This window comes from Onychomys torridus, chromosome 11, assembly GCF_903995425.1.
Source record: "Onychomys torridus chromosome 11, mOncTor1.1, whole genome shotgun sequence".
Lineage (NCBI taxonomy): Eukaryota > Metazoa > Chordata > Mammalia > Rodentia > Cricetidae > Onychomys > Onychomys torridus.
In genome coordinates this window covers 35,095,566-35,383,923 of record NC_050453.1, presented here as the reverse complement: position 1 = coordinate 35,383,923, position 288,358 = coordinate 35,095,566, and the positions used below count along the sequence as shown (strand labels likewise).

At 39.4% G+C, this 288,358-nt stretch overlaps 2 protein-coding genes and 1 non-coding gene across 5 annotated transcripts; all 3 read left to right on the top strand.

Annotated features, from left to right (window-relative positions):
* The first annotated feature begins 73,689 nt into the window (after window positions 1–73,689).
* On the top strand, window positions 73,690–212,654 carry Cop1 (COP1 E3 ubiquitin ligase). Of its 3 annotated transcripts, none has more exons than XM_036202402.1 (20): window positions 73,690–74,422; window positions 80,659–80,718; window positions 87,488–87,588; window positions 93,354–93,418; window positions 94,131–94,250; window positions 96,490–96,558; window positions 108,982–109,041; window positions 110,235–110,311; window positions 120,907–120,964; window positions 131,466–131,580; window positions 136,081–136,216; window positions 160,265–160,408; window positions 162,803–162,911; window positions 163,623–163,704; window positions 174,427–174,543; window positions 178,328–178,445; window positions 180,993–181,117; window positions 182,383–182,543; window positions 207,944–207,988; window positions 210,346–212,654. In XM_036202402.1, the coding sequence occupies exons 1-20, from the start codon at window positions 73,983–73,985 to the stop codon at window positions 210,361–210,363; spliced, it is 2,220 nt and encodes a 739-aa protein (XP_036058295.1). In that variant the 5' UTR covers window positions 73,690–73,982; the 3' UTR covers window positions 210,364–212,654. The 3 variants fall into 3 exon arrangements, with proteins under 3 accessions (XP_036058295.1, XP_036058294.1, XP_036058296.1); XM_036202401.1 differs by having other exon boundaries at window positions 93,354–93,430; XM_036202403.1 differs by lacking the exons at window positions 73,690–74,422; window positions 80,659–80,718 and adding an exon at window positions 87,702–87,744 and having other exon boundaries at window positions 87,493–87,588; window positions 93,354–93,430.
* LOC118593573 lies at window positions 197,987–198,126 on the top strand. The gene has a single exon (XR_004946250.1).
* Window positions 212,655–238,542: 25,888 nt separating the features above from the next.
* Window positions 238,543–239,376, top strand: LOC118592859 (extensin-like). Its single transcript, XM_036201961.1, has one exon. It carries the CDS (start codon window positions 238,543–238,545, stop codon window positions 239,374–239,376), a length of 834 nt encoding a protein of 277 aa, XP_036057854.1.
* The last annotated feature ends 48,982 nt before the right edge of the window (window positions 239,377–288,358 follow it).

Sequence of the window (288,358 nt, the reverse complement as noted above, 5' to 3'; positions counted from 1 at the left end):
CTGCTCGGTCCACCTCTAGCGTCCCGCGTCCTGGAACCAAGAGAGCCACCTCCTCCTGCTCCTCGCTCTTCCGCTCCCTCCTCTGCCCCGCCTTGTGGGCGTGATCATTACTAAAGCCTCAATGGGTGTTGGAACTTCCAGGCCAATGCTGGGATGGCTACCCACTACATAGTATCTTGTCCAATCCTTGATGATTCTAAACAGTTACAATAGTCAAAACCTTTAAACTTCCTTAGATCCCACTGTCTAGTTTTTGCTTCATGTTTGTTTGGACTCTGACCAACTCTGACCTGCCTTATATACATATGGTTTTCAACAATTTCTAACTCTATTTTTTTTAACTATCTTTAAGGTTATATCCTATTTTGGAATTTTTTTTCCTCAAAGATGTCTTCTATAGACCCTGTTGTTTTTCCTACTACTTCTAATATTGAAATATTTTTCTTTCCATTCCTTTGCTGCATGCTTCCAGTTCAGTTTTTAATCTCTTTGTATTTTTTTTTAAGCCTGGTATTTCTCCAGGTTTTTTGTTTTTTGGTTTTGTTGTTGTTGTTGTTGTTTTGGTTTTTGTTTTGTTTTGTTTTGTTTTGTTTTTTAGCTTTTAGGAATGTCTTTATTTGCAAATTTACATTGGTCCAAATCAGGACTTAACACACTTAACATTTTCCTGTGGAAACAATCCTACTATCAAAATTAAACATTTTACTTTTCCCCTCACAAAACAAAGCTACAAAGAACCTAACTGGAAAACTTTTTTAAAAAGTCAACACAACTTTTATGATTCCTTCGGTAGAAGAAGATAGCTCCCCAAACCATCTCTTCCCATACGACATCATGGACGGCATTCATCTCTTGGAAGGAAGAGCCTACCTCTTGGTGGTGGCTCTTTTTGCTGGAAATCGCCCCCTTGGAAGAACCCATCTTAAAATTTTACAGAGAAGCTACCATCAGCCACTCGTGGGGGAATCCTCCTGCTTCCTCCTTTTCTGCCTCTTCTTCTTCTTCCTCCTCTGCCAGGGCCGGTGCATCTTGGAGGTGGTGGAGGTGGTCCAAGTCTACCAGTCCCCACCGGTGGTTTGGTGGGAAGCTCCACTCTGCAGGCTTTCCCGTTGGAAGGCTTTGCACTGGCATCTCCGGCCGCTGCACCCTTCACCCCTGCAGGGTTCTCACAGGCTGCACGGTTAGCTCCTCGGGATTTGTTGGTTTCACGGCCTTTCCTCCAAATCATTCCCACTATTTGCCCGTATCTCATGCATAGGGCTTTCAATTTGAGTTCTGGACTGAGAACGCCAAAGACGATCATTTCTGGGTTTGCTTCAACCATTTTCTTCTGCCCAAACTAACGAGAATAGGAAGGGGGGTCTGGAAGGTATCCAGAGCTCCTCGGCTTCTAAGATGGGGCTGGGTCCTCAGCCCCTCTACACTCAGGGCGGAGACCTCTCTTTTTCCTTCTCCTTGGCCTCCTCAGGCGCTCAGCAGTGCTCTGATGTCTGTCTGTGAGTTGCCCACCTCAGAAAGCATCCGTGTAATGGTGGCAGTGAGGGTATCCAAGTTTTCTTATATTACCATGTGAAATTTTACAAATGCTGTGGTCATGTCTATTTAAAATGTTAAACTCTCGCTTAGTATAACTTCTGATGTGTACCCATTGGCAGCCATCGTCCTTGCTGCCTGTAAGCTCTCTTATCTCCAAGGCTTTAATTTGCTGAAAAAGTTCCCAAAGTGTGTGGAAATAACAAACAATTTCCATAACCAAAGGTTTGTTTTCTAAGCAAATACGCACCTGAGTACTCACAATGCATCTCTGTGTTGTAGTATGGTGTGTTCCATGTAAATGGGATGCTATTTATAGAGACAAGCCATTTGCTAATTCAGCTCAATAATCAGCAGTTAGAAAGTGAAATGCTGCCGGCTCTCACTCCTTTGCCAGGCCACAGCACACCCCCTTCTTCATGAAATGGTGGTTTTGTTTTCAAATCCGTTCTTCTTGCCTCCTCAGCAATTCTATGAAAACAGGATAAAGTTTAGTTTCCTTCCTAAGTCTGTCTATTTTTCATGACTTTGTAATTTCAGTTAAGAGTATTATTTGAGCCAGCCATAGTAGTAAACACCTGTAATCTCCAATACTCAAGAAGCTGAGACAGGAAGAGTGTAAGTTCAAGACCACCCTAGACTACATGGTAAGACCCCAGTCTCAAAAAAAAAAGTGTGTTAAAGCCCTTCAAATATGAGCTGTGTATTTTGAAAAACTTGAAATTTTTTTCTTCTCTCTCTAAAATTTTATGTGTGTATGTTTATATATGTGTGTGTGTTTATATATATATATATATATATATATATATATATATATATATATATGTGTGTGTGTGTGTGTGTGTGTGTGTGTTTATATGTATATGTAATATATATATATATATATATATATATATATAACAATTCTTAGAATATATAGCTTCATGTTCAAATTGATTTCAGACATGAAAAAAGGGTAAAGTTACTTTTACCATCTTTAACCACATTCTTTTATAATCAGAAAGTTGAACTGTCTCTGACACTTCACATAGTCTAGTCATAACTGAGCATAGTAAGAATTCAAGTGTGCTGTCTCCCCAATGCCATGGACTGCTTCTGATCGACTGCTAGCACAGGAACTAAATTTAGTCTCAAAATCCTTCTTACCCTGGTTTTCCAGACACCACTACTAATCAATCAAACCTGACCCATGGCAAGAAAATCATTTGCCAAACAGTGTCTCCATTCATGATTCTTGCATAAATAAGTAATTGACTTGTGAAATCCCTCATAACTTCAAATAGAGCCACTTGTCAAGTTGATTTTAGGGAGACCTTTCCAGTGACAACCCTAGTGAATCATCTTCGCTAATGTTTAGACTCTCCAAAATGCAGCTTGATTGATAACCTTGATTTCCAACAGGATCCATAGTGGAACAGATTCCAAAACTGTCACTGCTAATGTGCAGACATAGATCGGTGGGATTCAAGAGAAGAGCATCACTAATGATGGCCCCAAGGCATCAACTTTTGCAAAACCTTCACAGATATTTAAGGTTTGGGCTAGAATTTATAATCCGTAGATGGATGGAACAAGTCACGGACTTCCTACTTAGTCAGTGCTGCCTAAATTAGCTAAACTTTGGCTTTGGATTTATAGCCTTGTTTTCTGGAAAAAAAAAAAATATATGTTTTGCAATACCATCAGTGAAAATAATCAACAAGTTTTGTATCTATTCTCTTTTCATGGATAATTTTAAAATAAGTGGAGTAGAAAGTTATATCTGGGTCCTATCAAGAAGTCTCAATGACTGAGAGTAATTACTGTTCTTCTAGAGGGCCCTGATTCAGACCGCAACATCCACATGGCAGTTGACAACCACCTATAACTCCAGTTTCAGGGGAACCAGTGCCATCTTCTGGCCACCTGGAGCACAGCACACACGTGGTATATGTGCATATACATATAAAATAACATTAAAATTAATACTTAAAAAGGCCATATCTGAGATCTAGTTTCCCAACTCATTTTATTTAGGAGAGGTGTTCTTGGTTGTTTTTAGTTTCAACAGATACCCCAAAGTCTTAGAATACAGCACAGAGGTCATAGGCACACACTAAAGCAAAGGGCTACACTGTTCTTTCATTCATTCTCATGTCCAGCACACACTTGTGGAGTACTTCCTATGTGTCAGGCACTCATCTGAAACCAAGTGTAATTTACACACACCTAGCATAGCAGTAACATCCACAAAAACTCTATGGATGATTTCTTTCTTTTTTTTTTCTCCTTTTTTTATTTATTATATTTGTGTTTAATTTTACACATCAGCCATGGGTTCCCCTGTCCTCCCCCCTCCCACCCCCACCCCCACCTTCCCCCCAGCCCTTCCCCTCCATTCCCGTCTCCTCCAGAGCCAAGACTCCCCTGGGGATTCAATTCAACCTGGTGGATTCAGTACAGGCAGCTCCAGGCCCCTGAGCAAAGTGTCCCTGTGTAAGCCCAAGGTTCCAAACAGCCAGCTCATGCACTAAGGACAGGTCCGGGTTCCATTGCCTGGGTGCCTCCCAAACAGTTCAAGCTATTCAATTGTCTCCCTTATCCAGAGGGCCTGATCCAGTTGGGGGCTCCACAGCTTTTGGTTCATAATTCCTGTGATTCCATTAGTTTGGCTATTTGTCCCTGTGTTTTTCCAGTCTTGGTCTCAACAATTCACACTCTTGCAGTCTCTCCTCTTTCTTGACAATTGGACTCCTGAAGCTCCACCTGGGGCCTGGCCAAGGATGCTTTCTTTCTAATGGACACCTGGAGACACTGGAAACTCAGCTCTCCAGTCATTCCTAAGACATGGTCAAGAATATACACCAAAGTGTAGAAGCTTGCATTTTTATTGCTGTGTTCTAAGTTCATTCTCTAACCCATGAGATGGGAGGGAAGCTTCTCTCTTACCTCAAGCCCATTGAAGGGGATTACAAATGAAGTCTTGAAAGTTAGTGTGTAACTTCCGGAATTTGTGGGGCACTGAGTTAGCCATCATTGAATAACAAAGCAAGGAAAGTGTAGCTTGGTCTGCCTAGAGAAGAAAAAGGGGGTTATCAGTGGTGAATTGAACATATGTTCAAAGCAAGGCCTCTTTTCCAGGCATCAGACACTAGCCCTGTGGAATGATGAAGCTAAGGACTGAATTGTTCCTTGGTCATTGGTTACACCAAAAGCCCCGGTCATAAATGAAGCACCACCCTCAATCCCCAGAGGTTGAGGGCTATAGATAGCCAAGTAGAGTGGAAAGGTGCCACATGGAAGCAGCATGGCTCAGTCAGAAACTGCAGGTCAAGTTCTCAGGGAGACAGTCTCTACACTGAAGGAGTCTTACACTGAGCCTTAGAGTCCTCCATAGCCATGAAGCTCCATCACTCGCTTACAACATGATCCAGATAGGTTTTTCTTTTAGTTCCTTTCCTCTTCTGGGTTAATATTAAAGGGCCTGCAGCAGCAACTATTCAGTGGAAAATGAAATAAGCCAGGAAATGTTACATCTACAGACACCTTCCCTACTTCACCTCTCAACTCTCCCCAGGAAATGTCACATCTACAGAGACCTTCCCCACTTTACCTCTCAACCCTCCCCAGCCTAAGGGTGAAAATTTTAAACTGAACAAAATTTTGGACTTTTTATTTATGTCTATACTATGTTTTTATTATTTAATGGGAGAAAAATAATCCTTGGAACATGGCTGAAGTCTCATCTTAGGGGCTAGAAAGAACAAAAACTAACTTGTGGGCTGTGGATATAGCTCAGTAGTAGAACATTTCATGCTATGCTTGAGGCTCTGGGTGCAATCCCAGTGCACGCATACACACACACACACACACACACACACACATGCACACATGCTGTGAGATGTCTTTCTTTATTCTGTGAATATGTATTGCTCCCATTGGCTAATAAATAAAATTGTATTGGCCTTTGGCATGGCAGGATGGAGCCAGGGGGGAAAATCCAAGGGAGATAGTGGGAGCAGAAAGGCAGAGTGGGAGACTCAAGCTGGCTGCCCAAGAAGCAACATGTAAGGGAATGCAGGTAAAGCCACGGAACACGTGGCTTTATATAGATTAATAGTTATGGGTTGAGTTAAATAAGAGCTAGCTAGTAAGAAGCCTGAGCCATAGGCTATATAATTCCCAATTAAAATCAAGCCTCTGAATGATTATTTTATAAATGGTTGTGGGACCGTGGAGCGGGGCAGGACAGGAGAAACACAGGACCTCAAAACCGGGTGGGATAAGAGAAACTTCCGCTATACACACAAGTAAGAGTGCTTCCTACTTTTCCTAAATTCATTCAGTAAACCATTTAAGTAAATCCAGCTTGTAAAAAGGAGAAAGAAACACACAGGAAGGCTCTGAATTAGGTTTTTCTGGATGAACAAAGTGCCAAAACTGGAAATTTTCAATATAAAATATGAAATATACTTCCTTAGCCCATTTCTGAAAAAAAACATATGGAATAAGTGAAGTACATAGAAAAAAGCATACATACCCTCTTATCAGGCCTCATTTCTAGGATTTTTAAAAGTAGTTCTGGTTATTCCTCTTATCTAGCCCCAGAATGGAGAGGCTATAAGCAGAGAAGACAAAGATCTCAGACAAATAATTGTTTTCACTGTTTTCTACAGCTGAGTTTGAAGAGGAAGCCTGTATAAATGTTCAACAGTGATCAAATGAAGTTTCCACTTCATTTGGGCACGCAGATTAAAGTTCATGAAAACGAAGAGATAAGTGAGTCACACATTAAATACAGTTGGTGTTTTAGATCAGCATGCCCCTGTATCACAGACACGGGGATATCTAAGACGTGTCTTGCACTTACAGAGACAATCTTTCTAAACTCATGAAGGATAGCTATGAAGCCAAGAGCATAAAGAGTGGCATTGATAGTCTATACTTTTATAAAGGAAAATGAAGGCCTAACTTAAAAATGATAGCTGGGTCATCTTAACATTGGTATCTGAGAAAACCAAACATGTTCATCATTCCATTAGTGATCCAGTGAGTGAAAAGTCCGTGGGGCTTCATGAAGGATTAGTAAGTCAGACATGTGTAACACATTCCATGACAGCCTGTCAGACATTCGTGACGGAAAGGGAAGAAAACAGACTTTAATCCTAGCCTTGAAGGACACACTCATAAATACAGCTGTGCAAATCTCTTCAAAAGTGTCACTGTGTGCATTCTCAGCTTACTAGAAAGCAGAACAGCAGCATGCATCCCCCACTTCCTTTCCTGAAGAAAGGACGTGAAGGAGGATGCTTGAATCCTAAACGTACGGCAATAGTCACAAAAAGAAAGGGTGAGAGGGAGAGGGGGTCTTCCATCAAACTGTTGAAAAATGGGAGGCTATAACGCATTCTGCGAGTGAAGGTCGCCTACGATACATGGCTCTGTGAGTGGACTCAAATCAATGAAAAGCCGGGGGTGTGGTTCCGGGGAAAAATTAGAAAGGCTCAGCGGATTAAAAACAAAAGCAAGCTAGTTGGGTAAAACCATAACTAGGTGAACAAAAACAGAATTCATGGGATCCAATTCAGTTTCTTCATTCAAAGACAACAGATTTAATCCCTGTAACCAGACTCACATGAGGACCAGAATAGAGCCCAAGATCCCAGTGACACTAAAACTCTTTTGACCTGAGGACAAAGGGGAACCACAGGGACCTAAAAGGTCTCAAGGGGATTACACAAGAGGGAGACAGACTGTTTTACAGAGTTTCAAAACTTTCCACAAATGTTCTCCTAACTAGACCATGTCTTCGCTGTGATAATACAACCATGCCATGGTCTCCTCCACAACTGGAAGTTGGTAATTGAACAACAGGAAGAGATGAAATAATGAATGTTCTTTGCTCCAAATTTCAATCAACAATTCATGGCAGCCTTTTGCCACCTTTATTACCAATACTTACTGGTCATGCTACTATTTTCTGATGCCTGCAGCCCGTAGACTAATCTTTCTATTGTTTTAACACCTAGCTAGTCACCCAACTGACTACTGGAGTGTAAAACCCTATAACCCCAGTGACAACTACTAACCCTTCCCTTCAGTTTACACATTAACACAGCTTTATATGGCTTGGATCTATTATAGAACATTATCTTACTCACAGATTAATTAAATCTGTGTGTCTATATAACATTTTTAGTGCTCCACTGCATTCGATTATGTTTTTGAACTTCTTTGTGATCTCTGAACATTGGACACTAAACAAGAACAAGATTAAATACAAATTTAAGCCAGGTGGTGGTGGCCCGCACTTTTAATCCCAACACTCAGGAAGCAAAGGCAGGTGGATCTCTGTGAGTTCAAGGCCAGCCTGGTCCACAGAGCGAGTTCCAGGACAGGCACCAAAACAACACGGAGAAACAGCTGTCTCGAAAAACCAAATTTAATATATTACTTTATAATAACTAATCTACAAACCTCAGGAGTTTTATGTTATGGATGTTGTGTCTGCATATGTGTATGCACACCACATGCATGCCTGGTAGCTACAGAAGCCAGAAGAGAGTGTCATATCCCCTAAATATGGAGTTACAAGCAGTTGTTACCAGCTGCCATGTGGATGCTGGGAAGCAAACGCAGGTCCTCTGGAGGATTACCCATAGAGCCAACTCTCCAACCTCCAGGATGCTTCCAGGACATCTAGATGACAACACCCCAGCCTTGTCTGCTGTCATTCTGCAAACCCAGCTCACCGCTAAACCTCCACACGACACAGAAACAACAAGAGAAAGACAGACACTCCAAACAATACCGTAAGCTACCAATGAGAACACACTGCAAGCTGGAGAGGAACTCCACTTGGTCTACAGTGTCAGTCAAAGCAGATGAGGAAACATTTATAGACATATAAATCACACTTTCCATAATCTCATTAAAACATCATAGAAAGCCCTGCCCCAAAAGGGGTGGAAAAGCCCTTGACTTATCCTTGTTGTGTGCCCCCAGCTCTTGAGACAAGGACTGCGATAATCAGTCAGCCAAGCTACTGTTTTCTATCCATACCAGCTGAAGGCAGAGTCATAAGCAGCAGTGGCCTTTGACTCTTTTTCATTTCTTCTCCACCTGTGTCTTAGGTCCTTATGGTCCCCTTTGGGCCCCAGATCAGGACAGTTTTAGAGTCAGTGCACTCCTGCCCTCCATTTCCATCCCCTTTGAGTTCAGCTCCAGGAATTAAATCACATTCTGTTGTCTTTGTATGAAGAAATATCCTTGGGTCCCAGGAATTCTACTTTCCCTGCCCTGTTCTAGTTTTATGCAACTAGAAAGCAGACACTGCATTTAGAGACAGGGTACATCCAGTCATTCTTAGCTGCCCAGGTCAAAAACAAAAACAAACAAACAAACAAACAAACAAACAAAAAACAGTGAGAAATAGAAAGGAGAAGAGGCACGGAATTAGCCCATAAGAGGGTTCAAGTGTTCATATCACTCTATACCAAAACCACAACAAGGGTTGGGGTTTAGCTCAGTGGTAGAGCGCTTGCAAGCACAAGGCCCTGTGTTCAATCCTCAGCTAAAAAAAAAACAAAAACAAAAAAAACAAAAAAAACAAAAAAAAATCCTGTGTTCTAGTGAATCAGCAAACCAAGGAAATACCTCATAACAATCCAGCAGACCAGCATACAATCATCGCATTCCAATAAAAATGCTAGCAGGCACCTATGATGAGTAAAGCTCTCTCTTAGAAGAGTGAGCTGACTACTCACATTTCAAGGCAGAGCAGATGATGGAGCCTTTATGAAGCAGATGAAGCCACAGGAGAAAAACACATTGAAATGAAGGGAAACGGTAAAACAAAAGAAATGTAAGAAAACCCCAAATGAACAATCATTATTTATGATAGCGATGGAAAGAACAGAGACTAAAGGAAACTGAAATTCAATCTAGCAATATATAAAATTTTAAAAAAGGCCAGGTGTGGTGGCACACACCTTTAATGCCAGTACTCAGGACGTAGAGGCAGGTGGATCTACAAAGAATATTCCAGGACAGCCAGGACTATTACACAGAGAAACCCTGTCTTGAAGAACAAACAAACGAAAGAACAAAAGATAGAATTTCCCAACCCCATGGGGGAGTTGATCTTGGAAACACAAAATTATTTCAATATTCAAATAATACTTTAATTATCATATTAGTAAACAAATAAGAGATAATGACCATCTAGAAACACTAAAAGAACATTTAGTAAAGCTCAACATTTGGTGGCTGGCAAGATGGCTTAAAGGTAAAATGCTTGCTGCCAAACCTGATGACCTGAGTTCCATCCACAGAATCCAAGTGGTAGAAAAAGGAAAGAATTAACTCTTGCAAGTTGACCTCTGACCTACACACACATGCACCATGATATGTGTACACGTGCACATGTGTGCATTCTCTCTCTCTCTCTCTCTCTCTCTCTCTCTCTCTCTCTCTCTCTCAGAAACAAACAAATAAATAAAATAAAAACCTAAAATTACAACATTCTGGCTCAGTGGATAAAATACTTGCCATGTAAGCACCTAGACCAGAATTCAGGTCTCCAGAGTCCACTTAAAATCCAGGTGATGGCAGCCACTTAGAATCCCAGCACTCAGGAGTCAGAGGTAGGGGATCCCAAGGGGAAGCTAGCTAGCTAGACCAGCCAGAATCAACAATTCTGAGTGCAGTGGGAGTAAAGTGGAGCGTGATCAGGAAGACAACCAACATCAACTTCTAGCTTCTTCATACATAGGCATGTGCATGTATGTGTATGCACATTCCCACACAAATATGAGTCCACACTCATGAGAATACATATGCATGCATGTACACACACACTATTCAATATTTATTCATGATAAAACCTGTGGGAAAACAAAAAATAAATATCAAAGTTTTTAAAGATTTATTTATTTACTTACTTATTTATTATGTATACAGTATTCTGTCTGTGTGTATCCCTGCAGGCCAGAAGAGGGCACCAGATCTCATTACAGATGGTTGTGAGCCACCATGTGGGTGCTGGGAATTGAACTCAGGACCTCTGGAAGAGCAGTTGGTGCTCTTAATCACTGAGCCATCTCTCCAGCCCCCAAAGTTTTTAACACAATAGAGTATCCAAGCCCAACTCAACCCCCACCCTGTCTACTCCTAGTAAAATTATACTGGATAGTGAGGGACTGAATGTTCACATTGAGAATGTTTTTGTCCAGTGTAAGGTGGCAAAAAAATAAATTAAGACATACAAACTGGGAAGAAAGACAACTATTTGCACTTAACATTTTTCACATTTATTTATAGTGTGTGCACACGCACATTGCCGTGCCCATGAGTCATGCCACATATGTGCAGGTCATTGGATAAGTTTTCCAAAGTTGGTTCTATCGTTCTACCATGTGCGTCCCAGGACTGAATTCAGGATACCAAGCTTGATATAATCACCTTTGTCCAGTGAGCCTGCACAGGACATTTTTAAAGCATGCAGAAAATTAGAAATGATTTATAAACTATCTCTACATAAAGTTTGCATGGATGCTGGGTCCAACGTGAATATTCAAAAGTCAACCATATTCATATCTACTCACAATAGTAGTTGAGATTTCAAGTAAACAAAACAAATGCTGGCTACCATATCACAAAAAGTCAGAATTGATGATGCATGCCTATGATCCAGAATTTGAGAGGTTAAGGCAGGAGGATTTAGAGGCCATGGCCAGAAAGTTCTAGGTAGTGAATTTGAAACCAAGCTGTGTGACTTTGTTTCAAATTTTAAAAATAAGTACTTATCTTTAAAAATTAAATAAGAAATGTCTAACAAGATAAAAATATATCTGTAGACTGAAAACAATTCAACAATAAAAGAAATTAAAGAAGATTTAAATAAATAGAAAAGTATACTACATCTACAAAATAGAATACTTCATTGTCAGAATATCAACTCCCAGTTTCATCTAGGAGCACAACAGTCTCAGTAGATGTCCAAGCAAGATTTTTGTAGAGCTACTTCTAAAGTTCATATAAGGGGCTGGGGATTTAGCTCAGTGGTAGAGCGCTTGCCTAGCAAGCGCAAGGCCCTGGGTTCGGTCCTCAGCTCTGGGAAAAAAAAAAAGAAAGAAATATGTAAAGTTCACATAAAATTTTATATGAAATGGTAATAGAACTGCCAAGAAAGTTCTGAATACAAGGAAGTTTTAAAAACCTCAAGTTTATAATTGAAAGAAAAGAAAGGAAATGACACTCCTAGGTATGGTGGAGGAGAAAGTTTATTGTAGATAAAAGGGAGAGCATAGGTAAAGGCAGAGACATCTGGGAGAGTCCAAAGTGGGCATGACCAGACTGAGCTGGGCCATGTGGGGGGGGGGGGGGAGAAGGGAGTGAGGGCAACTAGGTGCAGCAGCCAGGAGGGCAGAAGATTAAAAAAAAAAAAAAGGTGGGGCAGGTGACCAACATGCCTGCATTATATGGGAAGAGCCTCTGGGGGAAGGGCAGCCCAGCCCCTGGGCTGGAGAGTTTAGGGTGGAGGGCAGGTATGCCAGCCATACCCTGTAACAGGTACAAACTGAGGGATGCTGGGAGAACCTGGAGGCCAGGTCTGCCTTGATATATTAAGTAGGCACCTCAGCCTTTTGTCCCAGGTTTGAAACTTAGCAGTAATAAATCAGAACAGGAGGTTGGGGATTTAGCTCAGTGGTAGAGCTCTTGCCTAGCAAGCTCAAGGCCCTGGGTTCGGTCCTCAACTCTGGCAAAAATAAATAAATAAATAAATAAATAAATAAATAAATAAATAAATAAATCGGAATAGTTTGATATCAGCAAAAGGAATGTAGCTATCATGTGAAGAAGGTCATAACACCTGAAGGCTACTAGAATCAGGAAATCATCCTAGTTCCCCATCACCTCGGACATGTGAGTGAAGCCATTAGGATACTTTACCTTCCCAGCCATCCCCTGAACCACAGATGAGCCCAGGAAAGGACAGCAGGAGCAGCAAGTAGAAAAGGCCAGCCAACATTGCTCACCCATTGAAGGGTTGAATTATTGTTATTTTAGTGTTTTTACCCAACAATAGAAAAATTTTGAGATATTCTCTCCCTCTCCTCCCCCCTCTCTCTCTCTGGCTTTTTATACAGTGACTCATAACTTAGGCTAGCTTCAAACTCCCTATGTAGCGCAGAGTAATCTTGGATTCCTGATCTTTCTGCCTTCACCTCACCCAGTGCTGGGATTATATATGTGTGTGAAGTACCACATCTGGCAAGACAAGATCTCCCTATTGTCCAAACTGTCCTTGAACTCACCGTGTAACCCTGCTTGGTCTCTGATTCATGGATTCTCCTGCTTTAGCTGATTGTATAGCTTGTATTATAGGAAAATATCATTGTGCCAGGTTAGTACTATTGTAATTCTAACATCAAATGAGAAAGGTGGAAATGTACCAGGGAAGCCAGCGTGAAATAGTGGTGATCTTACCCAGTGGTGTTCAAATTTCTTACAACTGCAAATTAAAAAAAAAAAAAAAAAAAGATGTACTCATGTACTCATGTGAACACATTGCCCAGGACTTTTGAAGGCATGTGTAAGAAGATGGAATCTGAAGTTTCATTCAAGGTAAGTGTGTCTCTGTTCAACATCACAAATGAGGTTGAAACACAAACAATTTACTCCTTTAAAGTCATGTGAAATAAAATAAATGCTGTGCTGGGCGGTGGTGGTGCACACCTGTAACCCCAGCACTCGGGAGGCAGAGGCAGGTGGATCTCTGTGAGTTTGAGGCCAGCCTGGTCTACAAAGCGAGTTCCAGGACAGCCTCCAAAGCTACAGAGAAACCCTGTCTTAAAAAATCAAAAAGAAAAAAGAAAGAAAGAAAGAAATGCTGCAAATCTTAGTGTATAACATTGTTTTAAACATGTTGTTTAACAAATTAGTGATACTTTAATTCTTATTAGATATCATAAACTACATTAAGTATTTCAAGTAGCTATTTAATTAATTACATCATTAAACTATTTGCAGTCATTGAGACACAGAGAACTTGTGGTCATAGAATTTGCTAATGAAGGGGTGAGATTCAATTGTCTCCGGGGCAGTGAGAGAGACCTAAGGAAAATTTCTTGTCTCTATGTAGTATTTGCTAAAGGAAGTATTGTCCAAAGATATCTAAAGCCAGAGACTTGTCTTTAGATGTTGACCTCTAAAACTGTCTTTAATAACAGGTTCACTGATGGCCACAAACAGGACACCTGTATAGCAGTTCCCTTTTTCTGCCCAGAACTATTTAGGGACCACAGTGCAATGGCGCTGTGATGAACATGTGGAGTCTGGTGTCATCTTCTTTACTGTGGTACCTTCCTTTTGTGAGATAAATAAACAAATAATAAAATAAAAAAAAAATAAAAAACTTCATGAAGCTGTAATAATGAGTGCTTCATAGCATATGTGACATTCCTTTCTTCATGAGCTCCTAAAAGAAATTGTTTATCTTCAGATACAATGAGAAAGACACCATAGAGAAAAACCACTGAGGCACTCATGAATAAATAGGAGCTAGCAAGAATAACTAAGGCAAAGGTTCCACAAAAATCCAACATCATGTCATCTTCGATCACAGGGGAAGAAAATCTGTGAGACACCATGTGGAAGATCTAGGTGCAGAAGAAAAGCAGTGGCTACCTAGTTAACTGAGGATACAAGGGTATGTGGGTAGATAATTCTACCATGTAGCCATTGTCTTTTGGGGAATCTCATCAATAACACGAATTCATCTATTTTGCCAAGTTTGATTTAATTTTACCTTGCTGTCTAGTCCAGAAAGTCAGTAGTCTGAAAAACACTAAGAATCAGGTCCAAACACTATTATAATAGCCAATATGTTTGTCAGTCTCCTGCCAACTCTACAGATGAAGATGATCAACCCCCAGTATAATCTGTGGTTTCTTCCTGAACCCACAGAACCAGTGATAGAAGTAGATCCCCAGATGAAGTCCACTATCCTCAAAATATGTCAGTGAAAGGAATCTTTTCCATATTAGACAACCAATGTTGTGACTCCTGCCTCTTTATGTGGCAAAATCTAGAGCTTGTAAGAACATACTGAGTGTCTAGTCAAATTTACCCCAGGACAACTTTGTGTCCCACTAACCAGACCAAAAAAATAAATAAATAAAATGGACATACAGCTCAGAATACAGTGGAACTTGTCAAACATCCTGTGTAGGGAGAAAACTCAAGAATACAAAACAAGAATATGGAAAGGTCAAGCCACACTCCATACACTTTACATGGAAAAAGATCCTGTACTCCATGGAGTCCAAAATGGTACAGGAGATGACATGTATGGGAGGTAACCAGATGGAAAGCACAGCTTAGTTGGCTCCTGATCAAAAAGAATGCTATATGCTAAACACACCCAGCCCAGAGAATATTATGTAGAGGAAGATGAAGTTTTGCAAACTGGTAGGGTGTTCTCTGCATGGATTTCAAGTCAAAAGGTTATCCAGTACCTCCATGTCATAGAATAGCCTTATAGACAAAATAGTTGGTAGGCTTAGTAAAAGGTATAGCCTGAGGCCATCTAGGGGACCAGAGGAAAAGCTGATAAGCCACAGCTGGAGACTGTACTCCCACATGTAAATGGCAGAGCATTATGAAGTTTTTATTGTTGTTGTTTGTTTGTTTGTTTGTTTGTTTGTTTTAAGAAAGGGAAAGCTTTCTTCTGCCTGACCCTTCTGTCTTTTCCTTCCATGTTTGTAGGAAGGGGAAGTGCTTCTTGAAAACCATCCCCCCCCCCCACCAGTTTGTTGCCAAATAGATGATAAAGAAAGATGTTTCATATATTTTGATCTTTTCTATCCTATGCAAATAGAATTAGAGATGCACCCACTCCAGTCTGAGAAATATGTAGTAATGTGATATTTGTAGTTAATCTGGAACAAGGACCTTCCACAGAGCATCCTAAGAAGCCCAAAAAGAGCCACACCCAAGGGCTTGCCTCATGCATGTATTAATGGGCAAACATTGTAAAGTGCTGTGAAGAGAGATAGGGAAGGGTGTGACAAAGTCAAGGAAGGCCTGTGTAAGCACAGCAGGCTGTGAGAGGCTTTGCACTTGCTGTTATGTGAGAGAAATATCACAGTCTGGAGCGAGTAACAATGTGAGTATAGGTATAGGTGCCAGATTTGCAGTATGACTGTGACTGTCCTTACTATGCTAAGACCCTTCATGCAGCAGAAGGGTGGGAATAGCTAGACCCCCATGGACACCATAGGAGCTTTCTTGTTTGCTTACTTTTATATGAATCCGGCTATATTACAGGTGGTTTACCATTTTATATTCTTACCATCAATGAATGAGGGACCTGGTTATTACACATCCTCCTCAGCAGTTGGTGCTATCACTGTTTAATATTGTAGCTTCTTAGGCAGATATGCAGAATACTTTTTGTATAGTTTTATGTCAACTTGACACAAGCTGAAGTCATGGGAGAGAAGAGAAACTCAATTAAGAAAATACCTCCATAAGATCAGACTGTACGCAAGCCTGTAAAGCATTTTCTTAATTAGTGATCAATAGAAGAGGGCCCAGCCCATTGGGGGTGGTGCCATCCCTGGGCTGGTGGTCCTAGATTCTATAAGAAAGCAAGATGAGCAAGCAAGAAGGAGCAAGCCAGTAAGCAGCACTCCTCCATGGTCTCTGCATCAGCTTTTGCCTCCAGGTTCCTACCCTGCTTGAGTTCCTATTCTGACTTCCTTCAGTGATGAACAGCAATATGGAAATGTAAGCCAAACAAACCCTTTCCTTCCCAACTTGCTCTTTGGTCATGGTGTTTCATTGCAGTAATAATAACCCTAACTAAGACACCTTTGTTGTTGTTTTTTAATTAAGTTAAATTCGACATCTTTAACAGCTAAAGGTTTTGAATGTGTTTTCATGGAGCTATATGGTAATTACATATTTTCTGGAAACAAATGGCTATTCATGTGCTTTGCCCATTTCAAGACACTGAATTTGCACCACAGTATCATCATGTTCTCTGGTTGCTTATTGAGTTCCTCTCTTTTAAATGCTACATGGCCAAAAAAAGCATACAGCTTTCAGGAAGGGTAAATTCCATTGTAAACAGACACCATTATTGGGAAATAATTTAAATTATGCAAAATTTCAAGACAATATAAGTCATATAAAAGTCAATGACTTTTGCTGCTAAATGGTACCATTCCACCATGAAGTGGAGCCTCTAAAATCATGAGTGAAAATAAGACCTTTCTCCTGTTACACTAATCATCAAAGCATTTTATTACCAACTTAAGCTGTTTGAAGACTGTTTTCCCCAAACAAGAGCTCTCTCAACATACAGTTCTTAATGCCTGTAATAGACCTTACATCTATCAGTAGATTTATGGAGCTAGTCAATTAGAAAAGCATTCCTCAATTAATACAGGGCTCCCACTTGCCCTCACTGCAGCCATGTTGGCTGAGTAACCATGCACACCCCACCCCATACACACATAGTTTTCTAGAATATTATAAATATTGTTGGAGTGTTATGTGGAGCTTTATGAACAGATACTGGTGCCATCATTGCCAAGAATGTACAATTACATTCTGGACTGAACAAATGCCACTTTTATTCTATGATGCAGGCTTTGATCTCTGACTAACCTGCAGGGATCCACTGGTCTTGGTTCCACTCTTGACTTTACTTCTGATAGTTTATCTCCAATCCTGTGTATCTTTTTCTTTGATTTCTCCGCACCTTCCATCTATGATAGTTACTTATTTTACACCAGATGCTACGGTTGAAATATTGAATGTTGAACAATAGCCCAGGTGTTAAATGCTTAGTGTGGCACCAGGAGATGGGGGATGGTGGAGTACTTAGGTCATTAGACATAAGCCCTCAAAGGTGATCACAGCACTCCATATTCTTTCTTTGCTTTCTGATCATGACCTGAATAGGTTTGCTTTACCATGTATTCTCTCCTTGACATGCTACCTCAATAAAGAGCTAAAAGCAGTGGGTCCACCTAACCATGAATTGGAGCCTCTAAACCATCAAGCCAAAGTAAGTCCTTTCTCCTTTTAAGCTAATTATTTCAGGCATTTATTATAGTGACACATTTAGTGAGTATTTTTCTCTCCCACTAGCCTGCTCTCAAATCATGACATGAAGACATTTTATTAAATATGAAAGCTCAGCCAATAGCTTAGGCTTGTTTCTAACTAGTTCTTATAACTTAAATTAACCCATTTCTGTTAATCTACACCCTGCCATGTATGTGGCTATTAACATCTCCTCCCGCATGTTTTACTTGTTCTCTGTCTCTCTCAGCATCTCCACTTTCTTCCCAGCATTCTCTCTGCCCCCAAAATACTGCCTAATTAACGACAGTTTTCCTTTTTATTAAACCAATCCAAGTGACACATCTTCACAGTGTACAAAAAGATTATTCCACAACAGACAGAAACTGACTCATACAAAGGTTTGTGGGGTTTTGTTTGTTTGTTTGTTTGTTTGTTTTTAAACTGGTCTTTACATCGTACAGCAATAGCAAATCCAGACTTTAGAACTTCCAATCAACTGTCATGAATTGGGGCTCCCACATCTCTCTCCTTGTATTTAACCATTCACTACATCAGCTCATAGACAGTTTACTTAAGTTTGTCACTTGATTAAAATGGGTATTAAAGGGACAGCAAAATGGCTCAGAAGCTGGAGGGACTTGCTGCCAAGTATAATAACCTGAGCTCTATGCCCAGGATCCATGTGGTAAAAGGAGAGAACCAACTCCCACAAGTTGTTTTCTGGCCTCTACTGGCATATCTCTCTCTCTCTCTCTCTCTCTCTCTCTCTCTCTCTCTCTCTCTCTCTCACTCACACACACACACACACACACACACACACACACACACACACACGCTTTCAAAAATTCCAATGGCATTCTTTTCAGAACTGCAAAAAAAAAAAAAAATCCAAAAATTTACAAGTATAAAAGACCCCAAACAACCAAAGCAATTCTAAACATAAAAAGCAGTACTAAAGGTTTCACAAACATGGTCTCACAGTATAAAGCAGAGCCATGGTAACCACAGCAGCAGGATACTTGGACAAAGGCAGACCTGAAGACCAATGAAATAGAATAGAGGACCCAAACCATAAACCCATAGTTTTCGTCAAAGGTGTCAAAGTTTACCCTGGGTAAAAAGGACAAACTCTTCAATAAATAGTGCTGGGAAAAATGGATATCCACTTGTAGAAGAATGAAACTAGACCCATATCAGAGGGCCTAGGACTCTGTCTCAAAAAAAGAAGATAGAATGAAAGAAAAAGAAGTCAGGGAATATTTGGGGAAAGAAGGGAGACCAGAAAATTAGGTGCATGAGGGATAGAGGAGAACTTATGAAACATAAATATATGAAAACAACATAATGAAATCTGTTACTCTGTGTACTAACATTAAAAATTAATAAGAATATACCTATTGATAAAGACAATGTGGCACATGTGTTAGTACTTGAAGATGTTGCTCTATAATGCTTAAGTCCAGGCATGAGAAATCATGCCTTAGTAGATGATAATATATAATGTTTATGGACCATGACTAGGGAGACACCTACATCATATATTCCTTCCCAACAGTGATCATTGCAGAAGCCAGCCAGTAGTTAGTTCTCAGCTAACAAGTGATCAGTCACTTTGCTACTTGCTGTGAAAAAAGCAAATTATGAAAACATGGGTTTGTTCTGGTTCAAAGTTTGTAAATACAGTCCATCATTATGGGGAAAACAGAACAGCAGGCCTGTGAGGCATCAGGTCACACTGCATCCACAGGAAGCAAAGAGAAATAATGCTGATGCCCAGCTCACTTTCACTTTTGAATCAGTCAAGAACCCTAGTACCTGGAAAGGTGCTCTCCATATTTTGGGAGTGCCATTCTACTTTACTTGATCCAATCTATACCTACCCAGAGGTTAGTCTCGTATAGGTGATTCTAGATGGTGCTTAAGCTGACAATCAAACATTAAGCATTACACCAAGAGATAGGAAAGAAAAAGGAAGAGAGGAAATAAATACTAGACATTTATCCCAAGGGAAACTGGATTGAGAAGTAGTTGGTTTTTTTTCTAGAATGACTAGTATCCTTAAAAATATGTCTTCAAGTTATTTTTACTAGTAGGAGGAAGTAGGGAATTTAAAACTAGTCGAGCTACAATATAGAAAGTTATATTTTCATGCATGAGTCATCATGTATGAATTTCAAACCTTCTGAAAATGCAAATCATGTTATATCACTTCCTCACTGAAAGCCAATAGCCTCCCACTCCCTTAGAGAACCTCAAAGTCCTTCTGCAATTCAGGGGATCTCATTTTTTCTTATAAATTTAATGTTTTTATTGCTTTTCCTTTTTATTAATAATTTGGTTGACATATAAAGCAAGTAGTTTGACTATATTTTATACAGACGTATAATTATACTTCATTCTGATGAACTGTTCTTACTGCTCTCTCTATATCTCCTCTTCTTGCTGCCTTCTTCTTTCCTCCCAAATTTCCTCTTGCACTTTGATGACATATACATTCTATTACCCTCTCCTCTATTACCCTCTCTTGTTTTCTCCTCCCCTCTCTCTTTAGACCACTCCCTGCCCTCTCAGTCTCCTTTCTACTTTGATATTATCTACCTACCTACCTATCATCTGTCTATCATCTATCTATCTATCTATCAATCTATCTATCATCTATCTATCTATATTATGCATATGAAAAACAGCATGATATTTGTCTTCCTGGGTCTGCTCTTTCATTTAACATAAATTTTCAGTCCCATCTGTTTTCATTCTTCCTTCAGTTGAAAAAAAATCCACTTTTATATGTGCCACATTTTCTTTATCAATAAATATATTCTTAATTAATTTTTAAAGTAGTACTAGTAGTAATGGATTTCACCATGGTGTTTTCCTACATATATTCCTCACACCTACTGGTATATTACTATTAAATAAACTTGCAAACTTTACTTGGATTTTCACAAGTTTCTCAACTAATATACTTTTTCTAATCCAGAATGCAACCCAAGGTACCACATTGCATTTGAGCTATCACATTCTAAAAATGTCACACACACAATGCTGTTTAGGATAAGAAGAATAAGGACAGAAGATTGAGACATGGCCCAGTAGTTAAGAACACTTGCTGCCTTTATAGAAGACCCGAGTTCAATTCCTACCACCCACATGGTAGCTCAAAATTATATGATGCCCTATTCTGACCTCCACAGGCACCAAGCCTGCACATGGTGTGTATACATGCATGCATGCAAATATTCATATACATAAAGGTAAGTCTTAGAAAGAAGAGGAAACATAAAGAGTTGTCTCACATCTTTAATCCCAGCACTTGGGAGGCAGTGGCAGGCAGATCTGTGAGTTCGAGGCCAGCCTGGTATACAGAATGAGTTCTAGGACAGCCAAGGATACACAGTGAAACTCTGTCTGGAAAAAAAAAATTGGGCAGGGGGAAAAAGAGAGGAAGAAGGAAGAGGAGGAGAAGGAAGAAAGGGAGGAAGAAGAAAAAGAAGAGGAGGAGACACACAGAGAGACATTATGGTAAATGGACCTGTTTATAAAGAAGACATAGTAACTGTAAAACAGGAACCTAATAACTGAGCTTTAAAACTGATAAAGAAATTTTGTGTTAAAGAGATAAGTAAGCAAATCTACAATCAGAAGTAGAAAGATTCATTTTATTTTATTGAATTGACAAAAATCGATAAGCATATAGACTATCTGAAAAAGTTATCGAGAACCTTAGCCTGATGGGTTTTTTAAGAACAATTTGGAGCTGTGCTGTCCTAGTGATAAAAACAAAACAAAGTAAAACCTGCTGTTTTCAAAAGAACACAAAGCCATAGCAAAGCTGTCCCTTAGAGAACAAGAGAGCTAAAGGCATGCTCAAATAGCAGCAGAGAGAATGCATAGCCACCAAACCTGTTCTACAAGAAATATTAAAGAATATCCTTCAAATGGAAGGAGATGCGAAAAAGCAAGACTGGAATGTATAATATTTACCAGAAATACTATACAGGGAAATTCAGAATGCTCGAGTGTAAACAGGGCATAAGATTTATAGCTTTTGCATTGAGACTAAAAACTGAAATAATTTAAAATGGTAACTCCACTTACATGTTGAGACAAGTAAAGAAAAAGATGTAACAATGGAACATAATATTTAAAACGTGGGGAAGAATGCAGTGAAGTGGCAGAGTTTTTAAATAGTACTTTCTCTCTTTCTTTACTTCCCCTCATTGTTAAGTTACTATCATTTCATTTTTGTGGTGAGAAAAATATGTATTTACAATTAGCCACCTGGTCTCAATTTATATAATCTCAATTTTGTTAGCAACACCTAATATTATAAGTAGGAGAGAGTCAAACACATGCCTTCTTTCTAACAGACCTGATCAGGGTATTGACTTGACCCTATCACTGTAATGGAGTTTCTTCACAGTTGATTCGATTTGGTGTTTATTAGTCTTGCTATTCACAATGAACAAAAGCACACTGTATGGCTGACACAAGTACACAAATACACCATGTTAATGGTCAGGGAGAACTTAAAGGTCTATCAATCACAGTGGTGAAGCTTGTTTCTCCTGAAGGAACTCTTCCATAAGTATTTGGGCTTTATCCACAAGGGCAGTGTCTTGAACTGATAGAAAGTGAGTAATATGTGGATTTTCTTTTTTATAGCTGTGGGCTCAGTGGCAGATTAAGAAAAAAAACACTACCAAATTCTTGCATTGATTAAGAGAAAAACTGGATGAAATGGTGTATTCAGGAGGCTGAGGCAGGAGAGTCCAACCTAGGCTCTGTAGCAATACCTGCCTGTTATAGAATATTCTCTTACACTGTATGAAGATATGTCACTCTGAGTAGTTTAATAAAGCTGAACAGCCAATAGCTAAGAAGGATTTTCAGACAGAGAGAGCACTGGGAAGAAAAAAGGCAGGGTCACCAGCCAGATGTGGGATAACCAGGATGGGCATAATGAAGATGAGTAGTGAGTGCATAGAAGAATGTAGATGAAAAAATATGGGTTAATTTCAGTCTACAATCCTTAGCCACAGAGAAGCTAGGTAACAAAGAGGACCCTAAGAGGAACACATGGCTCTCCCTGGGAAAAGGAAATAGATGAGATGGCCTGGGTAAACTGGGGGTGTGGGGGAAGGGGGGAGCAGAGGGGATGGAATGGAGGGATGAGAACATGAGGGATCAGAATGGTTGATTTGGGGGTATGGCAGAGAGGGGAGTAATAAAAGAGATATCTTGATAGAGGCGGGTATTAAGGGGCTAGCTAGGGAGAAACCGGGTGTCAGCAAAACTCCTGGGAAACCACAAGGATGACTCTTAGCAGTAGGGGAGAGGGTGCATGAACTGGCCTTTTCCTCTAATCAGATTGGTGACTACTCTAATTGTCATCATAGAACCTTCATCCAGTAACTGATGGAAGCAGAAGCAGAGATCCACAGTCAAGCACTGGACCAAGCTCTGGGAGTCCAGTTGAAGAAAGGATGAAGGGATTATATGAGCAAAGGGGCATCAAGATCATGATGGGCAAACCCACGAAGACAGATGACCTGAGCTTGTGGGAGCTCACAGACGCTAGACCAGCATCTAGGGAGCCAGCATGGGATGAACCTAGGGCCTCTGCATCGGGGTGACAGTGTATAGTTGGGTCTTTTGTGGGGCCCCTAGCAGTGGGACTGGGATCTGTCCCTGATGCATGAGCTGGCTCTTTGGAAACTATTCCTTGTGGTAGGATGCCTTGTTCAGTCTTGATGCAGTGGGGAGGAGCTTAGTCCTGCTTCAACTTGATGTGCCATGCTCTGTTGACTCCCATGGGAGGCCTTACCCCACCTGAATAGAGAGAAAGGAGGAATGGATGGGGGAGTAAAAGGGAGGAGGGGGGAGGGAACGGGAGGAGAAGAGGGAGGAGGAAACTGTGGATGGTATGTAAAATAAAGTAGAGAAAAAGAAACAATTTTTTAAAAATATGGGTTAATTTAAGTTATAAGAGCTAGTTAGAAACAAGCCTAAGCTAAGGATGACCTTTCATAATTAATAGTAAGTGTCAGTGTCATTTTTTTGTGAGCTGGCAGCTCAAAAAGAAAAGTCTGTCTATACCTGTCAAGCAAGGTATGAAGAAAGAATAAAAAGAAGAATAATTAAATAAATAACTGTCTTAGTTAGGGTTTCAATTGTTGTGAAGAGACAACAATGCCACAGCAACTTTTATAAAGGAAAACATTTAATTGGGTGGCATACAGTTTCAGAAGTTTAGTCCATTATCATCGTGGTGGGATATGGTGGCATGCTGACAGACGTGGTGCTGGAGAAGGGGCTGAAAATTAACATATGAGAGTTAATACATAATTCATTTAGTGGTCTGAGACACTGGGCATAGCTTGAGCATATCTGAGACCTCAAAACCAGTCCCCACATTGGCACTTCCTGCAACAAGGTCATACCTACTCCAAAGGCACATGTCTTAATATTGCCACTCCCTATGAGCTTATGGGGGCCAATTTCATTCAAACTACCACAATAACAAAGATAGAAAAGGAAATATTTGAAATGACAACACAGAAACAAAAAGGCATATTGAAGAGTATTATAAGTAAACATCTATATTCAAACAAATTTGGCAGCCATGAGGATATAGACAAGTTCTTAGGCAATATAATTTTACCAATATTGGATCACAAAGAAATATAAAACTCAGCCGGGTGGTGGTAGCACACATCTTTAATTCCAGCACTCGGGAGGCAGAGGCAGGCGGATCTATGTGAGTTCAAGGACAGCCTGGTCCACAAAACGAGTTCCATGAAAGGCACAAAGCTACATAGAGAAACACTGTCTTGAAAAAGAAAGAAAGAAAGAAAGAAAGAAAGAAAGAGAAGAAAGAAAGAAAGGAAGAAAGAGAGAAAGAAAGAGAAAAAGAAAGAGAGAAAGAAAGAAAAAGAGAAAGAAAGGAAGAAAGAGAGAAAGAAATATAAAACTCTATTACCTCACTAGTAAGATATTAGGGGGCTGGAGAGATAGATGGCTCAGCGGTTAAGAGTACTGACTGCTCTTCCAAAGGTTCTGAGTTCAATACCCAGCAACCACATGGTGGCTTACAATATCTGTAATGAGATCTGGTGCCCTCTTCTGACCTGCAGCCATATATGCAGGCAGAACATTGTATACATAATAAATAAATAAATCTTTTTAAAAAAAGAAATTAGATTGAATCAGAAAACAACAAAACAAACAAACAAAAACAACCCAGTGCCTTCCATCAAAGAAAAGACAAGAACTAGATACATTCATTGCTGACTTCTATCAAACATTTAGAGAAAAATGAGATAGAATTTTTCTCAAAAAATGTTAAGAGAGAATTCTCCTAAGCTCATTCTATATTCTATAAATATCAAAGCCAAAGACATGCAGGTACAAACACACACAATAGAGACTAATATTTCTGATAAATGAAGACACAAATTTTTTCAACAAAACATTAGCAAATATACTATAAAAACAGCTTGAAAAGATTATCACCATGATTAAACAGGTTTCATTCAGGGATGCAAGAATTGTCCAACACATACAAATATATGTTAATTACCATATCAACAGAATTTAGGACAGAACAACACGAAGATCTCAGCAGATGCAGAAAAATATGTTTCATAAACTTGACATGCTTTTTGTAGCAGGGTCCCAGACCTTAGTAGACCCAGCGACCTTAGCAAAACTGATTCCATGATGGAAGTACCATCCCATCTATCAGATAGACAGTGCCACCTGCCAAAAGCTAAAACAAAGGCTTATTCCATCAAAGTCCATAGTCCTGGGAAAGTCTCACATTTTACTAATCTTACTTTTTAGCCTCTGTAGTTCTGCTTCTGGCTAACTGTTCTTGTTAACGGAAGTTTGTCAACCCAGAACTTTGTGTGTGTGTGCTTAATAGCTCATGCTAAGAAAGTCCTACCCTAGGACTCCAAATACACAGTATAGTTGCTGGCTAGCTAAAACCCATATCCAATTAGTCTTCTTTGGTAAATAACTGTACTGGCTTGTTTTGTGTGTCAATTTGCTACAGGCTAGAGTCATCAGAGAAAAAGGAGCCTCAGTTGAGAAAATGCCTTGATGAGATCCAACTCTAAGGCATTTTCTCATTTAGTGATCAAGGGGAGAGGGCCCAGCTCAAGTGGGTAGAGGTATCCCTGAGTTGCTGGTCCTGGATCTATAAGAAAGGCTGAGCAAGTCATAGGAAGAAAGCTAGGAAGTAGCTCCCTTCCATGGCCTCTGCATCAGCTCCTGCCTCCAGGATCCTACCCTGTTTAAGTTCCTGTCATGACTTCCTTCAGTGATGAACAGCAATGCTCAAGTGTGAGCCAAATAAACCCTTTCCTATAGGCTGAAGTTTCTCTTGTGCCAGCAGCTCCCAAATAAATACAGTGAGGTTAATATTAATGATAATTGATCAGCCAATAGCCCAGGCTTGTTACTAGATAACTCTTGCATTTAAATTAACCCATATTTCTTATTGTGCTTTGCCACATGGCTTGATACATTTTCTCAGTACACTATGCCCATCCTGCTTCTCTCTGCATTGCTGGTGACTCCCCAGCTCCATCTTTCTTCCTCCCAGCATTCTGTTTAGCTCCCCCACCTATCCTGTCCAGGTATTGGCCAGTCAGCTTCTTTATTAAACTAATCACAATGACATATAGTCACATGATGTAAAGGAATATTCTACATTTCTCCTTTTTTGTCTAATTAAAAAGAAAGATTTTAACTTTAACATAGTAAAAATTATATAAAACAAAAACAGTGATCAAGTAAGAATTACAGTTATAATATCTAATTCATCTGTATTTGGCAAAATTAGAGAAAATATTCTGTTATCTATTTTATCTTTGTGACTCTAAAGTTTTATACCTAATTTATCTTTTATGACACCTAGGGAAAACTTTAACTATGACTATCTAGTCTTCAACTCCTTGTCAAAGACCCCAGAAGGCTAAAATGTTACCTAATGACAGAGACATCTGGCTGCCTGAACAATAACCTTAAAATCTTCTGTAATGTTGGGGAATCCATCTTTGGCTTACAGGCCTAGAATATCTGACAATCTTTTCTGAAAATCAGGGAATTTTGAAGGTCTGTCCTACCTTGTTTTGGCAAAGTTTAGCAGTCAATTTTTTTGCATCCTGCTGGTCCAGTTTGGACAGTATACTGTCAGTAACTGAGACAATAGCAGTTTCTTTGCCAAAATGGCTAGTTTTGCCATAAAGAAAGCAAACTCCATATCAAAGTACCTCAATGTTCATCATCTTATCTGAAGTAGATTGGTGTTGTCAGAAGCAGGTGTGTCTTGCTGCCATGAAAAGCCTTAGGTTATTAAACATATTAAATGCTATGTTCTGTAGGTCTTTGAAGTGTTTGAGGACCATCTAGCTATCTAAATATATCTGTGTATGGCCTTGAAAACATAACTAACATAACTGTAAGTTTGACTATTACAGATGACTGTTAATTTCTATTTTTAATTATACATTTCATTGTTAAATGAGTTGAATAAACACAATAACCCAAACAAAAGTATATATAAATATATATATATATATATATATATTATATATATACAAAATTAAGATTAAATTTGTATCTATATACCAAAATCCATACTAATGTGAAATACTTAAGACTAATAGATTTTTTTGGTTTAAAAATAGATTTAGCCAGGCAGTGGTGGCACACACCTTTAAACCCAGCACTCAAGAGACAGAGCCAGGCAGATCTCTGTGAGTTCGAGGCCAGCCTGGGCTACCACGTGAGTTCCAGGAAAAAGGTGCAAAGCTACATGGAGAAACCCTGTCTTGAAAAACAAACAAACAAACAAAAAAATAGATTTAATAATCTACCCTTTTTTCCTATCATTTCTATATCCCCCTTTTGCTTTTCAGAACAAGATCCCTGAGATCTAATTTCCTTTGTTTAGTTTCTTGTTGTTGTTTTTTGTTTCTTTTTGTTTTGTTTTGTTTTTTACCATTATCAGTAACAACTTGTAGCCAATCCCACTTAAATGATAACAAACATTTATATTAAAAATTTTTGGCATGTGAACATTATTTTCTAGACTACTTCCTGTTGTTTGGAGGCACTGGTAATCTTCGGGAGAACATTGAAAAAATCAGGATAATGGTTTTGTCTTGGCTTGGGTATTCTATGAGGCTAGAGATGATCTAGCTAAAGTAGCCTTGAGGCTGTTCTGAATGGTAAGTCCCTTGGGCCATCTGTTTTTACTGGTTTTTACTAGTCCCCTTCCTGAAAATCCATAAACTTTTAAAGGTAACATATATATCTGCATTAATACAAGTATAGACTGTGAATGTACATAAATCAGCCAAAGATGAATTTTTGTTTTGTTTGAGCAGGTTAAATACATACATGTTTTGTAGGGGTTTTTTTCTAAGTTTATTTCCTTATGTCTGCAGCCAGGATTTTCAGGAGGTCTTCCTTGATCAAACCTGATTTTCTTTAATTTGGAATGAATTCACAGTCATTTCCTGTAGAAATAAAACCATAACCTCACCGGGCGGTGGTGGTGCACACCTTTAAGCCCAGCACTTGGGAGGCAGAGCCAGGCAGATCTCTGTGAGTTCAAGGACAGCCTGGGCTACCAAATGAGTTCCAGGAAAGGCACAAAGCTACGCAGAAAAAACCTGTCTCAAAAAAACAAAACAAAAAACAAACAAACAAACAAACAAACAAATGACAACAACAACAAAAAAAAACACCATAAGATCTTCTCCAATGTAACAAATTGTCTAATTTCCATTTTGAAGTTAAGACATTTTAAAAAATATATAGGTTAGTTTAATCCAGCAGCTTTTATAATCAAATCTCTCTTACCAGCTATCTCTCCTTCCTCAGCAGTTAAAAAATTCAGACAACACAATTACATACAGTATCCCGACTCTCTGTGTATTTTCCATCTTTATGCGGCTTTTTTCTATATTACTTCACTTCCTTTTTGAAGGACTTTATAGTTTTAAAACTGTATTTTTTCAAATCTATGACTGTATATACTCTTCCTCATCTCTCTCCCAAGCCTATCTGTGTGTGTGTGTGTGTGTGTGTGTGTGTGTGTGTGTGTGTGTTGGCTTTTTTTCGAGATGGGATTTCTCTGTGTGGTTTTGATGCCTGTCCTGGATCTGTCGACCAGGCTGGCCTTGAACTCACAGAGATCCACCTGGCTCTGCCTCCTGAGTGCTGGGATTAAAGGTGTGTGCCGCCACCACCCAGATTCTATGTATATTTTGAAGCACACTATAATCCATTTAGAGGTTTGTTCCATCTGAATCTGTCTTTACTGAATATCTATAATCAACTTGTGACCATATGCACCTTTAAATTGTTAAGCAGCATAGCTAAGACCTCTGCCTCTGTTTTGGCAGCTGACTCCACCCCACTTGGTTCCCTGAGAGCCACATTTACCTCCCCAAGTCTGGGGAGTTTGGGGGTTCATGTTGCCACTGAGTAGTGTGCCACCTGCTGCTCATTTACCCCATTTAAGTGTTTGGTAGCAGGGCATCTTTAAAAAGTATTGCCCATTTTTTGTCACTAGAACTGAACCAGGAAGCCATTTTTTAAAGGAGTCAGGTCTCTGCTTGCTTCTAGAAAACAGAGCCTACCCAAGAAAAGGAAGTTAACAAGAAACCGTGCTTGATTCTGGTTCTGTATGTTTAAAATACTTTTTTAAAACTTTGTCACGTCTTATGTGGAAATTTCAGCCCCATGTTGGAATACCATTTGTAGACTGAAGTTTTCTGCCTGCAGCTCCCAAATAAACACACTGAGGCTTATATTAATAAATGATCAGCCAATAGCCCAGGCTTGTTACTAGCTACCTCTTACACTTAAGTTAACCTATATTTCTTATCTGTGCTTTGTCACATAGCTTGGTACCTTTCCTCAGTACACTATGCCCATCCTGCTTCTCTCTGCACTGCTGGTGACTCCCCAGCTCCATCTTTCTTCCTCCCAGCATTCTCAGTTTAGCTCTGCCACCTAACTTTATCCTGTTCAGCTACTGGCTAGTCAGCTTCTTTATTAAACCAGTCACAATAACATATAGTCACACAGTGTAAAGGAATATTCCATACTTCCCTCCCCAACTTGCTTTTTGGTCATGGTGTTTCATTGCAGCAATAGAAACCCTAGCTAAGACAATACCCCATAACACTGTCCATAATAAAAACTTCACAACATAAATGCCATCTCCTGTAAGTTCATGTCTAAAATCAAACTGAGGAAAAGTTGAAAGGCTTCTAAATTCTGGAAATGCCCTTTTTCATCACTTTTTTTGGGTTTCTCTGTGTAACCTGGCTGACCTGGAACTCTCTTTATTGAACAGACTGGCTTTGAACTCACAGAGATCTGCCTGCTTCTATCTACTGAGTGCTGGGATAAATGCATGTGCCACCATCACCCAGCCTCACCACTTCTTTTCTTTTGTCAGTAAAGCATAAACATTGTAGCCAAAGTATAAACAGAGGCTTTTTCTCTGTCCTACTCCATCCCATAGCCATTTCCAAATAATCATTAAGAGGCTTATATTAATATAAATGTTTGGCCACTGGCTCAGGCTTATTGCTAACTAGATCTTACATTTAAGTTAACCCATTTTTTGTATCGTCACATGGCCCATGGCTTACTGGTGCTTTGGTATCTTGCTTTTTTGGCAGCTGCTGGTGTCTGTCCAACTCTGCCACTCTCTTGCCTTCTTTAGTTTAGTTGTACCACCTCTACTTCCTGCCTGACTACCAGGCAATCAGATTTCTTATTGACAATGAGAGCAACAAACATTCACAATGTACAGAGGGATATCCCACAGCATTTCCTTCTTTCTGTCTAAGCAGAAAGGGTTTTAACTTTAACATAGTAAAATTATATATAACAAAAACAGTTATCAAGTAAGAATTAGAGTTACAATGTCTATTTGTATTGGAAAATTAAAGAAAATATTCTATCATCAGTCCTATCTTTGTGAGTCTAAAGTTTCATATCTTATTTATCTTTTATCATAACTAAGGAAAACTATAATTATAAATATTTAGTCTTCAACTCCATCAAAGACCCCAGAAGGGTATAATATCACCTAAGTAAACAGAAAGTGCATTTCAAGTAACTTCCAATACTCTATAAATGACAGACATCTGGCTGCCTGGATAGTCACTCAAAATTATTCTGTAACTTTGGGGAATCCATCTTCAGCCTATAGGTCTAGAGTCTCTGGCAGACTTTTTAGTGAAGCAGGAGATTTGAAGGACTGTCCCACCTATACTGGCAAATTTCAGCAATCACTTCCCTCTGTCTCCTACAGAATGTCTGACAGTTTCTTCTGTGAAGCCAGAACCTGAAGAGCCATCCTGCCTTGTTTTGGGCAAAGTTGAGCAGTTGCTCTCCTGTAGGTCCTGTATGCCCAGCTTATATAGCATACTGTCATGCAGTCCAGGCAAGAGCAGTTTCTTGCTAGCCTCGTCACATTGAAAGCAAAATCCATAAGGAGTTTCTTTGAAATCCATCATCCTCTTTGAAGTAATTGATGCTGTCAGGAGCAGACATGTCTCACTGTCAAAAAAAGTCTTAAGTTCCTAAAACATTTTAAATGCTATATTCTACATATCTTTGAAGTGTTTGAAGATTCCCTATCTAATTGAAATATATCTCTGTATACCTAGAAAACCTAAATAATATGGCTATAATTTTGACTACTATAGATGACTAACTATTAATCTGTATTTATTAGTTATACATTACATTTTTAAATGAGCTGCATAAACATAATACCTTAAACAAAGAGTAGAAATAAACATACTGTATACCTTAAGCTTGTATCAATAAACCAAAATCCATACCAATGTAAAATATTTTGACATTAACAGTTGTTTTTTGTATTAAAGTATATTCAATAATCAATCTTTTTAATCATATAATTTACCCTTTTCCCCATCATTTTTCGATTTAAATATATTTATTTATTAAAATTTTTTTCATTTTACATACCAACCCTAGTTCCCACTTCTTCCCCCACTCCTGCTTCCTTACCTCCCTCCCACTCTACCCCCATCCACTCCTCAGAGTGGGTAAGGCCTCCCATGGTAGTCAACAAAGTCTGGCATACCAAGTTGAAGGAGAGCCTAGCCCCTCCCCATTGTATCAAGGCTGAGCAAGGTATCCCACCACAGGGAATGGGCTCCAAAAAGCCAGGTCATGCACCTGGGGTAAGTCCTGGTCCTGCTGCCAGGGACTCGCACAAACAGATCAAGCCACACAACTGTCACCCATATTCAGTGGGTCTAGTTCGGTCCCATGCAGGTTCCTGGGCTGTCGTCTAGAGTCAGTAAGCTCCAACTAGTACCAGTCAGCTATCTCTGAGGGTTTCCCCATCATGACATGATCTTGACCCCCTCCTCCTCCTCCTCCTCCTCCTCCTCCTCCTCCTCCTCCTCCTTCTGCTTCTGCTTCTTCTTCTTCTTTCTTCTTCTTATTTGAATGTTGAATGCTGTTTATTGAAGGAGGGAGGTCTTAAATACAGGCTTACAGCACAATGGGAGAACCCTGGTGGGCAGAAGTTCGCTTCTGGTTTTTTTGTTTGTTTGTTTTTTGTTTTTTGGGGTTTTTTTTTTTTGAGCTGAGGATCAAACCCCAGGCCTTGTGCTTGCTAGGCCAGTGCTCTACCACTGAGCTAAATTCCCACCCCACCCCCATCTTGTATCTAAGCTGTTAACACCCAATATGCTGGATACACAGACAAGGAGCTTCCCTTAAGCATTCAGGAGGGAGGAATCTCGCAGGGAATTAACATAGGGATGATGTCAAGGTCAAGGTCAGCAAGCAAGGCAACAAAACAGGGGCCAGGGCCCTACAGGTCCCCCCATTTTTACTAAAAAATGAGCTTCTGCTTAGGTTGCATGGGACGTCAGCAGGTCACTTTATCCATCATGAAGACACCTGTCCAGACCACACAGGCACTCTGTCATAGTTGGTGAGTACCCCCCAGGAATTACCCATCTCTGAATACTCATTATCATATAGGCTCAATCTTGTGAGAGCTGCAGGGTTAACTGTTGCCAAAGATCTCTAAGTGGTGCTGGGCTTGCAATCTGTGTGTTCAACACAGAAAAGACCAACAGAAGTCTTAACCCACCCGTAGCCAGTAGGCTAAAGTCAACTGAGCCATTCCCTTCCTTAACGAGCCTTACTGCAAATTGGAGTCCTTGTAAGATGGTATCCTGAGAGCAAATGGAACTTGAGTTTGTAAATTTATAACTTTCAAAGCCAATTGAAATGTATATAACTATTGACCTAAATTTGTCATGCCCAATAGAATGAAAGATTAATTAACTGTGGTAGCTACTTTTGCTGTGAGGGTCTCCACTGTGCTAGCTGCAGTAACCAGTTATGAAATGGCAATCCCAGAGACAGTAGTAGTGGTGGTCGTCACTGTTATAACAGCAACAACGGCAGCAGCAATGTCAAATTCTCTTCTGGAGCGTGTGGGTATCCATTGGCATGGACACAACCCCAGGAACACGAACTGCCGAGGCCCATTATTCTTGATCCCAGCACGACTTAAGCTGGCAGCTCTGTAAAATAACTACTAAGAACTAAGGAAAAACAGGCACCTCACAAGGAGCAGAACTAATGGTCTGATAATGGCTACATTCAGACTCACAAATTTTAAGGTATCTTCAAAGGGGGCTAAATGAATTTCAGGAGGCAAAAAAATGTTGCACAGAGCCACTCCTGAGAAGTAGGTACTGCTCCAGCTTTAATAGGTTTGTGAGAATGAAAATGCTTACCTGGCCAGGCAGTGGTGATGCACGGCTTTAATCCCAGCACTTGGGCGGCAGAGGTAGGCAGATTTCTATGAGTTCGAGGCCAGCCTGGGCTACCAAGTGAGTCCCAGGAAAGGCACAAAAAGCTACACATTGAAACCCTGTCTCAAAAAAACCAAAAAAAAAAAAAAAAAAAAAAAAAGAAAGAAAGAAAGAAAGAAAGAAAGAAAGAAAGAAAATGCTTATCTGGTATGCTACCCCCATCATTTTTATATCCTATCCCCCTTTCTTTTTTAGAAAATGATTGACTATGACCATTGACAATTTATAACCAACCCCCCTTAAATGAAAACAAACATTTATAAACAATGTTTTGGGTATTTGGGTGTACTTCTCTAGACTACTTCCTGCTGATTGGTGGGCACTGGTGATCTTGAGGGACACTGAGAAAATTTAGAATTATGATCAAGTCTTGGCTGTAGTGGTCTGTGAGGCTGCATCATCTCAGCCAGTTGCCTTGAAGCTGCTCTGAATGTTGGATCATCTGTGCCATTGCCCTATCAGAGACCTCTCAGGGGGTCTTCCTTGATCACACCATATTAGCCTGGAAGGAATCCATAGCTTTTCATCTTCTGTGGAAACAAAAGCAGAACCTCTTTTCCAAAGCAACATATCCTTAGACCCAAATTTTGAAGTAAAGATACCTTTAAAATATATATGTTGGCAGGGTGGTGGTGGTGCACACCTGTAATCCCAGCACTTGGGAGGCAGAGGCAGGTGGATCTCTGTGAGTTCGAGGCCAGCCTGGTTTACAAAAAGGGTTCCTGTAGTAGGAATCTTAAAAAGTCTTATTAATGAAATCAAACCTGAGGCCAGTTATTGGGGTGATTGCTGGAAGATCAGAGACACAGAACAAGCCACAGCTATCTCACCTTTCTAGTTCCTCAGGTGATCCTTTTTCCTCAGGCTGGAAGCTTCTGTGCCCTCCTCCACATGAATCTCAGCTGAACTGTGTTGCTCCAAAGCCTGAACGCTAAACCAACCAAATGCTATACTCCTTTAGTTCCTGATCCTCACTCCTTATATACCTTTCTCTTTTTGCCCCCACTCCCTGGGATTAAAGGTTGGGTTTCTGGGATTAAAGGCATGGCTCTCCATGCTTAGCTGTTTCTAAAGTGGCCTTGAACTCAGAGATCCACCTGGCTCTGCCTCCCAAGTGCTGGGATTAAAGGCGTGCACCACCACTGCCCAATTTCTGTTATGGCTTGCTCTGACCCATTTTCTAGCCACCATTTTTGGCTTTGTTCTAGTGGCTGTCTGTTCTCTGACCCCAGCTATGTTTATTTCGGGGAACACACAATATTTCAGGGAACACAATACCCACCACAAGTTCCAGGACAGGCTCCAAAGCTACAGAGAAACCCTGTAAAAAAAAAAAAAAACTATATAAACACACACACACACACACACACACACACACACACATATATATATGTTGGTTTAAGTTAGCAGCCCCTACAATCAAATGCCTCTCAGCAGTTAGTTCATTAACAGTCAAAAAAATTTCAAAGAAATCACAATAATATGCATAATCCAGACTCTGTGTGTTTTCCATCTTTATATGGTTTATTATAATTGTTATTACACTATTCCTTTTTTAAGGACCTCATTTTATTATCTTTAAATTACTTTTAATCTATGACTGTGTCTATCTTTTATTCTCTCTCTCCCAAGCCTACGCACATTTATTAAACATATTGTGACCCGTTTCGAGGCCTTTCTGTCTGAATGTGCCCTGCTGTGTATCTGTATTGTTTTTTTTTTTTTTTTTAAATCACATGAAATGGATCTAAAACTGCTTTGTGAGCTGTCTGTACTGCTCAGCTTAGTGAATGGCACTGGCACATTGTGGTTGGTTCTTCCCCAGAGGTCCTCAGAGCATCTGGTCTCATAGCAGAGGTACCATCAAGAGTTGAGCTCACTGCCCCAACTCTGGAAAGAAGTACTAAGTAGCATGCAGCTGTGTTCTTAAGCCTATGTCTGTGCTCTGGAGCCCACAGACAGTGGCTGGGAGAAGCCTCTTTGTACCAAGGCCTATGAGAGGCCATGTGAGTCTGCCATGTTGCAGATGAAGCCCTTTGTGACCAGGGGACTCAGTTCTGTACAAGGCCTGCAATGAGAGACATGAATTTTGAAGCTGCTCTAGGCTCCATTTTTGTGTGTATAGAACCCTTTTTTAAGCTTTGTAAGGTCGTATGTGGAAATTCCAGTCCCACATTGAAGCTACATTTGTCAAATGTCTATGGACTAGACATTGTTGATGTGTTTATTGCCTGTATATATTATAAATAGTTATTTTACTTATTGTATATAATTTTTCTTATATTAGTTATATATTTTTTAATTTTAGACAAAAAGGGGGAAATGTGGTGATATTGTGTTTGTGCTGTAACAAAGCTTGCCTGGTGATCAGGGTGTGGAGCTAGCCACTAGTTAACCAGGCGGTGGTGTCACACACATTTAATCCCAGCACTTTGGCAGAGGCAGCAGGAAGATCAGGCGTTCAAGTCCACCTTGGGCTACATGAGATTGATCCAGTCTAAAAGAGAAACACAGCTAGGTGGTGAAGGCTCACATCCTTAATCCCAGCACTAGGGAGATGGAAACAGTAATATAAGGTGGGAGGAGACAGGAGCTCAGACCTTTTTTTGGTCTGAAAAGTCATGGAGATAAGAAATGACTTTGGCTAGTTCCTTTACTTCTCTGATCTTTCAGCATTTACCCCTATATCTGACTCCGGGTTTTATTATTAAGACCAAGTAGAATTCGTGCTACACCAGAGCAATAATACAAAGAAATAAGTAAAGGGAGTCTAAATGAGAAAAAAAAGAAGTAAAATAGCCATCACTTATGACACATCTTAACATATAAAAAATCTTGGAGGAACCACCAAACAATATAAAATATTCTAAATTGAAGGACACAAATCAACATTCAAAAGTCAGAAGCATTTCTGTATATTCATACCAGTCATACAAAAAAAAGAGAGACCAAGTAAGTAATTGTACTTAAAATAACTATAAAAACAAACTGTAATTCAAATGGAATATTTAAGTAGCTAAAGACCCTGGCTTCATGAGCCTGATGATTTGAGTTCCAACTTCTTGTTTTGAACAATGCCCAAGAGCCTAGACTGCTCCTTAATATTTTAATCAAATTTAACTTGTTTCATGGAACTATTTTGAGGTCAGTGTTTGATAACTTTGAGTTCAAGGAGACTTCTCATTGGTGTTTTTAGACCCTAGTTTTCTTTTACAAGCCAGCTAGCTTATAATCCAGTTTACATTTTTATCAAATTCATGAATCTCTTCCCTATTTCCCTTCTCCCTACCACCTCTCCTTTTTATGTCCTTAGAGCTAGAATTAGGAAGTTAATTCCTTTGGAACAAGATTAGGCATTGTCTGATACAGAGGACTCTTCTCCCTCAGGCAAAATATCTGAACCAGGGGTTTGGAATGGAGTTGAGGACAGTAGTAAGATTGTCTCCTTCTCTGAGAACTGAGCACTTGATTAAGAGGGATGGGGTATCAGCCTGGGTCTCTTTCAAGGGCTCTGGGTTCAAGGTATCACCAGCACAGTGTGAACAAGGTCCTAGATTGTTCTTAACTCACATTATTGTCTTCATCTCTATGTTAGCAGTCATTTAAGTCATTAGCAAATCTTTGGCATAACAGTACCATATACACCCACATATGTTCCTTCGGTATTATTAGAACATTTCAGTTCATTCTCTCCTCCACCTACTGCATCACGATGTCCACATTTATAAATGATTCCTTTCTAGCAACCAAAAATTCTCCAGTTACTGTCTGTAAACTAATGAAGTTGGCTTCTCTGCTATCTTTCCTCTAGAAACCATGAAATAATCTTCATTCTTCTTGATTAAATGAATGGATAAAATATAGTTTATTCTGAGCCAAATATGAACAGCCATAGCCCAGGAACATGGTTAGGTTGTCAAGAACAACACATTATATCAAGGAAGAATTTTTATAATCATAGAACAACAAGATAAAAGCCATAAGTCCATGAATTTATCAAATACTTTGGTGGAGACCTCAGGCAGAAGGTTATAAGGAAGCAGAGAAGGCTCTGCTACATATTTCAGATATCATTATGTGACATTATTAGCCTTTGGGTTGATAGAAGCTAGTTGTTTGCTAAGTTAATATATTCTAAAAGTTCTACCCAACAGCTACAAATGTGTTAGTTTAGTTACATCTCAGAGATGGTAATATATGTCTACTGAAGGGCCAGTGAGATGACCCAGTAGGCCAAGGCATTGAATCTGATCCCTAGATCTCACATGTTGGAAATAGAGAATGGATCCCCACAAGTTGTCCTCTGGCCTACATACATGCACTGTGGTTTGCATTCACACAAGTAATTGTAACACTCTTTGAAAAGAGGGCTGAAGAAAGCTCAAGACAACTTTGGCTCTTGATCTCTAGCATTCTGTCTCTCTGTGATGTCTCTCTGTGAAGCCCTGTGCTTACGAGGCAGAGGCAATAGGATTGGGCTACATAGTGATGTCTTATTTCAAAATACAAAGAAAAAAACCAAAATCTCTCTCCTCAAAAGAACAAACAAACAAAAAAAAAACACCTATGGAAAAAAACTATTAGCAACAATAAAAAAGCTGAAAAGGAATATAACAGTTTTATCAAAGAAACAATAATAATGGACCTGAGTATAAATCAAATCATATAGGCTTTGAGATTAAAAAAATAAGAATTACCAAAACAAAGATTTTAGGCAAAACTTAGATTCTAGAAGCTGATATTACAACATGCAAAATTTCAATAAGACTATGTTGAAGCATTAAAACACACTACTAATAACTTGCAAAATTAATTTATTTAATTCACAGAACATTAAAAAATGGCCCTCAACTAGTTTACAAAGAATGTCTAATGATTCCAAGAAATTTATGTACACAAGAAAAATTCTGTAATCATAATGTAATAATTTGAATTTAAAACAGTTATGAAATATGGTGTATGATATTTTATTTGTTTTCTGACAAATAAAGCTTGTCTGGAGATCAGAGAAGCAGAGCAGCAGCCACTAGACTTCTTATTTCTACAAAAATCTCAGACCAAATAGAGGAACTAGTCTCAATAAATCCTCAGACTGAATGGGGGCGATCCTGAATGCCTTTTATTCCTGTCTCTATTTCCTAAGTGCTGGGATTAGAGATGTGTGCCACCCAAGTGCTGGGATCAAAGGCATGAGATCCCAAGTGGGTGGTGTGTACCACCACCACCTAGCTCTGTTTCTCCTTCAGACTGGTTCAATCTCATGTAGCCCAGGGTGGCCTTGAACTCCTGATCTTCTTGCTTCCTCCTCCCAAGTGCTGAGATTAAAGGTGTGTGCCACCATTGCCTAGCCTCTATGGATAACTAGTGGCTAGCTCTGCCCTATGATCTCCAGGAAAGCTTTATTTTTCAGAACACAAACAAAATATCATACAACAGAAATATGCTCCTAAATCTTGTTTATAAATTATGCATACCTGATACATTAAAAGAAGGAATAAAAATGGAAAGCCTGACATAATCAAAAGCAATGAACACAGAACATGCTAAGCATAATGCTCTGTACATAAATGTGTATAGTGCAGGCATTGGAGCAATGCTACATCTATTTTTCACTGTGACTAGGCAGAATGAAACTAATCAAATGATAATTCTAGAAGAAGTGTAACAGGTAAGTTCAAACAACGTTGGTATTAATTGTTTCATTTTTACTTTCTTAAAGACTTATTTGTTTTATACGTTAGTGGCTGCATGTATGTGCATTGAGTGTGTGTATCTGGTTCCTGCAGAGCCTTAAGAATCATTGGGTGCTCTGGAACTGGAGTTACAGGTGGTTGTGAGTCACCATGTGAGTGCTAGAAATTGAACCCCAGTCCTCTTCAAGAGTAGCAAATTCTCTTAACCAATGAGCTAGCTATCTCTCCAGCCCCAAACATGGCAATAAAATGACTCCTAATGACATTCTGCTATACTTATAGATCAGTGCCTTGCTCAGCCATCATCAAGCAGTGCCTACAGCAGATGGAAACATATGCAGAGACCTAAAACCAGACAAACGCAGAGTGAGAGACCTTGGAACACTCAGTCCTAAATGGGATGTCTCAATCAAAGCCCTTTCCTCAGGACTCAAGGAACCCTGAAGAAGAGGAGACAGAAAGAGTGTAGGAGCCAGAGGGAATGGAGGACACTAAGAAAACAAGGTAAAAGGAGAAGAAAATGCATGGACAATAATTGCATATATGGAAATTAGACAAGGAAGCAGCTGCTCAGAATACAGAAATTAGACATTAGTCACTAAATATGTTTGTCAGAATGACCCACTTAGAAAAAGCAAGTTTAAAAAGAGTCTTTGGCAGTGCCCTAGTTACTTTTGTGATGCCATGAAGAGACACCATAACCAAGGCAACTCATAAAAGAAAGTATTTAATTGGGGACTTGTTTACAGTTATATAGGCTGAGTCCATGACCATCATGGCAGGAGGCATGGTGCTGTAGCTGTAGCTGAGTGTTTACACTACACTGATCCACAAGCAGGAGGGAGAGAGAGAGAGAGAGAGAGAGAGAGAGAGAGAGAGAGACAGAGAGAGAGACAGAGAGAGAGACTGATCCTAGCTTGAGCTTATGAAACGTCCAAGCCTACTCCTAGTGACATACCCCCTCCAACAAAGTTATACCTCCTAATCCTTTCCAAAATAGTCCACCAATTAGGAACTAAGCATTCAAATATATTAGCTTGTAGGGACCATTCTCATTCAAACAACCACTATGGGGAAGTGTTTTATGACCCAAAATTGCCTTTTATCAATTGTCTTGCTTGTTCTTTTAAATAAAGTTCATTATTTTATCAATGTTATCAAACATTAGAAGTAAAATGATCATTATAGTAATAAAATTTTTTGAAAAGCTCACAATAAAACACAGAATTACTGGAGGTTTAAAAAAGATAAGCAATATCCTACCCCACAACTCCAACAGAAGTCCCCTGCTCTACCAGAGGCTACTTTGGTATCCAGAAACCCAGAGGCAACACTGGCACCCAAAATCCCATGGTCATACAAGCCACTAAAACCCTCATGGAGATAACCTACTGGATACCTGAGGATTCACCAGTCACCAGACCCACAGACCTCTCAGGCCAAAAGACCAGAAAGAAAAAAGAAACCAAAGTAAAAAAAAAATTCATCCAACAAAGATAAACTCAGAAATTGGCATCTAAACCTATAATTACCCCAAACCCAGATAACCAGATGCCAGAATAAGTAAACAATCAACAATAGCCAGGGTAATATGGCACCACCAGAGCCCAGCTATCTTACTACAGCAAACCATGGGTATTCCAACACAGCTGAAGCATGAGAAAATGACCAATTTAGTGAAGATGATAGAGGCCTTTAGACAGAAAATTAATAAATAATGAAGTAAATAAATAAAATTGTTCAAGTCCTGAAAATGGAAATAGAAGCAATGAAGAAAACCCAAACTGAGAGAATTCTGGAGATGGAAAATTAAGGTAAGCAAACAGGAACTACAAATGCAACCATCACCAATAAGAGATGAAAAAGAGAATATCAGGCACAGAAGATGCACTAAAACAAATTGAAATGTTAAATATTAAAAATTCCTGACACAAAAACCCAGGAAATCTGGACCACTATGAAAAGACCAAACCCAAGAATAATAGGAATAGAAGAAGAAGAATCCAAGCTCAAAGGCATAGAAAATAATTTTTAAAAAATCATAGAAGAAAATATTCCTAACCTTATGAAGGGCATGCCTATAAAGGTACAAGAAGCTTATACGACACTAAAAATATTAGACAAGAAAAGTAAGCTCCCTACCACATAATAATCAAAACACTAAACGCATAGACCAAAGAGTATTAAAAGGTATATGAATGCAGACCTATTAGAATTACACCTGACTTCTCAACAGAGACACTAAAAGCCAGAAGGGCCTGGACAGATGTCTTGCAGACTCAAGGAGACAACAGATACCAGCCTAGACTACTATACCCAGCAAAACTTTCAATCACCATAGATGGAGAAAACAACATATATCATGACAAAGTTAAATTTAATATCTGTACACAAATTCAGCTCTACATAAGGTACAAGAAGGAAACCTCTAACACAAGGAGGTTAACTACACCTAAGAAAACACAGGAAAAAAAATAATTTCACACCAACAAAAACAAAAAGAAGAGTAGCATGTACATATGCTCACAGGTGAACACACACACACTAACAACAACAACAAAATAAGAGGAATTAACAATCATTAAACATTAATATCCCTCAATATCAATGGACTCCATTTCCCAATAAAAAGACACTGGCTAACAGAATGGATTCAAAACAGGATCCATTCTTCTGCTGCATACAAGAAACGCACCTCAATTTCAAATATAGTCATTACATTACCTCAGAGTAAATGGTTGGAAAAAGATTTTCCAAGTAAATGGACCCAAGAAGCCAGCTGGTGTAACTATTCTAATATCAAATAAGATAGGCTTCCAATCAAAATTAGTCAAAAGAGATAGGATACTTCATACTTAGCAACAGAAAAATCCACCAAGATGCCATTTCAATTGTGAAAATTTAAGCCCCAAATGCCAGGGCACCCACATTTGTTTTTTTTTGTTTTTTGTTTGTTTGTTTGTTTTCTTTGGGGCATTAATTAACATTTTTTCATTTTACATACCAACCCCAGTTCCCCCTCTCTCCCCTTCTCCCGCCTCCTCACCTCCCTCCCACTATGCCCCCATCCATTCCTCAGAGTGGGTAAGGCCTCCCATGGTAGTCAACAAAGTCTGGCATACCAAGTTGAAGGAGTGCCTAGCCTTCCCCATTGTATCAAGGCTGAGCAAGGTATCCCACCACAGGGAATGGGCTCCAAAAAGCCAGGTCATGCACCTGGGATAAGTCCTGTTCCTGCTGCCAGGGACTCGCACAAACAGATCAAGCCACACAACTGTCACCCACATTCAGTGGGCCTAGTTTGGTCCCATGCAGGTTCCCAAGCTGTCAGTCCAGAATCAGTGAGCTCCAACTAGCACCAGTCAGCTGTCTCTGTGGGTTTCCCCATCATGATCTTGACCCCCTCTTCTTCTTTTCTTGAATGCCAAATGCCATTTATTGAAGGAGGGAGGAGGTCTTAAATACAGGCTTACAGCACAATGGGAGAACCCCGAAGGGCTTCTGATGGTTTTTCTGTTGTTGTTGTTGTTGTTGTTGTTGTTGTTGTTGTTGTTGTTTTTGGAGCTGAGGATCAAACCCCAGGTCTTGTGCTTGCTAGGCAAGTGCTCTACCACTGAGTTAAATCCCCAACCCTGCTTCTGATGTTTTACAATCTTGCATCAAAGCTGTTAACGCCCAGTATGCTGGATACACAGACAAGGAGCTTCCCTTAAGCATTCAAGAGGGTGGAATCTCACAGGATATCAAGGTCAAGGTCAGCAAGCAAGGCAACAGTTACACAAAACGGGAGCCAGGGACCTACAGGTCCCCCCCTTTTACTAAAAAATGAGCTTCTGACTTAGGTTGTGTAGGATGTCAGCAGGTCACCTTACCTGTCATGGAGACACCTATCCAGGCCACACAAGCACTCTGTCATAGATTGGTGAGCGACCCCAGGTATTACCCGTTTCTGAATACTCATTATCATACAGGCTGCAGGGTTAACTGTTGCCAAAGATCTCTAAGTGGTGCTGGGCTTGCAATCTGTGTGTTCAACACAGAAAAGACCAACAGAAGTCTTAACCCACCCATAGCCGGTAGGCTAAAGGCAACTGAGCCATTCCCTTCCTTAATGAGCCTTACTGCAAACTGGAGTCCTTGTAAGAGGGTATCCTGAGAGCAAATGGAACTTGAGTTTGTAAATTTATAACTTTCAAAGCCAATCGAAATGTATATAACTATTGACCTAAATTTGTCATGCCCAATAGAATGAAAGATTAATTAACTGTGGTAGCTACTTTTGCTGTGAGGGTCTCCACTATGCTAGCTGTAGTAACCAGTTATGAAATGGCAATCCCAGAGACAACTGTAGCGGCACCCACAGTTGTAAAGGAAACATTACTAAAGCTTAAATCATACATCAAACTCTACACGTTAATATCAAGAGATGTGGTGGTATTGTGTTCCCCCAAAATATTGTGCACTCTAATAAATTTATCTTGGGTCAGAGAACAGACAGCCACTATATACAGAACCAAAAATGGTGGCTAAAAAATGGGTCAGAGCAAGCTATAGCAGAAGCTTGGCAGTGGTGGTACAAGCCTTTAATCCCAGCACTTGGGAGGCAGAGTCAGGTGGATCTCTGTGTGTTCAAGGATACAGCCAGCATGGTGACACATGCCTTTAATCCCAGAAAGTGAACCTTTAATCCCAAGGAGTGGGGGCAGAAAGAGAAAGATTATATAAGGCGTGAAGACCAGAAACTAGAAGCATTTGGCTGGTTAAGCTTTTAGGCTTTGGAGCAGCAGTTCAGCTGAGAGCGATTTGGATGAGGACTCAGAAGCTTGCAGTCTGAGGAAACAAGACCAGCTGAGGAACTGGCGAGGTGAGGAAACTATGGCTTGTTCTGCTTCTCTGATCTTCTAGCATTCACTCCAATAACTGGCCTCAGGTTTGTTCTTATTAATAAGACCTGTAAGATTCCTGCTACAAAGAGACTTCAATATCTGATTCTCACCAATGGACAGGGTATCCAGACAAAAACTAAACAGAGTTAACAGACATTATGACTCAAATGTATCTAACAGATATCTATAGAACATTTCACCCAAAGACAAAAGAAAATAAGCGACTCCAAGAATTCTACCAGGGAACACCCATAGCTGATAAACACCTTCAGTGAAGTGGCTGGACACAACATTAACTAAAAAGAAAAAATCAGTATCCCTCATATATACAAATGATAAACAGGCTGAGAAAGAAATCAGGGGAGCTATACTGTTCACAATAGCTACAAATAATATAAAATATCTTGGAGTAACTCTAAACAAGCAAGTGAAAGACCTGTATGATAAGAACTTCAAGTCTTTGAAGAAGATATCAGAAGATGGAAATATCTCCCATCCTCATGCATGGGTAGGAATAACATAGTAAAAATGGCTATCTTACCAAAAGCAGTCTACAGATTCAGTGCAATCCCCATCAAAATTCCAACACAGTTCTTTGCAGACCTTGAAAGAACACTACTCAACTTCATATGAAAACAAACAAACAAACAACAACAACAACAAAACCCAGGATAGCTAAAACAATCTTGTACAATAAAAGAAATTCCGGAGGTATCACCATCCATGATTTCAAGCTCTACTTTAGAGCTTTAATAGTAAAAACACACGGTATTGACATAAAAACAGACAGGTGGATCAATGGAATGGAATTGAAGACTGAGATGTAAATCTACAAGCTTATAGACATCTGATTTTTGTTGCAGAATATTATTTTAAGGTGTGTTACTTTTGTTTATGTTGCATTTGTTTAACTCTGTGAAGCTGTGTTACTGTGCCTGTCTAAAACACCTGATAGTCTGAAAAAGAACTGAACAGTCAATAGCAAGGCAAGAGAAAGGATAGGCAGAGAAAATATATAGAAAGAGAAATCTGGGAGGAGGCAAGAAGTAGCCAGAGAAGGAGGAGGACATCAGGGGCCAGCTACACAGCAACCTATGGATTAAGAGTAAGATTTACAGAAGTAAGAGAATGGGAAAAGCCCAGAGGCAATTTAAGTTAAGGAAAGCTGGAAAGAAACAAGCAAAGCTAAGGCCAGGCATTCATAATTAAGAATAAGCCTCCCTCCATGTGTGGTTTATTTGGGAGCTGGGTGGTAGACCCTCCAAAAAAGAGCACAAAACTAACAACAGATTTTTTATGAAGAAGCTAGAATTATACAATGGAAAAAAAGAAAGCATCTTCAACAAATGGTGCTGGTCTAACTGGATGTCAGTAGTAGGAGCAGTAGAAGGCAAATAGATCCATCTCTGTCATCTTGCACAAAACTCAAGTCCAAGTGGATCAAAGACCTCAACATAAAACCAGATACAAAGAACCTGATAGAAGAGAAAGTGGGAAATAGTCTTGAATGCATTAACACAGGAGACAACTTCCAATAGTGCAGGAACTAAGTCAACAATTAATAAATGGAACCTCATGAAACCGAAAAACTTCCATAAGGTAAACAGCAACCTACAGAACAGGAAAAGATTTTCACCAACCCCACATATGTTAGAGGACTGATTTCTAAAATATATGAAGAATTCTAGAAATTAGACAACAAACCAAACTATCCAATTTCAAATGGGGTAGAGCTCTAAACAGAATTCTCAACAGAGGACTCTCAAATGGCCCAGAAGCACTTAACAACATCCTTAGCCATCAGGGAAATACAAACCAAAGCTGGTCTGAGATTCCATCTTACACCTGTCAGAATGGCTAAGATCAATTAACACAAACAACAGCTAATGCTGGCTAGGATGTGGATCAGCTGAAATACTCCTCCATTGCTGGTGGGAGTGCAAACTTGTACAGCAATACCACTCCTGAGCATATACCCAAAGGATGCTCCATCCTACCACAAGAACACTTACTTGCTGAACTACGTTCACAGCAGCTTTATTCATAATAGCCAGAAACTGTAAACAACCTAGATGTTCCTCAACAAAAGAATGGATAAAGAAAATGGGTACATTTACACAATGAAGAATTACTTAGCTGTTAAGAAAAATAACATCATGAAATTTGCAGACAAATGGATGAAGCTAGAAAAAGTTATACTGAGTGAGGTACCCCAGGCCTAGAAAGACAAATATGGTATGTTATCACTTATAAGTGGATATTAGCTGTAAAGTATATGATAATCATGTTACAATCCACAGACCCACAGAGAAGGAACAATAAGGGCTCAAGGAGGAGGGGCATGCATGAATCTCCCTGAGAAGGGGAACTAGAATAGATATCTTGGGTAGACTGGAGGTGGGTGAGGATGGGAACAGGAGGGATCACACTGGGAGAGAATAGAGGGAGAGGGAACTGGGAGAGATGACTGGAACTGGGGGATATTTTAGGGATGAGATAGAAACCCAGTGCACTGGAAACTCCCATGAATATATGAAGGTCATCCTAGCTAAAACTCCTAGTATGGTATGAACATGGAGCCTGAACTGGCTATCTCTGTAACTAGACAAGACTTCTAGTGGAGGGATTGGGACAACAACCCAGCCATGAAATCTTAGACCTACAATTTGTCCTGCCTGCAAGATGTGCTGGGGAAAAGATGGTGCAGAAATTATGAGAGTAGCCAACCAATGACTGGTCCAGCTTGAGACTCATACAGTGAGAGGGAGCCCACCCCTGATACTGCCTCGAGGGCCAAGAACCAGAGGCTGGATAGCCCAGAGACCAAGGATAGAATCAAACATGTCCAGGAAAAAAAAGTCAATGAAATGATTCTTAATGATACTCTGCTGTACTTGTAGACAGGAGCTTAGCATAATCATCACCAGAGAAGCTTCATCCAACAACTGGTGGAAATAGATGCAGAGACCCACACTCAAATATTAGGCAGAGCTAGAGGAATCCCATGGAAGAGGGGGGAGAAGAGAAATGTAGGAGCCAGAGGGGTCAAGGACACCACAAGAACATCCACAGAATAAACTAACCTGGTTTCATAGGGGCTCATAGAGATTGAATGGACAATCAGGGATCCTGCATATGTCTGACCTGGCCCTTTGCATATATGTTATAGTGGTGTAACTTGATCTTCTTGTAAGACTTATAACAGTGAGAATGAGGGCTGTCTCTGACTCTTTTGCCTGCTTTTGGGATCCTTTTTCTCCTACTGGGTTGTGCCTCATCCAGTCTTAATATGAGGGGAAGTGCCTAGGCTTATCACAACTTGATATGCCATGTTTGGCTGATAGCCCTTGGAGGCCTGCCCTTTTCTGAAGAGAAGGAGAGAAGGAGTGAAGGGGGATGGGGTGCAGAGAGTCTGGGAGGGGAAACTTTGGTCAGCATGTAACATGAGAGAGAATAAAAACAAAAAAATTAAACATAAGCAAATTCATGAAAAAATAAAATTTAAAGCAGGTATAATCAATTTCTAGAATTAAAAAATCAAATTATCAAAATAAGTTAAAGGTTGAAATTATCTAACCCCAAATATCTTTTTAAAAGTATTTCTCGACGGGCGGTGGTGGCACGTGCCTGTAATCCCAGCACTCGGGAGGCAGAGGCAGGTAGATCTCTGTGAGTTCAAGGCCAGCCTGGTCTACAGAGCTAGTCCAGGACAGGCTCCAAAAAGCTACAGAGAAACCTGTCTCAAAAAAAAAAAAAAAAAAAGTATTTCTCATTCAAACTTCCAGAGACTAGTGTAGGAGAAAGGAGTTATTCAACTAATTTTACAAAGCTAATAAAAGCTATTTATATTAACTGATCAGGAAAAGCACAAAAGCAGAAAACTATGACACACTTCACTTGCAAATATAGGCATCAAAGACATAAAATACAAGAAAATTGAGATATTAGCATACTTCAAAAATTACAGTGACCAGGAAGAATTTGTTTTATGTGGGAAAAGGATGTCACCAAATTATAGTAAATGGTATATGATAAATGATATGCAGAAGAATCAGTTGTCACAGTAGAACCCTGATTCTTGATAGAATCTCTAGCAGCTTGGAAATAAAAGAACATCCTTAATTTATTAAAAAATTCATGCAAATGACACCAAAAAGCATGTATAGTATAAGGAAAGAAACATCAGGAGCAGCTTCCTCAAAGTTAGTAGTGGCACTGTTATGGAGTGAAGTAATTTTCAATTCACAAAGACCTGTTTTCCTCAATACTTAAGGAGATGGTATAATTATGTATGTTTGATTCTCAAATAAAATGAACTCTTCATAAGGCTAGCAACTACTCTGATTACTTCCTTCCCCTAAGACATGAAACATAGCATACCAAAAATTTTTTTTAAAAGACATAGCATACCAAATATGTCCATCATCAGCGGGTGGCATCTTTTTGCTGTACCTGGATAGAAATTATGGGGAGTGGGTCATTCCCCTTGACCTTGGATAGCAGCCAGCAGTGGCAGCAGACAGGTAGCAGCCGCAGTATTTGGAACACTCTACCCCTGCACTCCTGTGTAGGCCAAGGTACTCGGGCCCTAGGCACTGCATGTGTCGGTAGCTTTTGGTAGGCCCAGAAAATGCAGAATCCTTAGACATTGTCAGTGGCTAACATTTCAGCTTCAAGGCCCAGGTATTGAGATGCTGCTGTTTCTGCTTCTGTTAGCTAGGCCTTGCTGTTCCACCTCTTCGGTGACTGTCTCAATTTGTTTATTCCTCTCTCTTTTTGCCTGACTCTTGGCTCACTCTTGTCTCCCTCTCCCCACAGCAACAATGCTATTCTCCCCTTGAAGTGACCCTTTTCAATAAAGCCTCCTTGTATTAAGTCTAGATTTGTGTTTACTATACATTGTCATCAGTAATTTCCTTCACTATCCCTTATCCTGTAATATCCTGAACCCAAGAGTCTTCCAGGATAAAGTAATGAAATATGCACAAAGCAAATTGTTGCTGTTCTAGCCAGGGTCACCACAGACCAGGTAACCAACAGCCAATTAGCCCAGCAGCTGACTACAGGTACACAAGAGAGTCCAAGATCTGAAGGATCTTCCAGCTAAGCTCAGTGGAAACAGCCAGGCTTCAGTCTTGAAGCAAATAAGGTGCTGTTTACCTGTAGACCCAACGTTGTTTGTCATATAACAATATACCAATGAGTCACCAGGTTAACATGTGAGTGGGAGAATTAACAAATGAAGGAGTAACATCAACCTGAAGAAGGTCCGAAGGGCTTCCAAGGGGATGATTCCAAATCAGAGTGCTGCTAGGTCTGCTCTGAGGTGATAGACAGGATATGAACAGATAAGAAGTGAAAACTAATTGTCTTTTGGGTAAATTTTTGCTGCAGAGGTGTTAGAGAGAGTATTCAATGATATCATCCACCAAAAATGCAAGGGATGATATTTAGGGGACAATATTGAGTTCTCTGAGTCATGTATTCACTTCATACTTAAATATATTTGTGATGTTGTAAAGCTAGAAATACACAGAAAGTTTATTAGTCTCTGAAACGCTTAAGTAGGAAAATACATTAACTCAGCATCCATTCAGGAAGCGTATGTTGATGATATCCTCTGTGAGTCGGGTACTTTACCAGATTCTGGGAACAGAACTGAAAAGACAGTCATTATGGTCATGAGTCTGACAGTCTAGCTGAAAAATACTGGCAATTGCAATCCTAAGTTCAAGGATGGCAGGAAAGGAGTTTACTACCCATATCACTATAGATTTTAGGCTAGTGCTGCTATCAGTCAGGCCTGGCTAACTTCAGGTCTAAAATCACATAGTCAGAATTTCATGTCCAGTCATTCCTTAGCTGTTTCATCTGTGTGAGGCTTATTCTTAGGTTCACATGGCAGCTGGATTATACAAAGGTGGTGGTGGTGGTACCAGTGTCAGTCCCTATCTGAGACTTCATGCTTCTGATTCTACGACAAAACCAGACTTTCTTTCTTTCTTGGCTCTTCCAGAAGATCCAAGATCTTTGAACCATTCTTTGGCAGAACTACTCAGAATGAAATTCACTTGTTGGCTTAAGACTGGGTTGTATGCAAAACTTCCCCTGTGTCCTAGTTAGGGTTTCCTATCCTTTTGACAAAACACTATGACCAAAAAGCAAATTGGGGAAGAAAGGGTTTATTTGGCTTACACTTCTTCAGTACTGGTCCTTGAAGGGAGTCAGTAAGGGAACTCAAACAAGGCAGGATCCTGGAGGCAGGAGCTGATGCAGAGGCCATGGAGGGGTGCTGCTTTACTGGCTTGCTTCCCTTGGCTTACTCAGCCTGCTTTCTTATAGAACCCAGCACCACCAGCCCAGGAATGGCACCACCCACAATGGGCTGGGCCCTTTCCTGTTGAGAAATGCCCTATGGCTGGATCTTTTAGAAGCACTGTCTCAACTGAGGCTCCTTCCTCTCTGATGACTCTAGCTTGTGTCAAGTTGACACAAAACCCACCGGTGCACCAAGTTCTTGAGGGTTTGGCTTAATCTAGGCCTAGCTGGACTGAAAAAATAAGAAGAAAGGGCGAAGATCCTGGATATCACCAGAAGTAGAGTGAATGGATGATAGGATTCAGACCCCAGACTCCGTGACTATGTAGGACCTTAGGTTTGTTATTCTCCATATGTCTGAAGTCTTATGCAGAGTTTGATGCCTCTTTATATTGGCCTTTGTGTTGTGGGATATTTGTACACTGTGTGAAGGTGTATTGCTGTGATAGGTGCAATAAAAAGCTGAACAGGCTGGGCAGTGGTGGTGCATGCCTGTAATCCCAGCACTCAGGAGGCAGAGGCAGGTGGATCTCTGTGAGTCTGAGGCCAGCCTGGTCTACAAAGTGAGTTCCAGGACAGCCTCCAAAGCTACAGAGAAACCCTGTCTCAAAAAACAAACAAACAAACAAACAAACAAACAAAAACAAAACAAAAAAGCTGAACAGCCAATAGCTAGCCAAAATCTATAGGTGGGATTTCTAGGGATAGAAAGGAAGAGGAGGAGTCTAGACATGCAAAAGAAGTCAGGAGACAGGGAGAGGAAACAGGAGGTGCAAGATGAAAGAGAGGTAACACCATGTGATAGAATATAGATTCATATAAATTGTTTAATTTAAGAGCTAGTTAGGAGCAAGTCTTAATTAATAATCTCCATGTCATTATTTGGGAGCTGGCTGGCAGGACAAAAAAGATTTAGTACAACTTTGTCCCCATATGTGAGAGTTTTATTTTTATAGCTTTTCATATTGTTTATGATGCCTTATTATTCTTAGTGGTTGTTTCGGGGATAAATTCCTCATAATCATCTCTATGCCATTGATTATTATTTCTCCTCTCATGGGAAAGAAACTGACTTTTATTGTTCCCAGAAAACTCCACCAAGTTCTATATCTTTATGAGAAAGAAACATTTTTTCATTATGTAAAGCAAATGGAACACATGATTCCAGTTTATGTGAATAAAGACCTCTGTTCTTTATTCTAATATAGATAAGACTCCTGCTTATCCATATTAGTTGGCAAGGCTGCCATAACAAAACACCACTGCTTTCATGAACAAAAGACATTTATTTTCTCAGTGCCCGTAGCTACAAGTCTAAGATCGAAGTATTGACAGATTCAGTTTCCCTTGTGGCTGCTCTTCTTAGCTGGCAGGTGGCGGCAGCCTTTCCTTTGTGACCCATGTGGTCATTTTGTGTTCATCTATCCATGGTAGTTTTTGTATGGCCAAATTCTTCCTTCAATAGGCATGAGTCAAAGTAGGTTAGGACCCATCTTAATAGCTTCATTATAATTTACTTATTCTTTATACACCCTATATCAATTAATTCTTGTTTGTCATGACCAAACACCTTACATGAAGCAACTTAAAGAGAAAGAGTTTGTTTTGGCTCATGGTTTTGGGGAGACAGTGTATCACAGCAAAGATGGCCAGGAAAGTGGGGCAGCTAGTCACATTGTAGCCATAGTCAAAAAGCACAGAGAGATGAAAGTTGGTGTTTTCAGCTTACTTGCTCCTTTTCTATTTGTTTATAGCCTGGGATCCCAGCCTATAGGATGGTATTGCTCAATATTTATACTTCTTAATTTCTCTCTCTCTCTCTCTCTCTCTCTCTCTCTCTCTCTCTGTCTGTGTGTGTGTGTGTGTGTGTGTGTGTGTGTGTGTGTGTGTGTGTGTTTTAAGACAGAGACTGACATTGGGTGTCTTTCTTGATTGCTCTCTACCACATTTTTCTGACACAGGAGCTCTGGCTAAAACCAGAACAGATCAGTTTGACTAAGCCAGCTGGCCAATGGAATCCACTGATCCACCTATCTCAAACCACTCACTTCTTCCCAGTCCCTGCCCCAGCACTAGAATTAGGGAAGCTCAACCGGATATCAAACCGTGTTTTTAATGTGGGTACTGAGGATCTGAATTCAGGTTCTTATGCTATACAGTGGTAATTTCTCATCACTTCTTTTACTTTTTCAGTTCTTGTTAGGGATTTGAAAACCATGGTCAAAGTCTCATGGATCAGAGTAATTTGTACTAGCTACTACAACAACAAGTCTCAGAGACCCTCAACTTTGTGAGGGCTTTGAGGTGAGTCCCCTGTCTTTTCCTGGGATTCTTCTGCCCCTAGCTGGTTTGCTCGTGCAGGAACTACTCAGACTCATGTAAAGATATGTCAAGAAACTCAAATTCCCTTGAGATTCCTTTAGAACTGTTTCCCCATGTCACAGCAGCAGCTCTAGAGATTCTAACTATTGGGTTTCTAGCAGATCCCCAGAGTCCCATGTAGATGTAACCAGCTTGTTAAATAAGAAACACAGAACCAATTGCAAAGTTAAAAACCACAAGGTCAGAGCAAAAGCAGAAAACCTTACCCTTCACTGCTTCTGCTGTTCTTCCTCTCTGCAAGAGAGCTACCTCTGTGTGTCCTGTCTATTTAAAGACTTTCTGTTCTGTTTTCTCATTGGTTGTAAACCCAGCCACATGACCTCATCACTGCCTGTTTGTATAGACCTCCAGGTCTTCTATGGTTGCTATTGAGATTAAAGGTGTGTGTCTGCCATGCTGGCTGTGTCCTTGAACACACAGAGATCTACCTAGCTCTGCCTCCCAAGTGCTGGGATTAAAGGCGTACACCACTACTGCTCACCTTCTGCTCTGGCTTGCTCTGACCTCAAGGCAACAAATAAAATCACATTTCAATACAAATAAAATATCACTATATTTCCCCTTTTCTATTTTAATAAAAAGAAAAAAAGGAAAAAGTTATAACTAATATTAAAAAACTATATACAAAAGTACAATAACTATATATATACCATATATACAAACAATAAATACCTAAACAATGTCTAGTCCATTTGCATTTGACAAATTCAGAGAAAATAATTCCATTATCTATCCTATTTTGGTAAGTCCAAAATGTACCTGATTCACTTTCTATCCTAACTTACATTGCTAACGGAACTGTCTTATAACGTCTTTCAAATTTATACACTTACAGCTCTTAGTGAGTTTTTCTGAAATCCTTAACAAAGATAATTATAACTATAACTAACTGATCTTCAACTCCCTCAGAGACCCAAGAAGGAAATAATACTACCTATTAAAAATAAAAACAGGAAGTGCATGCAAGTAGCTTCCAAAAAAATAAAAAAAGTGAGTTGACAGAAACAGCCAGCTGCCTGGACAGTCACCTGAGGTTTCTCCACAGTGTTGGGGCATCATCTTCAGCTTAGCATATCTGACAGAATCTTTTGTAAACTAGGACGTATATAAGGTCAACAGTTTGACCTCACATTTGGTGATAGCAGTCCATGTACCAGAAACACTTGAATTCTGTTAGTGTCATGTCATGATTCAGGATTTTAAATTCTGGAAATTATTGATGTTTTTTCTTCAATTCAGCTGTCCATTTTTATTGGCTGTGTATATGTGGCTTCATCTCGGCATCCCGTTCTTCTCCGCATCCCTCTATTAAACGCCAGTCTACTATTGAGAGGGGTGAGCTTAGTTATTCTTCAAGAATAACTGTTTCATCTGCTGTTCCATTGCACATCAGAAGCCATTGGCCCACTCCCTGTTCAGCTGCCTTCGAAGAAAAGGGCACAGTACCTTTTACAGATTGCAAAGGCCACTCACTTCAGGGATGGTGCCATATTGTCCTGGTTTCAGAAGATGCCTTTTGTTAAAGCCACAATCACACTTGTTTTGGTAAGAATCAGTAGTCCTTTGTTTCATGTCCTGTCTGTCCTGTTTGTCAGCAGTTGATTTGAGGATACTTTGTTGTCCAGTGGCTAACTTTTGCCACAATGAAAGTTAACTCCATATGCCCATATTTTCTCTGAAGTAGATTGGTACTGCCAGGAGCTGACATGTCTCATAGTCATAACAAAACAGAAAAATTCCTAAGTTATTAAAACATTTTAAATGCCATATTCTGTAGATCTCTGAAGGGTTTGAAGATGACCTGTCTATCTAAAATATATTTGTTTGATCTTGAAAACACACCTACTATGACTACAAGTTCAATTGTAATGTCTAACAACTAACTTTCATTTCTATATATCCTAATAGTTGGTAATACTAACATTCAAGGATTAGCAAATTGCATTACATTGTTAAATGAATGGTATAAATACAGTATCTCGAGCAAGATTAGAAATATGTATATGGCATATTCTAACAATCTCAATCTCAATAATAATAATAATTTGTATATAATATAAAACAATCCAATCCAATGTAAAGTATTTAAAACTAGTAATTGTCTTTTTCTTTTTTCTTTTTTTTTTTAAACAAGCACCTTTTGCCTAGCCCTTTTCCTAACCCTTAACAACAACTTGTAACCAACCCTCCTAAACAATGAAAACTATCCCAGATCCAAAACCCATAAAAAAACCAAAAAACCACCCACCCCACACCACCCCTTTGGGAATGTGGGCGTCGTATTCTTAAAATTGCTTCCTGCTGGGTACGGGCGAAGTTGTCTTTATTCTGAAAAGAAAAATTTTGGGTTAATTGACAAATTCTGGAAAAGGTAACTATATTCTTTGTTATCCATAATGCCAAAGTTCAGAGTTTATCTCAAGTCCTTATTCAGGTAGTCTTTGAAACTGGATCATCTCAGCTAGCCATCTCAGAATTGCTCTAAGCACTTTGTAGTCCAAAGCTGATCTGTAGATGATGTTTGTCAGCTTAGTGATATTATTTTCCACGTGGAATTGTCATTGTGGGGCCCCATCTTCTTCCTGGAGATTTCAGTTGATGTTAGGCCTGGCCGTGATTTCCTGCAGAAAACTGAAAAGAGACTCAAACGCAAAAACATGTATACGCAGCTAATTGAAGCCTTTTCTCTAGAATTAATTAGTACTCTATATGACCATTATTATCTTAACAAAGTTTAATATATATATATATATATATATATATATATATATCTTGTAAATTTTGATATAAAAATCATACTTTAAGAAACGTTTAAAGAATCAGAATAGAATCAAAGAATTGAGATTAGTAATAGAATAGTCCCTTAATTAATTTGCTTTTTCTCCTGTCCCATGTCAGAAGATGGCTCTTTCTTCTGGTATGATACAGGGACTTTTCATTTTCCTTTTAACAACATGCTTGAGTTTAAAGGAGGAGAGAGCCATTCTCCAACTCCAAAGTCAGTTTTAAACTTTAATTGAACTGGGACTACAAGACGACCAATAGTATTAATTTTTTAGAGAAGAGCAGAAACAAACATTTAGGAAGATTTATGAAATTTTGTAGATGATATACCAATAGGCCATTTTACTTTTTTTCCTGGGATAGATGATTTGTCCTTTTTCTTCAGTTGTCTCATTTGTCCAGTGTTCTTCAGATTCCTTAGCCTTCATTCTCCTAAAAGACAAAAACAAAAACCCTTCCCCAAGACTAATTTTGGGGAGGTTCCCTTTTGGCAAGTTACATCTGATTAAATGAAAAGGCATGTATTAATGGTATAAGTGAGTTTAAACTGGATGGTCATGTTGGTTGATGAACTATCACCTCCTCTAATTAAGAGGTCTCTCTTGTTCAAATCGAATCTTTATCAATTTTTATGGTACCCACAGCTTATCTTCTCCTGCAGAAACAAAAGCAAAACCTCGTCCCCAACGTAACACATACCCTGGTTTCCATTCTGAGGTCAGCACATCCTTGAAGTATATAGGCTGATTTAATTCTGTATTTTTTTCTATTAACCAATGTCTCTCCACAGCTGTTGTTCCTTTCTCATTAGCATTGAGAAAATTCAAAGTTAATAGAGCATTGTGCAGTCTATTTCTGGGGGTTTTTGTTACCCCTTTCTGTTTATTTATCATGTCCTTTAGAGTTTTGTTGGGTCTTTCTATAACTGCTTGGCCTGTAGGATTATGTGGTATACCTGTAATATGCTTTATATCATAATAAGTAAAAATCTGTTTCATTTTAATAGAGACATATGCTGGAGCATTGTCAGTTTTAATTTGTGCAGGTATACCCATGATGGCCATAACTTCTAGCAAATGAGTGATTACAGAATCAGCTTTTTCAGAACTCAAAGCAGTCGCCCATTGAAATCCTGAATAAGTATCGATAGTATGGTGTACATATTTCAGTTTTCCAAATTCTGCAAAGTGAAACACATCCATTTGCCAGATTTCATTCCTCTGAGTACCCTTTGGGTTACATCCAGCTGTCAATGGTGTCTGATTGTAGAAGGAACAAGTATGACACTTCTTTACAATTTCCTTGGCTTGTTGCCAGGTTATGGAAAAAACATTTTTTAAACCTTTACTATTGACATGATGTTTCTTATGAAATTCTGAGGCCTCCAGCACATTTCCTATCAATAATTTATCAATCTCATCATTACCTTGTGCTAGAGGGCCTGGCAGACCAGTATGGGATCGGATGTAAGTTATATCTAAAGGATGACTCCTTTCCTTGATTGTATCTTGTAATTGAATAAATAGTGAAGTTAATTCTGAAGCATCAGGGATAAATTCTGCAGTCTCAATATGTAATACCACTCTTTCTGCATATTAAGAGTCAGTAATTATGTTGAGAGGTTCTGAAAAATCCATTAATACCAACAGAATAGCATACAATTCCGATTTTTGAACTGAATTATAAGGACTTTGAACCACTTTACTTAAATTTTCTGATTTGTAACCTGCCTTTCCTTGTTTGTTGGCATCTGTATAAAATGTCCGAACTCCAGATATGGGTTTTTCATGTACAATTCGAGGCAAGATCCAATCAGCTTTCTTTATAAGATCAATTCTATTGCTTTTAGGATATTTGCTGTTAATTTCTCCCAAAAAATTACTGTAAGCTCTTTGCCAAGATTCACTTTCTGTCCATAATTTTTCAACGTCCTCTTTAGTTAAAGGTACAACAATTTCTGCTGGGTCTATTCCTGCTAATTGACAAAGTCTCAATTTTCCTTTCAAAATTAAGTCAGAGATTTTTTTCCACATAAGTTTTTAATTTTTTATTTGGTTTATTTGGTAAAAATATCCATTCCAATATAATATCTTCTCTCTGCATTAATATTCCTGTAGGAGAATGCCTAGAAGGTAAAATAACCAAAATGCAATCCAGCTTTGGATCAATATGATCTACATGTCCTTCATGTGCTTTTTTTCCTACCAAGGCCAATTCTTTCTCAGCTTCAGGTGATAATTCTTTAGGACTATTTAAGTCCTTGCCACCTTCTAAGGTTTTGAACAAATTATTCAGTTCATCATTTTTTACCCCAACAATAGTTCATAGATGAGAAATGTCCCCAAATAACCTTTGAAAGTCATTAAGAGTCTGTAGGCGATCTCTCCTAATTTGTACCTTTTGAGGTCTAATTTTTTTGTAGCTCTATTTTATATCCTAAATAATAGAATCTCCTCTTTGTATCTTTTCAGGAGCAATTTGTAATCCCCAGCAAGGCAATATTTTCTTTACTTCTTCAAACATTTTTTCTAAAGTATCTGCATTTGAGTCAGCTAGTAAAATATCATCCATATAATGATAAATTATAGATTTAGGAAATTTTTTACATATCACTTCCAAGGGCTGTTGTACAAAATATTGGCACAGGGTTGGACTATTCAACATTCCCTGTGGGAGGACTCTCCATTGAAATCTTCTAACCGGTTGAGAATTATTGTAAGTAGGCACCATGAAAGCAAATCTTTCTCTGTCTTTTTTTTGTAAGGGTATTGAAAAGAAAGTCTTTTAAATTGATAACTATAAAAGGCCATCCTTTAGGTAACAGAGTAGGCAAAGGACTTCCAGATTGTAGAGAGCCCACTGGCTAAATTACTTCGTTAATTGCTCTAAGGTCTGTTACCATTTTCCATTTACCAGATTTCTTTTTAATAACAAATACAGGAGAATTCCATGGGCTAGTAGATTCTTCAATATGCTGAGCATTTAACTGTTCTTCTACCAGCTCTTCTAAAGCCTGGAGTTTCTCTGTTGTTAAAGGCCATTGATGAACCCATACAGGCTTGTCTGTTAACCATTTTAAAGGTAGAGCTGTTGGTGTCTTTGGAAGATCATCAGTTTTTGTGCCCTGTTCTTGTATAATATGGATGGCTTGTGACCACTCATTAGAATAATACCTTTTAATATTTCTCTCAGAAACATGTGCTAGTTTATGATTTATTTCTGAGGTTGGAGGGATGTTAATCTGAGTATTCCATTGTTGTAACAGGTCTCGACCCCACAGGTTCATGGCTATATTAGCCACATGTTTTAATCTGCCTCTCTGTCCTTCTGGGCATATACATTCGAGCCATCTTGCACTCTGTTTCACTTGAGATAATGTTCCAATTCCTAACAGTTGAACATTTACCTCCTGAAGAGGCCAAGATGAATGCCAAAATTCTGGTGCAATTATGGTCACATCAGCACCTGTGTCTACCAGACCAGACAACAAAACACCATTTATTTTTATTGTTAATTTTGGTCTTTGTTCATTTATAGAAGTTTGCCAAAAAATTTTCTTTATGGTTTCTCCTGAATTTTCTGTTCTCTCTGTCTCAGTTGTTCCATTAATCTGAGTAGCTTGGTTTATTCCAATAGGCATTTGGTTATTTAACTGCTCTGAGTAGGGGTCTCCTCAATGATTGCAGGAAAGGTCTGAACTGGATTCACTGTAGGGGCCTGCCTGAGGCCCCTCTGGGAGTTTCCCAAAGACTGAGGCAAAGTATTACCTTGTCTGTCCCTTGTTGATCTACATTCATTGGTCCATTCTTACCACACCTTCTACATACTCCAGAAGGAAGTGGCATTCTGTTGCCATTGTTCCTTAAAGAAACATTGTTCCTAGAAGTGCCCTGTTTACAGTCCCTTTTCAAATGTCCTTGTTTTCCACATCCAAAACATCTGACATTCCTCAAACCTCTTGAAATTGCTTCTCCTACCCACATATTATCATGATCATGAGCCTCAACATTAACCGTGTCTCTAATCCAATCTTCCAAGGGTGCAGATCTTGCCTTTAATGGCCTGATTATTCTCTTGCATGCTGCATTTGCGTTCTCAAAAGTCAAAGATTCAATTATTATCTGGCTAGCTTCTGAATTTGGGACCATTCTCTTTACTGCTGAAGTCAGTCTTTGTAAGAAATCTGTGAAAGATTCTTTTGGGCCCTGTATAACCTTTGTAAATGACTCAGTTTTCTTTCCTGGTTCCTCAACTCTGTCCCATGCATTCAAGGCTGCCATTTGACATAGAATTAGAGTTTGGATATCAAATAAACATTGCGTTTGTACTGCAGCATATTGGCCTTCTCCAACAAGCTGATCCTGGAAGATTTGTATACCTCTATCCCTACATTGTTTTGCTATGTTTTTAGCTTCCTTTTTGAACCACATTTGCCACTGGAGCTTCTGTCTGGGTTCCAGAACCGCCTGTGCCAGCTCCCGACAGTCCTGTGGTATAATCCTATTATAAGTTGACCAGGAGTTTAACATTTGCTTTACATATGGAGAATGCATGCCATAAGATACTATTGCCTCCTTAAACCTTCATAAGTCTAACATTTCAACTGGAGTCCAAATATTTTGTGTATTCACTTGACCAGGTTGCTATTGTATGGTTACTGGATAAATTAAAGGTGATTGTGTGAAAACAGGCTTTCTTTCTGTAACCTTATAATCCAATCCTGAAACAACTTCACTGTTAATTTCTTCTGTCTGAATCTGAATTTCTCTATAATTCATTTTAACAGGTTTAACAGGTTTTTCTGAAATTTTTATCCTGGCACTTAAATTGACCATCTTTTTAAATAATAAAATAAGGATAAGAAGATTAATAATGTACATAATTGTTCCATTATCAGACTGCCTAAAATTTCAAACAAAGCCCAATTTTCTTCCAATGTACACATAAAACCCATTTTTTTTAATGTGGAAAAAAATCTTTTTTAAATAGTTTCCTTTAAAATATCTAATATAAATGACTTACCAATTCTGTGTAGAACAGTAGAAATCCGAGGGAATTTCAAAACAGCTACGTAGCATCTGAGGTGGGAATGGAGAGAGAGAGAGAGAGAGAGAGAGAGAGAGGAGAGAGAGAGAGAGAAAGCAAGAAAGCATAGCCACGTTCGGGCTAAAAGCTTGAATCCAACCACTTCAATGTTCCCGTTTGAGCCGAGTCAAGCCTGGGCTCTGGCTTCCTTAAGCTCCAACCGACCACGTGCGCTGGCGTTTCAGCCAAAAGCAGCCTATCTGCAGTTGCGTGTAGCTCCTGCAATTAGTGATAGCTCCCACAGGCCTGAGTTGTTCGTAGCACCAGCTTTTTAAGCAAGTAACTCCAGCTGCGGTGGTAACCGCTTGTAGCTAAGGTAGGTTGGGCCTGTGTTCTAAGCTAAGCTAGGCCCGAGTTAGGCCGGGGCTAGGCCGGAGCTAGGGAGCCAGGCCCGCCTAGGCGGGAAGCCAGACCCACTGCCAAGGCAAGCAGTTTTTAAGTGAGTTCTTGTCACGTTGGGCGCCAAATGTAGCTGTAACCAGCTTGTTAAATAAGAAACACAGAACCAATTGCAGTGTTAAAAACCACGAGGTCAGAGCAAGAGCGGAAAACCTTACCCTTCACTGCTTCTGCTGTTCTTCCTCTCCGCAAGAGAGCTACCTCTGTGTGTCCTATCTTTTTTATAGATTTTCTGTTCTGTTTTCTCATTGGTTGTAAACCCAGCCACATGACCTCCTCATCACTGCCTGTTTGTACAGACCTCTAGGTCTTCTATGGTTGCTATTGAGATTAAAGGCGTGTGTCTGCCATGCTGGCTGTGTCCTTGAACACACAGAGATCTACCTAGCTCTGCCTCCCAAGTGCTGGGATTAAAGGCGTGCACCACTACTGCTCAGCATCTGCTCTGGCTTGCTCTGACCTCAAGGCAACTTTATTAACATACAAATAAAATCACATTTCAATACAAATAAAATATCACTATAGTCCCACACTTGCCTCCTTAGCTGGGCAAGCCCAGCTGGCACTACATAGGTACCCCTCTCAGCACACAGCCAGGAAGCTTTTCAGGCAAACTCACTACTCTCGTCATTTGTGCTGTCTCAGAAACCAAAGAAAAACACTGCCTGATATCCAAGGTATAAAAGAACTTTTAATATAGGGTGTCCTTATTTTTCAGTAGTTTGATGTGAGAAGGTGATTTGATACCCATTAGTCCATGTTGATCAGAAGCATTAGTCTCTGGTATTCTTTTGGTTTTGGTAACTTGGGGTTCATTTTTTTTTCTTTTGAGACAGGGTTTCTCTGTAGCTTTGGAGCCTGTCCTGGATCTCGCTCTGTAGACCAGGCTGGCCTCAAACTCACAGAGATCCACCTGCCTCTGCCTCCCGAGTGCTGGGATTACAGGCATGCGCCACCACTGCCCTGCTCAGGGGTCATTCTTAAGCAACTTTTTCAGACTGGGTAAAATATTTGAGATTTCCTAGCAGCAAAAGTCTGAGATGAGAATGGTTATAAAAATTATTTACTAAAGATGTCCTCTCGGATGAAGAGAAATGAAAGACTTGGGGGAGGTGGGGAGAAGGAGAGAAGCTGGCGATTGTTCAGCCTAGTCACCTGGGCAGCTCGAGGGCAAAACTGACACTGCAATGTTTATCCCCAGGAAGATGGGTAGAATGAATGTACGAATGTATTACCTTGGATGGTGCCCAATCTTTACCCTGGTTTGCTCTCTACTGCTGTGATAAAACATTGGCCACAACTTGCTTGGAGAGAAAAGGGTTTATTTAGCTTGCACTTACACATCACAGTGCATTAATACGAGAAACCAGGGCAGGAGCTCAAGGCAGAGACTGAAACAGAGACTATGGAGGAACAACGCTTCCCGACTTGCTCCCCATGGCTTGCTTGTTTTAGATACCACAGGAATACCCATCCAGGTGTAGCGCCATTCACATTAGGCTGGGCCCACCTATATCAATCATTTACCAAGAAAATTCAGACTTGCCTACAAGCCAATCCGATGGAAGCATTTTCTCAGTTGAGGGTCCCTCTTCCCAGATGACTCTACTTTGTGTCAAGTTAACAAAAAATTAACCAGAGCATTCTTCATGGTCAACTTGACTGGGTTTAGAATCATCTAGCTGACATAGTCCTGGGTAAGTCAGTGAGAGTGTTTAGAGAGGGGACAAACTGGAGAGATCTAACCATAGCTGAGGATGCAGACTGAATAGAAAGAAGAAAAGGATAAAGCAAGCTGAGGATGAGTATTCATTTCCTTCTGCTTCCTGACTGCAGATTCAGTGTGACCTCAATTATGCCCCTGCTGCCATGTTTCTCTGCCAAGATGGGTTGTGTCCTCTTAAGCTATGAGTCTACATAAACTCTTAAGTTGCTTCTGTCTTTTGTCATAGCGATTAGAAAAAAGCTAATATACCAGGCAAGACATGTGGTTCTATATGTCAGTATATAATCAAGTAATATATGCTACAGTAGAATTCTTTGTTTCACCCAATTCAATGGGTGTTGCCATAGGTATACAATCTTTGTATGCACAGTTAAAGTATAAATCCAAATAGTTTCAATGCCCTAAAAGCCTCCGATGCTCCACCTAGTCAACTCTCGAATATTATTAAGAATCCAGCTTTAATAATGTTCTTCCCAGGGGCCTAGAAGAGAAACTACAAATGGCAAGAATTATTTTCGGGAAATGAATTTAAGTACATCAAGCTATTTGTCTATCTACTTTATTCCTCTGGGAAAAATCTTATCTACACAGCTTCAGTTCTGTTCTCATGCCTAGCTCCTTTCTTGCCTGATTTCTTTCTACCTTTATCTGCTCTTCCTTCTAAGTTCTATCTTAATTCTCTCATCTTAATTCTGACTCATCTAGGTTCTTCTCATCTTGTTCTTACCCATCTGGCTCTTCCTCGTCTTCCATCTCATCCTCAAGTTCACTCTTCAAAATCCCCCTCTCTCTTCTTATACCTCTCAGTTCTCTCCAAGTCTCTCAGGTATCCAGTTATAAACCCAAGCAACAGCAATCCTCTGGCGGAGAAAGGTCACCAGGCTTGAGTTCTTACAAGGTCATGAAGGCAGACAAGAATTTTCTTCGTCCAGTGACCATTAGGCTTTCTTTCTTTCTTTTTTTAAGATTTATTTTTTAAGACTTATTTATTTATTATATATACAGTGTTCTGCCTGCATGTATACCTGCAGACCAGAAGACAGCACCAGATCCCATTACAGATGGTTGAGAGCCACCATGTGGTTGCTGGAAATTGAACTCAGGACCTCTGGAAGAACAGTCAGTGCTCTTAATCTCTAAGCCATCTCTCCAGCTCAATCATTTTTTGTTTGTTTTTTATTTTTTCCAGACAGGGTTTCTCTGTGTAGCTTTGAAACCTGGCCTAGAACTCGCTCTGTAGACCAGGGTGGCCTTGAACTCTCAGGGATCTACCTGCCTTTGCCTCCCGAGTGCTGGGATTAAAGGAGTGTGCCACCACTGCCTGGCTATTTGGCTTTCTTTTACAACCCAAAAAGGGGAGTGGTAAGGGAAGAGGTCAACTGAGTGCTAATATTGTTAGTATATCAAAAAGAGAATTTATGTCAGTCTACATTCCTAGAAGTGGTTAGGTAAGAAGTTAAGCCTATAATGTTAGTAAGGCTGTATAAAAAAGGAGGGTCTCATCTCAAATTGCACAAGAAATAAAGCTATCTGCCTGACCTAGGAGACAAGTGTTTCCATAAGGGTGTTACCTTAGTTCAGGAGATTGTTTGGCCTTGGATGCTTGATAGTTATTTTAGATAAATACACTGTTAGGAGCGCTTGGAAGCCTACATAGCATTACAAGAAACTCATTGTAGGAACAGGCTAATAGATATACAAAAGCTAAAATATCACCAAGACTTCTTAAGCCATGGCTTGACCTTAAGAAAAGTCTTTGACTTTTCTAAGTAGTAGCTTTTGTGATAGTAACTGAATTCCATTACATTTTCCTGCAGCTTGCATCTCCTTCCTTCTCTGAATCACTGACAAACACCTTATTTAAGATCATTGATGTCAGTTTATATTTATGAGTAATACTAACCAAAGAATGCGGAGGCCCCTAGAAGTCTCTTGAGGATGTCTCTTATACTATCAACAGCAAGAAAATGGGAACTTCTGTTCTATCAATTTAAATCAACCAATAATTTGTTTGAGTCTAGAGGCAGATTATCATGAAGTTCTAAGGGTAGCATCACTATGCTAACTTTATTTGTCTTGTGAGGCTCTGAGGAATAATTCATCTGAAGCAAAACTTCGTTGTTTTAGGATGTTAAACTTGTGGTGATATGCTGTGGCAGGAACAGAAAAGCAACACAGTAACTAACGCTGCCCTGGAAGCCAATGCTTAATTGGATCTTCAGTAAAGAATTCTGGGTGTGCAGGGCGGTGGTGGCGCATGCCTTTAATTCCAGCACTCCTGAGGCAGTGCCAGGCGGATCTCTGTGAGTTCGAGGCCAGCTTGGGCTACCAAGTGAGTTCCAGGAAAGGCTCAAAGCTACACAGAAAAACCCTGTCTTGAAAAACAAAACAAAACAAAACAAAAAAAAAAAAAAAGAATTCCGGGTGTAATTTCTTCACAGTCCTGACGAACATCTAACTGTATCTTGACCAACATTAAGTGCCTGAGAGTAACATTGCATCATACACCAAAGAATAGTTGATATATAAAAATCTTAATGACTGGGTCAAACAATTAAAAACCCAGATTTTTGGGCAGGGCTGGCCCAAGCCTTTAATCCCATCACTCCGGAGGCAGTTTGAGGCCAGCCTGGGCTACGAAGTGAGTTCCAGGAAAGGTGCAAAGCTACACAGAGAAACCCTGTCTCGAAAAAACAAACAAACAAAAAACCAGATTTTTCACTTGTATCAGTTGAGGTAAGGTCAAACACAGATGATTCTGCTCAGCCAGCAATGCTCAGTCACTGAATACAGGGTGGGGTGTCAAAATTTTGCCCAATAAGATCACTGCTCTGACCTAATTTTTCCAAAATGAAGATTTGCGATATTATCAGTTTACTGTTATCTTCTTTCAAATTGGTAAGTGCAAATGCAGTTGATAGACTGGTTTAGTGATAAACGCCCAGTGCATGGTGTGGGAGCATTCATTGTGTGAGAAAAGAAATACCTGCTGTGCATGCCAACTCAAAGAAAGAATGTAAGAACTGTTATGTTGATGGGTGGTAGTGGCACACACCTTTAATCCCAGCACTCAAGAGGCAGAGGCACACAGATCTTTGTGAGTTTGAGGACAGCCTGGTCTACAGAGCAAGTTCCAGGACAGCCAGGCTACACAGAGAAACCCAGTCTTGTAAAAAAACAAACAAACAAAACCAAACAACAACAAAAAACCTTTTTACACTGATACAGTGAATAGAAAGAATGTTTTGCTTTACATTGACATCTCCTTAAAAGGTTGAAAGTGTGCCCAGGCAAATTTTTCATCCAAGCTAATATAGACAGAACTAAAATTCTTATGTTCAAATACCTAGTCTTTTTCATTCAAAGTTGCTTACATAGGCACATAATTTATTGCTATGTTAACATCATTAATTTATTACATAATTCAGTGGTGCATCTTATATTACAGCCTTCTCTTCTGTACTCATCATACATAAATGCATCCTTTTTCTGATTACAATGCCTTGTCCTTAATTTTACACATCACCTCTTCCTGCCATCACAGTCTCTTCATGAAGCTTGATAGCATGAAACTTGATCACAGAATGAACCAATCACTCAGAAGGATAGAGAGAGGGCTCAGTGGGTAAAGGCACTTGACACCAAACTTAATGACCCGAGTTTCATCCCCAGAACCACAAGCCAGGAGAATATCAACTCCCACAAAATGAGAAACAAAATAGTCAGGGAGGTACTGGACATGAGCACACGTGTAAAGAATAAAGGCAAAGAGGTATAGGACTTATTCTAGGAGCTAAAGTTATTTTGCAAACATTTTGTCCCCAGGAAAATTCCCTCTTTGTTGTTTCCCCTAAATACTAGTAAGCCTATACTTAGTGTCATAATCAGTTGTCTTTTCTTGACTATATTTTGTATTAACATATAATGCACAGTGTAGAATAATCTTTCCTATGAGAAGAATAGGAACTGGAGGATGTGTTACAATGTGAATTTGAATTTCCATAGGATACTCGGGGTACTAGGCAGTAAAAAACACTCATAATTTAGGAGAGTGGCGTAATACAAGTTATAAATGAAGTTATAACAGCAGACTTTTAAATATTTCTTGCTTCTAGCATTATGGTTTGTCTGTATCAGTTAGTTAGGTTTGGGCACTGAAATTCAAGGAGAAAAGACCAGTAATATTACCTTATTTAGTTTAAATGCAAGGCAATTAAAAAAAATCAAATGAGACATTTGGCTTATGATGTTCAGTGAAACCAAACCTTGCAATATCTTCGTTGAATGTGTACACAGTTAATTTTTTTCTCCAGTAAATGTTGATTTTTTTTCCTAACCTGGAGAATGTTTCTAAAGATTACCAGCCTTAAGTAACTCATATTCACATTAATACAGTCTTCCTATCATTTTCCATTGTTACAATACTTCTGATAGGTTCGGTGTTTTGCAAACACCTTGGCCAAAATTGGAAGCAGCACCCGTGTCAGAAATGCTTAAATGAAGAAAATTAACTTTAAAACGGTATGATTTACTCATGAGGGCTTTGGTGGGGTTCCTTTAACTTCTCTAATACTCGCTTGCTGACCAAGATCGAATGAAAACAGTGGGTTAGATATTTCCAGAGACACATATGCCTTCACATAAGTCCAGGAAATCGCAGTTCTCTGTGTGACTCATCACTCCACTTCTGGTTTTAGTGGATTGTTTCCTCCTAGGTGCATCGTTATGTTGTTGGGTTCATAAAGGTTTCCCTGTTTCTCCTTTTGAGGAGGAATAACAAAACAACAAAAACCCATTTCTCCTTTTGCTTGAATTTAGTTTTTGTTTGTGTTTGGCACTGAGGATTCAGCCAGTCAGCTACATCCCAGCTTTTTAAAACTTCTCTTGTTTTTGAGAAGCTCTCACTTAGCGGTTTACAGTCCTTGAACTTGCTCTGTAAATTAGGCAGGGTTTACACTTGCAGTCTTCTCGCCTCGGCTATTTTAGCATCTCAGGTTATAGGCATGCACCATCACTCTTGGTTCTCAATTTCTCTCTTTAATACTGAGAGGGCTGGGGAGCCAGACCAGCTCCATGACACGTTTCTTATAGTCCTGCCAGGGACCAGGGCTTAGTTTGGTTTACTGGAACTAGCTAGAGCTGAGCAAGCAGTTCTCAGGAAGACCACAACTCAGGAGCAACCAATCAGCAGGCGCCCCACAGCCTTCTGCTAGCTAAAGATAGCTTTTCCTAGCCTGTAGCTAGAAGGTCCCTAACCACTAGAGCCTCTCACCAATCAGCCTGCAGACTAATCTTTCCTCCACTCCACCAATCAGCACCAGATTAATCCCTCCTCCCTGGAATTCCCCTAACTGTTGCTTAAAAGGAGCTTTCTACCTCCCTTCCAAGTCCATATTTGCCACCCCAACCCGTTGGAAACAATAAGATCTTTGTGAGTTCGAGGACAGCCTGGCCTATAGAGTGAGATCCAGGAAATGCACAAAGCTACACAGAGAAACCCTGTCTCAAAAAACAAAAAACGGGGTTAGGGATTTATCTCAGTGGTAGAGCGCTTGCTTAGCAAGCACAAGGCCCTGGGTTCGGTCCTCAGCTCTGGAATACAAAAAACAAAAAATGGATTAGACAGCATCAGGGTAGTCAGGCCCCAACTTTTCTAGGTGAGTCTAGCAGATAAAGCTTTGCAGAGAACTTCTGGACTCGGAGGCTGCTTACAAAGGACAAAGCCTGCAGCAGATGGAAACCAGAACTCTTGTCTTGCTAAAATAGAGTATTTGGATATTATATCTTAGGAACAGATACGAGAAGCTCAATTCTCTGTCAATCATTTCATTCTGTCTTCATTTCTTTTTTTAGATTTTGGATTTAATCTTTACTATATGTATTTTTTTATAGCTCATGGGCTAAATGCATTTAACATTATGGTATTCTATTAGTTATTTGGGCCTAGTATGTTTTCCTTTCCATTTTTAAACTATTCTATTTGTTGTTTCTCCTGAGTTGTCTTGCTTCTTTGTGTTATGTGCATTCATGCACTTGTGTGCACCATGCTTCCTCTTTTCTGCTTTCCTAACAGATCTTGCCAGCAGAAACTACTATGTACTTCAATGTATTTATCTAGTATGAAGGGAAATTGCATCATATTTGCTCAGCTTCCTTTTGCAACTTCAGATTTTACTGAAGATAGGCTTCAAGTACTCAGGATTTGTTCCTAGGAAACATGTTGTATTGTATCACTTCTCCTCCTTGGAAGAGACTCCTGGAAGTGATTACTTCATTTCTCTTGCATTCCCTACCTTATTAATCAGTGTTTTACATTTCTTTTTATTTATTTTTTGTTTTATTTTGAGACAAAATTCTCATCGTGTATCCCAAATTGACTCATAATGTTAGTTACCTGCATTAGACTCACCTGGATATTGGGGACTGTATATTCATAGGCCCTACACCAGGCCTATAGTCAGTATCTCTGTGGTAGAATCCAAGAATCTGTAGTTTTAAAAAAAGCTGTATGGATGGTTCTTCTCTACAGCGATGTTTGAGAATCATGGGCACAGCAAATGTTCTCACGATGGCTTTATATGGTTTGAGTGATTTTACAAAAGAGAGACTGGTCCTTAGGTTGTGTTGGGGTGATAGAACCTTTAAGAGGGAGGATAACAGAAGACTTTTAGGTTATAAAGGTACTGTTTAGAGAGGGATCAATGGTGGTTTTAGGAAGAACAACCCATTTTCTCAAGAGCAGGTTGTTATAAGGACTGGCCACTCCAAATGTTTGTTGAACCCCTTTGCACCAGACTGTTTCCCTCTGGGCTTTCAGCCAAATTGACACAGCCAATTCAACCCTCGCTACCCAATTTTGGAATTCTAACTTCTCAAACTATGAATACATCTTTTTGACAAACAGCCCACATTGGATATTTAGTTATAACAATAGAACCAATAGTTTATCAAGCAATTGGTCCTTAAGAACTACTTAGGATTAGTGTATTATCCTCTTACTAACCTCCCAATCTCTCTCTCATGTGTTGATCTTTCTCTTGTAACTTAGATTGCATTTTCAATCAGTGTCTGGTTATGCTTACTTGAATGTTCTCTTATCCTACACTCAGCACAGCCCAACTTAAATTATCCATTGGGTATCTCTGACATCATGCTACTGTGATCCAGGGGTTACCTTTGGAGTCATTCCCTATGCTCCATTATCTTTACTGTATGTATTGGCTCTTAAGCAAAGCCCCGAGAAGACAGTGCTGATGAGAATGGCAGTTTGGGGTCATACCCTCCAGGATTTTAAAGATTCTTTTGTAGAGCTATTTAATCCCATTGTTTCTTTTCAGGACAGTCCCAAAATTTCCTTCTCATCACCATAATCTAGAATAGTAATGTCTGTCAAAACTGATATAAAATTTTCCTAATTAGTTTTTTCCCCAAATTATTATTATTATTATTATTATTATTATTTTGTTTTTCGAGACAGGGTTTCTCTGTAGTTTTGGAGTCTGTCCTGGACTAGCTCTGTAGACCAGGCTGGCCTTGAACTCACAGAGATCCACCTGCCTCTGCCTCCCGAGTGCTGGGATTACAGGCTTGCGCCACCACCGCCGGCCTACCTTTCTTGTAAAGTTAATTTGTTAATTTTTATTTTATTTTATTTTACTCTACGCCTTTTTTACCATTGTTTCTAGGCCATCTTCCACACTGACAGAGATTTGTTTGCCTCTGCTTCTGAGTGCGCTGGCATTAAAGGCTGGTGTCTCCACATCAGGCAAGTATTATTACATTGTGTCTATTTTTCTAATTGCTTTGTTATCTCTTTAGCTTCCTTAATGTCCTTAATGTTGGAATAAGGTTTGAACTTTCTCTTCCTTGAACTGTTCAGAGGCTCGAGCTAGTTCTGGTATCAATAAAAAGGACTTAAACTTTTAATTGGCTTAATCAGTGTAGTTGTTAATAACTATCTTTCATGGATCATTTCACTGGAGGCCCCAGCAAGATTGCCCACACTGTGGAACTCAGCCTCATTCCCAGACTTCCTGGCCAGGGAAAGGTTGCAAGGGATACACCATCTGACAAACATTCCAGGCCCCAACTCCTCTGAGTCTGGCAAGGCCTCGAATGATTGCCATGTTCCAGACATGAAAACAAGAGTTCTGACACACCTAGGTTATGTCTGTATACTGAATTTTGTTCTGATTCTGGTTGAGGATGAGCCCATGGGGAGCCTTCTAAGGACAGGCCCATTCTGGTGAGTCGTCTTCTGGATAAGAGGGACACTGGAAGCCCTCTTCCTTGTTTGGAAGAAAATTCCAACAGGAAATTCTTCCCAAGTCCTCCCACACTTAAGTTGGGAGGCCAATAATGGAGCCCCATATGTCCTGGTTTTGTCTTGAATGAGGCATATGGTTTTGGTTTTGTTTGAAAGAATGGCTGGCCAACTGTTGTGACTGTTGATATGAACGAGGGGAAATTTGGCCCAGGAAGTTATCTGCTTTCTTGATGTTTCTGCTGCTGTTCTGTTTTGTCTCATCTCCCCAAAGGGGGGTTGGCGAGTACTCACTCTGGTTAACTTGATTGATTACAATTCTGCCAGTTTCTCAGGATTCTGCCAGTAGGTGCCTCCTTCCGTATGCTGTTGTTAGCAGTTTGTCTTTTTGTATGAAAAAAAAAAAAAGTCTCCTTTCCTCTCTAGGCTGGGAAATTTCTAGTCATACCAACCCACTCCTGGAGTCACACACACCTCCAGTCTCTCACTTGGTGCCTTTCTGCCTGGAGCTCCACAGTGGGCGGTGGTTCCCTGGAAACGGACAGCCCTCAGATTGGAGCCACTTCCCATGGCAGGCATGGCTGGGTCCCTGGAACCTGGGTCCTCCCAGGTGCCCAAGAGCAGGCAGGTGGCTGGTCTCCCTGTTACTAGCCTCCTTTGTTTTTTGCTTTTTGTTTTTGTTTTCTTTGCAGAAGGCACCAGTCCTTCCTTGGGAGTAGGAGAAGGAGGTCAACAACAGAGCAGAGGTTATCAGCCTTCCTAACGCTGACTCTTTAATGCATTCCTCATGTTGTGCTGACCCCCAACCATAACATTATCTTCGTTGCTACTTTATAACTGCAATTTTGCTGCTATGAATTTTCTGATGGTCTTAGGCGGAAAGGGCTGCGACCCATAGGTTGATAATCGCTGACACAGGGGATGTGTGTGATTCTTTTCTGATCTATGTTCCGTTCTCTATTTCAAATCATTATTACTGGAAGGAAGACCCAGACCCACCTTTTTCTGATAAGCCCCAAGCCCTAACAGCCCTCCTAGGATCTGTTCTTTACCCCTGGGATGAGTTCCACCAACTCCTCTTTTTAATTCAGATGAAAGGGAACTATTGGGGCAGTGGCAAGGAAGCTCTCTGGGGCCTTGCTTTTGAGGCAGCTTTATCCAAGCACCCTGACTGGGACCCCAATGTGTACACAGGTTCCCAGGCCCTAAACATTTTTCACCTGTATCTTATGACTGAAATTTGGGGTGCAGCTCAAAAACTCACTAATTTGTCTAAGACTACTGAGGCTCTTCAGGGTCCAAGAGTCCCAGGATATTTTTCTATCTTTTTTTTCTTTTTGGTTTTTCGAGACAGGGTTTCTCTGTGTAGCTTTGCGCCTTTTTCCTGGAACTCACTTGGTAGCCCAGGCTGGCCTCCCAAGTGCTGGGATTAAAGGCGTGCGCCACCACTGCCAGACAAATGGTGGCACTCATGCCTTTAATCCTTTTTTTAATTTTTTTTTCTTTCGAGCTGAGGACCGAACCCAGGGTACAGCTTGCTAGACAAGTGCTCTACCACTGAGCTAAATCCCCAACCCACCCCAGGACGATTTTTCGAACGATTCCAAAAAAAAAAGTTTCAGAACTTAACCTGCTTTTGACCCACTGACTCTGGAAAATGCTAGGGCATTACGTTTGGCCTTTGTGACTCTTAGCACTGGACAGTCACAAAAAAACTTACAAAGTTCAAAAGCTAGAGGGCTTTGCAGGGATGATAACTCTCAATTCAATGAGGAATGAGGTGGCCAGAAGGCTTACAATAACGGAGACACTGAAAGGCAGTGGCAATGTCTGTATCTGTCTGGTGACTTCTATGTTGTAACCCCATTTCTCCTCTGATAAGGGCTGTAGGACAATGCAGCAGGCACTAATCAGAGGAGAAACGGGACTACAACAAGAAAGTCATCGGACAGACGAGAGTTCTCCCTCTGTATGCCCCATGTCCCACCAAACCAGCAAAGCTTAAGGCTTAGTTTGCATTCTCCAGGGAGGGCTTTGTATGAAACTAGGTTTGCTGCTTCTGTGAAAATAAATCAGGCGTTATCAAAGAGACTTTACAAAATATTAGCTATTATTTAGGTAAGTGACAAGAGAAACATGACTCAATTTCTGGTACCATAAAATGTTTGAAACCCTTGGCTCGCGGCTCTTTTCACTACCCTGGCTGGCCCCCTACTTCTTTTTATAGGACTTCTGAAGCTAAACAAAAGCAGAAATACAAATGATATTCCTGCCATCTGCCATACCATGGGGCAACGAAGCCTCAGGAGACCTAAGCAAGCCATCTCAGTCTTTCCCAGGCTGGATCCGCATGCGCGCCACCACCGCCCCGCATCATCTCAGGTCTAAGAGAGCCATCGGCCAGCGTCCACGCGGGGAATGCGTAAGCAGCTGCTTTTCGAGCGTTCCTGGTCCTTCAGACCAAGCCCGCCACTTCGCTCCCTTCCAGCCTTTGACTCTATTAAAACGGCCTTCCAACCCTCTGCTGCGTCAGGAACGGAAACCGGCTTCCCCTCCCCTCCCCTCCCCACTAGGCCTCTCCGGCACGGCCCAGCGTCAGCCGCTGCGTGCGCACCGGGTGCCCCGCCCCTTCCGCCGCGCGTGCGCAAGCACGGCCGCCTCGGCGAGCCCGGGTTGGCTACCCCGGCGGCCTCCTCGGCAGTAATGGCTTCTCTGATGTGATAGCTTCCCCCGCCCCCTCGCGTAGGACGCGGCGGCGGGGCGGCGGTGGAAAGCCCAACTTTATTGTTCCCCCGGCCCACCTCCCGGCGCGTCCTCAGGATGCTCGGGGGCTGAGCGCCTGGGGCGGCGGAGGGTCGCGGTCCATCCGGGCCCTCGCCTCAGAGCGCAGGGCCAAGGGAGGGAGGGAGGGAGGGAGGCACGATGTCAGGTAGCCGCCAGCCCGGCTCGGGTTCCGCTGGGACGAGCCCCGGTTCCTCGGCGGCCTCTTCGGTGACTTCCGCCTCCTCGTCCTTATCCTCGTCTCCGTCGCCGCCTTCCGCGGCGACCTCGGTGGCGACGCTGGTCTCTGGCGGGGCGGCTCCGGCCGCGGGCTCGGGCGGCCTCGGTGGCCCGGGACGGCCTGTGCTAGTGGCGGCCGCGGTGTCCGGCAGCGGCAGCGGCAGCGGCAGCGCGAGCACCGGCGGGGCGGTGTCCGCGGGCCTGTCCCGGCTCAGCTGCGCGGCCAGGCCCAGCGCCGGTGTTGGAGGGAGCAGCTCCAGCCTGGGCAGCAGCAGCAGCAGCAGTAGGAAGCGACCTCTGCTCGCCCCGCTCTGCAACGGGATCCACAATTCCTACGAGGACAAAAGCAACGACTTCGTCTGGTGGGTTCTCAGAGCTGTCCCTGCATGCTCGACCACGAGTTTTCTGCTGCTGAAGCTGGCAGGGTCCGGTGTAGGGGGACCTGTCGGAGAGCGCAGCTTGGTGGTGCTAGGATTCGAGCTGGGGAGTTGAGTGTTTGCAGTTAGAGGTTCCTGGTTGGGAGGTGGAGGTGGACTGGGATCCCGAGGCAAAGTAGTTAAATGGGGTTACGTTGAGGTGGGTGTTGATGTGCAGGAACTGAAGGCATTTTAAGGGACTGCCTAAGGATAGAGGTGGAGGGTCCAGTAAGTGGTTCTGTAGGAAATATTTGGGCCAGGAGTTTGAACCTTGAATGCCAGTGGATTAGGCATCAGTCTGGAGTAGTTTATGTGAATTACATTTTCAGAGGAAGAATACTGCCTGAGATTCTGAGAGATGGAATTGCTAGTCAACTCTGTATTGTAAATACAGTAGATGGTGCTCGAAACACGGTTGTGGATGTTTTACAGAGTGGTCTTCTTAAGTATTGAGCGTGGGGATGTGTAAATGTCTCCTGTTTGGATGGATAGGACCCTTGTAATTCTGTTGCTGATAATTAGTCAAAATTTGTTCACGACCAATTCCACGCTTCAACTGTTGGAACAAGGGAAACACATTTATTAGATAGTGTTACTGTGTTGTACTGAACTATTACAGCGCTGTGTAATATGCAGGAACTTATGGCTTGAGAAACGCCTGTATAGTCATTGCATCACAGCTGGCGTCTTGAATGACACAGAAGAATCAGTCATTTGGAATCTAAGAGGGGCTTTAAGCAAAAGATGAATCTGATTGTCTTGAATTATTTGAGTTTTAATTGGGTTTTAAATACTAGTTCTAGGACTAAGAGAGCTTAAGTATTCCTGCTCAAGAACTGGTAGAATGCTGTGTCTTTCCTGCGAAGGGACTTGTTGATTGACTTAAATGATGTAGGAAGTTGACTTGAGTGTCCTTCTTGGGGAAGTTGGTTCTCTTTAAGAGTTGGAAGATAGTCTTATATGGTGTTATTAAATGTAATGGGGCTAGAGATTGTAACCATTGAGAAAGATACTGGCTACACTTTCTTGCCTCTTCAGGAATATAATTTATATTTCTGCTTTTGTTTAGATTCAGAAGCAGCACTTGTTATTGAAACACAAATGGTTGTTATTATTCGTATGCAATTTAAACAGTTTAAGGTTGGATCTAAGGAGATGTTTGCATTCCTGTTTGTTTGAGACAGGATTCTCTCTGTATCCCTGGCTGTTTTGGTACTCATTCTGTAGATCAGGTTGGCCTTGAACTCAGAGCTCTGCCTGTCTCTGTCTCCCAAATGCTGGTATTACAGGTGTGTGCTACCACACCTGCCTGGGTGAAGTGTTTGCATTCCTATCCAATCAGTAGTGTCTCAAGATAATGTAGAAGCTAGTAAAACAAGTAGGCGACTTATAGAATTTAATTTTTAGCCATTATTTGCATTTCAGTTTTCAAAAAGTAGAAGAAAAGCATGCCAGCGACCTTAGGTCATTTAATAGTGGAAAGGGTTTGAGAAATCAGAGTATTATTCAGTTACTTAATAGATAATTTAGACGTTGGCTTTGGAACTGTCTGTCAGAGTAATATAGGCAACGGTATAGGGACCTAGAGGTGACTAAGGAGCAGATGGCACTTGGTTTGGGTATTAGGTGTCCTGGTTTCATTTCTGTTGCAGTCACAAATACCTTGACTATAGACATTTTAGTGAAGGAAAGGTTTCTTTGGCTCACAGTTTCAGTTAAAATTCATTATTGTGGAGAGATCAGTGCAGGAGCTTAGAAGATTCACTTCCACAGTCAAGCAAAGAGTGGAAGTTCCCACAATGGTCTGGGTTGTCTTTTTCTCTTTTAAAGATTTATTTATTTATTCTGTATACAGCATGTATGACTGCAAGCCAGAAAAGGGCACCAGATCACATTACAGATGGTTGTGAGCCACCATGTGATTGCTGGGGATTGAACTCAGGACCTCTGGAAGAGCAGTCAATGGTCTTAACCTCTGAGCCATCTCTCCAGCCCATTATAATTTTTTTGTTTGTTTGTTTTTTGTTTTTTGAGACAGGGTTTCTCAGTGTAGCTTTACTCCTTTCCTGGATCTCACTCTGTAGACCAGGCTGGCCTCTAACTCAGAAAGATCCGCCTGGCTCTGCCTCCCCAGTGTTGGGGTTAAAGGCGTGCCCCCCCCCCCCCCCCCAGGAATGGAGAACATACCCCACAGGCATGTCAGGAATCAATCTGATCTAGACAGTTCCTTGGTTGATACTTTGTAGCGGTGCTATATTGTGTTAAGTTGACATTTAAAACTAACCAGCTCAGGAATAAGACTAAATTATTAGTCCATCACCTGGTTGTTTAAAAAGATCATTGAGCTTAGGGACTGAGAGGAGACTTCACTGGCTAAGAGCACTTGTTGCTCTGTCAGAAGACTGGGGTCTGATTCCCAGTACCCACATGGTAGCTCACAACTGTATGTAACTCCATTTTCAGGGCATCTGATTCCTCTTCTGGGCCCCATAGGCACCATGCACACAAGCGGTACACAGACATACTTGTAAGCAAAGCACCCATACACACTCATAAAATAAATTATTAAAAAGAATTTCAGCTACTCTTTTTTCCTATGTTGTATAGGTATTATATTTTATGTTCTAGTGTGAAAATATCCAATGAATATTTTTTGTTAAAATTCCAAATATTTCACTAAGAATCTCAATTCATTATATTTATTTTTGGTGAGATTGGCTATTCAGAAGAATTAATCAGTGAATATATTTTGCACTTCTTAAGGTTTAATTTTGATCAGATTATTGGGGTGGGATATGTATTAGATAGCCTTAGCAACCCTTTTTATTCCTAATTGGTCTCTGAGTGTTTTTGTCTTTTTCTGTACCTCTGTGTCAGACTGTGAGGCAATTCAAATTACTGTAATCTTTTATGTAGAAATGAGGTTTAAGTTCAAATAATGTTAATTCTTTACTCATTTACATTTATATTTCACATCTCATTTTATTCTTAGAGTAGTTGTAAGGAGTTATGTAGACTCTCTTATTTGACTATAACACCAGTGTAATGATTTTCGCCTGTTTTAGGTAGGCTAGCTAAGGGACAAAATGAGGAATCAGATCTGGAGTCTCAGTTTAGCACTTCCTTTTATGTGGGTGGAAAGCTTGAGCTCTGTGAGTTCTAGTATACTATCCAGTGGTTCTTAAATGGGTTTGATCAGAGGTAAGAAGCTGTTTCATAATGGTTTTCTCCTTAGCCATTTCTCTCCTTGCTGTCCCTATTCTAAGAATCATAATGGGAGGCTGGGGTGGGAGGCAGTAGATTAGGACCCCTCCCCCCATACAAACTCTTTTTGAGAAGAGTTATTTAATGATGCCTAGGGTTTGAATAAAAGCTCCCTCATCATTTTGTTCCTGATCTTGTGCAGTTGAACCATGGGTACAGTCACAGTTACTCAGTAACAAAGCGGGGAAAGCTTATGTGGCTGTTCCAGAGTTGTTCTCTTTGTAGTTCCTTTCTCTCTGATGTCCCATTTGTGCTTCCTGAAGTGCTCAATTAGTTGCTCTGCTCCGGTTATGACAGCCTACAAAATGTTTTCAGGCAAAGAATGAGTCCACAATAAACTAGGTCCACATAAAAATAAGAATATATTCATTTCTTTTTCTTCTCTCAAGGCTGTCAGTCTTGTGCTAACTAGTGTTCAGTGTTAAAAAGCAGTTTTTTAAATCTAGCTTTCTGAGTAATATGGTCAAAAGAAAGTTCTCCCCAGTTAAATATTGACCTCAAATGCAAGTGAACCATACTTGATTATGTTCTCTGAGTATAAATTTAACTTTCTTTCACTTGTTTTATCTTTTGACATTTTTAAACATTTGATTTCTTTGTTACATTTGATGGTACCATAACAATGGTAATTGGATGTAGCTATCATTTCATGCAGGTGTGTAAACATAAAAGATACCTGCCTTGCCTTTAATCCCAGCATTCTGGAAGCAAGCAGGTCTCTGAGTTCAAGGCCAGCCTAGTCTACAAAATGAGTTCCAGGACAGCCAGGGCTCTTACACAAAGAAACCCGGTCTCGAAAAACAAAAAGAACAAACAAACAAACAAAAAAGCAAAATAAAACAAAATATACCTGCCTTGATGTAGGTTTTGGCAAAATGAAAGCAAATCTCCTTGAGATAATTTTGAATTAATTGTTTCATTCTTTATGAAATTGTAGAAATGAGGGACCTTTATGCAGCATCACTAAAGTACTGGATATTATTGTGTGGGAAAAAAATTGGCTAGAAGTGACAGGCTACTTCAGAAGCTTGTGCAATGGCACAGGAGATGGATAAAAACTGCACAAGCCAATCTGACCTCTGTTCTGGAACCCTTAGCAGAAAGAGAACCATCTGCTGAAAGTTCTCTAACCTGCACTTGTGGCATGGGACCTACACACACATAAAATAAATTTTAGCTGGGTGTACATCTTTTAATCCCAGCTCTTGGGAGGAGACATGCATGTCTCTGAGTTCCAATGCTAGCCTAATCTACATATTGAGTTTCAGGCTAGACAGGGCTACATAAAGATCCTGTATCAAAAACAAAAACAAAAAGTTAATTCAGACTGGGGAGTAGTTCAGTAGGTAAAGTACTTGCTGACTGTGCATAAGGACCTGAGTTTGTATCCTCATAAAAAGTTACAGTATGCATGCACACCTGTAACCTCAGCACTAGGGCTGGAGACAGATGAATTTGGAGGTTCACAGCCAATGTAGCAGAAACAGTGTACTCATAGTTCATTGAGAGACCACTCTTCCACTCTCCTCCTTTCCCCATCCAAAAGGTTAAGAAGACATCCCAACATTCACCTCTCAGCTCTACACTCACCCACATGGGCTGGCATACGCACATATAAACATGCACATGTGCATATGCTACACACCACCCAAAAAAGTTAAATCAGTAAAGTTAAATACGAAAACATAAGCATTTGTAAGAGCCCCTGATTTGATTTTTATGTATAATTCACATATGTGATGTAAGACAAAATTAGTGTAAAGTCTAAAGAGAGAAATGTAATAAAATATCTTAGATCATGTGAGTGCCTAGTGTATATGAGACTATGTCCAAAATCAGTATGGATGGACATATGTATGCAATAAAAGATAACAATTGAAAATATATTTTCCCTAGGGACTTTTCTAAAGGTAGGAGTGTTTTGTTTGTTTGTTTTGTGTGTGTGTGTGTGTGTGTGTGTGTGTGTGTGTGTGTGAGAGAGAGAGAGAGAGAGAGAGAGAGAGAGAGCGAGCGCGATCGTGAGAGCGCGATTGCCAGAGCGCAAGCGCGCACAGAGGACTGAGTGTCATCTTTAGGATTGTTGTTCACCTTATTTGAAATAGTCTCATAGTCTGGGAGCTCACCAGTTAGACTAGACCATCCAGGGAACCCCAGAAATTCTGTCGCACTCCCTCGCTCTAGATTACAAATCACACACATCGGGTCTTCTTGCTTGTAAATCAAATGTTTTGCCAACTGAGCCACTCCAACACTTTTTTTTTTTTGAAGTTAAACACTCCCTTTACTTTTCATTTTAGTTATTTTGTATACTTAAATGCAGCTTTTCAGTACATGTGTATAATATGTAATGATTGGACTCACATTTGCCATGTCTGTCACCTTGGGCATTTGTCATTTCTTTGTGGTAGGAACAATGAAAATATCCTGCCCTAAGCAATTAAAAATGTTTAGCGTTTTTGTTAACTATAGTTACCATATTATGATTCAGACCATTCAGGTAACCTGTTCTACCTACCTATAACCTTATATCCATTAATCATACTCTTTATGGCCAATCTTAGTGCAAAGAATACTGGGACTTGGAGTGTTGTTTTGATATTCTATAGACAAATGAGAGGAGAATTAGAATTGAAATTTCACTTTCAACATCAGGACATCAAATATGAGCTGGGTTAATATTTGAGTAATTTAAGTGTATGCACTGCACTTATTTTAGAATGTATTGCTCTTTGGGTCAGCTTGAATGTATTACTTTTACTAATAGTCCTATAAATTTCTGTTGACAAATTCGAATACTTAACTCTTAGTCATATATTAAATTTGATTTGATTGATGTTGTCACTAGCCCTTTCCAGTGTGTAGTACTCTTGCCTTTACAACATTTATTTTGATGATTTTTCTCTTTTTTTTGTGTGTAGCCCCATCTGCTTTGATATGATTGAAGAAGCATACATGACAAAATGTGGCCACAGCTTTTGGTAAGATAATATTCATTCAATATAAGTGCAACTGACAAAAAATTATGCTCCTTAAACTAATTTTAGATTGTTTGTTCAACTCATAGGTCTTTACAGGTTTGACACTTCAAGATATAAAATTTGTTTAGTACATGACTTCTGTGAATTTGTTTAGTACATGCTTTAAGATCTTGTGTTTATTATCTATTGGGAGAAACAGTGTTATTTTAGAAAATCAAGGTGGGTAATCAGTCATTAAGCATGAGATACTAGTTATTTACTTGGGAATAAGGCGGGAGGACCCAGAGAACAGGTGGGCACAGACATAGGAAAAGGATGGAGTAGATTAAAAGGCTCTATTTTCTTTGTTAACACTTCACACACAGATTGTCTTTAGAATATATTGTGTTATATTAATTAAGTTTTTAATTATAAAATAACATAGAATTTACAGTCTTACCTATCTTGATATGTATAGTTTGTACTATGTTCATTATTGTATAGGCTCCAGTACTTGTTCTTTTGGCAAAACTGAACCTTTTAAACAGTGTCTGTAGTCACCAAAAGCAACTATCTACTTTCTGTTTGTGTGGGTTTGCCAGTTCTAGATAACCCATATCATATATACTTAGATCATGTGTTAGTTAGGGTTTTTATTGCTGTGAAGAGACACCATGACCGTGGCAACTCTTATAAAGGAAAACATTTAATTGGAGTGGCTGGCTTACAGTTCATTATCATTATACTTTATTCCCTTCCTTCCTACCAAATCTCTTTTTACAAAAACGTCCTCCTCCTACTCATATTTTGTTTTTCATTTTTTGTTGATTAATTTGATTATATGAAAATTTCATACATGTATATATTATGATTACACTCTCCTTTTACCTCCCTCCTGCCCCTACCAACCTTCTTCATTCCTACTAGTCCTTTTCTTAGGTTCATGTCTTTGTTTGTCTTGTGGCCCCACTGCAATTAATAAGGGGTGCCTGAATGAACATGGGCAGGTGATTATTTACTTAAGCAAGGACAGCTTACCAGCGGCTATAACACTGATGAATATGATCTGTGTCTCACCCCCTGGCAACCATTAATTGCCTGTAGTTCCTGGGAAAACTTAGCGACTTAGGTGTCTCCTTCCCACCATGATGGTTTATTGATGGGCCCAATCTTTTGGAGATCATGTATAGGTTCCTATAGCATGAATCTTAAAGGTACTTGTTAATAAAAACAAACCCAAGGCCAGTTTGTAGTATTAGTTAAACTGCTTGGCCATTAGCTCAGGTCTACCGTTGTCTAGCTCTTACTCTTATATTCAGCCCATTTCTATTAATCTATACTTTGCCACGTGGCTTATGGCTTACCAGTATCTTACATCTCACTTCTCATGGCAGTGGCTTGCAATCTCTCTGCCTCCCCTTCCTGTTCCCAGAATTCTCTTCTCTGCTTCTCCCACTTATACTTCCTGCCTGGCTACTGGCCAATCAGCATTTTATTTATACAGAGTGACATCCACAGCAAGTTATTGGGGTGATTGCTGGAAGATCAGAGACACAGAACAAGCCACAGCTATCTCACCTTGCTAGTTCCTCAGGTGATCCTTTTTCTTCAGACTGGAAGCTTCTGAGTCCTCCTCCATATGAATCTCAGCTGAACTGTGTTGCTCCAAAGCCTGAACGCTAAACCAACCAAATGCTTAACTAACTACATGCTATACTCCTCTAGTTCCTGATCCTCACGCCTTATATACCTTTCTCTTTTTGTCCCCACTCCCTGGGATTAAAGGTTGGGTTTCTGGGATTAAAGGCATGGGTCACCATGCTCAGCTGTTTCTAAAGTGGCCTTGAACTCAGAGATCTGGCTAGCTCTGCCTCCCAAGTGCTGGGATTAAAGGCGTGTGCTACCACCACCCAACTTCTGTTATGGCTTACTCTTCCCATTTTCTAGCCACCATTTTTGGCTTTGTTCTAGTGGCTGTTCTCTGACCCCAGATATGTTTATTTCGGGGAAAACACAATATTTCAGGGAACACAATACCCACCACAAGTCCCATATAAGATCTGTGGTACAAAAGTTGTGTCATCCAAAAGACAGCATTTCACAGTACTCTTTCTTTCCCATCTCTGCTCTCTTTTTCCATGTTCCTTAAGATGGGGATGGGGAGGATTAAACACGTCCTTTTTATGGCTGACCATTCAAAAATTACTTATTTTTTATCACTTTGACCAGTTACAAGTCTTTGGTTAACTGTAGCCCACGACAAAAAGAAACTTCTTTGACTGAAGCTGAGAGAAGCACTACTATAGGGCACAGACAAGTATTTAGAAAGCACTTTGAAATCATGTCCATATAGCAGAACAGTAGTAGTAGATTCCCTCCTAGGTCCAGTATACTCCCCAGCTTTTGACCAGATTTGTAGTGCTCGGCATGAATTCATACTGTGCAGCAGGCCTAAAACCCAATCAGAAAACAATTGGTTAACCCCATAACAGATATGCTACTATTGGCACATGTGGGCACATCTTGCCTGGGAGGTTGTTATTGTAGCTTGCAAAGTTCACAGATGGGTAAGAAAGACTCCTGTGACTTTTCCACCCCAGAAGTCTGCATAATGCCTTCCACTACTATGAATGTTAGTGAGAAGGGAGAAAAATTCTAGCACAATTCCTGCTTGATTTCTCTGTCCTCTGACTTAAGTGCGTAGTATTTTTCAGCAGCAGGGTCTTATCTAGTCTGGTAGACAATGAAGAGGAGTGGCGTCAGCCTCCATTCTCTTGGGTGCCTTTGGTACCTTCCTGACTAATTACTCATGTAGAGGTGGCAGCCAGATTTTTGTTTAATAACCTATGGCTTCTGAGAGCAGCATTATGTTGTTTTATCTTAGCGCAGTGGCTGCTATTTCAGCCAGCAAGTGTAATTCCTCAGTTACTGGCCTGCTTCTCTGGCAGTGCTGCCAGGCCTGGCGGGAATTCTGTTCCTGCAGGCTCTGTTGTTGCCGCTAAAGGTAGCTTTAACTAAATAAATCTCTTTTGTTCTATTTATAAATAAGACTCAAGATTCAAAGGCTAGGATAAAAACCTGCTAGCTCAAAGAGGTCGAGTAGCCACTAGCTAACCTTCTCTCCTTGCTCATGTCTCCCCAAAAGCATGTTCTGCTTTACCAAAACAAAAAAAAGCCATGCCTTTCCTACTACTTCAGTGTGTTTCTCTTTCCAGAAGCTTTCTGATGCTCTCTCTATAATTACTTTCTGTCAACTAGTTGCTAACTCAGCCTCCTGACCCAAGGTTAATTTTATTTAATTAACACAAATGCTAACTCAGTGTTCACAGTGTGATCAAATATCCCTCAACAGCATTATCCATCCATGTAGGCTGTTAGCTTCAGATTTTTAAAAAATTGCCGGGCGGTGGTGTCACATGCCTTTAATCCCAGCACTCAGGAGGCAGAAGCAGGTGGATCTATGAATTCGAGGCCAGCCTGGGCTACAGAGCAAGATCCAGGACAGGCTCCAAAGAGAAGCCCTGTCTTGAAAACCCCCCCCCAAAAAAAAAAAAATTAAACTAATTTTTATTAGCTTTCAAATTAGTAGATTTCCATATGACTTTTATACATCATAGTTTTATGTGGCACGTAAAGCAGCAGAATGTATGTCACCTTCTTTGTTACATTTGTTCCTTCATGCATTCAGCATGTATTGATTTCCAACTCAGGGTGTCATACTAGACTTTAAAGGCACAGAGGAAAGCAAAACACATATTTGCCTTTAATGAGTTAGAAGAGAGTTGATGGTCACCTACAGTTAGTTAAGTTTTATATAGTGGTATATAAGTTGTTGCACCTTAATTGTTTTAGTATAGATTGATATGTTCAAGTCCAACATGAAAAGTCAGTTGCACTTTCATTAGCAAGGACAGTTGGTTCTGGCTCTGTCACAGGCAACAGCCAATTGATATGGCATATAGTTGATGTCACAGAAATTGAGACATTTTCTACTAGTATAATAATTTTGAATATACTGACAAGCTTTCGGATTGTATAACTCGTTCTGTTTCATTTACTTACTTTTGTGCTGTTGGGATTTGTTCCCCAGGGCCTTGCAAGTGTCACACAAGCATTGCACCGTTAGCTGTGTCATCAGCCTCTGGAGCAGTGGTCCTCAACCTTCCTAATGCTGCAGCCCTCTAATACAGTTCCTCATGCTGTGCTAACCCCCAACCAGAACATTATTTCATTGCTACTTCACAAAAACTTTTGCTACAATATGAATCATAAATATCTGATATGTAGGATCTCCAGTATGTGATCTGAGGGGGTCACAACGCTAAAGTTGAGAACCAGTGCTGTAGGTTGTTTTTATGGCATCCCTTAATTTTTTAAAACTGGAAACTTATTGTTAACATCTAAAATATTCTCTCGCTCTTTTTTTTTTTCCCTTGAGACAGGGTTTCTCTGGGTACCTTTGTGCCTTTCCTGGAACTCACTCTGTAGCCCAGGCTGGCCTTAAACTCACAGAGATCCATGCACCTGGCTCTGCCTCCTGAGTGCTGGGATTAAAGGCGTGCGCCACCACCGCCCGGCACATATTCTCCTTTTACTGTCTGTTCTGCTCATGTTTACACCCTCCCCCAGGTTCCTCCTTCATAACTGGCTCGTCTTACATTTATTTCTTATAAAAATCATTCGTCTTTTTCTCTAAGACTTTTTCCACATTGAATTCATCTATTGTATTTGTATACCTCATCATGTGTCTTAGAAAATGAAAACAATGGGTTGGGGATTTAGCTCAGTGGTAGAGTGCTTGCCTAGCAAGCTCAAGGCCCTGGGTTCGATCCCCAGCTCAAAAAAAAAAAAAAAGAAAACAAAAACATTCAATGTTATTTCCTTTGTTAATTTGTCCAAGTAGGAAGTGTAATCAGATTTGAAGCATATCTTGTAATATGATAATCATAGTCTTGCAGTTGTTGTAGGAGGTTATGATAGTGTTTCTAGAACAGTGTTCCTATCATTTGTTTAGTAGATACTGGAGTAGTCTGTATTTATCACAGATAGACAGTTGCTCCAACTTTAGCCCCCTGTGCTATGCCAAAGAGAGTTCCTGTTCTTGCTTGTCTTGAGTGAATGTGAAGTGAAGGTGGTAGATGAGGGAACAGTAAAACTTGATGAATAGAAGGTAGCAAGGTAAGAAAAGCAGCTTCAGTTTATAAAAGGGAAGTAAAGAGCTAGTAATCTGAACAGAAGAAAAGGTGTGTCTTCTTTGTAGAAAGGTTTTTTTAATTAAGTACCTTTCTAAATTCTGATTGTCAAAGTAATATGTACTTACTATAGAAATTTGGGTTAAAAACATCTACAAAGGGGCTGGAGAGATGGCTCAGAGGTTAAGGGCACTGACTGCTCTTCCAGAGGTCCTGAGTTCAATTTCCAGCAACCACATGGTTGCTCACAACCATCTGTAATGAGATTTGGCACCCTCTTCTGTATACATGATAAATAAATAAGTCGTGGGAAAAAAAAATTTACTAAGAAAGTATTTCCCACCTACAAACAAAAATACTGTTAACTAAGACTGTAAATGACTTTTGAGTTTATTTAAAATGTACAAATATGTTGGTGATATGGTTTTTCCCATGTCAGTTGATATTTTTTGGATAAGGTTGAACAAGATTTATTTTTGCAAGGTAATACACAGTTATAAAAGGTCCATCGTTGAAACAGTAGGATTGGTTCAGTGTGCAAATTGTATTTTGATATGCAAGTCTGTCAACCTGAGTTTGATCTCCAGAAGCCATGTAAAGGTAGAAGGAACGGACCTACAACACAAAGTTGTCCTCTGATCCATCACATATGACTCCCAACATCACACACATAGAGTACTAATAAAATTAGCATTTTTAAAAAGTAGTGTACCACAAATATATAAGAAAGAACATTTTCCTTAGTATATATGAAATACATGTTATGTATAAGTTTATTTATAATAACTTACTCATAAATAATATATGATATATATACAAGCAAAATATGATTTTTATTGCCACTGTACCATTGCATTGAGTTGACAATTGTAGATATAGTCAATTTGTATGTGTAGTTTAGGTTTTCTGTTATAGTTTGCTATTATGATGCTGTTAGATAACGCTTCATTGAATAGCATATATGTTTCCTGAATATAAATCCCTATAAATAAAATAAATTTAAAAAAAGGAATATAAAACCTTAAGGTTTTTCCTGCATGTACCTTTTAGGAAAGTATTTATGATTTTAGCTATTTTGTTTTCTGGAGTATGACAGTATTTTATTTTTCCATTCCTGTTAGTAAAAATTAACACATAATTTTTTGTTCTTGTGAAGTGAATATAAGTATTTTGTTATGTAGTGAAGGTGATGATTTTCTTATTCTTCTTGACTAGATTTTGGTCTTAGCTTAAGTAGAGTTTTTGTTTGTTTGAGCTGTGTGTGTAATATGAGGATATCAGTACTCCCAAGATTAATTAGACCATAGGCGTTTGCTTTTCTAGGATGTAATAAAATATATAACCTAAAACATAGTCCTTATTTGTATTTTATGCTACATGCAAGAGTTTTTGAGTTTATTTTGAAATAGTTTATATATTGTTCAGTCAATAAATGCTTTATGTGTTTTGTTATACAAAGATATAAATGGGAATAAGTTGGCTATATTAGTTACATCGAAAGTGAGAACACTAATAGACAGTGTTTTGTGCCCAGTTTCTTAATTTCTTCGTTGTTTTAATTAAGTTTGTGTTTTTATTTTTTCTCCCCATGCTGATAGCTACAAGTGTATTCATCAGAGTTTGGAGGACAATAATAATAGATGTCCCAAGTGTAATTATGTTGTGGACAATATTGATCATCTCTATCCTAATTTCTTGGGTGAGTCTTTGAAATTATTTTTATTATACTCTTTCCACAAAATATATGCTAATAATAGTTTATTCAGAAATCCCAACTCAGAAGTAAGCAAGTTTTTCTCTATTACTCACCAGGGTGCTTTCATCTTCTTGGGCTATGGCATAGACTCTATACATGGTTAGTACCATTTCTTGTTATTTTTCAGTTTCATAAAAGCAAAACCCAACATACCCTTTAGAGTTTTGTGCACATGTAAGGTTTCAAGAGATTGCCCGAGGTCTAGAAACCCTTTATGTTTCTGTATATAGAATTTATTATGTGTTTCTATGTTTCTCCTGACAGTTTAGCAGTGAGAAGCAACAAAAGAAAGGTTTGATGGGGAGAGAGAACATGTGCTTGGTAGGAGAAGAAAAAATGGAGTATGGAGATTCGTGGGTATAGAGTGTATGAACTGGAAAGGTCATCTACCAATTGGAGGAGGAGGATATAAATACAGAATTTGATAGGGAAATCTAAGAACTGTAGTATAATTTTAACTATAAGAGGTAAAAAACTTGGAGTAAATGTTGTCAGGTGCTAATTGTGAATTTAGAAATTAATGGTTTTAGTTGGATGTGGTGGCATGTGTTCATACCCAGCACTTGGGAGTCTAACGTAGAAAGATCCTGTGTGGTCCAGGCAGACCCTGTCTTAAAATAAGTTATTAGTTTTACACACTGAATTTCTTCACATAAAATTACAGACCCAACTTCAGTACAAATTAAGGGAATAAGGACTATTAGAACACAGCAGAAATACTAAGATTAATCTTTTATGCCCAAAATAAACATAAATAATTCATGAGAATGACTAGTTCCAAGTAGAATGTTCTACTTCCTATGAAAAACAAATAAAATGAGTTGTCTGTTGTCTAGGAGATTCTAGGTTGCTCAGGGGACTAACTACTTTGTAGAGGTTTGTAACTTCAGCCCACCTTCATCAACAAGGAGATGGGAGGAACTGAAGGGTGAGTTGATGTCCAATGATTTAATCAGTTCCTGCAACTTAATGAAGCCTCTATAAGAAACCAAAATGATGTCTGGCATAGACATGTTCATGTTGCTGACCATGTGGAGGTACTAGAAGTGTGACATACCTGGAGAGAGTAGGCAGCTTCACTTCATGTCCTTCCCCACCTATCTTACCCTGTGGAAATCTAGACCTGGTTCTTGACTGCTATTTTTTAAGGTATAAAATCAGCGCAAGTAGGGCTGGAGAGATGGCTCAGAGGTTAAGAGCACTGACTGCTCTTCCAGAGGACCTGAGTTCAATTCCCAGCAACCACATGATGGCTCACAACCATCTGTGATGAGATCTAGTGCCCTCTTCTGGCCTGCAGTCATACATGCTGTATACATAATAAATAAATAAACCTTTAAAAAAAATCAGCGAAAGTAAAACAGCAACTTAAAGAATATGAAAAAGGGAACTCAAAAAACACAGATTATGTACTCATTAGGGTGGCTGCTAGTAAGGATTGCAAAGAACTACAGAAACAGTGTGTGTAATGTAACTGTAGTGGACTATGTATGGTGTTTTCTGAAAACAACAAAATTTTCATAATCCAACAATTTTCTGTAAGTGGATACCAAGAAGAATTGGAAGCAGAGCTCTGCAGAAGTATTTGTATGTGCACTTTCATAGTATCATTATTCACAGGAGTGAAGAGATGGAACTATGGAACACTCAGTGGATAAAATACAAAGTAGAATATTACTTAGACTTGAAAAGGAAGGAAAATTTGAGAAAACCCCTCAGTACACTCAGAGTTCCTTTTTTTTTCTTTCCCTGAGTCTTCAAGTATAACCCCCATTTTCAGGGTTTAAGGCTTTACTTTATTCCCACTTTCTACCCTACCCCCTATGTATGTAGGTTTCGGTGTTTATAAAATTTGTAATTTAACTTTTCTTAGTCTTGTTAACAATCTACCTCTATTTGCAACCTTTAAAAATCTATATTTAGACCTATATGGTGATGAACATCTTTAATCTCCCAGCATTTCAGAGGATGAAGGATAAATTGGTTCTAAACTCAGGCTGCACAGGGAGACTCTGCATCTCTCTCTCTCTCTCTCTCTCTCTCTCTCTCTCTCTCTCTCTCTCTCTCTCTGTCCCCCACCCCTCCCGGAGACTCTGCAGCTCTCTCTCTCTCTTACACACACAAATGCTCCCTTCTCCTTCTCCTCCCTTTCTTCCCTCCTTCCCTGCTCCTCATTCTCTCCTTCCTCTCTCCCTACCCCCTCCTCCTCTTGCCATTTGTCTGTCCACCTCTCCCATACATACACTCACACTTAGGCAGTCAGAGCTCCTCTTAGGCACTGTATTACATACTTTATGGAGATGGCTTAATTGAGTCTTCGTGGTAATCTTATGAGATACAGTAGTATTATGCTTGTTCTTAGATGATGATACTGAGACACAAACAGATTGAGTATCTGATACTGAGATACAAACAGATTGAATATCTGAGGTAAAGTAATACAGACTTTACCTTTCTTCTCAGTCACCGACTGCTCTTCCAGAGGTCCTGAGTTCAATTCCCAGCAACCACATGGTGGCTTACAACCACTTGTAATGAGATCTAGTGCCCTCTTCTGGTCTGCAGGGACACATGCAGGCAGAATACTGTATATATAATAAATAAATAAATCTTTAGCAGGGTGGTGGCGGCGCACACCTTTAATCCCAGCACTCAGGAGGCAGAGCCAGGTGGATCTCTGTGAGTGCAAGGCCAACCTGGACTACCAAGTGAGTTCCAGGAAAAGGCGCAAAGCTACAGAGAAACCCTGTCTCAAACAACAACAAAAAAAGTTTGCATACCAATGGTCAATTATATGTAGCTTGTATTTTAAGAGACTTTCCCCCTGTTCACATTTTAAAGTGAAAACTAAAAAAGATTTTTTAAAGAAATGCTATAAGAAGTAAAGTATATATACAAAAAAAAAAGAAAGATCAGTCCTATTTCACAACCAAACTGCTATTTTTTAAAGGTATTATTTAAAAAGTAATTTTGATTAGGCCTTTGAAAATTTCATACACTGTATTGACCATATTCACCCTTCTCCCAATTCCTTCCAAACCCATCTCCCACTTCCCTAACAACCTAGCCTTGTGTTTTTTTCTTTTACACCCATCAAGTCCAGTTGGTGCTGCCCAAATATTTTTAGTGGCCTTCTACTAGATAACAATTAAGTTTAATACTGTGTCCATTTAGCAGGATAATAGTAGTAGGTTCTCCCCTAAGGTGTATGACCTGTCTGGTCATGCAGGTTTTAGGCCTGACAATGGTGCTAGGTATGGTTTCATTTTGTGGACTGGGCATTAATTCCAATCAGAAAGTGGTTGGTTACTTTCATAATGCTTGTTCCACTATTTTATCAGTCAGATATGTCTTGCCAGACAGGCTGTTAATGTAGATCAAATGATCCCTAGTGGCATAAGATTGATAGGTGCTTTCCTTCTCCAGTGTTGTGTATGGCACCTTCTTTGAAGCATAGTTTTTAAAGGGTAAAATAGTCAGTGTTTTCAGTATCTACACAGAAATCCTGAGTTAGTGTTTAAAGCTGATTTTGCTGAATTACATTATGTCCTTAATAAACATGTTTGAGACAGGGCTTTTTTGTACAGTTCAGTTTGTCCTTGAACTTGTAATTTTACCATGCTACCCTCCCAAATGCTGCTGTGTTTATAAACCTATGCCACCATGCCTGCTTTTCCTTTTTTTCTTTTAATATAATCTTGCATGCTATAATACCTCATAACAATTCATATATCTTCTTTTTCATTTTAACCTTTGTTTTCTATAACTATTTCAGAATTTTTACCTTTAAAAACTTGATGTAGTAGTGTTGGCAAAAATCAAAGACAGTGGCATGTGAGACTCTAAGATATGTAATAGCATGCAGTATTGTAACTAAGTCACAGTTTTTATTCAAATACTAATAATTTAATGTAACTGAAATATTAGATTCTGGCTTATTCTTTTTAAAAGACGGATTTATTTTTATTATATGTGTATGAGCTTTTGGTTTGCATATATTTCTGTGTACTAAGTATGTGCCAAGGAGGCCAGACAAAGGCATTGGTGGTCATAAGTTACTATATGGATGCTGGAGACTGAATTTGGTCTTCTGTAAGTGAAGCAAAGTCTCTTAACTGTTTAGCCCTCCCTCTGGGCTCACTCTGGTTTACTTTACTTGTTCATTCTCCATTGTATTATTTTCAAATCTCTTGTAGATTGCAATAATTTTGTGAAGTGTTTGTGTGTTTTCCACTTTTAAAAATCATGCTGATTTACTAATATTCTGCTTTTCTTTCTTAGCCCTGTTAACCATCACAAAATCATCCTCTGATATTTCATGAGTTTTTTGGTCACACACATGCTCAATACACACTTTTATCTGTATTTTTCATTCATTTTTATATCTAGAAAGTCTGTGCATATTTTGGCTCCATTCTTATTTGACCTTTATATGGCCTGTGTACTTTGTAAGATTGTATCAATGATAGAATTGGTTAACCCATTATAATATAACTACTACGTCATATGTATGTCTTTATCTGTTTTGAGTTATTTGAGGCTATGGATCATTTCATTCAGTTTTGAAGCTTCAAACCTAAGGTAGATTTGATATCTATTTTGATTTATTTGTATAGTGGACCATATTCAGCATTTCATCTTGGATACCAACTCTGTTTTGTTAAATTTGTCATCCAAGTAATTTCTACTTGAAATTTCCTAATAGAGTTTTGTAGCAGCATTTATCAGCTCTTTTGGTATCGGTGTGTTTGTCTGTAAGAACAAACAAAAAAAGCAAAAGAAAAAACACCCCCCCCAAAAAAAAACAAGTAAAAGTCCCTTAAACATTGTTTAATTGTATTCATTTACAGAGAATTTCCAGAGCTAATTAATTCAGCACTTCATTGATAATGCTAATTTTTTTCTTTCTTGAGGATATGCCTTGGTGCTTTGCATAGCTACCCCAGAACTTCAAAATAGCTTTAAGAAGGTTCAGATACCATCTCCTTCTGGAGACAGAGAATTTTTTTTTTTTCCCATGTGAAGGAGAGCACATCTCTCATTGATTAGGAATGTGTGTGTTTCCAGGCTGTGGGTGGCATCCTTATAACCCTGGCTGAGGTAGGAGCATCAGGAGTCCCAGTCAGGCTGGTTACATAGTAGAACCTTGTCTCAAAAACCATTATCAAACTGCATGACTTTGGCTTCATATCAATTACTGGCTGAGTACAAAGTAACTAGTTTGGCTTAGATTAGTCACACTGTGATTGAATAGAGATTTGGCATCCCTAAAAGTTATATGGCAGTCTGAGATTTAGAAAAAAAATCTTAGTACTAAGAAGGATGAGATGGTTTTGAATAGGTAATTGTCAGCATCTTCCAGGGTGTTTAAACAAAGCAAACATCTTCAGTGCTTGTCTCATAGAATGCACTTAAGTGTTTTCACACAGTGAAAAATGTCTTTCCAGATACCAGTAGTATTATTATAAAGAAACATATAAATAAAAGGGCCATACATTATGGAGAATTTCCTATAGTAATAGAATTTCCTGTAACAAGTGCAGAAAAATTTCTAATTCAAAATAGAATAGAAAGCTAACAATTTCTTCATATTTCTTTAAATTTGAGGTACTGTAAAGTTAAGATAAAAATCTACCTGAACAGAACAAGTAGACGATAAATACAACAAGAATACAAATTTTGTGTGCTTTTTTTATTTTTGTTTTCAGTGAATGAGCTCATTCTCAAACAGAAGCAAAGATTTGAGGAAAAGAGGTTCAAATTGGACCACTCAGTGAGTAGCACCGTATGTTTCAGCTCTTATTACTATTTCTATTTTTGTTTGTTTTATAATGCTGGTGATTGAGCCCAGGGCTTTGTATATAGTAGACAAGTGCCCTATGAACTATGTTCTTAGCCCCTTTACTCTTATTTCTACTAAATTCATTTTAATGTTTTTAGTTGATAATAGATATTAATACCTAGTAAAGAATTGACTTTTCTTAAAACAGGTTTATTTAAGAGTACTCAAATAAATAAATAGTAACTTGCTTAACTGTATTATATGTAAAAGTTTACCAGACTGGTCATCATTTGAAAGGCCTGGTGGTATCACCTTAGATAGGGTTTACATGTATCTAAAATGTCATATTTCAAGGTATTTTGAATAAGCTGCTCAAAGTTTCTTAACTAAAAGGATTAGCCCCAAATTATTGAGACAGCTGTGCTTGAATTAATGTGCAAGGCTGAAAATCCAGATGTTTTGATTTATTATACCTAGAGATACCAACTTAATATTTATCTTCCTTGTGCCTTTTATTTTTGTTAGCTATATTCATTGAAAGTAGAACTAGAGTTTAAATTGTAGCTCCGCTAATTGGGGAGAAGTTAGAATGGGAATGTAACTTACTTCTGATGTAACACAACACATTAGAAAGTACTTCTTCAATGTTTGTTTTAGAATCTAAAGCAGTGTTGTTAAGTTACCATGTTCTTTTTAATTTTAGAATGGGCATAGGTGGCAAATATTTCAAGATTTGCTAGGAACTGATCAGGATAACCTTGATTTGGCCAATGTCAACCTCATGTTGGAATTACTAGTGCAGAAGAAGAAACAACTGGAAGCAGTAAGTGGTGCCTAAACTTAAAAGATACTTTGTTTTAAACAGTGATTTGTTATATAGTGAAAAATACCTAGGAAGGTTTGGAAATAATAGGACGTAGTCAGTAACTGATTTTTTTATTAGACTAAACACATGTGAAAAGGCATTTCTCTAGCCTATTTTGTAAGTTCTGAAGCAGATGAATAAAGGGTAATAAACTTTCAAATTTGACAAACTGTACACTGAGCCAACAGTGATGTAAATCTAAGAACTTAACACCGTATGTATTGTGAGGCAGAAGATCTGGGGTTAGGAGTATCAGGTGTCAGGGGTAGTACCAGCAGGGCATAGGATTGATAGACTGTTTATGAAGCAGGTGGAGGATTGGCAAGATAGTTCAGAGGGTGAAGCCCATGCCATGCAAACCTGATGACCGAAATTCTGTCCCTGGATCCCATAGTGGAAGGAGAGAATTGACTGTAAAAAAAATTGTCCTCTGACCTCACGCGCAGGTGTGTACACACACACACACACACACACACACACACACACACACAAATTATTAAGATAAAGAAGTGGGTGGAGTCATTGATCCCTTCCTACTTACCTCAGCCAGATCTTCCTTCTCTGCCTCAGGAGAAAATTAGGTCTCTTTCTTCCCTCCTGTAGCAGTAACTCATTTGTATGATCTAGGCCTTTGTTAAATATATTCTAGTGCCTTTCTTGTTTCTTTGGCTTTGTTCTTTTTTAAAAGTAGTTTTTCATAATTTCCTACATACATACACGTGTATATGTATAATGTACTTTGATCATTTTCTACCTCAATATCCTTTCTTACCTACTTTTTCTCCCACCAAACCCCATCTTTCTAGTGAATCCCCTCTTGCTTTGATGTCTTTTTGGGTGTCCACAGCATTTAAATAGGAGCACAGGAGTGAGGGATTATTTACTTGAGCAAGGGAGTTTACCAGATCTACTTCACTGTGAAATAGGAATCTTCCTTCAGCAACTTCTGTCTTCCCAAGAGGGTGGTGCCTTACCAATTCCTATGGCGAATGCTGATTGGCTCAGTCTCTGGCGGTTTTGTATAGGTAGTCACTGCAGCTGTGAGTTTATTGTGCAGCATCTGTGTCTTGTTTAGAAGATAGGGTTTATGGTGAGCACTCTTCACAGACCTTTTGTAAAAATCAATATCAGAAATTTTAGACCTGATGAGAAGTCTGTTTTAATAGTGCTTCAGATAATTCTGTTGCTTAGTCAGGTAAATGAAGGTTTTGTTTTTTCCCTTTCAAACTGATAAGAAAATGGTAGAATTGTATTTGTTTATTAACTATCTTTCATTAATCTCATTTTAGGTCTTGACATATTTATTCTGCTCATCTGGAATTCCTTAGTTCATTTTTAGGATACACCCACCAAATGTCATGGTCATAATGGTCATTTATCAATACAATCTTGATTTCAGTTACTAGTTTAGGGTACTCTATCCTCCTTTATATTTTTTATTTTTATTTTCGTGTGTGTGTGTGTGTGTGTGTGTGTGTGTGTGTGTGTGTGTGTGTATGTGTTTTCAAAGGTTTGATTTTTATCCAACTTTGCCAAAATATATTTATATTAATCTCATATCTTTGTGAGTAGGTGTTGGAGGACTTTTCCTGGCAGTGTATTTCTGTTCACCCCAAATAGAGGCCAACTTCATGTTGAAGAAACCATTCCACCCAGTTCCAAACATGGGATTACTTAGCGGATTCTCAAGGGCAACTTCTCTGCTGACAGAGAGCCCCTTCCTCCTGACAGGACAGAGGCTTCAGGGCCACAGCCACCCCCCCAACCTCCACACACACCTGTGAATGTTAGTAGACCCAGTCTTGTGGCAACCTACATTTCTGAAAGTATAAATAGCTTTCTATTTATTAATGCTTACCCTAGCAAATATGATTCTTTCTGGAAAATCATTTTCATGTTTAGAAACTAAGCTAGATCCATTATTATTTTTGCCTTGATGTTGTAGAGCTTGGTTGGGGAAAAGAGGCCGTTACATACACATGGCTTTTTTTTTTTTTTTTAACATGCAGAGCACCAATTTCTTCTGCTATTTTTTACGGAAAGTAGCTTGGCTTTTGAAATTGCAGTTAGCTGATGAGAAAACTGATTAGATAGAAGTAATAAACAAAATTAAGTAGATCTGTAATACTGGTTATACAGTTTCTTAATAAACTGTGAGCTTGTATTTGTTAAGGAAAATTAAAACTTTATGTTCTAGGAATCACATGCAGCTCAGCTACAGATCCTTATGGAATTCCTCAAGGTTGCAAGGAGAAATAAGAGAGAGGTATGTTATTTCATGTTTACTTTATGTTTAGTTTCTGTTATTCTTTGTTCCTATTGTATATAAGCTTTTTAGCCTGAAATATGTTTAAATATTTTAAATCATTTAATTTTGTGGGGGAGTTCCTTAAGCTTTGTTATTTTAAAAAACCTTACGATATCTTTTGTTGTTGTTGTTGTATTGTTTTTTTATTTTGTTTTGATTTTTAGGCAAGGTCTCACTATGAAGCCCTGGCAAGTCTGGAACTCTTGACCAGGCTGGCCTTGGACCCATAGAGATCTGCTTGCCTTAGTCTCCTGGGTGCTGGAATTAAAGGTGTATGCCACCGTGCCCAGCACAGTTCAGTATTTTCAAGATCCCTTTTTGGAGGTATGCTACACAGTTTTCAGTGGATCTTACTTTAATGGCTAGGAATATAGTTTAGTGGTAAAGTATTTGCCTGCCATACATAATATAAGGCCCTGGTGAATACTTCAGTGTATAGCACTGCCAGCTTACCATAATGATCATCTCAAAGTTATAAAAAAAAAAAAAAAAAGTAGAAATTGGAACAATCATGAATTTTCATCAGAAAACAGGGAATTTTTTTTTTTTTTCTTTCCATTTTTGGTTTTTTGAGACAGGGTTTCTCTGTGTAGCTTTGCGCCTTTCCTGGAACTCACTTGGTAGCCCAGGCTGGCCTCGAACTCACAGAGATCCACCTGGCTCTGCCTCCTGAGTGCTAGGATTACAGGCGTGCACCACCACTGCCCGAAAACAGGGAAATTTAAATAAAACTTGAAAAGTTGCAGTTTTTGCTATGGAAAAAATTGCATGTGAAAAAAATTATTAAACTCTATTTGCAAAGTCTTAAGTCATGCAGGATACCTAAAAGACAGTTTAGTGCTCACTGATTTAAAACCAGAATGTTCTAAGTTAGTATACACATTTCCTCAGCCCCTTCACACACATAGATAATATGTAAAGATCACTTCTGTGCTCTTGGCAACACATTATAAAACCTTTTAAATCTTTTTTTTTTTGCAAATCTCTTAACATTTTCACTTTTAAGAGCTGTCTAAAAAGGTACCTTTACTCATTAAAATATGTACTCTACTGAATACTGTGTTCTAGGCTGTTAAATTGAAAATAAAAATGATTAATAATGTTTTTATTGTGATAAAACTACATATTCCCAGAACTTTATATTATCTTAGGGGTTTCCCGTTTGGTTATTCATCTTGTCTTGTTACTAACTTCTGGCTTTGTTAAGATAAGATTTGGAATATGCTGGTGTGAATATCTAAATGCTCCTTACATGGTTTGTGACTATACTTTTTTTGTCCCAACTTATGTGCAATTTTATTTTGTATGTTAACAGAAACAGTATGTTTATTACATGTTTAAGATTCACTTGTTTCTTGGTAGTTTTGGTGGGAGAGCAGGTAATGGTCAGTTATTCATTTGTTTATTTTATAGCACAGTGCTTCTTTAAAGTTAAAAAAGTTTTTATTTTATTTGTATGAGTGTTTGCCTGCATGTATGTGAGTGAACCACAAGTGTACCCGGTGCTTGAGGAAGTCAGAAGAGGACGCATCTCACTGGAATTGATTTCACAGAGTTGTGAGCCACTTGGGTGCTAGAAACTGAACCCAGGCCCTCTACAAGAGGAGCACGTGCTTTTAACTGCCATCTTTCTAGCCCTACACAGTGCTTAAGTTATTGAGTTCATTCAATCATGATAGGATCTTGTTAAAGTCCAGTCTTCTTTCTTTTTTTAAATGGAGTTTTTGGGCCCGAATAGTGTGCATTTCTAGCAAGTTCCAGATGATGTTGAAGCCCTGATCCTTGAATCATTGCAAGTAACAAAACTGAAAATGTTTAATATGTGGAGTTTTTTTAAAGCAGTATGTACTGTGAGATCCCCTGTCCCCTCTTCCTCTGGTGGAAAATTCTCTATAAAACTGATTAATTTCCATATTTGTTACCTACCTTACTAATTAAACATAATGCATGAAATTATGTTGCAGTCATTTTACGTATTTCTTTTTGTCTTACTTACAATGTCTTGTAAATGATATTTGGTTTGTTGTAAAGTATTTGATACTTATAAAGTACTTGATGAATAAACAAATCAATATAGTGAATAACGCAGTCATCAAGATGGGAGTTAAATAAAATGTCTGATAATTTTTTATATACTGAAATATTTAAAATTTTCATTTGTATTGAGTTTCTTTTTTCAGTATAGTTTCATGTGTTAACAATTAAAGCTTTTATAGCCATAAAACCCAGAAAGTGCTGAGACTTTACCCCCATTAGTAAACTAAGGAGTTAGCACCACCACATTTATGTAGATGCTGGCCAAAGAACTGAGACGAGTGGGTCGAGATGAAAGAGGTCATTACTCATGAAATGCCTTAGCTTTATCTTCGCTTGAGTCTGCTCTGACTTAGACCCCACAAGGGCAGTGTGGAGGTGGGCCCACTTCAATTGGTACATCTAGTGGATTTGTGATATAGCTAAGGGATCCTTAGCTCAAGAAATCTGAGTCTGTCTAGTCTTAGTTCTGTAGAGAGACATTGTTTTTATCATATTAGTCAGCAAATGTATCTGCCCTCTTGCCTAGAGCAGTTTTACTTAGTCTGGCTGTTCATTGTGTGAATATTCGTCTACCATAAATTTTGAACAACAACTCACAGAATGTAAAGATTGGAATGATGAGTGGAAACTCTACTAATGAGTCTCATAGTCTTCTGGTAGCTGGTATGTTCTGGTAATATCTGTTCCTTCATTGAATCACATAGCATTGTGTACCGGTTTTCTATTTTCGTCATTAGAATTTGTGCTGGGGACCTTTAGCTTGCATCTCATATCCTTGAGATTATCCTCGTGTACTATATATTGTGTAGATAGTTTAGTTAAAAAAAACTAATTTGAAGTACTTCTGGATATTGGAGCCTATACAGTCATTGGTATTTTTTTTTTAAGTGTATTTGTAATTGATTGAATTTTTTTTTCAGTTTTAATTATTACAAATGACTAAAGAGCTAACTTATTAAAGTCTAAAAAATGACTATATTTTTATTTATTTTGTGCAGTTGGGTTAGGAAGGGGTGGCATACACAGGTCAGAATGCAGTGTGAGGAAACATGTTCTGTGCTACCCTGTGTGTTCCAGAGATCAAACTGAGATCATCAAATCGATGTCTGTACCTTGCACTATCTCACCGATCTGACACTTGATTTTTACATTAACACTTTTGCCACATTTTCCTTGTTTAAAGATTAAAAAAAAATGTTCTGTTCTATCTAAACTTAGAGGGAATTCCTCACATAGATATCAATATTAAGAGGAGAGGATCTTCAGCAGCCATATTAGAGCCTGCATTTAATAACTATTTAGATGAGTGTGTTAGACTTTTTTTTTCATAGTTAGAGTGGTAGAAGAATTTATTTTGAGTTCCAGATAAAAGCAGTTGTATCCATTCTAATCCGTACCAGTATTTGAGTCATTGTTTTAATATTTCACTTTATTTATTTCTTTATTTTTGAGCTGAGGATCGAACCCAGGACCTTGTCCTTGGTAGGCAAGCACTCTACCACTGAACTAAATCCCCAACCCTTGATTTATTTTTGAAATAGACTTTTGGCAATTTTTGGACACTATTAAGTAGTTTATTTCAGTTGGCATTTAAATGAATTGAATTTTAACCATTTTATATGAAATGAAACATAGAAAACTGAATCAGCCAAGTTTATGCTTTAGAATAGACTAACATGGACAACTCTCTTGATTACACAATAAAGCATTGAAGCATTGCTGGGATTCCAGAACCTCCCTGCCCTGTCAGATTCCTTTCTCCCTTTTTTGCTTGCTAACATCCTGATATTTATGGTAGTAACTTCTCTTGCCTTCCTTGAATGTTTTGCTGCTTAAACATTTATAGGTCTCCATTTTGTTTGTACAGTATGCAATCTGCTCCTGCCTTTTGTGGCTCAGTGTTAAGATTCACCTATATGGATATACATGGCTAATTGACTCTCTGAATTAGTTTCTATTGTTGTGATAAAAAACAGTATGATCAAAAGCAACTAGGGTAGGAAAAGGGTTTATTTCAGCTAACAAATCTCAGGTCCCTTTCCATCACTGAGGTAAGTCAGGGCAGTAGCTCATGGCAAGAACCGAAGCAGAGGCTATGGAGGAGTGCTCTTACTAGCTTGTTCTTTTCTTAGCCTGCTTTTTTTTATATGACTCAGGACCACCTGCCCAGGGGTATCACCATCCACTGTGAGCTGAACCCCGCCATGTCAATCATTAATCAAGAAAATGCCCCCACAGGCTAATCTGGTGGGGAAAATTTCGTCCCCCTTCCAAAATGATTCTAGCTTTTCTGGTTGACAAAAAATTAACCAGGACATTAACTGATTCCATTTCATAGTGTTCATTGAATAACTATATTATTTTCATAAAAATAATTGCTGTTGGACATTTGAGTTGTTTTCAGTTGGGACTGTTTATAATCAATGCTAGTATTATAATATGTATCTATTAGAATATTTACTGTATGAGATACATGTGTGAATAGAATCAGTAAGTCACGGGGCACGTATATCTTCACATTAAAGAGAGAATGCTAAAGTGTTTCCTTGGATTGCATATTCCTTCTGCAAACCTGTATGGATGTTTATTTTATTTTATTCTTGACAGAAGGTATCAGTGACTTTTTCTAGTTTAGAAACTAAAAGCTTGTCCTCCAGGTGTGTATGGCTGTCTCTTTGGAGTTTGAAGTTGCATTTCCCTTGATGACTAACAGATTCAGCACATGGTATTGTGTTTTACTGATTCTGTGGATTTTTTATGTGCCTCTGAAGTACTGCTTACATGAGATTTGTTGTAGCTTTCCATTTACTTATTTTTTGTAGTTTAATGCTTATAAATTATTTTAATATAAATTCTTTGTCATATTGATCTATCCAACACAAAGATCATGTTTCCTTCCATTCAGGATACTTGTTTTCTGTTGTCTTATTTGTGCTGTTTGATGGAGAGAAGTTTCTAACTTCCATAGTATCAAAATTATCTTCTTAAGTGATTTTGTGCTAGGTAAAAATTCTTTACCTGTGGTTATGCAAATGTTTTCCTGTACTTTCTTTCACTTGAAACTTTGTTTTTTTTCCGCTTAATTTGGAGATTTTTGTTTAATGTGGTACTTAGAGATCTTTTTACATGAATCCCCAGCTGCCCAAACATTCTTTATTGAAAGTCCATCTTTTCCCCCATAACTCTGAAGTTTTTCACCTTCATTCATTATGTGTCCATGTATACAAATATATCTCTCTGGGCTCTCTTTTCTGCTCCCATGCTTGACTTGTCTATCTTTTGGGAAGTACCATATTAAATACCAGAACCTTAAGTGACTGCTTTTCTTCAAGAGACTCTTGTGTATTTATGGCTCTTTGCATTTTTCTTACACATGTTTGAATCAGCTAATACATTTCCATGTTAAGTCTGCTGAGATTTTTATGGGGATTACATTGACTTTATAGAAAGTTGGGAAGAATATATCTTTATAGCATTGTGCTTTTAAACCCATGTAGATGATATTTCTACATACTTTAGACTTTAAACTATTTTTAAAATTTTAAATACTTTCAAAAGCTACCAGTCTTTCATATCTTATTTTGATTTTAATGATTTCAGTGCTGTCTTTAATTTTATTTTCTTAATATTGTTGATACATAGAAATTTAGCTGACTTACATATTTTTAGTCCTCAGAAACCTTATTAGGCTTTCATTAATTCTTATTTATAGATTCTTTTATGTTTTCTATGTACACACCATAATCTGCAATAATAATTCAATGTCTTTCTCTATGATCCTTATATCTTTTATTTATTTTTCTTGTCTTACTCTGCTGGCTAGGACATCCGGTACAGTGATGAATAGAAGTGGTGATAGCTGAGCATCCTAGTCTTGATGCTGATCTCAAAGTGAAATCATTCGACGTGTCACCATTAGGTATGGAGTTTTCTGTAGGTTCCCCCTCCCCCACTTAGGGTTTGTTTTGTTTTTTACTCACTCAAGGGAGATACATTTCTATTCCCCTGAGTAAGAGGATTTTCTTTTCTTCAGTTTTGAATGGGATTGAGTATACTTGAGTTTTGTGCATCTGAGATAATCATAGGATTTATCTTTTTTCATTCTGTTAATCTGGATAAATAATAGGTTTAACATTAGTAAGTCAGCTAGCTGTGTACCTGGAGTGACGGGCCATCAAGATTGTTGCAGGGTCATCTTTTATAGAATGTTTTGTATTCTCGGAAACCCCATCGAGATATTTTATCCCTTTACTTGAATTCAACTCTGTGTAAAGCAAACTGTGTGCTTTTGTATACTCTTTTTGGATTGTTAGTGTTGTGTTTAATTTTGTATGTGTGTCTATGTTCAGGGGTGAGATAGTGAAGTTGTGTATTGTTACACAGATATTGTGCAGCTTTGCTGTAAAGATTGTTAACTTTAACAGATGATTTGGGAGGTGTACACTCTTCTGATTTTGTTTTGTTTTGGGGGAGCAGAAATTATGCAGTCTGTGATGCATGTCTTTTTTTTCAATATTTAGAACTAGATCTGATTTGTTTTAAAAGATTGCATATTATTGACTCAGTTAAACAGTTACATGCTCAATCAGACATTTGTTGGTGGCTTTTTGTATGTTATACTTTCCTGAGTTCTCTACCATGAGCTTTTGATGTAAGTTTGTTTTTAATTTTTTATTGTCAAAACTTATTGACCTCTTTCATTTCTGATATCGCTTACATCATTATTGTTCTTCTTCAATCAATACTTGATTGGTTCTTCCAAGGGATATATCAGTTTTATTCTAAGAATCAACTTTTGACTTTGTTTACCCTGTGTTCTGTTTTGTTTCAGTTTCTATTCTTTATTATCACTCTCTTGCTACTTACCTGTTTGTTTCTCATGTATTGCTCTGTTTCTCATGTATTGCTCTGGATGTGTTTATTATGTGGACTGTTACACAGGAGCTTGTGCTTTCTTTTTTCCTTTTAGCTACATCAGATATGTTTGAACTGTACTTTATGTGTGGTACTGTTTTTAACAGTGGGTTACTTAGAAACATTACGTGAATGAATATGAAGGTTTTCTTTTCTTTTTTTTGTCATTTGCTGGTTTAATTGTACTATAACAGAAACACTCTTACTTTTTACTGTTTTAATTTTAATTTTCTTTTTTTGAGAGATAATCTTGCTGTATAGCCCAGGAAGGCCTCAAGCTGACTATGTAGATCAGGCTGGCCTTGAATTGTCAATCTTTCTACCTGAGCCTTTAGAATACTGGTATCTCAGGTTCATACTCTATATTAGCATACATTAATTACACAGAAAAAAAAAAGTTTTATTGTGACATCTTCAAACATGCCTGTAATGTACTTTGTGTTCATGTTCCATTACCCTTCTGCTTGGGATAGCTCCCTTATTAGTCTCCAGGGATTCTTTTGGTACTAAAGATTAAACTCAAGGATTTATGCATGCTAGGCAGGAAGGAGCTCTTCCACTGAGCTAAATCTCCTGGCAGGGTGTGCATGTGTGCGTGTGTTTCCTTTCCCCCCCTCCCTCTTCCCTTTCTCTTCCTTCCATCTTCCCCGCTTCCTTCCATCCCTCCCTTTCTCCTCCCTCCCTCCCTCCCTCCCTCCCTCCCTCCCTCTTTCCTTCCTTCCTTCTTTCATGATACTTCTTCACTAATTTTGCCAAGTTGCCCTTGAAGTCACTGTGTAGCCTTAGGCATACCTTTCATTTGTAAAGAAGCTTTTTAATTAGGTTCAATTCCACTTAGTGATTCTTGTGAAATCTTTGCCTGTTTGGTTCTTTGTGCTTTCTTTATGCTTTCTCCCAGTGTTTTCAAAATTTCAGGTCTTTTTTGGGGGATGGGTGTTGAGACAGGATTTCTCTGTAGCTTTGGAGCCTGTCCTGTACACTCTTTAGATCAGGCTAGCCTTGAACTCACAGAGACCTGCCTGTGTCTGCCTCCCCAATGCTAGGATTAGATCAAAGGCATGTGCCACCACCACCTGACAATTTCAGGTCTTATAGATAGGTATTTGAATTTTTTGTTGTTGTTGTTGTTTTTGTTTTGAATACTGGGTAAGTGGAGGGGATCTATTTTCATTCTTTTACATGTGAGTATTCGGTTTTCATGTCACCATTTTCCAGAGAGGCTGTTTTTCCCAAGATGTGTTTTGGATCCATTGTTGAGAATTCTGTGGATGTAGTTCTATGAGTCATTTTTGGATATTCTATTTTAGTCTTGCCTTCTTTTGTGTGGTAACTATTTTGTTTTCTTAATTGTTGCACTATTATATAATTTGAAATTATGTATTATGGTATTTCTAACTTGTTCCTTTAGATCAGGATTGCATTAACTATTTGGGGTCTTTGTGGTTTTTTTTTCCTAAATTTAAGGCTTTTATTTTTCTATTTCTGTAACAGTATCATTGGAATTTTGTTGATTACATTAAATCTGTAAATTGTTCAGTGATGTTGTCATGTTTACAATATTATTAGTTTTATTGGTCCCTGGACATTAGAGATGCTTCTACCTTCTAGTGTCTCCTTTAGTTTCTTTCTTCAGTGTTTCATAGCTTTTCTTAAAGATGTTTTTTACTTCCTTTGTTGAGTATATATCTTGAAAATTATTCAGCTTCTTTGTATATAATATTTGCCATCTAGTAGTTAGTAAGCTCTGAACTTATCAAGTGTGGTACAATGTAAACTTGTTAAATGTGTGTTGACACTTTTTTACTTCTTTACTGAATCCTTGTGATCTGGTCATGTTTATTCTAGAACTGTTTTATTTGAGGTGATTTTATCTCTGACTGTATATAGCTGCAGTATGCTTTTGTGTGCATACAGGTGCATGTTTGTACATATATCTGGAAGTCAGATGACAATCTCAGTGACACAGAATCTGCCAAATAGACTAAGCTGGCTGGCCAGGCTGCCTCAGCTTCCCCAGTGCTGGGATTATAATCATAGGCCACCACACCCAGCTTTTTAACATAAATTCTAGGGATTAAACACATGTCCTTGTGCTTTTGAGGCATGCATTTGCCAACTAAGCCCCAGAATGAGTTTTAAAAATATACTTTGTTTTTTCTTTTCCATTTTAATTTCTTACCTGAAATCCAAAACAATTTTAACAACATGTTTATATTCACTAGGATGATACTTGTACCTGGGTTAGTTGTTCCACTTAACATTTATCCATTTGAAATTCTTATTTATTTACTTATTTTTTGCTTTTGTTTTTGTTTCTGTAGATAGGGTTTGTGTGTGTGTGTGTGTGTGTGTGTGTGTGTGTGTGTGTGTGTGTGTGTGTAACAGTCCTGGTTGTCCTGGAACTCCCTCTGTAGACCAGGCGGGCCTTGAACTCACCCCGATCCACCAACCTCTGCCTCCCAAGTGCTGGGATTAAAGGCATGCACAGTGATTTTGTTTGTTTTGTAAATTATTTTATTTCATTTTATATGCTTGAGTGTTTGGACTGCATTTTTGTCTGTGTATCACACACATACCTGGTGCCTGTGGAGGCCAGAAGAGGGCGTAGGATCCCCTGGAACTGAAGTTGTGAGCCGCTATGTGGATGCTAGGAATCAAGTCCAGGAACTCTGAAGAGCAGCAAGTGTTTCAGCTACTGAGCCAGCCACCTGTCTAGCCTTAATCTTGGTTTTAAAATTATAAATTATTTGATATTGGCCATTTTTATAACTCATTTTAAATATATAGCAGCTTCTGTGTACTAAAATAGTTATATTGGGACACTAGAAAGATGAGACAGAAATAAGAATTTACTATTGTGGCATTTCGGGTGACATCAGAGTTTTTCATAGTTCAAGTTTTTTGTTTGTTTGTTTGTTTTTCCCTGAGACAGGGTTTCTTTGTGTAACTTTGCGCCTTTCCTGGAACTCGCTTGGTAGCCCAGGCTGGCCTTGAACTCACAGAGATCCACCTGGCTCTGCTTACTGCTAGGATTAAAGGTGTGCTCCACCACCACCCGGTAGTTCAAGTTTTAATATATAATAAGAATTAGTGATTTTGTTCTGGTTATATTAGTGACCAGATATGATACAGATTATCTATGTCAATGTTTTGTATTTAAACTGTTTTTAGTGTTCATTCTAGTTAGAACCCTCAGAAGAAAATAATTTTTTAATAAAGATATCTAGGAGTGATGCATTTCAAAATAACTAAAAGTATTTAAGAGGTATCCATGAGAGTGCTCTGTTGATTTTTAAAGCCAAAACCATTGGAATTTTAAAATATCTGTGAAACAAAAGCCTTCAGTAATGGTGAGGAATAACGGGGCTGTTTATAGACAGCTACATTAGGAGGTTGAGAACCATTGACTGCATGGCTCTCGTGTGAGCTGGGGTAGAGTACTTTATATGTTAGAGTGTAGGACAGAATGTTGAGAATAGCAGTGGAATGAATGTAGCTGTGGGTTTGTATGTACTCTGGGCCATCAAAACATTGGCCACTTGACCAGCCTATATTTAAAAAGACTACCAAGTTGTAGGTGAATGTCTTCATGCAAGATACTAACAGTGTTTTAGTTAAGATAGAAATGCTGTTAACACTTTTTATGAATGAGCAAAGTTTTCTTAAGTAGATGCAATGTTTAGTTGAAAACATTTGATAATACCTATCACTGTTTTGTTACTGTTTGTTTTTTCTGATGAATATCTCTTCTTCCTTGAAGTTGTTGGCTAAATTTGGCTTTTTTTCTCCTTCTAGTTAGTATGTGTATTCCTTTCCTGCCCCTTTAATGTTAGCTTTTTCTACTGTCCAGTTCTTGATTTTCCTTTTTCATTAGATTGATGTTGGGCAAAATACATTCATTACCATGGGCTCCTTTCCTTATAGCTTTAGCATTTGTTATTATTTACTCTTTATTTTGTCTTTACATATTGTAAAATTCTGTAAGTCTTTTAAGGCTCCATCTTTGATTTAAGATCTAATTTCACTTAGATACTATTTTTGAACCTTCCCTCCATGGTACTGTTTATTCTCCATGCTTAGCAGAGTACTAAGGTGACAAGCATTTGGATCACTGACTGCATCAGTTGGATAGTACTCACTGTGCTTACTTTGCTGCAGTATATGATACTCATACTAACAGACCTGTACACATGCTCTCCTACCAGCATTAGGGATTAAGCTGGGAGTTGCTATTGTCTTGAGACAGTGTTGCCATGGTTGACAGCTTGCTTCCTAGAGCAAGAAGGCTGCTTTGATTCTAATTCCAGTTTTTCTGCTCACCACTGAACAGTTTTCAACAAATTACCTAGCCTTTCTGTGCGTCATTTTCCTAGTAGATGTGATATCTGCTTCAAATCTGGGAATTAGTACTATGCACATATCTGTTACTGTTTTATAGTTTTAAATGGTTCCATATATTTGGGTTAAAGTAAAACAGCCAGTTATGCTTACCTGGGGGTAGTATAGAGTTTCTGGAAAGCAGCTTAATGTATAGTGAAAATTTTATAGCTATTTCTGTTCATTAATTTGCATTTTAATCATCTCAATAAAACCTAAACTAATCCTTTAATACAATGAAAATTATAATATTTGGGTCACTTGTATGTTCTAGATTTATGATAGTTGCAAACATCTTAAATCTTTGGTAAGAAAGGAATGTTTCAATATATCATTGAATATTATCCTATGATTGAAATGCTTACATTTTAATGACATGCTAATAGTTATGATGCAATTGTAACAATATGAAAAGCAAAATACTTAAATGTTTTCAAAAATCATGAAATGTAAATATAATAGTACTTAATTTATAGTTGCTTTGGAGTTAATTGAACAACTGTCAGACTAATAAAGTGGGTTACAGCATGTGCTTTAAACAAAAAGTCAACTAGCTGGGCAAGAATGGCACACGCCTTTAATCCCAGCATTCAGGAGGCAGAGTCAAGCAGATCTCTGTGAGTTTGAGACCAGCCTGGTCTACAGAGCAAGATCCAGGACAGGCACCAAAACAACAGAGAAACCCTGTCTCAAAAAACCAAAAAAAAAAAAAAAAAAAGTCAATTACATGAGGAAATGTGATTTTTATATATTTTGTAGTTTGAAGTCACTTTATTGCTATTGTTCAATTTTACATTTTTATTGTAAAACTAGTCATTGTTAGTGTAAATAAACATAGCATCATGTTTCCATGTAGACAAATGTTTTTATTTGAATGTTAACATTCAAATTTACTTCTGATTTTCTTTGCTTTTGGTCCCCTTAGTGTTGCTCTTAATAGTGGTCAATTTAGTATCCTTTTGTGTTTTAACTTTATCGAAGACTTTTTTTTTATCATGATGCTGAAAATGTGGTTTACATTAGAAATTTTTTCTCCCTTTCTTTAATCTACAGCAATTGGAACAGATCCAGAAGGAACTGAGTGTTTTGGAAGAGGATATTAAAAGAGTAGAAGTAAGAAACCAAGAAATTCTTACAAGTTTATATTGACTTTTATTGCTGTAATTGTTGATTAAATGGAATAAAATCTGCTTAATTTTCTGTTTGCAGTCAAATTAATTTAAATAGTTTCCTACTAACCCTTCATTATTTTCTTAAAACAACATCATTATTTCATTCTTTTATTGAGTAAATTTTTTTAATTTTTAAATTTCTTCTATGTGTATTACTTACTGGATACAGATGTTAATTAGAAGTGATGTCAATACATTAGCAATATTGTTGGAGTTCATAGTAAAATAACAGATTACTTACAGAAATTCATTGAGAGTTCATAGGTTTGTTAGTTGAGGTTTAATTTAATTTAAATTCAGTGTGTGCTTAAATTATCACAAATGATTTCCTTTTGCTGACATAAAAAACATTTCAAAAGACAATGAGTGTTGTGTTTAATGGGAACTCAGTATCCCTTATATTTCTAATTTATTATATTTATATTACCTGTTCCTCTATTTTTGAGCTGAGCCAGAAATAATTTTGCCTGATTATGTCTATAGTTGTATTTTCATATTTGCTGTTTTTCTATGAATCAAAATGTTGCATATAAGTAAAAAAGGAGGCCAGTCAGTGAGATTTAGAAGTGTAATTTATGTGATCATCTATGATCAGTCCCGTTCCTATGAGTTAATGAGCAAAAATTATAATTTTCGTCATTGTTAAATAAAGTCAGTCGTTGTTTCAAGAAGTGTTACATTTATTAGAGAGTGACAGATGTATTCCAGTTTCTATCATTTACTTTGAAGTTTGAATGTTGTAATCCAGTCACCATCCCATCTTATTTATCCTAATATACATTAATAGGTCATCACCTGCATGAATAGTCAGTTCACTGTGTACAAAATATGCTGTATGTCCTTTCTGGTATACTTCCTTTTAACTTTTTCTGTATTTGGTGCTTTCATTAGTTAGAACAGTATTTTATGGGATTTATAGTCTTTTAACATTAGGAAAAGCTTCCTTCTTAATTTCAGATTAACTTTGCTTTTGTACTCTATGGAAAAGAGTCCTTGAGAGGTTTGGGTTTGAAAGCAGAAAGTGACTGATGAGAACCTGGGGCTAATTTAGCAGACCATAATGCCATATGCCTTTTTGAAATATACATTTTCTATTTGAAGTGTGTATGGTAACTCAAGTAATTGCAATTTCAGGAAATGAGTGGCTTGTACTCCCCTGTCAGTGAAGATAGCACAGTGCCTCAATTTGAAGCTCCTTCTCCATCACACAGGTACAATGCTTCACATTAGTGATTGTTTGGGATTTTCTATTATGTGTTCTTGGTACTCTAGTTCTCAGGAGCCCTTTTAATGCAGACTATAAAACCTTTGAGAAATGAAATGCAGATAGCCAGTTATTTTTCTTAATCCTTTGGATTAAGTTAGTAGGTAGGTGTTACAGTATTTTAAATTTCAAGATGGATAAAAAGTTTGAATTTTTTGATGTCTAGTAAATTAATGTCATATTTCAATTCAAAAATTGGAAACATAAAATGGTAATATTAGAGGAAATGAGATAGGGGGGAAAAAAACTTTGGTCCTAGCACATATCTTTAAATCCCAATACTTAGAAGGTAAAGGTAGGAAGATCTTTGTGAGTTTGAAGCCACTACATAGTAAGTTTCAGGGTAGCTAGGGGTACAGAGTAAGACCTATTCTTGAAAAGATAATGATGAAATAAAATTTTAAATCTTTTTTTTTTCCAACTCACTGTATTTTGGGGTGTTGGTTACTCTGCACATTTTAGAATGAGGGCATTAGAAAGATATGTTAGTGTAAGTAAGTCTTCCTGATATTCTTTATTATTATTGTTGTTATAATTCTCATTATCTATCCTGGGCTGGTTTTGAACTCAGAATCTTTCTACAATGATTCAACTTACTTCCCAAGTGCTTTATAGTGCTAAGATTACAAGGTGTGTACCTCCATTCTTGGCCTTGGGAAGTAGTGTTGCTGGGTAGTGGAAGCCGAGGTCTTATTAAGTTCAGACTCAGTCTTTTCATCTTCAACATCCATAGTGGCTGGAATTTTGGGCACATATTACCATGCCTGTCCTTGTATTCCTATTCTTGTTAACTTGGGAGATGGAAGCTTAAAGATTAGGAGTTGAAAATAACCCTTGATTTCATAGCTAGTTAAAGGCCAACCTAAGTTACATGAGACAATGTTTCAAAAAACAAAAATAAGTAAAACAAACTCCATTTTACAAATTACTAAATCTTATCTGTCTGCTTCATTATAGCAGGAATTATATTATATTATATACAATTATATATCTCTTGCCCCAACTCCCTAGATTTTAGAATAACACTTAGTTAGCTTCATTTGACTCTTTATAGAATAAAGTAGGTGAATGTGATACCTTTTAGCTGTAAAATTTATTTCATGAAATATGTGCAGCCAGAAACCCTGTCTCGAAAAACAAAAACAAAAAAAAAAAAAAAGAAAGAAAGAAAGAAATATGTGTTACCTAAATTTGGACTTTGGGGTTTATATTTAAAATATTCAAATAAGAGCAATGGCCACCTTGTAATTCACCTTTTTCTACAAGTTTTTAAATTTCCTTACAACAATCCTAATGACTAGCTCCGTAAGTTATTGTTATCATTAGCCTGTCATTCACATGCTGCCTGATATATGACTGTTGTGTGTATGGTTTGTGTGTGTGTGTGTGTGTGTGCGTGTGTCTGTGTGTTTGTGTGTCTGTGTGTGTGTCTGTGTCTGTGTCTGTGTCTGTGTCTGTGTCGTGTAGGTAGGTAGGCAGGTGGAAGTTTCTTTCCTGCCTTCTTGTTCCCAAATTCCCAGCAGCCACTTCCCAAATAATTGACTCAGGCTTAAATTACTTAAAAATGCTCGACTGGTTGCTCAGGCTTATTACTAACTAGCTCTCACACCTACATTAACCCATAATTCTTATCTATGTTTAGCCACGTGGCTTGGTACCTTTTCTCAATGTGGCATTCTCATCTTGCTTCCTCTGCGTTGGGCTGGCAACTCCTAGACTCCACCTTCCTCCTTTCCAGCATTCCCAGTTTGGCTTTCTTGCCTAACCTCCTGCCCAGCTACTGGCCAGTCATTATTTTATTAAACCAATTTGAATGAAAAATCTTTATAGTGTATAAGAGGCATTTCCCCTTTTTTTGTCTAATTAAAAAGGAAGATTTTAACTTTAACATAGTAAGATTATACACAACAAAAATAGTTATTAAGTAAGAATTACAGTAACAGTAATCCATTTGTATTTGGCAAAATTAGAGAAAATAATTTTATCTTGGTTAGTCTAAAGTTTTGTATCTAATTTATCTTTTATTATAACTAAAGAAAACTATAACTATCGACTTCAACTCCATCAAAGACGCCAGAAGGATGTAATGCTATCTAATGATAGGGATATCACACTGCCTAGACAGTCACCCTAAGTTTCTCTACAATGTTGGGATATCCATCTTCAGCTTATAGTCCTAGCATATCTGACAGGCTTTTCTGTGAAGCATGGATTTTGCAGAACTTTCCCTCCTTGTCATGGCAAAATTCTGCAGTTACTTTTCTTTTGTGTCCTGCTTGTTCAGTTTGTACAGCATATTGTCAGCAATCGAGCAAGGGCACGTTCTTTATCCACATGGCTAGTTTTTGCTATGAAGAAAACAAACTCCATATGGAGTTTTTTTGATGCCCATCTTCCTATTTCAAGTAATTGGTGCTACCAGGAACAGACATGTCTCACTGTTGAGAAAAGTCTAAGTTCTTAGCATTTAAAGTGCCATATTCTATAGGTCTTTGAAGTGTTTGAAGATTGCCTGTCTATCTGAAATATATATCAGCATGACCTTGAAAACGTGACTATTGCTATAATAGGTAACTTAATCCATATTTAATTATATATTACATTTTTAATCAAGCTGCATAAACATAATACCCTAAACAAGAGTAGAAATATACATATAGTATATCAAAATAACTTTAAATTTATATCAATAAATTAAAATCATACTGATGTAAAATATGTAAGATTAACAGTTGTTTTGGATTAAAATGAGTTAAAATATACAGACAGTATGACAAAATTAACTTTAAATTTATGTCATTAAGCTAAAATCTCTCTTGATGTAAAATATGTAAGATTAACAGTTGCAGCCCTGCAGTGGTGGCACATGCCTTTAATCCCAGCACTGGGAGGCAGAGCCAGACAGATCTCTGTTAGTTCAAGGCCAGCCTGGGCTACCAAGTGAGGCGCAAAGCTACACAGAGAAACCCTGTCTCGAAAAACCAAAAAAAGATCAACATTTTCTTTTTGGATTACCATGAGTAAAAACATACATACAATATAACAAAATTAACTTTAAATTTATTTCAATAAACTAAAATCCATCCTGATGTAAAATATGTAAGATTAACAGTTATTTTTTGGATTAAAGTAGATTTAATAATTACCGTTTTTTCCCATCATTTCTATATCATATCCTTCTTCTTTTAGAAAGAGATTGACTATGATCAATAACAATTTGTAACCAAACCTCCTAAACAAAGACAGACATCCATAATCCTGTTTTTTGGAAATGTGGACATAGTTTTCTAGTCTACTTCCTGTTGATTGGGGTTGCTGTTATTCTGAGAGAAAATTTAGGATTATGGTCAAGTCCTGACTGGAGTAGTCTGTGAGGCTGGATCATCTCAGCCAGCAGCCTTGAAGCCTTTCTGAATGCAGAACTCAGAGGACACTGCAACAGAGGCGTTCTGAAACATTGGATCATCTAGGCCATCTGTCCTCATTAGAATTTTTTCAGGAGGTCTTCCTTGATCAAATCTAATTTTTCTTAACACAGAATGAATCTACAGCCTCTCATTTCCTGTGGAAATGAAAGCATACACTCTTCTCCAAAGTAACATATCTTTTGACTTAAATTTTGAAGTCAAGGCATTTTCAAATATATAGGTTGGATTAATCCAGCAACATTTACATTCAAATGTCTCTTATCTTAGTACCTGTTGCTCCTTCCTCAGCTGCCAAACAATTCAAAGACAACACAATAACATACAGTATCCAGACTCTCTGTATTTTCCATCTCTATGTGGCTTTTTTATATTACTTTACTCCCCCTTTAAAGACTATTATTTATAACTTTAATGACTGCCTATACCTTCTCTTTACTCTCCCAAGCCTACATGTATTTTTAAACACACGGTAACTTGCTTAGAGATTTTTTTGTTTTGTTTTGAATCTGTCTTAACTGCATATCTCTATCTTTTTCTGACAGCATGAGTGAGCATTTAGGCTGCTAAGCCAGTGTAGGTAGGACTGATGCTTTGACCTTGTCAGCTGGCTCCACTCCAGTCCTAGTTTGTGGTGGAGGCACATCTATCTGAAAGCCATATTTTCCACTCTTAACTCTGAGAAGTTTTTGGGTTCATGCTGCCACTGAGTAATGTGCCACCCACTGCTCATTATCTCCATCTAAGTGTTGGTATCGGAGTTGTGTAAAAGAGCCACTTGGTTTTTGCCACTATGCTGAGTCAGGAAGCCATTTCTTAAAGGAGTTGTGCCTCTGCTCACTGCCAGTAAACAGAGCCTACCTGAGAAAAGATGGTTACCAAAGAAGCTACATTTGACCCTGGTTTTTTTTTTTTTATGTTTTTTTTTTTTTTTTTATGTTAAGAATCCTTTTTTATTTTATTTTAAAGCTTTCTCAGGTTTTATGTAGAAGTTCTTGCCAAACATTTGGGTGCCACATGTAGGTGGACATTTCTCTCCTGCCTGTCTGTTACCAAATACCCAGCAGCTACTTCCCGAATAATTGACTCAGATTTTTGGTTTTTCGAGACAGGGTTTCTCTGTGTAGTTTTGCGCCTTTCCTGGATCTCTCTCTGTAGACCAGGCTGGCCTCGATCTCACAAAGAGATTAAAGGCGTGCACTACCACCACTCGGCTCAGATTTTTTTCTTTTAAACCATAGAAAATACCATCATTTATTACATGCACTTAAAATTCAACACAAATCAATGTCAATCACTTTTTGAGTACACAGTATGAGAAATGTCAACTAAAGATCCATGTATCTAGCAGGTGATACCACATTTTAGGAGCAGCACACAAGGGTGATAATTGTAAGGATGAAATAATTACATAATTATCCCAGTTTTAGTGTCTTACTTTTTTTCTAATTTTAAAGCATCTTAGGGTTTTAAATACAAGCAGTTACTTTTCAAGTGCTAAATTCTGCATTCTTTACTTTTCTGTACATGGTACTTTTCTGTACCATGCTTTGAAAGACAATTAATTGGCTTAGATGTTCATTGTAAGTAGCTCTCTGAAGCTTTGCTTTCTAACATCTGCTTTAACAGAGACGGCTATGATGGTTGGTTGTTGACCGTCCCCTTTCTTCTTTGATAGAGTCTTTTACAAGTCTTGGGGAGCTGATACTATGTAGCCTATGTTGAACTTGTCCTTAAGTTTCCTCTCTTAGCTTCCTGAATGCTGGAATTAAAGGCTTGTAGCACTGTGTAGGGCTTTTTGTCCTGTCTTTTAATGTCTATTATAGCAGGTTTACTTTGTAGTTCTAGGTTTCTGATTACAGATTTCCTTAGACTTGAATAATGATCTTTTCTGTTTAAATAAACACGAGATAGAACTGGAATGTGGGACATAGTTTTGGAATGCCTTCAGGCTCAACTACGTACATATTTGTTTTGTCATTTTTTCTTCTTGAGGAGTTTGTATTCTCCAAAACATAACCATTCTTGGCTTATAATGTGAATGTCCAGTAGTTCAAGCACCTAACAGAGTCTATGTACTCTTTGTATCTTTCTGAATTTTGTCATCAAAAGAAGTTAATGTTAATTAGAATTAAGATTTTTAAATGTAAGATAAGGTAGGGTTCTTCTACTGACATCTGTATTCTATAACCCGAATCTTGTCTCCTGACAGACTCAGCATCTCTGATAATACAAAGTTTGATTACTGTGAATCAAGTTATGGTGGGCGGATAGATAGGAACTAGAGAAATTACTAAAAATCATCATGGTTTGGGAGACAATGGCTATGAGCAAAGTTTAGAATACTTGTAGATTAGAGAAAGCTATTTTGAACAAACTTTTTGGAGAGCAAGGGCTAGCTGAACCATGGAAGTTACTCCTGAACAAGAAATTTCATGTTGTGGTTTGGAGAATAAAAAGAAGGGAATAGTCTTAGTCTTTGTTCTATTGCTGTGAAGAGACACCATAACCATGGCAACTCTTATAAAAGATAAAAGAAAACATGTAATTGGGGCTTGTTTATAGTTTTGGAGGCTTTGCCCATTATCATCATGACAGGAAGCATGGCAGCAGGCAGATGTAATGCTGGAGAGTAACTGAGAGCTACATTCTTACCCACAGTCAGAGAGAGAAAAAAAATATAGAGTCAACAGAGACAGACTGGGCCTGACATGTGCTTTTTTAACCCTTAAAGCCCACCCCCAGTGACATACTTTCTCCAATAAGGCCACCTCCTAGTCCTCCTAATCCTATCAAAGAGTTCCACTCTCTAGTGACTAAGCATTTAGCTATAGGAGAATTTGTGGGATGTTTTTATTCAAGCCACCATAGAGTTAAAGATGTCATGTGAAGAAACCCTGTCTCTAACCAGCTTGAAATTGAGAGTGATGCTAGGATGCCATGGGCCAATTAAGAGAAGACCCCAAAGTTTGCATATAATCCAGGATGTGCTGTTACCCCTATTAACAAAGTAGAACAGACAACGGTGCATTCTCAAAAATGCCTACAGAGAAACTCACCAGCTACCTATGATTTCTTTTTGCACTAACATAAACAGATGCTGAGGTTGCCTATACTAAACAGTGATTGCTGCAGTCACAGCAGGAAATGCAAAGCGTCCATAAGAGAAGAACAACACTATCCCTCTTCTAGGCATCTTAGTACTATACACTTACATAAAAGAGACCTGTTGTCTTTCTGCCAGCTTCTTGTACTTATCTGTGAGTTCCTGTGACTACCCTAGTAGGCACTTAAAAGCGACAAAGCAAATTCTTTTTTTCCTCTTTCATTCAATGCTTATATAAAATTAAGTTTACTGTCTGTATTAAAAATGCCAGCCAACAGTGCTTTAGCACTGTTTAATTCTTAAGGTAAAATGCCACAAGAAAATGAATACTCATTCTGTACTGCCACAAGCCCGTTTACCTACACTGTCTTGGCCAGTCTATGTTAGGAATATAACAGAAACTGAATTTTTCAAATAGAACCCTCAATATGATAGGAAAGATAAATTTTGTAAATGTTAATATGAGAAAATCAAATATATTCAAATGATCTAGCTTGTAGCCACTTTTACCTAGATATCAATAGAAGTTACATGACTTCCAAAGTTTGTGTCAAAACAGGACATCTATCCATGTGTCCATGTGTAAAGAGATATAAGTTTTTGTTCTTTTCAAAATCAAACATAGTGATCCTAAATGAAATACTAAAACCCTGAGAGCACTGTCATTTTTCAATTCTACCTAATGACATGTAAGTTGCCAGCATGGCATCAAGAGGTATTCCGACCTGATGTTAATGCTGCTGTGTTTTGATATTTTAATATATTAATTCTTTTGTTACTCAGTCAAAATTTTGTTTGTATGTACAAGTGTACAGGTATATTATATTTGAAGCTTATCCTAACAAGGTAAAAAAAAAGCCTTCATTTTGTAAGTGTGGTATAATTTTAAGCATTTTATGCTAATAAGTGAGTATACTAAGATAACCTTAACAATGTAATACATTGTTTAAACATCCAACTAAGGATACATTTTAGTTAATACTTTGACACACCAAAAGTATCTGTTGAACTGATGAAGTTGCACATTATTTAATATTGTATTATGTTTTTTAAGTGTTTCAAATCTCAAGTTCCTAGGCTCTTAAAGCTAGAAAAGTCTCTTTAGAATTCTGAAACAAACTGGTATATGTCAATTCAGAATGGAACCCTGTTGCTTCTGTGCCTGATCAGATCAGATCTTGAAAGCTTCTTGCCCTTTCAGATTCCAGTCATTCAGCGTACTCTTCCTCTGTGATTAGTGACCATCCTGGTGCTGGTAAGATAGGGAAACAGCGACACATGGTAAAACTGGCTGGTGAAAGAAACATCTCATGCTGTTCTATTCTCTCTTTCTACAGTTTCTTCTCTTTCTTAACTCCAGTGCCATCAATTTCATTATTCTCATAGAAACCCTATCTTTGAGTTGTTCATTAATTAGTGTTTGGGAATTCTTCCTCTAATTACTTATAATTGATTTTTTTTTTTTTTTTTTTGAGCTGAGGATTGAATCCAGGGCCTTGTGCTTGTTGGGCAAGCACTCTCCCACTGAGCTAAATCCCCAACCCCATATAATTGATTCTTATAACCCTAAAAGTTTATAGCAAGCATATCATCTAATAAAATTGTCTTCTGTGAATCATAAATAAATAGTAATCTTCAACTCACTGGAAAATGGCTGTAGTTATAAAATAGCCAACTACAGCACCTTTTATGAGGAACTGAAATGTTGACATGTTCTGATAGAGGTACAAAGCCTATTCCTTTGAATGTATCTTTATCTGTTTTTGAAATTCTGTCAAGCAAAAGGAAGTAAAGCAGTAGGCTAAGTCTTTTCTGTCTGTCAAACAATTTTCATCCTTCTTGCATCTACCAGCAGTAAGTCTCTCCTGAAGGAAGCTATTCTGTGAATCTACAACTAAGCTTTAAAGTAGTGGTTTTTCTTTTTCAGCTTCACAATTCTTGTGGAATAACAAATAGTTTAAAAGGAAGTATAAATATTAGGTTCCCTGCTCAGGGTATGTGTTATGTAAGTAGAATGCTTTCTAATTATGAGTAAGATAAGAGAAGTAGAAGGTATTAAAAAATTTTTAATAATATTCTTAAATGTAATTTTGTATTAAAATTAGGAGGTCTGCCCTGTTATAAGAGAACTGTATGTTCAAAAGTTGGAACTATTAGAATATTACAGCCACGTATTGGGCAGCATTTTATAATTTACATGGATTAGTTCCTTTAATCCATTTTACTGGGTAAAAATATAGTCAAAAAGATAAGATTTCTTCCTAGGGTCGCAGTTAGTATACAACTGACATCCTTATCCAGGTATTCTTATTTCAAAAATTATAAAGAAGGCTGTGCAAATCACCTCAGGAGCTGAGCTTTAAACATTAAGAAGTTAAGGAGAAACTTTAATTCAGAATGACCAGGAAGTGACTATTCCAAAGACAGATCCCTTTGGCAATTTGAGTGTAGGGATTTTAGAAATATGTTATAGGTTCACATTTCATCTCTGTAACTTGCATTAAGCAAGTTTAGTGTGTACACCTTAGTTTTTTGTTCATTTATAGATAGGATACTACTCAGCCCACTGATGGGGTGTGATAGCATAGTTGAAGTGAGGAGAGTCATGTCTGCACATAGGACTCAGTGGATGTTAGCTGCTGCTGCTGTTGCTGTAGTTGACAGTGTAGTCACATTATTTGGGGTGATTTGTTTACTGCTTGTATTAAATTTTAATGTCCAAGGATTTGTAAAAGAAAAGAAAAATGAGTATGAATATAATTTTATTATCTTTGGAGGTGTCTGCACATTTCAATCCACGAGAATTTTGCTATTAATAATTGAGATTTATTATTTGAAATTAAAAGTACTTAAAATGTTTGTCAATTATTTGTTACAGGGAAATGGTTCAATAATCATATAATGAAGTTCTTCTTATAGTTCCTCATGATTTATTAAGAACAAAGGTTTATTTTTTTCCCTACCATAAATTAATAGCACAGATGTCATTGGTAGCAGATTAATTTTACCTGCGTACTTGAATGTTTTGGTTTGTTCCCATTGTTTATTTTAAAATCCAGTATTGCCTTTATCTTCAGCCTTTTAGATTTAAAAATTACTGTAATTTAGCCAGATGATATTATGTATTCTAATCATTTAAATGTAAGCCATCCTTTTTCAAACAATAGTCCAATCCAAAATTAGTCAATCTACTATGTTTACCAGAAATGAAACATTGTTTTATTTTAGTTACTTATTATTGTAAAATTTTACATGGGAAAATGTCTTATCTGTGCTTTTTGAAACAGGTTGTGTTGATAATCCTGTGACTCCTAGTCTATGTTTGTGTTCTTTAACCCACATACACCTTGATGCCTGGGACTGAATCTAAGTAGGAGAAGGTGTAACCAAATGAATAACAGCATAAAAAGCAGACTGTATCCGCCAGGGCAGAGAAAACTAATATCATATGGATTTGGAGTTAGGAGAGAAGACTTTGGTTATTTTACATTTATTCTATTCCTTTGATAGTTCTCTTTTACCAGTTTTTGCCATGCTATTTGGGTGCTGGAAACTTATCTAGAGATAGATAGTCCTCAAACACCTCATTTGGTAATGAGGAAACTAAGTGATGTAAGGTAATTGTCTAAGAGCACATAGCTACTGAATGCCATAATAGGGTCTGTTAACTGTAGCTCATCAAGTGCATGCTAATGTTTTCCCCAGTACTATAAATTCTCTTGTCCTTAAAATTCCAAACCTTACTAACCTATTTGGAAATGGAAATAAATCTATGTGCACACTGGCCTTATGATTATTTCCATTAGATAACCTTTCTTGATATGTATGTTTGAAGAGCTGGGAGGAGTAATGTTTATGGGCCCTTTGATGTCTAATTAAATGATTGGCAATAGATGTTTACTTAAAATTATAAATATTGGGTTTATAAATGATACATTTTTAGATCAACTTTTCCTGTTACTAAAATAATGTTAAATACTGAAGTTATATTCTTCTTTCTTCATTTTACAGTAGTATTATTGATTCTACGGAATACAGCCAACCTTCAGGTTTCAGTGGGACTTCTCAGGTAAGTTATACACCTAACAATATATTTTGGTAGGTGCTATGAGTGGAATCATCTATGGTGTAAAATAATAAGTTAGTGTACTAAAATATTCTTTGATAATGACATGCCCTTTTTAGTAGGACTTACTCATTTTTTGTAAATAACAGAACCACTTGTTTGTTTGTTTGCCTGTCAATGGTAAGGACTTTTAAGAAGTAGTTTTTTTGTTTGTTTGTTTGGTTTTTTTGTTGTTGTTGTTGTTTTGTGGAGCTGAGGATCGAAACCCGTGCCTTGCACTTGCTAGGCAAGCACTCTACCACTGAGCTAAATCCCCAACCTCAAGAAGTAGTTTTAACATAGTAATTAATAACAGAGGAAGAACATTTTGTCATTTACCTATTTGTCTCAGAGATATGAAAGTTAGAATTCATGACATATCATTATGTTAGAGCATTAAGCAGTTCCTATGGACTAATGGCTTGTATAAAATAAACACTAGCCTCATCTCTTCCAATTAATTGTATGATTCTTTTAACTTTTGTTCTTTCCATCTTTGACTGTGGGATTTATATTTACCAACCGTAGTTTCTGAGTTCTTATATGTATTTAAAACAAAAACAAACACACAAAAAAACCCTTTATATTTGAATAATTCAGATTCAGGGAAAAGTACTAAGACTGCTACAAAGTTCCTTTATGTAATTCAAATACTTTGTCCAACTAAAATTTTACCACTTTTTGTGTCATTTCCCATCTATATATATATATATACTGTTTTTCCTTTTTAAGTATTAAATTTTATTTCAGTTATGTATTATACTTTTTCCCCATGGGTTATTTATAGTATATACTTTTTTTTTTAACCCATGATTATTCAATATATGTTTCTTTAAAAACAAAGATGCTGTGTTTTGTAATTACAATATAATTGTAAAATTCAGGAAGTGAACGTTAATAGTATGCCATTTAGGTTCAGTATCTGTAGAGAAAGTGTTTTTAAAATACAAATGAAGTGTTTTAATGCTCACTTATATTTACTTTATGTTGAAAAGTTACCTTTAGTAAATGAAAAGCTCTAGCAACATAGAGCTTTCAAGGTTCCTTCTCCTCCTGGGTGCATGGGTGGATGACTGAGCACCTGTTTTATATCGTTTTGAAACTACTTAGTACATCTGTTATCATCCTAATTTGCATGCTTGCTTTGACCTGTTTTGTTCAGCCCATTTTTGTTCTGTTTTGGCACTATCGAGATCACAGCCAGGGCTGTGTGCCTTTTAGGCAAGTGTTCTATTGGTAAACTCTTATAGTGCCTTAGTCTTTTAAAAAATATATTATAGGGTTTGGGGATTTAGCTCAGTGGGCCTGGGTTTGATCCTCAGCTCAAAAAAAAAAAAAAAAATTATAATAAAGTTCATAGAGGGGTTACTGAGACATGATTTAGGTGTTCTTTTTTTTTTATAATACATAGTCAGATATGTTTGTAGACATTTTAAAGCCTCAAAGACTATAATAGCTTGAGTAAGGAAGGCCAATCCTGAATCTGGGAACTAACTGGTTTAGTATACAGTAGTCTCCATTGACACTGGGCTGAGACAGCAGGCTACAGCTCCCTTTCAGGCAGTCAATAGGGTGAACAGCAAGTACTCTAGTGGGTTATTTTGCTAAACTTTGCTGTTTAGTAGTCTAGAAGTATTAAATGCATTTATATGGTATTTAGAATTTACAATTTATCAGGATGTAATCCCCTTCAAAGTTTAGAATTTTTATGACTTTTTCATCTAATATATAATTTACTGGTTTGTAGTCAAAAGACTTCTGATATCCTGAGGCATTGCATTCGTGTCTTCCCAATCCTTATCCACAGAAAGTCCTATTGATATTACTGCTTTTTAAAATTTTTTGTTATGAAAATTAAAAATAGCAAGCATGGCTAAAAGCACCTTTGATGAAAACAGGATTTATTTTAGCTTACAGTTCTAGGGGGATAGAGTTCATTATGGTGGGGGTAGCATGCTAGATTATGTTTCATCTCTCCAGAGGAAGTGGGCCCAAGCTATAAAAGACACTACCAGAATACCCTTTTTCCAGCAGAGCCACACCTCCTAAATGTTTTAAACCTTCCCAAACAGAGCCACCAGCTAGGGACCCAAGTAGTCAGATATATGAGGGTATAGGGGATTTTTTTTTTTTTTATTGAAACCACCATATTCTATATCTCCCCATAGTCTGAAGTACCTTCTGAGACTAAAGTCAGTCTCTTCAACTGTGACCCCTTGCAAAATTAAAACAAAAGATAAAACCCACAACGTATGTACATCTTATATACAAGGGCACAGAGTATACAGTCCCATTGCATTAGGGAAGGATAAGGACATGAGGAAAGACTGGAATAAAGCAAGACAGATCCAACAGGGCAAACACCAGATCTTACAACTCCATGTCAGTATCTAGCACTTTGGTTTCAGAAGGCTTAGATGGCTCTAACCCTACAACTTTGCTGTCTTCATTCTGTTCCTATGAATGATCTAAAAGGAGGGGGGAAAAAAACTTGAAAGGAGCTTCCTAATTTCTGAATTTCTGTGGGTAGAATAAATGCATGCTCAAAACTAACAGTCTGTTAGAAGGCAGGGCAGATTGTGGAGAATAAATCCTACTAGAGTTTCATAGACTGGAGTTAATGTATTCCCAATTCTCACCTTTCTTTCACTTTATTGTTAATGCTGTTTGAGACATGATCTTTTGTGAATCTCAGACTGTCTTCACACCTGGAATAATTTTCTCTCAGCATTCTGAGTGCTGGGATTACAAGTATGACTTACCATTCCTGGTCTTTTCTTCACTTATAACAGTATATGAGACACAACCAAAATAAGTTGATATAACAATGATGAAAAAAGTCATAGATGAGCATAAGCTAAAGAGTATAGCTAAAATAAAGTCTAGACCGAAGGAGAGAGCTCAAGGAGCAAGTTAAGATACAGATACTGTTTTCTCACTTACAGAAGGTGTTCTCCCCTAGAATAGCAGTTAGTCACTCAGCTCTGACTCCCTGCTAGAGAGTTCTTTCCATACACATACTTTCTTCTTGTACGAGCAGAAATATGGATACCCAAGTCCTTTTTCTAAAATGGTGAAATATGGGTTTATATCAATGTATATCATCCCATGTACTTTGTACCATCTTTAGATTACTTGTAATAGTTACTACAATGTGAAAACTTTGTTATTAATTACTATAGTGTATTGTTTAGGGAATAATTTTTTTAATGTGATCTGTACATGTTCAGTACAGATTTTCTTTTTTCAAAATATTTTCTATGTGTAGGTGCAGAACTTGCTAATATGAAAAGCCAACTGTACCTTGTGCAGTGTAATAAAGAATTAGAATGAATGTGAGGGAAAAGCGGTTAGATTTTAGGTGAGATCTATTTTATAATGACTTATCCTGGCTATTTCCCAGCTATTAACACTGTAACTTAAAATACCTTGTATTTTTTAATAAGGAAAGTGGTACATAGAACAACTAAAGAGATTGACCCAGAAAATGTAAGTAAGAGGAGAAAGCAGAGATGTTAAACTAAGCCTATGACTCGGACATGTACAGTTAAAGAACCACTCATTCAATCATTGTTTTTCATTTGTATTAAGTACCTGGTATATACAAAGCCCTATTATAGGTTCTGAACAAAACCAAAACACAAAAATTTCTATATTAAGCAAGCTTCTAATCTAGTTGGAAAGACAATAGTAAAATAAACAAAGATGACTTACAAGGGAAAAGGAAGCGAGAGAGTAAGTTATCTGACTGTCTTTGGGTGTAAACTCTAACTGCAGGAACAACAAATAAATAAGCTGTTGAATTAAAATCGTGCCTGGTTCTGAGGGATGATTGGAGAAGAGTGAATAAAAGAGAAAAGTCAAGAAGGAAATCGTGTGTGTAGCACGGAGTACTATAGACATAGTTGCCTTTGGTTTTTCTAAGTGTAAAGGCTTTGAATTTTCTTTTGAGTACTTAGTGTTCTTCATTAAAAGGATATTTCATTTATTTTGTCTTTGGGAAGTTTAACAAATGAATTGATTCTAAAACAGGATATATGGTGCCATCTGTACTCCGTGATTAGGATCTTAGACTATACTGTTGTAATTTGGAAGATAAATAAGATTTCTGTGTATACTCTGAATCATAAAATAGTTCAAGATAAAAGGCAGTCAATGTTTTTATAATATATTATAATTTTTATTTATATATTTAAAAGAAATTAAGCATTTACTGAAGGAGTCTACAATATTATATAAGCACAAAAAACAGATTATCATAGGAGGATCCGCATACAACAAATTAATTATCATGATACAGGATAAATTAAGGTAGTACAAATTAACAGTAATAAGAATACCAGTTTTAAATGTATAATTTTAAAAATACATACACTGAAATAAGTAAAGCAATCATAAGGCAATTTAGATTGACTAATGGCCTTAATTATTTGTTTAATTGGTTCCTGTTAACAAATTCCCAGTAGTAATTTCTTAGGTGTTCAAAGAATGTGATCAATTGACTTTGAAATTTTTTGATAAAATGAATGATTTAGAGGTTAATATGAAGAGAATACTTAACCAATCAACATAAAAGGATACGGTAATAAAGGAGCAAAAGAAAGTTAACAATCTGATGAAACTATTAATAACGTGCTAAAGGAGTTTATGAAGTAGTGCAAAGAAAGATTAAGTAAATGTTGTTGTGATAACTAGGAAGACATTTGATAGAAATATGTGTTTGTGTACTCGTATGGACTTGCTAAAAGAGTCCAGAGCAAATACATATTGTTTAAATAGAAGTAAGGAAATATGTCAACATACAAAATCGGGAAACAAAAGCAAAATCTAGACCCTTGTTGGGAAACATTTTCAGTATGGTATGTAAAATATCTTACTTGCTGTAACTTTTTAATGCAAACTCTAGATAGGGTTGAACATTTTACTAAAAGACATGATTAAAGAGGTAAAAATGCCCATGTTCATGTCATCTGACATGATTCTGAATTTCCTAAATAAGAGAGAAAATACGATCTAATACATGGTGCCAAAGAAGTCCTTTAATAGTTCTTACTGACGTCAGAGAGTTCAGAACAAGAAACTTAATCAGGAATCATTTAAGATGAGGATACATTCTGAGAATCACATCATTAGTTGATTGTTACTGTATGAACATCATTGAGTGTACTTACACAAACTTCACTGTTGTAGCTCAGTCACTGCACTTTAACCAATGCAGCCAATTGCCAATAAAAGCAAGATGGATGAGTATACTTTCCAACAGTCCATTGTATAGTAAACTTACTGTATACAAGTAAGAATGCATTCGAAACAAAAAAATATATGGTAGACTAAATACACAATCCAGGAGCAGAGTTGTTTAATGTTGTCAGCAGGAAACAGTATTATTATTGTTTATTGGTTTTGAGACAGGGTCTTTCTATACAGCTCCAGCTGATCTAGAACTCAGTATGTACACCAGACAGACTCAAACTCACAAAGACCCATTTGCCATCCAAGTGCTGGAATTAAAGGCATGAGCCACCATGCGTGCATAACTATGAAACAATTCTTATAGCAGAGGGAATAGGAAAACATTTATTTTGTGCCAAATATAAATGACCATGCTCTGTGGACAAAAACGTTCGTCTGAGGAACAGTTATACGAATTTTTTATGTCACAGAACAAAAGAATGTCTAAATCAGTGCACACACTAAATAACATAAATAGGGACATCAGATCAGTTATGGTACCAAATCCAGAAAACCTCTGCTAGCTAATGAAGCTTTCAGATGCTGTGTGGTGACATTCCTCACCTTGGGCTTGGAGAAAGCTAGACATCTTGTAAGTTTATGCATTCTGAAAGTGTGCCTGATGATAGAAAGTGTTCTAAGCAAGATACTGTAGGTGAGCACTAAATGATTATTCAAGGGACTAAATGAAAATAGTCCAAGATAATTTTGATTCCAAATTTATCAAATTTCAACTTTCTACTGTCATAAAATTCTAATCAGTCAGTCTTCAAAATAAGTGTGGCTTTTCCTCCCAGGGAATTCTATTTTATACTATTGTTATTTAATATTATGTACTGCATACAGGTAAACGCTTACATAACTGGCAACACAAAGGGTTTAATAATCAGCAGTGCTCAAATATGGGAGTTGTTTACAGTATTATGACAGTAGACGCTCTTCTGCTGTTAGCATTATAAAAGCAGTCCATTGTGGAGCAAAACATTCTTAGGTATCACATGACTGTATTCTTATTTTGCATGGCTGCATTTGTTCTCCTACTCATACTGCATGTGTGTGTTTGTATCTATGTAGGAGAAGGGATAGACAGAAGAAAATAGACAAGTTGAGTCTTCTGTATACATATGGTAATTGCTAGAAACGTTTGATTTGATGATTATACATATGGGAATCCTTCCTAAGAAATAATTTGAAGTACTACATAAAAATGATATTCTAGTGCCATAGATAGAAGTGGCTCAACAATTAGGAACTCTTGTTGCTCCTCCAGGGGGCCTGATTTCAGTTCCCAGTACTGGTCAGATGGCTCACAGCTACTTGTCACTCCAGTTGTAGGGATTCCAGTGCCCTTTTCTGACATCCATAGACAGCACCACATATGTAGCATATACTCTCACAGGCACATAAATCATAAAAAAAAAAAAAAAACTTTTAAAAAAGGGCTTGAAGTCTAGTAGGTTCTGGAATATGAACATGCCCAGCCATAGTAAAATAATTAAGGATGTTATCCTACAGTTATAGAATGTGTCATTATAGTCTTAAAAAAACAGCTTAATAGGTGGAATGAATTTTTAAAATGCTAGCAACATGATTAACAAAAGCCAGAAATGTATGACCTTTATATAGTATAGGTATTATATTCTATAGTTATCTATTGTTTTTACTTTAGAATTTTTGTGTAGCTTCTCTATCATGAACAGAATTAATAAATTATTATTAAAAATCAGAGGGACTTATATTTTAAAACTTAAATTCCAATAGCTATTTTCTTAATACTGAGATGTGTATGTGTGTCTGTGTGTCATTCTCTGTCTGTCTGTCTTAGAACTGTTATTCAGGTTATCCTGAAACTCACTGTTATAGTTCATTGTAGCCTCAGCTTCAGAGCAGTTCTCCAGCTTCAGCTTCTTAAATGCTGGAATTATAAGCGTGAGCCACCATTCCTGGTAATAATGACCTTTATAGGAAAAGGAGGGGAGAAAAGCTACCTAATGCTCCAGGACTGGCTTAGAATCACTGTTACATGTATTTGTTGTGTATCTTTCCATTTCCTATAAACTGTTACAGTTCCTCATTGTTTGTTAGGGTATCTTTTTAAGATAAGTTTAATGTCTCATTGGCTGTACCTCAGCTCCCTCCCAATTCTCCTCCGTAGTACTCTTTGTTCTTCAGTCTTTTGTAAAGTTTTCCAATTCATTTTATCCTGTGAGCTTTAGTATTACCCTACTTAGTTAGCTCTATAAAGAAGCCTTTTGAGGGCGAGGGGAGTCAGGGATATTGTTTAGTGTTAGATTCTCTGCTTGAGACCCTGAATTTGATCCTTGACTGCACGCATGCACGCACAAGTGCCAAAGTGTAGGAGTTCCAAAAGTGTAGGAGTTGTAATGACTCATGCCTTGGATCTTAGCACCTCGGAAGCTAATGTGGAAAACTGTTTAAAGCCAGCCAAGATCACTTATCAAGACCTTGTCTGCTGCCCATTTCCCCAAAATGGAAGAAGCCACGTCTTGATATTTCTGTTGGAACTGCCTTTATGTTAGAAACTATCCAAGAGAGGGCTGATATTTTTATAAGGAGTTAAAAACATATTGCTCATGTTTTTGCATGTTTATTGCTAAGTAGTTTTTTTTTTTTTTAAAGATTTTATTTATTATGTATACAGTGTTCTGTCTGCAAGTATGCCTGCAGGCTAGAAGAGGGCACCAGATCTCATTACAGATGGTTGTGAGCCACCATGTGGTTGCTGGGAATTGAACTCAGGACCTCTGGAAGAACAGCCAGTGCTCTTAACCTCTGAGCCATCTCTCCAGCCCGCTAAGTAGTTTTAAAACGTTGAAAATTTACGTTTAAAAATATTTTTTAATAATTATACTTAATTTGAGATTATCATAGATTAGGATGTAATTATCAAAAAGCAACCAATATATTTGTACTTATAATATAGAGGTCTTGCATAACTTTTACTAAATTATCTTTCATATCTTGTCATCTTAATAGGTTTTCTTTTTCTAATAGTTGCATGAGTATCCTATGAATTTTTCTTATAAATGAGTAGAGACCTGTTCCTATTTGGTTTTGTCAACAGTTGTGCTTTAGAAATGAGCATTGTGTGCCATAGTAAACTATGGGCAGAAGGGAAGATAGGAACTTTTACAGGTAAAGTGAGAAAGGTACCCAATTTGCCTTGAAATTATTTTCTTTGACTCAAGGCCAAATGACAAGAATGGCGTTGACCCAAGCTTGGACAGGAAGCTGCTAGGGCTGTATCCTTCTCTCTCCCATAAATAATTTTCATTCTTTGACTTAGGGCTTTATTCCAGTCATGATTTTAGCGGTCTTTTATGATAGGTCTTGATATTAGACAGTGATGCAAGGAAATCTCTGAGTCGCTTCCTTCCCTGGTGCTCTTTGGGGTTTGACATAAGTGACTGTTTATTCTGGAAAATGTTCACAAGTTCATGTCTGTATCCTCCTTACATTTATTTCCTCCTGTACCTCTCTCCCTCTTTTCCAGTGCTCTTTTCTTTGCTCTCTCCCTTTCCCTCCTAGCTTTCTTCACCTGGTATATTAGAACTTTATTTCTATAGATGTCCCTGTTCATGTTCAAGATGTTTTCTTCTATTAGTTATTTACAATTTTTAATTAAAATATAATTGCATCATTTTCTTTCTTCTCTTTTCTCCCTTCCGCCCCTCCCATGAACCTCCCTTGGTTTCTCAAATTCATGGCTTCCTTTTCTTTATATATATTCCTAAACATATAAATATAGTCTGCTTAGTATGCATAATGATCCTAGTATGGACATAATGATAGGGGTGACCACTTTTTTTTAGATAACCATTGAGGCTCTTTCTGCCATAGTTACTTTTCTTCTTTTGTCAAAGCAACTAATAAAAGCAACTGAAAGAAAGAGGGTTTCTTCTTTCTCTCCCCCCTCAGATTTTGACATTAATGTCTATTCTGGCTTGGGAGGCATGGTGGCAGAGTTTGAAGTAGTGACCTCCAAACTTGTTTTCCATTTTGAGTCAGGATCTCTCTCTCTCTCTCTCTCTCTCTCATTGGCCTGGAGCTCACTAAATAGGTTAGTCTGGCTGGTCAGAGAAGCCCAATCCACCTGTTTCTGCCTTCTCAGCAGTGGGATAACAAGTGTGTTCCACTATACAAATCTTTTTAGAGTGGATTCTGGGGATCAAACAGATCACCATGTTTGCATGGCACGCACCCTCTTGTCTCAGCTATTTTTCCCAGTCTCTGGGAGAAAATTCTTATGTTAGCCATTTTTTTTAAATCTTATTCAGTCTTTCTAATGAATTGTTACTCCTGTGTTCCATGATAGCAGCAACTAACTCAGAGCTTAATTTAAGTACATTTACTTGTAAAATGCTTCATATGTATTTCCCATTTCATCATAGAATAGTAAAATAGTGTTTGTACAAGGGTCCAGACTCAATAAAGGCTACTTTTTATGAGGGATAGAGAGGTGAATCCATAGAGCAGTAGCTCATAGAAGAAATAATTAGTTCTGGTTATGTATGTTGCAGATGTAGTACAATCACTATAGGGATTTGAATTGAAGTGTTTTGGAACATGTTGAGGGGTAGAAAATTTCATATTGTAGCTCATGTAGCTGATGAATCTCTCCCATTTCTTCTTTGCATCATCCAGCCCTTGTAATTAAATTTAAGTCGCTTCATGATTTTTTTCTCTTGTCAGTGCTACTCATTTATTTTTTCTTTTATCTCATATTTGTATTTTTAAAGTTATATTTTGTTTTTTCTTGTCTCTCTGTTTTTTAACACTATGGAGACAAGTGTAGCCAAGACTGACCCTTAAACTTGCTATGTACCCAAGGTTGACTCAGAACCACCGACCCTGCTGCCTTGGCCTCTTAAGTGCTGAGTTTACAGGCCCTGGTCACCACTGCCAGTTTTACATGGTACTGGAAGTGGAAACCAGGACTTCCTGCATTGCATGCCAAGCAAGCACTCTTTCAGCTGGCCTGCATTACTCATCTTCACCTCAGTGTTTAAAAGATAATGTTTCATTTTTATATCTTTATCATTCTGTGAGAGGATTTTTCCCCCTGTATTACTGAAAAATTGGAACTGTGATCTGAGAATTATCCTTTCACCATTTGTGGTCCCTTCATTATAATGTACATTGAAAGTCCAGAAGTAAGCATGTAAGAATGTGGATTGTATAGAGTTGTAAGTGTCTTTTCTTATCACCTTAGACAAAGAAACAGCCTTGGTATAACAGCACATTAGCATCAAGACGAAAGCGACTCACTGCTCATTTTGAAGACTTAGAGCAGTGTTATTTTTCTACAAGGATGTCTCGTATCTCAGGTACATGTTCAGGATTTCTCTTAAAATGTCTGAAAATCATCCTTCAGATGTATTTCCAGGTTCATAGGTTAGATTTATGGAAAGTTCTAATGGCAAAGCAAATTGTGTGTTTTTGACAGTCTTATCCATAGTGTAGAGGGTCTTAGAGATCTTGAAGATTGCTGTTGTCTACTGGTAATCTCTGTTTCTCATTCAGGAATGTTTAATCTCTCTAGAGCAAGCGATATAAAATTTGAAAAAATAACCATGAATGTGTAGCTAGTAAACAAATAAACAAGCAAACAAATAAAAAGTTGTATTTAGTTAGCTCCTATTCAACATAAAAAGTTTTAAGTTTTACTGAGGATAAAAGGATGGTTCTTATTTATCACAAAGTGGGATGTTATAAATTTTAGGCAAAACCAACAGGTAGCTAATAATTCCATGTGTGCAGTGTGATATAAATGTGCACTATCCATTGATATAACCGAGTGTGAAAAATCTAGGCTAAAGTGACAATTAAAAGACTTAAGTGAATGTTCTATGTGGGGACTTAGAGATTGTGTTTAGGCAAATAATTAGAAACATTCAAAATGCACATAATATAGGATGACATGGACATGACAGTATAATAGGTTTTCAATTTTAGAGGAGTAGTAGGGCTTTCTTCAACCTTTCTCAATGTCTTCACTCATCTGTGAAGGGTGAGTATTAGTAATAACCCTACAGGTGTTCAAAGAGTTATGGTGAGGGGCTAGAAAGATGTGCTTGCTGTTCTTCCAGAGGATCCAATTATGTCAGTAGACTGCCTGTAACTTCAGCCCCGCAGGATCTTACTCTTTCTAGCCTCAGCGCGCGTGCACACACACATGTGGTCACACACACACACACACACACACACACACACACACACACACACACCATGCTCATTCATAAATATAAATAAGTGAATGAATAAATTAAGTGAGTAATTAATAGTTATAGGTGAAGTGTATAGGACATGGTGCTTAGTACATGTTAGGAGCCCAACTAATTGATTCCATTAGTAGTGTACCTGTTGTAAATGAAAACCATCAAAGGGGAAATTGTCTGGTAGTATATTGGTCATTGAAAACTGAGTCATGATTTCTTCCTGAATGAATGAACACATTATATTATATTATATTGCATTACATTGTATTATATTATATCACATTATATTTATTATATTAACAGTTTAAATAATGTTTAGATCTTTTTGATAAATTTGCCTCATAATTGGTGATGGAGAAAAATTATTTATTCATGTAGGCTGAGTATGTGGCTCAGTTGGTAGAATGTTTGCCAAGCGTGCAGTGTCCTTAATTGGATCGCCAGGACTATATAAGAAGTACAAGTGCCGGGCATTGGTGGCGCACGCCTTTAATCCCAGCACTCAGGAGGCAGAGGCAGGCTGATCTCTGTGAGTTCGAGGCCAGCCTGGTCTCCAAAGCAAGTTCCAGGAAAGGCGCAAAGCTACACAGAGAAACCCTGTCTCGAAAAACCAAAAAAAAAAAAAAGAAGAAGAAGAAGAAGTACAAGTAAGCATGACACACTTTCCTGCAATCCTAGTTTGAGAGTTAAGAGGCAGTAGGGTTGGAAGTTCAAGGTCATCCTTGACTACATAGTTGGTAGCCAGCCTAGACACACACTCACATGCACACATAAACACATTTAGGGAAATGCCAGAATTTGTCCTTAAGCATATTTGATTTGAGATGAATGTTGAAGATTTTTATGAGTGAAAATGTTACAATTACTGCCAAGAGTTTAAGTCCTTTAATAGTTTATGAATATAGACTACAATAAGGAGGGCTTAAATTAATAGTCTGATACTTATATTTTGATGGGCAGGGAATTCCTGTTGACTCCTTTAAACATTACTTGCTATTTTGATGCTCAGGATGATAGACCATAGGGTAGATATTGAGGTACTTTCTTGAAGTAGAGATGACAAAGCTTGAGATAGATTTAAGTCACTGGCAACACAGGTATGCTTGCTATGAATGGTAAAAGTGACAACTAGATTATTTGTTCTAGATGTAGATTTATAGGATGGGAGACTACTAAGTTCCCACCAGAAGGCAAACTTAAATTTTTATTAATGTCTGTATTGTACATGTTGTCTCTGGTATTTAGAAATCTTAAGTTATGCTGGATTTGCACATTGGCCACACTTAACTGTACTACTGAATATGAAGTTCTTTTGACAGTAAAGAGGAAACCTTCACTCGTATCCAGTGGAGTTCATAAATGTTGATTGCACTTCATTCATTTCTACCTCTACCTTTTTTTTGCAGTTGTGAAAAAGACAGGTAATTATTAGAAAGTTAATGTTTTGACCCCTTAATTATAATTTTAAAAGATGTAAATGAAAATTCATCAAGAGGAAGAGAGACATTGAAAACACTTCTTTAAGCTATAAGTAAGATGGAGAGATCATATGCCATCAGATGTATATCTGTTGATGTTGATCATAAAACATCCAAGCACACAAAATCCAAACTTTATAACCAGATATGTGAAAAAGAACTGGTATACACTTAGATACTGAAATAACAACTCTTTTTTGTAGATTGATTAGGTTTGTTTTACATATATGAATGTTTTGACTGCAGGTATGTCTGTATACCACCTGGAATTATAAATGGTTGTAAATCACCATGTGAGTGCTAGGAACCAAATCCAGGTCATCTCTAACATATGCTTTTAATGCTGAGCCATATCTCTAGCCCCAGTTTTTTCCTTATAAAATGTTGTATGTTTATATTAATCAGCTTTAGTGATAGCTAAGAGTACATGTACATACACTAGAAACAAATTGTAGTCTTCAACAAAGTATACATTTTTGAATGCCTGTAATATGTTTGTACTTAGTAACTAAAGGCAAATTGTGAAAGATTAATATTAAAAAAATGTTTTGCCAGTTCTTATATTAAATAGGTCGCAATAATAGGATTACAAATAAAAATAGTTACCATATCATAGCATTCTGTAGTAATTTGGTGGCTGACTGCCCCATAACCCGTGTTTTATTTATATTCTGTTGGACTTTGCCACTGTAGTTTTTGGGAATAGGATTTTTATTTCAGTTGTGATATCGTATGCTAATTAGGTCATTCTTGTACTGTTTTTAGAATAAAAACACTACTAACACTAGACCTTTTAGTCTAGGTTGTTTTTCTGACTGCCTAAATCTTTAGCATTTATGAAACATCAGTGATAGAGTTTAATTTCTTCCAATAACTTTATTTTTATTTTAAGTATTTAGTAGATTTTATCATATCGTGTAAGTTTTGAAGGTAATTTTTTTCAAAAAATTGTTTTTGTCGTGGTACTTTATGCATCTTAATTTTATTATGCCTATTGTTACGTCAGATAGTATGTAATAAGTAGAATCATGAAGTTTATTTTGAAAATGCTGTGTGCGTGTATGTGGATGAGAAATAAGGAAGTTATGAGAGGACAGCATTAAAAGAAATCATTTCAATTTTTGGTCTTTAGGGAACTAATGCAATAATTATGTGTTGTAATTTTTATTTGTTTTGTGTTTTCAATTCTTTGGGGAAGGTTTATAAGTCCACATTTCCAATAGCCTTAAGAACCTGAGTATTTTACTACAAGCATACCTCTGTATTCATGAATAGATAAATTGCCAGCTACTTTGTATGTTAATGTTCTGATTTAAATCTCAGATGGTTTAGCTTTGAATGGATTACCTATAGAGGACTTTGTCTGGTAGTTGATTGAGTGTCATTACTGTTGTCTTTCAGAATTAGTAATTTATACATTGCTGTTTTGTACTCTGAGAATAGGACTGAAAATAACTTCAGTTATGTCAGCACATTTGTTAATTTCAAGTCTTTTTTCCTAATATGTATTATTTAATTGTGCTTTCACCATAAACGTGGGATAAATGTACAACCCTGTAAACACTTTTTGTTAGACTAACAAATACCCATTAACATGTACATCTTCCTCCAGGCTTTATTGTCAGTATTAATAATCAGATTTTGTTTCTAATGAATGATTTAACTTCTATTCACTAGAACCTCTTTAAAAATTGTTTTAGCTGGGAGGTGGTGGCACATGCCTTTAATCCCAGCACTCGGGAGGCAGAGCCAAGGAGATCTGTGTAAGTTCGAGGCCAGCCTGATCTACAGAGCGAGATCCAGAACAGGCACTGAAACTACACAGAGAAACCCTTTTTTGAAAAAACAAAAAAAAAAAAAAAAAAAAAAAAAAGGAAAGGAAAAAAAGCTAAAACTAAAATAAAGGAGATTGCATTTACATTCTTACTGGCATAGAAAAGCATTTTAGTGATTCCATAGACCATTTTTATTAAAGTTAAAAGAGCACCTAGTTAATTTGAGCATGCTGGTTTTCTTTAGAATCTTCAAACATATTTGTTATTTAAAAGATAATAAATATCTTTAATATTGTCATTGTTCTTTTATGGTGTCATTCATTTACTTAATGTTGGTTTTTTTTAATTTGATACAGATGACAGTAGAACTGCAAGCCAGTTAGATGAATTTCAAGAATGCTTGTCCAAGTTTACTCGATACAACTCAGTAAGACCGTTGGCCACATTGTCATATGCTAGTGATCTCTATAATGGTTCCAGCATAGTTTCTAGGTAAGTGTTTGGCACACTTCTTACTGTGTTGTTTTATTGAAATATAAGAAAACTTATTAATTGGAGAAGCAGCTATAACATCTCTGAAATTTGGAATTCACAAGCTAGATTGCTTTCTTGATAATTGGAGTGCTTGGTAGTACCCATCTGACAGAAGACTGAAGCTTCTCCTTATGGTGTATATCTGTTTGTTGTCTGGGTGTAATGATGGAAGGTGGTCCGTATGTCCTCCCTTCGGTCTTGCCATCTGGATAGAACCTTCTACATTTCTTTCCTGAATATTATGTTTGATTGATTTTCCAGTGAAGCTTCTATGGAAGATGGAATAGGATCAAAATACATTGATAGTTTGAACAATTGGGATATTGTTTGGAAACGAGAGATAATTGTAAACAGTCTAAATATACAAAACACAAACTGACAGTATAGTTTAAAAATATATTCTGGGGGGAAGCGGTTTTTTAATGAATTCTTGCCACGTTGGGCGCCAATTGTAGATGTATCCTGCTTGTTAAATAAGAAACACAGAGCCAGTTGCAGAGTTAAAAACCATGAGGTCAGAGCAAAAGCGGAAAACCTTACCCTTCACTGCTTCTGTGGTTCCTCCTCTCCGCAAGAGACCTACTTCTGTGCGTCCTTTTAAAGACTTTCTGTTCTCCTCCCTCATTGGTTGTAAACCCAGCCACATGACCTCCTCGTCACTGCCTGTTTGTACAGACCTCCAGGTCTTCTATGGTTGGTATTGAAATTAAAGGCGTGTGTCTGCTATGCTGGCTATGTCCTTGAACACACAGAGATCCGCCTAGCTCTGCCTCCCAAGTGCTGGGATTAAGGGCGTGCCCCATTACTGCTCGGCTTCTGCTCTGGCTTGCTCTGACCTCAAGGCAACTTTATTGACATACAAATAAAATCACATTTCAATACAAGTAAAATATCACTATATGGGGCTTGTGGTATAACAGCCAATAATTGTTTGCCTCAAAAGCAGGAGACCCCGAGTTTAATACCCAGAACCCATGTGAAATGATAGCCAGGTATAGTAGTGCATGCTTATTATTTATGCTAGTGCTATTGAGGCAGATCTTGGGGCTTACTGCCATGTTGGCAAGTTATCGGCTTATAAGAACCTGTCTTAAAAGAAAGCTGAACAACACTGAGAAATGGCATCCACAGTTATTCTGACTTTCGTATGCACTTTTTTCACCTGCACACACGTGCATTTGCTTACAAACACATACAAATTTCACTGCTATATACAGCTTTCCATTTCTTACCTTAATGGACATTGAAAACTGCCAGGTTGTCCATCATTCAGCCCATTTTCAGTAATCTCTTGGTATCTACAAGCTTGTTCTGTACAGAAAATTTCAGGCTAGCCAGAGCTACATAGAGAGATGCACTTGTGTTCTCTCTCTCTCTCTCTCTCTCTCTCTCTCTCTCTCTCACTCACTCTCTCATTCTCTCACTCTCTCTCAAAAAAAAAAGGGGGCGGTTTGTAATACTGACCTGATATGACTATATACAAGCTAAAATATTTGGGCCCTGTTGTGATTCCAGTTAATGTCCCTTACCATCGTTAATTTTTACTGTATGGTATTTTCCTTTTCAATTAAAAACAAGATCAAAATGTCTTTTAAAGTGCATGTTGCAAAAGCAGCATGTCTTCTTGAGGGATATAGGACTTATTGTCAGTCCATTTTAATATTTTTAAAGCCTAGTATTGTTCAATGTAATATATTCCAAAATTTAACAAATGTACTCATATAGTTTTTTACTTATAGACATTCATTTCAAAGCATTTTATATTCTAAAACAGAATTTGTTTAAAACTAGACAATTTCAGACTAGACATACTAGCTATCCAAAGTGTGAACAGTTACATTTACATATTTCAAATGAGAATTTTACAAATTTAAGTAGATGTGGTGGTTCATTTGGCATGATTAGCCTATATTATTTTCTCTCAATTATACTCATTAACATTTCTTAATGAAATACTTACAAGTTAGGAAGTTTGTTATGCAAACAGGACAGATGAAGAATAATAAATTGGAAGCAAGAATGGATGATGAAGTCCAAAATGAAAGCTTTGAAGCTTTCATAATTTTGGTGAATTTTTTGCTCTTTTGATATTGAAACTTATTGATAATAAATTCATTCTAAGATTTGATTCCTTTTGATTAAGAGTAAAGTTAATGAATTTCAGAAAAAGGGTTAAAAACCACTGAAACGATGTCAAGTGGAACAAATTCTTATTCTTATCAAAATATATAAAATCTGTGTTGTGTCGATTACCTTATTGCACTGATACTTATCCGAGAAGAAATCGACTAAACCAGATTCAATAGTCCACAAGGTGGCAGCATGTGTTTACACTTTCTCTGCTGTACATAGTAGGCAAGGTTAGAAATTGGTTGCTTATACAAGTTCATTCTCCTGTTTATTATATGGTCCTGAATTCATAACAACAAATTATGGAAAGATGCTTCCTACTTTTTCCTTTAATGTTGCAGTTATACCATATTTTACATTTTGTTTTCTGTTAGGTTTTCTGTGACTACCAGAGAGCATTGGTTTGAAATTGTGTCTTTCAAACTAACTTAGCATTTAGTAGCAGTGCTAGTTGCTTCATGAATTTCTGGTTTGTATTTCACATTTTTATAGTACAGTGGTTTTCAACCTTCCTAATGCTGTGACTCTTTAATATAATTCTTCATGTTGTGGTGATCCTCAACCATAAAATAATTTTCATTGCTACTTTTTAACTATAATTTTGCTACTGTTATGAGTTGTAATATAAATATCTTTGTTTTCTGATAGTCTTAGGCTACCTCTGTGAAAGGGTCATTCATTCAGCCCCTAAAGTTGTTGACCCACAGGTTGAGAACCAGTGTAATAGTATATAATACACAAACTACTTTATATCATTTAATTTGTTTTAGCATTTGGCTTATGTTTGCTCAAGTGTTCTTGAGCTATAATAGAAAATGAGTTCTATTCAGCACTTGTGAACTGATGAGAAGCAAATGGTTTATATTTTTGTGAGTGATGTAAAATTAGTCACTTGTAGATAAAGCATTTACTGGTTGTTAATTACTTCACGTGATTAAATACTACCCTATTTTAAGACAATTTTAACTATTTTACTTGCACTTTTAACTCATCATTTTAGTGTAAGCTCTCTTTTATAGGAAGGAAGCTGAAGTAAGGGGAAAAATGTGACTTTTTTAGAATCAACACAATATAGTATGTTTATACTGTGTGGTGTTCAACTGGTCACTAAAACCACTGTGATTAAACTTTGTTTTATAGCTGATGTTTACAAATATTATTTTTTTTGCTAAACATCAATTTATTCTGACAGCCAGTGTTTCCAGAATTGTTAGGGTAAATTTTAATGTGCTGTATATAGAATTCTTGTGAGTTTTAAATTTTACTTAGCTCTCCAAGAAATGTTTTACTTGATTTCTGAAGAAGGGATGAATTTTAAGGAGTTACTACCAATATTCATTCTCTTTTGACCACAATATATTTCTGTTATTAAGAGTTATTAGCTCTCTAGGGTTACTGAGAAATGAGATGACTAGGAATGCAGAGAAAAAGATTTCCTTCAAGAACCCTTCCTAGGGCCAAAGTTCAAAAGCAGTATATTTTAAAGCTATGTTTTAGGTTAACAGCTTTATTAGAAAGGGTTCTTATCTGGCTGATTTTCTGCTGTATTCCTAGGTCTGGCACATGGAAGGTACTTAGTGACAAATAATTGCCTAGTGAGTGCATGACTGCAGAAAAACAGTGTCAAGGAGAGCTCTTTTGGTCATTGGTAATTCAGCTGCTTCCTATGGTGGCTTTTAACTTCTCCTCTGAAGGAAAGCTGTCCTAGTCTGCTTTGAGTTTGGGTCTGCCTGCCTCTAGAGTGAGACTGTTCAAAACAAAACAAAACAACAACAACCAAAGTACAACAAACAGAAAATCCCTACTAAGTCAGAGTGTAGTTTCTTTTTTCTTTTTTTTTTTCCTTTTTTTTTTTTTTTTTTTGGTTTTTCGAGACAGGGTTTCTCTGTGTAGCTTTGCGCCTTTCCTGGATCTTGCTTGGTAGACCAGGCTGGCCTCGAATTCACAAAGATCCGCCTGCCTCTGCCTCAGGCCAGAGTGTAGTTTCTTAGAAAAGTTTGCAGTGTTAGAGAAAATGTTGTTGAAGACTGACATGTTTGTACATAACAAATTTTGAGGAAAGTAAAATTTAATTTTGCTTTCTCTGTAGATGAGAAATAAAGCTAAAAGGTATTTACACATTCTATTGTATATATGGTCTCTATGGGAGAAAGTTTTTTTAAAAAATATTTATTTACTTATTATGTATACAATAGACGGTACCAGATCTCATTATAGATGGTTATAAGCCACCATGTGGTTGCTGGAAATTGAACTCAGGACTTCTGGAAGAGCAATCGGTGCTCTTAACCTCTGAGCCATCTCTCCAGCCTGAGAAAGGCCAGATTTTTTTTTTTTTTTAATTTTTATCTTTTTAAGCTGAGGATCAAACCCAGGGCCTTGCACTTCCTGAGCAAGCAAGCGCTCTAACACTGAGCTAAATCCCCAACCCTAATACAATTCTTCTTCTTCTTCTTCTTTTTTTTTTTTTTTTTTTTGGAGACAGGGTTTCTCTTGTTTAGCTTTGCACCTTTCCTGGAACTCACTTTGTAGCCCAGGCTGACTTCAAACTCACAGAGATCCACCTACCTCTGCCTTCCTAGTGCTGGGATTAAAGGCGTGCACCACCACCGCTGGCTGATAAAGGTTTTTATAAATGCTTAGAGTTTAACTTGTAATCTGAAATGGGGATAAGAAAGACCACTTTGCATGAGTAAACTTTTCCTGTCATTGATTTGGGGGGAGGGGCAGGTGGGAGGGGTAAGGTACTTCATTACCTAGCCTAATTAGAAATAAATTCAGTTAATCCTATTTAATTGAAATAAAATGAGATCTTGAAATTATTTTAGCTTCTTTTGTCCCATAAATACTGAGTTGCTAATTAACTGTTAATAGTATTCTATCTTTTCAGAAGAAATACAGCCCTTAGAACAGTGATTGATAATTTGCTACAGGACTATACAACTCGCTGCTAGACCCATTTTCGAGTGCTTGCTTGGAGGATCATGGGTTACTTACTACATTCCATAACAGAGTTTTTTTAATATATGAACGCTTGCCGTTTATAATGATGATTGATCCCCAGATCTGGGTCCTTAGGAGGAAACTTTTTATTCTGCTAGACGACACATTGTGCGGTGAAGCCTTGAGTTGGCTCTTTAGCACCACCAAAATAAAATTTCTAAATTTAAATTGACCTAACTCATTTTTGAGCATTTACTGTTTCTTAGAGGAGTTCACAGGTCCTGAAAATGCTATTGTAAAAGAGTAGGAAAGAAGTTTTAGAATATATTCCTTTTAAAGTAAATGAAATATGAAAACAGTCATTTTTATAATAACTTAAATCATTGAGAGTTGTTCATTTTCATACTATACACTGGTTTAATTTATATTAAAAACTGAGTAATCAAAGTATGACATTTTGCCTAACACAGGAATAAGCAGCTATGTCCCATATGTGTTACTTTGTTTTGTTTTGTTTTGTTTTTCAGGCAGGGTCTCAGTTGCCTAGAGTTTACAGAGTGCTGTCAGCCTCTGCTGGAAGTTAAGGCACATACTACCACACCAAGCCTTAAGACCATCACCTAGTTTTGAGTAGTCTGTTACTTAAGAATGGTTTCACATTTAACTGGTTGAAAAAAATTGAAATGCTATCATGATATAGTAATGTATGACTCATAGCATTAAAATCTTAGGGTATTCAGATTTCCATGGCCTCACATCACTAATTAGAATAATAATCTATCACATGGCCCCTACTGTGTTAGGTGTCTCATCCTTGATCGAATGATAACTATATGTCATATATTCATAATAAACAAATCTTGGGTTAAGTAAATGGTTTTTCGTATCCTTTTCAACTTGACAAGTAAAACTAAAACATGCTCTTACACGGAACAAAAACTTGTTCTATAGATAGGTGATTTAGCTTCATGTTTATATTACCAAGGAACTTCAGTTGTAAAGGAATTTGTCCTTTTTCAAATATGTGTATTACTACCATTTATTCAAAACTATGGTTTGCCTTATTCATAGTGTCTTTCAAACAATACATTTTGATGAATTCTGACTCATCAATTAAAATTGTTTCCTACATAAACATTGCCTGTCAAAATTAAGAACATTTTATCTATGTCTTTTCTTTTCTGATTTCAATTAATTTCGCTTTTTCAGTTTCTTTTTAGGGTGATGGTGGAGGATGAAGAGGAGGAGGAGGAGTGGTGGTAGTGGTAGTTTGAGGTGTTATCTTTGAACACCAGGCTGGCCTTGAATTTCCTGCTAAACTGTCTTCTTGAGTACGAAGAGTACATGTGTAACCCCCATGCTCAGCTAGTTTTTATATTTTAGGTTTAGGTCTAAAATAGTTTCAAGTTAATTTTTACTTAGATGTTGAGTTCCACGTTTTTCTCTCAATATGGAAGTGTCTTTTATTCAAAATAACCTTTTTGTTTGACATCTTTGTTAAAAATCAGTTAACCAGCTATGGTCATCTTAACTCTTTTGTTATATAAGCCTAGTTGTACTATCCTTAATGATCTATTCTGAGAAAGACATTCCATTCCATGTCATAGAGTATATTGACATAAGCTAAGAAGACTATGATATCAGTAGTCTATATAATCAAAGGGTACTACAATCTATTGTTGACCCAGTGATCTTATGGGGCACACAACTTTGTTCATAGGCCAGTATGCTCTGTCGTGGTTGCTATAATTCAAAAAGTGAAGCATGAAGTCAGGTAATAGAAGTCTTAAATATTTTAGTCACTTTGTATTCTGGTGCTGTGGATAGAATCCAACATGGTAGAAAATAATACGGTAGTCAGTTATTATGCCATGAGCTTTATTCCCACCCTCTGTCTTGTGTTTCAAAGTTACATTGGCTTTCATTTAAGACCTCCCTTTGCATTTCTATTTAAGTTTTAGAATAAGAGCTATTTTCACTTCAATTCCCTCCTATTGCTTGTGTAACAGGTTGTAGCTGACAACTCTATTTTTGTGATTTTTTTTTTTTTTTTGGTGCTTTATCTCCTTCTCCTAATAGGAAATATAAAATGGATTTATTGTTTTTCTTTGTATACTTGCGTGCATGCTTGTGTGAGTGTGTGCATGTGTTGGGGCCTCATACACAATTACTTTATAGTTATCTCCCCTACCCAGCTTATTATCTGTTAACAGCTGCCTTGTATTATTTTGTGTGAAACACTGTAGCAGTGTCATTGTATTTAATATTTGTAAATACCATGTGTGAACACTACTGAGAAATATTTTCTACTTCAGTTTCAGAAGTGTAGATTTGAAATGTTTGCTTTCATAATTGCTCTCTATTTAATCCTAATCTTCCTAAATACACATTTCAGATAGGACAAAAGGTCAGAGGACTTTGGGAGGAACATGTAGTTTTGCTTTTTCTGCTTTGGTAGATTTTATTAACCTTTAATTTCAAAACTTATTGTTATTTTATCAAAGATTTCTGCTATATAGCATCCACACAAGATAGTATTTTAGTGTGCATAGAAGAGGTAGTTTAGGATAGGTGAGTTTACCACTCTATTGATTTAAATCATTGGTTTTCTACGTTTCTAATGCTGTGATCCTTTGATACAGATCCTTAAGTTGTGGTGACCCCCATCTACAAAATTAATTTTGTTTCTTCTTCATAACTAATTTTGCTACTGTTATGTATCAAAATGCAAATATGTGTCTTTTCTGATGGATTTAGGCAACCCTGTGAAAGGGTCATTTGACCCTCAAAGGGATCTCAAGAACTGCTGATTTAAATGAATATAGTTTATGACTTCATATAAGCTTTGCTGAGTCAGAGTTAATTATCAGTGCATTGATCTTTAAGGGTTTCAGGATGCAGCTTGAGTTTTAATTGCCCCAAGGAAAAAGACATTTTACCACACTAAGCACTTGCCATTCATAGTAGTGTTTCATTAGAGTCTGTCAGGTCATGTATTTGTTCCAGCTATTTGCTGATAGCCAGAGGGAAGGTCAGAGTAAATGTTGCAGAAAGTAATTGTTTTAAAACAAACTTTCGTGGATTTGTGGAACTAAAGGCAAAATAAACAAACTGATAAAGTAACCAGGTAAAAATATATGGGGACTTTAAAATGTAGCCTCAATTTAGTACCTCTCCGATGTAATGATTATGTGCATTAAGTCAGAGTAATTGTCAGCAAATACCTATTCGACTGTTCCAACCCATTGCCTGATTTTAGGTAGTCCATAAGCAAGAATAGTTTTACACTTGAAAAAGATGAATACATGTATTATGTATTATGAGATTTATATGAAATTCCAATTTCAATTTCCATAAATGAGTTGAGATAGGGTAGACTCTCCTCAAACTTTCTGTGTGGCCAAGGTTTATCTTTTCACTTCTGACCCTCATGCCTCCATTTTGAGTGCTAGGATTACAGTCATGTACTACCCATTTTTTTTGTGCCTTGCTGGGATGGAACCCAGGATTTCTTGCATGCTAGGAAGGCACTGTGCTAACTAAATAACATACCTAGGTCCTCAGAAATAAAGTTTTATCAGAACACCAGCACTGCTGAGATAAAATAGAATACATATTGCTCCCCCCAGACACACTTAATAGCAGTCATACTGACTTGATTTAGATATATTATGATCACATGGTCTATCACCCGATTAAAGAAAAACATTTTTCTCAGGTTTATAATACTTTTAGAAAGGTAGAATCTATGAATGAATGTTGTGGGGAAACCACTTTAAAGAGATGAAGCCCATGACCATTTCAAAATTGTAAAAATGATTATTGTCACCAATCTGAATTGAGAAATTTATTCTAATTCCTTTTTTAAAATGGATTAGAGGGACTGAAGACATGGTTCAGCTGTTAAGAGCACTTGCTATATTTGTCCCGGGTTCAGTTTCCATCTATATCTGGTGGCTGATAGCCACCTGTAGCTAGTTCCAGAGATCAAATGCTTTCCTTGATCATCTGCATGCATGTGGTACACATACAGCACATATCTATGCACGTACATACATGGACACCAAATACACACACACACACACACACACACACACACAGCATCATTAAAGGAGAAAAGATGAAAATAGGATTAGATTTGGTAAAGAGTTATTGTAGTACCCCGAGTTAGCATTAGTACATATCCAGTACTTATTTCTGTAGTTTTCTGAAACATGTCTAGATTTTCTATCAGGTAGCAGAAAACAAGCCATTTAGATGTTTGATAGTTGAGAATATTCATGCATCATTCTGTTTTTCTGGTGAGCCTGAGTCATCATTGACTTCTGAATGGCTGTGGCTTTGTCTTATATTAGTCATTCACTTATACTGTGTGATCTTTCCTATTAATTGAGAATTCTGTGAGTCTATCTCATTCCTTTCTCCTCTCTAATTTGTTTTCTAAGGTTAATGTATTATTTTCTTGCCTAAGGTTATGTCCTTTGAAGAATAGCCCATTTATTCTCATTAAAATGGTAGTTTTGAGTGATAACTGAGAGCATTGACTGAAATTGGGCCTCTTGAATTTTAATTATTTGATATATCCTACTCCAAATGACTTAACATCTGCGTAGTAGACATTTGGAGTTAAACTTAAGTATAGTGTTTAAAACAATGCTTAACACCCAGTGTAATAAGTATAATAGGAGCTTTCACTTACTGCTTTAGGAGAAAGTCCATTGAATGATATCAGTTTTAATTGATTTTTACCTATGTTTGTTCTCTCTAAAGATCTGGCAGTCTTTTTCATTATAATAATCACTTTCTAAGTCTGTGATCTGTTTCTTTGAAATTATAGCTCCCTGTGACTCTTGAGGCACACTGTTCTGGTAAATGAGATTTTAACAACTGTTCTTACTACGTTTTGTTCTGAAAAATTGTGCTCTAGTCTTTGGGGATATTAGTCTACCTTGTTTGTTTATACTCATTTTATAATTGCATAAAGATATAACAGACTGAGACTTAGTGACAGACGTAACTGCTTGGGCCCATACAGCTTTGCATTGCTTGTGTCACATTATAATGGAAAGATGCATTAATCAGCTGGGCTTTATTGTCTGTTGCCTTGCTAACACTTGACTGATGGCTCTTTTGACAAAGGATATGTCAGTTTCTTATAGTGTAATTATGTCTTTTAATTGTTGAAATAATTCACCTTCTTAAACAATTGAAAATTTGAAAGAAAATGCAATTTATTTCCATATTTTAAGTATGTCTCCAATAGTACTATTTTTCAAAGGGAAAAAAGTATAGTTAGAAATAAAAACAAATCTGTTGAAAATGAAATTTTTATTTAATGACAATTTCATTCATACATGTAATTTTTTTCATTAGATCCACCTTCCATCCCCTCCCCCTGAAGTTCTTCCCCTATTCCTCTCCACCACTTGCCCTTCCCAACTTTGTGCTTTTATTTTTTATTTTTTTAGTTGTATAAAACAAACCCACTGAGTCCCCTTAGTGCTACATATATGTGCATGGTTGTAGAGCTATCTACTAAAACATAGGCAGTCTCTCAGGGGTTAGATCCCTGAAAAAAACCAGTTCTCCTCAGGAGTTGTCTTGATCTTGTGTAGATATCATGCATTCAGTTACCACTGCTGTATGTGTGTGCAGAGCACTGTTGTGTCTTGCAGATACACTTTTGCTGTAGATATCGCCTGGCTCTTACAATGTTTCTGCCCCCTTTTCCATTGTGATCCCTGAGCCCTGTGTTGGAGGAAGTCTGATATGGATGTCCCATTTAGAGCTGAACACTCCACAGACTCTTAAGCTCTTCAGGTTGATCAGTTGTGTATCTTCAGTGTTTGTTGCCATCTACGTTGCGGGGAGGGGGAGCTGGGGGTTGGCTAAACAAACTTTGATGAGGGTTAAGAGATACACTAGTCTGTGGATGTAAAGGTAAGGACTTAGTGTTGGGTTTCCCCCTCAGGTCTGTGACCTAGCCAGTCACAGGTTTGGGGGCTTTAATCTACTGAGAAAGTCATTTTCTACTCATAACATGCATACCATTATTGCCCCAGTGATGATATTCTTGTCAGGCCAGTCATCATTGATGCTGGCAAAGTTCACAGCTGGGTAAGATTGTTGATTACTTGCTTCCCCTATTACGCATAGAACCTTCCACTACTATGATAGCTCGCTATAGGGGTGAAGCATCTATGTCAGTATTGGTTTGCTTTCTCCATGTCCCTTTATTCCAGGATGTGGTATCTCCAGTATTTACCAGTGGAGTTTACAAGTTCTGGAAGGCAACCAAGAACAATTGAAATAGCTTGTAATGTTTTGTGGTAAGGATTGTTCTGTAGGACCCTAGTGACCAAAAACTTGAGAAAAGGAAATCATATTTAATACTAGGTTTGTTATTTGTGGCTGTGGTATCTGGGAACAGCATTTTTCTGCCTCTTTTTATAAGATAATTTCAGTTAAATTTATGTGTGTATAGGTTTTTTTTTTAACTGTCTTTGGTGTTAGTCATATTTTAGTTACTTTTCTTTTGTGATGATAAAGTACCATAATCAAGGCAACTTACAAAAAGCAGTGTTTATTTTGACATACACTTCCAGAACAATAAGAATTGGTAATTGTTGCGGGAGACACGCATCAGGAACAGAAAGCTATAAACAAGAAGCACAGAGAGCAAGCTGGAAGTAGGGGAAGGCTTTGAAAATTTGAAACCTATCCCCAGTGATGTATTTCCTCCAGGAAGGTCCTGCCTCTTGAATTGTTCATAGCACCACCATCTGGAAACCAGTTGTTCAAATACCTGATCATATGCGAGGGGATGCAGTCTGCATTTAAACCACAATCCTCTCTCCCATATCCCTTCCTTTACCATGGCCTCCTCCTATCCCCATTTCATTTAACATTTTCTCTTTTGTTAATCTTTTACCTGCCTCATACCACCCGCGTTCTATTCCCCTTCACTTGAATCCTCCCCTCATGACCCCTCCCCTTTGAATCTTTGTGTATAAAGATTCAAAGCTAGCTCCTACATATGAGAGACAACATGTGACATTTGTGTTTTTGGCTCGGAGTTAGGTCATTCAGAGTGATTGTTTCCAGATTGTTATCTTACCGAGTATGAAGTGACTCTCCTTATCTTCTGACTAGTTTTGGCTTGGAGTCTATTTTTATTTTGTCAGATATTAGCATAGTTAACATCTACTTGTTTCTTAGTTTCATTACTTGGTGCTTTAGTTTGCTTTCAGTTGCTGTAATAAACACCACAATCAACAGCAATATGGGGAAGTCAAAGCTTATACATTGCCATCACAGTCCATCATTGAGGGAAGCTGAGGCAGGAGGAGTTTAAGCAGACTAGGAACTGGAGCAGGGCCATGTAGGAATGCTGCTTACTGACTTGCTTAGCCTGCTTTCTTATCCAACCTAGGGCTACCCAACCATGGGTGGCACCCAGATGCACACATCAGTCATTAAGAAAATGTTTCACAGACTTGTCTACATACCAATGTGATGAAGATATTGTGTAGGTTGAGAATCAGTCTTCCCAGGTGACTCTGGCTTGTGTCGAGTCTTATTGAAAGATGTGTGTTGATTCTTGTCATTTTGTTGTTTTCTGTTTTTTTGTTTTTTTTTTAAAAAAACCCTCATTTCATTAACCTCCCTGGAGTTGCTTATTCTCTGTAGTTAGTCTCTTGTGTTTACCTTTCTTCAGATTGAAGTGTTCCCTCCCAGTATCATCTGATAGAGCTGGAGTAGTGCTCATAAGTTCTATAGTCTGTTTTTATCATGGAAAGTTTTTATTCTTCGTTTAATTTAATATTGGAAAGTTTTTATTCCTTGTTTAATTTTTTAATAGATAGTTTTGCTGGGTATAATATTCTGTGTTGACAGTAGTTAGCTTTCAGAACTTAGAATACATCTTTCCAGGTCTGCTGGTTTTAAATTTTTCAGCTGAATATTCAGATGTTATTCTAATGGGCTTGACTTTGTAAGTGACTTGACCTTTCTCTCTTGGAACATTTTTTCTTTATGTTTTTAATGTTTTAACTATACTGGGTTATATGGAATTTCTTTTCTGGTTCTGTCTATTTAGAGTCCTATAGCCCTCTTTTACCTGGATGGGCATCTCTTTCTCTGAGTTTGAGAAATTGTCTATATTTTATTGAAAATATTCTCTATGCTTTAACTGCTTTCCTATGCCCCTAATTCAAAAGTTAAGTCTTTTCATGGTGTCTTAACATTTTATTCATTTTTTTTAAATTTATCATTGACCTTTACTAACTGATCCAGTTCCTTTACCTTGTTTTCTAAACCTGATTCTATGCTGTATGATCATTTTGTTAGTGAGGTTTTTCACTTGGCTTATTGGGTTTTTCATTCTGATAATCATTTCATATTGGATTTTCATGTCTTACATTGACTTCTCATTGTTTTTGCCTCTTGAACTATATTCATGTCTTCTTTGTTTGAAGATGCTTGTGCTCTTGCAATTCCTTCTATAGAAGTTCTAAGATAATTTCAGTAGGCGCCATTATTATGGAATTAGAATTTGGGGATATGTCTGGGTTTTTCACTTTGTGTCTTTGAGACTTGGACATCTGACTTTGTTGGTTCGGTTTGTCTTGATTCAAGTTGCCTCGTTGCAACATTTACAGTATTCAGGAGAGGACTAAGTCACAGTATGATGGAGATAACTGTCTTCCTCTGGGTGCCTGGTTCAGGGAAGTTTTTTTTTTTTAATTTAATGTTTTTTCTTTATTATGTGTTTTAAATTTTATACATCAGCCATGGGTTCCCCTGTCCTCCCCCCTCCTGCACCCACCCCCACTTTCCCCTTAGACCCTCCCCTCCATTCCCATGTCCTCCAGGATCAAGACTCCCCTGGGGATTCATTTAAACCTGGTGGATTCAGTACAGGCAGGTCCTATCACCTCCTTCCAGACTGAGCAAAGTGTCCCTGTGTAAGCCCAAGGTTTCCAACAGCCAGCTCATGCACTAAGGACAGATCCTTGTCCCACAGACTGGGTGCCTCCCAAACAGATCAAGCCATTCAGTTGTCTCACTTATCCAGAGGGCCTGATCCAGCTGGGGGCGCCACAGCCTTTGGGTCATAATTTATGTGCTTCCATTCGTTTGGCTATTTGTTCCTGTGCTTTTGCAATCTTGGATTCAACAATTCACGCTCTTCCAGACCCTCCTCTTTCTCGACAGTTGGACACCTGGAGCTCCATCTGGGGCCTGGTTGAGGATCTCTGCCTCCACTTCCATCAGTTATTGAATGAGAGTTCCAAGACGACTGTTAGGATGTTTAGTCATCTGATCACCAGACTAGGTCAGATCAGGCTTTCTCTCGACCATTGCCAGCAGTCTACAGAGGATATATCATTGTGGATTTCTGGGGACCTCTCGAGCACTCTGCCTATTCCTGTTCTCATGTGGTCTTCATTTATCATGGTCTGTTATTCCTTGTTCTCCCTTTCTGTTCTTGATCCAGCTGGGATCTCCTGCTCCCCTAAGCTTTCTTTCCCTCAAATCTTGCCCTTCATTACTCCCACTGTCATCCAGCTTGTTCATGTAGATCTCATCCATTTCTCTGTCATTGGGTGATCCCTGGGTCTTTCCTAGGGTCCCGTTTTCTAGGTAGCCTCCCTGGAGTTGTGTAGCAGTCTAGTCATCTTTGTTTTACATCTAGTATCCTCCTATGAGTGAGTACATACCCTGTTTGTCCTTCTGAGTCTGGGTTACCTCACTCAGGATGATTTTTTCTAGATCCATCCATTTGCCTGCAAACCTCATGATGTCATTGTTTTTCTCTGCTGAGTAGTACTCCATTGTGTATATGTACCATATTTTCTTTATCCATTCTTCAGTTGAAGGGCGTGTAGGTTGTTTCCAGGTTCTGGCTATTACAAACAGAGCTGATACGAACATAGCTGAGCAAAGGCCCTTGTGGTATGATTGAGCATTCCTTGGGTATATGCCCAAGAGTGCTATAGCTGGGTCTTGGGAGAGATGGATTCCCAATTTTCTAAGGAAGCGCCATATTGATTTCCAAAGTGGCTATACAAGCTTGCATTCCCACCAGCAGTGGAGGAGAGTTCCCCTCGCTCCACATCCTCTCCAGCATAAGCTGTCTTCTGTGTTTTTGATCTTAGCCAATCTGACAGGTGTAAAGTGGTATCTCAGAGTCGTTTTGATTTGCATTTCCCAGATAATTAGGGATGTTGAGCAATTCCTTAAATGTCTTTCAGCCATTTGAGCTTCCTCTGTGGAGAATTCTCTGTTTAGTTCTGTAGCCCACTTCTTAATTGGACTGTTGGGCATTTTGATGTCTAATTTCTTGAGTTCTTTATATATTCTGGATAGCAGGCCTCTGTCAGATGTGGGGTTAGTGAAGACCTTTTCCCATTCTGTCGCTTTGTCTTGTTGACCGTGTCCTTTGCTCTACAAAAGCTTCTCAGTTTCAAAAGGTCCCATTGATTGATTGTTTCAGTGTCTGTGGTACTCGTGTTATATTTAATAGAAAGTGATCTCCTGTGCCAATGAATGCGTTCAAGAGTACTTCCTACTTTCTCTTCTATCAGGTTCAGAGTAGCTGGATTTATGTTGAGGTCTTTGATCCACTTAGACTTAAGTTTTGTGCATGATGACAGATATTGATCTGTTTGCAGCCTTCTACACATTGACATCCAGTTATGCCAGCACCATTTGTTGAAGATGCTTTCTTTTTTCCATTGTACATTTTTGGCTTCTTTGTCAAAAATTATATGTTCATAGGTCTGCAGGTTAATGTCAGGGTCTTCAATTCGATTCCATTGGTCCACATGTTGGTTTTTATGCCAATACCAAGCTGTTTTTATTACGGTAGCTCTATAGTAGAGCTTGAGGTCAGGGATTGTGATGCCTCCAGAGGTTGTTTTATTGTACAGGATTCTTTTGGCTATTCTGGGTTTTTTGTTTTTCCATATGAAGTTGAGTATTATTCTTTCCAGATCTGTGAAGAATTGTGTTGGTAATTTGATGGGGATTGCATTGAATCTGTAGATTGCTTTTGGTAAGATCGCCATTTTTACTATGTTAATCCTGCCTGTCCATGAGCATGGGAGATCTTTCCATTTTCTGACATCTTCTTCAATTTCTTTTTTCAGGGACTTAATGTTCTTGTCATACAGGTCCCTTGCTTGCTTAGTTAGAGTTACCCCAAGGTATTTTATATCATTTGTGGCTATTGTAAAGGGTGATGTATCTGTGATTTCCTTCTTAGCCTGTTTGTCTACTGTATATAGGAGGGCTACTGATTTTTTTGAGTTGATCTTGTATCCTGCAATGTTGCTGAAGGTTTTTATTAGCTGTATCAGTTCCTTGGTTGAATTTTTGGGGTCACCCATGTATACTAACATGTCATCTGCAAATAGGGAGAGCTTGACTTCTTCCTTTCCAGTTTGTATCCCCTTAATCTCTTTATGTTGTCTTATAGCTCTGGCTAGAACTTCAAGTGCTATATTGAATAAGTATGGGGAGAAGGGACAGCCTTGCCTTGTTCCTGATTTTAGTGGTATTGCTTTGAGTTTCTCTCCATTTAATTTGATATTGGCTGTTGGCTTGCTGTAGATTGCCTTTATTATGTGTAGGTATGTTCCCTGTATTCCTGATCGCTCCAAGACCTTTATCATGAAGGGGTGTTGGATTTTGTCAAATGCCTTTTCTGCATCTAGTGAGATGATCATGTGGTTTTTTTCTTTGAGTTTGTTTATATGGTGTATTACATTGATGGACTTTCGTATGTTGAACCACCCTTGCATCCCTGGGATGAAGCCTACTTGATCATGGTGGATAATTGTTTTGATGTGTTCTTGGAGTCTCTTTGACAGAATTTTATTGAGTATTTTTGCATCAATGTTCATGAGGGAGATCAGTCTGTAGTTCTCTTTCTTTGTTGCATCTTTGTTTGGTTTAGGAATCAGGGTAATTGTAGCCTCATAGAAGGAATTTGGTAATATGCCTTCTTCTTCTATTGTGTGGAACAATTTAAAGAGTATTGGTATTAAGTCTTCTTTGAAGATCTGGTAGAATTCTGCAGTGAAACCATCAGGTCCAAGGCTTTTTTTGGTTGGGAGACTTTTAATGACTGATTCTATTTCCTTAGGGGTTATTGGACTATTTAAATGGTTTATCTGGTCTTGATTTAACTTAGGTATGTGGTACCTATCCAGAAAATTATCCATTTCTTTTAGATTTTCCAGTTTTGTGGAGTAGAGGTTTTTGAAGTATGACCTGATGATTCTCTGGAGTTCCTCATTGTCTGTTGTTATGTCCCCCTTTTCATTTCTGATTTTGTTAATTTGGATGCTCTCTCTCTGTCTTTTGGTTAGTTTGGATAAGGGCTTGTCTATCTTGTTGATCTTCTCAAAGAACCAACTCTTTGTTTCATTAATCCTTTGTCTTGTTCTCTTTGTTTCTATTTTATTGATTTCAGCTCTCAATTTGATAATTTCCTGGCATCTGTTCCTCCTGGGAGACTTTGCTTCTTCCTGTTCCTGGGCTTTCAGGTGTGCTGTCAAGTCACTAGTGTGAGATTTCTCCAGCTTCTTTATGTGGGCATTCAGTGCTATGAATTTCCCTCTTAGCACTGCTGTCATAGTATCCCATAAGTTTGGGTATGTGGTGTATTCATTTTCATTGATCTCTAGGAAGTCTTTAATTTCTTTCTTTCTTCCTTAACCCATTGGTGATTCAGTTGAGCATTATTCAGTTTCCATGAGATTGTAGGATTTCTGTAGGTTTTTTTTGTTGTTGAAATCTAAGTTTAAACCGTGGTGGTCTGATAGACCACAGGAAGTTATTCCAAATTGTTTTGTATCTGTTGAGATTTGCTTGGTGGCCAAGTATGTGGTCGATTTTAGAGAAGGTTCCATGGGTTGCTGAGAAGAAGGTATATTCTTTTTTTTTTTTTGGGTGGAATGTTCTGTAGATATCGATTAAGTCCATTTTAGCCATAACATCAGTTAAAAGTCTATTATGTCTCTGTTAAGTTTCAATTTGGCCGATCTGTTCAGAGGTGAAAGTGGGGTGTTGAAGTCTCCCACTATTAATGTGTGGGGTTTTTTATGTGATTTAAGCTTTAGTAATGTTTCTTTTACATATGTGGGTGCCCTTGTGTTTGGGGCATAAATGTTCAGAATTGAAACTTCATCTTGGTGGATCTTTCCTGTGATGAGTGTGTAATGTCCTTCATCATGTCTTTTGATTGATTTTAGTTTGAAGTCTATTTTGCTGGATATTAGGATGGCTATACCAGCTTGCTTCTTAAGACCATTTGATTGGAAAGTCTTTTCCCAGCCTTTTATTCTTAAGAGGTGTCTGTCTTTGAATTTGAGGTGTGTTTCTTGTATGCAGCAGAAAGATGGGTCCTGTTTTCGTATCCATTCCGTTAGTCTGTGTCTTTTTATAGGTGAATTAAGTCCATTGATATTAAGGGATATTAATGACCAGTGATTGTTTGTTCCTGTTGTTATTTTTATTTTTTGGTGGTAGTGTGTGTGTACTTCTCTTCTTTGGGGTTTACTGCTGTGGTGTTATCTATTGCCTGTGTTTTCATGGGTGTATCTGCCTTCCTTAGTTTGGAATTTTCCTTCTAGTGCTTTCTGTAGGACTGGGTTTGTGGATAAGTATTGTTTAAATCTGGTTTTGTCTTGGAAGGTCTTGTTCACTCCATCTATGATGATTGAAAGTTTTGTTGGGTATATTAGTCTAGGCTGGCATCCATGGTCTCTTAGTGTCTGCATTATATCTGTCCAGGTCCTTCTGGCTTTCAAAATCTCCATTGAGAAATCGGGTGTTATTCTGATGGGTTTGCCTTTATAAGTCACTTGACCTTTTTCCTTTGCTGCCCTTAATATTCTTTCTTTATTCTGCACATTTAGTTGTTTGATTATTATGTGGTGAGGGGACTTTTTTGGGGGGTCTAGTCTGTTTGGTGTTCTATAAGCTTCTTGTATCTTCATAGGCATTTCCTTCTTTAAGTTGGGAAAGTTTTCTTCTATGATCTTGTTAAATATATTATCTGTACCTTTGAGTTGGTAGTCTTCTCCTTCCTCTATCCCTATTATTCGTAGGTTTGGTCTTTTCATGGTTTCCCAAATTTCTTGGACATTTTGGGTCATGACTTTGTTGGTTTTAGTGTTTTCTTTGACTGATGAATCTATTTCTTCTACCGTATCTTCAACACCAGAGATCCTCTCTTCCATCTCTTGTATTCTGTTGGTTATACTTGCCTCTGAAGTTCCTGTTTGTTTACTCAGATTTTCTATTTCCAACATTCCTTCTGCTAGTGACTTCTTCATTTTTTCTATTTCCCTCTTCAGGTCTCAGATTGTCTCCCTTGCTTTTTCATGATTTTCATTCAAGGATTTATTGTTTTCTTCTGCTTTAATTGTCCTTTCCTCTAGTTTTTTATAGCGTTCTTCCCACTTTTTGTTTGTCTGTCCCTCTACTTTATTTTTGATTTCTTCTATATAAGGAAGGCTCTAGCCTGTTCATGATGTTACTTATAAGGTTGTTTTCTTCTTCTTCTTTCTTTACGTGATGTTTAGGTCTAGCTGTTGGAGAAGGGCTAGGTTCTGGTGATGCTGCATTGCTCTCAGATTTAGGGAGCCTCTCTCTGGTCCAGATGGAAGCTCTGGGCCAGATGGGAGTGCTGATCCAGATGAGAGTGCTGGCCGGATAGGAGCTGGGGGGCTGGATTCTGAGTCTTGGGAATTCCCTGAGGTCTCCTTATTTTGTCCAGATTGGAGCTCCTCTTGTTCAGATGGGAGTTCCTCTGGTCTCTGGTCCAGATGGGAGTTACAGGGTAGAATGGAAGCTTGGGGATAGTCTCTGATTCTCAGGAAGTGGATGGGGTCTGTCTGGTCCAGATGGGGAGTTCCGGGGCGGACAGGAGCTGGGGGCTGGTCTCTGAGTCTCAGGAAGTGGCTGGGGTCTCAGGCAAATGGGTGTGGGGGCAGGGTGTGGAGACTGCAGTGTTTGCCTGCATTCTTAGAAAAGGGGAGCCTTCCCGTAGGGCCTGCTGATTGGCAGGAAACTGGGGCCAAGTTGGTCAGGTCCTCCCGGGGTGGCCTATGTCCAGGGGTGTGACCCAGGGGCAGTTGCCTCTTTGACTATAACCCAGGCACTCACCTCTGGTCCAGATGAGAGTTCCGGGGCGGACGGAAGCTGGGAGCTGGTCCCAGGGAAGTTTTATAGTGGAGGGTTGGGTTTTAAGCAGAAGTAAAGTAGGAGGCCCTGTGGGTTAGCTTCTTGTATCAAAATTCCTGGGAGCTGTAGATGGGCCTGGCAAAAAGGAAGCTGGAGCCTGGTACACTTATAATCTATACAGACCTTAGCTGAGGAAGAAAGGTGCAAGAAATCTCATGGGCAGGTTGGTCACCTGGTGCATGAAGTTCCTGGGAAGTGTAAGGCCTACCTTAGCAGAGGAAGACAGGTACTGGTGGTTCCCAGGCTCTGTAGTCTGGCCTCAAAGGTAGTATAGGCTGGCCTCATCTGGGGAATCAGGTATAAGAAGCCGTTTGGCTAAGTTCATGGAGCAGAGGGGTCCCAGATGGCTTAAGTGAATGTATAATGGTGGTGGTGGTAGGTTGTCTTCCTTGATATAGGATATTCCTGTCTGATGAGATTGAATTTTTCATTGTAATAAATTTTTATTGGTAGTTTTAATAATTGTAGATAACAGTAGATGGCAGAAATGAACATTTATTTAACAATAAATAGCAAGACTTCTTACTCTTTTGGGAATTAATTAAACAGGTACATTTCAGTTTTTATACCTATTTTATTCATCCTAATTAGGTACTACTAAACTTTTTGTACTACTTTTGTGTTATCTGAAATAATCAAAATAGCTGGAATGCCATCCTATGGAACAAGAGGCTATATTCATTTGTTTTAGATGAGTTCTAGAAAACTCTCAGCATCTAAAAACTAATGTTCAGAGATATGGTGCAGTTTTCAGATCATGTGTTTTTTTTTTGTTTTGTTTTGTTTTTGTTGTTGTTGTTGTTTTAATGTTAGCGTTTTGATATTCCCAGCATAATTGGTTTTGGGTTGAGTTGGATTAGATGTTGGTTTGCTTTTTGTGAAAGAATCTGACTATGTCTCCTAGGGTAGTCTCAAACTTAGAATGCTTCTGCCTCAGTCTCTGACTGAGCCTTGGGATTATAAATATAAATTATAAGTGTGAATCATCATGTCTTACTCCCCAAAATATTTATTAAATAATCAAAATGGAAGGAAACAGTATTGAGACCAAAACAAAAAGTTGATTTTTTTTTTTTAACAGTCAAGTTAAAAGTAAGGTAAATAATGCCACCTGCTGCTAACAGAAAAGGATGTCTGAAACCAAGTGTCAACAAAGACTGTATAGGTTATTGTTTAAGTGTGTTAGTCAATTTTCTCTTCAGTGTTTTCAAATTAGTAACAGGTTAGTGCTTAAACTTTTTAAATTAAAAACTAGTAGTTTGCCTTTTCTTAATTACTTACTTTCACTTGTAATTAGAGTACTTTTGATTTTTTTTAAGTAGTTGGTATTTATAGATGGAAGTAATGAATTTAACTGTATATAATGTATATAACTGATTCTTACTTGAATTAGGTATTCTAAATTACCTCAGCTAAGAGTAGATTTCTGTTCCAATAGTTGTGATTTGCCAGTCTATCTTAGTCATAGTTTCTGTTGTTATAAAAATCACATGACCAAAAGCAACTTGGAGGAGGAAAGGGTTAATTTCCATTTATCTTCCACAGCACAATCTATCACTAAGGGAAATCAAGGCAGGACCTTTAAACAGGGTGGCATCCAGATGGCAGGAGTTGATACTCAGGCTGTGAACAAATGCTGTTTGCCAGCTGGCTCTCTATGGCGTCCTCAGCCTGCATTCTTAGTGCATCCAGGACAACAGCCCAGGGTAGAACTACCCACAATGCCTTGAGGTCTCCCACATGAATCAATAATTGAAAAAATGTACTTCAGGCTTGCCTACAGGCCAGTATTGTGGGGCCCTGCTCTCAATTGAGATAGGTCTTTTCAAAATAACTGTAGCTTGAGTTAAGTTGACATAAAATTAACCACCACAAATACCATTTCTTAAATGGTGTGTGTGTGTGTGTTGGGATAGATTAAAAGTTATCATCAAAATAATTATAGTGTTAGAATTCATAACCCAGGAAATGGTAGCTGAAACAGAAGCTCAATTAATATTAGTGTACCAATAAATATGTTTCATTGGTATGTAAGTATATTTGGGGAGGGTTATTAGATAAAGTGTGCTATAGTTGTTGACACTTAACTGAAAGTTTTTGTAAAACTTAGAAATTAAGGAATGATTTGAAACTATAATTTAGAAAAGTATGTCAATATGTTTTTAAGAAAAATTTAATGTGTATTTCTTTCTTACCAGCTCAGTAAATTATTATCTAACTAGTAACTAAGTTAATTCTGTATTGCACAAGTAACCCATTCAAGTATATCATCTAGTAGCATCCTAAATACCCCACACACAATATAAGTATTTGTATTTATACACATATATAATGCAGTTATATTTATATGCATTTAATGAGTATCTAGTATAATCATCATGATACTTATTGGTGGTAAGAGATAATTATGTATGGAAAACACATAACGAATATATTAGAGTTTGAGTCTTGAACCTTTATAATTTATAGTTTGACTTGGTTTGATTTGTCATTTCGCCTTAAATATTAGTATCCTCAACTCTGAAGCCAGATTACCTGAAAACATCTTAAACATCTCAACATCTTAAAAGCCAGCTAATTTTGAGCAAATTACTTCACTCTAACTCTCAGTATTCTAAAATGTTGGTAATTGTAGAATCTTCCTCATTTGGTTGTTAGGAGAATTAGTAATCATAGGTCAGTGAGAATTCTGCTTTATTCTCTGGAATTACAGCTAAACACTGAAGGACACTTAATTCATATTGAGAAGTATTGAAGTTGGTGGTTCATTTCAATTTTTATCTGTATCAGGGCAAATAAGATTTCTAGCATGTATGATAGGGTGAATAAGATCTTGTATTTCATTGAAGTTGCTTATTTTGGAATTTTTATTTAGAAGAAGTTACAAGAGAAGAATGTATTCCCTACTAAGTCCTGTAAAGGAATGGATAGATTTTTTTGTTTTTAAAAAAAAGGGTGTTCCCTGTTTGTGTAGTAAGGAATGTGCATTGACATTTTGTAGTTCACAGAGATAGTATTTGTTTTGGGAATAAGGAGTGGACTTAGGGGGAAAATAATGATGATTTAGTTACTGTGTTTTTATTAATATTCTGTTCCTTTGTCACCACCCAATTGCTTCAGTAATTCTGCTTGTACAGATCTATTTATTAAAATAATATCACATGCCCTAAAAGAGTAATAACATGAATTTATGAAAAAAATTCATTGGTACTTCTTTTGACACAGTGATATTTAAAACCATTAAAAGTTTCCATACTAAGATGTAATATGCTTATTAATGGTAAACTGGAAAATATGACTAGGAACTGAAGTTCAGCTTGACAGTTACATGACTAGAGAGTTCCATATCTTTTGTAATTTGATGTCTTGATGAATTATTCTGGACATGTGGCCTAGTATTTCAAGAAGCTGTTTAATCTGTGGAGATAGAGGACGCTCTTTAGAAATAGAAAATACCAGCTGAGGACATAGCTCAGTGGCATTGTGCTTGCTTAGTATGCATATTTGGCTTTCCTAGTATACATGTATGCCCTTAGTTCAAGCCCCAGCACTGGGAGAATAAAAAGAAAGGTGGGGAAAAAAGCCTGAAAATCCTGAAATGTTGCTATGTATAACATCACAAGGTTGGCTACGTTGTCTGACAAACGAGATATGTTTTCCCCTCCTCCCCTTTAGTATCGAATTTGACCGGGATTGTGACTATTTTGCAATTGCTGGAGTTACAAAGAAGATTAAAGTCTATGAATATGGCACCGTCATCCAGGATGCAGTGGATATTCATTACCCTGAGAATGAAATGACCTGCAATTCCAAAATCAGGTATTTTTTTTTTTTTTGTTGCCACAAAGTAGTATGTGTATATAGCTGCTGTACATTTTAGTGATTATTTTACTTTTTCTATGAGAATGCTTATTCATTCAGAGTGCATGCTACGATTGTATATATAGCAATGCCTTGTTGTTTGGTTTTTCGAGACATGGTTTCTCTGTGTAGCTTTTTGCACCTTTCCTGTGACTCACTGGTAGTCCAGGCCGGCCTCGAACTCACAGAGATCCTCCTGCCTCTGCCTCCCGAGTCCTGGGATTAAAGGCATGTGCCACCACTGCCCGGCGGGGTGATGCCTTGTTTTAAAGCAGAACAATATCTTTCTTGTAGATGTTGTTTGCTTTCTTTTTGTGGTTTTGTGCTTTTCTTTTTTTCTTTTGCCTATGAGTAGTATCTGAACATCAGAAATATCCCCATAATATATATGGTCTAAATATTACAGTTGTTTCTAGTTTTATGACTTTTTGTATGAAAAAAGTTGCATGTATTTGTATGAAAAATACTTTGTTTTTCTTTAAAAGAACACTATTTAAACTTAATTTAATAAGAGTTATAATTCATAGCAGTGCTGAACTGTTTCCCAGGAATGTCAGGAATTCCAGAATCAGCTTTTTCCTTATTTTCTTGGCCTTTCATTTTTTCCTTTAATTTTTCCTCTTTTTTCCCTTTATAGAAGAAATAGATATCCCAGCTGTTCTCATGAGTACCTGATTACTAGTGTAAGCTCAAAAAATCAGTCATTTATGTACCTTTTTTGCTTGATAAATACATGCACACCGTTTTAAGTATCCTTTATCTGAAGATGTGAACCTAAGCACAGATTTCACTTGCCCTGGAAGTGCCTTCACACATGTTGGTATGAAACAGGGTTTCTGTATATTTAGCCAACAGATTTGGTGCTCTAAATGTTTTGGATTCTGGGATATTTTGGTTTAAAGATGTTGAATCCAAGGTAAATGTGTTTATTTGTGCATTTTAATGATGTTAATAATAAACAAGTATTATGTTCTTTTTGTTTCCAGATTCATCCACAACAATTTGTGAGACCACTCATTTATCAGTGTCACCCATACTTGAACATCTATTATAGTCTGTCTTCTAAGTCAAGACTATGTTGCAAAAATGAATTATTAAATGCATATGTGTTAGGCATTGTCTTGAGTGCTTTACCAGTTGTCTGAGATGGTTACCATTATTAGCTGAAGGGTGCTAAAACTAAAAGTAAATAGCTAGCCTGATAAGACCTAGCTAATATTTAGAGAGGTGCAAATCGAGGGAGTATTACTTCTAGAGCCTGTCCTTGTACCCCCTTTATAATTAATTTATAGCATGAGGCCATTTTAGTAGTATCACTTGTATGAAATTGTTCTTGAAAACATCACAGTAATCAACTCAGCAGAATACTTGGCTCGTGACAAGTATTCATAGGCATTGATCTATGAGGAAAACATAATTAGAGTTTAACTTGCTCCTGCCTGCTCTGTCATGGCACATAGGCAAATGTATAATACTTTATGGTACATTACAGAAAGCAGCCAAAATTGCTCAAGGCCAAAACCTACAGGGCCTCATAGGACCAATAGCTAAGCACAACTAAGTTGTCCAATTTGTTTTCACCAGTTAATGAGATACATACACTAAGTTAACCAGAGCTGCAGCTATTAAATGGGAGATATGGAATTGGAGTCAGGTCTGTCTGAATCTGTAACAGAAAACAGTATATTTTAAAATGCAAATGATCTCCCCACCCTAAAATTTGCCATGAATACAATAGAGACCAAAATATATTCTTGAACGTTACCTGCTTTTCTTAGTACCCTGTTCAATAATACACGTTTTATTGCCCAATTTAGACATGTATGTGTCTCAACAATAACTTACTGCTTTAGATGAAGACTTTTAGAGAATTGCTAAAACCATAAATGTTACTGGGTGATTTTAATTGGAATTTCAATCATAAATTATATTGGTTAAGACCTTTTGAATGTAAACACAAATCCAATTCAAACTCATGTATTTAGCTTAATATAATTTGGCAAAACTGAATATAGGGCTCACCAATCTTTCATATCTATCATTCTGCTGCAACATTCCCTGAGCCAACTGAGCATTTGTCATTGTCGTTAATAATTGCTTTTCAAATGTAGCAGCTCTTGGCTTGTATCTGTCATATTATAATTTGTGATCAGAGTAAAAAGTAGTAAACTTCAGCATTAGATAGTTTACTGTCAATTAGAAATTCTAGGTATTAGTAGCATCTCTTTCTGAATGATTGTGAAGTGATATAAACCATTTTGAAGAGTGTTCATCTTCCCAAACACACTGGAATTCATTATGCTCCATCAGACTTATTTACATCCTAAAGTTTTGGCTTTCTCCCTCATTCAGCTGTATCAGTTGGAGTAGTTACCATAAGAATCTGCTAGCTAGCAGTGATTATGAAGGCACTGTCATACTATGGGATGGATTCACAGGACAGAGGTCAAAGGTCTATCAGGTAAATATGAAAACTGACTATATGTTAAAACAGTTATTTTCTTTTGCTTTTGTAACAGTTTAAGATATTTATGTACTTTATAATTAAAATTTTTCAATCATTATTTAGTACCAAATGCTTTTCTAAGGCATTTCTTATACTTTATTTTTAGACTGTATCAAATACATTGATTGTTTTTGCTCTTTTGGGGGCCCACCACCTAGGTCCCAAATAAATCACACATGGAGGCTTATTCTTAATTATAAATGTCCAGTCTTGGCTTGTTTCTAGCCAGCTTTTCTTAAATTATCTCATCTATCTTTTGCCTCTGGGCTTTTCCTTTTCTTGATTCTGTATAACTTACTTTCACTCTGGCTTGCTGTATAGTGGGCCTGTGATGTCCTCCTCCTTCTCTGGCTATATCTTTTTTTCCCAGATTTCTTCTTGTATTTATTCTCTCTGTTTGCCAGTTCTGCCTGTCCCTTCTCCTGCCTTGCTATTGGCTGTTCAGTTCTTTATTAGACCATCAGGTGTTTTAGACAGGCAAATTAACACAACTTCACAGGGTTAAATGCAACAGTAACACACCTTAAAATAATATTCTACCACATTTACATAGCATCAATTTTAATAAGTATGAGACTTTCCACCAGTGTCTTTTCATTTAACTGTAGTCTGTGCCACCACCCCATATCAATAAATTAATTTTTTTTTCTTTTTTTCTATATCAAGGAGCATGAAAAGAGGTGTTGGAGTGTTGACTTTAATCTGATGGATCCTAAACTTTTGGCTTCAGGTTCTGATGATGCAAAAGGTACTATTCCTATTTTCCCTGGGCAGTTCCCATTCCCCAGAACTCCCTTCAGACACCGCTATGTGAGTTCTTTAGTGAAACTTATTCCAGTTCTTTGTGAATCAAAAATAATTTGAGCAAGAAATCAGTTTTTCCTTCTGAGTGAGGGAAAATGAATGCACTGCATCTTCACAATAATGTTTTTTGTATTTGTGCCATACATTGCCCTCTGAAATGCTGGCAACTTCTTATATATATACTTATTTTCCTTATGTATGTGTTTGTGTCTTTCAGTCTCTTTCAGTCTCTGTCTGTATGTGTGTGTGCGCGCGCGCGCGCATATGCATGTATGTGTATAGGAGCCAGAAGAGGATGTTGGTCCCTCCATTGGAGTTACAGGCCGTAGTGCTACCCTGCGTACTTGGGTCAGAACTCCACTCCTCATGATTAGATAGCAAGTGCTGTTAACACCGAGTCATGTGTCCAGCCCTACTGTTCTTTGTTATACTATCTAGTAACTTGATTTCCTGAAGCATTTTGAAATTTCTACGTTTGTAATTATATTAAATTATATTAAATGTTCAATATATTCTAAAGCCTCATGGTATAATATTTCCAAGGCAAGTTTGTATATATCTCTTTTGCTAGCTTAATTGACCTTTTTTGCTTTTCTTCTTTGCCTGTCTTTACTGTTTGTTATTTTCTGCTATCCTGTTTCAGTAGAGATGTTGTGAACAGATTAGCTTACTTTCTTAAATCAAGTACACTAATGCTTTTTAAATGTTTTTTGTGTGTGTGTCGCTTGATAATAAATGCCAGTAAACCCAGCTTTATACACAGATTTAAAGGAGACCATGTCCCAAACAATTTTAGATGGAAATAAAAATTAATAACTATAGAAATTTCTAATTGATTCACCAGTGGCTGTATTGAAAAGATGATGATGAATATTTATTCCCTAACAGAATTATTTATGAAACATGAGGTTAGAAAATACTGCATTCTGGTTTCTGACATATGCTATTTTATGCTACAATTTTTTTAATTGATTTTCAAGACAGGATTTCTCTGTGTAGTTTTGGTGCCTGTCCTGGATCTCACTCAGTAGACCAAGCTGGCCTCGAACTCACAGAGATCCTCCTGGCTCTGCCTCCCGAGTGCTGAGATTAAAGGCGTGCACCACCACCACCCGCGTTGCTACATTATTTTAATGTCTGTGTAACTAAATAAGCAAAAGAATATATTTTGACATTCAGTATGCATCCTAAATAGTGTTTATGATATAATTGAACAAATCTCTGTATGTGTGTGATACTACTTCTCATTTGGAGAAGTGGAAACCTCGTCTGGAGACACCACCTATGTGGGCTTGTAAGTTAGCCAAGCAAGTCTCTCTTCACTTGTGTTTCCCACTCCAAAGGATCTGATTCCTTCTTCAAGCTTCCACAGGCATCTCTACTCACGTGTATACACACAAACACACACTGTCATATATAAGAAAACTTTTAAAAATTACTTTTAAAGAGAGTAATTTTAATTTTCTTCCATTTTTTTCATTCCTTTCTTTGTGTAGCTTCCAGATTAATGACTAAAGAATTGTAGCCCCAGCATTGGAGCCTTTATTTCACATGTTATTCCCCCCCTTTATACATAAAGACCCTTGTTTTGGATATTTTTAAATTTATAAGTTAATATAAAGACTGTTGTGAACAATATTACTATCTAATAAGTATATGTACGAATATATATATATATATATATATATTCATTTAATTTCTTTTAGTTGTTTTCAGAAGTGAAATTGCTCTAGCATATGGTTAAATTTTTTTTTATGGAACTGTCACCATACTTTTCATGGTATTTATACCATTTAAGATCCAATATATAATGGCTATAGTACCTAAGTGTACTGATTTCTCCACATCCTGGTCAACACTTTTCTTTCCTTTGCCTTTTACTCATGATTCACTTGCCTACCTGCCCAACTGACTGCATCCCTCTCTCTTTTCCTGTATTCCCACCACTCATTTCTCTTTCCATCCTGACCTTCTTTCATTCACTCACTTCCTTCTTTGCCTACCTTGCCTGCCTTTGTGACTTTCTGCCTTCTGTTTTTGTTTTGTTTTAAAATATACGTAATTAAAATGTAAAAATGGCTATAAGGGGTTAATTCACTTTGGTTTTGATTTAATTTCTCTATTGTTCAGTGATATCAAACATCGTGTGTGTGTGTGTGTGTGTGTGTGTGTGTGTGTGTGTGTGTGAGAGAGAGAGAGAGAGAGAGAGAGAGAGAGAGCGAGCGCGCAAGAGGGAGTGAGCGCTATTGAGCTAAATGTAGATGTAACCATCTTGTTAAATAGAAACACAGCCAAATACAGAGTTAATAGCCAAGAGGTGAGAGCAATAGCTAAGAGCTAAAAGCCTTACCCTTCACTGCTGCTGCTGTCTTTCCTTTCCGGAAGAAGCCTACTTTCTGTGTTTTTCCTTTTTATAGACTTTCTGTTCTGCCTTCTCATTTATTGTAAACCCAACCACATCACCTCCTCGTCATTGCCTGTCTGCAGGTCTTCTATGGTTGATATTGAGATTAAAGGCTTGTGTCTCCTTGCTGCTTGTATCCTTGAACACTCAAGAGATCCATCTAGCTCTGTGTCCCAAGTGCTGGGATTAAGGCGTGCACCACCAGCGCTCAGCTTCTGCTATGGCTTGCTCTGAACCCAAGACAACTTTATAAATAAATAAAATCACATTTCAGTACAAATAAAATATCACCATATTTCCCCGTTTCTATATTAATAAGAAGAAAAAAAGGAAAAAAAGTTATAACTAATATAAGAAAAACAAAGTACAATAACTATATACCATATATACAAGCAATAAATACCTAAAAAAATGTCTAGTCCATTTGTATTTGACAAATTCAGAGAAAATAATTCCATTATCTATCCTATTTTGTGAAGTCCAAAATGTGCCTGATTCACTTTCTATCCTAACTTATATTACTAACTAACAGAACTGTCTTATAACATCTTTCAAATTTATACACTTACACCTCTTAGTTTCTTTTCTGAAATTCTTAACAAGGAAAACTATAACTATAATTAACTGATCTTCAACTCCCTCAGAGACTCAAGAAGGAAATAATACTACCTAATAAAAAAAATAAAAACAGGAAGTGCATGCAGCTTCCAAAAACAATGTGAGTTGACAGAAACAGCCAGCTGCCTGGACAGTCACCTGAGGTTTCTCCACAGTTTGGGGGAATTATCGTCAGCCTATAGGCTTAGCGTATCTGTCAGACTCATTTGTGAACTAGGATGTACACAAGGTCAACAGTTGGACCTCACATTTGGTGAGAGCAGTCCACGTACCAGCAACCAAGTGTGTGGTTTGTTTTTCACCTTTGCCGTTGCCTTTTTACATTGTTGATAGAATTTGCTACTCTTTTTTATTGTTACAAAGTCCAGTTTGTTTAATTTTTAGTTTTGTAGTAAATGCCCTTAGTATATTTGAGAAATTACTGCCAGATTCATTGTTATGAGACTTTTCTCCTATATTTTTTTCCATGAGTTTTGCAGTAAGTCTAACATTTTATGTCTTTAATTTGTATATGGTTTAAAGGTACAGCTTTGTTTTTACACACGAGTGGCCTGAATTTCTAATGTCTCTTACTGAAAAGATTATTCTTTCCCCATTGAATAGTCTTGGAACTCTTAACAAAACTATTTGCACTCTACATTTATTCATGGGTTTAGCCTTTGTCTTTTTATTGTATACCATTTGTTTTTATGTATATCTTTATTCCAGTACCACATTGTTTAATAATTGAAGCACTATTTTGAAATCAAGAATATAAATCTGCTATCTTTGATTGTTTTCAAGATCATTTTGGCTGTTTGTGGTCCATGGGCAGTCTATATGCATTTTATTTTATATCTGTAAAACACTTCTTTGGGTATTCATAGGGAAGCTGTTCAGACTTCATTGATTTTTATTCATTAATATTTCTGTATTGCTATGTAATTACTTTCATCCTTTTTTTAGTTCGTGTCTCTGACTAATCCTTGTTTTCTTCATACACTTTCTCCTAAGTACTGCTGTAGCTAATCCTAGAATTTCATTTATTAACATTTGTTTTTAGTTTCAACTTCTAATTCTGTGGTTTGTTTTTTGAATACCTTGTTTAGCTATGGACCATTATAAAATGTGTTTTAAAATTTTCAGACTTAAAATTTTCAGAAATCTGCTGACTTATAAACAATATAGGTACAAAACATTTTATATAATTTTAATTCCTTTAAATTTGTTTTAATTCACTTTGTAGTCTAATTTATGAACTACCTTGATAATTATTTCAAAGGTATTGAGAAGAATCTCTACTTTGACTCCCATAGAGTTCAGTAAGTGTCATTTAGAGAACACTTGGTAGTATTGTTCTGGTTTTCATATCCTACTGATTTTTCTTTTCTTCTTAGTCTCCTTATTTTGTGGAATATGAGATAGAAACATCAAGTCTAATTTATTTCTAAGTTCTATGTAATTTTCCTTTCATTTTTTTTTTCCCTGAAAATCACAGGCTTTTTATTCATATGAAGGTAGATATAAAAATAAATCTTTGAAGTGACAGAGACAGGGTTTGTGGAGATGGCTCAGTGATTAAGTGGACAGTTCCGTGTTCAGTTCCAGAGACTCCAAGGACTCTGGCCTCCCAGGGCACCTTTATTTGCATGTGTACACACACACATACATACAATTTAAAAATAAATCTGAACAAAAAATTAGATAGTTGAAAATAAAAGTGTGTCCCATTTATTTATTCAAAGAAGTAACTACAATTGTTAAATGAATTTTTTTCTTTCTACTTCTTAGTAATAAGTCAATGAATTGCTTGCATTAAAAATTGATACTTACTTCAGTTTTCATTGTGTCAAATAATCTCTTTTTGAAGACCCACATATGCCACTAGAACCTGCAGTAATTTGACATGGAGTCTAGCATGCCAGTGACTCTTTCTGTAAGAGACCACAAAGCAATCTTGAGGTACACGCCGTCTTGTTAATCTCTGTACATGTTAGGGCACAAGCTGGGAAAATCTAGAGTATGTGGGGTTGAATGGCTCTGATTGGTTATTTCAAAACAAAAACTCAACACAAGTTACATTCAGAGACAGCATTAAACCACAGTTGAGCAGCTAGAGATGACTCGACAATTAAGAGTACTTGCTTCTCTTGCCAAGGGCGATTTTTGGTTCTCAGCACCCATAAGGCAATTCAGAACCTTCTATTATTTCAGTTCCAGGAGATATGATACCCCTGTCTGATCTCCACAGGTTCCTGCATGCGTTTGGTGTACTTATATTCACCCAGGCCCAGGTATATAATTTAATAAAGTTAACCTTTAAAAAACCTGAATTGAGTCTTGCCTGACACATAAAGTATAGGTGTATGCCTTTATTTATTTTGAAACTGTTATCATAAGGTTATAAACCAATCAAAGGTTAGTACCTGTTAGTACATGTTGGTGAATTACCCCTATTTAATGCATAGTATCATTTGTAGATGAATTACTAAACAGTCTTATTAAATAAAAACCTGGAGCCCAGGTATAGGGGTGAAAACCTGAGGGATCAGAGGGATAGGAAAAGCCACAAGCTAACCTCACCTCACCGACATAGCAGGCTCCAAAGAATCTAACCTACTTCCTGTCTACCCACACCTATATGCCTTGCTGTTCTGCCATCTGATTTGCTCTCTCTGTCCAGCTACATCATTTCCTCTTCCAGCCCAGTTGTGTCTCTTCCTGTCTGTCTGTATAGACCTACAGACCTCTATGGTTAGTGCTAGGATTAAAGGCACGTGTCACCACGCTTGGCTCTGTTCCCAGTGTGGTTTTGAACTCACAGAGATCCAGACAGATTTCTGCCTCCTGAACGACAGGATTAGAGGTGTGTGCTACCATTTGCCTGACTTCTGTGTTTACTATAGTGACTGGCTTTTTCCTCTGATCCTCAGATAAATTTTATTGGTGGACACAATACATCACCACAACCATTCTTTAAGCCTCTTAGTAGTCTTCTGAGAACTACATCATTGAATATCCATGAATTTGAAATCTCTTTTTTATAGCTATTTGCATTAATATTTCACCTTTCCATTTTCTTTTATGTGCCTTATACAGTATTTTTATTCTTCACATTGAGTAATTCTATTTTATTTTGTAGTTCACTGACTCCCTTGTCTAGCTCCATTTCTCTAAAATCTTTCCTAGATTCTTTTTGTTCTTCAAAGTAAATTTTTTTTATTTTGCTCTATAAACAGGCATCAATCAGGTAAACAAAATATGCCTATGAATTACATAGGACCTTTGTGACCCTCATCTCTGTTCCTCTTAGTTTGACAATACTCTGTCATTGATTTCTTTTCTGTGAAGGTTCACATAGTGTATGTAAGCTAGCAGGACTGTGAAGTGTCTGCTATATACATTTGCTGTAGTGCAAAACCAACTGGGGAAGATAGAAATCAAGAGAATGAACCTGTTCTAGTCAAGTTTTGTAAGAATGGTGATCACAGAATCCCTGGATTATTCTCAAAATAATTCCTATATATTTTATGAGACCCTAGGTTTTGTGATAGTTTTGGCAAACAGTATTGTCAATTTTATTCATGAGGGTTTTTTTTTCTGTTTTATTATACAAATACAATTTGTATTCTCTTTTTATAAATCGCATTCTGAAAACAAATTTAAGGAATTGATTAGTTCAAATATTACAGATTATTAGATAATAAACTTCGTTCTGTAGGGTAATTGTTTTTTTAAAAAATTTACTAATTTTAATTGAGCTGAAGAATCAGATGATACTAAAGGAAAACCATTCCTTTACCTAGTAACATTAAAGAAATAAACTCATAGAACACTTAATGTTACATAACAAATTTGTTTCCTAATGCCAACTAGATAGAATTTGTAGTGAGTGTTTTTGTCCTCCTTCATTGCTATTTGGTATTCCAAGCAGTCATTTTTATATTCTTTTTTAGAACCTAAGGAGAACATATGAAATAACTCTGTGTTTTGTTTGATTTAATTGTATTGGGTATTTTTTCATTTTTAATTAGTTTTTTTGAGAATTTCATATGTTTTAGTTCTATTCACTACCTTCTCTTATTTTTTCCAGATATATCTCCACTTCCTACTCACCCAACTTTGTGTCCTGTTTTTCTTTTTTCCACAAGTCTCAATTTGTGCTGTCTGTATATTCATGGATATATGACCTTCCACTGGAGCTTAGTTTACCTACCAGTGGTAACGCTCAAAGAATACTGACTCTCCCAGAAGCTATCAGTGGCCAGTAATTCGTACCCTGTGTGTGGGACATCATGTCCACTTCCCCTCTCCATAGTGGGATTGCATGGGGCTTGTGTGTATGGTCATCCTGCTGTGAATTCATAGTGCAGCTTCCTGGTCTGGAGAACACTGTTTTCTTGTATTCATTCACTTTTCTGGGTCTTACTGTCATTCTGCCCCCGTTCCTTAATCCTTCTGAGGAGAGAGTGCAGCTGAGTATTCTGCTGGCTCTTATTCTCTGCACCTTTGCTAGTTGTGGGTCTCCATGTTAATCATTATCCAATAGACGCTTCTCTGATGAGGGTTGAAAGATGCATTAATCTGCATCTTTACCAAGTGGTCAGGCTAGAGTGTCTGAACAAATAGTTTATTTCAATATCTTGGCTCATTATAAATAGTGTTGCAATAAGTAAGTGAGTGCAGGTTTCTCGGTAAACACATTTTACTTTTTTGGATATATACCTAGTATTGGGCTTATTGGATCGTGGTAGTCCCTTTCTCTACAGCCCAGCCAACATTTGTTATCTTCTATCTTTTCTATAATCATTCTTACTGGAGTAAGATAATTACAAATTGTGGTTTCTATTTGAATTTCTCTGATTAGTAATGCTGAGCCCCCCCCCCTTTTTTTGGGGGGGGGTAACTATTTCCCATTTGTATGTGTTCTCTTGAGAAATAACTCTACATTGATAGCCTTCCCCCGCCCCTCTTTTTGGGGAAAAGGGTTTTCAAGACAGGGTTTCTCTGTATAGTCCTGGCTGTCCTGGAACTTGCTCTGTAGACCAAGCTGGCCTTGAACTCACAGAGATTCCTCTGCCTCCCTAGTACTGGAATTAAAGGTGTGTGCCACCCCTGCCTGGCTTGCTTATTTAAAAAAAAAAAAAAAAAAAAGATTTATATTGATTCAAACCTAGCTTCTCTACAACAGCAGGTACTCTTAGTCACTGAGCGAGTTCTCTGACCTGTAATTCAGGAGTTTAAGTTCCAGGATATGAAATGAGTATACAGAAATTAGTAGCCTACTTATATACTGATAGCAAATTATCTGAAATGGAAAGGGCGAAACTAATGACATTTATAATAACTGTAAACAGTTTATATATATGTTAACTGAACAAATCTATGTCTACTGACTGAAGTAGAACCTTATTAGGAAAGAACACAAACAAATGTGTTTAAAATCCTTATTCTGGTGATTGTCTCTTTTAAAGCTTACTTATTTTGGTAATGAGTAGGTTTTTTTTAGGATTTCACATGTAAATTTTGAAAGCCATCTTCATGGAAGTCCTCTTTATTGGGACCCTTTTTAGTTACTCCTTTTGAGAGGTAACTTTGTCAGTAATCTTTAAAGGTCCTAAAGTTTTCTATGCTTTCAACCCCAAATACATGTTAGAATCACTTGGGGAATTTTAAATAAAAATAAAACCAAAATCACCATTACCTGGGCTCTGAGAAGTGTTCCTGGATCAGACATTGAAACAGATGAAAAGATGGATAAAGATGGAGAGTAAAACTTTCCCGATACTTTCAATGCTTGTTATTTATTTTAATGCTCAGCTAGGATGGCAACTTGTGCTCTAAAATTCTGTTTTGTGAATTATGTTTATTCTCATATTTTCATTGTTTAAAATCACATTTGCACTGGTACATTTGTAAAGTAACAGCTAAATTTTCTGCTTTAGGTCAGATCTGCTCTAGTTTGATTCCAAATTAATAATAAATTCTAGTGTATTCCACTTATAATAGACTATATCCTATGTAAAGAAAGAACTTTAAAATATAGCCATGGATTTTTATAATCTTTTTTTTTGCAAGGGGAGGGGGGGCTGAGGAACGAACCCAGGGCATTGCGCTTGCTAGGCAAGCGCTCTGCCACTGAGCTAAATCCCCAACCCCTATATTCTATTTTTTAATGTCCACTTAAATCACAGAAAATATAATTTACATGAGTTTTTAAATAATCATGAAATTATTTATTGGAAGCTAGTACTTTATAAGTATCTTTAAATTTTTTTATTTAAAATTTTTCATACATGTACATAATGAAATATATTATCCTCTCTCCCATTTCTTCCTTCCACTTACCAAATATGCCCCAGAGCACCCACTCCTAACTTCTTATCTGTTGGTGTTTTTGTTTTTGTTTGCTTGTTTGTTTATTTTGTGCCAAAAGTTTCACTGTAGCCCTAGCTGGCCTGGAACTATGAATATAGGCTGGACTTGAATTCACAGAGATCTGCCTGCCTCTGCCTCCCAAGCACAGTGGTTAAAGGTATGCACCATCATATCCCTGCTTTTTTGATAACCTACTAAGTCTAGTTGCATGCGTGTTCATGGGTATGGAGCCACACACTGGAGCATGGAAGACCTACCAGTACCAATACAGAATGATTCTTCCTCTCCCTGCAACTATCCACTCCTTGTTGCTCTTCAGTATGGGCTGAGTTCTAGAGATCATCTATCACATCTGTGCCAGAATTTTGCCTAGTTTACTGTTACAGGTTTTGTGTAGGTCACCACATGACCGTGCTACTGCCATGTCTGTCCAGAAGCCAGTGTTTCACAGCCCTCCTCCCCATTCTTTGGTGCTTATGTTCTTTCCTCTTCCAGGGTGTTCTCTAGGCCTTGGTCCCAGTGTTGATATTTGGGTGAGGAGTAATATAAATGCCCCACTTACTACCAAGAGCCCTGAGTCTCTTTTTCTCAATGTCTGACCAGTTACGCACCTCTCCATGGACTACTTTGACAGAAGTTGAAAGCAGCTCAGATAGATATATGTTGGGAGTTTTGAAGAGTTTTAAGGGATGTTTTTTATCTTAACATATCTCATGCATGTGAAAATGTATGATTTTTATTAAAATGTGTTTTTGCCTTCACTATAAAATATTAAGATTAATTCATATATAATGGACCCACCATCTAGCTCCAGAATGCTTGTTTTGTGCCTTGTCTTATCGGTCCTTGTTACCTATCTTTGTGAAATCATTGCTCATATCTGTTGTTTTTTTGTTTGGTTGGTTGTTTTTTGTTTTTGTTTTTGTTTTGTTTTGTTTTATTTTGTTTGTTTGTTTGTTTGGTTTTTTGAGACACGGTTTGGAGGCTGTCCTGGACTAGCTCTGTAGACAAGGCTGGCCTCGAACTCACATAGATCCACCTGCCTCTGCCTCCAGTGCTGGGATTACAGGTGTGCACCACCACCTCCTGGCTATCTGTTGGTTTTTAACATTGAAGGTATGCTGTCTGATTCAAGAACTTTTCTATTACATGATTACTCAGTTTAAATTTTTTTGGTCCTAATAAAATGTTTCATATTGACACAAAAGATATATTGGTAATACTTGTCAAGTTACAGAAACTTTTGCTCAGTGTATTATTTCTTTTTATTTTCATCCTTTACTTTAGTGAAGCTGTGGTCTACCAATTTAGACAATTCCGTGGCAAGCATTGAGGCAAAAGCTAATGTGTGCTGTGTGAAATTCAGTCCCTCTTCCAGATACCATTTGGCTTTCGGCTGTGCAGGTAAGAAATAATAGTAAATTTATCTTCTTTCAGTTTTTATGATCATGCCTACAATCACATTTGAGAATGAATTAAAAAAACTACCTTTATAATCATAAATTTTCTTTTTGTTAGGTTTTAATGATAGGTTTATCATTATTACTCACTTACTGTTATACCTAATTGTGTTATACTGACATCTATTATTAAATATAGAGATGGGTGTGTTGTTATTTGTTGGCTTTCTGCTAAATATATATGTGCATTTTTCTTAGAGACTAACAGATTAGTGTTTATTAAACAGCTGTACTGTAGAAGATCAGGAATATTTTAAGAAGCCTATTAATTCCTCTGACTTATTCAGTTCTTGCTATGCATAAAGCACTCACCTAAGGGGAATGAACATGCCATTCATTTATCATGGGGTACGTGCTGATGTTAACTTTTTTTTTAAAGATAGCACTGGTTCTAGTCATACATAGCAACGAATCATTTGAAGTATTATGCAGTCCTGTTTTATGCTTGTACCATCACATTACTAGTAGCAGCTCTTTCAGTTTGCAAGGGTCATGAGTTGCAGAGTAAGCCATATGCTTACCCTACTCTTAATGTTTTGTTTTTATTTCTCTCTTGAATACTTGAGAAGTAAATAACTATAATCTAATGTGAAAGTTTTTGATACTTTTTCATAATGTTTTGGGTTTTTTTTTTTTTAAGATAAGCTGGCACAATGTAATATGAACAATAACAACATTTAAGAAAAGAACACATGTGTTAAACCTTGTCATTTCTAGTGCTACTTGTTTCCTTGTTTATTCACTTTTTTTTTTTTTTTTTTTTAGCCAGAAATATAATCTTAAGCAAGTTGACTAACTGGTCTCCCAAGTTATGTATAACCATTGGCTATTATTTATCAGTAAATTCTCTTTTTCATGTTTAAATTTTCTCTGGTATAAATTGTCGTTGTTTTTCTTACCTTAACCTGACGTTTTCTTACGTCAGCCAGAAATGGTCATTGTACTTCTTTTGCAGTAATCTTTGCAATCTCATCTCAGTACCGAACCAAGGACAGTGCTGTGTTTACCAGTGACTGTGTTCCCTGTCCACTTCATTGAGTTGGGAGGGCTTGAGTTGTTTTCTTACTTAGAACCTCAGTTTTTATGAACTAGCCTATTGAAATCAAATACTTTAATCTTGCTCCTTTTGCTTCAATGCTCATCCAGTATTTTATTCAGCATCTTTCCGAATCAGTTCACTGGATCTTGGTTTAATCCATTGACATCATGAGTTATGCTTATTCATTTTGTCATTTGGAATTGTCTTTTTTGAATAACTGCTGTTTGAAGCATAATAGATAGAATTATTCCAATGAAACCTGATTTTTATACTTAATAGTGCGGCCATATGCACAAATTGTATTTCTCTACTATTGTTTCTCTCCTTTTAACTATTTGCCATGATTATTATCTTCTTAATATTTTATAGTTTTCAATGTATAAGTCCTTTTTTTTTTCTTTTCGTTCTCTTGTGAATATAACTTTTATGTTTGGGTGCTTGTACTGTTAGTATATAGAAATGTAGGTAAATTTCATAAATCAATTTTACATTTGTCCCTTCTAATTTTCATAATTGAAGGGTTGTTTTTTTGTTTTTTTGTTTTTCTTTTCTTTTTTTTTTTTTTTTGGTTTTCCGAGACAAGGTTTCTCTGTATAGTTTTGCGCCTTTCCAGGAACTCACTTAGTAGCCCAGGTTGGCCTCAAACTCACAGAGATCCACTCTGCCTCCTGAGTGCTAGGATTAAAGGCATGTGCCACCACTGCCCGGCTCATAATTGAAGTTTTATTGTGTATTTCTTTTTTCTTTGTTTGTTTTTGGTTTTTGTTTTTTGAACTGAGGATCGAACCCAGGGCCTCGCACTTGCTAGGCAAGTGGTCTACTTGCTGAGCTAAATCCCCAACAGTGTATATTTCTTAAGATTTGTATCTGTATAGGGTTGTATCTTATACAAACTAAAACAAAATGTGATTTCCTTTTTTTGTGTTGTTTAATTAGCTAGAAGATAAAGTATAATGTTGAATATGCTTATAATAGAAAATAGGAAAAAATGATCATTTACCATGTGGTTAGCATTATTCATTTACAATTTGGTATAATGCTTACTATTGAAGGCAAACACTTCGATGGTGACAAAAGTATGTCCAGAATAAGGTAAAAACTAATAGCTGACTTAGCGTCAACAAGTAGATGAGACCAAGAAGTCATCAGTCTAAAGCACCCTTAATGAGGGCAGATTTACTCTGGTTCACAATAGCTTACCATATGAGTATTGAATAAGATGATTCTGTATCAACTGATATTAAGAACTAGTTACCTGGGGACTGGAGAGATGGCTTAGCAGTAAAGAGTACTGACTGCTCTTCCAGAGAACTTGGTTTCGATTCCCAGCACCCACATGGCTGGTTATAACCATCTATAACTCCAGTTCTAGGGATCCTGACACCCTCACACAGACAAACGTGCAGGCAAAACATCAATGTACATAAAGTAAAAATTTACAAAAAGACCTAGTTACCTCAGCTTGTTATTAGGTCATATTGTGGTTACATATTTTTTTCATTTGTCTTTTTAGACAGCACCTAGTATCCCAGCCTAGTCTTGAACTTGCTGTGTAGCTGAAACTTCCACTAAATCTCTTGCCTTTATTGTCCAAGTGCTTAGTTCACAGGCATGTGCTACCACACCATGTTTGTGTTGTGTTAGGAATTGGACCTGGATTTTGTATGTTAATAGGCATGCACCCCACCAACTGAGGTTACCAGTACGCTCCTATTCCTTCTAAGTGTCCGGAATTATTCATTAGGCAATTCACCTGGGAGCTGAGTCTCTGCACATGCCTGTGTAATGTTACCTAGATTGCCTTAATGGATATGAGAAGACCCATCTTGAGTATGGCAGGCAATCCTAGTGGTGCCTACTGTTGGTTTCTTACATGTGATACTTACTATGTTGAAGTATGTTTCTTTTCTGCCTTCTTTAGTTTTATCATAAAGACCCATTGAATTTTATCAAATACTTTGTCCGCATTTGTTGAAACAACCAAGGTTTTTAATACTTCATTCTACTGATAGAGTGTCAACTTCATTGATCTGTATATGTTGGGTCATGCTTCCATCTCTAGGTGATACTGACTACTGATAGTGAATAATGTTTTGAATGGGCTATTAGACTTTCTTGATGGCTCGATGCTTATTAGGATATTGATCTAAGGTTTTGGTTCTTTGTTCTCTTGTCTGATTTTGGTGAGAATAATGCTGACTTCGTGGAATTAGTTTGCAGGAGTTGCTTCTTCTTTAATATTTTTGGAACTAGCATTCTTTAAATGGTGGATTGAATTCAGCAGTGAACCTGAACTTTTCTTTTATAGGAGGCCTTATGTTACTGATTTTTATTGTTATTTATTATTGATCTGTTGGTTTCCTATTCATAATTCAGTTTTAGTAGTATTCACATGTCCAGGAATCTGTATTAAACTCCTCTGTTACTGTACTGAAATCTCTCCTCAAGCCTATGAATGTTTTCCTTTTTTGTTTGCTCTGATATTGGGCACATTCATGCTGAGAATCATTTCCTCTTCCTCTGATTTGGGCCCTTTATATAGTGACCCACCTGCCCTTTTTGTTTCTATGTGAAGAAGATCACTGTTACTCAGCCACCACTTTTGCTCTGATGGAAATACCAAATCCAGTTCAATTGTTATGTCTCCCTTTTCTTCATTTACTGCATTTATCTCTTTATTTTATTTTAGATCACTGTGTTCACTACTACGATCTTCGTAACACTAAACAGCCAATAATGGTATTCAAGGGACATAGGAAAGCAGTCTCTTATGCCAAGTTTGTTAGTGGTGAAGAAATTGTCTCTGCGTGAGTATTACTCTCCTTGAAGGGTGAGCTTGGTACAGAGGTCTCATCATTGATGTTGTAGTTATATGCAAAGAGTGACTTTGAATTGTATTTTTTTTTCTCAAATACAGATTTGCATGTATTCCATTAAAAAAAAAACATGTTTCTTATCTCCATTGTTCATTTTTATGTTATTTGTGAATTAAATGCTGTATTACTTTCTGATAGGCCCTCTTAAGTGATATTTGTAATTTGATTCACTTTTCTGTTGCTGCTTCTCCTGAGGAGGGAAACCAACATGGTGGATGCAATAGAAAGAAAAATAATTTATTTCATTAATTCAACCAGTATGTGTTATTTATAAATCCACTGTGGTGATAGTGTTTCCTCCAATATATTGTGCACCCTAATAAACTTATCAGGGGTCAGAGAACAGAACAGCCACTAGAGAGACATACAAGCCAGAAAATGGTGGCACACACACCTTTAATCCTATCACTTGGGAGGTAGAGATACATCTGGATGCCTGTGAGTTCAAGGCCACACTGGAAAAAGCCAGGCATGGTGACATACACCTTTTATCCCAGGAAGTAATGGCAGGAAGCAGAAAGGTATATATATAAGGCATGAGGACCAGGAACTAGAAGCTTTTAAGCTTTTAGACTTTTAGCAACAGTTCAGCTGAGATCCATTCTGGTGAGGACTCAGAAGCTTTCAGTCTGAGGATTCATGGAAACAGAATCGGATGAGAAGTTATCGAGGTGAGGTTGGCTATAGCTTGTTCTTCTTCTCTGATCTTTCAGAATTCACCCCAATACCTGGGTTCTGACTTTTTATTTGTAAGACCATTTAAGATTCGTGTTACACTCTGCTTTCAACACAGTAGTAGAATCATTTTTTGTTTTAAATAATTTGTTGATTCTATAATATGCTACATCAGTTTCACAGTAAAATATATTTTAAAGATAACTTTTTAAGTGTGTCTGTTTGTACCCAGCAAATGCTCTTTGTAAAATCTTTATTAGTCACTTTTTTTGAGGGTAATAAAATATCAGTGATATAAAGTAATCTCCATTGTGAAACTACCTAACTTTTCTAATAACATGGGTATTCCATATTTGGTTATCCATCTCATAGTTCTCTTATTACCTATATCTACACACCCAGGGGCTGGTGAGATGGCTCAGAGGTTAAGAACACTGACTACTCTTCCAGAAGTCCTGAGTTCAATTCCCAGCACACACATGGTGGTTCACAACCATCTGTAATGAGCTCTGGCACCCTCTTCTGTGTACATAATAAATAAATCTTTAAAAAGAAAATATCTACGCACACTCACGTGCAAGCATGCACATGCCTGTGTCTCTTCCCAAGCTTTGTGCTTTTTTCTTTTTTTTTCTCTCTCTCTCTCTCTCTCTCTTTTTTTTTTTTTTTTACACTTAGTTCCTTATCTCTCTTAGAAAATTGTTGTGCCAGTGTGTTGGATTTTGCATTTCACCTCCATCTTCACTCTGGTTGCTCTAAATAAGAATTTGTTGATTTACCAAGATGATTTCAGTTCAGTTACAAAAGATAACAAAAAATATTCATGACTGAGCTTTCCAAGAGAGTTATGTGGTTAATGAATTCACAAGCTTAAATTAAGTGGTAGCTAAAGAGTATTCCATCTTTAGGATAACTATAATAGGTAGTAAATGACTTAAGTGAAGTCTATTTTAAACTGAAACATAAAAGGACAGTCATTGCAGTACTGTGGAATGAAACAGATTAAAGCACATTTCTAAAAGAGCTCAAATCAAACAGTTTGGATCTTGACTGTATACAGTTGTAACCCTCTGCAGCTCAATTTCCTCATCTCAAAAATGGGGTTAGCAACAGCACTAAGTTCTTAATTCTTTAAATAAAGTAATATATGGAAAAGTATATCATAGTGTCCTGATTGATAAATATAAATGTAATTAAAACGGTGATTTAAGTGCATTGACAGAGTCCCTTAACAAAAAGTATAAAGTAAGCGATTCAGTACAGGAAAGCAGTTCTAGAATTACCAATGGGTTTCATTTAAAAAAAAAAAAAATAGTTTTGGGTAAGCAATAAGATCTTTATATTCTTTCAGCGAAATAAACTATATTGTATACTCTCCAACCATATCTCTCACGTGTAAGGATAGAATAAAAATAGTTTATGTCTAGTATACCAGTAACAAGAAGAATGAGGGTCTCCCAAAATGAAACACATCTCTCAGTGCAAAGACTCATTATTTGTTGATGGTGCTACAGTGCTGTTGGTGCTGTTAATGTTTATACTTCCTATGTACCCAGGCATTATTGAAAGCAATGTTAAATGAATTTGGTTTTCACAGTGCTGAGTCCATTTAATTCTATAAGGTAGATTATCATATATCATATTTAACTGTTGAAACATTGGAGCCTGTGAGAACATAAGACTCAGACAAACAGGCACCGGAGTCTGCATTCCTAACCACAAAACTGGATTGCTTTAATTACTAGTGGTGACGAGTTTCATACCATGAAATCTAAAATTTACTCCTCTTTGTGTTTATTTCAGCTCAACAGACAGCCAACTAAAACTGTGGAATGTGGGGAAACCATACTGCCTGCGTTCCTTCAAGGGTCATATTAATGAAAAAAACTTTGTAGGACTTGCTTCCAATGGAGATTATATAGCTTGTGGTATGTGAAATTATATTTTTAAAGAAACTTTGATAAGACATGTCATGGTAGTTTTCAGCGGAAAAATGATCTGTGTTCTCGGCAGCATTACTTGATGCTTAGCACTGAATTCTTTCCTCCAGTCATGGTGTAGAGTATTAGTTTTCTTTCCTGCATTCAATCCCTGTATTCATAGTAATGCCAATGATTTTTAACTGCTTTCTAGTAATTCTACACATGCCGTCATTATTCAAATGTCCTAATAAGAGTAAATGAACTTTTGTCAACACTTTTAAATGGCATGGCTCTTATCTAGTAAATTATATTTTCTCCTAATGTATGAACGAAGTAGACATGCTGCACAGTTACCCTTAGGAGACTCCGGAAATGTGTCAGTTTGACTCTGATCTGATAGGGTAATGCGGTATGGGAATGGAGAAGAAGGAAGATCTTTAGGCTGTTCAAATTGGCCTTTGAAAGTACCACAACTTTTATTTTCGTCTCTACATTGTGGTCCTTTTAAATGTAGTTTAAGATTCTTGTTTTACAACAGCTTTTTAAATGTACAGGCCTCTGCTATGGGTTTTTGTTATTGTTGTTGTTTTTATATAAAATATTTCAGCCTTAGAATTATAAGCACTGTTACATCATTTAGCAACAGTTATTTCTTTTGTTTTTGGGGTTTTTTTGTTTGTTTGTTTTTTCGAGACAGGATTTCTCTGTGTAGCTTTGCGCCTTTCCTGGAACTCACTCTGTAGCCCAGGCTGGCCTCGAAATCACAAAGATCCGCCTAGCTCTGCCTTCCGAGTGCTGTGATTAAAGGCGTGCACCACCACTACCGGCTAACAGTTATTTCTTTAGATTAATAAACCATAGTTTTTGTCCAAGAATCCCTTCTCACATAATCCCCAATTAATTTATCTTGTAATCTTGTCTTTTAAATTTGAATATAAAAGATAATTGGTCTCTTTGCTAAAACTTGGATTAATAATTACTATCTAAATGTAGTATTCTGGAACTGGAGCTAGAGATGCAATTCACTGTAGCCAAAGACCTTAGATTCAATTTCTAGCACAGAGTGTAGGGATTATAGAAAGGATGGTATTCTAGCTGGCTGTGGTGTCATACACCTATGACCCCAGCATTTGAGAGGCAGAAGAAGACATTTATTTGTGTGTTAAGAACAATCTGGGCTATGTAAGACTGCCCTAAATGAATATGTATGTATGTATTTTAATTCCAGGTTCTCCCATTCTAAAAAGATTGCATTTATTATTTCTTTTCAGGAAGTGAGAACAACTCCCTCTACTTGTACTATAAAGGACTTTCTAAGACTTTGTTGACTTTTAAGTTTGATACAGTCAAGAGTGTTCTGGACAAAGACCGGAAAGAAGATGACACAAATGAATTTGTCAGTGCTGTGTGTTGGCGGGCACTATCAGATGGGGTAAGTTTTCATGTATATTTTTAACCATGGCACTTCATAATGGTTATGAATACAAAACATTAGTTGTTTTAGATTTTAAGATATAGCTAGGTAAATGATAGGTGTTGTCTGGCATTGTCAACAGAAAATGGGTGTTTTAGATACTAGTTGAAATGTTACCAGTGACACAATGTCTTGATGATACCTAGGATACATGTACATACTTCAGTTATCTCTTATTTTTTAAGACTAGAAATTCCTCCAGAGTACTTCTGTGTCTCATTCTTGTTAAGATCATATTCAGTGTCTCTTTAGAAAAAGGACTCAGCTGATGTATTCCCAATTAAATACTGTTTCAGGGTAGAGTTACTCTATAGATAAACTTAGTAATATTTAGTCATTCAGTTTATTTATAAGAAAGTTACACTGCTACAGTATAAAAATCATACCCTCCAATGTTCTTCCTTATACATTTTAAAGTAAAGGCTTTTCCTTGAATTGTATGTAGGAAGAATTATTTTTATTATTTTGATTAATGTCTTAACAGTTGTTAGTGTCATTTTTCTTTTAAGCTTTTTAGGTGCTTGATTAGGGAGAAGGAGTATTTTGTTGTTGTTGTAGATTGTATTTAGGGTCTGTGAATTGACCCCTGGGCCTTGTACATGCTAAAAATGAATTCTTTCACTGAGCAATAGCCCCTAATTTTATTTTTAACACAGAAAATTTTGTCCTGACACATAATTTAAAGTATTTGAGTGCCAGATGCAGTTTCATTTGATACAATCCATTGATGTCTTATTTAAAATTTTGTGACTCAGCTTCCAGGTTTGATAATGATAAACTGCAATTTGTATAGGCCTTCACACTATGTAGAATTAGGAAAGTTAGACTAAACTACATGTATTGTTACTTGTTCACATTTCTGAAAGGTCTGACAAGTCCTTGTGAGTCTCAAACACATCTTTAAGATGGATTCTAGGTGGTTGGTGGTGGTCCTGGAAACAACTTTGTATATGTTGTCACTCTAGAAAACCTTTCAGGTGGGGGCCAAACACAGAAAGGGTAGAGAATGATATTAATGTTAATGTGTAGGCCTAAGCTGAATTATATGTCTTAAGTTTTGAACTAGAAACTTTAGCAAGTAAAGAAGTGACTTAAAAAACAGATTTATGGAATAAGAATAAGAGAAGAAAATGATCTGTATAGGCTTAAGCTCAATACTACTATAAATCACATTTTTTTTAAAAATTGTAAATTATTAAAGAAAAAAATTTTTTTTTTCGTTTTGGTATGTCTTGGTTAAGGTTTTATTGCTGTGAAGAGACACCCTGACCATGACAACTCTTAAAAAGGAAAGCATTTAATTGGGGTTTAGTCCATTATAGTCAAGGCAGAAAGCATGGTGCTGGAGAAGGAGACTGCCAAATTGGGTGTGGCTTGAGCATATTATAAGACTCACAGCCTGCTTCTACAGTGACATACTTAGCCCCAAAAAGACCACATCTAATAATGCCACTTCCTATGGGCCAAGCATTCAAACACATGAGTCTGGAGGCCATTCCTATTCAATCCACCACATTTCACTCTCTGGCCCCCATAGACTTATAACCATATCATAGTGCAGAAATGCATTTAGTCCAACTTCAACAGTTCCCATAGTCTATAACAGCCTCAAACTTAAAAGTCCAAAGTCTCTTCTGAGATTCATGCAATCACTTTACTATAATCCCCTATATAATCAGTGTCTGGGGCAACCAACTTGGCTACAGGACTAGAATATCTGACAGACCATTTCTTAAGCAAGAATTTTGAAAGACCATCTTACCTGTCTTGGTAGAGTACAGTTATTGCTTTTCCTTATGTCCTGCACATGCAGAAAGGACAGCATTCATACTGTCAGCAGTCAAGGCAAGGACAGTTCTTTGCCCAGTGGGCCATTTTGTGCCAAGAAGACAAACTTCCAAACAGAAATGCCATTGTTCAACACAGATAGGTCTGTCAGTTAGCCATTTTAAAGGTAGAGTACTTCTGAGAGTTGAACAGCATTTGGGCTCTGTTTATACAGTTCATGGCTATTTTTTTATAGTATGTTATAATATTATTCCTAGAAACATTGGTCTGTGTTCCCTTTCTGAGATTGTAGGAATTTTAATCTGGGTATTCCATTGCTGTAACAGATCTCAGCCCCAAAGATTCACTGCTACATTTGTGACATATGTCCTCAGCCTTCCTCTTTGTCCTTCTGGCCCTATGCATTCAACCCATCTTGAACTTCTGAGATAGGGTTCCAGTCCCTGGAAACTGGACATCTACTTCTTGAAGAGGCCAATACGGATGCTGTGATTTTGGTGTAATTATAGTCACTTCCACACCTATGTCTATAACAGTGCCATTAATTCAAAGTCTTTGTGCATTTATGGAAGTCAGCCAAAATATTTGTTTTTTGGTGCTCTTTGGGACTTTTGATTCCTCCATTGGAGCTGTTCTATCATCCAGTGCAGTATTGTTCTGTACATGAGACACTGGGTTATTTAATTGGCCTGGAGAGAAATTTCATCCACAGTGGCTGGAAATATTTGTACTTTGTTTGATTTGGGGGCCTGCAGAAGACCCCCTGAGGCATTTCCTGCCAGAAAATGGTTGACTTGTATATCTATTGTTGATCTGCATTCATTGGTCCAATGTTGGCTTTTGCCACATCTTCTACACAATAATCCAGGGCTGGGGTGTCCCGTTAGGTTCATTTCTAGAAGTATTACTTCTAGGAGCACCCCATGTATAGTTTCCACTCATAACCTGGTATACCACAGTTAAAACATTTGGTACCTGGAGGCCTCCTTCCACCTCGAAAACTTCTTCTCCTATCCAAGCCTCATTACCATAGTTAAGAGACTCAACACTGTTTGTATATTGTGAATCCATTCTTCCAGAGGTGATTATCTGACCTTTAATGGTGTAAGTATTCTTTTGCATTCTGCATTAGCATTGTTAAATGCCAAGGACTCAGTTAATACTTGCCTTAGTTCTTTGTCTGCCTTTTTTTAACAGCTGTGGTCAGCCTTTGTAAAAAATCAGTAAATGTTTCTTGTGGGCCTTAGAAAACTTTTGTGTATAGCTCAGTTGGTTTTCCTGGTTCTGAATTTTTTTTTCCAAGCATTTAAAGCTGCTGTACAGCGTAGTGATAATTGTATGCTCATCATAAGTGGCTTGTACATTTCTATCAGCAAAAGGTCCCTCACCAAGAATTTGATCTTAGGAGATCTCAAAACCTCTGGTCTTACCTTGTTGTTCTAGGATTCTAGCTCTCAACCAGCTTTTCCATTATAACTGCTGGTTATATTCTAGAACAGTTGAGATAACTGAGTCCAGTCATCTGGTGTGATGATATTTGTGGAAGACCACATAATTAACATCTGTTTTTACATATGTTGAGCATATACTATAGGTGACCACCGATTCCTTAATGTTTGTTTTAAATCTCCCATAGGAATAGGTTGCAACTTATATGCTACATATGACTCAAGATGTCTGTTATCTGCTGGCTTCTCACTAATGATGACAGGATAAGCCATTGTATGAGAGACATCTGTCGATGTTATGACTTGTCTGGCCTTGCCCTTCTGCCTATTAGTTCCTTTGTCATCTTTACTGAGAGTTTCTGCCAGAGCTTGCAACTGAGCACTTAGGGTCATTTGCAGCAAGTGAACTTCCTCTGTTATAAAGTATTCCAGAGATTTCATGGAATCATGCAGCCTTTTATGTTCTTCTGAAACACGATTCCATAGCCCTTAGTTTATCAATTAATGACAATCTTTCTTCCTTATAAAGTATCTTGAATAGTGGCAACATTACTCTGGAGAGTTATTGTTTTACCCATTATGCATTCGTCTTTATTATCAATAGAATCAAATCTGGTTGTACATTTATTATTAATGGACTTAAGTTCTTGTAGTAAGTTAGCAGGTTCCAAACAAAGGATCCTTTTATTTAAGTCTTCGTTACTTCCTTGTAAATCTGGGTAGCAGATTCCAGAGAAAGAATCTGTTTATTTAAGTCTTCATTGCTGCCTTGTAAAGACTGGTTAGCAGATTCCAGACAAAGAATCCGTTTACTTAAGTCTTCATTGGTACCTTGTAAAGCCTGTATCAGTCCCAATAATGACTCATCTTTGTTATTATTATTATTAAACTAGCTTTTCAGTGGTATGTGAATTATTGTGCTAAATGCTACAATGGTGACTATACCAGGAAGCTCATATATGTATTGTAAAAATTCATTCATTATACAAGCAAAATTTTTTAAATTCTTGTGATGTAATATTTTATTTTGGGAAATACTCGAAATTTTTAAAGAAGATTTTTATTATTTTTTTTATTTATTAATCAGTTTTAAGGTGTAAAATTATCAAATACTTTTACTTTGAATGGAAATCCTTAATTGCTGTTTCAGTTCTTGTTGATGGTTTTTGGGGGTGTAGTGTTGTTTGTTGGCCAGTAGGTGTCGCAGATGAAACACCTAAACAGGTCTGTTGTAATCTGACTCAGGTCCCTGAATTGCTTCTGTGAATTAAGCACTTACCCAAGCAACCCCTGAGAACTAGGTAGGGTTGCTGGGACCACAGCAGATTGTATATAACAATGAGGCAATACACCAATGAGAAGGAAGCGCTCAGGCACGGTCAGGCACCTGGCAGGAGCCACCTGTCTGACTGATGCTATAAGGCTGGTGACAGCAGGCAGGACACGGCAGGGTGCTGAGACTGGACTCAGCTGGAGTGGTGGAAGCCTGTGCTTGTGTGCACTCTCAAGGGCGGCGTCCCAGGGTGTCCTGGAATTGGTAGCTGTTACACTGAGCAATTTTTAAAGTAAGGAACAGTCTGCTGGTAATCTCTAAGTAGGTGGGGTTCTGAACCTATCTGGCTGCTACAAGCATGGAACTAGATGGGCGCCTAGTGCGGGCACCTTTCTCTGGTGCTCTATCCACTGAAGAACACGTGCTTCTGGCCGTGGTTACAAGAACCGCTGCCTTGTGAGTCACCTGGCCAAAGAATGACTGACTCACATGCCTTGTGAGCTGCCTGGTCTACAGGCTCCCTGTCGGGCTGCTGTATGCAGCTGGTCGGTCACCTGAGGAGTAGTCAGGCCATTCCTGGGGAGTTTGGACTGTATGGGCTGTGCATGTGTTAGGGTTTGGTCACACAAGTAGCCTCAGTGGTGGGGCTCAGATCCACATGGTTGACACTGAATGGCTGGAGGGGCGTTGCTAGCAAGGCTGACCTGCAGCAAGCACACAAGCCTCTGAGCCAATGGGCTGCTGCTGCCTGAGAGGCTGCAGGCAGGAGGTACAGGGAGTGTGGGATCTTTTTGTCACCAGTGCTACTTATTAGAGATCAATCCCAGTGAGTATTAAATGAGTAACAGGATTTATTAAGATATAAATTCAGGAAATACACTCATGAATTCAGAACGGAGTAGGAAGCAGAAGTCATCCTCTGATCTGACCAGGAGCAAATTCACCTCACAGGTAGGAGCAGGGGGAAGGGGCATGTGACCATTCTCCAACTCCTTGAAAGAGGTCACATACAATGGCAGGAAGTACCATCTCCTTTGGGCCATATAGCCCAAATGTGGTGGTATTGTATTCCCCAAAATATTATGCACCTTAATAAACTTTTCTGCGGTCAGAGAACAGAACAGCCACTAGATATAGAGGGTAGAAAATGGTGGCACACACACCTTCAATCTTAGCATTCCAGAGGCAGAAATCCATCTGGATCTCTGTGAGTTCAAGGCCACATTGGAAACAGCCAGGCATGGAGACACATGCCTTTAATCCCAAGAAGTGAGGGCAAAAAGCAGAAAGGTATATAAGGCATGAAAACCAGGAACTAGGCTGGTTAAGCTTTCAGGCTTTTGAGCAGCAGTTCAGCTGAGATCCATTTGGATGAGGACTCAGAAGCTTCCAGTCTGAGGAAACAGGATCATCTTAGGAATTGGCGAGGTGAGGTAGCTGTGGCTTGTTCTGCTTCTCTGATCTTCCAGCATTCGGCCCAATAATTGGCCTCAGGTTTGATTTTATTAATAAGACTCTTTTTAAGATTCCTGCTACACCCAAGGTCATGGGCAGAGCAAATAACACTACAGAGTAAGTGTCCTTTTTATACCATGTGTGTGAATTTTTTCCTTACATTTTTAGAATTTCAGTCTAAAATCCAGTCTTACATAAGAGTCAGATATCATTTTTCTGCATATGAATATCTCATTTTGTCAGTGCTGTTTATTGATAAGACTTCTTCCAAAGAGAAATTCTTAGATTTTAAGAAAATATTGTTCATTAAACTAATAGTTAACTTCTTAGTGTGATAATAAATCCATAAGATGCTGGATTAGATGAACATAGATGAAAAACAAAGATCTTAAGTAAAATATTACAAAACTAAGTACAGGCATATATCAGATCATCCACCATGATCAAGTAGATTTATCTTTGAGATGAATGAATGGTTCAACATATGCAAATCAATAAATGTAAAAAAAAATCATATAAATGGGCCTAAACACACCCATGATATGTTAATAGACATATAAAAAGCCTCTGACAAAATCTAAAATGCCTTCATATGTAAAGTTCAAGAGAGAGTAGGCCTGGAGAGAAAGAACAACAACATAATAGTCTGTATGACAAACTAGCAGACGACATTACCCTAACTGGAGAAAAACTCAAGCAGTCCCATTAAAATCAGGATGAGAGGGCTGTCCACTATTCCCCTACTTTTCAATTAGTGTTCAAATTAGTGAGTCAAGAGAAGGAAATTAGGGATGTAAGTAGGGAAAGAAGTCAGATTATTCCTATTTGCAGATGAGATTTGCATGTAAGGGATTCCAAAATTTCCACTAGAAAAGCTCTAGAAGCAATCAACATTTCTAGCCAAGTGGCAGGATACAGAAGCCTTTATATACACCATCAGCAACTATACTGAGTAAAACAATATCCTGAAAGTAAATAAAATGGTACTAGATGATAACACCAATCAATACATCTATGTAGATGGAGGAAATATCATGAGGAGCTACTGGTAATTAATGACTTCTAAGAAAGAAAAGGAATTAACCTTCACCCTAATTAATTATCCAGTACCAGGTGGTCAGCCCTAAAATCATGTACATACATAAGCAACATGAGATTGTCTCAGCAGGTTGGTTGTGTGTGTGTGTGTGTGTGTGTGTGTGTGTGTGTGTGTGTGTGTTGTGTGTGTAAAGAAAAAAGGGCCATGCAGGGGGCAAGGGAGTGGAGGAACATGGGACTAAAAATAAAAGTTTAATTAAAATATAAAGTTGTTACATTTTAATTAAAAGAAAAAGTTAAGGGTTGGGATTTAGCTGAGTGGTAGAGTGCTTGCCTAGCAAGCACAAGGCCCTGGGTTTGATCCTCAGCTCCAAAAAAAAAAAAAAAAGCACAGAAAAAGTTAAATAATATTGTTAGAGAGAGCCAAACAGATCTCAGATGCAAGGGATATATCTCATTGCTTTTGTTCTTCTTGTTGAGACAGGATCTCACTAGGTAGCCTAAGCTGGCCACAAACTGGCACTCTTCCTAGCTCCTACTCCAGTATACTGTGATTATAGGCATCCTCCACAATGTCTTTTTGTGTTAACATTGTTTTATTGAAAGACTGGAATCAGGTAATGAAAACTACATGTACATCTTTCTCTGATACAACTCCTATTTGAACCTTCTAGATAGATTTTTAAGTTGTTTCAGGTACAGGAGTGTCTATTTCAAAATGATCGTGTCTGTGAAACAAGATTCAGATATTTTTCCCCACATACTCTCATGCTTGTATTCTCCTCAATCAAACCATCATCCATATTATCTCGTCCCTTATCCAAAATAACAGTTGATGATCAAAAGAAGTTCCTCTAATGGACCTTTAAGATACCCATCTCTTCCACAATAGCTCAGAAAAAGTCCTCAGGAAAATCGTTAATGGCAGAGAGGTGGTATGGGGGTATTTTGCGTTGATATTTATCAGAAATCATCTCTAAGGTTTCCAGTAGCTCTAGATAAGGATAAGATAACAGCTGTCCTTGTTTGAGACAAAATATCATGACTTGGAAACTTGCCATCCATTCTGTGTGAAGGTATGCCTGTATGAGATGAGATCACCTTCCTTTTTAGTGATATAATGTATTATATTCCTATTATTCTTATTTCTAGTCAATTAGACTTCTGTTATATAATTAAAAACTGAAAGGTATGTTTTCATACCTAAATTTCTTGCGATTTCATTTCTTTAAAAATACTGTTTAATGAGGTGTTGATGCATGCGGAGGGTGTTCATGTATTGTTGTTTGATTGCCCTTTAACCTACAGACTTCTTATCAGATGGTTTGTGAAGTTATAAGATCACAGACTTTGGAGCCAGCTTTCCCAAGTTCACGTCTCTTGAGTTCCAATTTATGTACTCTGAAGTTGTGGATAGGATTTAATCTCTCCAGTATAGTGCTGGTAACAGTTGCAACCTAGTTAGAATGGTTAGAATTTTAAAATCAGGAGGTGTGTGTGTGATGTGTTTATAAGTGTCTGACATGCATTAGGGGCTATGTAGTCATTTGGTGAATAACTTTGACTTTCAAAGTACCCCTCACAATGTGTAATTTGTTTACATATGAGATTTTTCTAATAGGTAGGCATGTTTTTGCAAAGCCTCACATCACTGTCATATTGAAGCACGTTGAGAAGACTTGTAGTACTGCTATACGCCACTCTGCTTTCATTAAACTGTAGATGCAGGCAAAGCTTATACCAATGCTTCTCAATTCTGGCTGATTATTGCAATTTGGAAATCTCTCAAAATCAGAAACAAGACAGTTCCAGTTTTAGACTCTTAATATATAATTCAGGAAGAAAAGAACAAAGGTAGAGATCTATATTCTGCAAAGTTCCCCAAGGCTTCATGGGAAATGATAGATGAACAGTCAAGCTTGGAAATAAGAAGTCATACAAGCTTTGAGAAAATACCATTTTACACATATCAACCAAGAATTCTAAGTGATTCGCAAGCACTGGTTAGAGGAAATCATGACCATTCTTAGATTTTGCTACTTCACTCAGTTTAGAGAGAAGCAAAACAGGTTATATTGTCTTTTTCTTCAATAAAAAAAAGAAAGTACCATCTTTGAAAATATATTCACCAGGCTTGGTAATCCACATCTTTAATCCTAGCATTCAGAAGGCTGAGGTAGCAAGATTAAGAGACCTTAAGGCTGGGATACACAGACCATATATGTCTATAAATCTTATATATATATATATATATGTGTGTGTATATAATCACACATGACAGAAAATTTCCCATATGCTGCTGCTTCAAAATTCTCCAGTAAATATATAGTAGAGGAGCTTCTCTTCCCTGCTTTCTTCAGCTGTTTCTCTTTATCCTTGTATCTTCCTTTTTTCTTTCCTTTAGCTAGGTGGTTGTAACATTTTAGAAAATTGTGCTGATTGTCAGGACAAGGGCCAGTCTGAATGAACTCTTTTTTTGTGTTGAGAGTGAAACAAGATTATGAGTGTGGACCCTGACTTCCAGGGAGTGCTTCCTTCTCCTCCTAAGTTCTTCTCTAGTGTCCAGCATATAGAAAAGCAGAGACAGAAAACTAAGGCAATGAATGCTGTTAGTGTTTTCTCAGGAAATTAATTGTTTGAGGTATAGATAGATTTTCCTTAGTTCACTGACTAGTGTTGTATGGACCAACTCAGCAAAATCAATTTTTGCTTTAGATTTTAGAGTGAATGTGGTAAGGAAATCAACAAATGAGACTCTACTGCTTGACATTTAAAGTACTTCATTATTGACATTTTTATGTTTACTGTAATAGAATTTGACATAATAAAATAACTCAATTTTTTCTTGTTCTATATATGCCAATTTTAACTAATAGAATTAACATGGATCTTTAACTGTTTGCTTTGTTGTTTTGAATTCTGCCTTTTCTAATGAAAAATAATTATTATTTAAGAAGGCATTATGAGTAACCTTGATCTAAAGTGAATTTTTACTAAATATTATTTTTATTCTTTGAGAATGTCATACATTTATATAATCTATTTTGATCACAATCAATCTCCCCTCCTTCCCCCTGACTGCTCCCAGACCCCTGCCCCTCATCCCATCTTCTCTAAATTTGATATCCTTTAAAAAAAAAAATCTTCTACTCTAGTTGTGTTGGCTCATGGGTGTGGGGTCATCCACTAGACATTTGGCCTACCAGGGGCCACACACTTGAAGAAAACTGGCTTTCCCTCCTCCAGAAGTCACCAGCTATCAGTAGCTCCTCAACTCGTTCCCCACCCCACTGCACCCTTTGCTAGATGTTGATGGCATGATCTTAGGCAGGCTTTTGAAGTTTAACAAATGGTACAACCATTTGTTGCCCCACTATACTTAAAGAAGTCCAAAATACTCTGAGGTAGAAAGGGATCTGATTCTGAATGTTTTATCTGTCATACCAATTTTCCTTATTTCTAGTGAAAAAGGGAAAAAATGAATAATGGATGTCAGTTCCTTTTACTTAAAGTCTAATGAATGCTACTACAGATGCTGAAAGACACATAATAGAAAGACATTTTCTTGAATAAAATGCATTTTTATGTAAAAAAAATATGTAAAAGTATTTAGTAAATACTTAATACAGAACTAACCAACTCACCCCCCCCCATAATAAAAAAAAAAAACATTGCTTGCAATATGGGTGACAACTGTAAGAGAAATATTTCCTGCTTATTTAAGCCTTGATTTTATTTGTGGAAAATAATGGAATTTTCCATTCACCGCCTCATGTAAACCCCTGCATGCTTGGTACTGCTGTATTTATGTGATGTCAACCTGAGTGAAACCATTGGGTCAGATATAAATATATCTGTAAGACGACAGCTCCATCATCCCTCTAGTACTATATTTGTTATTGATAAATAGCAATTTTAAAAATAAACATGAGATTTTGATTGGTTGTATTAATATTTGCATTTTATTATGGATTTCCTGTTTATGCTCATTAAGTTATGTGTTATAAAATAGTGACAAGCATCTTTCTAATCCTATCATATTTTATGATGCTGTACCTAGCCAAGCAGAAATTTTATATTCAGTATTTGGACACTATGACTGCAGCAAACTTACTCAAGAGACTACTCCTTATTCCCTATGTCATTTATGCTTTGGAATGTTTAGTTTTCTTTTAGTAATAGAGAACTTTCAGAGAATAAAGAAAATTATGTATAATTCTAGCACTTGAACAGAACAGTTAATTTTGGATGTTTGTTCTCCTAGTCTTCACCCTACATTAAAAAGAAAACAATATTTCTTGCTGCATATGTATTTTCTACCTAGCTTTTCACATTTTATTGTGATTTTTTTTCACTTCCTAATATAAATACCAAGCATTTAAATTTATGATGGTTTGACTTACAGTTCCTGTAGTATGTGCCAAAAGCTATATCCTGATCTTTTTGGTTAGTATCTATTAGCTTGGTAGATTTTTCTCAGTGTATTAAAACCTTTGACTGGTCTTAGTCTTTACTTTGTACAGCTTCCCGCAAAGAATTTCATCTTTGAAGCAGTCCTGAACTATAGCGTCTGTCTGTGTTTTATCCTCTGTGCTAGTGTATGCCATAGAGGAGGGAGAGGAGGAAGAAGAATCTTCATCTATTATGACTCTTTTAGTCTAAGTCAAGCTCTATGAGCCTGGCTATTGGGGATATCAGTACTACAGAGTCAGGCCTGATTCTCCTGATAGAGAGTATGTCACCAAAATGTTTTCATGAGGCAACCATGCATGAGGAGATGTGGATGTTCTGATCTCAACTCTGACTCACTAATGGCGATAGTACTGGGGTATTTATAGTATAAAGAAGCAGGCAATTTCAGGAAAAGGTGATTTGGAGGTTGTCGTTGGTTGGTCACTTGGATTTTTTAAGTGAAGCAATTCATAATCTATGTATGCATAGTTAAATGGCCTGCCTTTTCATAAGACACACATTCAGGAAATGGCTTTGTCAGCATAATCTGAAGGTGAGTTTTCAGCCTTCTGGTGTCAAAAAGTCTCCAATTAGACATTTACTAGACCCAAGTGAAGGAGGAGTAGTTTCACTCTCTTTGTAAGGGACAAATGTGGCCTGTTTGTTTTTTAAAACAAAACAAAAAGGCTTAGGTAACTGTTAAGTGTTAAGTGTCCTATTTTCAAAGGTGGTTCCTGTGGCAGAGCTACTGGGAGTATGTGTCTTAACTGATTAAAAACACAACTAAGCAAGCAAAGCTAGAGGATTTGATGTGCTTAGACTTTAGTTTCTTGGACATCTCAACAGTTGATGCCTTTCTTCAAAATGTAGTGCTGAGCTAGCCACATGTGCGTGCCATGAAGCCAAAGAAAGTTTCCTAGCTGCAGTACGTTTGCATCTGTGGCCTCAGACTAGTTTTTCCACTCCACCAACTCTTTCTCTACAGACTGCTCATTCTATTCTGTAAGAGAGCTGGGGAGAGAATGCTCGAATGTCATTTTAGCAGTGTTTGTCTTCCCCAAAACAACAGCACATAAAAAGATTTCTCATGCTTCTTCCCATTGTCCCCTGATGTAGAAATCATAGAAGAAAGCCTACAAGAGAATACAGCCCTCTCTTTAATGCCTGCAGCTCCTACATGCTATCATTAATACTTGCTTAAACATGCTGTTGTATTCAGCTGTTTCCATGCCAATAAGCAAATGGCGCCCAGCTCTCTGGGTTTTCCTGTGAATTCAGTTCTCTACAATGCATACAGAAAAGCTCACATAATGTCATGAATTTGTAGTTATATGTAACTGTTTTTTGTTTTTTTGCTATAAAATAGCAAAAACAGCCTTTCTAGCTGTCTTGATCTCTTTGCACAGCATTCTGATTTTTAACATTTATTTTCTACAGATTGACTATTAAGAGTTTTAAATCACTCTGTACTGTTGATGCTAAAATACGTATCAGAAAAGTTGAAGATGTCCCTTAGATATTTCTGCCCATTCACATGCTGCTAGATCTTTAACCCTGTCTCCTGATGCCACTTCCTAATTTTGCTATTTGTATCCTACTCCTCGTTTCCTGCATAATTTAATGACAAAAGTACCTTCAGTCACAAAGGATAATTTAGCCTTTTAATTCATAGTAGTAATCGTCTATTTAGTTTCATTTGAAATTGACTTTCAAGTAAAGGTTTCAGTACAAGCTTAGCCAGAGCCAGAGATTTTTGTTTTGTTTTTTATTTTGTTTTTCCAGACAGGGTTTCTCTGTATAGCTTTGTGCCTTTCCTGGAACTCATTCTGTAGCCCAGGCTGGCCTCGAACTCACAAAGATCCCCCTGCCTCTGCTTTCCAAGTGCTGGGATTAAACGAGTGTGCCACCACCGCCCGGCTGAGATTTTAAAATAAAGTAAAAATATTTTTATCTGGATACAGAGTTTATTTTAAATCCAGTACACTGAATCATTTAAATCAGTGTAGTATCCAGGACAAGAGGGCAAAAATAATGTTTACTCAGTGGAGTAGATGGTTTGTGCTAGGAACAACCATCTACTCCTTTGAGCAATCATTTTTATTTTTCCATACTGTTTCCCTTGCTGCTTCTAGACTTGTACTCATGTGGCTACTTGGGATAAATCTATATTGCCTGGTCTCCTTGTTTCCATTTATTTAAATTCTGTCATCCTTCTCAGATGCAGTCCCTAATTTTCTGGCTGTTCTTAACCATTTCATTGGTTCCTCATATTGTGCAGCTACTGATGTGCATGTAAGAAGACACTTTATTAGCTGCCCTTCTTCTCTAATTATTTGTGTACTTGATTAGTGTTGCCCCATTTGTTTTATGTTGGGAGCAAAGAACGATGCCAGCAGTTAGTAGAGTAAGAACTACTTAGCTACCTAGGAAAATTCTGAAAAGAATTAAGATACTACTTAAGTCTTCTTAACCTGGAGAGACTACTTTACAGTTTTAAACACTTTCATAAGATCCTGGATATAGTGATATACTAAGCTAATACTTATACAATCATCACATGAGATGAACTTACTTTAATTAAAAAAAAAATGCAGGCTATATTTAACAGTATCTTTAGTAAGAATAGCTACAATTTACTCATCTCTTTTCTAAAATTTGCCAGTTAACTGTATAGGAGTCCAGATTTCCTATCCACTGCTAAGTTCAGGCCTGAAGCTCACATAGCAAAAAGGAAAAAAGTTTGTACATTTATTTAATAGAAGTTTTGTGTAACATAATGACCCTTCAGAAATGATGACTTAAAGAAACAAGTATGTTGTATATTTTTATGCTCAGGTTTAAGCTGGATAGTTTTGAAGAGTATAGTTGAAGGACTAAGGGACACCTTTCTGTGGTGACAAACAAGGGTGACCATAACAAGACTGACCTGATCAGCTTCCCCTCTCTGACCCTCTGTCTGCAGAGTAGATACCTCTGAACCAAGGGGCTTGTGATTTACTTCAGAGAGAAAACAGACTTCTTTTACAATCTGCTTTAGGGGAAAAGGGCAGGATGGGTATCAGATATTCCTGCTTCTGCTATTACCTCAAATGCCAAGGTGTCTGTTATAATTGGTATAATATGTCTTGAGCCCCATCGGTGCACTGTTCACTCTCTGAAGCCTCATAAAGACTTTGTCAAGAATTTGAGACTATTTTATAGTTGAAGTACTTGAGTCTGAAAGGATTAAGCAGTTCTATGCAGAAATAGTGTACAGACCCACGTCTCATGTCTTAGAATTATTGTGGGTTTCAGTTGGGTGCATGTGTGCATTTGTGGTTTTCCCCCATCTCTAAAAACAGCACAAAACTCTAGGATTGTCAGGAGGAAATTTGCAATTAACCATTTTACTAATGCAAATTTCTGGTGCTGGAGAAATAAATAAATCATTTTTTAAAGAAAGAAGTGCAGTTCTTCTCTCAAGTTTTTAATATTCATCAGCAGTACAAAATCATTTCCTTGTCATAAATATCATTGTCAATACAGTATTCTTAATCTTATTCAAGATATTGTCAAGTATGAGAGTTTGGCATGTGATGGAACTTGTAATTGTCTGTAGATATCTTGAGTAGCAATGATAATTAAGTGATATGGGCCACTTAACATTGGTATGACTGAGTTGTATATGTGTCTGTGTATCTCTGTCCTTCTTTTCTGTACAGTACATACTTTTAGTTTTTCTCCCTGACAAGCCACCTTTGCCTTTACTTGATAAATATATCTTTTTATGGGTTCTTTTTTGTTGTCTGGATCCTGGTTGTTTTTTTTTTTTTTCATTGACTTGTTTTAATGTATTAAGATGTATCTAGATGAGAAAGCAGTTAGAAATTGGAATAATATAAAATTACATAAAGAAATTAGAATATAAAAGGAATAACAAATATCATATTAATATAAAACACACTAAAAGTGGAAGCTGCGGCGTCAACCATGTAGACAAAGGAGAAAATACCTTTTGTCTGCAGAAGGCAGCGATCCTACATGAACATGGAGGTCTCTGTCTGACTTAAAACAGCTGGCTAAGTCTGATCGTTCCCCTTCATACACTTTCTGAATTACCACTCTAAATATTGTTTTCCTTACTATTTTGTTCAATATCTCTGCTGATTGAGTGTACTAGATTATAGAAGCAAACAAAGAAAACCAAAGAAAGCTAGCTTAACCATCTGAAGTATTGTATGGATTTCGTTTGTCTGTGTTCTGGGCCTTTTTTTTTTTTTTTTTTTTTTTTTTTTAATGCTTTTTGAAACAAGGTCTCTGGTCACCCACATTAGCCTTGAATTCCTGCCTCTACTATTCAAGTACATGGATTACAGGTTAGTTGATAGTTTTTGAAAATAGATGTTACTGTTGGCTTAATTTTTTGAAGTACCTACAACATTGGATGTACAGTATATATAGAATTGCTATTTTCCTAATGATTGGGTTGGGTTAATTAATCCAAAGTTATCAGTTCTCAACATTTTATATACAAAGGGGCTATTGAAAATACCTTTCATGAAATGCCTTTCGTATTAAAAATTGCTTTCTTGTTGCACATGATGAATCAGTAATGCAAGCATTTAAGAAGCCAAGACAGAAGAATTGCCATTAGTCCAAGACTGCCCTGGGCTAGAGTGAGTCAGGGCTAGAGTGAGCCCCTATGCTTAAAAAAGCAAACTATAGTTGTAAACTCTTTAAGTCTATAAACAAAGTTTGGAAATGACTATTTCCAAAGAACGTTCTTGATTCTTAGTACTAAGTGTGGAGTCTGGATTGTTTGCGTCTAAGGTTGAGGAGAAGGGCAGGAGGAAAGGAGGCTGGGTGGGAATTGATGGGCCACAGCGCCAGGGTGTGCTGGTCTTATTTGTAATTAATTGTGGAAAGATCCTTGTTTCTGGTTCTCGACTTCCCGTAGTTCTTTCTTTGAGCAAATTCTGCATGAGACAGTTGTTATAACAGTTTGCTGATTTTTCTAGGCCTGTTTGTTCCAAGTTTATTCTTCATTTCAGTAAGCAATCTAGTCATTATATTTATTCTCCCTGGTTTTTTTTTTAGCATAATAAATTCTAATCTAGATCCAAGATCCTTTTCTATAATGACCTGACTAAACGCGAGTGATATAAGTATTATTATATAGGTAAAATTCAAGGGAAAAAGCATATGACTTGTGACCAACTATCTTAATTATGTTTGCAATTATATCTCAGGGATATGATTCAACCAAGGCCAAGCAATGTATTTGTCCTTTGTTATTAAATTCCTTTAGAGTGCCCTTTTGACGGTATCTTCTTGCTGCAAGTCACCAGTTTATGTTTGTGTATATCTTTACCCTTTTGACATGATATATGCCTCTCTTAATTTTCTCAGCCACAAATATCTCTAAAAGCTATTAGATGAAATCTGTCTAACCAAATGGATAATTATAGGAACCAACTGATCCCCATATTAATAATAATTCTGTACACTGTGCCAGCAATCATTAATAACCTATATTGTTATACTTTAAGATTAGATATAACTACTTTTGTGGCCAAAGAATAATCACATGCCAAACCTGGAGATAATCACAGGTGTAATATGTACTTTTCTATGTTAGGTTGGGACCTGTGTCTTAAATTTTTTATATTATTCAGCACTGAAGACAGCTTATTAGTGACACTCTTACTGTGACATTAGGACCTTTGAGGACCCAGATCTAAAGAGTAAATCTTAACAGGGATAAATGGAGGCCAGGAAGGAAAGGAGAGAGAATCTGTTGATTCCAGTGAAGGTACGTTCATGGTTGAGATAGATCTTTCTTTTCCTTCTTTGAGAGTTTGTTTATATTCATCTGACTGCACATACATGTTTTAAAATAACAAGCATGTGGCTGAGCTCAGTGATAGTGTTTACCTAGCAAACACAAGGCCCTGAATTCAGTTCCCAGGACAGTCAGGGAAGTGCACTATAGTCACAAGTTTAGGCTGTTTTGGGTTTTTTTGTTTTGTTTTGTTTTGTTTTGTTTTGGAGCTGAGGATTGAACCCAGGGCCTTGAGCTTGCTAGGCAAGTGCTCTACCACTGAGCTAAATCCCCAACCCATAGGCTATTTTGAACTTTTTGAACTGATTGAAGAAGTTTTTGAAATAGTAAGTTTTTTCAGAATGTTAAAACATCTTAGAAGTTCTATGAAAAACCTCTGTGTGTTAAATGACTATTTTCCTGGGGACAGTTTTAGCAGTTTTTAATGCTGATTTTCTTACATATTTAGTAAAGATAAATATCAGTGGCTAATTTATTCCTGGTGTTTTATATGTTTATTTACAATTGCATTAGAATGACCTCAATATTTTGATGTACAGATTCATACATAATTTTTATCTAATTAATTACTATACTTTCTTATATCTGGCAATAAAGTTATTAGAAACTATCCAGCACTTATAATGACATATCTTTTCTTAGAATGATTATTTAAAAAAAAAAATCGGGATGGAGAAGTGATTAAGCAGGTAAGAACACTGGCTCCTCTTCCAGATGATACAGGTTTGATCCCAGCACTCATGTGATTCACAAACATGTGTAACTTCAGTTCTAGGACATCCAGTGCCTTTTTCTGGCCTTGTCACACATTGCACTCACATGGTGCATAGACATATAGTCAAAGTACCCATAGAGAGATAATAAAAAAGAAAATCAGTATAAAATATTTTCATTGCTCATTCAGAAAAGTCTCAGTTTGAACTAAGATGACTCAGTGGGTGAAGTGCTTGAGTTACCAAAGTTGGATGCATAGTACTCAAGTAAAAAACTAAACATGCCATCATGTGCCTCCAACCCAGATCCCAAGGGCAAAACAGTCTAACTGAAATTTCAAGTTCCAGATTCACTGAGAAATAGCCTAAATAAAACCTCTAGGCAGCTCCTTACATAACCCCTCAGTCCACACACAGAAAGGTCTTAATTATGAAGCTCAGTCTCAGAATTGAAGCTATGATAAATCAACCAATCATAGGAGTCCCTTTGATTAGCAGTGTAAATCCTTTCCTCATATTTGTTAGGTTTGTTAAAAGACCAGATATTTGTTTGAATGAATCAAAAAACTGAGGTATAATAAAGGATTTATTCTGTTAGTCAAATAATAACCATCAACATTTAGTATTATCCTAGATGATCTTAAGCAAGAACACCTAAGTGGAGGGGAAGTAAGGGATTGATATGTAATGGGGTAATCTTGTTCCCTTTTGATGAAGAAACTCCATTCTCCCAGATATCAAAGAAAGGTACATTTGACCCAGAAAAAGCTATGTACACTGACTGAGGAACACTACCTCCTACCACCTTCATTCTATAGCTAGATCCTTTCTTTTATTCAAAGTACTTGGTACTTAGAAGGAAATTTTACAAGGCCTGTGCATGTATGTGATTTGAAATGTCTGTGTATGGATGCATGAAATTTAAAAGATATCTATATGTAGTGAATCCAGTTGAGGCTCTCTTGTACTTGTTAAAATGCTTTCGTAAGATCCCTTTCTCCATCTCCAAGATGACTAGTTCAATAAGATAGAAGCCAATGTTGATGTATTTATTAGTCTCCACAAGCTGATTCCCGGCTTTGGTTTTCCTTAAACAACATAATCCTTAGAAACAACCAATATATCTTTTGGTTTTCATATAATATAATATAACATATTCTTTCTTTTTGTCTGGTTTCTTCAGCCTGTTTTGTTGTCGTTCCTTGTATATATAGTTTTATGTTGCTTTTAATCAAAGCAACATTTTGATTTATAACTGTTTTCACCCATTTTTTGGATATCAAACCTATTTCTGGTTTTGAACTGTTTTGAGTAATAAATATTTATATGATTTAGTATCCTTTCCTTTGCAAACATACATCTACCAGGTAGAATTGCTACGTTATAGGATAGTTATGCAGTTAACTTTGTAAGAAACTTTCACACTTTTTCCCAAAGTTGTTATATTATTCTTCATTCTCCTTATTGTTACTTATCCTTGCCCACATTTTACAGTTTAATTTATTCTACTAAGTGTAAGTTATATTAAAGTTTGATGAGATAAGTTTGTCAACATTTTTATGAAGATAGTCATAAACTCCGTGATTTTTTTTGTTCTCTTAAAACCAGTCATGCATTTTTTTACTATTAGTTTGAGAATTTCGTGCAATATGTTTTGATCATAGATCATATTCACCTCTTCTCCAATTCCTCCCACTTCAACCCTATTCCCACACTCTCTCTACCCATCCAACTTTGGTGCCCTCTTTTTAGTTCAGTTGTTTGGTTCGTTGGTTGGTTGTCTTTTTTAACCCATCAAGTCTAGTTTGTGCTGCCCATATATTCTTGGATGTAGACTTCCACTGGGATGTAGTCCATTTACCAGGGACTACACTCTTATAAACTGTCAGCATTTTTAAAGTAGTTTTGGGTTTGGGTTTTTTTGTTTTTTTGTTTGTTTTTTGGTTTTGTTTTTTGTTTTGTTTTGTTTTGTTTTGTTTTTGCATTCTAAGAATATTTTCAAACTCAAACATTCTTTTCTATGGGTTTTTTTTATCCTATATTTTGTTGTTTTTTAAATTTATGTGTTTAATCCATTAGAATTAATTTTTAGAGTGATACAATGTATAAAGATTGAGGGTCTTTTTAAGTCTTTTTAATATGTATTTCAGCAGATATACAATTGCTTTTCATAAATATGGTTTCTCAGAACACAGTCCAAGAATGGAGTCATGTGAGGGGAATTCTGAGTTCTTGTGGGGAAAATTCCAAAACAACAAAACAAAAAACCAGGCAAGAGTCTTGTGGCCTCAGTTTCTTCAAAAACAAGGAATTGTTCTTGGAATGTGCCGTGTGCCCCTCCCAAGTGAGGAGTGAGTTGACTTTTAATTCATTACAACTGGCTATTGTTATTTATTTATTTATATGCCTCTATGCCTGCCACATGTTTCTTGTGATTAGACACTTTACTCATGTGATTCTTAACCCTGAGTGTAAACTCTCTGATGCTCTAAATAAAGTTGACTATTGAATTAGACTTTAGTGTACCTCATTTTTAGGCTCCACTATCCTAGGTTCACATTGCCAACTAGAGCAGTAAACAATGGTTGTTTCAGTACTCTTTGTAATACTAATTATTCTTGCCAAGTTCTTTTGAAAATTTGCATGATCGCATACTGATTTGTTTTTGAGCTTTCCATTTTCTTATCTGTTATAGTTCTTTTCTTGGTGACATGCTAGGATTAACCTTTAAATTTCTATTTTAAAAGTCTGTAAAACTTCAATTGTGATTGCAAAAATACTTAATCTTTTAAACACTATTTGACCCCTATACATAAATATATGTAGGTTTGTTTTTAAGAAACCTGCAGAATTGTTTTACAATTTTTAATATTAAGTCTTTATCTGTAAGTGGTGGGTAATTGTTTTAGATGCTTCTATAAGTAACATTTTTAAAATTTATAACTGGTTTATAAAAAAATTTATTTTCATGTAAATGATGTTGTACCCTCCTGCAAGAGTCAGTTTAATAGTTCCAGTAGATACTCACTAGGATTTTGTACATAGATAGACATGTCATTTGAAAGTAAGGATAGTTTTACTTCCTTCTGATTTCTATATTGTTTTTGGTATGAGGAAGTGGTGCTTTTATAATTTATTTACACATTTATATGTAGATAATTTATCACCTTGAATAAAATTTTATTATGTTAGTAATAAATTCAAGTGAATTTTATATTAAATGTGATTTTTCTCTTCTCAATGTAATGAATTGTGTTCTTTGATATTTTAAATTTTTTGATGCTTGGGATTGAGCCTAATGTCTTGTATAAATGCTAAGCTTTCCTGTAGCATAGAACTATACCCTGAGCCTGTCGTTGATTTGTTAATATTAGAAACCAAGTTAATGTCAGGATAAATCCTACCTAAATTGGCTAGTTTTATTTTCACAACTTTCTCTCATAAACTGAGTTTGAAAATGTTCCTCACTTCTTAGTCACCATCTTTTCCTTCTGTCCTATTGAGCTATTTTGCATTTTTACTACTTGTCAATCTTATTGGCATAAAGTTATTCATAGTGATTTATTATTTTAGTGTCTGGGATATCAAGTGATATATAAAGCCATGGGAATCCCTTTATAAGGTAAATTGAGGAAATCCATTCACGAATACCTAACAGAGTAGACAGCTTAAGTCATCCTCTGATCCGGGATTTGATAATGTGGATTAACAGTAGTTTTGCTTTTTTAAAATTACTGTTATTTTCCTGTCACTGTATAGTTCTACCATATAAAAGTAAAGTTTATTATTCAGACCTAGAATCAAGGAGAACTGACCCCTAGACAAGTTACTGAAGCACTGCTTCTTTGTAGTCTCCTCCTTCATGATATTTTGCATACAAATTCTAGTCCAACCATTGTCATCCCAACCTCCCAGGACTCTTAACATCATTCTTGGCCTTCTCGATTCAGTGAGCCCCCATCTTCTGCTTAGATTTCTCTCTGCTATATTTAGATTCCCCTTCCATACTTTATGGTCCAGAAATTGCCTCTAAGCAGAAAGCCCCAGGGTATTTAGGAAACTCACAGCATTGGTTTCTTTTCTCAGGGATTAGAGTACTATGCTGTCTATACTCCAGTGGTGCCATATATATTTTGTTCACTCTTCTTGTTGTTGATAGGAGAACAAATCCCACTTGTTTACTGTGTCCTGGCCAGAAATAATAGTTGTTTATTTATGCATATTTTATTTGTATGTGTGTGCTTGCATATGTGCCTATTATATAATAAAATGTATTCATGTTTCAAATAATTATATCTCTCTAGGAATAAATTCTCAAACTTTAAGCAAATATTTATTCTTGGTCAGGTTACTTAGGATTTTAACATAGTGGTTTTGTTAAACACTGTTGTAGAGAAAACACTGCACTGGCATTATTGAAGAATTTGGTATATGTGATTTCTATTTTTATAAAAAAAAAAAATCCCTGCTAAGTTTTACATTGTCTTTCTTAATCTTTAGATGGAGAAAAAGTGGGCACAGCTATCTTTGAGGAGAGTTTTGCAGTAAGCCACACAAAAAGAAAACAAATAATGAGAATTACTGTCATTTTTATTTCACAAGTAAAATCTCCATCTAGCAAGACTATAATTATAGCAAGCAAACACCAGTCTCCCAGAATCCAAATGTGGCTTGGCTTGTGCAAAGTTTTTTTGTTTTTGTTTTTGTTTTTTTCAGAGCTGAGGACCGAACCCAGGGCCTTGCGCTTGCTAGGCAAGCACTCGCTCTACCACTGAGCTAAATCCCCAACCCCTTGTTCAAAGCTTTTAAGTAATAACCTCTAATAACAGAAGTAAAGTTTCTGGTTTTGTTTTTCTGTTAGGTTGGGGAAAAAAATCTAGTACTAAATCTCTCCTTTGTATGGTCTTTGGAGGAAAGGTGTACTAAGATGTGATGATGTTTTTTTTTTTATTTCATTGTTTTCTACTTTGAATAGTTTTGAGTGTGTGTAAGAATTCTTAGGACACTGTGCTATGTATATGTCAATCCTGAAAGACCATTTGAGCTAACTCAGTTTATACATTGACTTTTTAGTAGGTTGTGTATTATTTATCTGTCTCCATGAATGGGGGTGTTAGGAGTTAACCTCTGGCAACAACAGTTACATTATCTATAAATGCCAGTCCTAAGATTGCAAACAAGACGTGTTTGTGCACAGTGGGTAGTTATCAGATGTCTTATTCCTTGATCTAGCATGCTGTAGACTTCAAACTCCTCTTGTGTGGTCATTTAGATAAATTGCCCTGTTTATATATTAACTCTAAACTTCTATATTGTGAGATATTCTAAGTTATGGTTCTAATCTGAATACTGAAACTTTTGAACACCAACATAAAAAATTGTATATTTATATTTGAGTCCTGTTCTTGACAAGAATACCCAATCTGTATATATCATACTTTCCTATGTTTCCTTGCCCCAGGAATCATATGACTAAATTACATAATTTATAGTCTTGGTGCATGGCAGAAAGGGATTCCCCGCTAGTCAAAGTCAGTCCTCGTGTTCACCTTTCTGCCTTCCCCTTTACATTAAAAAGTCACTAGAACCAAAATGAAAGAATGAACTGATGCTAAATCTAAAAACTTTTCATTGTCCTTATATCATATGTTCCCATAGCAGCGGATGGTTCTTAAGGGCCCCAGTACCAGGGTTCTAGCAATAGCCTTCTCAGAAAGTGTGGAGTCTTAACCCTTCTTAAGCAGCAACCAATTGAATGGAGGTTTTGTTTTTGTTTTTGTTTTTATTTTTTGTTTTTCTTTATTTCTTGTTACTTTTTGCAAGCCAGTCTTTTCTGGGTACTCTAGAGGTAGTTTTGGCATCACACAGATAGCTTTTGTTTCAGTGTTTTACTGTTTTCTGAGGCAGGTGTAGGAATTCTGCCTCCTAATCTTTGTAAACTCAGGTCAGTGAAAAAGTAGATAAGTCCCATTTGCTTCCTGGTCCTTTCACTTCACACACCCTCTCAGTCTGACAGCATCGATAGTGTGTGTGATCACCCAAAGAAAATGTCTGAACTTTCACTTCACATACCCTCTCAGTATGATAGCATTGATACTGTGTGTAATTACCCAGAGAAAACATCTGAACTAGCTCTCAGTGAACCTGTGTTCTCTGTCTTACCATTGCAAGAAAAACACCCAACTAGCAAAAGATTAGCAGTGCCCATTCTCACATCTTGTTTCTCTTAATACAAGTGTGACCTTGGATGCTATCTTCACTGACTACATTGAATGGTATTCTAATCCCTCTGGAAATTCTGTGAAAATTACTTATTTGCTCATACAAAAGTAGTGACAAAATGAGTAGTTTTCAGACGTAGCTTTCTTTACCCCCCCAAAAAAAATCAAAGAAATTTTTAAAAAGAAATATATATTTGTAAATACATATTTCTTATGTCATACAAGGAAACTAAGGTTTATAATTCAGCTTGGCTAATGTGACATTCTTATACAGATTAAAAGTTTATTTCTACTTATACTTTGGTCATGAAGCCTTAAGTAAAGGATATTCAGGCAGATTCTAGTCTTCATTAAAACATGGCCATTTTGTCTGTTTCTCGTAGCTGTCATTTAGATTTTGTCTGTTAGCCCCATGGTTTGTATCACAGTCTTAAGTCTGTCCACCTCTTAGCTGCCTATCTTTGTGAGCAAGACTTCAAGCATCCTTGAGTTCTGGAGCTACGTACTCTCTGGAGATATGTCTGAACCCTGAGATTGTTTCTCTTCCTACCCTTTCCTGCTTTCCAAACAAAATGGGGTTTTCCCCCTTAAGGCTTAAAACATGAAAGTACTTTGTGTCATAAATTCTCACTGAGGTTATTACAAAACTGTTACTAGGGGTTGGGGATTTAGCTCAGTGGTAGGGTGCTTGCCTAGCAAGCACAAGGCCCTGGGTTCAGTCCTCAGCTCCGGTTTAAAAAAAAAAAAAAAAAAAAAAAAAACTGTTACTAACACACAGGTTGAATAGAGGAATATCTTACTGGAAAAAAATCAAACAAGCTTTCCTTCTGTAAGTTGAATATCCTGCTGTCCATGTTTTCCTGGTTGTACATATCTGCCCATGGAGATTTGTACTAGATATTGACATGCCAGTTCTTTGTATATTATGGTAAAGACTCAATTAATAGAGAATGTTCTAGGGAAGCAGATGTTCACTGTTTCTCAAGTTAACTTTACATATGCTGAAAACTGTCTTTCCACTTTAGATTCCCTTGGTATCTTAGGGTGAAGCGGAGGAAGAAGGGTGAAGAAGAAATTATTCTCTTCAGCTGCCCTGCAGGAATCCTCTGTTTCTAAAGCTCTTGTTTTGTTTTGTTTTTTCCCCCCTAGGAGTCTAATGTGCTGATTGCTGCTAACAGCCAGGGTACAATTAAGGTAAGCCATTTCATACACCCCCCAATTTAAACTCAGATCCTTTTCTTAAACTGCAACAGGTTCTTAGAAATATACAGCTGTGCTGAGCCTTCATGATCATTTCAAATTAGGGGTTTCAGTCCTCAGAAATGACTTAATTGACACTGAAAGAAATAGGTAGCTTGCAGTTATGAGATGATCATGCTTCTTGGGGCTGGGCTAGATGGATTGATAAATGGTCAGATAAACAAATGAGGACTGTTGAGCGTTTTCCTATGGACCAACATAGCCGTACACAGGCTGTCTAGTACACAGTCTGTGGTAGAACATGGGTGCTGATGTATTTGCTCTCTTCATCTGTGCTTTGTTCTTCTTCGTGTTTCTCCTCCTTCGCTTCCATAGCAAGTAGATATTTGTTAATCCCTCCTTGCTAAGGTGGTAGTCAGGATGGAGAGGAAATTTTAGTGTTCTGTAATCTGAAAATCTGTGTGAACCCGAGAGCATAGTCTGAGTGACAGAGTCATAGTTTTCTGCATGTAGTCATTTTTAGTTAATGGTTCAAGGACATCAAACTTTCATTTGATTATAACTTGTAGTATTTAGTCCTTGGGAATAATGCATTATTTATGTAAATAAATGCTAAGCTAAGCAGTGAAATCTTTCTAAACAAAGCCTTGTTTGGATGGAGATTTTTAAATACGTAAGTTTAGCTAACACATATTCTGAGAGAATATCTTCCTTCGATATGTTCTTCTGGAAATTTCACAAAGCATTTTTTTATGCTGTGTCTGTCTTGACATTTATTTTGCCACAATCTCCTTTAATTCATAAATGCACAGTTGCCCAAAGCATCAAAGGAGCAAATTCAGACTAAGCACATCCTGTGAAGATGAAACATACAAACTCAAGAGAGAACTGCATTGGTAACTAGTCAGGCTAACTCATATGACAGTTTCCTTTTTCAGGCAGGTAGTCTGTCTGGTAATATCTTTTCTCAAGAGGGACCACAACTTTAAAGAACATGAGGCCTTTGCACTGGTCAGCATTAGTTCCTGTCTGGAGGTCTCAAGCAAGAGTAACACTAAGTCTTGGAATTTGATTGAAGTTCCTAGTCTCTCAGTTTCACATTCTCTTGGCAAGGCATAGATTGTAAATGGAACACCTTAATCAACAGTCTAGACATACAAAGCAAATGGAATTGTTAACATCCCTATAATAACTCCAAGGATACAATGGAATCCTGTAAACTCTCAGAACCCAACGAGGTTGTTTAGCATTGGCCTGTCAGGTTTAGAGAACCCTAATGTACTACAACGTGCGTACAAAAAACATCATGAAGCTCAAAGCAGAAGGTGAAGGGTTGCACCTCTCAGGTTTTTTATGACGTAAAGTTACAGTGTCTGTGGAACAGTCTTTGACAGTCTCACAACCACCTGTCCTTTCTTAGCCATTTCCTTCCTTGTTTCCTCACTTTTAATTTTAATGCCATCACAACTTACTTTTATGGCATGCTAATAACTTAACACTAAAAATCTAAGTATTTTGATACCAGATGGTTGACATTGAAATTGAAATCAACTGGAAAGGCAACATTGATATCCTCTAAATCTTGATTGCTACTGTTGCCTTAATCTTGGCAACCTAGTACTTTTTTTTTGGGGGGGGGGGGGGTTCGAGACAGGGTTTCTCTGTGTAGCTTTGTGCCTTTCCTAGAACTCACTTTGTAGACCAGGCTGGCCTCGAACTCACAGAGATCCCCCTGGCTCTGCCTCCTGAGTGCTGGGATTAAAGAGGCGTTCGCACCACTGCCCGGCTCCAACCTAGTGCTTATTAAGAAAAGAAATACTGAAGTCCTTAACAATATTTTTTTCTTAAGAATGTATTTAGATACCAGAAAATACTCCAAAGATATTCTGTGCATGCTTTACCTCAGCCCATTTGTATCCATCAGTTTCACATAGTTCACTTTCTTTCTTTCTTTATTTTTTTATTTTTATTTTTTTTTCCGAGACGGGGTTTCTCTGTGTAGCTTTGTGCCTTTCCTGGAACTCACTTGGTAGACCAGGCTGGCCTCGAACTCACAGAGATCCGCCTGGCTCTGCCTCCCGAGTGCTGGGATTACAGGCATGCGCCACCACTGCCCGGCTCATAGTTCACTTTAAAGGCTGTCTAACTGGTACAATAACTAATTTGAAATTTTTCATACAGTGCTTAAATTGAAAGAAGAGTGAACATCTGGTTTCTTCCGGTTCTTTGGCATTATACCAGTTAGTAGGTTTTTTTATTTGCTTTTCCAGTAGTACATACAGTGAAGTGTCATTAAACTGTATGTTTTTATAACAACTGTATAGAACTTTTCCTTCTATTTCCCCCATTAGGTGCTAGAATTGGTGTGAAGGGATTCCTGAAGTCAAACTGTGTTTGATCCTCCCAAAAACCATCTGCAGCTGATGATGAGAAAGAAAAAAATGGCATGTGATGTCTCTCCAAAGTCAGCCTGGGTTTTGGATTTGTTCCGAGTACCTTCTTTCCTCCTTTTACACCATTGAGACATTGGGAATACCCAGAGAATTCTCCACCATCAGTGTAACCATGAACTTCGCTGTTGGCAGTGTGGCTAATTTTTGTGATAGGGAAACAAATTCTTTTAAATAAAAATAAATAAAAAATAATAAAAGTTTATTGAGCCACAGCTGAGCTGGGAATGCATTTGTCAGGTATGGTGAGAGTCTTTTGAAGAAGTAGCAAATGTGGGTTGTAGAGAATGTACTGCCTGGGGCAGCAGAGAGGCTCAGTGAATAAGAGCACTGGCTGCTCCTGCATCGGATCCAGGTTCAGTTCCCAGCACCTGCTTAGTACTTCACAGCTACCTGTATCTCCAGTGGGAGATCTGACATCCTCTTCTGGCCTCCTGGAGCACCAGGTATGCATGTGGTATACGTACAGACATCCAGGCTCACACATTAAAATGAAAATAAATCTTATTTTAAAAGAAAAAAAATGTACTGGTGAGTAATTTTAAAGTTGTATTTCCCACCCATTTTGGAATTGTGCATATCAACATGAACAAAAGATAAAATGTGTAGATTCCTTCCAGTGAGTTTAATGTTTGCAATAAAAAAAAGATTAAGAATCTTTCTATATACCCTGATGAGATTATCATTATCAGATCTTTTGGGTCCCTCCAGAGCTGGTCCAAGATCTAAGAGTTGGCCTTACTGAGATCAAGTAAAAAAGGAGGGATGGTCCTTTCAACCGCTAGTTCTCTTCAGCACCAGTAAGCCTTTGATAAAGCCAGATCAGCTTTTCTTTTAACTAGACCTATCATATTGTACTGGCCAAGACTGATGAGTGACTTGGAGCGAGGTCAGCAGACCTTTTCTGTAAAGGGACAGATAGGAAATATTTTAGGCTTTGCTGGGCATGTGGTCTCTGTTACAACTGCTGAGCTAGCTCCAGTGGTGCAGCAGAAAAATAGCCACAGATCTATGGACAAATGAGCATGGCAGCTCATTATCTGCAAGCCCTGACTTAGAATTAAACTTGTGTGCTCTGGTACCCTCAGCTTCAAAGCCATGTGACCTCCTAAATTGTATAGTTAGTTTATAAGTCATTTTCACATCAGACCATTGGGTGGAGCAAAAGTAACATGGAGAACTAGTTAAAGTCTGAATCCTTTTCACAAGAATGACCCAAGCAAAATTCTCACATTTCATGAAACACTTGCAGGAAGGTTTGTTAAGTACAGGTATGCATGAACAATACACTCTCTCAGTAGATCCCTCAGCTAAAGGTCACTGAGACCTAAGTAAGTTTACTTTTTTTTTTCTCTGAAATTATTGAAGCCAAGTATCCCTTGGAATTTAGAATCTTTTGAATAACAGAAAATTCACAGAACACATGTAACTAACTATATTAAATAGCAACCCCACCAAAACTAAATCGTATTCCATGGTCCAACACACTTCTGCAGCAAAGCATGCATATTTACATTGTATGAGATTGGTTAATAAAGAGGTAAAAGAATCCTACAGTAGTTTAGGTAAGGTTTTATCTCCAAATGACTTTTCCTCAAACTTAGGTGAAAGTTATTAGTTTTCACAGCTTCAAGAGAAATTGCATCTTACATGACTTATACAATTTAAAACCTGCTGCATATTTGGCCCCAACTCTGAGAGAAGGGCTACTATCTGGGGGCTAGAGAGATGGCTCAGTAGTCAAGAGCATTGCTGCTCCTGTAGAAGACCCAAATTTGATTCCTAGAAACAACAGATCTGCTCACAACCGGTTTTTAAGACCAGGTCCAGGGAATCTGACATGGTGCATAGATATACGTGGCGGTGAAACACCCATACATATGACTAAATCTTTAAAAATTCAAGTTACCATCTGTCACCAGTGAATGTTAAGATGAATGAGTGGCAAGTTGTGAAAATGTAGGGAGAATATTCTAACAGAGATCCTGGTATTAGGGCTACATGTCCTGAAAATCTTTAGAATAGGAAGTAGTTAATGCCACCTTGAATGCTTTTAAATGAAAGTGATGTTTTTGTTGTTCATTTGCATTGTTTTTACATGCCCACATTATTGTTTACCTCAAGCTCTATATAATAGAGTTGGTCATGTTAGATTCTGTTTGGTTATCAAAAGTACTTGCTTTTTTAAAAAAATAAATTATTTTAAGGTGGTGCTTCCTTTTTCTTTATTTTTTTTCTTTTTTTTTTCCCTTTTATTTCTTTTTTAAAGAAAGTAAGTTACCTTGAGCTTCTAATCATCCCGCCTCCACATTGGGTGCTGGGACATAATCATGTACCATCCCTCTTAGTTTTAAGTGCTGGGGAATAAAACCTAAAGCTTTATGCATTTTATTAACTGAACTATATCCTTTGCCCCTTCATTTTTTTTTTTTTTTTTTTATTTTTCTTGAAAATCATAAAGCTTTCTAGATTTGAGTTCACTCTGCAGGACATCAAGATCAAAATAATAGTCCTATTTCTTGTAAAAATACAGTACTTAAATTATGATTAGAGAACATGCACATTTTTAACACAAAAAAAAAATTCTAAGAATAAATTGGCAGGATATGTTTAATCTTCATTCCAGTGGTTTTGTAGGGTTTCTCGCAGAGCTTGTCTTTATTCCCAAGCATACATTTCTATGCATAAATTCATGCACAGAAAACATTAAAATTTGAATTATTTTGTTAAGGTCTTGTTAAGAGATTGGATGAATTATCAAGAAAATTAAGAGACTGAAGCCAAATGTAGTGGCATACTCCTGTCAGCTTAGCACTGGAGGTGGAGGTGGGAAGGTCAGGAATCCAGGATGATCCTCAGCGTCAGCAAATTCTAGGCCAGGCTGGACTACCTGAAATGAAACCCCATCTCAAGAAACCAGTGTAGGGAAATTTGGGACCCAGCTACAACTTTCAGGAAGATTCGTCTTTCTAGGCTATTAGGCAAGGAAGAGATAATTCAGGATGAGTCTGAACAGAGGAACCCATTATAGTGGCATTTTATAGGACATGATTGAGGATTTGGATTTTGTTATTAAGCAGTTAAAGAGAATGATGTGATCTGATTTATGGTGAATGAATCGGAGGCAAAAGCTCAGTTAGGAAAATAGTTGAAAGTTAGTAGGAGTTTGGATTAAAGATAAATTAGCCACCTCAAAATCCTGCTTCAGCTATTGGAGTTCATCTTAACTAAAAGAACTTAGCCCAACAAGTTTATTTCTTCAGGGGATTGCATTATACCAAGGCAGCAGTGAGTCATTAGGAAACATCATGGCCACAGTGCTCATGAATTTAGCACATCTAGAAGGCATCTAGCCCTGGTTCTAAATATAAGGGTAATTGGTCATTGCCCTTAATGTAATTATGCAGATGTAGCTGGTGTTGGCTGCTTCCCCAAACTTGGCTTGTGGTAGTAGTGCACTGTACTTCCTCAGAACAGTTAGCTTGACAGCATCTGCAGCTTCTGTTGAGTGTTAGATAATTGTGGACTCATTTCCAGAGAGATCTGTGGAGCTCCTGCTTTCTATGAGAATTCTGTCCTACATTCCAGGATAATTATAAATATCTTTGTGTAGCTTATTGTCCACTTGTTAAAAGATTGGCCTACTAAGTATCAAAGAAGTTAAGAGCCTGAAGCCAAATGTGGTGGTGAGATGGATAGGTACCTAGGCAGAAATATGACAGACATGAGCTTTGTTTGTTCACTGGGAAAACATACCACCTAACAAGGTGGAAGATGAGGGATTGGGAAGAGGTAGTTGTCAGGAGTTTTTATCTTAAGAGGTAAAAATCTCAGCTGAATCTTAAAAAGCAAGTAAAAGTCAAAAATTTAAGGGCAATGGATTTTAAGAAAATGTAGCTCTCTTGGCCAAAACTGGAACAAGTGAACTATAGAATAAACATTAAAATGCAATCATATGTATAGAATAAATTGTGAAGCCATACTGTTGTCAGCAAATAACTGGGTAAAAAAGAAGAGACAGAATTCCAATTTGTGGATATACTCCACCCTCAAGATACTGATTGAGGCATACCTCCACAGTGATTTCCTCCCCAAAAGTATATTGTAGTTAGGGAGATAAAAGTTACTACAATGGAGAATCTCACAGAACTACTTTAATCATCTAATCAAGTCCAACATCAAAGATGATGTCATGTTGATAGTATATAGTGTTGATAGGATGTAAGTGAGATGGTGCTTTTACCCTGTAGTCATAGTGTAAATGAGAAGGATATCAAATAAACACTTCTTGAGTCATAGCCTACTAAGTAATTGACAGGCATTCCCAAACTGTCAGAACTATCAAAAGCAGAGTCAGAGAAACTGTCATAGCCACAAGGAGAATAAAGAGACTGAGTAAATGTTCTGTACCGTCCTGGATGGTATTATGAAACTGAAAGGGACATTACATAAAAATATAGGAAACTCAAATCTGTAACAGGTCCTCTTTTGGACTGCCAGCTCCCAAATAATGACACATGAACTTCTTATTAATTATAAAAGCTTGGCCTTAGCTTAGGCTTGTTCCCAAATAGTTCTTAAAACTTAAATTAGGGCTGGAGAGATGGCTCAGAAGCTAAGAGCACTGACTGCTCTTCTAGAAATCCTGAGTTCAACTCCCAGCAACCACATGGTGGCTCACAACCATCTGTAATGAGATCTGGCGCCCTCTTCTGACATGCAGGCAGAACACTGTATACATGATAAATAAATAAATCTTTAAAAAAAATTAAATTAACCTATTTATATTATACATTCTGCTATGTGGCTCATTACCTCTCCTCAGTACCATGTCAGACTTCCTCCTTGTCTCATTGGTGAGTCCCCCATCTCTCAGATTTTTCCCAGAGTTTCTATCTCTGCTCAGAAGTCCTGCCTATCCTCTCCTGCCTAGCTACTGGCTATTCAGTTCTTTATTAAACCATTCAGAAGGTGCCTTAGGCAGGTGAGGTAAAACAGCAACACATCTTCACATAGTGTGATCAAATATCCCACAACACAAATCAAATATGGACTTTATTTGGTATTAATAGTTCTGTTTTGGTGTACTGTTTATAACAAATTGCCATCATAATGTGAGATGTAAATGGGTTACATTGGGTATGTGATATAAGGGGTTCTAGTATCTTGCCTCATTAAACTCCTTTTTTATTTTTTGACTTTTTAGTCAATATTTTAGGTTAGGGAATTGTCTTGTTTAGAAAAAAAAAAAAAAGAAGGAAAAAAAAAACCCACTTACCTCACAAATGTGAGGACCAAAGTTTCAATCCTCAGACTCCACAACAAATGAGTGGGTATAGCAAATTGATAGGAAGACACAAGGTTCCCCAGGAAAACCTGGCTAGCTATTGGCAGGCTCTGGGTTTGGCACAACCCTACCTAAGTAAAGAAAATGAACAATCAAGGAATGAGCACAGCATCCTCTGACATTCACCCACCTGTGTACCTGTACACACATGTACACAATGAGTTCCTGTACACATCCTCATGCATACAAACTCACACCACATGAAAAACAAAACAGAAGTTAAAGTATGAAGATAAGTATATACAAAGCAAAATGTAACAATGATGAGAGTTAAAGATCAATGCATAAATGATTTGCAGATGAAATCATAGCAACTGCCCATTTGTGACTTTGAAAAGCAGCAAAGATCATGGAGCTTAGGAAACTAACATAGTCTCGGCTTTGTCACTAATAAAGTGTATTTTTGTAAAAGATGGTAAATATCTTCATAGAGCGGAACTTGCAGAAACAACAAAAACAAAGCAACCGTACTAAGATTACAATACACAAAGTCCATAGTCATCCTTAGGTTTTAACCACTGAAATATGAGTGACAGTATTCTACCTGCAGCCATCACATCCTCAATTAGAGAATCAAGAGATCCTTCCATTTGTGTATGGCTTTGGCTTGTCACTTCTCTGAGTCATTTGTACTTTATTAGTTTTAGAAGCAAACTTTATGTTGCTCAAAACTGAAAGCTCTGGAGTTGGAAGTAAGGAAATGAAAATGAAAGTTTGGGCTCCCAAATGTGACATGTTATACGTGCAGAGTTTCCCCATTAGAACTAACTTTCGTGCTGCCGCTGCTGCCACTGCTACTCTGTGACCAGAGGCTTAGGGTTTGGGGTTTTTTTTGTTGTTGTTTTGTTTTGTTTTTTGAGGTGGGAGGGGGAACACAGGAAACTCCAATTTTTTAAAAAGTTTATTATTAAATTTATCTGTATGGGTGGTTGTCTGCACGTATGTCTGTGGAGGCCAGAAGAGGGCATCAGATCCTCTAGCACTGGAGTGACAGTTGTGAGCCTCCATGTGGATGCTGGGAACCCAAAAGCAGGTCCTCCAGAAGAGCAGCCAGTACTTCCAACTGCTAAGCAATTTGAAAGAAGCCAAGCAAAAACAATTTTGTATACTCAAAATGTAAATATTAATACTTGGTTTTATACAACATAAACAACATTTTATTCCAGAAGCTTAAGAGTGAGCTAAAATTGAATTGAGCTGCTTCTACTCACAGCCAGTATGCCCCCTCTGTCTAGGTGGTTGCTGTGTTTCCCAATGTGCTTGTAAAGTTTGGACCATGGGCTGCCGGATGATAGGGATCCTGTTTATTTTCTGTCTATCCCTAATTCACCTTTGAGTGGCATCTCAGCTAGAAGTCTGTAATGGACATGGCAGTTGCTCACAAAACAAGATACAGCCATTTTGCTGCTTGCTTCTGGTGGGTTCCTTCATCCAATAAAGGCCTTAGTGCCTACAATGTGATAGTGTCTTTTCTATGCCAGGAATCAGCAAACTCGGTAAAGAGCCAACTATTTTAGATTTTGTGGGCTGCAAAGTCTACCACAGCTGCTCAGTGTTGCTGCTATAGCATGTAAAAACATCCCTGGACAAAATGTAAGCAAATGAGTATGATTTTGTTCCAGTAAAATCAGACTGGAATCCATTTCATTACAATGGATCACGGAATTTATATTTATCAGACATTAAACTTTATAAAACTTACTTAATGATCCATGCAAAATGCTACAAACTCCATTTGGCTTTTATGCTATACCTTGCTGACCCTCGTTCTAGGTGCTGACCATAGAACAGTGCAGGAAAGAGTAATTTCCATTGAACTTCTCTTTATTGGAGGGTGGGGCAAAAATATTTCTATAAAATGATACTCTTTCCATAATGGAGCATCTCTGGCATAGGAAAGCCTTCATGGGTAACACTGCCCAGCTAAAAGCTAGTTTGATGCTTAGTTTCCACAGCAGTGCACACATAAAATGTTGGTGTCCATCACTTATGTGTACTTCTAGAGAACGAATGGAGACTTCCTGCTGAAGCTTGGTAGGCAGTAAGGTATTTTGTTAGACAGGTGTGTTTTTAAGGCTATGCACACTAGCAGACCTCAGAGTTCAGGGACTGAGATGATATTCACTAAAGGATTCATACATAAGGTGAGGAGCATATTGAATGTGTGGAAGCAGGGGATATTTTTCAAGGCTGACTTCCTACCTCACTCCCTTTTTTTTTTCTTTTACTGTATAATTGAAATTCCTTTGCTGAGTATAAAATGTTTCTTGAGCTCTTAGCCCTTAACAAAGACTTGGAACTTAGTGTTTCCTTGCTATGACTGAATCTTGTAAATGATTCACACACATTTTATGGCAGTGTTTAATATGCTGCCGAATTTTACAGAGTTACATTTTGAATCAACACAACTTACCTCCCCCTAAATTAACCACTATTAAATTAGCCCACTTTTCCCTAATTTTTCATATGGGGAGTCCAGACTTTGGTGAATGTGTGTACTTTTTTCCTTTTAAAATCATCACTTTAACTTCTTAATTCTACATAGACCTTTCCCAGGAGAGGCCTCAGAGCTCTGTGGCTCCCTGGAAAAAAAGGCAGCCTTCTATTCTTAACACGGGCTGTGCTGCTTGAGTACTATTGAACTTTAGTGCTTTTCTCTACAGTCAGTAATGAATCTTCTCTGGGAAGGCTGCTGCAGTTTTAGAAATTAAAAAGCACTCCATGAACACTGAGCAGCATTAGCACTTGTGTATCAAAACTTTAACCACTCTAGTTTGTTCTTATGAAGAATAAAGTATAAAGTATAAAGCTACTTTTTGAAAGTGGAGAGTCAAAGGTTAGAGCAGCTATTCCAGAAGTTTGAACCAGTCTATGAAATGACTGTATTCATTGTGTCTTAGTTAGGGTTTCTATTGCTGTAATAAAACACCAAGACCAAGAGCAACTTGGAAAGGATTTATTTCACCTGGCAGCTTGTAGTCCGTCATCCAGGGAAGTGAGGGCAGGAACTCAAGGCAGGAACCCAGAGACAAGAGCTGATACAGGAGCCATGGAAGAATGCTACTTACTGGCTTACTTTAGCTAGTTTGCTCAGACTACTTTCTTTTAGAACCCAGGGTAACGCCACCCACAATGGGCTGGACACTCCCACAATGTCAATCAAAAAGATATATGGTAGGCTTTGTTCATAGGCTAATCTAGTGGAGGCATTTTCTCAATTGAGGTTTCCTCTTTTAAAAGGATATTGGCTTGTCAAATTGACATAAAAACTAGCCAGGCCAGGTGGTGGTGGTGCACACCTTTAGTGCCAGCACTCGGGAAGCAGAGCCAGGTAGATCTCTGTGAGTTTGAGGCCAGCCTGGCTAGGACAAGCACCAAAACTACACAGAGAAACCCTGTCTCAAAAAAATAAAAAACAAACAAAAAACTAGACAGCACTCCTTGTGTTCTCAACATGATATGAGCCTATATCCATGTGAACTGACCTCTCAAAGGTCATCTTCATCGCTACAATGAAAAGGTACTTTAGGAAAACGCCATTTATCTCATTCACATGTTCCTTTTCCACACACTTGGTGGGGCTGGGCTGAAAAGCAGCAGCACCTCCATTGATCACAGAGAGCAAGACTAGAGTGGAGAAGGGAAGAAGAGTTGCAGCTATATGAAAGAGTTCAGTTGTCAGGGAAACCCTTGGCATCCATCCTGAGGCCACAACTGGAAGCTAAAGTTTGGATCCTTGGGAAGTGTTCTTACCTTGCCGCTCCTGTGGCTTTCTAGTGGTCTGATAGCATTGCAGCAGAAAAGAAGTGTGTCCTCCTTCCACCTCTTCTTGGTATGTTAGACAGTCTAGTAGCTACAAGTGTTCATTTAACTAGACATGGTGGTGTATTCACTATCAGAGAATCTCAAGGGAACCTTGACACTAATTTCATGTCTCCACAGCTGAAGGGTAGGATAAAAGGGTCAGTCAGGAATTTGAGGAGAAAACCCAGCCCTTGTGATTTCTATCTCATTGTATCTCAGTAGGTAATCCCCTCCTTCTTACCTTCTGGAGTCAAAAGACCAATCCAAAGCTTACTCAAAAGCTACCAGTGATCAATTATCCTCTTTGATGGAGAAATTTCCATGTGGTACAATGATGAGTAGTCTTCCAGACTCTTTCTAACTACTAATAGTCCTTGAGAGCCATTGTTTCCTGGGATATTTTTGACTAAAGATTCTAACTGTTAGGCAGTGTGTTTTGTTTTGTTTTGTTTCTAAAGTGAACAAGAATCTGCCTCTGTAGCATAACTCTTCCCCCTTCCCACTAAGCCTAGAGTCATGATTTCAGTAGAAACTGTACCCATAGGTTCATGTGTTGAATACTTTGTCCCCAGATAGTTGTACCATTTAGGAAGTGGGGCCTAGCTGGAAGAAGTCAGTAACTGGGGGCGTGCCATTGGAGGTTATGGCTAGTTCTCCCATCACTGCTTCCTCTCTGCTGGGAAGTGAACTGCCTCCTCTATGTGCTCCTACTGCATGGTACTCTGCCTTACCATAGGCCTAGAGCCAAGAACTAGGTACTAAAACCCCTGAAAGCATGAACCAAATTCTTGTGGTTCTTAAGCATTTTATCACAGCTGTACAAATATAACTAATACACATAGTCTTGGCTCCATTCTAGACATTGGATGGGGAATTGTAGAAAACATCAAATAGCAGAAGCATGATCCCTTCATGAAGCTTTAGGCAGATATGCACACGTGAAAGATAATTTGCATATAATATAAGAATCCTATAAAGCAAGGATTATGATGTTTATAAACAAATGAAAACAGCTAAAATAACCACACATAGTTACAAGATAGTTTAAAAGACAGCTTTACTGAATTGTCAAATGGGCTGTATAAAGGACATGGAATTTCAATGATTCTAAAAACTGGGTCATCTGCTATATTACATTGACTACTGAAACAAGTACCAAGAAAGCAGTTACACAGGTTGATCCTGCCAAAACCATAGTAAATATCTTGTGACTGATGACAAGTTACTTATCTGGTGATAACTTTATATAGTTAAAAAATAGCACAAGAAAGCATTCAGAACCTATCATGTTGTTACAACAATGAAAAGAACTCCTGTGGTTATGGACATCTCTATACTTGGAGATCATGAGAAACAACTGGTCAACCAAATGTCCAAAATGATTCTGCACTCAACTGAAGTTGGGGCCCATGTGGATCATCCCTTCAGAGCTCAGACTCTGTTCCTGATTTATTCATTCACAGAGAGGAAAACAGGAAGAACTATTTCTTTATTTCTTACAAAGTAAGAATAAATACAAAGAGTCTACTTTCCCCTTTTGAAATAGAAAGAAATTACTTCTTCCTCCACTTCTACTTTTCCCACAAACCCATCTTTCAGTTTTTTTCATCTTTTTAAATCTGCTGAATGTTTAAAATAACTATGTAACCCATTTCCTGTCTCAATTCATCCATATTTTCTAAAGAAACTGGGAGCCTCCTTTCTGAAACAAACCTCACAGAAGATGGCATCCCGGCCCCAGGTCCTCTAGGAAGCTAAGTGTCTACCTTCAGTTTGCATCTGGCTCAGATTTTCAAAATGAACTGCCATGAAGACATAGGAAGTTTATTTTGCTCTCTCCAGATGCTAAGATCAAGGCAGGACAAACTGACTAAAAGTTCTGTCAGTCGTCTCTTTTGATCCTCAGTGCTAGATACTATGTTTCCAAGTTGCAACCCTCACACAGGGATGTGTGCTGGCCTTTGAGAGAGTTCTACAGCCCGGAAGATTTCACTTGCTTGCTAACCAAGCTTGTCACAAACTAGGTCACCACCTGCTATGGAAGGGGCTGAGAGGAGTCAGCAGCACACTGCTTCCTTCAGTGCAGAAAAACTGAGCATGTCAGAGATCCATTGAGAGCAGGTGCTAACAGCAGTCCTTGAAAACTTTCCACCAGCAGCTAGCTGGGGCTCCTCAACATCAGCAAGCATGTGTGCGGGGCAGGTAAAAAGCATGCTGCAGACTTGGCAACCTTATTCAGTTCTCTTGCCAACTGCTCAAGCCCAGATTGAGGGAAGAATGGTGGTAGGACTGCAAGGACAGACTTGGAGCAGCTACTAAGTTCAGGAGTAATCTAGAGGATGGCAGGCAACACATAAAGATACACTACTGTGTAGAAGAATCAATGTTTCTTACTAAGAGAGTAAGCCCAACCCTGGCCAAGCTGTGAAGACAGCAAAGGAAGAGAACTATGTGTTATTGCAAATACCAGAGCACTGGAGAGAAGTCTGTAGAAAGAGACTGGAGGATGTGGTTTCAGAAACTAGCTGTCAGAAAAGCCCAGCAAGAGGAAATGCACAGCTAGAGAACACTACTAAGCAAGGGACTCAAAATTCACAGCTTGATGATATCATTTTGGAAAGTGGTGAGCCTTGCCTAGCCTTGTCTTTCCTGGTAGACATTGGCATTGCTTATCCTCCATTTCCTCAGAAGACTTCCCCCGCCCTGCCCGCCCCGCCCTGCCCCTGCCACTTCCATCTGCTCAACCATCAGTAGAAATTGTGTTTCCAGTCAGCCCTTTAGGAGTTTCTTTTCCTCTTTGATCCCGTAGAGGTAGTGCTATGTGGAAGTCAGGGTTGTGCTCTCTACTTTCCCCTAACCCTCTTATGTCTCTGGTGGGCAAATTAAAGGCAACCATATTCTGTTCTCCAGAGGAAGCATTCCTAGACTTCCCTGAAGGCAGAGCCCTGAAGTAGTTACTGTGTACATTCCAGAAAAATAGGGGTAGGCTGAAGAGTGTCAATCACACTGAGCCAGTTTAAAGCATTCAGAAATAAAATTAGCTAATTAATTAAAATTTTATTAATCACCATATTGTTCAGGATCCTACAAACTGATGACACTTGATTAAATCAAGAGATAAGACCAATGACTACTTAAAAGAAAGACAAGCCATGGACTCTGTAAAGCGTATTCTCTGTCAAGAGCTCCACTGCAAGGAGTAAAGCTGGTTATGTAAGAATTAAGAAGGCAAGGAATAACGTAGAAAATGGATGTTTATTATTAACCTACAATATTAAAACACTTTTAATAAAGAAGAAATATATAAATTTACTTGAGATGTTGGAGAAGCAGACATATTTATTATTTCATCAAGTACTGTATTCACTAACCCTTCACCAGTCTGACCCAGGTATTGTCATCTGAGATTTCATTGCAGCCAATCTTCTCCTTTTTTCTCCTGCCCTTCTAGTAGCTGAGTCTTAATTTTTGTTTGCTTTTACTTATGAAAGAGGTCAATGTGTGTAGCAAAGAACTCGAGAATTTCCAGATGCACCCACTGCTTTGTCTGTTCATTTATAGGAAATTTGTCCCATCAGAGGAAAGTATGGTCATATAATATGAATGGTAATTGCCTGGGAGCCTCAGACCAAAAAAAAAAAAAAAAAAAAAAAAAAAAAAAAAAGCAATGCAAAAATTGATGTTCTGGCCTTATTATGATTCTTTGTTTTCCCTGGTCGTAAAGCCTCATTGGACAAATTGCAGTATTGCCAAGCTGAAATAAAATAATAGAGCATCTACTGTCATCTGAAGGCTATAAAATGCTGCAATCCAGGAGTCAGTTGATTTTGCACATAAAATGGCCAACTACAAAAAGCAAGCAAACAAACAAAAACCCTTACAACTCAGGCAATTGGGGATTCGATAGTATTAGACAACAAATCTGAATTGTTGCCCAGTGTGCAGAACATCCAGTGATCTCTGACAAGCTACTGTTTGACTTTGCACACCTGCTCTGTTCCTTAGGATCTGATGCAACAATTAAACAGCTTCAGGCATTCTGAAAGCCTTTCCACTTCTTGGAAATAAAGGGCATGTTGGCTTAAAAGACCAGTATTCGGTTTCTTAGTTCTAGATGCCATAGTGCCCAGTGCTGGAAATGCCACCATCCATCACTTTCAGACACTTATTGACATGCTCTACCTGCAGGACTAGCAGTCTGACAATTACATAACTCACCATTTATCAGTGCAGTGTTGAGATAACTATCAATGCACATTGTTATCCAATCTTAGTATGATATTTAGAGGTATGAGTTTCCAAGCCTCGTTAAATAGATGGCCATGGTTGTACAGTGGTAATAGAAGACACTGGGTTCTAACCTGGTAGATTATTCACCCAAGACAACAGTAGCCAACTCATGGCTTCTTCTGCTACGATGACTTCTAACATTGTATAGATGTATTCTTTAACCAGAATTAAATTGGCAAAAGCAAGCTGATTAATAATGGTTCCTAGAGCTGTGGTTCTTCATTCTGGACTATGTACATCAACTGCAAATTTGTGTTTGGTATTTGTCATGCAACAGAGCAATTTTTTTTTTATTTGAAAAAAGGGCTAGTTAGACAAGAATTCTAAAACCTATTAAATTGATAGCTGCCTTGTTAGGGCCCTTAAACTACCTTGTCAGATACCAGCAATCTATTTTGCTGGCATTACTACAAAAGCTGCCATGAATATAGAAATCTCCAAACTTGAAAACTCCATTAAAAAAAAAAAAGAATTTGGTCATTTGCAAAAACATACCTTGTACAAGCAATAGAACAAAGCCGAGTATAGTAGTTCACACCTGTGACTACAACATTTGAGAGATGGAAGGAGACAGGGAGGAAGAGAGAATGCATAATTGTAAAATGAGCTAAAAGAAATTTGACTAGCCTATGGAAGTTATTTGGCAAAAGAACCCCTATGCACTTTCTTGGTTAGTATTGTGTCACTGACAAAATTAGCTTAATAAAGAGGGACTTTTAGAGACACTAAACTCTTGTTATAGTTTCCAAAAAGATAAGATTATTTAAGAAATAACAGCAAATGGACTCTGTCAGCAGAAACCTCTGCAGGCTTCTCCAGGTCAGGCCAGGAATCTCTCTCTAACGGCCAAGAGGAACCTGTGGTGTTTGGATTCAGAGAAGGAAGGGCTTCAGAAGGAGAGTGAGGCCTGTGTGTGTGAGATGTCTGGACAACCGGAACACTTTCCCTTTCAAGACATGGAGCTCAGTGATGGGGAACGTTCTCATCCAGGATGCAGTTCCCAAGAGGTACACTGAATCAATGGAAATCATTTTATTTCTGCTACTCTCCAGAATTTCTGAAAATATTTGCACACAAACCCAATCCTTTGGACAAGTAGAACAATGGATCAAAATGGAGAAAGTGAATAATACAGACGAAAACATAAACTGGCCACGTGCTTAACTTATTAAAAATTAGAATGAGGACTAGGGATGTATGAGGGCTTCATGTGTTTGCTTGGCTCCTGGGTTTGAGCCTTGGCACTGAAATAAGTAAGTAAAAAATAAATATAATTAAAATGAACCCTGTAAGCACCTAGGCTCTTTTCTTGGAAACTTATATTTGACAGGCTTATGAATTTGGATGTAACCATGGATTGTGTCAGACATTACTGAATCGTCTCATAATTTTTCGTACCTGAAAAGCTCTTTTCCAATAGGAACTCTGGGTCTTAAATCCATACTTTATAAAGTCTGAAAGGATGGCAAGAGGAAGCCAGCCATACCTGGCCATAGGGAGACTTTGCCTACATGAAAGTGTTATCAAGAAAAGAGGGCTGCCACTCTGCTGAGAGGGACCCTTTCAAGTGCTACACATGACCTGCATGGCTATCAGAGACAAAGACAGGTAGCTGAAGTCATGCTTCCTATGTGAAGCCAACACCATGGGAGAATTGGACTCTGGTTCTCACAAAGTACCTAAAACTTACATTTCCAAAGTGACTAATTGGCATCAAACGAAACTAGAAGGAGATATTCTAGAAGTGTGTTTTTGTCCTTGTGGCTGCTTGGCCCATCATAGCACAGCAGTACTTATTCCAATTATTTTAAGGATCATGTTGAGGAGGTAGCTGGTCTGGTACACTTCGTTCTTTCTGTCCCCCCTCCCCGTGTGATGGTTCCCACATAGCTCTAAATGGTGCTAGCAGTATGGGCTCCATCTGGACCTACAAGGCCAACAGTCTGATTTCAACAGAGTTCAAATGAGATTTTCAGCACTAATACATTTAATGGCAACAAAATAAACATACTTGTATCTAGATACTCAAGCTATAAATTTTTTTAAAGTAAATTTTATTGAAAATGGATTCTTCTCTCATACAGTATATCCCAACCACCGTTTCCCCTCCTCCTAGCTCTCCCCACCTTCCCTCTTCCTCAGATCCACTCCCTGTCCATTTCCCTTCATTAAGGAGCAGGAGTCCAAGAGACAATAACCAAACACAACAGAACAAGATACAATAAGACAAGACAAAAGCCCTCATATCAAGGCTAGACAAGGCAACCCAATAGGAGGAAAAGAGTCCCAAGAGAAGGCAAAGGAGTCAGTGGTACACCTGTTCCCACTGTTAGAAGTCCCATAAAAACACCAAGCTAACAGCCATAACATGTATGCAGAGGACCTGGTGCAAGCCCACGCAGGCTTATACTTACCACTTCAGTCTCTGTGGCCCCATGTGAATCCATGTGAGTACATAGGAGCCATTCTTAGTTGATCCAGTGGGCCATGTTCTCCTGGTGTCCTACATCCCTCCCGACTCCTACAATCTCTCCTCCCCCTCTTCCATGGTGTTACCCAAGCTCTGAGGGGAAGAACCTGATGGAGACATCCATTTTAGACTCTCTCATCATAAGGTCTGGCTGTGGATCTGTGTACTATCTATCACACTATAAAATTGACACGCAGAATATTGATTGAATAGAAAGATGGTATAGTAGAGAAACATTTGATCAATAGGCAAGCAGAAGCTGCAGAAGACAGGTCTATGCCGCTAGGTTTATAATGAGACAGGAGGTCTCTCTAGGTCCAATATCAGTGGATAAACAAGAGCAAGTATCTATTATGTTTAAAAGTAAGTAAGTGAAAATTAGAATTCGTCATATTGTGGTCCTAGTAATTACTTTGCTTGTATTTGTCTTTGTCACTGTTCTATTTCTGTGAATAGACACAATGACTAAGGCAACTCTTAAAGAATGCATTTAACTAATTAAAGCTTGCTTACAGTTTCAGAGGCTTAGTCCATTATTATCATGGTGTAGAACAAGGTGGCACATAAGCTGACATGGTGCTGGAGAAGTAGCTGAGAACTACATCCTCACCTGCAGGCAGCAGGGAGACTGGATCTAGCATGGGCTTTTGAAAAGCCCACTCCTAATGACACACTTCCTCCAACAAGTTCACATCTCCCAATCCTTCAAATTCTTTCAAAGGGTTCTACTTCCCGATAACTAAGCATTGAAATATATGAGCCTATGGGGGGCCATTCATATTCAAACCACCACAATATTTTCCTATGGGTTTACTGGGTATTTAGGTAATTACATTTGCTCAAAGAAAGGTAGACACTTTGATAAAAATAATATAAGATTGTAATGTTATTTAATAGTGACACAGAGACTATGAGAGCAAACACAAATTAAAAATAAGAGGCTTAGCTTCTCTGTGTTGAGAACAGGGAAAGACTTCCCTTCTTTTCATTATTTCTTAGTCTTTTCAAATGTATATAAATCTTCATAATGATGAAATAATCCTCTTACCTGTCTTTCAACTCAGCCAAATTTTCTTCAAGACACACCCCATCCCGCCTTATTCTTTTATTTTTGAGATCATAATATAATTATATCATTTTCCCTTCCCCTTTCTCCCTCCAATTTCTCCCATAGATCCCTCCTTGTTCCTTTTCAAATTCATGGCCTCTCTTTTCATTCTTTTTGTTAAATGCTATATTTACATGTACATACATATATATTCCCAAATATAAGAGGTTCAGTATGTATGATGCTATGTGTATGCATGTTTTCAGGGCTGAGCATTTGGTTCTGGACAACAGTGGTGTGCTCTTCCCTGGGAAAGATGATTTTCTCCCTCTCTCAGCATTCCTGAGTTACCTGTAGTTCTTAGTGTAGGACTGGGGTCTAGTGGCCATTACCTATCCTTTTGGTATGTCTGTTGTTGTCCTTGTTCAGTTCATGTTTTTGCATGCCTTTTTTATTAAATTAAAATGTCTTCAGGTACTTTGTAAAGCTAAGAGACTGTTGTGGCTTAAATCTGAAATGCATGTTAAGGACCTGGTTGTTAGCTAATAGGCTTTTGAGAAGTGATCAGATGTTTCTGGCTCTGACCTAATAAATAGATTGATTTCTTGATGGATTTACAGTATGATGGCATTATTGGGAATTGGTAGAAAGAAGGAGGCAGCATCTAGTTGGGGGAAGTAATTCCTTGGGGTATTTCCTTGAAATATGGTGTTATATTCAGTTGCTCTCTGCTTTCTGAGTATGAAGTGATGATCATCCTCCCCCACTACACCCTCCTGTTACCATGTTATTGGATACAAAGCAAGGGATCCAGACACCATGGATTAAAACCACTAAAATTGTAAGCCAAAATAAACCTTCACTTCTTTTTCCCCTCTAAAATACCTATCAGAGCAGAAAAACAAACAAACAAACAAATAAACAACAACAACAACAACAACAAAGCACCAGCGACAAAAACTAGCCTACCTTCAGTGGTCATCCTGATCAGTGTGCAACACAACCTCTACCATGAAGATTATAGGACACTTCCCCAATTTCTGGATAAAGCCACCACATGTGGTCCTCCACCACCAAAATCAAGTTGGCACAAGCTCTGTGCTGATAGGTGGACAAGTGTTTGCCCTTGAGGACTAGTGCTGATTTACCTGAGAACATTGATGCAATAGGTTACATCTGCTTAGATACTTGAAGTACAGGACACTTTGTCCTGGCAATCCTTTAGTAGACTACCTGAGATGTGTGACAGGTTTTGGTGAAATTGTTATTCAACTGCCCATCAAAGTCTTGCTTTCTTAGTACTTTTGCAGAGAGAATTTCTCTACTGAGGAGGATTTGGTGTTTAATTCTATTTTACCAGCACTCTTCTAAGGCATCAACCACTCTGTTCTCTAGCTTCACTGTATCTTACATTTTTTTCCCCATGAAAATAATATGAATCCTCTAGACAGTAGAGAGGGTGTGGTCAAAACCAATCAATCAAACATCATTGCACTCTAACGGACTCCCCACCCTTTGTCCCTGCTCTACCCAGTGCTGTTTTCTTGGTTACATTCTGTGGCTGGGGTAAGATACCATGACAAAAGCAACATATAGGGAAAAGGGATTATTTTGCAGTCTACCATGATGGGAAAGGCACAGACAGCATTAGGAGCTTGAGGCAACTGATCACATTGCATTCACAGTCAAGAAGCAGAGAGGGACTGATGCTGTGTTTATTTCTTCCTTTGTACATAGTCTGGAACCTCAGCCCAGGGAATGGTGATACCCAAAATGGGTGGTCTTGCTATCTCAATTAACCTAATCAAGTTATTCTCCTAAAAGCATGCCCAGAGGTCTCCCAGGTAGTGCTAGATAGTATCTAATTCACAGTGGATTAATTATCACAGTCATCCAAACCACAGATGACTCAGAAGCACTGTACTAGCCTGAATTTGAGAAATGTGCTAGTCTGTGCTGGGTTCTTTCTCTTAGTGTCCATGTAGTAGTGCTAAGTGCACAAGAGACTCAGGGAGCTCCTTCTGTTCATCCTCCATATAAGACACTTCATCTTTCTTGGAGCAGAACCAGGTCCCCCAAAGTTCCCATAGTTCCAAATCTTGGGTGATGACATGCTTGCCACACCTTAGAGAGTTGCTGCAGACCCAATGTCACCTTGCTTTCGTCATTAGGGTCTATGTGGCTGGGTCTGTGAGGAACTACAATGATTGTTTCTACAATCAAAACTCATGTATGGTATCTTTTATCTGTTCTCATCTATCAGGCAAAGAAAGGTCCTATGGGGAAAAGGGACATAACCACTTACTTACCTGGAACATATTTGTCTTATCTCTCCCAGTTGTTCAGCTTCTTATGGCTTGATTTTCAAAACCCTCATAAAATGTGCTCCTTTGCCCCTCGATTCCACTGTTTTCATTCTCCCCGACATTCGAGCCATTAATACCCAGACATTCAGTGGACACTCAGATAAGTGCTGGGAAAACCCAAATTCCAGTCTAGCACAGTCTCCTATCAATAAGCTTCGCCCAAGTTCAGCACCTTCCCAGGAAGACCTTTCATGATGGAAACCTTCCACTAGTCCATAGCACCCCTCACCCCCACCTTCCCTGCACCACTCTCACCATGGCAGAACTTAGGCTTTGCCACATCATCCTTGGGGGTCTGCATCCCACTTAGCTATGCAGATCCCATAGCTGGCATGCATCTATTCCCATACACATTACCTCATGCATAGAATCTCAGAGAAGATTTCTGTATACCTCTACTCAGCAAGCAGCATGCACATGTCTGAATTCAAGTCCTGTCTCTTCCCTTTAGTCAAGAGAACAGAACATATTTGCCCTCATCATCTCCTTTACTGCCCCCTTCTCCTGACCATGCACAGCCTGTCCTCTTTGGAGGGCAAGTGAGAGATGGTGGCTACATAGAAGAGCCCAGGACACATAAATATTTATAGGTGGGTTATTTATAGACCTAAGGAGCTCAACGGCTCAGCTTTAACCATTCGGTGAGCTTCAGCCTTTGTGCTTCCAAGTTGCTGGAGTGCCGGAAAGTTCTGGGTGGTTCATGAACTCTGCAACCCTTTCTGGGTCCTGCAGGAGTATGCAGCTGCTGCTGTCTGCCTAGCCTGAACACCTTTGAGGAATATGGACTCACGCTGCCTCCTGGAGCTATCATCAAGTGCTTGCTATGGACACGTTTAATCCACCGCAGAATAAGAGCACACGGGTGGGCTGGTTGTGCTCCTCAGTAGTGACAGGACCTTGAGCCTTGCAGAACAGACAGCTACTTGCAGAGGCCTTTAAGGAACATTTGCTCTGATTCAGGCAAGTAAACACTCCTGGGCCTCTCCTCCTGCTCATGTTTAGGCATTCTGAAACTAGAGAGGTGAATAGCATGTTGGCTATAAAGTAGAGACATCCCCAAGGAGACTTGGGGCCTATGTCCTATACTTCAGACAGAGGGCAAGGCCTTAAATTTACATAGTCATTAATATTTATTGAGATTAGCTACATGCCAAGCATGTGTTGAGTATTTTACATGCATTACTTTTATTTAATTCCCTCCAACAGCCGCAACAAAAAAAGCACGGATGAATCAGATATGTTCAGTGTGTGAGGCCTAATTAAGTTGCACAAGGTATAACTGGATCATGTTCAATTCTTCGTGTGCATATTACACTGTAATTCAAAAAGCTCCGTGAAGCATGTGCTCTTATCTCTTTAAAGAGGAGCTAAGTCAGTTTGATCCCTGAGTCCAAACTCATAACCAGCCTGTATTGTGAAGTGTCTCTAAGTATCTTCCCTAAACTCAGCTGCCTAGAAGGACTCTTAGTACCACAAGGCACCCTTGCCACACATGTGAAATGAGTCCACAACTACTGTGTGCTTAGCACCTAGCACAAAACTCAAGCCCTGTGGGACTTCCAGAGAATGTGCTAAACAATGAGTTGCTCCCAAGGTAACTCTTTCCTATTGAGAATTCCAAGTAGTCACCTATCCCAGCATGTGTTACTCTGCCCCTATCTAGCTGCTGGCAGCAGCCTCACCCTGTCACATCTTCCTCAGTTTAATTGGCCCCCAGACCTTGCCACAACTGATGCCATGATGGGAGCACCATTCAGGCCTTGAAACTCAGCCTGTAGACAGTACCACCTGCCAAAATGAGAACCAAGAGCTAATCCATCAGAGTCCATAGTTCTGGGAAAGTCGCTAAATACACTAACCTGGCTTTTTGGCTTCTGTATTTCCACTCCTGGCTAACTGTTCTTGTTAACTGAGGTATGTAAACACAAGATGTAGTTTTTGGCTTAAATAAAAACTCATGCCAAGAAAGGCTTGGGACTATACTTGGGTCCCAAACACTCAATATAGTCGTCAGCCTAGTAAAGACTTTCCAACCCATGTCCAAATGATCTTCTCTGGTGGATACTTCACAACATTAGAAGGTTGGAGTTGAAGTCAGTTTCTACAAAAATAGATGGGGAAGCATTGAGGGGTGGTGGTGAGAACAAGAAGTTGAAATTATCTAGGCAGGTTAAGGTAAAAGACATCAAAGAGAAGTAACCAGTTTTTGTTTGGTTTTTATTATTGTTGCTTATTTGTTTGTTTTCTTTTTATTGTCTAAAGGCCAAAAATGTCTTTGGGCTTCTGGGCAGCCTTGTTCTTGCCAGAGGCTGGAGATGCCACAAGTATTTGATAGCTCTGATCCATGATTTGGCCCTTAAATGATTTTAGGATTCTCTCTTCACAAGGTGGAATGTTAAGTTAGCAATAAAGGCCCATAGAGAAAAAGTAATTTCTATTCAAGAAAAGAGAATCTCTGGCTATGTGTGACTTAATATTTCTGTGATGAGTAAGTAGATCTTTTTGGAATATATAAACACACCCCTTGTGCTCACCAATCTAATGGCTAAGAATGTCATCAAAGAACATCTAAGGCCTACACAGAGTAGAGACTTCTCTACTTTGAAGTACCCCACCTCTCTGATGTTTAAAGTGCCTTGGCTTATGATTTCCTTTGTTCTGTTACTACGAAAACTTCATGAAACTGTTTCCACAATGGAACATGCTATTTGGGGTGACAGGAGTCTGTGTCCCTGGGCCATGGTGTTGAGATCAGGCTGTGTTCTGTCCCAAGTCAGTACATACTGTATGAAACAATGATTTGTCAGGTGGTGAATTGCCCTGAGAGGCCGAATTTTACAAGCAGCTGTTAACTATATTTTACATACAAATGCAGAAAAATAGGACAACTCTGCACCTTGGTGGACATGGAAACAGTGCCATATGTTCCAGTACCACTCATGAGGCACTGGCTGATAAATAACTCATTCCTAACAGTAGAAAGGATACTACCCTACACGTTCACACAAGAGTATTGGGACTGAGGAAAGAGTGTGACCCTTTATATTTTGACCTCACAAAAGAGAGTTTATTCTGGGAGCAAATATGAGTGAGATGTGTCCTGACATGCTAGGTCAGATCCATAAATTAACACGAGGTTCAGAACGTTGGAAGCAGCACTGGACCCAGATGAATGAATGGGTGAAATGAAGGACAGTGGCTAGAGAAGGCCCCGTGAACAGAGGGGACCAAGCTGAGCTGAGGCTCCTGAGATAGTCAGTTCTCTCTGTTAGTTCCTCCATGCTTGCATTGAATGGTCACCTGACAATCCAGTGGGGCTGTAGCAAGCACAACATCATTGTGTGTCTCTCCTTTTCGTGAGGTGTGCCCCAGGAAGCCATCCTGGTAATGACTTTTTAGCTTCTGTAGGCAAGCAGGGCTCTTGGAGGGGGGGGTTCTCAGACCCCCCAACGACCTGTGTGTAGAGCTTTGCAGGGCTGGAGGTGTAAGTGATGGGACAAGTGTCTAGAATGTGCAAAGCCTTAGGTTTGCTTTGATCCCTAGCACCATAAAAAAGGAGAAAGAAAACCAAATTATAATAATAGAAAACATGCTACAGAGTCTGTTTTAGTTAATGTTCTATGATAAAACACCATGACCAAAAGCAGCTTGGGGATAAAGGGGTTTATTTGGCTTCCACATCCTGATCATAGTCCATCATGAAAGGAAGTCAGCACAGAAACCTGGCAGCAGAAGCAGAGACCATGAAGGAATGCTGCTTATTGGCTTGCTCCCAGTGGCTTGCACAGCCTGCTGACTTACATACCCTAAGACTATCTGCCCAGGGATAGCACTACCCACAGGAGGCCCCACATCAGTCATTAATCAAGGAATGCCTTATAGCTTCGCCTATAGATCACAGTGATGGAGGCAGTTTCTCAATTGAGATTTCTTCTTCCCAGATGATCCTAGCTTGTGTCAAATTGACAAAAACGTATCTACTACAGTGGCTTAAACAAATGAGGGTTTATTTTTCTTACTTAAGATGCCCAGGGGAGCTGGGCAGTGGTGATTTCTGTGAGTTCGAGGTCAGCCTGGTCACAAAGTGAGTTCCAGGACAGCCAGAGCTGTTACACAGAGAAACCCTGTTTTGAGGGGGTGGGGAGATGCCTGGAGGTAGATGATAGCTCCTGCTGCTGACTCAGTTCTATAAAGCCAAAGACCCCAATACTCTTTTGATCATTTTCTCAGAATTTCAAAATGGCTGCTCTGCTGGAAGTCCAGACATAAAATTAATCTTTACTATAAAAAAAATTAAAAAAGACTGGGGTGATGATTATAAAACCCAAAAGAGAATATCTACAAGGGGCCTCACAACAGGGGTCCATTTGTGTCTTATTAGCTATAGTAGTGATCCAGGGCCACCCTCAGTAAAAAATAAGTTGGGAATGGGTCTGCATCAGCCAGTCTACCTTGTTATTAATGCCCAGTTTTTCTGATAACCCAGCTGAGTGTACTAGGACCCAAAATGTCGATTGATAAAAAGCTTTGGAGACAGTTTAAATAGTCTGGGGACATTGAAAGGAAAATACTTTTCCATACACAATGCTTCTGATGTCAATTGCCATGGCTTTTCCACACCAAGCAATTTTCAGGTTCTCTGTGGGTACCAAATGGATGTCCTGCAGGTTCTCACACAGATTCCCAGGAGTGAGAACAGACCCAGCAAACTAAGTGTTCAGTCCCACACCACATGTCCCACTCAGATGACATCACAGGCCAATGACTGGTATACACTGACTGACACTTCTTTTACTGTAGGGTGTCCAGAGCCCAGGTTCTGAGTGACTCATGACGCACAGGAAGACCCTAATCACTCTGGGGATGTCATAAAGGCTTGGATGAACAGTAGAACAAGGTGGGATACAGGGTGAGGTCCAGAAAGCAGGGGTCCAGAGCAGCCTGTATCCCCACTAGGTTTGGGTGTGAGTGCCATCCTTCCGGCATTCGCCTGAAGTGTCCTGTTTTCCTTTCGTAGGGGCTCTTTACAGAGGTTTCATTTCAAAGGCAGGACGAGTCGCTTGTGATCATGTCATCTCCAGCGCATGGCGCTCAGATGGTGGGACTGAAATTTCCAACTCAGTAACTGAACGACCAGTTCTTCTGACCACCATGCCATATCTCCGAGAGTCATCTCTGTTATGACATGTTGACGGGGGACCCTGAGGGTATCGGTGCACGCAGGAAAACATGATGGCATGCTGGGCAGATGCAGCAACGGGCTTGCGGGCAACCCACTCCATGCTGGCCTGGCGGGAGGGCAGTGGCAGACAGTCATTCACGACCCAGACAGATGCTGCATCCGCGCGTGGAAATGGTTAGTTATAGCAGAGAGATAAAGAGAAAGATAGAAAAGAGGGAGAGAACAGAGAGAGCGAGAGAGGAAAAGCAGAAGAGAAAGGGGAAGGGGAGTGACCTTTCCCCAAAAATGAAGCTTTTTACATCAGGACTCAGAGCGGCACCAAGGGGCAGGTCAGAATATCAACAAGCTCTACAGCAAAAACTCAGGGGCTGTAAAAGGAGGCTTCCTTCCTTCCTCCCTCCCTCCCTCCCTCCCTCCCTCCCTCCCTCCCTCCCTCCCTCCTTCCTTCCCTCCTTCCCTCCTTCCTTCCTTCCTTCCTTCCTTCCTTCCTTCCTTCCTTCCTTATTCTTTGAGACAGGGTTTCTCTGTGTAGCTTTGTGCTTTTCCTGGAACTCACTCTGTAGTCCAGGCTGGCCTCGAAATCACAGAGATCCGCCTGCCTCTACCTCCCGAGTGCTGGGATTAAAGGCGTGCACCACCTCCACCCGTCCAAAAATGGCTCAGCCGTTAAAGGCTAGGCTCACAACCAAAAAAGAGGCTTCTTATGAATAACAAAAGCTATGTCTCTCACTCCAATCTGAGAGTTATGTGCCAGGAGCCACAGACGAAGGCCAAGTGCATATTTCTTATTATGTCACCATGTCAGCTCCTTTAAAACACAAAGAACTGAAGCCGCGGTAGCAAGAAAGCTGGTAGATGACAAAAGAAGTTGTCCCAGGCAGCCCCCCTTGTGTCTGGACGAGGTGCCCCGCAAACCTGTCAGCAAGCAGTGTAAGGAACAGCCTGCTTTCTCGGGGTCCCCTCAACACTTCACAGATATGAGAGCAGAATTCTCTCATATGGAGACTCGGCCCGCTTTTCCTCCCACATTGGTTTGAGCCATCAGGGAACAGTATCAGTTCATCCCTCCAAGGCAACAACTCTCACAGTAGGGCCAAGAGCTGGGTGACACAAACCCAGGATGATGGATGGGGTGTGGTGGCAGTTGTGGAACAGCCCAGGAAATAGTTATTGGATGGCTGAAAAACCACCTTGGTCCTTGGATGAAGTGGCCTGAAGTAAGGGAAATCTCCCAAGAGCATCGCATCTTAGACTATGGGTTAGATGCAACTCCATGCGGTTCTAGAAAGATCTGGCAACAGTAAACAGTTTCTGACTGTACGAAGACCAAAAATTAAGTCGAAGTCTACATCTATATGCCCAAGATCACACAAGAATTTCTTGGGTGAAAAAGAGTCACAGGTAGAAAAAGTTTAAGAAGCCCTGCCTTAGAGCAAGCACCTTCCCAAAAGTAGAGGCAGACCTCAGGAAAGGCCAGCAGAGCTTTACTCCAGCGAGGCAGACACATCTGCAGAGTGAAGGCTCCCACACTGGAGAAAATCAAGAAGTGGGCGTCCTGCACCTTTGTCCCTTAAGGCTTTGTTGAGGTGGGTGTGAAAACTGTGTTCTTCCCTGTGTGACCTGAGCCTTCAGTGTGGAACTGTACTCCATCCCCCCCAGTCCAATCAGGGAGAAAATGTCAACTGCATCTATTCTGTTTGCTTGCTCATTTGCACTTTTTCTCTTTGAAAAATTAATTGTACTTATTACTTGAAAATTTCATACATGTATACATTGTATCTTCATCCTATCTCCCCATACTCTCTCCTCTAACTCCTCTAGGACCAACCCCCATCACATCTCTCTTCTAACTTCATGTCCCCTTACATATTTTTTAAATATATTACTTTACTTTTCATGTACGAGTGTTTGATTGCATTCTTGTCTATGCACCACATACATGCCTAGTGCTATGTAAGTCAGAAGAAGGCACTGGATCCCCTGGAATTGGAATTACAGATGGTTGTGAGCTGCCCTGTTGGTGCTTAGAAGTGAGCCCTTGTCTTTTATAAAAGAAGCCACTGCTCTTAACCATTGAGTGATCCCTCCAACCCCCTGACTTACTATTAATTTTCAGTCCATAGAATTATTGGTACCCATAAGTACATGGGTGTGGGGTCACTCACTGAGGGGTGCAGAACTGAACAGTGTTCTCTCTCCTAAAGAGAAATGATTCGTCCTCCACCCAGAAGGCATCAACTAACTCAGCTGGGAGTGGGGCCTCAGGATCCCTTCCCTCCTTCATGCTGGAATTAAAATTTATGTCTGTGTGTGAGTGTTTGTCTGCATGCATGTCTATGTCCTACTTGTATGCCTGAAGCCAGCAGAAGTCAGAAGAGGGTCAGATTCTCCTGGGACTGGAGTTACAGATGGTTATGAGTCACCGTGTGGATTCTGGGAATTTAAACCCAGGTCTTCTGGAAGAACAGACAGTCCTCTTAACTGCCGAGTCATCATCTCTCCAGCCTCCATTCTAGAATTTTAACTGGCTTGATCTTGTGGAAGTCATGTGTAGGTAACCACAGCTGCTGTGGTTCATGTGTGCAAAAGCCATGCCATGTCCAGAGGACAGCATTTCACAACACTTCTTCCCATCTTCTGGCTTTTACATTCTTTCCACCCCTCTTCCTTGATACTCCTTGAGCCTCGAGAGGGGGCAGGGATGTAATAACCCATTTATGGCTGAGGATTCACAGTCACTCATTCTCAGCGCCTTAAACACTGCACTAACCATTACCAGCTACAGTAAGCTTCACTGACCAAGGCTGGGAGAAGCACAAATCTAGGTATATTAATACAAATATTTAGGAGACTGATAACATGACCGTTAAGGAAAGTAACATCAATACATTCTCCCCTAGGACCTATGACCTCCCTGCCCTGGAATTGTGAGCATGTTTACAGTACCAGGAATGAATCACCTCCTGTGGAACAGGCCTCCAATCCAATCAAGAGAGGGGTTACCCTGTAACCATGTGTCACTGTTGCAGGAGTCAGCACTTCTTGCCTGGCAGATCAGTACTGTAGTATGCAGGGGCCTGTGCTGGAGAAGACCAGGGATGTCTTTTCTCCGCCAACAGCCTGTAGAGCCCCTTCTGGCACTATGAGAGCTAGCCAGCAGGGAGGACATCCTGGCCAGTTCAAGACTAATTTCTCTGTGTCCTGCAACCAGTGTGTAATATCTTTCATAGTAAGGCCTTACCTTCTAGTTATGACAAGCCACCAAGGCCAGTGCAATAGCCTGCATGATTTTGGGGTCCCTCTGGATCCTGTCTGACCAATAACTCCTAGGGAGATAGCCTATGCCTGGCACTGAGATTTTCTTTTAATAACCTGTGTCTTCTGGGAGCAGCATTGCTCACTAATGTGGAATACTTCTCTTCAAACTCCCTTTTAAAAAATTATATTTTTAATTAGCTTTAAAACTGGTGGGATTTCATAATGTTTCTTTACAGACTCTTAGTTTTATTTAATCCACTTTCCTCTCCTGGAAACTTCACCTGCTCTTGTCCCCCATGCCCCCTAAACCTTCAGTTCCTACTCTTGACCCCTATGCCCCCTAAACCTTCAGCTCCCACTCTTGACCCCCATTCCCCTAAACCTTCAACTCCCACTCTTGACCCCCATCCCCCTAATCCTTCAGCTCCCACTCTTGACCCCCATCCCCCTAAACCTTCAGCTCCCACTCTTGACCCCCATCCCCCTAAACCTTCAGCTCCCACTCTTGACCCCCATCCCCCCAAACCTTCAGCTCCCACTCTTGACCCCCATCCCCCTAAACCTTCAGCTCCCACTCTTGACCCCCATGCCCCTAAACCTTCAGCTCCCACTCTTGTCCCCCATTCCCCTAAACCTTCAGCTCCCACTCTTGACCCCCATCCCCCCAAACCTTCAGTTCCCACTCTTATGCCCCATCCCCCTAAACCTTCAGCTCCCACTCTTGTCCCCCATTCCCCTAAACCTTCAGCTCCCACTCTTGACCCCCATCCCCCAAACCTTCAGTTCCCACTCTTGTGCCCCATCCCCCCTAAACCTTCAGTTCCCACTCTTGACCCCCATCCCCCTAAACCTTCAGCTCCCACTCTTGTCCCCCATCCCCCTAAACCTTCAGTTCCTACTCTTGACCCCCATCCCCCTAAACCTTCAGCTCCCACTCTTGACCGCCATCCCCCTAAACCTTCAGTTCCCACTCTTGACCCCCATCCCCCCAAACCTTCAGCTCCCACTCTTGACCCCCACCCCCCTAAACCTTCAGCTCCCACTCTTGTGCCCCATCCCCCTAAACCTTCAGCTCCCACTCTTGACCCCCATCCCCCTAAACCTTCAGCTCCCACTCTTGTGCCCCATTCTTTCCTGTCATTTGTGCTCTACTATCCCTCTTGTTAACACGTTTTTGCTTGAACCGCAAGATCATGGATTCCCAAAGTAGGTTTCATTGTGGCATTTTTCTAAACAAAACGTATTTTATCAACTCTCTGTTCCTCTTCTCCCCAGCCCCCTTCCCACCCACGGACCTTCAGCAGTTTCTGTCCACGTCCATGGCACACACATGTACTTTGCCCCTCGTTTCCTCTGAAAAGGGTAGTGAACTACATTTAGTGTCATCAGTTTATCATTTTAGCTTTGTAGAGAACTTAAGGACCCCAGCTGCTCTCGGGGTTTGCTTCTAACTAAGCAGGTTGAGGGGTGCTTGCTGAGATGTTAATGTCTGAGAGTTTTAATTGCCTCTTTGAGATTATTTTTCCTTTCCCAATCCCTGAATCCTGGCCAATCCCAACAAAATGGCACCTCAAAGAATGACAGTGTGGTTTGCTGGTAGCTGCAAGCTAGAGAGCACTTGAGGGGAAGCAGTGTCCATAGAGGCTTCCTTTGGCCTTCTGGGTCAGCCTGAAGTCAGACCCTCCTCCAAGTGGAGCTCAAGGGCATGTAGCCCCTCCCTGGGTTATCATCCCAAGGAAGATGGATTTGTTCATAGGAGCAAAGATTGGAGGTAGAAATGCCCAGAGGGAATTTGTCACAGAAGTCACCTCTCCAGAAGGCCTGTTTATCATGATCAGAAGTCACTTTCTGTTCCTTCTTGCTCACATTCTCCTCTGCTCTCCAGAGGAGTCCTTAGACCTCCCTGGATACGTGACTACTCGCTTCTCCTTCATGGGGCAGCCCCATGCACACAGGCTGGCATATCTTTTCTCGAATTAGTCTTACACTCAGATTTATTTCACAGGCTCAGTCATCAAACCTCAGAGGGCAGAAGTGGTCCCTCCCCAGTCCCACTCATACCTAGACCAAGAGAAAGACAATACATGCATCCTGGAAATCTAGAGTTGTGATCCAAGAAGTAATTTGATTTTCAGCCTTCAAGAATGCTTTGGCAATTTGTTAAACTACAACTCTAGCAATGTTTAACTTCAGATGTGCACTGTGGGAGAGGAGACATCCCTCACTGAACTTTCACACCTTTGCTGGTATATTTCCCATTCCCCAAGGCAGCACTATTTTTTTCTTTTTGTCACCAGCACCTAGTGTTTGAATGTTTGTACTAAAATAGCTTAATGCAGCCCCACTGGATCCTGCCTGTCCCCAGGATACAGAAATTCTTTACAACTTTCTCAACCAAGTTAGGAGGTATTAAATTGGTGAGCTATGTCACAAATGAACACTTGCTAAAAACAGCTCAAGCAACACTTTTTAAAAATTATGAACTATGGGGTTGGGGATTTAGCTCAGTGGTAGAGCGCTTGCCTAGCAAGCATAAGGCCCTGGGTTTGGTCCTCAGCTCTGGTAAAAAAACAAAAAAAAAAAAAAAAACAAAAAAACTAGTTCAGATATGCCCATATTTGTTTTAGAGGAGGCCAGAGGGTCACTCAGGCTAGTCTACAGGATCACTGTTATTGCTGGTGCTCTGCTATACCTCCTAATGAGCTAGACAGGCATGTGGGAAGGGTAGAAGACTGAATGCTCTTCTCTGTGTGTGGCCTCCCAATGGGACCTTCCAGCCTTAGAAGCACAGGAAGCAGGTTGGAGACCAAAAAGGTGCTGCTCGGTAATGCCAGGCTAAGAACTAAAAAGCAAGTATATATGGTCCTCAGAGACTATGCAGGGACTCTGGTTGTAAGGCCAGTAGTGAAGCAGCCGGAGCCCCTTCAGAAAACCCAGGAGAGGTGGGTTTTCATCCATTTAGGCAGCAATGACAACCTACATTAGTATTTTTCTTTAAAATATAATTGTAACATTTCCCTCTTCCCTTTCCTCCAATCAACTCCTCCATGACTCCCCTCCCCCAGTTTGTTCCCTTGGCCATAGCAGTTTTTGACCCAGTCCTGTAGGCTAGAAGGGTCAGGCTCCATGGACGACTCTCTTCTGGGTTGCAGTCAGTTTTTTATTTTGGCTCCAAATGACAGACAGACAGCAAGCTTGCTCAGTTCTGCTGCTGCTGCTGCTGCTAGTGATAGTGACTTGGTGGTGGTGTATTTTTAACTCATTTGCAAAGCCTCCATCCTCCTGAGCTAATCAGCTCTTAGTGACCCCATCCACAAACCATCACATCAGATGAAGGCTGTAATATATGGATGAGGGTGCATTCAGTCCATTGCAAGTGGGGCTCCCCAGCTTGCTTCTCTGCTATTCATCCACATCCCTGGAGGGCAGGCTCTGTTGCTCTGCTCTTCCAGAAACCATCTATATTTGTGGGTAAACATCCACTGATGGCTTTTTACAGATGACTATCCATTGTCATTTGTAAAATGGACTGGCTGATCCTCAAGATACTACTGGTCATGTCAGTTAGTGAATAGTTTTCAGAAACATCCGTGTGTGTGTGCGTGCGCGCACGCGCATGCGAACGCATTCTTGTCTCTGTATGTGTACAAATTGGGGAAATAATCTGATGGCTGTGTGATGAGAAATTCCCCTCATGGCCCCTGCCACATGGTGCTGTGGTCCATAGCACAGTGTGGGAGAATCCAGAGCTGCAGCCATATGGCATCCTGCTTCTCATCCTTCGAAATGAGAGGACACATGCTCTCATTCCAAAAACTTTCTTGGCTATCTTCTGAGTGTCAAGTACAGTAATGGGTTCTGGGGAAGAAAAGAAAACAAAACCATTAAGAGAACATGGGGCCTACCCCTAAGAGAAGAACACTGCTCTGATGTGTGAACTCTGGTTAGGAATGAGGAGGGATGCAGGAAATCTATTGACTGTGATTTCCCAAACAGTTGTAGAATGTAATCCCTTGAACTGTTACAGAAACAAAAGTCATTTTTGTAGTTCGTTGTTTTTACTTTTTATCTTTTTTTGCTTTTGGGGGGCACCCATCACCCAGCTCCCAAATAAATAAAAGAGGCTTATTCTTACTTATAAATGCCTGGCCTTAGCTTGGCTTATTGCTAGCCAGATTTTCTTAAAACTTAAATTATCCCATCTACCTTTTGCCTCTGGGCTTTTACCTTTTTCTATTTCTGTATATCTTTTCTTTCCTTCTTTTTCTGTGTCTGGCTGGGTGGCTGGGTGACTGGCCCCTTCTTTTCTTGCTCCTCCATCTCTTCTCTCCAGATTTCTCCTTCTATTTAGTCTCTTTGTCTGCTAGTCCTGCCCATCCTTTCTTCTGCTTTGCTATTGGCTGTTCAGCTCTTTATTAGACCAATCAGGTGTTTTAGACAGGCACAGTAACATAGCTTCACAGAGTTAAACAAATGCAACATAAAAGAATGCAACACATCTTTGCATCATTAAACAAATGTTCCACAGCATAAATGAATGTAACACATCTTAAAATAATGTTCTATAACACATTTTAGTCTTTGTTTATATTTTTGTTGGGCATTTTAAGACCATATAGGTGACAAAACTTAATAATTTGTTTTTATTGTGAAGGCCAGCAGAGGGTATGGTTCTAGGGGTCACTTGGTCTTGGGAAGAGCCTGTGCCTCTCTCTATCCTCCTTTTTTTTTAAAATCAATTCTTACATCTATGTGAGGATAAATCAAAAGCTTTGCTTGGATGTAGCTTCATTTGGAAATACAGATAAAGCCCTTCCTGTATGTTGACCCTCTTCTTTGTAGACTAGATGTTGAGTCTACCTGATGTGATCTTTATGGTGTCCCCAAACAGGAGGACAGGTGACTTGCCACAGGCACAGGGTAGGGCATTTTGATAGATGATTCATAGTCCCTAGGACCTAGATGACCTTGGAGGGCAAGGGACAAATATTGTCCCTTTAATCCCTTTGATCAAATTAGTGTAATTTACAAGTAAGTTTCTTGATCTCTCAGAAAGTCAATTACACCAGTTTGGTACTTTTAACTCTGTATGATATTTAAATAAGGCTTGAAAAAATACATTTATTATGTATCTGTGTACAGGTGGTAGATGTGCTTGTCATAGGATAAGTCAGGGGACAACTTGTGGGAATCATTTCTCTCCTTTCACTATGAGGATCCTGGAGACAGAAGTCAGGTTGTCAAGCTTGGCTACAAGGACACTTAACTGCTGAACCACCTTTTCTCTACCTTTGTAGAATGTTTAGCGTAGTTGCAGCTACTTCCAGAGAACTACTTAAGTCTCTTGGTGTCCCCTGGGGGAACGGCAATCATGTTGGAGCTCTGGTGAGAAAGGAGGAGTTCTAAATTCTCAAGAGAGACATACAGGAATTGAAATGAAGCTGACCTCTAAATTAATGACACTAAAGGTTTTCTTCCTCCAGCTATGAAAGTAATGGGCCTAAGAACAAAGTAATGGGCCTAAGAATCCTTGCAAGAGCACTGAGCTAGCTAGTTTTATTCCAACTTGACACAAGCTGGAGTCGTCTGAAAGGAGGGAACCTCAAATGAGAGAATGCCTCCATAAGATCTGGCTGTAAGGCTTTTTCTTAATTGGTGATTGGTGGGGAAGGACCCAGCCCCTTGTGAGTAGTGCTATCCCTGGGCTGGTGGTTCTAGATTCTTCAAGAAAGAAGGTTGAGCTGTCACATTGAGCAAGGCAGTAAGCAGTACACCTCCATAGCCTCTGCATCCACTCCTGCCTCTAGGTTCCTCCTCTGCTTGAGTTCCTTCCCTCAAGGCCTTTTTTTTTTTTTTTTTTGGTTTTTCGAGACAGGGTTTCTTTGTGTAGTTTTGGTGCCTGTCCTGGATCTCGCTCTGTAGACCAGGCTAGCCTTGAACCCACAGATATCCGCCTGCCTCTGCTTCCCGAATGCTGGGATTAAAGGTGTGCGCCACCATCACCCTGCTCCCTCACTGCTTTTGATGACGAATTATTACATGGAACTGTGAGTGAAATAAACCGTTTCCTCCACAACTTATCTTTGGTCATGGTGTTTTATTACAGCAATAGAAACCCTAATTAGGACAAACACTAACAGGATAGGTTCCATTATCCTAAAGGAAATTTCACTGTTTTGTTTGTTTGTTTCTTTTCTTTAAAGGGACATTTTAAGGGTGGAATGTATGTCTAATTTTTGCTGGCTAGATTTGAATAAAATCAACAACAAAACTGTAACAAAATAGACGAGGCACAATAGAAAGACAGCTGGGATTAAATGGCCATGGGAAGGAAAGAAACCCCTCACCTCCAGCTCTGGCTGAAAATCAGAAACTTCATCATAACTGGTAAGTTAAATGCTTACAGATAGTGTTCATTTTCCTAGGGATGTCTCAATAAAGGATGTGGAAAAATGTCAAATGAACTCTGCTTACTCGGGGTCTGGAATATCTAGGACCTCGACTGACTGTGTGAGCACCCTTTCTCTTAAAAACAAATTCAGTAAGTCAGTTGGTATTTTTGTATTTGAATTTTAAACTCTGCTTAATCTAGAAACCTTGTTGTAAATGATATCTTTTCAGTAAGGTAATTTAAAGATACAGACTCATTTGTACACACAGCCATTGTCAAGCAATATAGGCAAGACCCTCCCTCTTGAGAAGACCACCCGTGTCTCTGGTGCATACTCTTGTCCTTTTCTCCTTCTTCCCCTCCCATCCTCCCTCTTCTCACAGCTGAATCTAAAGCGTATATTATCTCTCTCTCTTTTAAAAAAGATTTATTTATTTAGTATACAGAAGAGAGCACCAGATCTCATTACAGATGGTTGTGAGCCACCATGTGGTTGCTGGGAATTGAACTCAGGACCTCTGGAAGAGCAGTCAGTGCTCTTAACCTCTGAGCCACCTCTCCAGCCCTTACTATCTCGTATTGCTATGTAATACACTCACTAATGTTGCTTTTCTTTGACTCGTCCTGAAATTCTTTTCTGCAGTGTCTTTGTGTAGTCATGGTCAATGATCCTGCCTCCTCAGGTGGACTCCTCAGGCTGCTGGGGCAGTGCTGAGCTGTATCCCCAAGCTATGTCCCCACATGCTTACGGACAGGTTTGGCACTTTGGGGGTGTCCCTCCTATAATGTCTCTTGTCTAACTTTTCCAAAGAGTTCCAAAGCCATAGCTGGGCCTGCCTGTGAGAAGCATGGGTTGTGATCCCAGAATCTTGGTGCTCAGAACACAGCAGGTCTGGGAGTCATCATAGACCACTGTGGTGACAGCCATGTGGCTCCATCAGGTTCTGCAGCCACCCAGGGTCTGACCTTTGAGGTCCAGATCCTCTCCAGTCTCCTTGTGGGTACTTCCCTCTTCACTGGAAAGTAGAAGGAGAATGAGAGAGAGAGAAGAGGGAACCTCCAGCCATTTTTGTAAAAACTGCCCACAGTTCTTAGGGCAAGTTGGGAAAATGAGGGTTAAGTGTTAGCTTTGATGTATGACTACTCACTAAGCCAAGCCTAGCTTCTGTATTTACCATGTGACTTAGGGCAGTTTGCTTAACTTTTATGTGCCTCAACCCTCATCTATACAAAGAACATAGACCTGAAGTCTTGAAGAACATCACACACACACACACACACACACACACACACACACACATATGCATGCGCCTGCGCGCACACACACACACACACACACACACACACACACACACACACACACACACGCGCGCTTACAGTATGGCACCCAGGCCGTCACAGGAAGTTGGAGGTGGTGAGGGACTGTGGAGGGTGACTTTCCCTTCTCTGCATGTCCCTTGAAGTCCGAGTCCCATTTTTCCCACAGCTGCCTAGAAAGAAGTTCAGGATGCCTGACACTCAGGGACTGTAGGGTGGGTGTGGCAGAATCCACAGACAGGTTGAAGCCGTGGGCCCTGCAGCTGACAAACACGAGAGACGAAATCTCCTAAGAAACAGAGCAGCCACATTCTTAAGGTTCCACCATGAAACCTCTAACTCTGAAAGAGGAAAAATCTCGGAGAACACATTTCAGAAAAGCCCCAGGCCTGTCCTTAAAAGATCAGCACATCTCAGAGCTCTCTCTCTCTCTGCCCCGCCTCCCTCTCTCCCTATCTTTCCCTCCCTCTCTCCCTCCCTCTCTCTCTCACCTTCAATCCCTCCTCCCTCAGGATTCTTTCAGTATTTAGTTGTTCCTAAATGCCCCTTACCAAACACACAAAATCAATAACCAGCCGCCTCAGTCTCTACTCTCTTTCCTCCTTCATGACCAATACCCCCACCTGTGTGTGTGTGTGTGTGTGTGTGTGTGTGTGTGTGTGAGTGAGAGAGAGAGAGAGAGAGAGAGAGAGAGAGAGAGAGAGAGAGAGAGAGAGAAGCATTCGTGTGTACATGTTACTGGGGTTGGGACTCCAGGCCTCATTCTTACTAAGCCAGGGCTTATGGTTTCTCCTCCCCTAATTCCTCCCAGATCCCCCTCATCTTTTGTTCTATCCAAATCCACATCCTCTTTTTCTCTTATTAGAAAACCAACAGGCATCTAAAAAACAACAATAAAATAAAATAAGATAAAACAAACCAGAAGAGAGAAAAAAAATGAACAAGAGAAAAATAGCCAAAGAAAAAGGACAGGAAACATATGTAGGCACAGAAATACACACATTTGCACACACATGTAAATTCCATAAAAACAGAACACCAGAAATCATAATATATACACAAAAGACCTGTAAGATTCAAAACAAAATGCCCTGACAAAGCATTATGAGACAAAGAATCTCCCCAAATAATATTGAGTTCACTTTGCATTGGCCATCCACTGCTGCACACAGGGCCTGCCCTTAAGAGTAATTTGTAAACCCTAGGGGACTCCACTGGCAAAAACTAATTTTTCTCTGTCAGCAGTTATCAGTTGGAGCTAGCTTCTGGGTTAAGGATGGGGGCTTGTGTCCATTTCCGCTCTCAGTTCTGGGACCCGGTCTCAGGCTCTGTGCAGGCTGCTTCAGTCTCTTGAGTTTGTGAGTGCATTGGTCCTGTATATCCAGAAGGTCTTGTTTCCTTGGTGTCCTGCACCCTATCTGCTCTTTCACCTCTTCTTCCATAGGGTTCCCTGAATACTGAGAGGAGGGATTTGATGGAGACATTCCATTTAGGATTGAATGTTCCAAGGTCTCTGACTCTCTGCACCTTGTCCAGTTGTGGGTCTCTATTTGCTCCCATACACCACAGAAGGTAGCTTCTTTGATGGTGACTGAGCGAGACACTGCTCTATGAGTATAGCAGAGTGTTATTAGGAGTCACTTTATTGCTGTGTTCCTGTAGCAGAATGGTAGTGTTTGGTTTTCACTTAGGTTCCTGCCTATCTGGTCTCAGGTTCTTGGCCACTTGAGCAGTTTCAGCTAAGAGATCCATTTCATGCAGTGGATCTTCAATCCAATCAGATATTGGTTGGTTGCTCCCACAAGCTCTGTGCCATTCTTGCACCAACACATCTTGCAGGCAGATCACCATTGTAGATGAAAGAGTTTGTAGCTGGGTTAATGTTTACGTTTCTCCTTTGATAGTGTGCAGAGTACCTTCTAATACCAAGAATATTAGTCCATAGGCTCTAGATAGTCACCAGTTTGATTTCTCTGTGTTTAATGAGTTGCATAGGTGTTGTCTTCAACAATAGAGCCTTATCATCAGTTTGTAGAGGGCGTTCAATAGCCTTGTCAATAGTCTGGGTTGTTTGGTGGTTACCATGTCCCGTCCCCCCCTCTTTGCCAGACTTAACAGTGCCACCCTACTCATATCTCCATCATTCAGATTTTACCCCTTCTGCTGGGCAACAGGACTCTGTGGGTCTATTTGCCTCCACCCCTGCAATGGAAAGTTGCCCCTGACCCTCTCCCCACTGCCTCTTATCCAGGTTATATATCTTCCTTCTGCACCCAGGGTTCCTATTAGAGTGTTATCTCTCTCTCTCTCTCTCTCTCTCTCTCTCTCTCTCTCTCTCTCTCTCACTCACACACACACACACACACACACACACACCCCTTTTGAGTTGGGGTTTTCATTACTATGTCTGTTTGTATATGTGCTCTGATGTCATCCTCAGAAATGTTGTCCACCTCCTTCAAGACGGAATCTCACTGGCCTGGATATCATTCACCAATTAGGCTAGACTGGATGGCCAATGAGTCCCAAGGACTCACTTCTCTCCACTTCCCCTGTCCTGGTAATTACTAACTTATTACCATACCTAGTTGGTTATGTGGGTTTTGAGAATCAAACCCAGGTCCTCTTGTTTACAAGGCAAGCACTTTACCTGCTGAGTTATTTTACCAACCCCCCAGTTGGTTTTCTGAGACACGGTCTCATATTGCTCAGACTGGTCTCAGACTTGCCATATAGCTGAGGATGACCTTGCAGTACTGAACTTCCTGTCTCTACTTCCCTAGTGCTAGAACTGCAGAAATGTGCCACAACAGCTGGCTGTTCCCCTCTTTAGTTGTCCCTCAGGCCTGCTGCCAGTTTTGCTGGGATAGGACATGTATTGGAGGCTCAGTGTGGTTTCTTTCCATGTAGTTAAATCCCGAAGCCAGAGTTGTCCAGCGAATTAATAAAAGGGTGCTCCTGCTCTAGGGATTTGCCTTTCTCCAAAGAGACACACCGGGACAGCTGGCTGCAGAGGTGTGTGGCAGTGTAGGGAGAGTTCAAATCTCGCAGAGGGCCAGGGGAGGACCAGGCTCCACAGAGCAAAGCGTGGCTCAGGCCAGCACACAAATCCTTTTCCACATAAATCTGCCTGACTATGTCTGCACATCAGACATTCCTGCAATGGACAATGCTGGCAGCTGGTTAATGCGTGGCCAGTGCTGTGGATGTAAATGTATTTGTGTTTGTATGAGTCAACGCACAATTCACAGTTGTATATGACACGAGAGAGGGAAAATGGCCTGATGGCACAGCCCATCTGTAAGCCCCAACACCGACATGTGTACTGTGCCATCTTCCTCCAGCAGGGTCCCAGCCCTGCTTATCAGCTGTAGAGGTCAGGCCATGGGCCAGGGAGCTGTTATCAGGTCCCAGGGCTGCCTGGCTCTGGCCTTCTCAGACCTATGCCTTGGGTCCCTCTTGTGCAAAGGGTCATGTGATAGAATTTGCCTTATATTTTATTACAGAGGTTTAAATGCATTAATATGTGGAAACAGATTAGCACTTAGGACAGTGAAGACCATAGAAGAGCCTAGAAAAGCAGCAGGTGTTAGCTCTCTGTACTCCTATTTTTGTTTTTTGTCTTCTATGAACCATACCCACTCTTGAGTATGTGCAAACACAAACACTCTACAAGACTGGGAAAATGCAGGGGATAGTTTTTTGTTTGTTTGTTTGTTTGTTTGTTTGTTTTAGTGGGTAGTGGTGGCATGAATTAGGAATAGGTGTCCTGGGGGAGACGAGGCTTTTAGATACAGCAATGAAAAATACTAGCCCATCCATCAAACTCCAAATCCTGATAAAGGAGATGTGGGTCTTCTTTTAGTGTGTGCAATGCGGGAACATACCTGGATGTACACTAGAAGTTACTGAATTCAAGCGCAGCCGGCATCCTGTATTTACTCTGATCCTTGTTCATTTCCTGGCTGTGCAGGCTTCATGAGGTCCTTCTCCTGCCCCTCTATGCAGATCATCTGGCCTCAGTGTGGACAGATCAGCAATAACACAGTTAACTGAGTGTTCTGGGCTTGACATTGTTCCCCATGCCTTCCAAGAGTTATTTCCCTGGGTCTTCCCAGTGGCTTTTGTCTTCCCCACAGGAAAGTGGAGGAGACCGGCAGAAGGCCTCCTTTGAAGGCTCGGAGTGAGAGCATCCTACTTGATGGATACATTTCCCTCAAGTTGGAACAGATGGAGACTAGGATTTGAATTTGAGTGAATTTACAGAAAAGAGAAGGAGTATGGCATTTAGTTTGTCAGCCAAAAGACACACTCCCTGATCACACTCGTTGTAGGTGTTTATTCTTTCTTTTCTACTCTGCCCTGGGGGGGGGGCAGCTAGCTGAGGCCAAATGTGAGGCAGCAGAAAGCTCAGGCTTCACAATGCTCCTTACACCAAGAGAGGCTGGTATTTGGGAGAAGGTGGTAAAGCTTTTTCTGAAAACATCAAGTAGAAGCCCAGCTCTCCAAATAGCTAGCATTCATGCAGTACCTCAGATGGACACTAGGGGCGATGCAGACTGCGGGTTTCCAAAGCCAGCTTCAGCATCTGAACAGAGCAGATGCTGCCGCAGATGTGGGAGGTTCCAATTCATTGGGTCTGCCGCAGCAGAGCACCTCCAATACACTCCAATGGCCTGTCAGAACATCCACAAAATGTATATAGGAAGCTGATCCAGGCCCCACTCTCCCAGTTCAGTTTTCCTGACGACCTTCACCAGCACCAGCCCCAGAGCCAGCCCCAACCCCAGGCCCAGCCCCAGCCTAAGTCTCAGCTCTAGGCCCAGCTCCAGCCCCAGCCCCAGTCCCATGCCCAGACCCAGCACCTCACTGTAGGTCACACAGCCTCAGCTTGTCGTCTAATATATGTGCTGTGAGTGGTCTAAGCCCTCTAAAAGTTTTTTTCTTCTGATCCAAAGGCATTCTCTACTGGTATGCTCTGGACACATAATCCCTCAGAGGAAGCCAGGCGCCCGCCTTCCCCAGCATCCTTCACCATGGTTCACCTCTTACATGCAGCCTACCCCCCAGCCTGGGGTACAGAGCTCCCCAACTCTCTACGCACTTGTTCCTGGAAATAGTTGCTCATATACACAAAATTGAGATTGCCTTTCCCAGAGGCTGAGGGTCTACTAGCCTCCCACAGTCACTGCCCGTTTAAGCACGGCATATTTAGATCTAAAAACTAATGCTAACCCAGTTAAGCATATAACAGATTTCTTGTAGCCTAGCTGTACAATTGCTCTTGCATTTGAAATATTACCTTCACTTAGATATTCAATTGCAACCACATTGTATTCTGACTTTTTTTTTTTTTAATGAAACAGGCTTTTGTACATGTCTTTAAGGTCTTCTCATCTGCTTTGAGATGGCTACACTACAGTGCACCCTGTGGACTTCATTCAACACCACCAGCGGCTTGCAGACACCACATGCCTCTGCTCCTCTCCATCAGTAGATCACATTCCCATATGCCTGGCCACAGGTCCATTCTCTTATAACTCCTGTACCCATAACATGTTATCTGTCCCCCATGTTTGGTAGATAGGACATCATACCCTTAATAACAACATCCCAAGAGATCTCAAAACAGCTAGTGTGTGTGTGTGTGTGTGTGTGTGTGTGTGTGTGTGTGTGTGTGTGTGTGTTGTGTTTTTGAAATACTGTGTATCCCTGGATGGCCTGGCACTCAACTATGTAGATCAGGATAGCCTTAATTAAACTTGTGGTACTCCCCCTGCATCTACCTCCAGACCAAGAGATAGCTTGGTCATAGAACCCTGGCTAGGGATGATAAGAGAATAAAGGAAGGACAGAAAAGCTGAGCTCAGGTGTGGTGTGTGCATTCTTATGGAGTGGTACCTATACTGCTGCAACCCAGAACCTCAGTGTGGACAGCACAGGGGGAGGGGCTAGCTAGTCTTGGTAGGAGGTCTCTGAAGTGAGCAGTGTCAGGCTGTAAACATCCAGGAGGAGAAAGCTGCAGTTGCTAGTTTTTGTACACACTGCCAATCTTTCCATCTCAAACCCTGAGAAAAGTTTGCCTCTGAGCCCCACCTGGGGAAGGCTCTGCCACTCCTATGAGGCTGAGGCATGAGAGTCCTTGTCATGGCTGTGCCCATGTCAACAGTGCACATCACTGGAGACTTCACTCACTCAGGGCTTCCTCTGTTCCCTACAATGGCCCCCTAAAACAGCTGCTTTTGAATTTTGTTGTTAAACCATTCTCTGGTAATAAAGTACCTCCTTGCATGAGTGCATGAGTGCATGCATGTGTTGAGGTTAGATGTCTTCCTCTATAGCTCTCTATCTTATTTTTTGAGATAGGATGTCTCACTGAGCCTGGAGTTCACTGTCTCAGCTGGAGTCCCAGGGATCCTCCTGTCTCTGCCTCCCCAGAACTGGAATTACAGGTGTGCCCCACCACATCAGGCTTTTATATGGGTCCTGGTGATTGAACCTCACACTTGTGTGGCAAGCATTTTACCAACTGAATCATCTCCCCAGCCTAATAGCCTACATTTATATGGATCTGGGTTACTGTTGGCCAGCCCTAGGCAGGGCATTAGGCATGCAATTTGGAAGCCTATCCTAAGAGTTGTTCATGTACAGTTCCACATCACAGATAAGAAAACCAAGGCTCAGAAAGGCTAAGCAAATTATCCAAGACCACACAGTAAGAGGCAAGGCTAAGTGCTGGTGTGGTTAAGCCTCTACTCATGCCATTGTTCTACATTTCAGGAAATGGGACCTGGCTCGGGTGTGTTGGAGCCCTTATGAAAATGAACTCCAACATAACAGAGCAGCAGCAAAGCCCACTGAATTTTCATTTCTCCTATTCCAGCTCAGCAGGACGCTTCTCCTCTCTCGGGATGGATGAGAGATCTGCCCTCTTACCTACGTGTGGAGTGAGCAGCTGATACACAAAGGAGGCTAGTAGGCCAGAGGAGGCCTCAGGGATGAGAACTTGGATTTCACAGAGCCAGAGAGCAGGTGGAAGGCCAGGTGGGATGGGTCATCATGAGGAGATGCCCATGGCAAGAAGGTCTGCCATCCCAGCTCCAGGGGGCTCCTGACACTAAGGTGAAAGCATGCCTCTGTGCTGTAGTCTCATACAACCTTTCTGCAGTATCTCTATAACAGCACCCCCAACCCCTCCCCGGCCAACATTGCCCTCTCTGCAGGGTCAGGTCATTCAGCCTCCTCCTGGCCTCTGCTGACCATTCTGGTCTGCAGCAATCATGTGTTCCACTGAAATTAAAATTTCAATAATTCATTTGGCAATTAATCATCTCCTTCCTCGTGATATCCCTTCTATTCCATGTTGAGCTGTTATTTAGAAGTGCAATTGTCTAACTTCCCACAGCAGCAGATGCCACCTTGTCAATCTAGCTGGGGGCTGGGTTGTTGTCTCGCTGCTGTAGTCAATCAGACTAGAGCTGTGTGAGGCCCACACTGGAGAGGCCAGGGAGTGGGCAGTGGCGCTAACTCAGCAGGCAGGGAGAGCAGGAGCCTGTCACAGCCATTGAGGCAGCTAGGCAGCCCATCCCACGCACACAGCCTCCTACTTCCGGATTCCCTAGTTATAAAACATTTCTGGATAGAAACTGACTTAGGAATTTTCCATGCATTTGCACTGTCTTCCTTGCCTGGATTCCATTTCCTGTGGGCATGGACCATTCATTTCACTTTCCCTAAGCTGCTTAACAGGCTACAGGGAGCTCTGAAGTTATACAGAGAGGTCCCAGACTTGGGCCTTGGATCTGTACTTATGAACTGTAAACCTGGGTGAGCCATCTCACTGCTCTTAGTCTGTTACCCCTCTCTAACATGGGGGAGGGGGTGCCTACCTTATGAAGTTGTTATAAAACCAGCATGCCAAACAACATCCCCCAAATCTTCACATTTGCTCTCACAGAATTTATTGTTATTATTATTACTATTATTGTTATTATTATTTCCATTTATAGATTGAATTTAGGGGAGAGGAGTGGAGGGAAAAGGATGAAGATACTTTGGAGGATGCAGGGAAGGCCTACCAGGCATGGAGGTGGGGATGCCTGTAAGGAGAGTTAGAAGGAGGTCTGGACAGAGAAGTAGAGCCTGATGGCTTTCAGGAGACCACAGGCCTGAGCTGTCCCTGGCTTCCCTGAGCTTAAGATCTACATGTTTGCTTGAGATGAACTTGACCTAGAAGGTCAGAAACAGCCCCAAGGAAAGCCACAAAGGTCAGTGGGGAGAAACCTGAGTGGCATATGGCTAGAGAGGGCTTTCTCCTTCCTGTCCTGTCTGGATCCTAGATCCCTCCTTAGAGCCAAGGGCAAGAAGGAGTCATTTTCACAAGCCCAGGAGGGGTTTGCAAGGCTTCTACATAATGAAGGTGGCTGTGCCCAAGCAAGAAGATGGTCTTTTGGTCTTTTCTGACCTGGGACCCGGGCCAGCCTGAGACCCCCTCCCCCGGCCCCCCTCCAGTGTCACTCTCAGGGTTGGATGTGTCTGCTCTAGTCTCCCTACATGCAGCAATCTGGCTACATAAACACCCATGGACTGGTGTCACAGGTCAGGCTGGCTGGGAGCAGAGCCCGTCTCAGGAAGAAAAAGGAAAGCGTTAAAGAGGGGTGCAGAGACTCAGCTCACCGTGTAGAGAGCTTGCTTAGCACGTGCAGCCTGGCACTCACTCTCTAGCACCACATAAAGAGGGTGTGGCAGCACAGACTTGGACTCCCAGCACTTGGGAGGTTGAGACAGGAGGAGCAAAGTCATCTGTAGATGAAATTCTAAACAGTCTTATTAAATAAGAAACACAGAGCCAAAGGTAGAGTTTAAAGCCCCAAAGATCAGAGGACTAGCAGTGAAGCCTTTAGTTTACCAGTCACTGCTGTCCTTCCCCTTAGAGAGAAACCTTCTCCTGTGTGACCCATCTTGTTATTGCCTTTCTGTTCAGCCTTCTCATTGGCTTTAAAGCCAGCCACATGATTTCCTCATCACTGCCTGTCTATACAGACCTCTAGGTCTCTATGGTTCATACTGAAATTAAAGGTTCAGGTCACTGCCTGGCTATGTCCTTGAACACACAGAGACTCTGCCTGCCTTGTGATCAGGATTAAGGGTGTGTGTCACCATCTCCTGACTTCTGCTAAATGGCTTGCTTTTAGCTCTGACCCCCAGGCAACTTTATTTATTAACATACATATAAAATCACATTTCAGCACAAATAAAATATCACCATAGTCATCCTTGGCTACAAAGTGGGTTTGAGGTCATCCTGGGCTATGTGATAACATGACCTAAAAGAAGAAGGCAAAGGGGGACTTAGGGAGAGGAGAAGTGATTGGGACTTGTCTCTTGACTGAGGACATGGGCAAGAAGTATGCTCAAGAATTCAGATCTAGGAGCTGGAGAGAGGGCCCTGGGGAAAAGGGCTTTAGTGAGCATGTCCTGAGTTCAAGTCCCACAGCTCAAATGGTAGGAGGAGAAAACCAGCTCTCACAGGCTTTGCTCTGACCTCCACACACATCCCTACTCCCCACAAGGAAAAAAAAAATAGAATTCAGGACATGGTGGTCTGGAGAGCAACCTGACAGGCAAGGTGAACTCCACCTCACCCTGACTCATTCGTTTGTGGTAAGGTATCATTAACTATGTGTGGCTACTGAGTACTGTGTGTGGTTTGTCTTATTGAATGGCATTGTAAGTATAAATGAAATGCACACCAGATCCAAATGACCCAGCACAAACAAAAGAGACAGAGTGTCTCTTTAGTATTTTTTATTCTAAATACAAGTTTAAGATGTATCTAGGATCTATTAGATTAAAATAAAAATGTTATTAAACTTACTCTGATCTGTTACTTTTTTCATATTTACTATAAACTTTAAGGTGAGATGCAACATGGCTTATGATACATTTTCATTGAGCAGAGTTGTTCATATCCAGCAGAACCCAGGCAGCTGACCGGCTGAAAGGAAAGGATCCTCCATGCTGATTTCCTGAGGAATGAAAGGACCCTATAGGGCAGAGCCTCCACTTACCGAAAGAACAGTGGGTGGGGGAGGAGCGAGGAATATGAGCCCAGGAAGGTTCTTGAATTCACCTGGTTGTCAACTGAAGTCCAAAGACTATTCTGGAAGCTATAGAGATAAATATATTGGGGGGGGGGGGGGGGGGGGGAATAGAAATGCTTGTTTGTGGTGCTCACTGTCACATAGGGGTGGGTGACACTGAGGCATCTTAATGAACATCTGGAAGAAAGTCATCAAAAGTACCACTATCCTAAGCTAGGCATGGTGGCATGCCACTGTGACTCCCACAATGGAGGAAGGGGATTGGGAATTCAAGGACATCCCTGGCTACATAATAAGTTTGAAGTCAGCCAGGCTACAGGAAACACTATCTGAAAACTAAAAACTAAACCCAACCCAATATAGTCATTCAGGGGATGGGGCGATGTGGTGTGGAGTGTGGGGAATGGTGATTAAGAGCACCTCCCATGAAAGGTGGGGTCTGGAGAAAGTCAGGGTTACGAGAGCAGAGATGCTGAAATGGGTAGTTTTGTTAAGACCTTTGTCTCATTTGACCTTTCACAGATAATGATGCTTCAGGTGATCAATTCCGATTTAGAGGTGAGCAAAATGAAGGGTCAGACAACTGAAGTTACATCTGACTCCTGGAAGACAGGCTATTTCCCAGCTCTGTTGCCTCCCAGTTGTGAGTGACCTTAGGAAGCTTACTGGACTTTCCTGAGCCTGTCTTCATGAGAAGGACCATGGGGAGGCAAGGGGAGATGTCCAGTGGGAAATCTTTGTAAGAGGACACTGGACACTCCAACTCTGCTCAAATTAGATACCCAACATGCACAATCTTATTGGTTCCTACTTTCTGAACACACACCCTCCCTGACTCTGGTGCTCCACACGGTCCCTCCACTGGTCTGCCCTTTCCTAACCTGGCCTCTGTTTAATCACCACACTCAAAAGTCAGAGTGACCCTTCCCCACTATATACCAGGACATGAACAACTTCCAACAACAGTGACCCCCATCACACCAAGGGGAAGATAAAATCACTTTGGTGGGCACAGGCCCATGGTATCTGGCTGTCATTCTTCTGTTATCTCTCCTATTGATACACTCTTTTCTCTCAGCCATAGGCTCCATGCTGCTCTTAATGTAGTTGCACACTGACCCCAGGACCTTTGCACATGCTCCTTCCCTTTTCTGAATTGTTTCTGCCAGATTGACTGCCCAGCAATAGTCTTTGCCTCTTTTACCACTCTCCTGCCTCAGGACTCCCTCTCCTTTTCTTTAGCTTCATTTTTTTTCTTCAGCGATATTAGTATTTCCAATATATTGTATACCTTATTTAACCCCACCCCCACCTTCCACATCCCATAATGTTTAGGACTTGTTACCCTATCTCTGAGGTTTCAAACACTATCCAGAACATAGGTGGCTTTTGGAAAATGTTTGCTGAATAAAGGAATAAAGGAATGAATGAATGAATGAATGAATGAATGAAGCAAGCAAATTGGGCTCCCCTCATCCCCTACCCAAGTCCTCCTAGGAGAGGCTATGGTGAAAACTCAGGCTGTGGTTTAATCCCACATTCTTTAGCACAGAAACCATACCTCCCCATTCCCAGCAAAAGCAGCTTAAAGCCAGCAAGGTACCCTCCACCTTCAGTGGTGGCCCCACAGCTTTCTCAGCTTTCCTTGGAGTCTAGGCATGTCTGTGCCTCAATTGAGGTTGGGCATGTGGGTGACATCTTCTCATTCCAGGGGTCCTGGCTTCGATCTTCTCATCTGTGTGATGAGTAGCAATGGCACTACACAAGTTCTGCTCGGGCTCAGGACACCCTGAGGTCTACGAGCAAAGACTGGGACGAAGCCACAGATGAATCTTTGCATTTTTAAGGCAACCCCAAAAGAATTTCCATTTCTCCGAGTTTCTTGGAAAACAAGGAAATTGACTACACCCCACCCAATAAAATGAAATGCAAGGGACCCAGTGACCTGATCTAGGTCCAAATAGATGATCTAAGAGCAGTTGCGTGGTTCTGTTATTGCTTTTGTTTCCACCAGAGGGCACTGTTCGATCCTGTAATGAAACCGATGTGGCGTTCAGCTCTGCATCAACCAGGATCGTCATCAACTCAAGACTGTGGGAAGTGCAAAGATCAGGGTCGCCTGTAACAACTGCTGACCTGAGCCTAAGATGCCTGAGACGGTGACTGCATGAGCGAAGAAGGACAGGATGGATGGCAAGGCCCCCAAGAAAAGACTGCTTCTAGGGCTCTCTGGAACACTATGAGCCCTTGAGGGGAGTGTAGGCTCCATAGTCACCTGAACCCGATTGGTCATCCAGAACACAATTGCTGGGCAGACTGGACATGGAGCAGGGAGGGGCATGCACTTTCAAAAGAACCAGCTGGCAAGAAGTTCCGCCCAGTAGGCACTGCAAGAGGAGCAGGAGACAGAGAAGTTCACATGAAGATACTGCAGGACATTTCTCTTGCTTCTACAGAAGAGCAGTCTTCAGAGCATGAGAGGACCCTTCGGAGCTGGTATAGGAGCCCCCTTACCTGACAGTAAAGTCAGGGTTCTGTGAGATCCAGGTCGCATGGAAAGTCACACTGCAGGCTGGTGTCCGAGTTGAGACTTGGATTCAGACTTGATGAATGACATTTTCTCTATTTGATTGTTGAGTCACAGTCTCACTATATAGCCCAGGCTGGCCTCAAACCTTCTCATTACTAGATTTCAGATCTGTGCACCTATGCCTGAACACCAAATTTGATTGTACCTTTCTGGGTCTCATTAGAGATTAATAGCCAGCTATTCAAAGCAAAGGTGTGTTGTTTGGCTTGAAGGAGGGTAAATAGGAGGAGCTAGGGCTTGGAACCTTTCCTCAGCCTTCAGGAAAAGGACTGTCGACCATGACCATTCAATTGTGGGAGACAGGTCAGAGGACAGGTGGGCAGCTCTGGGGGAAGGAGAGCCTGCATGTTTAGTAAAGAATCAGGCTTCCTGGGTAAGGCAAGGGAGAGATTCTCACATATCAATGTGACCATCTTGTGTCGAGGGCCTGGTGAGCATAGGCCTATTTTACACATTTACCTTCCCACCCTATGACTCAAGCATCCTGATTCCCAATTCATAGAAGAGTTCCTGAGGTTCAGGGAAGTTTGCCAAGAACTTGGAATTTTTAGGTAGCAGAGTGTGGACTTGAACCTATGTTAGTGTGGCCCTAGAGTTCCTGCTAAAGGGAAGATTTCCTCCAGAGGATAGGAGCAGAGAGAGAAAGCCAGAGGAGGTTTGCTTTCACTCAGACTACCTGAGCCCCAACAGCCTTGGCACTGATCAGCTGTTGGAGCCCACAGCTGGCAGCTTCTGGCCAATGCCTTCCTAAAGTTCATCATGCCTGATGATCACCTGCTCAGTCCCCTTTGTCACATTAGCCTGTGCCTGGAGTCTCTCCAGAGGCACCCACATAACCCTGGCACCAACCAAGGAATGAGTTAAGGTCACCATGTGCTCTTGACTGTCTGGAACATTCCATAGGGATTCCAGCAGGTCCCATACCAGTGGTTCTCAACCAATGGGCCATGGCCCCTTTGGGATCAATGACCCTTTCACAGGGGTCACATATCAGATATCCTGCATGTCAGATATTTGCATTCTAATTCATATGAATAGCAAAATTACAGTTATGAAGTTGCAACAAAAATTTCACAGTTGGGGTCATCATGAGGAACCGTATTAAAGGGTGGCAGCATTAAGAAGGTTGAGAACCCCTGTTCTATACCACTGACTCATGGCAGCTGGTGGATCCACCAGTATGGGATTCTAAAAAGGAGAGACTGGACCAGGGGAAGCTTCTCAGGATCAAGCTCTGGCTCAAATACACTTGTGCCAGTGCATTTCTTTCCAGTTAATAAACAGACAATCATTATTTTTCTCTGGCCAAATGGTAGCAGGCCTTGGAGCTCCCAGCGAGAGAGCAGTAATCATGGGTAATTGACAGATGGGGAGAGCTTAATAAGCCCCAGACCACCAAGGATCACAGATGAGGGCTTTGCTGTTGAAGATCAGAGCCCCCTCTCTCTGTCTATAGGCGGGTCACCTAGGATCTCTTGGGGGCAAGATCCAACTGCTTTCAAGCACCTTAATGTACTGTGGGGAGGGCTGGTCCTGCACACTCAGATTCCTAGGGGAACAAATATATTTGTAATTGTGGGAAACAAATAGACTACTGAAAGTACATGGCAGCAGCAATGAAATGGTGTATAAGTCATGCTTCTATTTTTCTTCTGGAGCAGAGCAAAAATAGCAGAATTTTCATCAAGATAGGAAGCAAGTGCCACAAAGCCTCCCTCACCCATCCGGATCCCTTCAGAGACAGAACAGTCTGAAGGAATCTCCGTGTGTTGTGGTTGGGCTCAGGGACCTTGGCGTCCTGTGTACCAGGTGTGGAGTGAAGAGGGAGGAGGTATGTGTGTAGTAGACCCTTTTGGGGGCCACCAACCAGCTCCCAAATCATGACACAGAGACTTATTATTAGTTATGGATGCTTGGCCTTATCTTACACTTGCCCCACTAGCTCTTATAACTTAATTTAACCTGTTTCTCTTCTACATTTTGCCTTGGGGCTTTTTACTTTTCTTTTATTCGGTATGTCCTGTTTTTCCTGTTTCTTGTGTGTCTGTCTGTCTGGCAGCTGCCTGACTAGCCAGCCTGTAGCCTCCCTTTCTTTCTCCCCTGTTCTCTTCCCCTCTCTCTTCTCTGGAGCCTAGATTCCTCTCCTGCTTATTCTCACTGCCCACCAGCCCCACCTATCCCTCCCACTGCCTAGCTATTTATTGGCCATTCTGCTTTTTATTAGATCAATCGGTGCCCTAGACAGGCAAAGCAACAAATCTTTACATCATTAAATAAAAACAGCGTAAACAAATGTAACACATCTTTACATCATTAAACAAATGCAGCACAAACAAATGTAACACACCTTTACATAGTTAAAGTAATAGCCCACAACATATGTGGACCACTCATCTGCACCGCACAGCCCAAACATGGAAGTGTGTGAATAAAAAGGACCAAGCTGTCAGCCTTCAGGACCCAGGTGCACAGAGACCAAGCTTTGGCAATAGTCCTGAAACTATAGGCAAAATTGTGTGTGTAATTCATAGGCTTTATGAGATTTTTCAGAGCGCCCCATGCAACTGAAGTCTGTGTTTCTCTGTACCCATGGAAGTGGAGGTGTCCCCTGGCATTTACTGGCACAACTGTGGGAAGTAGCTGCATCCTCTCCTTCTCTTGACTTCCAGTGTCAGTGAGCATGCCCCATGCTGCTTCTGAACACAGATGCTCCTTAGAGCCTGATCCCACTGGCCTGAACTACCAGGGAAATCCCAGAGAATCCATCCTCTACCCTTATCATATGGAAGGGGTACTTAGCTGTAGCAGGAATCTTAAAAGGTTCTTGTTAATAAAATCAAACCTGAGCCAGGTATTGGGGTGACCGCTGGAAGATCAGAGCAGCAGAACAAGCCACACCTATCTCACCTCACCAGTTCCTCAGCTGATCCTGTTTCCTCAGGCTGGAAGCCTCTGAGTCCTCATCCAAATGGGTCTCAGCTGAACTGCTGCTCAAAAGCCTAAAAGCTTAACCAGCCAGATGCTGCTAGTTTCTGGTCCTCATGCCTTATATATCTTTCTGCCTTCTACCTTCACTCCCTGGGATTAAAGGCTCGATTTCTGGGATTAAAGGCGTGAGTCACCATGCTTCGCTGTATCCTTGAACAGATGGATTTCTGCCACTGGAATGTTAGGATTAAAGGCATGTGATACCACTGCCTATCCTCTATGTTTAATATTGTGGCTGTTCTGTCTCTGATCCCAGATAAGTTTATTAGGGTGCACAATATTTTGGGGAAAACAATACCACCACACTTGGCCTTTCAAGAGCAGTTCCCCACTGCCCACACAGCTCACTTAGGTCATTCAGGAACCCCGGGAGTGTCCAGGTCCCATTCCCACACTAGGCGTGTCGGAACTTGGCAAGTTAAGAGTAGAGATCCTGGCTGAGAAAATGCCTCATAGTCTGGGGAAGCTGGGGATTCTAGAGTCTCCATTCAGGCTGTGGTGATGGAATCTGAAGGTGGGCTTCATTACAGCCTTTGGAATCTTCAAAGGAGTGCTCCCAGAATGGTTGGAGGGCTGGGACATGGCCCTAGGCATGATAACAAAGCTGTAGTCACCCTAAAGAGGGGAGTCAAAGATGGAACACTAAAGATTTTCCAAAAGGTGGAGGGCTCGTTGGCATATGTCCTCTGTCAGGAGGTTGGGAAGCTGGGGATGCCTGAGTGTGATGTTTGTTTCCACACAAGGGCCAGTGAGTTGAATCACCATCTCCCTTTGAAGATCACTTTTATCATGTGAGGGCACTTGTGCTACAGTGATCTAGGTGTACTTGGGTGGAGATCTGGGCACAGCCATTCAGGACATCTGCCAACCTGGAATCATGAGCTCCCTACTGGGCCAGAGGGTGACTGTATGAGGGGGTCCCTAATGACAAATTATGAGAGCTGCCACACTCCTGTCCCCTTCCTGTATGGCAGCTTCAGGGCCAGGAAAGTCAGGGCGAGCCCAACAGGAACACCCTGTAGAAAACCATCAGCTGTGTGAGCCAGGAAATGGGGAATCTGGTGGTTTTGTCCAAGGCCTTCCTGGAGAGCAGGAGCAAGTGGAGACATGAACGTCACTCAGGAAGCAGAGAAGCCTAAGTGTCACTTAGCTGCATGACTCCATGGTTCTATGCCTGGTTTACACTTCTCTTTCCTGGGCCTTAGCTTTTTTAACTAAAAGAGGGAGGTGTTGGGTGACTGAGAGCTGTAAAAAGCCTGCAGCATCAACTCTTTCTTGGAAAATGCCACATAAAGAACTCAGTGATGCTGAGGGCAAGGATTGAACTCTTCCATTCAGCCCTCTCAAGCCTTAACACAGTACCCAGTGTAGAGCCTGAGTCCAAAGGAAGGTGGCGGCAATGAGCAGGTGCGGAAGCGGATTGGCTTAGCCAAAGAATGAACAAGGAGGGCAGCAAGGCTGCAGAGGCAGGCAGAGCCCATCTGGTATTAACGCTCAACTTCTATTTTGAAGAGATTTGATGCCCATTATTTCAATATCTGAGTGGTTGGAGTGAGATGTAACAAGGACCTTAGCTTCAACATAAGCTGGGGTTATTATTATTTTTTCTGGATATTAGAAATGCTACCTGTTTAGAACTAGCCCATCATACACAGTTAGAAAATGTTGACTTTTGTTTTTTGAGAAAGGGTTTTACTATGTTGCTCAGGCTGACCCAGAACTTGCAGTCTTTCTGCTCCAGTCTCCCCTGTGCTGGGGTTACAAGCATGCACTACTGCACCTGGGCAGAAAGCCCTGGCCTTGTTTACATTGTTGTTTACATTACTACCATCTGACATAAAGCCACTACACCAGGCCCTGGTGATGTGGGGTCTCCATGGTGAGTTCTCCATAGGTTGCCTAATATGGCACCTGTTCCTTGAAGAACACTTTGTGGTCTTGACCTTGGTGTCCTTCATAGATCACTCTTCTGTGTTTGGAGGATCTTTGGCCCTGAAGATGAGTGACACACGTGGATACATTTCTTTTCTATGGTTATAGACCCTTTTAACGTTGACCTTTTTGATCTTGCTGGGCTTCAGTTTCAGGGAGAGATAGGGTTTTCCTTCTTGCTTTTAGCACTGCGTTCAAAGTAAACAGGCTTAGGGGCTGATGAGAAGGTGTAGTAGCCCCATCAAGACTTGGCCCTCATGAGTGACTGAGATGATGGAAGGCTTTCTTGGTACCCTGGCATAAATGGAAGAGGGAGGACCATATAGTATTCCCCTGACTCTGCCTGGCACACAAGGGAAAGAAAGCAGCTATAGCAGAAGTTGCCACTTCCTAGGGATTTTTGTGAGGAGACAGCATCCTCAAAGATGAAGGGTGTCTCCCCCATGGCATTCACTGGGTACAAAACTAGATTATACTTCATTGGTAATAGAGGTTAGAGTGGGTAAAGAGGGAACACTCTGTGCCAGCTCACGTGAACCTTCAGGGCCTGCAGATACACGAGGGGAAACTTTAGGAAGAAGAAGATCAGTGTGGTTGAAATCACAGGTGGAACCCGAGCCAGCAAAGCCCAAATGAGAACAGGCCTGGGTTCCACTGGAATACAAGCTATTGTGATGCCCAGAGAGCAGCAGAAGCAGCTTTCATTAGACTTCCCTCTTCATACGTAATGACTAAAAGCAGTCTAATTCCAGGGGGAGAAATACATTTATGTTGTTTTGTTCATTCCTGTGATGTCTAATATCAGTTACCAGTTAGACAGGAACTAGAACCATCCAGTAGACAAACTTTTGGGCAAGTCTCTAAGAGAGTTTCTAGAATGGGTTAATTGAGGTGGAAAGACCCACCCAAAATGTGTGTGACACCATTCCATGGGCTGGAGTACTAGTCTGAATGGAAAGGAGGAAGTGGGGGATGGAGAGATTGATCAGGTTAAGAGTACTTGCTACTCTTGCAGAAGACCCAGATTTTGTTTCCAGAACCACTGTAGTGGCTTGCAACAATTTATTATAACTCCAGTCTAGGATATCTGGCTTCCTGTTCTGGCCTCTGAGGGCACCAGACACCCATGCAGTACACAAAACGTTCATACACATAAAATAAAAATAAATAAATCTTCTCTATTTTTAAATGAGAAAGTGAGCAGAGCACCAACATTTGTTGCTCTCTGCTCTCAGTGCTCCGCCATGATCCTGTAACCATGCCTTCACTATTACAATGGGCTATACTCTCAAATTGAGCCAAAATCAATCCTCTCTTCCCTAAGTGGCCTTCCTCATGGATGTTGTCACAGTGAGGATAAAAGTGTCTACCACTGCTGTAGGCAATTACATTAACCAGTCAGTTGTTTTCTTTTTAGGCTGTGCTTCAATCTCAGCCTTTAATGGGCATTAGGAAATTACAAAGGTGCTTGAACTTCATGACTGACCAATGATACCAGGGATCTCTGATACCACTTAAGTCTATAGACTCTTAGGAGGTAGACCAGCAGGCCTTCCTGTTTATATTCAGCTTTTTGCCTGCCTTATCACCTCTGCATTCTTATCTAGTCCCTTTCTTTTTGTTCAAGCTGGTCCAGAATCATGCTTTGCTCCACAGAGGCTTTCTGGTTAGACTTTCTCCTTGTCAACATGTGTAACCTGAGATCTAACATAGCATTCAAGAAGCTGAAAGAATACCCAGAGTCTCCCCTTGCTCTATCGCCTATTCTGATGCCTAGTTCCATTCTAGACTCTTAGGTCTGATTTCCAAGTTCTACCTGAGATCCTGGGCAGGCAATATGACCTCATGTTTACCAGGTCTCTCTAACAGAGCATGGTAGATTGCCAGGGGACGACCAATGGCACTGGGAACAATTGAGATCTCACCAGGTACCAAGGTAATGCTACTGTATGTTTCACTTTGGGGACCTGAATAAAAACAGAAAGACATTTGGCACATTTCTGATCCTCTTTCCTGCTGTGAAAACAGGCACATTACACATGGTGCCTGTGTCACAGGAAGAAGCCAGTCTGGTAGATGAGAGAGGACACTGCTCTTTCTAGTAGCAAGTGGAGCATCTAAATGCTTATAAGTCAAGTCAGGAAGAAAGGAAAGGGCTGTGACCAAATCTAACCAGCTTAACATTTGCAGCGTGTCTTTCTTTGCGGTTATTGTCTTATCAAAGATTTATATCTGTCTCCTAAGTATCTTTAAATCCTTGGTCTCTTGCGAGGCTTAAAGCCAAGAATTGACATTTCTTCAATGTAAATAGGAAATATTACAGAATGAGTTGAGTTTTTTTTTTTTTTTTAAATTGCTTTCTTGGCTTTTAACCCTGCACTCTTGCTGACTATTTTATTCTCCCTGCAGAAGTTTAGTAACAAGCCTGTGATTTCTTCAACACTGGGCTGGAAAGTCAGGCCTCTGTACCCCCAAATAACAGATGGAGGTTGTGGATGTCAAATCACAAAGCTGTCCCAGATTACAGGGCTCAGACAAGAGGGTCCTAGGGGGTATCCCAGAGGTGTGGGCAGGGACCACAGTCCCCACTTGGGCTAGGATCCCAGTCATAGCTCTCTGGACAATCAGGAGCTGGCCCTTCCCAGAGAACAATGGTATCTTTGGCTGTGGCTACACATGACACTCACATCTTCAGACCAATTCTACAGTGACTACCCACCACCCTTGACCCACACTTGTGCTATGGGCCTGAAACACATGGTTCAGCATTAGGCTGAGGCACAGGGAGGATTTGCCAAAGTTGCACAGCTGAACAGACAGCCATGTGCAGCTACAGCTCTCTCAGAGTGGGGCCAGGGGAGCAAGATGTAGCCCATGTACTGGTTTTCACAACCATGGTGTGGAGCTTAGTTCTAATATGTGGGGCATGGGGTTGGGGTACATGTATATGTGCAGAAAGGTAGGGGCTCTGGGTTCTAGCAGGATGAGGAGAGAGAGAAAGAGAAAGAGAAAGAGAGAGAGAGAGAGAGAGAGAGAGAGAGAGAGAGAGAGACTGACAGCTTAATGCTTCCCTACAATCTAGATCCTCTTAGTAAGCAGTGACATCTTCCACCCAGTTCCTCAAGATATAAAACATGGAATAAACCACAAGTCACCCTTTCCTATACCTTTGTGTCACCTAATAAATAGAACAGGGTCAGCCTCCATCATTCCACCATCACAGCAGTCCTAAATGCAGTTTCCTTTTTCTATTTAATTGTCTTTGGAGTCAGGGTCTCATGTATCCCTGGATGGCCTTACTATGTAACCGAGGATAGCCCCAGGCTTCTGATATGAGGGGCATGGGGTTGGGGTATGTGTATATGTGCAGAAAGGTAGGGGCTCTGGGTTCTAGCAGGGTGAGGAGAGAGAGAGAGACAGAGAGGGACAGAGAGACAGAGAGACAGAGACAGACAGAGACAGAGACAGAGACAGAGAAGAGGGAAATTGAAGGCCGGTTCTTCGATGTTTCTTCTTTTAGTTTTTTTAAAATTTACTTTTATCTTTTCTTTTTAATTTGATACAGGTTTTCACTTTGTAGCCTTGGATACCCTGGAACTCACCATGTATCCTCGGCTGGCCTCAAAGTCAAAGCAATCTTCCTGCCTTAATTAACCTCCTGAGTACTAGAATTATAGACATGTGTTACCACATCTAGAATTCGTGCCTTTTCTGTCCCTCTTGAGCCCTCACTGGCCCTCATACCACTGTATCCCTGTTTCACCCCCTCTCCACATTGCCTTATTTCCATCCCTACTATTTATTCACCACAGTTCATGAGAGGGAATGGGGAGGGGGGTTCTCCTAGGTTGAGTGGGCCAAAAGACACACCCTCTCCCAGTGCAAGCTTAGTGGGGTAGAGACAACTTAGAGCATGATGACAGGAGCCTGTGAGCCTTCTTCAGCTCATGAACTGTGTGTGGTGTGGTGTATTGTGTACATGTATGGTATATGTGTGTTTATTGGTGTGTGTGTGTGTGTGTGTGTGTGTGTGTAGTATGTCTATAGTGTGTGCATGTGGTATGGGATGTCTGTGTGTGGTGTGGTATGTGTGTAGTGTGGTAGTGTGTGTGTATGTGATATATATGTAGTCTGTAGTCTGTGGTATGGTGACTGTGTTGTGCACATGTATGCGAGGCATAGATTATATAGTGGTGTGTGTGTGTGGCATGGTGTACATATTTGTGGTATATGTGGGATATGGTGAGTCTGTATGCAGTATGTACATGTGTCATGTAAATTACAGTGTGGTGGTAGTGTGGTGTGTGTGTGTGTGTGTGTGTGGGTGTGTGTGTGTGTGTGTGGTGTGATGTGACCAGTATGGGATGCCTACGTGGTTGTTTGTGTAGGAGGGCATATTTAAGCTTTATTACAGATCACTTCCCCTCAGGTCACCTTAAATACCTAGCCCTTCTGGTGCATTTGAAAGTTGTCATTCAAGAAGCAGACATTTACCTTACACCTCCATTGACAGAGGCCGCTCGATGTAAGCAGCATGCACAGATAAGAGAACCGAGGGAATGCAATCCTTCTTGGCTCCCTTTTTGTCTTCAGCTCCCCCTTCCCCCAGCCCCAGAATAAATTTGGCACTCACATTTCTGAGCTTCATTGTACAAGACTTACCTGTTTACTTATCTGTAAGCTTACTAGACCTGAGCTCCCCCAGGGTGAGGCTGTATCTCTCCTCACTACTGTCCTCAGCGCTCAGGCCGCTGCCTGGCTCAGAGCAGGAGCTCTGAAGATGGCTGTTGGAAGAACGAGAAAAGCCTTATTCTTCCCATCGTGTCCTGTCCTCTCTCCTGTCCCTTGTCATTATTCCACTATGCTCACCTTCAGTGATTTCAGGGTTTCTCTCGAGTCTCTGTGCTCCCTGCTTCCAGCTCTACCGCAAACTGGTGAAGCACAGCCTGGCCTTTGAGGGATAGATGGAGGAAGGAGGGCAGAGGAGGAGACTTCACATCTAGCTTGCTTGGAGCTCTGAGCTGGAACTTTCAGGGGCCACTGTCAGAGAACAGAGAGAGCCGTAGAGAAGAGAGGAGGGGCTATTTCTGGATCAGAGGAGAGCTGCTGAGGCCGGGGGGGGGGAGGGTATTTATAGAGTCAACCTTGAGAGCAGAGATGCTCGCATCCTCAGAACCTTCCTTGGGTTAGAATTTCTAAAGATAGGCCAGCGTGGCATCTGGTATGAGACAAGGTACACCATTTCCATTTAAATCCACCAAGAATTTTTCCCTAATAAACACTGGCCAGTTTCTCAGCATTCTTTGTCTTCTTCCTTTCCATCCCATTCTGGTCTGCCACTGGTGTTAGTGTGGGTAACAGTCCCAGTTCCAGGGTCCCTGAGGAGGCAGCCGCTTGCTCAGGGTACCTGACATCTCTGTGATGGCCTGGTCAAATGCTGGAATAAGCAGCGGGTAGAAGAAGGGGCATGGTGACTGATGTTACTGTAAATTCAGTTGCATTGGCATTGTGCTAGGAGACGTAAGCATTCTGTATCAAATCCTTGTAGTGCCTTCTCTGTGCAGCAGGTGTCCTGACACCTGTAATATAGTCATCAGGGCTCAATGAATTACCCGTTAGCTCAAAGTTGCGGTACTGGAGATATTACTAATCAACTTGGCCTAACAGGCTAGTTAGATATACATTTGGTGTCACTGTGGTGATTTAAAAAAAAAAAAAAAGGGCCCCCAAAGGGAGTGGCACTATTAGGAGATGTGGCCTTTTGGGAGTAGGTGTGGCCTTGTTGGAGTAGGTGTGGACTTGTTGGAGGAAGTGCATCACTATGGAGGCTGGCTTTGAGGTCTCACATATGCTCAAGCCACGCCCAGTGAGACAGTTCACTTCCTGTTGCCTACAAGATGTAGGACTCTCAGCTACCTCTCCAGCACCATGTCTGCCTGCATGCTACCATGTCCCACCATGATGATAATGGGCTGAACCTCTGTGAACTGTAAGTGAGCCACCACAATTATTTTCCTTGATAAGAATTGCTGTGGTCAAGGTGTCTCTTAAGAGCAATAGAAACCCTCACAAAGACAGTCACTATGCCCTTAGGTATTGGGTTAGTGTCACTCACTGTCTGCCTGTCTCTTCCACCAGTTGTCCTGAAATTAGGGTAGTTCTTTCAGGGCTGTAAAAATGCCTGGCTGGACACAGCTTCGAGGGGCTGACAGATATTCTTCCTATACCGAATACCAAATACCAAATCATGTCTACCTCACTCCTGTCTGTAGTGGGTAGCCATCCCAGCATTGGCCTGGAAGTTCCAACCCCCATTGAGGCTTCGGTAATGGTCATGCCCACAAGGCGGGGTGGAGGAGGAAGTGGAAGACCCAGGACCGAGAGGAGGTCTCTCTTGGTTCTGGGACCCTGGACGCTGGAGGTAGACCGAGCAGAGTTCTCCAGGGAACACTGCCGGACTGCGCCATACCTTTGCCAGACCCTACAACCTATCCCTTCATTTGTAAGTTACCCCACAAAATAAACCTCCCTTTTAACTACGTGGAGTGGCCTTAATAATTTCACCAATACCTGTCTATCACTTTGGCTGAATGAGGAAGGAAAATGAATAGATGGTTATTTGCTGAGCACCTACCCTGTGGGAGACACTGTCTTTATCTTATCTCACAAGAGAGACACATTATTTCTGTTTCATCTCATCATCATGGCAAACCCTAAGAGATACGTATTTCCTTTCCTGTTCATAGATAAGGGAATTTGGGGCTTGGGGAAGTTCAGTAACTTGCTGCTGCAGAGCTGTAGGGTGGGGGTGGCATCGATCCACACACGGCTCAGCTGCATCTAGATGCCATGATTGACCCAGCAGCAGCTTGTTTGCATGTTTATTTTCTCCTGCCATCTCAATCTAGCTACCAGCAACACAGGATAATGGGATCAGATGATTAAGGTGACCCAGCTCAGCCGAGCCACAGCCAACTCATCCTTACCTCAGAGCACAGGCTTTCCCCCAGCACCCAACTCCTTGGTGTGGTGTGTGAATGTGAACTGTAGTGACTGCTGGGAGCTGCCTGAAGTTGTGATAATGGTCCTCCATATGCAGGTGAGCAAGTCTGAGCACTCTCCTGGAAAGGCAGGAAGAAGAGGCCAGGGTGGCGGCGGGACCAGGCTATGACATGGAACTTGTGACTTTAACAGTATTCCAGCTGAGAGGGATCCAACTTGCCCTTTTGGCTAAGTTCAATCCTGTTGATCCCTGAGTGCCTGCCTCTTCCTTCTGCAGAACTCCTCATGCCTCCACTCTCCTCCTGCTGGCAAACATGCTCTACACATTTGGGAACTACAGAGTCCGTGAACCTTAGCACATATGCTCCCGCTTCTGACTCTGTTCACAGGTTTTCTCTACCAGCCCCTCTGAGTCATGTCTGTGAGCAGCTTCCCTTTTGAAACAGCCTATTCCTGAGGAGATAGCTCTAAGCATTCAAAAGTCCCTCCCCTCTTTGAGAAGAGACATGCCTCCGGTAACAATCCTCTAGGGTGCTCCGCCCTCTAAATCAGTCCTCTGTGGCCTTCAGCTCTGTACAGAAAACTAGTGTGCCCTTAGGCCTTGCCCTTTTCCACACCAGGCATGAAGACTTTCAAGTGATACTGCCTCCCAATCTTTTGCCCCCAAAATAAATGGTCTCGCTGAGTCTCTGTGGACAAGGGTTGGGGAGAGATGAGGTTGCCAGTGGCTTCCGCACATAGCATGAAGCAAGGCCTCTGATTCCAAGGGGTGGCAGCACATGGAACTGTTCACGTTGTACTGGGGCACGGACATCACAAAGGTGTCAATGACATTATTTTAGCAGTTGCTCACAGAACTCTGGAAGAATCTCTATTACTCTTGGTAATTACCAGGTCTCATTAAAACTACGAAACACACAAATTAACAGTAGTTTTGTTTTTTGTTTTTCAAAACCATCTTTCCATGCTAATGGATTACATCTGTTACCAGAGGCTCTGCATTATGAGATGAGGTCTGAGCAGAATTGCGGAGAGCTGTTTTTTACCTCAGGCTGTGATCTAAATGAAGAGCCTGCAGAGCTACCCAAGGGTCAGGCAGGCTTGGCAGGTGGCATCTTGGCTTCCAGAGAGGAGCAAGTGTGGGAAGAAAGTGGAGAGGGATGTGGGAGCTGAGGGAGAGGAGAGCGGTAGGACCTCCTGGGGCTGCACAGGAGTTCCCCTTACCCTGGTTTCCATTTTCTATTTCAGTCAACAACTAGCTGAAAATATTTATTAGGTGGAACATTCTAGAAATGCACAGCTGACAAGTTTTGCATTTTGTATTATTGTGGCATGAGAGAATCTTGCTCCATCCAGATGGGGGTCTCTCATCCTTTTGTCCAGCATTGCCACTTAATATATGCTACCCATCATAAGTCACCAGGTAGCCATCTTGGTATCAGATTGGCCATTAGGGTACTAGTGCCACTGTAATGTGTATTGTGTGTGTGTGGTTGTGGTCCTTGTTACACTTGGTAATAGGCGCAGAGCACAAGGGTTGTGAAGCTGGCAATGGAGATGTGCAGAAGAGATGCTGTAAGTTGCTATAAAGGTGACCATTCTCCACTTAACAAGGAGAGAAAAGAAATCGTATGCCGAGGTTGCTAAGATTTACAGTAAGAACAAATGCTCGATGTGTGAAGTTGTGAAGAAGGAAAGAGAAATGCATGCTAGTTTTCCATCACACCTCAAACTGCCAGAAGTTTCAGTCACAGTGCATGTAAAGCACTTAGTTAAGATGGGGAAAGAATTGCATTGTGTATGTACAGGGAAAACAGTAGTGTGTCTTTGGGTTTGGTACTGTATTGTAATTCTAGGCTTGGGAATGCATCCACCATGGAAAAGGGAGGGGGCTGCATAACAATGAGTCCTCAGAGCAATATGGTGAGGGAGTTATTGTCATCCCCATGCTATGAATGAGAAAACAGAGGATTAAGGGACAAGATACAGCTGTTCCGTTTGCTCTAGATTCACAGTCCTCCCTTTCACTACACTATTCTCTCACTTTCCATGTGTGACTATCTCAGTCTTCATGAGGTTGTATGGTCCCTGAGACCCTGATCAGGGTTTTGGCCCCCACCACCCTAGCCACCCATCCATGAGCCCTCATAAATGAAGACAGGTGCTTTAGGAGCCCTGGCCAGTTATGACCTTCCCCACATCCCTTCCAGAACTCAGGGATAATCAAGATCTGCTATCAGTTTAGTAAAGAACCCTTGCCTCTACCCACTCCCCAGGGAGGATGAGAAAAAGATCATAACAGAAAGGTGCTGGGCACAGTGAGATCACCACTATGGTTGTTATTATTAAGACTGTAACAGTTATGGAAGCAGCTTCTGATTTTAAAGGCCCCACAGTCACTCAGGGGTCTTGGCTCATCCTCATTGGGACTTTGTGCTCTCTGCACATGCCTGTTCTCTTTGCTTGAGGCAGTGATCTGAACAGGTGCAGGACTATGACCAAAACTTGACATTAGAAAGATTGAACAGTCAACTCTGTTTTCCTTTGTTGAGGCTTATTTTTTGCCCAATCTTTAAATGTCAACAGTGGTCTACCTCAGGGGTGTGTGTGTGTGTGTGTGCGCGTGCGCATGTGCGCGAGTGCATGTGTGCCTGTACAGGCATGCACATATATGTATGTATTGTGAAATTTGGAGCCAAAAACAGGTGGCAGGAGACAGCTCAGTGATTTTACATATGATCCAACAGAACTTGAGAGTAGATCCAGTCATTCAAGTGTCTTATATTGCCAAAGGAACCTGTTTGGGCAGCTGTTAGGAGTATAGCCAGACTGCAGGAATGAAGTCTTACCCTGAAGAAGTAAGGAAAGGGTGATTTAGGGTAGGGACTCACAGAGCCTAACAATTGGAAGCAGTGGTTCCCAAACTTGGGCACATATCACTCTTGACTGGGTTGCTTATGAAAGATGAGTTTCTAGGAGAACAATGGTGCTCCAAACTTTCTGGGTACACAGCCCTTTAGTCCTCAATACTACTCCAGCAAGCCCGGCTCATTTCCTCATGGTCAAGGAGAAGAAGCTGAGGGCTACAGATGGTAGTAACATATTTAAGGGACTGAGATAGGGTTGGAAGAGTCCAGTTTTTTCCCTCTGTTGCTAATTTGGGAAGTTTATGAAGGGCCATGGGAATGGCAGTCTTGGGCAAATGCTGACAGCCTGGGATTCACACTCGGAACACCTGAGGGCCACAGCCCACCTGTCCAGTACACCAGTGAGGTATCCATTTAGTGATGTGGTTTCCTCTGTTGACTGTTCCTCTGGATTCCACATGATCATTGGTAGTAGAGGCTGCAGAGGAGAGGTTGTTCTGAGGAGCATACCCTCACACAACATCCTAAGATCAACATCATCATTGGTCCCCATCTGTCTGTCAGTCTGTGGTGTGCCAACCTCTATAGAAAGTGTTCTGGTTTGAACGTGACACATCTTTTACAGGCTTATTCTAACACATGGGCATCGGCTTGTGGCACGGTTTTGGGTGGTTTTAGAACCTTTAAGGGTTATAGCCTGGTCCTACTACTGGTCCCTTCTTGGCTTCCTGGATCAGTCATGATGTAAGGCACTCTGGTACATGCTCTGCTGCACTGCCTTGCCCGCTGAGGTGGATTGAAACCAGGAACCAAAGTACATCTTTCCTGCCTCAAGCTGCTTTTGCATCAAGTATTTGTCACAGCAAAGAGAAAAGCAAGACAGGAAGGATCTAGTCCTTGAATGTATGTGGTAGATTCAAGGGAGGCTTTGCCAGTGAAGTCAACTCAAGTTCTTGAGCCTTGGACGGAAGCAACCGAAGACCCGGTCTTTGTTGTTCTGCCTTCCAGTCATTGTCAGTGCCTCCATTCATGTGTTCCGTGCATGTTTCCCATTTGCAGACCTCCTTCTGGTCATTGTTGGTGCCTTCATTCATGTATTCCGTGCAGGCTCCCCATTTGCAAGCCATCCAGTGATCTTGCTCTCTCTAAGCCCTACCTCACAGTTATTTGCTTAACATATTTTAAATTAAGTTGTACTTTTAAAAAATTTACCATTAATTGTTTTGAAAAGCAACTTCTGTGCTGATTATATCCATTTCTCAGTGCACGGCACAGAAATTCCCAAGCCTAGGAGCTAGCCAAGAGCAAAACCTTATCGCTTGATTGTCTGCACAGCCCTGTGGGAAAGAGGGAGGGATGGCTGGCCAGGCGGGTATCCTTTCCAGTTTAAAGGGGTGAGAGCTAGAGGTGCAGACAGAGGGAAGGGCATATTTGGATGAGCCAGGTTAGGTTAATCTCTAGAATACGAGCCACACCTTGGGAAACACTGCTTGGTCCACATCTACCAGCCCATGGTTTTGGAAGGAGCCACACTGATCTGCCCCTCTGAGCACCCTAGCAGCCTTGCTCTTGGTCTGCCTGGACACATGGCCCTCTTCCTCTAGAGTCTGATCTTTTGGTCTCTTGCTGATGCCGTCCTGGGCATCCCAGAGCATGTTTTACATGTTTCCAAGCTTTATTCCTTTTCCTTCTCTCTTTTTTTTAAAAAAAGATTTATTTATTTAGTATACAGAAGAGGGCGCCAGATCTCATTATAGATGGTTGTGAGCCACCATGTGGTTGCTGGGAATTGAACTCAGGACCTTTTGAAGAACAGCCAGTGCTCTTAACTGCTGAGCCATCTCTCCAGCCCCCCCCCCCCCAGCTTTATTTCAAAGGCAAGCTTGGGCAGAAAGATTGGTAGATGGATATCTGTGTACTCCCAGTGTAAAACTGAGTTTATTTTTCCTTATAAAATATAAATTTAGGGACTGGCAAGATGGCTCACAGGTAAAAGGCACTTTCTGCTAACTCTGACACCCATGTTTGGCCCTCAGGATCCACATGTTGAAAGAAGAGAGATAGCTGGAAGTTGGTCTCTGACCTCCACACATGCACTGTGGCATAGGTACACACAAGACCGGATGCCTGGACCATACAGGCCCACCAGGCCCTTGCTGGAATGGGTTTACACTGTGAGATCACAAAGGAGGCCTTCCTCTCAAGAGGCCAGCCCTTTAGAATGAGGCTGGGGTACCAGACAGCCTTCTCACTTTCATTACATCACAGGTTCTAGGATTTCCTCAGAACCCTGGAGCAGACCATGTTACTATGAATTCACATTACACCACCACCACCCAGGGTATCATGTATCCGAGAGTTGTCACAAACTTGCTTGTGTAGCCAAAGCTAGCCTTGAGTTGCTGATCTTCCTGCCTCAACCTCCTGAGTGCTGAGATCATACACGTAGACACATGTACTATTATGCACACAAACACATAAATAAAAATGTAAACTTAAAAAATATTAAGATACATATAAACACATACACAGTATTTTCAAATAGGGATCACCTGCTAGGTTCTGTGCTAAGTGTTTTGCTTATATCACCTGACATAATCTGTGTCAGCTTTGCCTCGATTATCAGGTGAGGAAAATGAGGTGTAGGATGTTAGAGTTTCCCCTACAACATACAGAGTACAGATTCAGACCCCATTCTGCTGCAGCTTGTACACCTCAGCTCTACACCATTTACTAGCCATCCCTGGAGGACAACACAGGTTTGGTTATTGAATATATGGCACTAGTGAATGAATGAGTGAGCAAAAGACACAGAATATTGCCTTCTACTATTATGTAAGTCCCATCTGAATGTCCGGCTATTTACTGGCCCTCATTCAGTAGGTGGGAGGTGATTATAGGGGTGCATTAAGGATGTAGCCAGGGTAGAGCACTGGGGGTATAGTTCAGTTGGTTGGGTGCTTGCCTAGCATGCACAAAGCTTGTAGTTTGACCCCTAGTACCACAGAAACCTGGCCTGGTGATGCACTCCTGTAATTCCAGTACTTAGGAGGCGTAGATAGGAAGATCAGGAACCCAGGGCTAGCCTTGGCTACCTATCAAGTTTGAGAAAATCCTGGGATACATGAAACCTTAGAGACAGTAGAAGTGAGAGGGATGTAAATACATTGGGTAAGACTGTACCTCTAGCGCCTCAGCCTTCATTCAGATCATTGGCCTCTTAAGAAGAAGGCCGCCTTTGTGCTCTCACAGTCTAAGCCCATTCTAGAGAAGAACAAGAACCCAGTGAATGTGTACACAGACCACTCATCCAGTCTGAGGACAAACATTTTACTCTTTGTCCATTCATCTATGGTAGCGCAAATCTTGGTCTTACAATCTGCCTTAATAGATGGCTCCCTGCTCTCCATGGTGAAGCAAGCATGTTGGTACTCCCCTTTCTGGGCTTCGGTTCCCTCTACGGTAAAAAATCCTATTGTTGGATTAGATACTTGGATGTCTTTACCAACATGACATTCTCCAGTCTAGAACCCGGTCAGAGGGATGGGGCTTGTAGACCTGGCTCTTCCACAATGGGCCTGGGGCCATTAAAACCCGGTTCTCTTGTCCTTTGGTTCCGGCAGGTGACTCCTAGCACAGCTGGGAGAGTAAGTCATTTCTTCTGCCCAGACAGCAGGCTTTGGAAATTATTCAGGAATAACAAACAGGCCAGAAACATTTGCATAAGGAATCACACAGAACAATGCATGTTATTTAAACCATCCCTGGTTGGCAACAGAGGCAAAAAGCAGCTAAGATAAATCTGCATTGCAGATCAGCCTTATTTGGAGCAAGAGGGCTGGTGTAGGGGGTGGGGGCATGGCTTGAGGCAGGGAGAGAAGAAAGCATTCTTGTCCAGGCACCCCTTCCCAAGTGTGCTCTCCTGGTCTGCCTTTCTATTGCTCACGTGCGTTTTTTTCTCATTTCTCTCCTTCCCTCCCTCCTCCTTCTGAGATTAATGGAAACAATTTATCTTCTAATGCGACTACAGCTTATGAATTCTTTGTCTCACTCTAATCCTTTAAATTATCCACATAATAAAATATGTATCCAGTGATTTCAGGTCATAATTTGATCTTCTAGGGGAAGTGGGGAGAGGAGGGAACGGAAGCCAGATATTCTCCTGGTTTGTTCCTCTCCATTTGTCTTTATCTGTTGTTTTTCCATGCTTAACCTTCCCCCCTCCCCTCCTTCCTGCTCCTGTGTGCATCATACTTCCAAGGTGGGCCTGGGTCCTGGGCATGGGAAGGGTCACTGTGGGAGCCTGGAGCTGCGGGGTTGCCCTTGAGGTTTACGAGATGAGGCCACCTTCACTCTCTTACCTGCTCTGGCATTGATGGCCACCTCCCTTCTAATAGCAGCGATTTGGTTTCACTTTTGGAGGGCAATGGGGCTGAAGATTGCCTCTAACTACCAAACATCACAAGGGAATCTTTAAACATCCAGGTCTCCCAGTCCTAGGCAGTAAGGAGGTGACAATTCAGTGTTTAACAAGGAAGGTTGACCCTCGTATAGACGCGTAAAATCAAAGGACAGTTCTCTTCAAAAGATACTCCCTTGCTTCTGGAGAGTCTTACCATCAGTACTCCACGATTCCAGATGCTGACTGCTCCCAAATTCATTGAAGGCTGGACTTCCCTGCTGCCTGAGACTCCTTGACTGTGCCTACTTGGAGGGTAAGGCTTTTTTTTCCCCCTTCAGTACTAGAACTTCAAAGCTGCTATGCCACAAAGCTATATCCCTAGCCCTTTTTATTAACTTTTCATTTTGAAATATTACCTCACTAAGTTACCCAGACAGGCCTTGAACTTCTGATGCTCCTGCTTCATCCTCTTCCATAGCTAAGTTAATAGTCTGTATAACCAAGCTTGGATGGGGAGGTTTTCTATAATCTGCATTGGTTGTGTTGAGGCTGGAGAGATGGCTCCACAGTTAATAGCACCTGCTGCTCTTTCACAGGACCTGGGTTCAGTTCTCAGCACCCACATGGTAGTTCACAACCATCTGGAACTCCAGTTCCAGGGGACTCAGTACCCTTTTATGACCTCCATAGGCATCAGGCACACACATGTATACACATATATACAGAAGAGCAAACATTCATATACATAAAAATAAATAAATAGAATCTTTTAAAACCACCAACAAAAAAGCTTGGATCTGCCCTTGTCAATATTCTGACATGTATTCTTGCTTCCAAAGTGCCCTTGCCCATTCTCTGGTGACTTGGGGCATCTTAGGAAGAGAGTTTTTTCAGAACCCACCCTCAGGCCTCATGCCGAGGCTGAAAGTCATACACACACACACACACACACACACTCCACTACCAAACAGCAGGCAAAGGCCAGGAAGGAACTACAGAGACTGATCACACCCCCTACCTCCCTACCCACAAGGCAAAGCATCATCCTCAGTCTCCTATGGGGATTCTTCATTCTCAGCTGACACTTGTCTCTATCACATGCCTATACTCCACCATGTGTATAAACCCTTTGGTGACAGACAGGCTGGAGGTTCCTGTCAAATGAGGTTTGTCAGGGAGAAGGAAAGGAGACAGATGTTCTGGTATGCAGGAGGGTGTGGCTGTTGACCAGGGGTGAGAGGGACTTGGGCCTCTTCAGGGCTGCCTGTAAGGTCTTGGGGCAATGGATTGTGCTGCAGTTAACCACTGGGTGCCAGAGGGTATGGATGTAGACTGGCGGAGAGGTGGCAACCAGGAGGGGTGAGTGGGGGAATTAGATGGAACCAGAAATTTCTGAGTCAGGCCCAGCCTCCCCTTTCTGGAACACAACCAGCAAACAGAGTCTTTATGTAACTCATTCGGAGGTAAAACTTGCCCTGAGCTCTGGCTATTTATAGTGTTTTATTTATCCCACTTGGCGTGAATATTCATGGCTTGCACTGCAGAAGTATTAATGTGCCTGATGGCAGGGAGTCTGCCCAGACACTGCAGGGCAGTACACACAGAGGGGAAAAGTATCATGTCCCCAAACCTGGATCATTATCAATCAGAAGCATTCCAGGCACCAAAGGGTTAGGTGAGGGCTCATGGGCCTGTAACAAGCATGAATACCCAGCATGAGGGATTCTTACAGGGGACAGAGGTGCAGGCATAGAGGGATCAGTTCCTGATCTGATCTGGAAATGAGGAGGGAACAAGTGGGTAGGGCTTGGACTGAGTGTAGGCCTGGAATATGGTACCTTCAGGGAGAGGAATTCTATCAGAAACGATACAGAAGACGACTGTCAATTTGCTTTCTCTTCCCAGAGAAAACAGGTTCATATCATAGAAGATGTTCAGTCAGATCCAGGGTAGGCTTCTGAGGACTGGCCACATAGGACACATGGCTCACAGTAGCTGAGTTTACATCTTGCCTCCTTGGCCTGTGGGCTGTGACAGGGCTGGCTCTTCTAAGGGGTTGCCAAGTGTGTACATCAGGAAGTAAGGACAGCTAAGCATTTCAGATTCATTGACTCTGTGTCCTAGGTGACCACAGTTGGGGACCATAGCCTGGAAAGGAGAAAGGTCCAGATTCTCTGAGTTTCAGGGTCCCATGCAGCTGGAAAGTGCATGCTGTAGGGACAGGGGAGAAGGGAGGGATGAGGAAGGCATCTAAAGGAAGAAGGTGTGAAGACAGGGCTGAGGGGGCCTGGCTTCTGATGGAACTGCAGTCCAGGCTGCTCCACAGTCTGGTGCTGTGCTTAGGGACAGGATACTTCATTGTGCCCCATCCTGTAAGAGAGAGATACAAAGCTTGTAGGCCTATCAGTGAAGATGATGGGATTTCCAAATGGAGACAAGGGAACCAGAAATGCACCTTATTCAACATAAACAAATCCAGCCCCTGGACGAGATGAGCTCTGACACATTCTGTGACTTGGATGAACAATGAAAATATTGCTAAATATATTAAGCTAGACTGAAACCCAAAAGAACAAAACAAAACCCAGTACCATATGATTCTACTTTAATAAATACCTAGAACATTCATAGAGACAGAATGTAAAAATATTAGAGGCTACCAGGGCTGGTGGAGGAAGGATTGGGAAGTTATGGTTTCATGTGGGACATGCTCTCTCTTTGGGAGTGGTGAGAAAGCTGATGTCCAATCCTGCGCCTGTCTGTCATTAGTGCCACTGAAATGTATACCTAAAAATGGTTAATATGACAAATCTTATATCACATCTATTTTACCACAGTTTAAAGAATTAATAATGTAGTAGACCAAAACCTTTTGAAGTGTGCACTTTAAATGGGTGAATTACGTGGTGTGTGAATAACAGCTCCAAACTCTGCTTGAGAAAGGCAGTGGAGGGAGGGAGGGAGGAACGGAGTGGGGGTGGTGAATCTTCTACAGTCCTGGCAGCTAGCCTTAGCCTTGGGCCGGGGCTCTCCAGCTTTTTAAACTTTATGGTCTTGAACACAGCTTTCATTTGTGGAGTTACAGGGAGACACTGCTGACCCTGGTAAGTTTAGTGGCTCCATCTCCTTGGGGCTTTCCCAGCTACCCACAGCACTCAGAAGTGATTGGATGTCTTGTTTGGACCTCAGCCTCAGGTCTTCTGCTTCCAGGTGGCTGATGCCTGGGACCCAGGTCTTCAGATGGTCTCAGGCAGCACTTTATGAAGACACGGGATCACAAGTCTTCCCAAGAGCTCTCCTGCTCCCTCAGCCACTCGGCTCTGTGGGCTAAGTTCTTATTGTTAGCATCATCCCAAGCTGGAGGGACCTGGAGGGCAGGCTAAGGTTCTTCAAAGCCAGGAAAGACTCACATCTGTAGTACACATGCCTGGTCTCTTCAGAGTGTTGTGATGTCATCCTCTGTCTTTCCTTCTCTCTTCATTCTCCCAGCCTCCCCCACCTTCGACTCTAGGATTGGTCTCTCCCAGGAAAGTGCCTTTCTGCAGGATTGAAAACTCCTGCTGCTACAGAGCATGCTCAGAACTAAGCTGGAGACCATCCCGGGCAACCTCTCCTGACTAGCTTTACTGAGGCAACAGTGTTGAGTTCCCCTTTCTTCTTTCCCCATTCACTTTCTGTACAGTCTCTTCTCTCCTGCAGCCCCTGCCCCCACTGCTTTCCTCTTCACTTCCCTCTCCTCATTCCAAGCTAAAAGCAAAACAATCAAAAAACAAAACAGAACAGAACAAAAGGCCTTCTTCCCTGGGACTCACACATTTAACATATTTGGAGACCGCTGTCATGTTGCCCCATGGCACTGCTCAGCCCAGCCATCCATCCAGCACTGTATTTGAAGGCTTTTTTCTTCCAGTGGGCCTTGCTGCTGCCTTGGCCCTTCTTCCTGGCCAAGGGTCAATGTGAGAGAGAGGCTCACTCACTACAGACCCAGTCCTTCCAAAGTGGGCGTGTGCAGGAGGGTCTCTGAGCATGGAGAAGAGGTTCTTAGAGGTGATAAGTGACCAGGGAGATGCTGTTGGGACAGGACTGGTCTTAAGCCCTGGGCCACACCTGGACCTGGTCACCAAGTGTGGGCAATCCAGGCCTTCCAGAAGGAGTTTGGCATCATCATTGGTGAAGAATGATGAGAGTCACTAAGGTGTCCAGATGAAAGGCAACATGACTCTAGCTTTTTCTGAACCCTGGGCTAGCTACTCTACATCTGAGCCTCAGTTTCTTCATCTGTATGTCAGAGTAATGAGCTCCACCTTAAAGAGAGGTCAGACCCAGGATCAACATCATGATCCATGCACTGAGAGTATTTTCTGAACCCCAAAGCATGGCAGGAGACAAGACAGCCTAGAGGGACAAGGACTTGGGGGAAATTTTCTGCAATTAAATGCCTATGAAGAATCCATTATGTGGTTTTGGTTGTTTCTTTGGGCAAGAATGGGAATTTAACTTTAATTTCTAGTTTATAAATGTTCTTGGTACTTATTTAATGCATGTTTTAATTTAGTTCACATGCGATAGTTTTCACTTAATTCCTGTAAATGTTGTTATTGAGATTCCCATCTTATAGATGGCAAAGCTAAGCTGAAATAAATTGACTCTACCAATGTAATGTTGTAGGCAAAACTACATCATTTTTTAGACCAAGTCTTTTCCTTTCTAAAACCATGAAGGTATGCTACATCCTTGCCTACCAAGTTCAGCACCTTGTAAAGATTGTATACCTTCCAGAACCAGAATTAGAGTGTGTTGTGGATATAGCCTTTGTTCTCTTGAGTTCTCAGGAACTGGCCCATAGAATACTGAGCCCATCAACATTTCATCATAGAAGGAGGGCCAGGGTTCAAGAGTCCCCAGGGAGATAGAAGCTGTTAGCAATTGCTGGGAACAGGGAGACATTTTCTTTGGTGGTGTAACTGCCAGTAAGATGCCTAAACTTCTGTAAGCAACTTGGATTAAACACATTAGTTTGCTAAGTTAGACTTGGGGTGACATGGTTTCTTTCATCTGTCACTGGTGCCCTGTCTAGGCTGAATAGACATTTGCTTATATTTCCCCAGGAAAAGTTCACACAACAGAATAGATGAATACATTTTAGGTTGTGCACACAAGAACAATATAAATAAGTAAGCCAGGATTACATATATTAACATGGCTGTGATGGAGTTATATTGAGGAAGAAGAGTGTACATACAATGTGATTCTCTTAGATGGCAGCAAGAGGTGAATCAGCACAGTAAAAGCAAACCAACAGAGCAAATCAAGCTTGGTGCTTACTACTGGGGTAGGATGGAGGAGAATGAGGCTGGCTTATACTTTACACTGGTAGTTTTCTTTTTAAAAAATATACATCCCTCTCTCTGTCTCTGTTTGTCTGTCTCTCTCTGTATGTGTGTAGGACAGAGGTTGACACTGGGTGTCTTTCTCTAGCTTTCCACCTTATGTTTTCAGACAAAGCCTCTCACTGAACCCAGAATTCACCGATTGCCTAGTCTGGTTGACCAGCAAACCCAGGGTTCTATCTGTCTCTACTCCCATCCAGTTCTGGGGCTACATCCATGGCTGGTGCCACATGGGTACTAGTGATTAAGCCATATGGGTACTAATGATCCAAACTCAGGCCTGTGTGGTTGTATGACAATATGACAAACATTTTACCACTGAGCTCCCAATTGTATAGTTTTATTATTTCTCTTTAAAAGTCGGGATCATGTCGTGATTAACATAATAATAATACAATGTAAAAACAAAGCAAAAACTCTAATATGAGAAAGAGGAAGTAACGCGACTCAAATTGGCCAGGAGCCTATTCCATCTTGGGCTTTGTGTCAAGGTGTTCTGAGGGAGGAGATACCATCCTTTGCTCTTTGGCAGATAACATGGAGAGAAGTTCAGGAACTGCGGAGTTAACACAGGGGACTTGCACAGCTCAAGCCTGTCAGCCTCTGGCTCAGAATGAGCAATTGGATAAAGTCCTAACTAGGCTTGTCATGTTACCCTAATTAGCACAGTTCAGGAGCCACTTCCCTGGCTGACTTTGCACAGGGTGTTGGGAGCTAAACCCATGGGAGACTGGGGGTGCCTGCAGTGTGGTAAGCAGGCAGGGAGTGGGGAACTGGCCACAGAGCCCTAAGGCAGGGAACTCTCAGCTGAGGACTGCTGGCCGTCAGTGAGGACCAGCTGAGCAAAGCCTGGGTAATGATGGAGTGTTTCCCTAGAGTCCTGGGATTGGTGCGACAAGGTTTTGTTTGGAAGCTGCAAGGATTCAGTGTCTGTGAAGTCTCATTAGTGCACTGGGAACTGGGGCGGCCTTGAAAGCCAGGCTCTGTCCCTGGCTTGTGGGCTCACCTTGTCAATGACCAGGGGATTGCAACTCAATAACACTTAAATCAAAATAGCAGCAATGGCAACAGCAGTCTTCAAGGTTTCTTGCTCAAGCTTGTCTGAGAATAAAAACCCATCAATACCCCAAGGCCTTGTTTTCTATCTAGCAGACTGCAGTGGTTTGAATAGGAATGGCCCCTTGTCTTAGTTGGGGTTTGCTATGATGAGACACCATGACCAAAAAGCAAGTTGGAGAGGAAAAGGTTTATTAGGCTTACACTTCAGCATTGTTGTTCATTGCTGAAGGACATCAGGACAGGAAATAAAACAGGGCAGGATCCTGGAGGCAGGAGCTGATGAAGAGGCCATGGAGAGGTGCTGCTTACTGGCTTGCTTCCCCTGGCTCACTCACTCACCTTCTTTCAGAACCCAGGACCACCAGCCCAGCAATGGCACCACCCACTATGGGCTTGGCCCTCCCTCATTGATGACTAAATGAGAAAAAGCCTTACAGCTGGATCTCAAAGAGGCATTTCTTCAATGAAGTATCTTCCTCTAATGATTCTAGCTTGTGTCAAGTTGACACACAAAAGTACCCAGTCCACCCCTATAGCCTCATAGATTTGAATTCTTGGTCACCAGGGAGTGGCACTATTGGGACTGGCCTTGTTGGAGTAGGTTTGGGCTTGTTGGAAGAAGTGTGTCACTAGGGGTGGGCTTTAAGGTTTCAAATGCTCAAGTCAGACCTGGTGTCTCTCTCTTCCTGCTGTCTATGGATCCAGATGTAGAACTCTCAGCCCCCTCTCCATCACCATGTCAGCCTCCTGTGTATCTCCTTGCTTCCCACCATAATGATGATGGATCAAACCTCTGAACCTGAAAAGCTGCCCCAATTAAATGGTTTCCTTTGTAAGAGTTGCTGGGTCATGATGTCTCTTCACAGCAACAGAAACCCAAACTAAGACACAGATACATCAGCTCAAGAAAGCCACAAAGCACCAGGCTGGAGAGCCCAGGAGCCCAGGAGAAGGGACAAGGCAAAGCAGGTAGCATGCTTTTTCTCAAAAAAAAAAAAAAAAAAAAAAAAAAAAAAAAAAAAAGCCACTGGCTCTGAACAGTAGGGGAACCAAGCTTTAGGGAAATGTTGAGATTGCAAGGAAAGGAAACCCATGGTCCTAAGCTTTGTCTGCAATGCCCTTGCTTCTCCACCAACAGGGTGACTTGACGTTGGAGAAAGTGGCTAGAAGAATTGGAAGGTTTTATGATTGGTTTAATGTCAACTTGCCATAAATTAGAAACATGAGGGAGTCTTGCCTGTAGAAATGTCCTGATCACCTTACCTCATGTGGGCAGGCCCACCCTGAGGGTAGATGGCATCTTCTGGTAGGAGCCCAGATAAAAAGGGATTTCAGAAGGAAGATTCTCTTGGCTTCTGTCCACTTGGCCTTCCTCTTGCACGAAAATTGATCTGTCCCCCTGCTGCCGTCCCTGACAGCAGAGTCAAGCTTTCACAGTAGATTAAGGACCAGTGGCTTTCCAGAAACCTTTAGCACTTCTGGCATCAAATTGGGACTACTGAGGCAGCCTGCTTTGTGTACTGAGTAACTGGTGGTTGTCATTCTCTTAATGAGAGACAGCTATTAGGGGACTACTAATGAATCACCAACAGGTTCTTGAGCTTCTTGGGTGTGATTTAACTATTGTTACTACTTTAAAGTGAACTTAATAAATTTTAAAGCTAATTTAATAAGTGTGTGTGTGTGTGTGTGTGTGTGTGTGTGTGTGTGTGTGTGTGTGTTTTCATCCTATTGATTCTGGTCCTCTAGAGAGCCCTGGCTAATGCAGAAGGTCATCTAAAAGTCAAACTCAGAGGGGATGCCCTGCTGTGGTTTGTGTCCACTGGAAGTCAATGGAGAGTGGTAGAGATTGTGCACTGTTTAAATTCAGGAGGTGTATACATTACAATGTGTGATGACTTCTGGAGCTAAGAGGTGCACAGCCTGCATGGTTGTGTGTGGGTGGTCCTGGGTGGGGTTCAAAAGTAGCAACCTGTAGCTGGCATCTGTCAAGCTGTGTCAGGCTCTGTGCAGAGGTTTCTTGGATGTGATTTGATCCTTACAGCCATTTAGTGAGTAGAGATTTTACCCTTTGTAAAATGTAGGGCAGATTCAGATCTTTACCTCCCACACAACAGGGAACCGCTTTCCCTCAACTTCAAGTACATGTTTAACAACACACACACACACACACACACACACACACACACACACACACACACACACACAATCTAGCTATGTAGCCCAGGCTGGCCTTGAACTTGTAATTCACTTCCTGCCTCAGCCTGAGGAGCCTCTGAGCTCTGGAATCATAAACGTATGCCACCGTGTCAGGTTTCAGCCAGTTTAGAACAAGTGTTCAGTCTGCTCTAAGTGGCATCTATGTTGGAATTCCTGGGTGTTTCATTATATATGACAGAGAAAGGTTGAACAAGGGACAGCATATGCTTAGGTATGTGCAGGGCACTGACTGTCGGAAACCTAAGTCCTTGTTCTCCTGAGACCTATGGCCCCTGTCAACCCATCTATCTGTGGCCTGAATGTCCTGTCTCTTTCTTTATGCAAAAAAGGAAAGGTCTTGCTGAATGTACATTGTGTCTTGGGGCTATGGTGAGAACATCATGGCTGTTTTCCCACATGCTCATCCATAGTTAGGGACAGGAGTGTTCAGCTGGCCCAGGCTATTATTTTCCCACATGAGTTCGTTAGATGAGGACCCTGGTGGGGACCATGAGTTGTGGACTCTGTGATGCTCCTTGGCCACAGCACTGTCCTGATCTGGCTGGGATAGGGTTCTGGGACCGCAGCTCTTCTGAAGTTGAGTCCCAGCTTGCAGACAAGTGACAAAGAAGTTTAGCAGCTTGCCAGCAATGTCCAGTTATACATGGCGGAGACCAGACAAAAGTCAGGGTGTACTATCAACTCTGTGTGACACTAGCCTTTTCTGAAGCCTGTAGATAGCTGTGGTGTCCAGCAGGAATGCCAGATGTTCCCGCCTCTTCCCTGTGTGTTCCAGGAGCCACTCAGGGGCAGCTCATGGACTCTCAACCCTGTCCCATGGGAGCTATTCCTCACATGGACCCCATAGTCTAAATTAGAATATGCAAGGGAGTGGCTGAGCTGAGTTGCATATGTAGTAATCTTGCACAGCTCCCTAGCAGCCTCTGTAGAACAGCCCCAATCTTCTTTTTCTTTCTTTTTAAAGACACAGTCATGCTATGTAGCCCAGCCTGGCCTGAACCTTGAGGTGACCCTTCTGCCTCCACCTGAGTGTAGAAACTACAGGCATGAATTACCATGCCCTGCTCCAAATGTTCTTTGATCCAGATGGCAAGTGTGTAGGAAGGGATTATGCTTAGATGCAGGGAGATGCCTATAAAAACCACAGACCAAAAGAAACTTTTCCTCTTTACAGTTTGACTATTTCAGGTGTCTGTTATAGTGACAATTCTTCACGCTTCACCTCCTCAACACTAACATTTGTCCATTCAGTGACATGGTTGGGCTTCGGCTCCACATATGTCTTTACTGAGGGATCAGATGCAGGATACCTGTTCCCATCATTGGTTTGCACTGAGTAACTCTCACCTCAGTGCATCAGAGCTTATCACATACAGGGGAGTCTTTCTTAAAGAGTTCAAAATATATTGGGATGAAGGAACCCTATATCTTCTCTGTAGTCTGGGACACAGCAGGGAGGAGGAGAAGAGGGAGATTTCTGTTCCCCAACCTTGCTTGCCAAGGTGTTAGTTATTTGACTCCAGATACCATGGTAATTAATAATGTAATAAGATGCAATTTGTAGGCACTCATGCCTGAAGGCCTCAGGTCCCAAGGCCCTTGGTAAAAGGGAAAATTAAAAGCATCCATAATCTCAAAGAGGACAGCCTGACCACAACTCATGAGGATGAGCCTGGGCTCCCACCCCAGGGACAGATTAGGCTTTCAAGCTCCTGAGAGGCTCATACCCTCAAGCTACAGCTTCAGGAGTGTTGATGGGGGGAAGGGAAGGTAGCCATAGGCACTGGACTGCTGGCCTCTCCTTGACAGACTCCCGGCAGATCTGAGGAATCTCTCACTCTTAGGCTGTTACCAGAAGCCAGGACAGATGGAAACTGGGATGTCAGCT

Bases quoted from the DNA above. Each gene is read 5' to 3' on its own strand.
- Cop1 (XM_036202401.1), top strand. From the start codon at position 73,983: ATGTCAGGTAGCCGCCAGCCCGGCTCGGGTTCCGCTGGGACGAGCCCC. The intron at 94,251-96,489 runs GTAAGTGGTGCC...TTTATGTTCTAG, and splicing joins AGAAGAAACAACTGGAAGCA to GAATCACATGCAGCTCAGCT. The intron at 96,559-108,981 runs GTATGTTATTTC...TTTAATCTACAG, and splicing joins CAAGGAGAAATAAGAGAGAG to CAATTGGAACAGATCCAGAA.
- LOC118592859 (XM_036201961.1), top strand. From the start codon at position 238,543: ATGCCCCCTAAACCTTCAGCTCCCACTCTTGACCCCCATTCCCCTAAA.